The following is a 270577-nucleotide window of genomic DNA, read 5'->3' as shown; positions in this document are numbered from 1 at the left end:
TTTTTGTCACTATGAATTTGACTGTTCTATGTGCCTCATATAAGTGAAATCGTACAGTATTTTTCCTTTTGTGACTGGCTTATTTCACTTAATATAATGTCCTCAAGGCTCATCCATTTGTAATGTGTTAGAATTTCATTATTTTTTAAGGCTGAATAGCAAATATTCCATTGCATGTATACATCACATTTTGTTTATCCATTCATCCATCAGTGGACACTGAGATTGCTTCCACCTTTTGGGCATTGTGAATAATGCAGCTATGAACATGGGTGTACAAACATCTTTTTGAGTCCCTGCTTTCAATTATTTTGAGTACAGACCTAGAAGTGGAATTGCCGAAGGATCTCTTGGGCTAGTCTTCTGTGAACACACTTTAGAGATGTTGTTCTTTATAGCTCTGAAGGAGCACTGTGAAACAAGAAAATTCCTGAATTTCCGGGGATATTCCTGCCTTAATCGATGCAGTAAAAAAACATCCTGGGTTGAGATAGAATTCGCATTTCTGTCTGGTGAGGATCTCTGTGGGCCTTAGTTTCCGCAACTGTTAATTTAGTATGACCTAATACGGTCCCCCTTCCGTGTGCCATGGCATCGGGATGGAGAGTGAAGGGTGAGGATAGTGAGGGGGGCAGCCTGGGAAGGATATACTAACATGCAATTACGGAACAGTTTAATGTATTTGTCCTTCGATCTCATCATTTTAATTTTTTAAACTAGTTTCCTTTTTTGAGGGAAAACGATATTTTGTTCTTTCCTCACCTTCATGCTTCAGGATCCAAACACTGCTTGGGTAGTTCTCTCTGTCTCAGGTCAGAGTTGTCCTTTAAGTCACGGTTGTGGACTTTGCCTGCTCTTTCGGTCTCTCGCTCCTCAATCAGCTGAACAGCTCCTGGCGAAGAGAGGGCTGTGTTTATGTCCTCTTTTATTTTCCCGTTGGAAGAGTGGCTTTCCTTTTGTTCCACCGTTAGAAACACGAAAGAAAGAGAAGTCATGTAAGTTTGTCTCTAGGCCACAAAGGACGAGCCTCAGGAGCTACCCTTTCCCGTGAGAGAAAAGTAATTTTCCACTTTCCTCTTCAAAAACAGAGGCTTTCCTCTCCCATTAGGAATCTCTGGCTGCTCCTAGAATTTTAAATATAATAACCAGGTTTATACATTAAGCAAGCTTTGCCTGGTTCCCTTAGCAACAGCTCTAATTTTTATAGCTTGCTGTAGCTCGTTCTAAAGGAACTCGCAGATTTCATGATAATAACATCTCAGTGATCCAGAAGGGAAAAAATCTTAACCTTTCAGAATGATGAAAATCTAAAATTAAGCCACGAAGTAAAACAAAACCCTTTGCGCCTCTGAAATAACCTTCACAGAGTCCCACACTACAGACAAGAGCGTTTTTGTGAGAGAAGTCTTTAGACCCCAAAATTCTACTTATTCTTTTTAACACATTCTTCTCAGCAGTGGGTAAAAAACAGGGAGGGAGCTGCTACAGACAGACATGTTAGCAGCAATGTTAAACCATCTGGTAGCCTGAGGACAAAGGGGACAGAAAACTTTTAAAAAGCATAGTTCTGTGCTGTGACATTTTTGATGGAATCCAATCAAAATGGCTAAACTAAACAAAGTGTTGGATTTTTTCAAGATAAGCCTCAGTTATCTGGAAAACTCATTTGTTTAGGAATAATTCACTGTCAGCAGGGCTGCATAATTGAAGCATCACTGTGTTTTGAATAAATAGCCCTAGCAAGGCATTCAAAGATTTAAAATCTATGATAAGAAGAATTGCTAGTGGTGTGTACAGGGTAGAGGACTGGGTGAGGTCTTGGCTAAGACTGAACTTCTAAATTTTATGAAAAATTTGATGGTTCTAAGTAGGAAAAATATTTTAAATCCATAAGCAGTCTTCTCGATTGGGTAGAGGCTGGGATGTGAGCCTGAGGACAACTTGCTACTATAAAGGGGAAAATGCTTTAATGGGCCTTTGACTCGTAAAGGTAAACATGTTGCCTTGTTACACAATGGGGAGGTTCACTTCTCCGCATGATGATGTAAATGAGTGGCTTCCCCGTGGGTGGAGCTGCACCATGTTCTTGTCTAAAATTACGGTTTCTTCTGGGGAGATGCGTGATGTGGTCTTGTCCAAGACTGGGAACAGTTATCGGAAGGTTCCGGAAAGGTGCCTGGAACTGCATCTTCACTGCAGGCTGACAGAGCTCCGCTAAGGGCAGCCTGACAGGCATGATCTGAGGCAACGTGGACTCTCCCACTGACATCCTCTGCCAGGTAATTCTGGAACAACGGTGCAACCTAGACTTTAGGAAGTGTGCTGAGAATAGTGTTTTGATGAGCTTAGGATCAAGGGGCACAACCACGTTCTTCTAGGTCTCAGTGGGGTTTCCCTGAAAGAATGCATATTCCCAAGATCATCTTGGGGCACAAAATAGGAACTTGGAAGGAGACTTAGGTGCCCCGAGGGGAAAATTGCTTCTTGTTCTCAGAGTCCTGAGGATCTAAAATCTTGGACTTGAGAAGGGAGGGGTTCTCCAGGATAGCTCCATTGTGAGAGGTTAAGTGGAATTCTGCAGTGGGGGACACATCGAGGGCCACAGAAAGACTCTAGAAAGAGAAAGACTGCTGGATAAAATGCTGACACCCAGTCAAATTTGAATTGCAGATAAACAACAGACATTTTAGCACAAGTATATCCCAAATATTGTTTGGTTCCTAATATTGCACAGAACATATTTACACTAAAAAGTTAAGTTGTTTTTTGTCTGAAATTCAAATTTAGCTGGGTGTCATGTATTTTTATTTCCTCAGTCTGGCAACCCTAAGAAGGGAACTTCTAAGAAGACCCTCCATACTATTCTTTCTGTTACCTCCAAGTTTTCAGTATTAAATATTAAATAAGCTTGGCTCAGCCTTGCTGGAGTGCTTGAGGAAGGGGTCTGTGCCATGCTTGGGGTGAAGTCGTCCTGATGGGAGGGGTAGCCATTGCCAGAAGTGTCAGGGTCAAGACTGAGGAGGAACTTTGGGGAGAAGAGGATGTTGGAGTGGCCCAGAATCACAAGGCTAATTGGAATGGAAGTGCAGGTCAGGGCAGATTTGTGGCTCTTGTGAGTATTTCTTCTGGAGTCCTAGAGACCTTGAAAAAGGGAGACTGGTAAAAGTGTGCAGTCAGGGAAGCTGGGGCCCTGAGCTATTATGATCTGGACATTAAATGGCAGCATAACCTTTTAATAAGCTGATGAGTCTCAGATACTTGAGTGACAAGTCCAACTTGAGGCATCAGGTTTAGGGACTGTGATATTGGGATTCAAAGTAAGAAATATATATTTGGTCTTCAATCTCATTTCTGGCACAGAGCTCCTAAAAGCCTTGAAATATCCTAAGTGAGGAGAGTCATCAAAGTGTCTTTTATTATGTTAACGAGATGACTAACGGAATATACCTTCAGGTGGGCTGGTTACCAGGAGAATCGATCCTGTGATTAGAGGGTTGGAACTTTCAATCCCACCCTCTGACCTCTGGAGAAGGGAGAGGGGCTAGAGGTCAGCAGCCTGTAGCCAACGATTTAATCAGTCATGACTAAGTAATGAAGGTCCATAAAAACCCAAAAAGAGGAGTTTGGAGATTGTCCAGGTTGGCAAATAGGTGGAGATTCGGGGAGAGTGGCAAGCTCAGAGAGAACATGGAAGCTCAGTGCTCTTTCCTCATACCTTACCCTATGCATCTCTTCCATTGGGCTATTCTCGAGTTACACTTTTTATAATAAACCAGTAATCTAGTAAGTACAATGTTTCTCTGAGTTCTGTGAGCCACTGTAGCAAATTAATCAAACCCCAAAACGGCGTCATTGGAACCTCCAATTTGTAATTGGTGGCTCAGAAGCACAGAGGTGATAACCTGGGCTTGCAACTGGTGTCTGAAGTTGGGGGGAGGGGACTGGTCGTGTAGGACTGAGCCCTTAACCTGTGTGATCTGACATGATCTGACACTCCAGGTAGATGGTATCAGAATTAAGTTGAATTGTAGGACACCCAGCTGGTGTCAGAGAATTGCTGGGTGGTGTGGCGAACCTCCCTCCACACACATATACCCATCTTGAATTTGGGTACAGAACACTTATAGAGACATTTCCACAGAAGGGCATCCTTTAACCTCCAAGTTATGATACAGATTATTAGCATGCCACTTTTCCTGTTGTCTTTATTTCAGCTGAGAACATAGTATGTTAGGTCCCCATATGCTCAAAGAAAGGCTCCAGACTATCTATACGAACTCACTGAAGTGATCCAAAAACCCTATCTGAGGAACTCTCAGCACCAGCCACTGAAGGCTGTGCCAGGGGAGCTGAGGTATCCACAAGGAGATTGGAAAGGTAAGATTTCCCCAAAGTCATCAACATGGGGTGCAAAGGACAGGAGGATGTCTCTTTCCCTCCCTCAGGCCAAGTGAACAAACCTTCAAGTGCTTGTGTCCCTTGGAGTGTCCTCACACTGAAGCCTGCCACACCTGGAAAATGAAGGCGGAGCAGGTCTGGCAGCTGCCTGGGACCAGGCTGCACTTGCATTGTGTGACAGGATATGGATGGTGGACTTTCCCACGGGCCCTGTGCACCCATAGAAGGTGGCCAGGCTTAAATTCTCTTGAAGAGGGACTCCGTGATGAACCTAAAAAGAATTATGTTGAGTGAAAGAAGCCCCACAAGCAAGAATACTTACCGTTTGATGCCATTTACATGAAATTTCAGAGAATTTATCTGTAGTGTAAAGTTATCTATAGTACCAAAAAGCAGAGCAGTGTTGCCTAGGGGTGGGGGAGGGACAGGAGAGAGGAATCACTAAGGGCCATGAGGAAACTCTTGGGAGTGATGGAATGTTCATTATCTTGATTCTGGTTCATTGGGCCCCTTCAAAAGTCAATGTTTGTCAAGCAGTCCACTTTAAATGTGTATAGGTTATTGCATGCCAACTATAGCTTGGTAAAGCTTTTTAACCAAAACAGAATTTCATGTAAGAGGGCCTAGTACTGGGAGCCAGGTTATCCCAGCAGAAAGAGATTGGATGCAGAAGCTAGTGGGGAAAAGGGCTCTGTCCTAAGTGGTTAGCCAAGTAGTACATTAGCTGAGCCAGGAAGTGGTGCTGTGGGACGACCCAGTGGGAGATTCCGGGGAAATCATAAACAAGGCCTTTGTCACAAAAAGCCTGCATTTGACCACCTGCCACACCCAGAGAACACGAAAGCCAAGTAAGACTTTTCCTTCCTCTTATCCCCCTTACTACCCTCCACCCTAATTCTGCAAGAGCCTGAGGCAGTAAGGGGAGTAGGGGAGATATGGAAGAGGCAAATCAGGAGGAAGCCACCCATGACCCGCTTCGCCATTGCAAATTTCCAAACCAGGAGCAGGAGAGAAGTTTTCAAATGGTTGAGAGATTGAAGTTTTTGAGACAAGACTTGATTTCAGTTTTTAAATCTCAAATTATGAAATTGTTTGTTAATTCCTGAAACACTGTGGTATGGAGGGGGTGGAAATTAAGCCGTTAATTGCTTTGTATATCAATGAGGCGGGCTCACTTGACAACCGGTTCTGTTTTATTGTACAGAGTCTATATATTTTGTCTGTTTGACCTACTGAGGACCAAATGATCTGTTGAGTATTTTTAATTACTTTCATGGGAAATGAAGAAAAAGCATACGCAGGGATCTTGCCAGCTAAAGGAGTTTTGAAAGAAAACAACAAAGATATTTTTGGAGGCGATACAATGAAGTGGTTAAAAGTACAGACTCTGAAGCCAGACCGTCTGGATTTGAATCCTGGTTGTATGACCTCAGATGAGAGTACCCACAATCTCTGGGTACCTCGATTCCCTCATTTGTGAAATGGGGATGATGATAGTAGCTCAGGCTAAGTTGTACTGCAATAACAAATAGCTCCAAAATCTCAATGGCTTACAACAAAGGTTTATTTCTTGCTCATATCACATGTCCATTACCGGCTGGCTTTGGCTCTTCCCCCTGAGACCAGATGTAAGGAGCAGCCCTTGTCTGGAACATCATGGGTGTTAGGGCGGCAGGAAAAGAGTGGTTGATTATAGATCCACGCAATGGTTCTTAAGGCTTGTTCTTAAAAATGACATGGTCACTTCTGTTTGAGGAGATATAATTCTCCCATAAGGAGGGGCAGAGAATATTTGGGACAATAATACACTCTACTGCACTACCTGCCTATGTAAAGTACTTAAAATAATTCTTGATAAGGCCTTGTAAGTGCTACATAAGGACTTATTAATATTTCCTTTTCCTCTTAAATTTGTTGGTAGTTTTCTTAAGGAGGCCAGCTGCTCTCAGACCCTGATTTAGGAACAGTCCCGATATCAACTGCCCAAATCAGCGAGAACCACCAAAACACCAAAGAGGAACCCTAAGAGGTTCCTGGAACATGGACCCCAAAGCCTGATTTGTGGTCTAATTGACACATTCTCATGGAAAGGAATAAAGAAAGCTGTGTTTTACTGGGCCTTTCTCTGAAATTCTCTCCCTGAAAGATAAGCGTCCAGGTACTGGGTGATCATTTCTCAGCTATTTCGGGATGACTGGGATGCTGTAATGTTATTCTTGTCTCAAAACAGACTGCAATAGCTCCTCTTCTGTCAAGTGCTGAGACCACGGAGGGAGGGAGGCTGGGCTCCGGGCCAGCCATGCTGTTTCCTTTTAGTGCTGGGATCAGCATTGTCTGGGCCCAGACACTGGTCGACAATTTTCCGTAAAGCGCCATGGGGACCCAGACTGCTGCATCGAGCAGACACAGAAGGTCTTCCTGGTATGTATTTGATTTGGGGTTTTCAACTGGGCAATCACAGTCTGGAGCTGGAGGCTGTCACGGAATCATGGGTGTGGGGAGATGTGATTTTTCACTGTCCTTGAGCCTTGAGGCCAGTGCAACCACTGGACAGGGGTCATTCTTGGGCCTCTTTTTGGCCCTCAGAGCACTTCAAAGTCCTCCCATCCAGAGGATGCTAAAGATCAAAACTATTACAAGTCGGGAACTGAAGCATACAAACTACAGAAGGAAAGAGAAATTGTGATCGCATTTCAGTTTTTTTTATTAGGACAGCTTTAACCTCATCTTCTTCCTTCTGATGGCTTTACAAACCATGCCAGCATGAACCATATAGCTACTCTCTCTCTTACCGCTTTTTTCCTTATCAGATCAAAATGACAAATATTTATAGATTATTTTCTGACTAGTAAAACAGGTATTAACCAAGGGCTTTAGATCATACAGACAAAGTTTGAATCCTAGTCCTGTTGTTCACAAATATAAGTAAGTTCACAAGTATCTGTACTGCAGGGTCAAACGTGATTAGGCTGCAGCAAAGCTTGTGAGGTAGGCAGATGATGAGGTCTTCCTGCAGGAAGTGGCATTTGAGCTGGACTTTGAAGGATGACATTCCCCCAAAAGATTTATTTTAAGTCTTAATCCCCAATCCCTGTGAATATGACCTTATTTGGAAAAGGGGTCTTTGCAGATGTGATCAAGTTAAGATGCGAGGTCACACAGAATTAGGGTGGGCCCCATTCAGTGGCTAGTATCCTTATAAAAGAAAAATTTGAACACAGACACAGATACGGAGGAAACACCATGCGACAACAGAGGCAGAGATTAGAGTGATGTGTCCACAAGCCAAGGAATGCCAATGATTACTGGCAGCCACCAGAAGCTAGGAAGAAGCAAGGAAGCATCCTCCTTTAGAGTCTTCAGAGGAAGTGTAGCCCTGCCGACACCCTGATTTCAGACATATAGCCTGCAGAACCTTGAGAGAATAAATCTGTCAGTTTAAGCCACCCAGTTTGTGGTAATTTATTATGACAGTCCTAGGAAACCAGTATAAATGGGTAAGACTTTGAGATGGAAAAAAGAACTATGTATAGAAAGAGCTGTGAGTGAATGTAACAACTTTTGAAAGCATACAGTGTCCTTGGGGAATATAGCATTTTGATGTGGCTGGAGCAAAGGAGGTGGAGAAGAAGGAGCCAAGTGTAGTGGAAGATGATGGAAATATAGGCTGAGGCCTAGAGTGCCAGGCTAAGGAGTTTGGCCTTTGGCTTGTATGAGATGGTAAGTCATTAGCATTTCTGATTAGAGTCCAAAACGTGCTTGAGATAAATTATTTTCATTAATCAGGAGTAAGAAATTGCCTTTCTAGTATGGCTTGGGTTTCTTCTCATCCTTCTCACTGGTTTTGGCCCCCGTAATGTTTGACGGTGCTGGGCTTAGTGCCATAGGATGAGGACTCAAAGGTAGAGACAGAGTTTAATTTGTCTTTGCATCCTCAGCACATAGGGTAGGTAACATGTTGTATTAAGACTTTAGCTATAAGTAACATAAACAATTTTGCTTAAGCGACCAGGGAATTCATTGGCTCACAAGGGGTAGAGGGGAAATGAGAGGGTGTATTAGTTTCCTAGGGCTGCTGTGATATCGTGATTTAAAATAAGAAATATATATTTGGTTTTTGTCCCAGTTCCTGGCACAGAGCTCCTAAAACCCTTGGAATTTCCTGAGCGATGAGAGCCATAAAAGGTGTCTTGTTACATTAATGAGGTGACTTTTGGAAAGCCCCTAGGTCACTTAGAGATGGGGACTGGTTGCCAGGGGAACCGATTAGTGATTAGAGCGTTGCAACTTTCAGTCCTAACCCTCACTCCCCACTTCCAAGGAGGGAAGAGGGGCTAGAGATTGAGTTCGATCACCCATGGCTGATGATTTAATCAATTGTGACTACTTAACGGAGCCTCCCTAAAAGCCCAAAGGCCCTGGTTCCTAGAACTTCCCAGTTAGTGAACTTGTGGAGGTGCAGGGAGAGTGGCGTGCCTGGAAAGAGCGTGGAAGTTCTGTGCCCTTTCCCTAGCTGTTCTGAGTGATGTCCTTTTACAATAAGTCAGGAATCTAGTCAGTAAAATGTTTCTCTGAGTTCTACTGTAGCAAATTAATTGAATCTGAGGAGGGGGTCATTAGAACCTCCAATCTATAGCTGGTCGATCAGAAGCACAGGTGGCAACCTGGGCTTGCTATTGACATCTAAAGTGGGGGGAGGGGCGATCTTGTAAGACTGAGCCCTTAACCCATGGGGTCTGATGCTATATCCAGGTTGATAGTGTCAGAATTGAATTGAATTGTAGGACACCTTGCTGGTGTTAAAGAATCGCTTGGTTTGGGGAAAAGCCCACAGATCATGGCGTCAGAAGTGTGAGTTTTGTTAGTGTGAGAGTAAAGGAGAAACATAGGAGTAGTGTAAGTTTCTTTCTCAGTTGCCCGAATAGATTACCACAAAGTGGGTAGCATAAAATAATAGAAACTTATTCTCTATCAGTTCTGGAGGCTGGAAGTCTAAAGTCAAGGTGTCAGCAACATTAGTTCTTTCTGGAGGCTCTCTTTCTCTCTCTGGAGGCTCTAGGGGAGATTCTGTTCCGTGCCTTTCTCAGCTTCTGGTGTGGCTGGCAATCCTTGGCATTCCTTGGCTTGTAGACACATCACTCCAATGCCCACCTCCATTATCACATGGCATTCTCCTTATGTGTCTGTGTCTATGTCCCTTCTCTTCCTATAAGGACTGGTGTCTTTTTATAAGGACACCCATCTTAACTTTACTACATCCGCAAATACCTTATGTCCAAATACAGTCACATTCATAGGTACCAGGGGTTAGGACTTCAACACATCTTTTTGGAGGACACAACTCAACCCACAACAGAGGGATAGATGGCTTCAGGTATGGCTGGCTTCAGGGTCTCAAGTCTCGTTACTATCATCAGGGCTCTGTCTCATTACTATTCACAGAGGCTCTCTGTCTGATGGCTGCTAGCAGCCCAAGGATGTAAGTGTATGGTGATGCTACGTGGGGGTTGGGCAGGGAAGTGGAGGTAAACACCTTTTGTGTTTCATGCTCATGAATGCCAAGAGGAATAGTGAGCCAGAAAAGATGAGAGCAAGACGTGATTGGTGAGGAAGGGCAAATCAGAAACAAAGTAAAGATAGTCTGGATAAGGAGCAGGGATGGGGTTGGGGGATGGGGTGGCAGTGCCAGTAGAGTGGAGCTCTCCTGGGCCCTGGACACCTTGTTACCTGTTTGGGACAGTTCTCTTTAAAGGATCCAGTACAGAGCAGATATCCAACACTAAGCTTGAGAAAAAGCAGTCCTTTTATGTAGAGCTTGGTATCTCCTTCCAGGACAGATAAGGTGGAATATGTTGTTTGCCTATCCAACTTACAGTCCCCATTCTTTTGATAATAGCACCATTATTTTCTTTTAGGATAATCCCCACCACCACCACCTCCAGCTCCAACTCCTGGGGGCTTCTAAAAACCTAGGACTGGGCCATCAGGACACTTCATCCTCTTGGCCACAGCGATCAGCTCAGGGAAATGTCTCCTGTGTGTCTAGAGAGTCCTAATTCCTACACTTCTTCTAGAACTACTGGGAAAGAGAAGTGCTCTTTTCAGCAGGGGTTGCTAAACTGGTAGGGTATAAGTGTGAGGCTGCCAGGGACCATCTGTGCCACCGCCTGGGAGAGCTGCTTCTGAAAGAAACCAAGGCAGAAGAAAACAGAGCTGAAAAATGGTGAGAGAGAACCTGAGGCTTGGTGACATGGTTCGAGCAAATGTACCTAGCCAAATCAGATTGAGGAAAATGAACCATAGTTTATAAAAACGCATGGATATAGTATTATTGCTGTTGACTTATGATAACAAAGAAGTGAGACTAGGCCCCATTCATCCATTTATTCACCAGTTTGTCTGACCAATCTTTGATAATGAGTTTAAAATAAGTAAATAAGACGTGAACATAGGCCTCAAGGACTCTCTGGTCTCTGAGGAATGTTAAAATCGTGTTTCCAAATTATATTAGAAAGGTAGAAAGGGGTAAATTTTATGACAGGCCCAGACAGAATGCTTTGGAAATTCAGAAGAGAGATTATTTCCACTAGGGAGACTGACATTCTTGGATATCTTAGGAAGGCAAGTAGGAGGCGGACATACATAGAGGAGATGAAGGGCATTCCAGGAGGAGGAACTGCATGATCAAAATCCTGGGGTATCAAGAGGATAGCCCAAAAGTTGAATTTGGCTGGAATATAAGAAATATGAGGGAAGAATAGGAGAACTTGGAAAGTTAAGTTCAGAGACAGATCTTGGAAGGCCAATGGGGGTAGGCTAAACAGAGTAGGTCGTATTCTATTCACAATGACTTTTTGTAAAGCAGGAGCCCCACACAGTTTCTTCATGGAACAAACTAAGCAATGTAGAGCATGGACGGTATGGCAGGAGACTGAATGTGGGGATCAGTTTTCCAGGTAAGAAGTTAGAAGCTCCTGAGTACAGTAACGTTCTTGTTATTTACTGCTACATTAACAAATGACCCCCAAAACTTAATGGCTTAAAAGGACAACAATTTTATTATCTCTTACAGTTGTGTAGCTCAAGAATTGGGGCTCAGTTCGAGTTGTGTAGATCAGCCCAGGGCTTAGCTGAATGATTCTTCTGTTCCACACAACACCCAACAGAAGTCGCTCAGTGCTATTCAGCCGGTAGGCTGAATCGGTCAGGAGAGTCCAAGATGGCTTCACTCTTATGTCTGGCTCCTTGGCAAAAGTGTCTGGAAGGAGGGGCTCGGTTGGGCACTTCTCCCTCTCCATGCCTGTTCAGCAGCCCAGGACTGAGAGTTCAAGAGACAGGAAGTAGAAATTGCTAGCCTCTTAAATCCTCAGCCTAGAGACTGGTATAACATCACTTCTACCATATTCTATTGGTTCAAGTAGTCACAGAGCCCACCTAGATTCCAGGTTTGGGGACATACACCCCACGTCTCAGTGGGAGCATTGTCAAAAAAAATTGTGGCCATTTTTAATACACCACAGGTAATAACACTGGGAATGAGAGGGTGATAGATTGAAGAGAAAATATAAAGAGAGATGTCACAGGACTTGATAACTGCTTAGATTCATTCATTAATGAAATATTTATTGAGCATCTACTATGAGTCAGGCAATGTTACAGACACTGAAGACACGGCAGTAAACAAAACAGATCAAAATCTCTGCCCCTGTGGAGCACGTATGCTAGTGGATTGGAGAGTAAAAGGAGGCACCAAGGTTTCCAGTGTGTGTATCTGGCATGGCATGCTGGTGCCATTATCAGATGTAGGGAGCCCAGGAGGCCAATGTGAATTCAGGTTTGATAGCATAACCGAGAAATTAAGTGCTCAATTCTCCCAGCACTTCAGCTGTAATCATAACCACAGTAACAGCCCTCTGACTCCAAGCTGTTGAGGAAATCCAGGATTTCTCTTCCAACCACAGGCAATGCCTGCAAGATTACAAAGAGAAAGACAGGCATTTTAACAGCCTTGTAGATTTCCTGCCTTCTTTACGCAGGAAAAGCATGTGGAATCATGCAAATCCACAGTTCACTGCCAAGTATACTCTAGTAACAAGGAGGACTCTAGTCTTATACACACTCTGACACACTCAACTTACTTCCCACATGAGTTTTTATTTGCGAACCTCTCCACTGACCCCTATTTTAAAGAACAGAATTTCTGGCTTTAGGAACCTATTTTGGAGCCTTTGGAGACTCAGATTGGTTTTATTTCAAAATAGACTCAAATGCCCATAAAAAAAGAAAAAGCAAATTGAAGAGTTATATGTATTAACATTTGTGGAAAAAAAATTTTGTAGTGCACAGCAGAAGGTGTGGAAGGATATTATATCAAGCAGGATAGGTGAGGTTATATCCCAGTGGTAAATGGCTGCATAAATCTCAGTGTATGCCACAATAAAGGTTTATTTGTCATATACATTAGTATATCCTGGGCTGGTTGTGGCTTTGTTGTCTTCACTCCATGATCCAACTTTCTGGAGCATTGTGACAGTGAGAAAAGAGAGCCATGTGCTGGCTCTCAATGAGTCTCCTCAAAAATGACTCTAGCCACTTCTGCTTGTAGTTTTTTGGTCAAGCTAGTCACACAGCTAAGCCTGAGAGTATATTCTGTCCTCAGAGCAGCATAGTGACAATGTCTGAGCAGTAATGCATACATTACCACGGAATCTACTGAAGCATCTCTAGTGACTACATCTGAAGTGGGGCAAGGGGGAGGTAGTGGGTGAAGGAGATTTCACCTCTCAACTTTCTGCACTCCTATATTATTTTAATGTTTTTCACAAAAAAATGCGCTCTTTTAAAACTAAAAATACCTTTTAAATATTATTTATTTTTAACTTTTTATTATGGAAAATTCAAATATAAGCGAAAGAGAGAATAGTTTAATGCCCCACCCTCCCCACAACCTATCTGTCACTCAGCTTCCAACAGTTTTTAACTCACAGACAATCCTGTTTCAACCATAACTCTACCCACTCCTGCCAGATTATTTTAGATAAGTCCCAAAATCATATTATTTTGTCTTAACTATATCAGTATGTATCTCTAGATAGGGGTTCTTTTAAAAAATAACCACGATGTCATTGTCAAAACCAAAAAAAAAAAAAATTCCTTAATATTATCAACTATCCAGTGTCCTAATGTCACAATTGTTACATATGTATATATACATATCTGTATCTATATTTATATATAAATGTATATTTTAACAGTTTGTTTGAATCAAGTTCCAAATAAGGTCCTTACGTATGTTTGCTGATAAGTGTTTTGTCTCTTGATCTTGATCTACAGGTCTCTCTTCCATCTCTCTTTCTACTTCTTTTTTTAATTTCCTTGCAATTTATGCTTGAGGAGATTGGCTTGTTCATCCTATAGAATTTCCCACAGTCTGAATTTTTTAAATTGCTTTCTTGTGATGATGTTTAACATGTTCTCCGTCCTTTGTATTTCTGGTAAATTGGTAGTGAGATCTACAAGCTCTATTAGATATAGGTTTGATTTTTTTGGGGGGGAGGGGTCACGGATAAAGGTTGGATTATACACTTCCACCAGGAGACACATGTCAAGTTGGTTTTCTTTTTGTGACGTTAGCATCCATTGATAATTATTATCTAGATTCAGTATTTTCAGGGGTTATAAAATCATGACACCCAAATACTCTCATTCTTTTGTCATTTATTAACTGCAATACTTCTATAAAGAGAAAACTTTTCCCTTATCAATTATTTGGCTATTGTGAGTTGCAATTCATATAGGAAGTCAAGGTAAATGTTTGTTTTATTTTTTACATCTATTTACCTGTTTTTAAAATCATGAGATTGTTCTCTTGTTAATTTGCATAGTTAATCAATAAATTCCCTTTTTTGTTCTAATCATTATGAACTCATGTTTTTAAATATATTTAACATGTTTCAATTCATTGTTATTATTATTAATATGATACTTACATTGTGCCTCCCATCTTAGGTCAGAAGGAGCCTCTTCAAGTTAGTTCCTGAGTCCTTCTATCACAACTTAGTAGTTTTTGATATTTTGTTTCCTTGCTTTCTGTCTTAACAAGATGTTCCAAGCTCATTTTGTATATTTCTTGCCTCAGACCTAGACTCAGCCATTTCTCCAAGGAGCCCTGGTTTCATTAGTGGGAAATAGTATTTGTAGACCACAATTTTTTTCTTTTTCTTTTTTCTTTTCTTTTTTTTTTAATCACTTTTTTATTTTTTTTATTTTTTTATTGCCTGATATTCCTAGCTGGTCTCCCATCCAAGTATTAACCAGGCCCAACCCTGCTTAGCTTCCGAGATCAGATGAGATCGGGTGTGCTCAAGGTGGCATGCCTGTAGACACAATTTTATTCTTTCTTTTTCTTTTTGGACAGTCTTTGTTGTGTGCAGAGGTGTGTGTGTGTGTGTGTGTGTGTGTGTGTGTGTGTGTGTGTGTTTTGTCCTTAGGGTATATCCCACTAGGAATGTACACTCAAGTTTCTATGCTTTAAAGTTGCTTAGAATAGTTTTCCCCTGTGTGGTTATACCTCAAATTGGATAAAGTGTTAGGTTTATTTTTTATTTTTTTCATTTACTTCAGATTTTTAGTGATGATCTTTTTTAAAAAAACTTTAATTTTGTATAGTTTATAAAATATTTATATGCTTCCAAATTTATATCTGCAAAACAAAGTATATTCTGAGGAGAAGTTCAACTTCTATCCTTGCCTCTCCACCCTATTCCTTCTCTCTCCCTATAGATACTTTAAAAATATATATATGGCTTACCTTTGTGAAAAAGAATACATCTTTTCTTACATTCTGTACATACATTTCTTCACCTCATTTTTTTCATTGGAGATGACTCCAAAGCAGAACTTCCCTTAGAACCTGGCAAAAGGGCTTCTTACCCCGGGTCCTTGCTCTGGATCTCATGCTTTAGAGGGCTTCACATATCACAAGCACAACAATACACTTATTAAAGAACCCACGAGTGCCTTGAACACTAGGTCGCCAGCGCAAAACACTAGCACAGTGGGATGTGGGGCCTTGAACACTGTCTCTCATAACTAACACCATTCCGGCCCCAGGGAAATAGTTCTCCTTGTCTCTTGCCCTATGGCCTTGAAATAAGGGTGACTGTGTCTAATGTCATGAATGTGTGTGGGCTGTGCTGCTGCCAGCATTGGAGATGGACACAGCTTTGAGGTATGGAGAAGGTTTGAGCAAGGAAAGCGCTCATGTTAGAGCAAAGACCAATAAACTACCATGTCAAATCCTTCCTCCCAGCATAAATGCAATAGATTCCTGCATAATGAGATATAGTTCCCCAGGAATACAGACAGTGCCTGTTTCTTTACTACTCTGCCAAAAGTGTGTTGTAAAACTTTTGGGTTTAGGCCAATCTGATAGGTTAGAAATAGTATCTGTGTAGTTTTAATTTTTATTGTTCTCATCACAAGTGCATTTGAGCATTTTCCCATATGATTAAGGACCATTTTCATTTCTTTTTCTGTGAATTATCTATTTCTATCTCCAGCCTATTTTTCTATGGTGCTACTAGTTATTTTCTTCTCTGTTTTTAGAAGCTCCTCTCATAATGGGGATGTGAACCTTTTGTCTGTGAACATCTGCAATTCTTCTCTGTACTAGACTCTGGATTAGATTTGGGGAGTTCAACAAAATGCAAGGCATCCTCTATGTTACAAAGGAGTTTTAAAAATTAAATAACAAGAGATATAAGTAATTTTATGAAAAAATAAGAAAATATGTCAAAGGACTACAGAATTAATCACCAAATATTATGACCCCAGAAGTTCAGAGAAATAGAGTGATCAGGCTCTGTTTCTCAAAGGGCCTTATCTAAAGTGTAGTTGGATCTAAACTGGGTCTTCAGGAACAAATTGGAAGCATATGAGAGAAAGTTGGAAGATGGTAATCCAACTTCTAGTGGGGAGAGTCTTGAAAGCCAGGTCAGGGTGTGGTCTTCGTGTGTAGGCTTTAAGAGAAGGAGAATGACATGTGCTATGATATCAAATGAGAGAACATGGGACATTGCCCCAGAGGCCAGAGAACATTACAACATCAACTCCAAAACTTCCCCTCAACAACAAGATGGAGTGAGCCACACACCCTCCTCCACATACCCCAACACCGAAGGAGGGAGGGAGGGATGGCGACAGAGAGCGAGAGCGAGAGCGAGAGGGAGGGAGGGAGAGAGAAAGAGAGAGGGAGAGAAGCAGCAGGAGCTGGTGGGGGAAGAGGGGGCGAGTTCTCTGAGAAACAGCGCTATCTAGAAGGCGAATTTAAATAATCAGTTGAGACAAAGGTTTTCATTGGATTAGCCACCTAGTTCATCCCACCCCCATCACATGTGAGCAGAGTGGGCAGGGGACTGAGGAAGAAGGCCTGATCAGTTATAGACATTATAAAACATTTACATTTTCTCCACACAACTCAGTTGTAGTTGAGCTAAAATTTCCAACCCAGCTATATAATAATACCCATCTCATAGGGCTGTTGGAAGGATGACATGAGAAAATGCATATAAGGTGCTTAGCACATAAGTACTAAAACAGTGTTAGCTATCATTACTAGGGGATCATAAAATAGTTGCTGAGGGAGTGAATGAATAGCTGAATCAAAGGATGAATAACTGACTAATTGGCAACTGTCCGTGGCAGTAACAATAAATGCTATGAGGGTCAGACAAGCCAGTGCCCTATGCTCTCCTGCTGAAAACCATGAGCATCTCCTGCCTGAACCCACACTTGCCCCAGCAAAATCCAGTGCTGGTCTGGCACACAGATCCCTTGGCTGTGTTTCTTCGACAATTATAGCTGAGGAATTCAGCTTATTTTGGGCGAAATCCCTGGAAGTCCAAGTTCAGATCTCAGTCTGGGCAATGCAGCCACATTTTCCAATGAGTAACTCTCTCCAATATAGCTCCTGGCAAACGACCCTATCAGTCACTGAGAGAATGTGCCGTCATGCTAGGTAAATAGTAAGTAAGCCCACTGTGTGGGGCTTGACTCATCTGTCAGAGAAGGAATATTTTGAAACCTTGACCTCATTTGCAAATATGTGTTTGCACATACCTCTTGTCAGATGCAAATTTTCCGTTCCCAGTATAGCTCTTCCAAAGTTTCCCCCAAATGAAAGACATGGCTATGAGGAAAGATAGAGAAACTTTTAATAGGTCTTGACTCCAGGTATGTTCCAGGGAAGCTCATCTGTCTCTATGCCATCTTCCTGTTGACTAAGGAACCAGGGCTATGGAAACGGAGGAGCCAAGTACCAGAATGATCACAGTCGTCATTTACTCAGGAGTTACTTGTGTGCCAGGCACTTTATGTACAGTGGCTCCTGAACCCAGGTGGTGACCCTGACACATAGGAAGGAAATGGAGACCAGATAGGTTAAGTGACTGGTCCTAGGTCAAGTCGCTACCTAACTGGGATTTGAACTCAGGCTGCTGCCTATCTAAAAAACATCTCTTTATCCATTGCACTAGATATTATCTGGATATTACCTGCTTATAACATGAGCCAAGAGACTCTGACCATCTAATTGGGGATCAGGCATTGTGGGGAAGAGAAGGTAACTAGAGGTTTCTGTGATTTGTGAATAGACACTTTGGGGAAGAATGGGCATCCTTCTATTTAAATCTCCCTCTGGCTTCTAGATCTGCTTCCCCATCATCTTGACATCCTTTGCTTTCCTCTCTGCACTTCTGTCCGAGCTGAGCACAAGCTCCATTTCAATGAGTTTTTCCCCATCCCCTCTCCAACTCCTCACCTAAACACAACAGCATTTTCTGAATTATAGCAACTCTTCCTGAGATGCTCCATCTTATTTTTCTCCACAAACAGTAGGAGCTCTGCATGAAGTAGGTGCACCACAAAATTGCTGTGGCTGACAATGATGACACACAGAGAACCCTGCATGGAGAGTGGACAGGTGACTTAGGTCTGAGTCCAAGCTCTGCACTGATTTGCCGTGTGCTCCTGGGCAAGTCTCTGATTCAGAACCTCATCTGTGAATTGATGACTAGGTGGCTTCTATAGTCTCTTCTCTCTGTAGGGGTCTATAAGGCAGATGCAGAGTTTGGACTCCTTTGAGAAAGCTGGGCTCCTGGACAGGGCCTCTCCCTCTTGCCAACTTTCATATACCTGGTATAAAAAGTAGTGTTATCAGTGGACTCATGACCATCAATGTTTTCAATAAAAGGAAACGGGGAAATCTCCTTTTGTGAGCACATCTAAGAGCAGAGCAAGAATCACCATTTCCTTATGTGCCCAAAGCACAGCACAACTAACTAGTAAACTTGAGGTTAAAATTTGGGGAACGAGAACCTTTAAAACTTTACTTGAGCTCCCCAGTGGTATTTTTCACACTGGAGAGCTTTAGTGAGGCTCCCTGACACAGTGAAGCCAGCTGTCCCTTCAATGGCCCTCCAGCTACCTTTGGCCAGACTCCTTTCAAGAAAAAAATGTTAGCTATCTTGACTGGAATGTTCATGCCCACATACAAATGGGATCTCGGAGAGAATCGCCCTCTTTTTCTCAGGTGACATGTTATGATGCATCTTATGGTGACACTCTATTGCTATGGTCCAAGCCAGAAGAGTCATTCGGGTGGTGGGAAGTTTACGGCAGATAGGTGGGCAGCACCATGGCAATCCCATGGGGAAGGGTTCCTAGGCAAATGACGAAGAGGCCGCATGCTCTGCCAAGATAACAAATCTATCCTCATGTAAAATACTGTTGAGAATGCCCAGCTGGCATCCCAGAGTGTCTATAGGATGTTATTTATCCTGGCAGTTCTAATGTTTGCTGTATTATTGGGTCAAGAAGAGTGAGAGCTGGAGGATATCAAGGACTTAGCTCGGTCTAATAAAAAAAATCCAATTGTTGTTCCAGTCTCTGCCACAGATACCTCACAAGTACCTTAAGTTTCAGCAGCCTCATAAACCTGAAAAACACCTCTTGGTTCTATTCCTTGGCCAGGCCACAGTTTAGGTGCCCAGTAGAAAAGAAGTAACGAAACAAATTGGAAAAGCTAACATGAGCCAGAAAAGCTTTTAGAAAGCGTGTAGTTGATTAATTACATGATTTTTAAACAGGGATCTGTAGCCATCATCCAATCAGTCGAACTTGACTCTGTGCAACAAATGTTTTTCAAGAAACTACAAAGCATGCAACATCATGCAATAATGCAATAATTGCCATGGGAGTTACAAACTTAAGCAACGAGTGGTTTTCTCTTTAAGATCCTCCTAAGTCTAGAAGGAAACATGTCTCATTTATAAATCACCTGAGCACCAGAAAGGTGCTGGGATCTGGGCAGGAAAGTAACCTGAGTCCATGAGCCACAAAATCAACTATGACATGTGTGTACACACATGTGCCTGTAGGGAAGGGAGAGAACATCTATAGCTTACATGAGATTTCCAAAGTGGTCACTGATTTTTCTTGCCCTAATTGTGTTCGAATTTAAATCCACTGTTTTAGAAATCAAGAGAAGAAAATCACATTTAGTTGGGCTGGAGGTGAGATGGGGTGTAAAAGGTGAGGCCTTTTGGAGAAAGGTACACGAAACAAGTCTCCAGGAGTGGGTAGGATTTCAATAGGTGGAGACTTGGGGAAGGCCCTGGCAGAGAAAGCACTGTGACCCAATATGAGTGATGGGAGAGCCGGGATTAATCCAGTCTGCTGGGTCATCAGGACAAGGACGAGATGAGACTGCAAAGCCAATAGTGGTAGATTAGGGATCACAAGCTGAGCCAATATTTGCTATTGATTAAATATTTGTTAGGGGTCTGCTCTGTGCTCTACCTCAGAGAATGATGATCTTTTATATTTTAATTTAGAGGGGAAAATATACACAGGCAGGAAACAAAGTGATTTTAAATACAACAAGAATTTGCAGAAATTTTAACTACAATGTTCGGAGAAGCTTCAGAGACCAAGTAAACTTGGAGCTCAGCTTTGATGGATGGGAAGTACTTGGCCAGGTAAATTTGTGGAGAAATGGCCTTCCAACAAGAAATAGCACAAACTAAAGGGAGAAGATGGCCAGAAAGAAACAAAGCAGGTGGAGAAGACTGAGGAGGGATGACTAATGGGAGAAACAACTGTGTTGAAGCATCAGGAAACATGAATTTGAGGATGTAGATTGAGACCAGGTCATACAGGTTTGTAAAAATCGGGCTGAGGAATTTCTTATTTTTCACTTGGATCTCATTTTCTTTTTCCTAGGATCCAGCCCTCCCAATAGGGATCATATCAACAAAAATAACTTTTAAATTATCTGTTATGGAGAATCTGCAAAATTTCTGTTGTGGAAATATATGCAAAAGTAGAGAGAATAGTAATGCAATGGAATGAATGTTTCTGTCTCCTCAAATTTGTGTTGAAACCTAACCTCTAATGTGACAGTATTATGAGCCGAGCCTCTGGAAGGTGATCAGGTCAGGAGGGAAGAGCCCTCATGAATGGGATTAGTGCTCCTATGAAAGAGACTTCACAGAGCTCCTGTCTCTCTCCCTCCACCAGACGACAGTTTGCCTTTGCAAACACTGTCTTATTCAGTTCTTATAATCCCATTCAGTCAGTGCTATCATCATCACCCTTTTACAGATGAAAAAACTGAGGCCTTGAGAGGTGGTATCTCTTGACCAAGATCACATAGTTGTAAGTGGTAGAGCCAATTTAGTTGATTGCCGAGTCCAGGTGTTAATCCACTGTGCCATACCACCTACTGTAGAGGGTTCTGGGTGTAGCCAAGATGCATTGTGAATATTGAAATTCTTCCTCAGTCTTTCACATTTCTCTTGCTTAGATATTCAAAACAAATGTTCCTGGGTGTGTAGAGGCATCTGATTGTCTACCAGAGTGGACCTTTCTGTGAAGGGCTATTTGTGTGGTCTATGTGTGTATATAACTTCCAGTTAGCACTGTTTTTCTATCTTATATTTTTCTTTACTTTTATGAGAACTTTGATAGCCTTAGATGACTTCTTCTGCAGTTTATGTATTTTTCATGTATCATTTAAAACTCTAAGCCAGTAACAACACTCTTATTAATATCCATCGATAGAAAATAATGGAAGAGCACTATAAACGTCCTGTGAAAGACCATGTAAACACTAATGATGGATATAATAGTAGTAATAAAGAGTAATATATACTAACTGCTAATTTGTGCTATTGTTATCCCTGTTTTACACACAATTAAATTAAGACTCAGAGAGGTTAAGGACTTGCCCAATATCATGCAGGATGTTTTAATACAAGAAAAGACTTTGATAAAAAAATGTCTTTCTAGAATACTGATTTGGATTTTCAAAGCAATGAGATGCTCACACACTTTTTTGTCTGAAGAATGATATGTCTTCAGCAAATCCAGAGCAATTTTTTGATTTTCTCTCTACCTGATAAGACTGATGCAAAGAAAAGCAAATCAGCCCCAGCTCCTTAAAGACCAGGTGGCAATGGTGCTGCATCATATGACAACAGTCAGGCTTGATTTAAATCTCAGGCCCTTTGCTCCAACACATGGCTCTCTACATCTCCACCAGGGACCAGCAGACACTTTGAGACCAACAAGCCTGTTTTCATTTCTAACCATTGACCAGACTTCAGACTTCTCCAGCTGTTTGCCTCCAGTGACCCGCTCCTCTTTCCATCAACCACCAGGATGGTGACAATCTGAATTCTCTAATAAACTCTACTATTTTGTATTATTTACCAACATCAATACCAGTGATCATTACCCCTTTGATAACATTTTTCTTTCTTTTCGTTATCTTTTTCTCTCTTCTGTTACCTTTTCCCTTCACTTCTCTTTTTAGTTGTTCCATAAATATTTACTGATGGAAATTACACTGGAAGCTTGAGAATCCTCAGATGTATATAGTTTGGTGTCAGCTTTCAAGAACCTCAAGGGTTACATTCCACCTTCTTTTCTGCAGCATGTGTTCCATACTGTAGCCAAACACTATTACTCTCCACTGTTTCCTGGAATCACTTTTCCTTGCCTGTGCCCAAGCTTTGGTTCCTCTATCATCACCTATGTTGTGATTCTGCTCACTTTTCAGTCTTAGCTAAACTGATACCTGGAAATCTGGAAGGGATATCATCATCCACCCACCTACCCGTCTACCCATTCGATCCATCAATCCATTCAATTCATCCATCTTTCTATCAGACAAACTAATGAGCAGTCACTGTGTATAAGCCCTGAGTTAGTTCCTGGTGATACAAGCTGAACACGTCAGCTTTGCCTACAAGGACTTTACAGTCTAGTATTATACTGTCCTATATGGTAGCCACCAGCTACATGTAGCTGCTGTACACTTAAAATGTGGTTAGTCTGAAATGAGATGTGCTGTAGGTCTAAAACACACACTGGATTTTGAACACTTTAAAAAAAAAGAATGTGAAACATCTTATTAATGATTTTAAATTAATTATTCTTTGAAATATAATATTCTTTACTGGGTTAATGTTATTAAAATTAATTTCAATTATTTCTCTTTACTTTTAAATATAGCTCCTAGAAAGTTTAAACCTACATATGTGGCTTACATTGGTGGCTTATATTCTACTTCTGTTGGACAGTATTGCTCTTGAGGAGGTAAAGAGAGTGAAAATATAAAATAAAGTCACTAAGCCAAGCTGCAAAATTACTAAAATCAAGTAGGCTGAGGCACGAGGGAAACGATTCTACTCTTGTTTTAACCAGCCTGGGAACTTGAGCTTTTGAACTTTCCAGTTATGCCTGGCTAATATTTATGTGATATATATATATATATATATCATATATATGATATATATATGATATATAAGATAATATATATATGATATATATATGATATATAAGATAATATATATGATATATAAGATAATACATATATAAGATATATATATATATATATATATATATATATATATATATATATATATCCTATAGATAATTCTCTGATTACCCCCTGAAGGACTAAAGAAAGAATGTTCACATATCCAGACTGTCTGACATCCATTATTCAGAACACTGAACATCTGGAAGATTATCATCTCAGACCAACCCAGCAGCTAAGAATGCAGAACTGATTCTTCTCAAGAAAGAACTTTTTCTTATAAGAACCCTCAGCTTTTCTTTCTTCTTCAGAACACTCTGGGTATTGCCTGGTTATGTTTCTGGTTTGCAAACTCTAAGACCTTTGAATAAATCTTTATCATTTATTTCTAGGCAAAACCTTCCTGGCTCATTTATGCTCAATTGACATAGGGTACATGGATGGAGATGAAAATATGTAAGGAATTTTCATAGGTGTTTTTAATAAAAGTATGTACAGGATAGAGTAATAAATTATTTTTAATTCAGAAGGCTGTGAGAAGAAAGAGGAAGAGAATCAATTTATAATGTGTCAAGCATTGTGCTGGGCATTATAAACATCCTTATGCCCTATGCTGGGCACTTTACTATCTTCATGCATTGGCTTGGCACCTTAAATACTCACTTAACCTTTGCAACTGCAATCACCACAATCTGACCATGTCTTTCCAGCCTACAATCCTCTTCTTAGATCAAGTTACCATCATCTCTCAGTTGAACTATTTGCTATAGCAGCCTCTTAACTAGTCTCTCCCTACCCCATTTCAATCAATCCTCTGTGTTACAACCAAAGTGATTCTTCTGAAACACAACCTGGTCATGTTACTCTTTGAATTAAAACTCTTCCACAGTTCTCCGTTGTCCTCTGGATAAAATCTAAATTCTGCCTTATGGTTTACATATACAATCTGGCCTGCCTACTTGTTCACTCTCAGATTTTACCACTCCTCCAGGTTTGTTCTCTTTTCTCTAGCTACTCTGAACTTCTTTCTGAGCTTGGAAAGCCTTGCATTCTCCCTTCTACGTGCTGTTTCTTCTGAAAGATTTTTCCTCCTAGTCAATGTCTGATTAATGTCTTATTCTTCAGATTACATTTTCAAAATAACTTTCTCTAAAAAGATTTTCTGGGACTTCCCCCATCCCCACCCCTGCCACCATTCTGGGTTAAGTGTCCCTTTATGTGTCCCTGGATCTTGCTGTACTTCTCATAATGTGATACTTATCATACAATACTGCATTCTCTCAACCTTTCGAATCAGAGGTCTTTGAAAATCTGCTAAAAGCTATAGATCTCCCCAGAAAAAAAAGAGCACACGATAAATTTCAGGAGTTTTATAAAACCCATAAAAGCCTTCAAGTTTCCATGGATTCCAGATTAAAAACCCCTGCTCTATTATAATTACCTGCCTATTTTCTTATATTTCCTGCTAGCCTGTATGCTCCTTGAGGGTAGGGACCACGCCTGTGTTGAAATAGGCATTTCCTCAGCACCTGGCACAATCCCCAGACATAAAAGATGCTCAATAAGCATTTGCCGCAGGTATGACTTACTCTAAGACATTAGGAGTAAAGGACTATCACACCTTCATTTCCTAAATCAAATTAAATCTGACTTAGCTTCATCCTACATGGTTAGCAAGAAGTCTTAAATTAGTAATTTTCAGGAACCTCTTCTCGTGTTTTTTTTTCCCCAGAATGTCAGAGCTTAAGGGGCCCTGACATTCTGGAAGATTTCTTCCTCACCTCATTGGAGTCTCTGTTTTCACCATTACTCTTTCCCCAGTAAATCATCACGTTACATGTTTGTTGAATGAGTCCTTTACGTACATATTTGTATCCCCCTCTTTAGAGATTAGGTTAAGATATTTGTCAAAGGTTAAAGCCTCGGTAAGTGGCAGAGATAGATTCAAAGCCAGGTCTATCTGTTTTTAAATATTGTGTTTTCCTCATTAAAATGGCAATTGATTCTGGGATGGAGCTGTATGGGGTGCGACTGGAGTCAGAAGAGCCTCTCTGGCTGGATGATAGAGGTGGAGGGGGACACAATGGTGGGACCAAGGGAGATGAAGGAATCAAACAGGTTTCAAGACTGGTTTCATTAACAGACAAAGGAATTTGAGAAGAGAGAGAGTTTGGGTGGTGGGATGAAGTAGAAGTGGAAAGAAATTAAGTTTGGGACTTATTGCTTTTGCAATTTCCCTCCCATCTAGGTAGAGACATCTAGCAAGCAATTGAAAATGTAGGGCCTAAGTACTAAAGAGATGCCGGGGCTGGTAATACATTTAGGGACATTCCCTTTATTGTTGATTTCTCAACGTCTTTGTGATGTTTAATTGTGGGCTTCCAGTCCTCCTCTTCTGATGGTCCACTGGAGTTTGTTTTAAAATTATGAGAAACCACGAACTTGGTGGCTAATGGAGCTATTTGTATGTGGATGCTCTAAACATGGAACACTCCATTCAGAAATGACTTCAGTGGCGGGCAAAGCTCAGACTCAGGCTCTAGAGACAGTCTTTGGTCTTCTCTAAGAAATGTTTTAAAATTCAGAAGAGGAATACCATTCACATATTTTATACAGTTCACTTGTACTCCATGTGCAGACTGCATTAAGGACAGATCTCTTTACGGAGCCAAGTCACAAGACACCTGGACAAGGGGCAGCTTACCCAGCAGGCAGGTGGGGGGTGGGGAATCAGATGCACTAGGACAAAGGACAATACAGGACCTGATTCGGACTTCCTCAGGAAGGACTCTGCGCTCGGCTGCTTTGGAACCTTCTTTGAATTCCACCAAACCTTCCTTATCATTTCCTGCCTTGTTTTGTTTTTTGCTTTACTTTTTACCAGACTGGAATTTTCCTAGGCTTAGCCACTTACATCATATCACATGTATTAAAATACATCCATTTCCAACGTGAAATAACTACATTTTGAAGGAAATTTTTTTGAATTTTGAGAATTTTTGGTTTTTGTAAGGATAAGTCATTTTATTCTTGACTTAAACTTTATTTATATATGATTACCTGAATCATGTTGTAGTTGACTAGGTTCTGCAGATATTTTGTTACATATTTATTAACTTTGATTTTTTCCAGTTTATTTTGGAGCAATTTTTTTTCGGCCCTAAGGGGATATGACAGCCCAGCAGAACCTCCTCTTAGCCCCTCCTCACATAGGGAGAGCCATTTGATGAACGAATGAATGAATGAACGAATGAATGAGAATTAAGTCTTTTTCCCAAGTCTTCTCTCCAAGGCGGGTTCTTTTCTCATTCTCCTGGGATCTCAGCTCTGCCAGGAGGCTGGGTAGAGAGGCCTTTCGCAAACGCTAAAACTGCGGAGGCGGAGGAAGCTATCCAGCGCTCTGGGCTCAGCGGCCCTGGGCAGGGTGAGCCCGGGGTCCCGCGGCGGCTACAGTGGCCAGAGAGCTAACTGCAGTCCGGGCCCCCCGCCAAGCCCGTGCGCATGGGCAGAGCTGCACCCCAGCTTTGCCGCCCCTCCCCCACTGCAGGTGAGCCGCACAGCCGCGGTCCCCACCCCCAGCAGCCCCGGGGGTGACGTAAGGCCTCTGGACCGCGCTCCCGCCCCGCCCCTGCCGGCAGCGCCGGGGGCCAGCGGCTTCGCGGCGGCAGCCGGTCCCGCTGCGGGACACGCCGGCTGCAGCAAGCAGAGCGGGCAGCAAGGCGCTCCAGTGGGCTCCTGCAGCGGCCTGACGTCAGGGAGAAGAGTGTTCAGGCAGAACTCCGGGCTCCTGCCGCGGCACACCTGCCCCACTGGCCGCACCACCGCAGCTTCAGCAGGGTCCGCACCCGCTGCCCCGCGGGATCGCGGGACGCCCAGCCAGCCTCAGCTGTCCATCTCCGCCCTAGCCAGCCAATTGCCCATGACTGTCCCGGCCGCACCTCCTAGAATCTATGACGGGCGTGCGGAGCAGCCTATGAGATTGGGGCCCCGGCGACTAGGCCTGGGAGCGGGAGCCAATGAGCATCACTTCAGGTGGGTGGAGGGAGCGGACCTCGGGAAGGTAGCTTCGTTCGGGTTGCTAACGTCTTCCCTTGGAGATGGGCGCGCAAACGGACCAGTGGGTCTGGGGGCGGCGGTGACGGGCGTCGAGCTGGCCCAATGAGGGTGGGGGTGGGTGGAGCAGCGCCGAGCAGCAGTGCTAAAGGAGCCCGGCGGAGGCAGCGGTGGGTTTAGGACTGAGGCACCGGATCTGTGGTCGCGGCTGGGGACGTGCGCCGGCGCCACCATCTTCGGCTGAAGGTGAGAGGTGCGTCTGTGCGGGTCCGAGTGCGGCGGCCCGGAGCGGACGGACGGCTTTGGGATGGGGGGTGGATGGGGTGGGGGGGGAAGGATCCTTGGCGGCGGTGGACCCGGCGGCTCTGGAGGGCAGGAACCGAGCCGAAGCAGGAGCGCGAGGAAGCCAGAGGGGGCTCGGGGTCGAAGGTTTGTGCTGCAGCGATCGTAGATTCGTGCGGGGAAGGATCTGGGGATTGAGGTATTGGGATCTGGGGATTGAGGAAAAGACCCCTGGAGGGACGGGAGATGAGGTCTTTGAGAGTGAGACCCCTGCAGGGATCAGGGCCTGGGTATGCGGAGGACGACCCCCGGGGGGCCAAGGATGGAGATCTTGGGGTTGGGATATGGGAAGCTTGTACTCGGTGTGTGGGATCCGTGGGGCGCGGAGTTGGGGGGGTCTGGGGCTCTGCTGGGGGTCCCGGGGTGTCCCGCGAGTCTGTCTGTCCCCCAGGAGGGGAGGGAGTCCTGGGCGAGCTGGAAAGCGCCATCCCGGTTGGGGGTGGGCGCTGGACAGGAAGGGCGCCTGGTGGGTTCCTGGGTGAGTTAGGCCGGGTCTGGCACCCCGGCTGCCGTAAGGGGTTCGCCGAGGTCTAGGAAGACGAGCGGCGCGCCCGGACCGGTGGGCTGGAGGGATCGGAGGACAGGGCTCAGCACCGCTGGGAAAGCGCGCGGCGAGTGAGGGTCTGAGGAGCCGGCGGCCAGCGTGGGTCAGGTCGGGCTCCGCTGGTGTCCGGAGAAGAGAGCGAGAGAGGGTGCGTCTTTTAACGCGCTCTGTGGACCGCGGGGGCCGGGGATGAACGCCCGGCGAGGCCCGGGCGGTGTAGAGGGGCGAGGCGGGAAATGTGGCGGGGGCGCGCTGCAGCAGGGCGGCCGGGGGGAGGGTCAGCCCTCGCCTCGGGATCCCTTTATTGTGTGAGTGATCTGAGAATGCCTCGCCGCAGTCTTCCTGGCCTTCTGCATCTAGGGTCACACCCGATGCCATAAAACTGGACTGGAATGGGGTCGGAGGAAAGTTGCAGCCGCAGAGTCCTGGCGTGTGCGGGGGCTTTGTGGGCCTGCAGTGGGCGGATGCGGCCCAGGAACCAGGGAGGCCCCCAGGTTGGCCTGCCTGGGAACTAGGGCCTTAGGAAAGAGGTTGGCAACTCAGTGGGTCTGAGCTCAGCTGGTGAGGTTTGGGTAACGTGGCCTCTGCCCATGCCCGTTATCTCTGTTTCTTAGGGCCTCTGCAGCTCCCTTCAAGATCACTGCGGTTGATGGAAGGGGGTGGGGTGGGGTGGGGTAGGGGAAAGCAGGCGGGGTAGATCCAGACTGCAAATGAAACAAAGACTGCTGTTTTCGCTGAATAATATAATACTAAATATAATACTTTGGCTTTGCTGAGATTTTGTTTTTTAACATCGAAACTGAGGATTCTTTGAGCCTGACTTAATTATCCTTGATAGTATCTCACTCTGGAAAACTTTAATCTATTTATTGTTTTATTTCCTTCATCAGTCTGCCTTTTAGTCCCATGCTTTTGATGTTTAAGTATGCCCTGTCTGTTCGGATTCTGGAAAAGTGGCCATTTTATGCATCTCCTTACTTCTGCATCTTAAATTCAGTTCTTCCCTGTCCTTATCTAGAGAAAGCATATGGTGTAATGGTGCGGTATAGCATGAGTTTTTGCAGCAAAGGGATGTGACCCGAGAGCCTGGCTTTTTATTTGGGCTCCTTAGGGAAATCGTTACAATGAAGACAGACTGGATGGAAGGTGAGATGGAGGAAATTTTGAAGGGCATGTTGTATGATGAAAGACTATGTGCGACTGCAGTTTATGTACTTTCTCATCATGTATGAAGAATTAAAATTCCTGATGTTGGATCTACTTTTCAGAAATATGTAACAATGTTTTGATAAATTAACAGACTTGCACATCTCTAATGTAAGTAAGTGACCTCAATGGTAGCATTACACAAAATTAGGACAATTCTGTTTTGGTTTATCTGTCTTAGGTGGATGCTCTATCATGGACAATTTATGCATCATTTTTGTTTGGCTTTTTATATGTAAAATATTCATAAAATTGAAACGTTTTCCTGTGTCCCTACCCTATAGTAGGTGCTGGGAGGCAGCCGAGAAATTCGCTGGGTGACATTTCATTGAAAGTCAAAAATGGCCTGGTGGGAGGGAGCCCAGAGGTGTGGGCATACAAAGCCAGTGAAGAGGATGGGGCTTTTGACTGTAGGAAGCCAATTTATACACAGATAAATGATTTAACTGTAATTATGCAGTTATTTCAAATAATACTAAGAATCTTTGGGTTATCTTTATGTCTCCTGCAACCCATTTATTCCTTTTTTTCTTAAGCGTAGGTATTTTTTCCTGTAAAATATTAAGCATTTCCAAGATTGTGGGAGTGTATTCATTGGCTGAGTATACTTTTGAAGACATACTGGTAGGGTTTTTATTTAGTAGAGAGGCAGTATATAGTGTAAAACATGCCCTTCAAAATTTCCTCTCTCTTACCTTCCATTGCTGTAAAAGGTTCAAACTCATGAGCTGAACTCTGAGTTTAATCCTAGCTCTCCTATTTGTTAGCTTTGTTACCTTGGGCTGCTTATTGGCTTTCTGTGTACCTTAGATTTTTCATCTGTAATATGAAGATATTACTAATATCCATTTCATAGGGCTATTGTGAGGATTAAGAGTTGATAGATGTAAACTGCTTAGAGTAGTGTCTGGCCATAATGAGTTATATATAACAACAGTATCTGCTATTTTAAAAATTGTGGTATTATCTTTTCTGCAAGGCAAAGCATTTGGGAGTGGTTCACTGTTAAATAACAGTATTATCAAGATTGGGTCCCAAATGTACAATGGAATGAAAAAAATAGAACATATTTGGTAATCACAAGTGAAGAGTTAAAATGGACAAAAAAAAATCTTCATTGGCCTCATGAACACTATCAATTAAACAACAATTTGAGTACTTACTACCTGCTAAGCCCTGTGGGACAATGCAAGGGAGGGCAAGAAGAATGCCAGAAGAGCAGCACAAAATGTTAGAAGAGTGAGGATTAAATTGCCAGATTGACCTGAAAAGAACTTCTGAAAGGGTGGCATTTGGGTCAGTATTTGAAGGAATGATAAGTTTTTGGTTGTAGAGAAATTGAAGCTATGAGGGTAGTGACTACTCATGTAATATTTAATCAATAGATATAGATCTCCTTAGACTAGGGACTAGGCTAAGTGCTTAGCATATAGCAAGGAACAGGAAACTGTCCTTACAGTGTTCAGTTAGTTGTAGAAAACTCTGGAAAAGTAATTTGTAATCCCACTACCCAGTGAAGACCCAATGAATACTTGAATATTTGTTCCTTTTTTTAAAAAGTATATATATTATTTCCCCACAAAATCAGGAGCATTTTATAATTATACTTTGAGATCAGTTGTTTTTTTTCTTAAATTAGACGCATTTCCCCACTTAGAGAAAGTACTGATAAATTTACCAATGTACTTACTGATTTGATAGAATAATTTTCAAATACTTAATTTACTTAATAAAAAGACCTGCTCTAGAAATGACCTAAGATATTTTAATTTATAGTCACCTGCTAAATTTAAGCATGCCCAATGTAAAATTAAAGAAATCTGTATGTGCCTCCTGGCAGCAAGACAGTTTTCCAAGTGTTGTATGGGATATATAGTTTATACCCAACAGAAATAATAAGAGTAACTTGTTATAATAATTTGTTATAGTTGGACATTTTCTCTTTTAATAGACTCTGTCCTTCCTAAAGGCAGAGTATCTGATTGTCTCCAATTCATCTAGGATAAGTCCCACTTCAAAGTCATGCCTTCTTATCAGTGTATAGTGTATAAATTGGAACATAAAACTTGTTAAAAATCTTATTAGAGCAGTCTCTGGAGGTGGAGGTAATGGGCTTTTGAAACCATTCAGAATGTACATGTGTCCACGAATATTTTCTGTAAGAAGGCAAATGCAAATTTATTTATAAAACATATTAGCAGTTTTATTTGTAGAAGTCTTAATGTTATGTTCTGGTTTTTTTTCTCTTTTGTTTTGTGATTTTTTTTGTTTTACTCAAGACCATAATCTTTAAACTACTAGCATATTCTTTAAATCAGGTTATGAATTAGTCTAGAACATTAGTTATCAACTTTTTTCCTACATCAGATACCTCTTAGTAACAGTGGCTCACCATGGCAGCCAGAGACTTATGGAGTGATGGTTCTCAAAGCGTGGTCCCAGCACCAGCACCAGCAGCATCAGCATCAGCATCATCTGGGAACTTGTTAGAAATGCAAATTTTCAGGCTCCACCCCAGATTTAACTAAATCAGAAACTCTGGGGATGGGGCCAGGCAATCTGTATATTAATAAGTCCTCTAGGAGCCGCTGATGCACATGCCAAAATTTGAGAACCAGGCTCTAGAGCATGGGTGTTTGTAATATGTTACATTGTAACAAATAATTTCGAAGAATCTTAGCTGTTTGATTCTAGTAAATTCCTATTGGGGGTGAAAGGGCTAGTATCTGCACCTACTATAAGTGATTAATCTTTTAGGACACAGATTGATCCCTTTAAGAATCTGAAGAAAGTTGTGGGTGTTCTTAGAAGAGCACACACATGCACACACACACATATACACGTACAGTAAGTATACAATATTTTTGAGCCACTTCAGTGATTTCATGGAGCTTGAATTTATGGACTCAAGGTTAAGAACCTTTTAACAACTTTGGACTAATTTATAGTTAACTTTGCAGCCTTCTCTCTTGGCTACAAAGAATTCTCATCAGTTTGTGGGGAAGGAGAAGTTGGGAGGATTTGATAGAGCAAGGGTAAGTATTCACTTGGCTTCTCGCATTGGTTTGGATGAATGTAAGCCTTGGAAACCGGGCTTATGAAATTTGCAATAACTGGGAGTTCGGAGTATTAACAAGTGTTTAATGATGGTTTTGGATCCCAGAAAGATATTGTCAGTCACATCAGAAAGGTGAGTAATGAATGTAAAATCTTGTCATTTGATCCAAAAAGCCAATTGCATAAGTATAGGAGGAGAGGTAGCTTATAACAGCTTGCATGGAGCCTTGGCTGACAGAACAGTTAATGATGCTAATGAGATACAACACCTAATTGGTTTATTAGGTAAAAGTCACAGAAACAGTTTTCTCTAGGTTGTTAACAGTTCCTTTTTCTTCTGCACTGGTCAGACCCTATGGAATATTATGTTTGCTTCTGGGCCCCACACTCTAAAGGGGCTTAAGCACATGGAGTCTGTTTAGAAGCAAGAGCTCAGGGAAGTGGAATGAGTCTTGATGAATGATGGAATGCTGAAGAGGAGACAGAGGGAGTAGGAGCAGCTGCAGGAGTGGGGTGGAGACCTGAATAGTTACCATCACATACTTGAAAGGCTGTTGTGTGAAGCCAAGTTACTCTTGTCCTCATTTGATCACACTAAGACCACACGGGCCATAGAGAAGCTGTGGGACTGACTTGGCATATTTGTAAGGAAGAACTTTGAGTCTATTGTCTGAGGGTAGAATGGGAGGTCGTTTTAGACCTGAAGCTTTACTCTTCTGGCAGTCAACGTGTTTTGTATCTATATCCTGGTGGTCACTCTAATTCTGGTACCACTCCCTAGGCCTTTTATTATGAATCTTTGTTTTCTTTTTCTTCATTCTCTTTTCCCTTCTTAATTCTCTGTTTAATTTGTGGTAAGGGTGAAAGAGGAGATGAAGAGGAAGAAAGTCAAACTGGAACTTTGCTTTTTCCTTCTGTTTGTTTTTTAGCCCTCAGTAACTGAGGGCATGCCTTGAGTAGTCTTCAGACAACCAGAGTCATAATTTGTGGCCACCCCTGAAATTTACCTTGGACACTCGGTTAATATGCCCATAAAGAGGAATACCCCAGCTCCTTAACTCAAAGTTTATGCTTTCTGTTTACCAAAGGTTTTGTTTTAAGTTTCTTAGAAGAGCAAAATTTGTGAATCATTGAATATTTTAAAATATCTAACTTTGTCCTCCTCCTTTTATAGAGGCAGTTGCTCTTGGATTCTTCTGTCTAAAATGGCACAGAGAAGTGGACTTGAAGATCCAGAGAGGTATCTCTTTGTGGACAGGGCTGTCATCTACAACCCTGCCACTCAGGCTGATTGGACGGCTAAAAAGCTGGTGTGGATTCCATCAGAACGCCATGGTTTTGAGGCAGCTAGTATCAAAGAAGAACGGGGAGATGAAGTTATGGTGGAGTTGGCAGAGAACGGAAAGAAAGCAATGGTCAACAAAGATGATATTCAGAAGATGAACCCACCTAAGTTTTCTAAGGTGGAGGATATGGCAGAATTGACATGTTTAAATGAAGCTTCTGTTTTACATAATCTGAAGGATCGTTACTATTCAGGACTTATCTATGTAAGTATTCCCTCTAAATAATCATGTGTAGTGGTGACTGGGAATTAATGTAAATGATACATACTGTCATAATCAAATGAGACTGTGGAATTACCCGTACTCTGTTTACCATTACTGTTTCTATTAAAGATAGTCTCTTACGTAACCCCATGTCTTGCTTTGCTTTAAGTATTAGCATATAATTTGAAGTAATCCAGCCTGAAATTAAACATGCTAAAATAGTATTTGAAGACTTGTATTGGTGCTCTGGAACATAAGGCAGGGGACAGCTTGTGGCAGAAAGTTCAGAGAGTTTAATATAGGACTGGGAGTTGCGTTAATAGTAGAAAAACGGACAGCAAATTGTAGGAAATCCAGTGTATATCCAGGAGTGTAAAGTGAAGGAGCTGCAGCCTTAGAAGTTTCAGCGAAGAGCAAGAATAAGGTCACTGGGTGCAGAGAAGTGGGAAAGATGAGAACTGAGGTTTTAAGAGGAAGCACTTCAAGGTAAGATTGAGGCTGAGGTTGTGCTGTGGTTAGCAGTTGACACACATGTATGTTGCAGTAACTTGACAATGTCACTGACCATATAGAAGTTATTGAAAACAATTAAGGATAAGGTAGAGAGGAAAAATGCAAGCCAGATACTGGAAAAAATCTAGAATAACAAAACAGGTTTGAAGGGATGGTAGATACAGGTGGCAATTATTTAAAGAAGGCAATTTAAATAAAATTCAGATTTAGAATGAAGAGAAGTAGAAAAGATGACATTGTAATGGTCTGAATTTGGAAAAATTTTAGCAAGGGGTGTAATACTGAAGCTCATGCATAATTCAAAACTTCAGCAAATCAGAACTAGTTTTCCAATAGGAATTAGTTTATTTAGTGAATATTTACTGAGCACCTGCTGGGGCGAGTGTGGTGGACAGGACAGGTCCCTGCCATCGTGATACATCCTATAAGGAAATGAAACAGAACTAGGGGATAGAGTAGATAGGAGTCCGACTTTCCAGCGTGAGTCAGTGAAGAGCTCTTTGAGAAGGCAGCATTTGAGCTGGAATCTGACAGAAGGGAGCAAGCCATGGGAAAATCTGAGAAATGAATAGTTCATTCATGACCTTTTACCAGAGTAGTTTTAATTAAGCCTGATCATCTCTCGTTTTTTTCTCTACGAGGTAGGATGTAAATTAAGAGAGTAAGAGGCACCAAGGTTGGGAAGGTAGCTTGAGAAGAGTGGAAAATGGTTGGAAAAGAGGAGACACCAAAGATAAGAAAATGATTGGAGTGTAGCATTGAGACTCCTCTGAGACTGAATAACAGTGTGTACAGTGCCCACATGTTTGTCTGGCCATGTGGTTTTGCCAGATTTGCAGCCTTGCCCCAGGTGTGTGAAGGCAGGAGAACCTGTTCACTGTTGTGTCTCCACTGCTAATGCAGTTCTTTTCTCTTCTCTTCCTTGTCAAACAAGTTGAAGGGGTCTGGAGCAAAGGTAATGGGAGTGAAGGAGTGAAAAAAAATGGGAAAATAAGAAACTGTGGGCAGGTCAATTTTGGATGATGCCCGGTGCAGTGACTTGTGAAAGGCTGGAAATGTGCTGACAGCCAAAAAGTTGTGGAGAACTGGAATGTGGAAAGGATCCAGGCTCTTTTTCTGCCAGTTGTCACCTTGATTCCCCACACTGAACCCTGTAGGTTTCTGTAACCAGGAGAAGGGAATAGAAAGGAAAAGGAGATTGTGGGTAAAATAGAAGAGGTAAAAGAAAAGAGTTTGTAGTCATTCTTCATGATACTTCTACAACTTTACAAGTATCTTTTATTGAGTTTATTTGAGTTTTTCCAACTTAATTCGGGTACAACCTGAGTGAATTTCTGAGTTTGAAAGCATGCTCCCGTTGGTCTTTACAGAGGAGAAGCTGAGTTTTTATCCAAGTATTCAGGTCACAGCAGAGGTGAAGATTTGGGAGGATCATGTCTGCAATTAGTGGGGTGGAGAAAGAATATATACCTAAGATTCAAGATGGAGCACTTGACTCTCAAGAAATCCTATTAAGAGAATGGATCTATGGCTAGGTACGATTGGCTAGCATTGTGATAAATGTGTATTGGGCTTTGGAATTAACCAGTCAGTTGAAATCGATCAATTGAGGTGCCATGAGATCCACACTCTAACAACTTGGGTAAGACATTTTTGGACACATTTCTATAGATAAGATACAATGTATGTTCATTTAAATAAATCGGGTTATTCACAAGTTTAGTTATTCCCTTATATTTTCTTTTATTTAATCTCTCCAACATCTAACTTCCAATCATCTCATCCAGTATTCACTTTTTTCATAATAAAACCATTTAAGAGCTGTGAATGTCTCTTCTAGTACTGTTCTAGCTCACCTCACACATTTTGATGCATTTGTATTCAGCTCCAAATGTTTTCTAATTTCTATTATGATATCTTTAACCAGTGAACCATTTAAAAGTATACTTTCAAAACTTCTAAATGTTGGTTTTTAAATTATTTTTTTATTTGAAAAAAAAATTTTTTTTTTTTTTGCTCAGCATTTTTTTAATTCAGTATCGCATTTTTAATAAAGATTCATCCATATTGCTTTGTGTTGGTACAATTCAGTAATTCTCAGAGCGTGGTCTGTGGACCCCTAGGATTTTTCTCAAGACCGTTTGGGGGATCCACAAGGTCAGAACTGTTTTTATGATTAGGCTAAGATATTTGCCCCTTTCACTGTTGACACTGGTACTTATGTCAACAGTGAAAAGGCAGTGGTGGGGAGAACTGCTGACAGGTTGTCATGAATAAAGGCAGTGTGACCCTATACTGTACTAGTGGTCATTTTAATCCAGTTTCACTCAAGGTTGTCTTTGATAAAGCAGGAGAAATTGTTGATTTTATTAACTCTCACTTCTTGAGTACATGTCTTTTTAATATTCTATCGATGAAATGGTAAGTATGGATTAAGCACTTCTGCCTTTTGAACTATGGTGGTTTCTCTGAGGAAAAGCATGTAGTTATTTGAGTTGCAAACTAAATTTACTACTTTTTAAGTAGAATACAATTTTTATTTTATAGAATGACTGATAAACTGTCATTACTCCCACTGCAGTATTTGGTAGACATTTTCTTGAAAATAAAGTGAACCTGTCACTTCAAAGAAGACAACCAATTGTATTTGTTGCCAATGATAAAATTTTAGTTTTCACATAAAAATTAGAATTTAGAGAAACTTGTATCAACCACTGTGAACTTGATGGCTTATCAATACTTAAAAACCTTTCTGATGAGATAGATGTATGTGATTTTATTATGTCATATAGTGAAATGTCATCCTTTGGAAGACTTACATAATTTAGTGAACTAATATTTTTCAAATGTGTGTAGATGTTACAAAAATATGCACGGATAAAAGTTTTTATTCAACATGCAAGATATGACAGTGCATTTCGGCGAACAGAGTATGGAAAGTTATTTGATAGGGTTTCAGAAGCTACATTGCATCTGATCTTTAAGAAATTGTCACTTGTGGAGTTTTGATGTAGTATAAAAGAAGAATACCCCCAATTACTTGAAAAGACTGTTAAACTACTTTTCCCTTTCCAATAACTGTATATCTGTGCAAGGCTTATTTTCTTCATGTGCTTCAACTAAAACAAAATATCACAACAGATTGAATATAGAAACAGATATGAAAAATGTGCTGTTTTCTATTAAGCCAGATAGTAAAAGATTTGCAATAATAAAAGACAGTGCCACTCTTCTCACTTTTTTTTAGAAAACAGTTATTTTTATAAGAAATGTTACTTATATTAATATGTATTGTTATTTAAAATGAATAAATATACATTTTAAAAACTTAGTTTTTATATCTATATATATTTTATATAGAGATATATAAAACAAAAAGGTCTTTGGAATCTTTTTCTAAGTGTGTAAAAGGGCTCTGAAATAAAAAAGTTCAAATATTTTGTTCATTTTGGTTTGAATGTAATATTCCATTATAAGATTTTTGACCCAATTTTTTTTTATCCAAATATTTGTAGACATTTGTTTTTTTCCAGTTTGGAAATTGGAAGATTATGAACATGGCTTCAGTGAACAGCACTGGACATATACCTATTGCACATAATCATGCCTTTCTGTGAGATATATAACTAGGAGTGGAATTCCTGGGTGAGAGAATATGGATATCTTTAGCTCATATCTTCGACTTTTTTAGATAATGCCTGATTTAGTCAGAGTCCAGCAGGAAACAGAAGGCCTTCGTACTAGATATTTTGAGAGTTTAATAAGGGAACGATTTATGAACATATGGGTAGAGTCTAGAAAACAAATGCAAGTCCAGTATCTAGCATTAGTGATCGCTGAGAGACCTTGATACAACTTGATCTTTAAAGGAACAGTAACCTCAAGTGGGAGAGGGTAGCTGTGTAGAAAGGGCTTCCTGATAGGAAGTGAAGCCTCTAAAGAGGGCTGTCCACAACTCATGACAACTGGCAGGGAGGATACCAGGGAATGACTATCCTGACTTAATTTTCCCACCCTCAGTCTCATGCTAATGTCTCCCATTGGCCAAACTCAGTTGGAAGCCAGAGGAGAAGGGAATCTGATGATATATTTCTAAGGATCATCCTCCAGTTCTATTTGAAATTGAATTTTGTCTACAGTGTAAGGTAGGGACAAGATTAATTTTTTTTCCAAATGGCGCTGCAACTGACCCAGTACTATTTACTGAAACAGCCCTATGTCTGTACTGCTCTGAAGTGCCTACCACCTTTGTTATAAACCAGGTGTTCATTAATATGTTGATTTCCTAGTCTTTTTCATGGGTCTATATGCCTGTCTTTGGACCATTAGACATTGCCTTAATTATGACAGCTTTACACACACACACACACACCCCAAAAACCTATTGGAAATTTGAGATTTTATTGATTCTATAGATCAATTTGGGAGAGAAATGAGACCTTTGTAATATTTGATCTTGTAGTTCATGGATATACTCATTCATTCAGTTCTTAATATTTCTCAGTGTTTTATGGTTTCCTTTGTAGAGGTCATGTACTTCTTTTGTTGGATTTTTTTGGGGTATTTGATTTTTGGATGCTATTTAAACGGTGTTCTAAATACTGCTTTCTAATTTTTACCATTATGTACAAATGCAGGTTGCTGTGTTTTATACAGTTAATTTTTGTGTTGACTTTATATTCACTGACCTTACTAAGTTTATTTATTGATTGTAATAGTATTCTTTAGGATTTTCTGTGAACAAAATATCTACAAATAATGACAGTTTCCTTTCCAATTCTTATATATTTCTTTTGTCAATGAAAGAAAGTCCAAACCTATAAAAATTTTTTGTGAGTTTGAGCCAAAAAGAAAAAAAAAAACAACGGGACTGCCCTAGAAGTAAAATCTCAAAGATTTGAGAAAATGCTCTGGAGAATGGCAATTTTGTAGTTCTTTTTATACATTTAGGATCAAAGGAGGTGGTTACATTAAATCCATTGCTGGTAGATTAAGGAGACAGGAGGAAGCAAAATGATGGGATGAGGGGCGGGGTCTTAAGAACTGGATAAAAAGCAAAATGGAGAGAAACATACCTCTTTCACATTGGCGGGTACAGCATAGTTAACATTTAACATTTACAGTAAATAGGGATGGTATTAGTAACAAGAAAATGAGAAGTTTTAGGGTTGTCCTGTGAAGGTAGTTATGCCTCTGAGAGACCTAGGAAAGATAGTTACTGACATTTCAAAGATATGTTATCTTGGACAGGTCTCCCTTATAAGACAAAGATGAACCTTCTATTAAGGCATCTGTAGGCCTAGAACAGTGAGTGCCCACCATGACCTGCCCAGTTAGAAGTTTTAATCAAACTGCCGTGTGTGGTTACTTAGGCACTGTGTTTGTCAGCCCTGCCAAGCAGCCCTCTGAGGTTGTCAGGTTTGCTACATAGCCCCTCTTTTCCATTCACCTTTGACTTGCTCGTTGCACTGTCCAGGACCTTCAGTAAATGTTTGTTGAATAGAAGTAGTGATGGGAGGCATCTTTGTATCATTCCTGATCTCAGAGAGAAAGCTGTCAACATTTCAGCATATACTAGATTCCTAGATTCTGTTTACCAATGTTTTGTTTAGGATTTTTACATCTATATTCATGAGTGAGACTGAAAAATTTCCTTGCAATGTCCTTCTCATATTTTACTATCAAGATTATGCTGATTTTATAAAATGAATTGAGGAATATTTTCATCTTTGTGTGTTCTCAGGAAGATTCTGGATAGGATTGATGTTATTATTTTTTTTAAATAACAATATTTTATTTGTGGGGAAATTTTACTTTAATAGATACAGAACTCAGATTTTAAACTTGTATCAGTTGTGATAACTTCTAGGAATTTGTCTTAGTCTAAATTTTTAAATTTATTGGCATATAGTTGTTCATAATACCCTCTTATTTTCTGTAGGATTTGTAGTGATGTTCTCATTCATTATACTGATAATTTGTTCTATCCTTTTTTTAAAATGAGTCTCATCAGAAGTTTTATCAATATTATTTTCAAAGAATAAACTTTTGACTTTGTTGGTCTTCTCTTCCTTCCTTCCCTCCTTCCCTTCTTTTCTTCCTTCCTATCTAATGACCTAATTCCTTATCTCTCTACCTTTCACACATTTGTTTTATTTCTTTCCACAGTCATCTGCTGCATAATGATGTTTCGGTCAGTGATGGACTGTATATATGACAGTCATGTCATAAGGTTGTAACAGAGCTGAAAAATTCCTTCCACCTAGTGAGGTGATAATGTCATAGCACGACACATCACACAAATACTTACTGTTGTGTTAAGATTGCTTACAGTATTCAGTACAGTAACATGCTGTACAGGCTTGCAGCTGAAGAGCTATTGGGGAACAGAATTTGTCACCCTAAAATATGTCTCTTTGGCATAAGGATTATTTTAGGCTGGTTAACTTTGAGAAACAGCAGACAGGGAGTAGCCCTGAAAACCAAGCATAAGTTGCCCTTTGTAAAAGATGCTTAACAACATTTTTAAGGGAATTCTCCATTTGTAAGGGGACTTCCTTCTGTACTTGGAAGAGGGGGGAATGACCTTGTCTCTAGAAATGCTTATCAATTCAGAAGACCTATATTTGCATAACAGCCTTACCTGTGTTTACTGTTCTTTCCTGGTAACCTTCTATAACTCCCTTTCCCTACCTCCAACATCTTATTTTCAGCTGAAAATGGTATTTAAGGTGGTAGCTTAAGGCATTTTTGTGAGTTACTCAGTTATCCTGGGTCTCTTGCATGTATGCAGAAGGTATACATATTATTAAACTTTTATTCGTTTTTCTCCTTTTAATCTTTTATCACAGGATGTCTCAGTCAGGAACCCAGTAGGAGGGAAAATTAGTTTTCCTCCCCTACAGAGCAGTAGGCTATCCCATCTAGGTTTATGTAAGTTCACTCACTCTATGATGTTTGCACAAGGACACATCGCCTAACAACACATTTCTGTGGGTTTTATTTGTTCATTCTCTAATTTTTGTTTTTTTATTTTTTTAATACCTACAGCACCTGGTCTTCCTAGGTGGTCTCCCATCCAAGTGCTAACCAGGCCCGAACCTGCTTAGCTTCCAAGATCAGACGGGATCGGGGGTTCGTACAGGGTAGCATGGCTATAGACTCATTCTCTAATTTTTAAGATGCATAGATCATTGGATTTTTTTCAGGTAGTCATTTTCTAATATGTACTTTAAAGGTTATAAATTTCATTGTAAATAATAAGCTTTAATTCGCAGTAATTATATGTTTTAATATGTAGTATTTTTATTATCATTCAGTTCAAAATAATGAGATGTCCTTGTTGACTCCATGGGTTATTTAGAAGTAAATTGTTTAATTTCCACAAATAAGAGGATTTTCAGGTTTATTTTGTTATTTCTAACATAATCTCCCATTATCAGAGAACACACCCCGAATGATTTCAGCTCTTTGAAGTTTGTTACACTTGCTGTATGGTCCATCATATGATCAGCTTAGATGAACAGTCACTGTGCACTTGAAAAACATGTATCCTGCAGTTATTGGATGCAGTGTTTCATATGTGCAGTGTCATTCACTCTTATCTGCTCATTCTATCAGTTACTGTTAAATTCCTTATTTCTCTTTTTAGTTCTGTTATTTTGTTCTATATACATATTGAAGTTATTTGATTATGTATGTACAAATGTAGAATTTTATATCTTTCTGGTGAATCACCATGACATGATCTTCATTTTTAGTAATGCTTCTTGCAAAGTTTACTTCGTCTGACATTAGTATTAGTTTGGACCTCAGAGCGTTTGAGCTCCATTTACTCCTCCCCCCAAACTTATGTGCCACTGTTGTTTAATTCTCTATATTTTGAAACCCACAAGATATTTATTTATACTTAATCATTCAGTTCAGTTTTATCCATTTAGTTTTATCCATTTACTTTCTATTGCTTTTTTTTCTACATCTCATAGCTTCCATCTTTCTTTTTTGAAAGGCTCTTATTTGCCTGACAGTGTCTGTATTTAATTTTCATTTAATTTTTTCCCCTAGATTTAGAATTCAAAGCTGGCAGTTACTTTTTATCAGCCTTATGAAGATACCATTGCATTGTGTTCTGCCTTCCATCTTTTTTTCTGTTAAGAATTCAGCTCGTGTTGTTTCTTTGAAGGTAATCTTTTCTTCCCCCCATTGGCTATTTATAAAATTATTTCTTTGCTGTTGGCTTTCAGCAGTTTTACTCTTTACTCAAATGTGCTTTAGTAAGGTAAGCTTTTCTTTTATACATTCTGCTTGGAGCTTGGAGTATTTTTGAATCTGTGGCTTGATGCCTTTTGTCAGTTCTGGAAAGTTAGTAGCCATTCTCCCTTCAGATTCTGCTTCTGCTCTATTCTCTCTTCTTGGACTCACATACCTTCTTTGTCAGGCCTTTTGATCACGTCCCATATACTTCTCACATTCTTCTATATTTTTATCTTGTTTTCTCCCATGCTTCAGTCTGGATATTTGCTTCTGATTAAAATGTCAAATAACTAATTCTTTCTTCATCTGTGTCTAATTCGCTGTTAAATACATCCATTGAATTCTTGATTTTAGTTATTCTGTTTTTCAGTTTTAGAATTTTCATTTGAGTTTTCTTATAATAGTTTCCAATTCTCTGCCAGAATTCTTAATTATGTCTTTTAATTACTTGAACCCATTATTTATTATCCAAGATAATCCCAGGCAATAAAAATAGACTTAGAGGGGATCCAGATATATTATCTTGTATTTTAGTCATAATTGTTGCCTTACATGCCAGTTATTATATATAAGAAATCGTGAAGGTAATTTGACGTTCTGGATGACATTAGGCTCAGTCTAGAATGCTGCTCTGGGCAGGTAGTTAGAGGGCTAGCACGTGTTGATCAGCCAGGGATTGACATCCTTCTCAACGAGGCTGCAGCCTGGTCTATTTCCGGTGTACTTTTGACTCTTAGAGTGTAGCCATCGGGGTCCCAACTGAAAGCGCATGGTATTTACCCTCATCCTGGGTTGCCAGAACTCTTTAATTTTGTTCTCCTAGCTTTGCATGCTGCTGAAAGCTCTGCTCAGCTTTTTACTTCTCAGCAAACTTTGGGGGTTTGTGACTATTATCTGCGTAAAAAAGAATAATAATTCTGTATCCACAAATATTCACTCACTTTTCAGATTTTCCTTATGTCTCGTAAATGTTTATAGTTGGTCTGTTTAATTGAAGATCTAAACAAGATCAATGTATTGTAATTTGTGGTTATGTCTCTTTTAATCTATATGTTTCCCCTCTTAATTTAAAGAAATAAGGTCAGTTGTGTTGTAGAGTTTCCCATATTTTGAATTTTGTTGATTGCATTCCTATGGTGCTTCCTATAAAGTGGTAATTAGTTTCAGAGGCACATAATGCCAAGTTGTCTTTCACTTTATGATGTTGAGATTGATCAGTGAATTATATATATAGTAGTGAATCAGTTTGGATTTTGGTAGCCCTATTCATACATTGGGAATGTTGCCATCTGCCATTCACCTCAGGGCTTGAGCAGCCCTTGGTGAGCACTGTCCAGATTCTTTACTTCATTAGGGTTTGCAAAACCCTAATGCCATCTAATGCCATCACTCCTTTTGTGTTTATTTGCTTGATGAATTCTTTTTAACTCAATATATATTACCCTTTCTTCCACATGCACACAAATTTTCCTTCGAGTTTATTTTTGATTATTGTTCTTTTTACAGAATTTCAGCCTTTCTCCTCCAAAAGAGCAATAATGATTAATATTTTGGTTATCCTTTCTCTGCTCTCCATTCATCTGTCCTTTTAAGTGTTGTTTTTTTTTTATTGGTTTTACCTATGTGCCTGTTTTTATTATTTTACATTTGTTCTGTTTTTCTTTAAGAAGGAAGCTCTCTCTGAATGTGTCCATTCTGTCATTTGACTTCCTGATACCCATTCGGCTTTTTTTTTCTCTACTGTGGGTTTTAATTTTTTATCGTTTCAGATGATTCCTTACAGTTTTTCCTTGCCTTGCCTCACTTCTTTTTCCTTCATGCATTTCTGTTTTTATATGTAGAATCCATATTACATTACATTCTGTTGCAGCTATAAACTTATGTCCTAAAGTTTTCTTTTAGCTTATTTTGTAGATAATTTCCAGGTGTAACTTCTTTCTCTGAATCCTGGATGATGATTTTCTCCTTATTACCTAAGGTTTTTTGTTTTGTTTTAATACACATGTGAATTTTATCTAAGTGCAGTGTTTGCAAATGGTGTGAGTGAATTATTCTTTCTTCCTTTCTTTTCTTTTGGGCGATTTCTTCCGAGAGCTACAGTTGGGGTGTAGGTTTACGTGATTATCCAGTTCAATCTCCTGTTCCTTATATCTGTTCCATTACATTGATAGCTGTATCTGCCTCCATTTCCTGGTTCTCTAATCCTTTGAACCTATGAAATAATGTATACACATATTGCTGCTTATTCTTGCTTTCTTAAATGGAGGCCTGACACTTAAAGGATGAGTTAAATTTCCCAATACTAGACAGGAGATGGGCATTCCAGGTGGAGTGATCAGCATATATAGAAGCCTGGAGGCATAAAGCAGCATAGCCTGTTTGAAAAATTGTCAAGTTTTTTGTACAAATATTTTTGTATATTTTTCTACAGTACATAATAAAGTTAGTTGGTGTCTTAAAGGCTATGCAAATTAATCCCACAAGCCTTTGTGATTCTTCAGAATTTTCTCATGACTTTAGCAATTCAATATTTCCAACTCCTCACTAGGCATTCTACTGGGCTCACCCATTATAATGAATCCCTTTTAACATATTACAATCTCAATATGTTGAAAGAGGATTCATTATTTTTTGCCCCACAAATCAAATTATTTTTCCTGTCTAAAAGTAACTTTCAGTCTCTAAAACTTGAAAACCTTGGAGTCATCTTTAACTTGTGTCTTACTTGGTTTTTCTCTATTCACAGTAACTGACTACTGTTGAGTCTCCATCCAGCTTTCTCCGTGACTCATCCCTTCTCTGTTTTTATATTGCCTTTTCTCTCATCTAGGCTGTTATTGTACCAGGACTGTTTAAGCAGTCTCTACTTCCTGCTTCTCACCTCTTTCCTCTTCACTCTGTTTTCCATATGGCTGCCAGATTTATGCTTTTTCACAAATGCTTATTTCTTTCCATCGCTCGTCTCTCCTGAACCTCTAGTGCCTAATCACCTGTAGAGGACAACATCTGAATTTTGACCGTCTAGGCTCTTGTCACTCACTTTCCACAGTACAAACAATGTTGGCTAGACTGCTTCTCACTCTGCCTTGGATGTATTCTGCCACCAAATTTTATGCTTTTACTATTTCAATAGAGATTCCTTTTCCCTCCTTTTGATCTAATAATCTTTAAAAAAAAAGATCAAAGACTACATAGGTCTGAATTTTGAACCTAGTCTTATAGTTTCTGACAAGATGGCCTTGACTTTCAGAGCCTGGGGCTTGTGTGTTCTGTTCCGGTAGAGCTTCTCTACTATTTATAATTCTTGTTCATCTTTCTCTTTTAGTACCACTCTCTTTTTAGTGCCATATATTGTATCTTGTTTGTTTACTGTATATTGTCTTCATACTTGGAGTGTATGTTTCTTGAAGGTGCTTTAATATCTTGTGCATTTAAATACTTCAGTGGAGTTTAATTTGAACTTTAAGATCTCAAAGAAATTATTTTAACATATTGCCCTCCTACCATGTGCCTTGGGGAAGACAAAGTGATACAGTATCAGTTCAGTTATCAGTTATGCAGGAGCCAACCAACTCTTAAGTTAATTTTCCAGATAGTTAGAACTTAGCTCTTTAAGTACTTAAATTTAGTAGTATTTCCACTTAACCATTTATTACTGCTTCTCTTTGGCAAGCACAGGATACCAATGATTATTTAACCTTGTTTTTTGATAATTTACTCATATTTGTGAGACTTACTCATTTTTGTCATCCTAGTCCTCAAAAGTACCAAACACATGGTAGACCTACATGTTGGAATTATTTCTGATTAAAGTGTCATTGTCATGATTTGTTACCATGCCATACATTCTATGGGAGTTAAACTGAATTTGCGTATTTTAACTTTCTTGAAGCTTTTTTTTGCCAGTCTATTTTCTTCTTATAAAAGTAAAGTACAGAATCTGTAGTTTCACGATAGACTATGATCTAATTTTTGAATTAAAAAGTGAGGTTATATATATTCATTGAGATATACAGTTATGATTTTTTTACTGTATATAAATGAAATGCGATAAAAAATTATTCAGATTGCCTCTCAGCTTTCTCATCCTTAATACGATCTTTGTTTTTATTGTGTCATCGCCTTTCTGTCATATGGGTGGCAGAGAGAAGCTGGACTAGTTTGAGAGACTTGATTAGGAGAAAGAGGCAAGTCGATGGGGTGAGAAGTCGGAGTTAGCCAGGATTCTCTTGAGCTGTACTGAGAGAAAGCCAGCACTGTGAAGACCTAAGTGGTCAGCAAAGGAGGGGCAAGTAATTACTCTGGCCTCAGGCAAACAGGGACAGATGTCCGTCTGGTTGGTTCAGATGTAAGGCTGCCCAAAAGGGCTCTTTGCCTTTTGTCCCTTACTATACCTCTAATCTATGTAGGAAGGGCACTCCACGTTAGAGCCTTCAGTTGTGAGGTAAGGAAAAATAGAGGAGAACAGCTACAGAGATAGTTCTGATCACTTAACAATCTTTTTTGGCAGACTTTCATTCTCTTGTTTTAGCATTTGCAACTGCAGTATTTAAAATAGAGCAGTCTCTAGAGTGCCTTCTGGTGGCAACTGCCAAGGGTTTCAGCCCTTATGAACACAGCTGTTGGTTAGAATCCTGCTTAGTGATCCCTGGGGAAGCACACCATCACTTCTCAGCCTGGGTTAGTGTCCTCTTGACATTAGATGAGGTCTACCCAAATCACCTTAAATAAAAGGTCTGCTTCATAATAGGACTAGGTGTCCTTTCTAAATACTTTCAGTCCCTCAAAGAACTGGAGCATCTGTTCTTGTTTTTCCATAATTCCCAGGGTCAATTTTGTAGATTATTCTACAATGAATGATTTCCATGTGAATTAAACAAACCCAAAAGTCGAAAGTGTTTATAGTATCACTTCTGAGTACTGATTACCTTACTGATCAGCAAAGATTTGTATCTTCTAGATAAGAGACTCTTAAAAATCATCGAGGATCTCCAAAAAATGTTTGTTTAGTGGGTTATGTTTATTAACATTTACTGTATTAGAAATTAAAAAAATTTTAAATATTTGTCAACTATTTCAAATATAAAAATAAACCATTTAAATATAAAAATAACGAATTGTTATTTAGCTAAATAAATTCACTTCAAAATAAATGTATAACAAGTTAACGTAAGTTATTTTTTATGAAGGAAACTATATTTCCCAAACAGAAAAATTAGAAGGGTGAAAAGTTTTACATTTTTGTACATCTCTTTAATAATTTTCTTTTCAGATAATTGTGGCTATTCTTCTTTGATACTATACCCAAACTTAACAAATAGTATTTTCTTAAAGATTAGTTGCAATGTGGAATCTGAAACTATATTAGTGAACTGTTCATACCTTATACCCTTGGGAAGGAATGAGTATGAAAAGACAACATACTGTTTGAACCTTGTAAGAGCCCTCTGAAGTCACAAAGCACATATTATTATTTCCATTTTACAGATGAAGGGATTGAATCCAGGAGAGTACCACTTAATAAACTCTCTGTGAGAGAACTACTTGTGGTTTGGAATTGCTTATCATGGGCTAGATTTAATGTGGGGAATTGGTTTAATTATCTAAAGGATAAAGGTCCCCTGTCCAAATTACTGTGTGGTTTCTGTCTGTGTGATATATACATTCTTTAAACACTGTATTTTATTTTTATTCTAGACTTATTCAGGACTCTTCTGTGTAGTCATAAATCCTTACAAGAATCTTCCAATTTACTCGGAGAATATTATTGAAATGTACAGAGGGAAGAAACGTCATGAGATGCCTCCGCACATCTATGCTATATCTGAATCTGCTTACAGATGCATGCTTCAAGGTAACTGGAAATGTCAGAATACTAAATACTCAATTTCTTAAAAGTAATTAGGTTTTTTAAAAGATTAAACTTTTAAAAGTATTTTTTAAAAAGATTAAAAAGCAGTAAATATTATAGAAAAACTATGAATTCTTAAGATTAGAATGGGCAAAGTGGCCATTTTTTATAGGAAGCGGGTGTTTGTTGCTTCCTCAATACTTCATGTTCATTTTTATGTTAAAAAGCATCTAGTTTTTATATACATTTGATCTCCACCACAAGTCAGTATAACCAAAGCTCTCTTGCATTAGGTTTTAAAACCAACAGGAATAGCCAACAGGAATAATAATAGAAAAGGTGGATGCTTCATTAGGGAAAGAAAGACTATAAAATATTTCTGATTTAAATGCATGTAAAGGAGACAATAAAAGTTAAAAGGCAGATGTCAAGTTGGTTGAATTTTGATTGTTTTCTTTTGGATTTAGAATGAATAATAAATTTGAAGTCATTCATTTCAACCATGGCTTTCAACACAGTGGTCTATGGAGGGACATTGTTTTTGAAAACCAGAATATTACAGTTTTGAATGCATTTAACATTACCCAAAAAGACTACTTTACATATAGGCCTTCCTACTGCTATGTGAAGTCTTCTGTAATAACTCTACTTCTGTGTCCTTTTATTTTTTTTTAAATAAGTTGTACTAGGTATCATAAAATCTATGCGGCTCTTATAAAATAGTCTCATGATCACCAGGAAAACAGGATATGCTGCATCCACCTATCATCAAATTGCATGTTATGAAAAAGCCATCTTGGTGACTGGGTATGAGATAGTGTGAAGGAATTAAAGTACAATACCCATTTTCTACTTCACGTTTTATTTGGATACTTTTACATACCAGGTCCTCTGAGGCAAGTAGAAAGTACTTTAAGACTAGAACAGTGTCATAGATTGATAATGACAGGTTCAATACCCAAAATCAGCTTAGATTTTAAAAAAGATTAATAACCTTTCTTAGGTTTGAAGCCAAAGAATATTAAGAAATGGGTATGGCTGTGATAAATTGCTACTAGATAATGGAGAAAGAAGAATTATCACCTTCGTTTTTGGTCCAGTATCTCTGTTAAGAATAATCTTTATATGCAGAAAAGCATTTGTATGAATGAATAAACTTTGCCTTATATGGGAGAAGAAATTGGAGTATGTACACTCCTTCTGTAACTGAATCCATATTTCCTCCTCTAAACAAATATGTTCTATAATTGAGATTGCTGACCCTCTGGTCTTTGAAGTGTTATATAGAAGGGAAGTTTTCCAGAAGTCTGGGACAGGCTCACATATATAATTCTAATTTTTAAAAGAGAAGAAACTCCAAACTGCCAAGCTTAATACACCTGCAAGGGAAGGTTCTAGAATCTACTAACAGTCTAAAAACAGCATGAAAACACTGTCCACATTACTTTAGCTTAGGAAGAAGGGAAATACAGTAAACAGAGAATTAGGACTTCTACATGGCCTTCCGTAGTTTGCCACGATAGCCTCATGGCTGTATGCTGAAAAGTTGTGCTTGAGGTGCTGATTAATGATTGGCCAGGCTTTACAGAGTGTGCACTAATGGGCTTGTGCCTTTTCCAATTTCTTTATCAGTATACTGAAAAATGTGGAATGCATGCCCATAAAATTTGTAGATCACATGAAACTGAGAGGGAAAATAAATCATTTAATGAAAAGAAACAGAATTTAAAAAAACATCTTGACAGGTTGAGTGGGGAATTAGATCTAACAAAATCATTAGCAGAGATAAATGTTAATATCTCGTTAGTAGGTTTGCACACCAACTATATGGATACAGAATGAGGAAGATGTGGCTTATCAGCGTATCATACCATCATTAATGCTAGAATGAACATTGATTGAATATTACTATGTACCAGGCACTGAGCTAATTGTGTTATGTGTATTATTTAGTTTACAATAACATTTCTATAAAGTAAATAGGATTGCTATTCCTATTTTACAGAGGCACAAGAAGTTAAAGATTTGACCAAGAAAATGTAGATAGAAATAGGTATGAGCTAGGATTCAAAACCAAGGCAATGTGACACATTCTTATCCACAAAATTTCTATGTGAAAGTTAAAGAGAATTACAGTAGTTGATAGTTTTGATTACATAATAATTAAAAAGTTTGATACAGAAAATAGAATTAAAAAAACCCACTCTAAACACTGTGTCATATTCCATTCTGTACGTTGGGGCTACCTGCCAATGTACTACATATGCAACACATTTGGGTTCAGACGTCTGCTAGGGTAGTCAACAGCACATGCAGTTGCTGATGAAGCTCATACTACCTTCCAATGGTGGTCAACCTAGGTTTTCAATTACAAATGTGAGCAAATGTGAGTAACTGGGCCTGTGAAGAGCATCTGTAGCTAGAGAGGGGACCATGCAGAGGATTCAGAGCATATGGTCCCACTGAACAGTGTTTGTTTGTTGGTTCGTTTAATGTAAAAACAGAAGAGAGCTTAATTTTTTTCTTAAGTTTGGATTCTATGGGATAGTGTATTGAGAAAATGCAGTGCACCTGGCACAGTAGTTGATCAAGAACTATTTGAATGAATGAATGAATGAACGTAAAGTTCTTAGACATAAACTTGATTACAGAAATTACAAACTCAGTTTTTATTAGATTTATACCTAAATATAACATATACTTTAATGTAACTAAGCGTTACATGTTTTCAGTGTTAAGTGGAACGTAAAATTTTTAAATTTCCAATTGTCTCCTGTTAATGTGTAGAAATATTCTTTTTTAAATATACTGTATATTGACATTATATTTTGTGACCTTGCAAAACTCACTTATTCTGGAAGGTTTTTTTTGTAAATTGGGATATTCCGTACAGACAATCATGTCCTCTGTAAATAGAGACAATGTTATTTCCTCCTTTCTGATACTATGCTTTTAATTTTTTCTCTTGCCTTGTGATGTTGAATAGGTGTAGTTAAGAACAGACATCCTTGCTTTGTTCCTGATCTTAGGGGGATGGCATGCAGTTTTTCCCCATTAAGGATGATGTCAAGGAAAGGGTTTTTTTTGTAGATGCCCTTTATCAGGTTCCCTGTATTTCTAGTTTGCTGAGGTTTTGTTTATTTGTTTAATCCTGAATGGATGCTGAGTTTTATCAAATGCTTTTTCTGTTTTTATTCAGGTGATTATATGGTTTTCCTCTTTAGTCTGTTGATATGGTGAATTAGATTGTTTGCCTTTTGGATGGTGAGCTGACCTTTTGTTCTCAGGATAAGCCACTTGCTCATCATGTGCATTGTCCTTTTTATATATTGTTGGATTTAATTTGCCAACATTTTAAGAATTTTTGTGCCCTTGCTTATGAGATATTTGCATGTCCTTCTTTTATTATAATGTCTTTTTCTGATTTTAGTATCAGGGTAAGGCTTGTCTCTGAATGAGTTGGGAAATGTTTTTTCTTCTTTAGTTTTCTGAAGAGTTTATATGGAATTTGTATCGTTTTTTTCCTTAAATGTTTTGGTGGAGTTCACCAGTGAAGCTATATTTTCTTTGTGGGAAGGTTTTTAATTACAAATTAAATTTCTTCTTTTTAATTGAGGTATAATTGACATATAATATCACAGTAGTTTCACAAATTCAATAGAAAAAGGGCCGTTCAGGTTATTATTTCTTCTTGACTAAGCTTTAACAGTTTGTCTTTCAAGAAATCGTTCCTTTCATCTTAGTTATCACGTTTTTTGATATTATATGGTTCCTAAAATTTCCTTATTATCCTTTTAGTATCTATGGGATCTGTAGTGGTGTTTTCCTTCAGATTCTAGAGATTGATAGTTTGTGTCTTTTTCCTGATTGTTTTGGCTGGAAGTTTATCAATTTCCTTGATTTTTTTTTTTCAAAGAATCAGCATTTTGTTTCGTTTCATTTTTTTTCTTCTTTCTGTTTCGTATCTCATTGATTTCTGTTTTTTTTTTTTTTTCATTTCTTCCTTGGACTTACTTTGGGTTTGATTTGCTCTTTTTTAGTTTTTTTAAGGTAGGAGCTGACGTCATTGATTTAAAACCGTTTTCACTGTTGGAAAATATGATTTAATTTGACATGGATTTATTGAGTACCTTCAGAAATGGTATGTGGTTTTGGGGGCGGTGCTTTGGAAACCATGAACTATCAAATGCGTCTCTAGTCTTTAGAAGGCTAGTTGCATTTTGAAAGTAAAATTGTTTCCCTTAAATATCAATATAAGGCCGTGTCTGGTTACATTAGTAGGTTTTTAGAGATAAAGATCATTGCTAACTGTTGTCGTGCTAAAGTTGGTCCTTGAAGCGTATAGAGGATTCAGTGAAGCAGGAGAGAGGAGTAGAACAGTCACAGTTGGAGAGAATCTTGGTGGTTATGAAGCCCTTCCCCTTATTGTACTGATAGTGAAACTGAGGCCCAAAGTTAGTACAAGACCTGACAGACCAATAAAGAGAATAGATAAGTCTCATTATAAGAGAGTTATTTTGTTTTGTTTTTCGTTGGATGCGGGAGTGAGAAGCATGGGGGAATGAAGTATGGAGCAGATTTGAAGGGTAGATTGTGGATGTATAGGTCTCAAATTTCAGACAATGATAATAGCATGTACAGAAGCAGGAAGAAAGCCATTTTGAATTAATTAGGTTAATTTGTTTTTGTTTGGGATTTTAAAAAATATATAAACCAGTTCAGAAAAGCCATAAAAAAAAACTTGGCGTAGTGGAATTCTGTAGAAATTGCTCGGACCAGAAGAATTTAGGAGTCTGAGGGTTCATATTTAGAGTAAATAAGCAGACTTGTTAAAACCTAGTTTTATAGGTAAAGAACTTGAAACCAGCAAGGGATCATGCCTGATTTATAGATACATAGTCAGTGTGCAGCAGAGCTGGAACTAGAACAAAAGATTCCATTTCTCGCTCTCTTGCCAGTGTCCAGTGTGATAACCTAGCACTGACTTTCTCTCAGCAGACCTTAGGCTAAACCGTTAATTCTGAGAGTAAAGAAATATGACAATCTCTGATCTCAGACAGCATATTCTACTGGGCAGGCAATTTGCAGTATTGTCTGTCTAACTTCAAAATATGGTTAAAAGAAGGCAACAGTGAGGAGCCCGAGAGGGAGTGGGAAGGTTCCCAAGAAGAGATATAGATGAGCTGAGCAGGAAAGGATGCAGAAATATCCAAGTAGATGTGGATTTGGGAGGAGCATGTCAAAGAAAGGACATGGCATGACCTCCGGGAAAATTAACAAAGGAAGCAGATATCAATTATGTAGTCCGGTCGCTGCCTGCAGCAGCCAGAAGAAAGACCGAAGCAGAGGTTAGGAGCTACAGGCATACATCACTTCATTGCCCCTTGCTTTGTTGTGCTTCACAGATGTTGAGTTTTTTTACAAATTGAAGGCAAGACCCTCCACCAGCAAAAAGATTACCACTTGCTTAGTTGCGATACTCACTTTATTGCGGTTATCTGGAACCCAACCTGCAATAGCTCTGAGGTATGCCTATATTAGGAAGTAAATTAAATTAGGCTTGAGGTTGCAGGCAGTAAATGTTCTCTTTGTAGAACTTGTTTTATGCATAGAATAGGATGTATATTTTACCAATATTATATGAAAAGACTATGACATAGTGAATAAGCTGTTTCTCTTTCACGAATGTAAAAATTCCTGAACTACTGAGATCCTCATCGGGCACCTGATGGCATCCACCAAAGGGAAAGCAAGTACAATGTAGGGAGTGACAAAAAAGCTACCTGGGCCAGGCCCCATGACCACAGTCTCTTTCAAAGCAATGGCAACCTTGGTTAGTAGTACTGAGAACACAGGCACTAGAGGCAGACCTATCTGAGTCTCATCCCAGCATCATTGCCCTCAGTAGCCATGTGACTTGGGAGGATCTCATCTGGGAAACCTTGGGAAACAGTTCTCATCTGTAAAGTAGAGATGATGATGCTCATTAAGTGCTTGGAAATCATACATCCTATGCTGGTGGTTTTGGGCTAGATGTAGGTTTGAATTTCATCTTTTCATTTGAAAAATTAAATTGAATAAATGATTAATCATTTTAAAGTCATGTTAGATTTTTTTCATTGTACATTCTTTCCTTATTTTTTGGTATGTATAACATTTTGACTTGAGACACTGACTAAGCTTTATATTGGTGTTTAGCCTTCAACCTTCTTTTCTACTCAGTGTTTGATACTAGGTTTTTTTTGTTTTTTTGTTTTTCTCCTTTAAGATCAAATTAATAATGATTCCTCTCTGGTAGTGGATAGTCTTGGAGTCATTGAAAGGCATTGGTTTTCCAAACCTGGCCTTGCAACAGTGTCACCTAGGGCAGTAGTCCCCAACCGTTTTGGCACCAGGGACTGGTGCTTCTATGAGAGTCTAATGCCTGATGATCTGAGGTGGAGCTGAGGCAGTGATGCTAGTGCTGGAGAGCAGCTGCAAATACAGATGAAGCTTCACTCCCTCTCCCACTGCTCACCTCCTGCTGCACGGCCTTGTTCCTAACAGGCCATGGATTAGTACCTGTCCCCGGCCTGGGGGTTGGGGACCCCTGACCTAGGGAACTTTGAAAGGGGATTTTTAAATCCCTACCCAATGATTTAGCAAAGGTGGAGCTCCAGGAAGTACATTGTTATAAAATTTCCCAGCTGAATTTGATAAGCAGCAGGGCTTGAGGATCAGAGTTGATGAGGCATGTAAGGTCTTGAAAGCCTGGGTTGTTATTTACCCTCCAGAGAATCTGGCATAAGAATAAGAGAACTTGACTGGATTTAGGACTGTGTGATAGGGTTGGGGAAGAGTTAACGTAGTAGAGTTATTAAGAGGAGTAGAGTTATTAATATTTTATAGGCTATTATTGGAACTTTATTATGTCAGATATTTTTAAAACCAGGCAAATGGTCACTTTCTTTTTTTTTGTTTGTTTTGTTTTGTTTTATAGATCGTGAGGACCAGTCAATACTTTGCACGTAAGTAAATGTTGAACGTTCAGACTTGTTTTTGATTCTGTTGGGAAATAAAGCAATTAATTTTTTACATGGAGGGAGGGGGTAAAGTAGAGCAGTAATTTTTAAGAGTTTAATGTAAACCTTGTAGTTATCATTTTAAGACTAAGATTATATAAGTTGCTTAAATTTGGTATTACTGTTTGGTTGTCATACTGGGCTTTTCACACATTTCATGATGTTAATCTCTGAAGCTTACATGTTTAGTTTGTATGTCCAACTGTTGACCTGCTGAACATTTCAGTAATTTATCCATGTTAGCTAGTAGACATTATTGATTATGTGCCTTGTGAACTGTGTGCTAAGTACTAGAGAGTCAAGATTGAATAAAACAATATCCACGGGAGGAGATGATTAGATTTGCATTTTAGAAAAACCTCTTTGGTGGTAGTGTAAAAATGGATTGGTGGAAGAGTTCAAACAGGAAGACCAGTAAGGAGGCTGTTCAGTTATCTAGGCAGGAGTTGGAAGTGATTTCAAGTAGAAAACTAACTGGCCACGAACACAGAGAGAAGTGGATGAATTTAACAGACGGACTCCCCAGGACTTGGTGATTTATATGCCTAAGAAGAAGAAACTAAGAGAGAAGGATTTCAGGATGTCTCCAGACATGGGCAGGTGGGACCAAGAACAGATTTAGAGTGGAAGATTATGAGTTTGGTTGAGGACACATTGACTTTGAAGTGCCTATGGCTGGCTCATCACAGTGGAGCTGTCCGCTAAGCTACTGGGTATGTGGATGTGGGACTCAGGAGAGAGAGCTCTGCCAGAAATGCAGATCTGATGAGTCATCAGTCCCAATGCTAATGGAAGCCATGCCAGTGAGTGAGATTGCTTTAGAAGAATGTGTTGAGAGAGAAGGCAGACTATGCGATCCTGAGGAAAAGCGACATTTAAGAGTCAAGTAGAGGACGAGGAGATGCAAAGACCGCAAAGACGGCTAAAATGATCTACCTTAGAGGCATGAGGGTGTGATGACACAGCAGCCAAGAGAAGAAAGACAGTTCAGGAACAAGGGGGAGTGGTCAGCAATATGAGATGCTGTTGGATTGAGTGAGTTATACAGAAACGTGTGCATAGGATTTGGCAGTAGAGCATGACAGATGATGGCAGTGGACTGGGTGGACTGGGAAGGGAGGTGGAAGCCAGACTGCAGTTGAAAATGAAGGGGAAGTGAAAAAGTTTTTTAAAAACACCAAAAAGCCACTTTCAAATAGTTGAGAAAGTGAAAACAGTAGTACAGGCATACCTCAGAGATCTTATAGGCTCCGTTCCAGACGACTTCATTAAAGTGAGTATCGCAATAAACTAAGTCGTAATATTTTTCCTGGTGGAGGGTCTTGCCTTCAGTTTGTAAAAAACTTGACACCTGTGAAACACAGAAAGTGAAGTACAATAAAACAAAGTATGCCTGTAGTTAAATAGGAGAGATAGAGAGAGAATTTTCATTGTTGTTACTGGTGGTGTCTTAAATGTGGGAGAGATTAAAGAGATTAAAGAGAGGGAGATGGGGGCAGGAAGAGAGAACTGAGGGAGCAAACAGGGAGATGAGATCCAGAGTACAGGGGTGGATGTCTGGGCAGGGCGGGGTCGTGGGAGATGCGACTCCTCTCCAGGTCAGGGAGACAGATAGGTCTTGATGTAGGTAAGTAGGAATGGGAAGGCTGGGATTAAGAAACTTCTTATCTAATGGTTTCTCTCATCGATAAAGTAGAACATTTGGTGTCTAATAAGCAAGGGGAGGAACAGCAGGATGGGTCTGAGGGGGAGGAGAGGTAGAAATAGCTGACACTAGTCTGCTTTGTTGTATAAAATTTCTTCTAGAATTGTTTAGCCTCTGGATTATAAAAACTAGTTTTTCCAAAATAACAAACCACCCTGAAACGAAATGGCTTAAAACGGTTTTCCTAGTAGTCGGGCTGGGCTCAGCTGGATGGTTCTGCCAACCTGGGCCAGACTAAGCTGTCTCACCTGGGGCTCACTTACTGCATCTGTGGTCACCTACTAGGGCAACTAGGGGCTGGCTGACTGTCGGCTGGGGTGCCTTCGCTTCTTCTCCGCATGTCCCCTCATTCTCCAGCTGGTCAGCCCTAGTTTTAACATGGCGGCAGAGTTTCAAGAGCAGCAAGAGAGCAAACTCCAATGTGTGACTGTTGTTCAAACAAGTTTCTTATTATGTCCCACGGCAGTTCCATTCCCAAGCAAGACACACAGCCAAGGTCAGTATGGGAAGTACTGCCAAAGTGGGTAGCTACAGTAAGGTGTGAAACAATTGGGGCCATTGCTTAGACAGTCCACCATGATGGTATGGAATGGAACCAGATCCAATCTACCAAGGGTGGAACAATTGCAGTTTTTGCAAGTGGGTGCAAATGGGGGCCAGTGAAGCATGAGAATTGAGGATATTGACAAGCGCAACTATCACGATGAATCATGGGATATGGGCAAAGAGGAAGGAATTGATAGGGAGGAAGTAGACAGGTCAAAAACTAGAGGTCTTGATGAAATGGAACAGATAATCTTGGGGATACTGGAGTGTCGGAGCAGAAAGAGTAGGCAGTGTGGCCACAGAAGATGAGATGCTAACACCTAAGATGTGGCCACAGGAGGGGGTAGCTGAAGAAGAGAAGTAGGAGGAGGTCATCAGAGTTGAAGATGTCACAAAGCCAAGGGACCTGGAGTTCAGGATATGTCATTCACACGAGGAGTAGTGGGGCTTGACCATATGCACAGGAGTGAATGAGAGCTATGGCCAGGGTGAACTTTTTATAAGGCTAAATTATTTCACTTAGATATCTGAGATATTATTGTGAGATAGTATTCTTCCTACTTTTTTATAATAAAAAGTACTATTTTTTGAAACAGTGGAGGGTTTTTTTTTTGTTTTTAATGATCATGCTAGTCAAAATTAATCCGACCATGAGAACCACTGCTACTGCTGTATGTAACATCAGAGAGGAGAGGCTGAGGGAATGAGGGGTAGGAGCTTTTATAATAAGAAGGTCTGGAAGCAGCATTATGGAGAGTGAGAAGAATGCCCCTGACTTGTTTCTTTCTGACTCGCGAGTGTGTGTGTGTGTGTGTGTGTGTTGGAGAAAGGATGGTGTTCACCTGAGAAAGCTGCCTGGGGAAGATCCAGGTTCCAGTAAGGCTAGCAAGAAGAGGGAGCGTTCAGTGAAAAGGCTGAAAGTGAAGGTGACTTTGCTCAGCATGGCATGGGGGTCCCAGAGTGTATAGAGAAAACAGTGGGGCAGGAGTAGAAAATAACAGCTTTGTTATCTGGAGAAAGAAAACACAGTATGAGAGCAGCGTGTAAGAATGAAAAGTGACCAGAGGAACTGACATTTGAGGCAGTGGACAAGGATGGCGGGAGTGTAGGTCTGAAGGATTCCCTAAAGAGTTCAACTCTCTGAGTCCCTGGTGGTTAGAAGAGGGGACTTGGGCCTTAGGGGAGCAATAGCTGTGGCTGGTACTTATTGGCTTCTTTCTAGTGGATTCTTAGCTCAGGTGGGCAGGCATGCAAACAGATTAGCTTCTAGACCCTCATCCTTGTCACAATCCTGGGGGCTTCTTAAAGAATCAGTGTTTGATGAACCTTTCAGACATAGAGGACAGCAGATGAGAAATAGTATCAGACAGTTTACAAGTAATTTGATATTATTGGAGCATAAGGTGTGAATAGAGAATAAATGCCTGTTTAAACTCAACATGCCTAAAAATTAACCTTTACTCCTGTATAAACAAGACGCATCTCCCAATTTCCTGATTTCTGTCATTACCACTGTGTTTCAGGACTAAGGCTTAAAATCTTGCAGTCTATTTTGACTCCTTTCTCTTTTTCATACCACTGTTTCTAGTTAGTCACCTCATTCGACATTTCTTCTTTCTTTTTGTCCTAGTCTGGCCCATTTCAGTAGATCCTGACTGACTTCCTTGCCTTTAGCCTCTTCCTCCCTCCAGGAAGGAAGTATGCCTGCTTATTCAACAAGTTCCAACCCACGTTGATTATTTTTCTCATCAGGTCCTTTTTCATATTTACTGCAATTCATTCCTTATTTGGGTCATGTGTATCTGTTTTATGACTAGACAGTAAGTAGGAACTGTGACTTATCTTGATTGCTTTTTAAAAATTATCCCCCTTTCCCCGCCCCCGCCCCCGAACCTGGTGCCCTGAACCTGGCACCCTGAACACAGTATGTACTTAGAAATGGACTAACATTTAAAAAAAAAAAAAGACTCTCCTAAGTAGAAACCAAGAAAACAGGTTTAAGTATAGCTTAGGTAGGAAGTTTTAGAAACTAACGATACCGTATGTATTTTCAAAGGGTAAACCTTTCTGATACCATTTTTAAAAGGCGTTTTAAAAGGCATTTTGAAACTTCAAAACTACACAAAAATAGAATAGTATGTGACCCTCCCCCCATATGCCTGTCTCCCAGCTTAAATGATTTAAAAAATTTCACCCCATATTCTTTATTTTTTCCTTTTTAAACCCTTGCTAATGTAGTTCCTCAAGTTTTTATTTTTAAGACAATTCAAAACTGAATTTTACTGAAAAATTGAAAGAATGGTACTTGAAATGCCCATATACTCTTCATTTAAATTCATCAGTTCTCTCTCTCTATACACAAGCACTTTTTTTTTTTTAACAATTTGCAAGTCAGCTGCAGACATCCAACTTTACCCCTAAATACTTCAGCAGGTGTCTCTCTTAAGGAAAGAGTGTTCCCCACATTACCACAGACCATTATCACACTTAAAATTAATATTGATTCAATAATATCATTAACATTGATTCAGTAAAATCACTGTTACAGAAATTTGAATATAGAATCCATATTTGATTTTCTATAATAGTCCTCAACGTGTTTTTATAACTCTTAAAAATCCATGATTCTATGAAGGATAATTCCTTGCATTCATTATATCTGTTAATTTTGATTCTGTATTCTAGAATAGTCTTCTCATTGTTTTGCTTTTTTGTTTTTTTATTATGTTGGCTTGGATTCTTTAAAAAAAAAAAATCACTTATTTAGAACCTGATCTGTAAATGTCTTCTAAAAATTATCTGTTGCAGTGCAGTTCTGACGCTGACTTCCCAGGGCAAAACTCTTCCACGTGATGCCCGCACTACAGACACCAGCCACAAGCTCGGGTTCACAGGCCATGGGCATTTCTGACAAAATAACACAAATGTTGGGGTTGCCATTACCCCCTCAGATTCAGTAGTTCTCTAGAATGACAAATCAGAGCCAGCCAAAAAAAGACACATAGGGTGGGGACCGGGAGGATCCCAAAGAGACACTTCCATGTCTTCTGCACACTTTCCCTCCTAGCACGTAGTTGTATATATCACCAACCAGGAAGCTCACCTGAATTTCAAAGTGCAGAGTTTTTACTGGGTTTCATTATGTAGGCATGATTGATCGAATCACTGGCCACATGGTTGAATTCAGTCTCTAGCCCTCCTCCCTTTCCAGGAGGTTAGGCTGATAGCACTTGGATCAACAGCCCAAACCTCTAATCACACTTTTGGTCTTTCAGTATGGCCCGTTCCCATCCTGGGACTATCTGGGTGCCCACTATGGGTCACCTCGTTAGTATAAACTGTCAAGGCCTGTGTGAATAACAAAGATGGTTTAAGGACTTAGAGACACCATCCCATGAACCAGGGACAAAGACCAGCCAAATTCTTTATTGTACAGCATGAGTTAACAAAGTCACAACTAGAATCTAGTCACTAAAACTCTCCAGGAAATGAGCATAAGTGAGCTACATGTTTTCTGCTCGTGAGCTAGGGAGGAATAGAACTTGTGTGTCGCTCTTCTGCGGTGTCGTAATCAGGGTAACCCTGCATGCAGTAAGCAGGGAACCAGGTGCAAGACACACACTCTATTCACTTGGTTGGTTTGAGAGATCGTATGACCGTTTTCATGATTTTTTGGAATGTTTGGAAGCAGAAAACACTTGGGGAGTTTGACAGAACGAAAGGTTAATGAGTTCTAATTTACTTTTGTCACCAAAAAATGACCATCGCCAACACTAGTATGTATAATTTGATGGTTATTGTGATTTTAGACTGATGTTTGTCATCAGTTAATAAGCTAGTATTTATTAGGTAATAATAGGCTAGGTAATTCTCATAGAGATCGGTTATCTCTTAGACACAGAGCAGCAGTCATCAAGTACCATGTTTGGTTTGTTTTGTTTTGTTTCGTTTTTCTTTCTCTCCCTCTTTTCATTCCTTTTTCTTTCTTTCAACTTTTCCAAACATCTTATTATGAATATTTTCATAAAGCAAAACTGAAAGAACTTGGCAGTCAAGACCCATATATCCATTACCTAGATTCTGCCACTAATATTTTACTGTGCTTGCTTTATTATATATTGATCTGTTCATCCCTCTGTCCATCCATCAATCCATTCTATTGTTTGTGTTGAGAGGTAAACTTTTTCTTTTCCAGCTTGGGCCCAGTGGTTGGGGGTCTGCAAATTAACTGACAGTAGACAGATTAGCAGGAGAAAAGACAAGGTTTATTTACACATGCATGTGGTAGTGCTTGGTAAGAATAACTTGCTGAATAAACAGAAATAAAAGACTTATACTATATACTAAACTTGACAAAAAGAGGGGAGTTGGGAGGATTAGGGCTTCTAGGGGAAAATATGGAGGATTCTCTTGGGCTTCATGATGCTAATGGAAGCTGAATTTGCACTTCATGGAGCTAAGGGTTAGTCTTTCGCCATTAGGAAACTCCCTGTGATGGGGGTCACTGGCAGCTCTATTTTCTGGAGGCTCTGCTTAAGGTTAGATAACGTTTCTTTCTGTGGCTTCTGATTGTTCAGATGTTTTCAGTCAAAATTTTCATTCTGCTTTAATAGGCTATTAATCCCTTAATTTGATGCATTTCAAGTTGAATTGCAGACATCAGTATACTTCCCCTTAAATAACTTCAGCGTACATAAAGCATATATTAACTAAAGTTCAGAATTTACATCTTTGTCTTTTGAGACAAAATTTACATATAATGATATGCACAGATCTTAACTGTACATGGGTTAAGTTTTTCATGTAACCTAAACCTCTGTCAAGATAGAGAACATTACTATTACCATCACCCCAGAAAGTTCCCTCTCGTATCCTTCCAGCAAAATCCCTACCTCTCACTTCTTTTAGCATCGTCCTATTTTAATTTCTAGATACCACTGGTTATGATATTTAATAACAGTTTTTGGGTTATAGAAGCTGAATTGCAACTTAAGAAATATGAAAATGAAACAATGTATCCTACGTTTAAGAAAACATGATACATCCTGTGGCGCCTTCGGAGACCCACCAAATAAAGGACTCCAAGAGTGTATAACTAGGGTCTTCTTAAATTTAGTACAGAGCTGACCTAATTAAGTTTTTTGTATGAGAATAACTGTTTAGTCAATTTCATCTAGTAGTTATTTTATACTACTATACTACTAATTACGTAGTACCATAAAAAGGAAATACAATTGGAAACAACATTTTTTAAAAAAATCCAGTGGTTCGATAGCTTCTGTTTAAGCTTTACTTTTTCAGTCATTTACTCTAATTTACCACCCCCCGCCAAAAAAAAAATGAACATATAATTTACCCTCTGGTCTCATCTGCCTAAAACTCTCCAACTAGTCTTCATTTCTGCAGACTCGGACCAGGCAGTGTGAGCTCCTGCTTAAGGATCCAAGCCCCCTGCTTCATCATTATTCTAGTATCCTGCCAAATTCTTTGATGAAGACACTCAGGATTTCCTTTATCATCACAGAACAAAGTCTTTCACACTTGCACTCCATGTAATTGGAAGTGAAATCCTGTTAAGAGTGTAATCCTCATGTTGACTTTCCTTCTCATTAGAATTAAATTCACAAAACAGTCACCCTTGGTGAGGAATTTACTCTGTTCTCTAAGCCTCCCTTTTAAAGAATACTGTTTACATTTTATGAATAACTCCTGGTTAACTCAAGTGTTTCTCCTTTTAAGTATATTTGAATATAATGTAACAATTGTAAAACAATATTTCACATAAGCCTTCTATCAGGCAGTGACAATAGATTTTTTTCGTTAAGAAATTTTATGTCATGTACAAATATTACATTAAGTGGTGATGACCAAGTCAACTTGGATTCAGAACAGTTGATTCTTACTATGAGTAACATACCTTAAAAGTTTTAAGATAATCAAATCAATAGAATTGATTAAATAGTAAAGCAACCTAGAAATAGATCCCATAAATGTAGTCAACTGATCTTTGACAAAGGATTAAAGGCAATACAATGGAGCAAAGTTAGTCTCTCTAACAAATGGTGTTGGGACAACTGGACATCCACATGCCAAAAAAGTTAATCTAGACCACAAAAATGAACTCAAAATGGATCATAGACCTAAATGTAAAATACAAAAACTGTGAAACTCCTAGAAGATAACATAGGAGAAACCCTAGATGACCTTGCATATGATGTGCCTTTTTTGATACAATACTAAACACACAATCCATGAAAGAAATAATGGAAAAGCTGGACTTAATTAAAATTAAAAACTTCTGCTCTGCAAAAGAGAATGTCAAGAGAATGAGAAGATAAGCCACAGGCTCAGAGAAAATATTTGCTAGAGATAACATCTGTCTGATAAAGGAATGTTATCCAAAATATACAGAGAAGTCTTAAAACTCAACAATAAGAAAACAACCCAATTGAAAAATGGCCAAAGATCTTTACAGACACCTCACCAAAGAAGGCATACGGATGGCAAAATAACCTATGAAAAGATGTTCTACATCATATATCATTACCACTACATACCTAGTGGAGTCACTAAAATCTAGAACATTGATAACTCCAAATGCTGACGAAGGTGTAGAGCAAAAAGCGCTCCCATTTACTGTGGGTGGAAATGCAAAATGGTACAGCCACTGTGGAAGACAGTTTGGTGGTTTCTTACAAAACTAAACATACTCTCGTGATATAATCCAGCAATTGAACTCTTTGGTATTTACCCAAAGGAGTTGAAAACTTAAGTCCAAACAAAAACCTGCACACAAAAGTTTATAGCGGTTTTGTTCACGATTGCCAAAACTTGGAAGCAACCAAGGTGTCCTTCAGTAGGATAAACTGTGGTACATCCAGTCGATGGACTGTTATTCAACGCTTCAAAAAAAAAAAAAATGAGCTGTCACGTCATAAAAAGGCAGAGAAAACTTAATGTATATTCCTAAGTGAAAGAAGCCAGTCTGAGAAGGCTACGTACTGTATGATTCCAACTATATGACATTCTAGAAAAGGCAAAACTATAGAGACAATAAGTTGATCATTGGTTGCCAGGGGTAGCAAGGAACGGGGAAATGAATAGGCAGAGCACAGAGTATTTTTAGGGAAGTGAAAACACTCTTATACTAGAATAGTAGATACAAGTCATTATACATTATACATTTGTCTAAACCCATAGAATGTACAATACCCAGAGTGAATTCTAATACAAACTATGAACTTTAGATTCATTCTGGGTAAAAAAAAAAAATGCACCATTCTGGCGAGTGATGTTCATAGTGGAGGAAGCTATGCAGGGGCTATATGGGAAATCTCTGTATCTTCCAATTGTGTTGCAAACCTAAGACAGCTATAAAAAAAAAGTTAAGTCTTAAAAAATAGCTAAGGCAACAGTGTGGTGTAATTGAAATATCATTGTGCTGTCAGTCAGAAATCTGCTATTTCATATCCCAGCCTATCATGAACTAGCTCTGTGACCCTAGGTCAATCAGTTAGCTTTTTTTAGACCTCAGATTGCTTTTGTAATGACTCTTTGTTTTAGATGTCCTCAAGTCTTAAAACTGGGAATTTTTAGATTGTTGTATCTGTGTCTCAATGATAGCTGTGTTATGGGGAAAAAGAAGTATGCAAATTGACTTGTAATTAGAAGTTTAAAATGTTCTAGGCAAAGGTAACAGGAAAAGGAACTAACATCTTTGCAAACATCATCTCCATTATTGTTTGCAAAACCTTTGTTATCCATGTCCACATGTCACATTAAACAGGTCTTAGCTAGTGTGATAGAAGACTTGAACCCAAGCCTAACTTAATTATAAATCCTCTGCTTTTCCTAGTAAGCTGCTAACAGAACAGAGTTTTGAAACTGTAGGAAATCAACTAACGCTATAAATACATATAAAATACATATGTATATATATATTACATATATATATATACATGTAAAATGCATATGTATTGTTTTTCAAATTGAGGTTATCTAAAGCAGGAACTTCAGGCAAAGGGTGTTTTTGAAGCTAGACTGAATTTGTTGTTACAAATTGTCAGCAATAATAAAAACAAAACTAATTAAGATCTGAGAAAAAGATTTTTCCGTGGTCCAGAAGAGATTCAGGGAAAGATCCCAGAATTGATTACATATTAATGATCTGCTTCACTGCTTCTTACTATTCTTGTTTTTTATGTTTTTGTTTTGGATTGCACACTTCTTTGAGAAGCCAGTGAAAGCCCTAGACCTCTCTAGAAAATGCAGATACTTTCAGATTAGAAACTCCTGATCCTTTATGTCCAAATGTGTTGCAGCAGACACAGGGCAACCCACCCATCGGACATCTTGTTTTGTTCTCCTGTCGTCCTTGCACTTGTACTATGGAGACCAGCAATGAAACAAGCAGCCACTTAAACAGTATAGAACTACGCTATCAGCAAATCTTGCGGTGTCGGTGGAAATGAGGTCAGATTTCCATCATCCTCCTCACTCTTTGAGGTCTTGTCCTATTGTTCTCCTCTCAGGATTCCCCTAATTTTCTTCAAGAGAGTCTGCTGAGCTTTCTGGGTTCCCTTGCCCTATTTTGTTCAAGCTGTTTTATTTTCTCTACTTCCATCTGAGACAGATGGGCCATAGCCCTTTTTAAAAAACCTTTTCCCAAGAATTTTATTCCTTTGATCCTGCCATCCCTTTCATATTTAAATTGAAGGTTTTTTAGACTTCTGTTAGTATCTTTATCATCATCATTATTAATCATTGTCATAGCTGTTCCTACTACTATTACTGCCATTTATAGAGAGCCTTTTAGGCAGGTGCAGTGCTAAAGGTAATGCTCTTTACATGCGTTATCTCAGTCCTATGAAGTAACTTTATCTCATTTTAAAGGAGTATAAACTGAGGCTCAGAGACCTAAGTAACTTGTCCAAAGCCCCACAGCCAAGAAGTGGCAGCCCATACTCTTATCCACTATACTAACGCTATTGATTCATAAAGTAATTTAGAGTTTAGTAATTCAAATGACCTCATGTATGGTGGATGAACAGTTGAGTCACCAATAATGATAATATTTACTGAATACTGATCATGTGCTGTAGATGACTATTTTTTCTTTACAACAAGCTTATGCATTAGAGGCTATTATTATATCTCTATTTTAAGATGGAGACTATAAGGCTCATCATCTCCCCTCTGGGGAACTCAACAGTAAGGAATTGGAATACATCTAACTTTGAAATAATATTTTCCATGGCAAAGTTACCTTAGACCTGAAACATGTAAAATGTAGCAGAGTTCATAACCAGCTGTTGAAGTACAGCCCAGTAAGTGTAATGGGCATGTCCAATTGAGAGATGTTAGCCAAGAAACCACAGAGGCAAACTAAGCTGACAAGTAACAATCATAACTGTTTTCAGGATAAGTCATCATCAGTCGAAATGAGAGGCTCATTTCTTAGCATAATAAAAGTGATCTGTTTGAAAATGATCTGTTTCAGTCAACATCGTGATTAGCCTTGAAACACTAAGTATTTTGAATAAACTTAAGAGCAAAGCAGAGAAAACCACTATCATAACTATTAAGAAATTATACTTGAGTAAAATCCAAATTCTCTCCCATGACTCCTAGGTACATCACATCCACCCTGCTCCTACTTTACCAGTGTCTACTTTTGCTCTCTGTCTTACTGGTTACTTATATCAAATCCTATACACTGGCCACTGGTTTCTGGAATATACCAAGCTTTTTCCTGCTTTAGAGTTTTTATGTTTGTCTTTGCATTGGCCTGAACACTCTGCCTCCAAATTCTTCACTTTCTAGTTCCTGCTTATCTTTCAGGAGGCTCTTCCCTGACGGTCACACCCACAGGGGATGGTTCTCTGCCCTCCTCTGCCTCTTCCCTCTCAGCCTCCTCCTTGTTTCCTTTGTAACATTTCTCATATCCTGTAATCATTTTATTTTTCTTGTTTATTTTCTGTCTCTTCTAAACTTGAGCTCCATAAGGACATGGATTTTTTTCATAGCTATATCTCTAGCACTTAGAAGAATGCCCAATACATAGAAGTTGATTTTTAAAATATTTGTTGCATAAATGAAAATTATTACCTTATCTATGTACCAGTAGTAGCCAGATAGAAAATAGAATGATGATGAAAGGACATTAATGACAGGAACAAAAAATATTAAAAAGAGCCTAAGAATAAATTTAATAAAACATGTGGAGGACCTATACTCATGTATTCAGTATTTATTGAGCATTTACTATGCTAGGCACTGGTTTCAAAGATGAATAAGACAAATTGTCTTTGCTTGTTTTGAACTTAGAAAAATACAAAGTTATATAAGAGACAAAGATGAAGACATCATTTCTCCTAAAAATAGCATATATATTAATATTAATTAACTCAAAATTCCACCTCTTGTTTAGGAGATAGGGAGGCATAGCAGAACAAAATTATTTGAAGTTTATTCGAAAAAATAAACCTCAGAGACTACTTGATTTTTTTTAAAGAAGAAAAAATGATGGGTATTCTGATCAGTCGTATTTCAAAACTATTTCAGTATGGCACTGGCTTTTGAAATAAGCCATATGTGTAAGAAGTGAGTATAAGATAAATTAACATTTCATATCACTGGAGAATGAATGTCTTTATGAACCACTGATACTGGGATGTAGGCTGAATCATTTGGGGGAGAAATTAGATTAAAAATCTTTACCTCCAATCATAAATTGGTTTTCTTTGGTTGTTCAGATCGGTTAAAGATTTAATTATATAGAGAGAATTCATCAGAGTTCTGGAAGAAAATACAGATAGATTTAATATTATAGATAATATAAAAGTGAGGATATAGATGGATATAATCTTGGCGCAGAAAAGGTCTTTTAATTTAAAGTGTGAATAACAGGCAGAAACTATTAAAGTTTGGTAGATCTGAGTACCTAAGATTTAAAACTTCTCCATGGCAAAACAAAGAAGGAGATGATTTTTAATATAACAATAGATGATGGTTAATAAGCTTAACATATAAAATATTCTCATAAAATAATAGGCAGGTCATATCTAGAATTATCAAATCTTGGAGCTAGAAAGGATCCAATCCAGTGACTGCTTTTACAGATGGTGACGCCAAGGCCCAGAGAAGATAATTGGCTTATTTAAAGCCATACACTAGTTGGTTGAAGGCTATACTTTCAGAGATCATTTCTATAGTTTGTTAAAACTAGTTGGTCAGTAAGATCCATTTGCCAACCCCTCTGCAGCCGAGATTGTGCATATCTGGGTCCAGAGAGTTAGGAATATAATGCAGCCAGTAAACCTACTAAAAAACTTAAATTGTGCACAGTTCAAATAGTATAATTCTAAGTACAATTCCAAGCAAAGGTCAGAGTTTGTTAGAAAATTTAGATTTTTTTCATGCCTTTCGTAAAACAGGCCTAGAGGATTATTATTAGTTGGCAACGCGTATAACATTTTTGAGTTTCTGGGTTTTTTAAAATAAAAATCTAATTATACATTAAAATTTTAATTTCAATCCAAATTGAGATTTTGATTGTTAAGATACGTTTGCTTTGATCATGTCTTAGGGAACCATAAATATTTGAGCAGAGAGACCATAATTCAGGTATCACTACATGCTAGCAGCTTACGTGAATTTCAAGCCTACTACTAAGTAGAAATCAGCAAAATGTGCTAGCCTTGTTTGAAAATATAAATCATATAAAGTGAGGGCATTTGTCCCACCCAGTTCATAACAATATTCATAGTACTCATTCATTTTCTCTACAAATGGCGTACTGGCTGCATCAACACTGCACAAGGTTATGTGGATTAAAAAGAAACAAATACAAATAAACAAACACATACACATAAGTAAACAAATGCACAGAGCCATGGTCGTCCTTGCCTGAGGGAGCCCAGTGTGTGAGGCCAGCAATCACTGTGGAGATATTTAACAAGATGTATACAAGGTACTGTGTCCGGGTACGGCGGAGAGAACCATTGTTAGCCTGGTTTAAGGGATGAACTAAAAAAGCTCTAACTGGCTTAAAAGATGAATATCAGTAACCCAGAGTTCACTCAGTTTCTTCAGATTAAATCTTCTTCATTAATTGTTTTAGGAATTCCGTTTCCAGGGCTAGATATGTTTCTGGTGCTGAAGAATTTCTTTACTAATGTTCTAATAAATTTCACTTCTCTGGCAGAACCCCAAACTCCACGAAGAGAAAAGTGTTGTGAACATTTTCCTGTGTCTTTCTGGCATCTATCCAAAAATTTTTGGGTTAATTTTATGCCATTTAAATAATAATAATCCTCTTTTTTATTTTATACTAATTCTCATTCAGACTCAGTTTAATTTTACCAACTATAATTTTAGAATGTGTGTGCTATGCTTTCTTTAAGGCGGCCTATGTTAATATTTCTTCCAGGGGTGAATCAGGTGCTGGGAAGACAGAAAATACTAAGAAAGTCATTCAGTACCTTGCTCACGTTGCTTCTTCACATAAAGGACGAAAGGACCATAATATTCCTGTAAGTTTTTGTTCTGCTGTTGTTTTAAATCTTAGATTTATTTTTTTTATAATTTCAGAAACAATAAGGAAGCAAATCTACTCAGTGTGCTGCTATAATTGACAGCTCCCTGGTCTCCAACCACTCCCCACCCAGCAAGTCTTTTTCCGCTTAAAAGGGAGCAAGTTGATCAGGAAATTGCTATCTGCTGCTTATTCCAACAGGGCAAACTGGAATTATGGTTGTGGCTTGAAGTCTAATTTTTTGCAAAGATTTCGTGAGAGTTGTTAAAAATTGATGAACAGTGCCTGTGGAGACTTCTTATTTTCCACGGAAAGAAGATCCTCAAATATTTTTAGCAGTTCTTTCTGAACTTTGCAGAAGCAGCCTGTTGCTACTACCCACAGCATCTTGAGGGGAGGGTAGAAATTTGGGAAGAATTGGTGATAGAAAAGGGGTAAGAATATAAATTTCAGTTATCCTTGATTTGTAAATATACAGAAGTGGTAGTTAATGCGGCCTAAGAGAATGCTAACCACACTGGCTTTCACAGTTCTAAACTACACATTGACTGAGTGCTTTGGATGTGGCTTACTGCTAGAAAAAGACCCAAACTTGCTAACATTTGCATTTATCTGTTTGTAACAAACAGCAGGAATCACCTAAACCAGTGAAACACCAGGCAAGTGCTCTTCTTTATGCTTCTTAGTTTTGAGTGTTTGCACTAATTTCTGTCTTTAGATTGAGTCTCTATTAGAAACAAATACTATTAGTTCTGAGTGAAATCTATTATGAAAAAATTTTTAATTTTGAAAATTTGTTGCTTAGAGGCTTATTCTTTTCATGAGAAGCAGCATGCCGTTTTTGCTTTAAATTTGTTTTCTAGATGAATTTTAATAATTATTTACCCTTTTATCATGACATTGAATCGCATGTTTATGAAGCCTATAAACTCAAGGGTTCGTATGTCAGATGCTAGGTGGAATTTTTTTTAATACTTCTTAAACACATGGAAGCCTAGCTTTATGCTATACATTAAATTTTGAATTTAGGCCTACAACTTTAAAGATGCTACCTTTTGGGTTAACAAATATCTAATCTATTAAAATTGTATGGCCTATGTGTGTTTTAACCTAAAGGCCTTATTGTATTTAATATATAAAATTAGAATTTTTTTTGGCCACAGCAAATAGCAGAAGACTTATTCTTCCTGATTATCAGCTGCCCACCTTTTAGCTCCACAGAAAACAGCAGTGAGCATTTGCTACTACCTGGGAAGAGAGGGAGGGCAGAGCTGAGCCAGATACCTCAGATAAAATGGGGCATCTGTACTTGGACTTGATCCTTTCCCTAGCGTTGGAACAGTTTTGGTTTTTCTGTCTTCCACAAACACAATTATACAAAGCTAATAAAAAGCAAGAAAGGATGTTGAGTTATGGAATTGATCTATTAATATAAAGAAACTATCTTAAGTGTCTAATCTAGAATAGAATAGAAATAAATAGTCCAGATACTAAGATTTTCAGATACCTTTCTTAAAATTCTAAGAAATTCTCAGACCCCAAAGCTGCACTATACCTGTGAAGGCCTATGGTGTTCTCTTGTTCTATTAGCTGCAGACCAGACCATTCATACGAATTGGGAGGGTTAATGAAATAGTCATTATCCTATAGGTTATTTAAAAGGCTTTGCTGCCAGTTAGAGAAGGAATCTCTAGACTGGAAACTAGCTTTTCCTTGAGCTTTGCCAGTACATGTTAAATGACCTTTTAATATGTACTTAGGTCACTAGTTAAATAAATAAAGTACAAATTTAGGTTTCCCAGTCCTCTGTGGAATACCTAAATCATTATCATTAACATTTTGTTTCGATGTCATTTTAAACTACCAAGCGGATCTCTGTTGTACGTGAGTAGCATGTTTACCCATAGATTTTATTTTGGATCAAATCAATTCCTGGGTAGCAAGTTCTCAAAGAAGGCAACAACTTCTCTGGGCCGCGCTTCACTGTCATTGTTGATTTGCATGTCTTACTGCATGTATCTCCTATGCACAGAATTGTCAGTGCTGCTTTTCCCAAGTTTATTTTAATAATAATCTAGTCAAAGAGTAGCTATGCTTATGTTTTTAGAAACATGAAAAGAATACTGGTTCTTAATTAATTTTCCTTCTCTAGCACACTTAAGGAATATGAGATGCTCATAAGTGATGGGGAATGATTACACTCTGGAGAGGGTCTTCTCAGGAAATTACTTCTCTGTTCACAGTCCCTTCTTCCTCCTGGAGTTCCGCTATTCTTGACTTCCTTACTTAATTTTGAGGATGACTGCTTAAAGTAATAATTATAATGTTGTAAGTCTATACTTTGCAAGGTCGCTATTTCTTTTGGCTCGATAGCACTGGTTTGTAAATTTTTAGCATTTTATCACTAAACAGTAGTATGAATTGTAAAAACAAAAAGGAAGGCATTTCTAGGCTCCTGATTTTGAGTCTTTTAATTATTTGTCTCTTTGCTCATTCTTCTCGTAAAAATCAGCTTTATTGAGGCTTAATTCATGTACCATAAAATTTACTCATTTAAAGTATGCAGTTCAGTTTTTTTTTAAGAATATGTAATTATCACTACAATTAATTTTAGAACATTTTCATCACTCCAAAAAGAAACCCTGTACCTCGTTAGGAGTTACCTTCCATTTTCTCCCAGCCTCTGAAGATCACTAATTTACTTTCTGTCTCAATGAAATTGCCTATTCTGGATATTTTGCAAGAATAGAATCAGAATATGTGGTTCTCTGCAACTGTTCTTCCACTTAACATAATGTTTTCAAAGTTCATCCCTGTCGTAGCATGTGTAAATATTCTATCCCTTTTTGTGGCTGAATAATAATCCGTTATATTAAATATGTCACGTTTTGTTTATCTGTTCATCAGTTGATGAACATTTGGATTGTTTCCATTGGGCTGTTATGAATAATGCTGCAGTGAACATTTGCATACAAGTTTTTGTGCAGATATATGTTTTCAGTTCTCCCAAGTATACTCCTAGGAGTACAATTGTTGGGTCTTGGTAACTTTCTTTTTAACCTTTTAAGGAACTGCCAAACAGTTTTTCAAAGCCATTTTACATTCCCACCAGCAATTCATGAGGGTGCCAGTGTCTCTATATTCTCTCCAATGTTTGTCACTGTCTTTTTATTATAGCCATCCTAGCAGTGTGAAGTAATCGCTCTTTTTTATATTTGCCTTTGAAACTTAATCTTCCTTATGGAAATATGAACAAATATAAGAGAAATAAATTTTCAGAATTAAGGTCACAATATTTAAATAAATGTTTACCTATAAACTTTTGATGTACTTTTTATAATAAAATTAAGTCTTACTTGACTTTATTCCCCAGCCAACTGAAAGTATGGTTTCTGTGCCCTCTTCCCTCATCACAGGTTGCTGTTCAGACCTTCAAAGTCAGTACTGTGTTCAGGCTTTGGTGTGGCAGTTTCAGAGAATATTTGAAAAAAAACTAATTTCTAAAACTTGGATCATCCCCTAAGAAAGATTCCTTTAAGCCAACCCACCTGCCCCAATGACTATTGAGTCATCCAAATCTAGATAACAGCTTCAGGATGATTTAGTATCTGCTGGTCTAAACTGCCTTGAACTAAGACGAAAAGATGATACATAGCAAGTAACAAGTACAGAAATTAGAGCCTGCCAGTTGATATTAGAGTCTGTTTCTTAACACCTCGACTCGTTGCTGCCACCTACTTTCCTCCCTCCTCTTGTGGTCAGTGGGACACCTGCAGCTTTTCCCTGTCAGGCCTGTAAGATAGAGAATGATATCAGCCTAAGTCCCCTTGTTGGCTGAACTGGAGTTTTGAAAGAGGTATATATTTTTTACCAATTTCAAACTCATCCTATATCTATCATATAGCAAATATATATCATACACTATATAATAAAGAGTTTTCATTATGATCGTTAAGCCTTTAAAGCATCATATAAGTATAAATGCTTAGAACTTTAAAAGTGATTTCAATAGCTGATACTGATTTTTTCCTACATTCCCAAATGACATTTCTCGTTATCATATAGAATAGAAATAAGGAACATTGCCCATCCAATTCTAGCAGAAAGGTTGACACCTAGTCACTGCCCCCTAATGGTTTATAAATGGCTTCATAATTTGGTTTAGAGATCTTAGCACTGTTTATCTAAACATGAAATTTCTTAACACAGAAATGATCAAATTTAGTAATGATTTCTTAATTTAAGACCATTTTTGTATGTTTTATGATATTAACTTTGTATCAAGCTTTTTGTGATTGATTTATGAGTTTTTGAGAACTTTGCTTGGTCTTGTTGATGTCACAAATCCATTAGACAGTAATCCCACAACACTGTTAATGTAGTGGCCCCAACAGCAGAGACATGGAAGTGCCCTAGTCTACAGTAAATGGTCATTATGAAGACCCTTAACCCAAATCTTATTGTCACCTTTTAGCTCACCACCATCCCTTCCTTAAATACTAATAGAATGTTTTAGGACCTCTGATTATGCATTCATTCAGTAACATTAATGGTATACCATTTTGACCCGTTACTTACTGACTGAGCTAGGTGCAGGGGATATAGCTAATTACTATAAGCCAAAAGAAGAAAGAATAAACTCAGTAGATTTTCTCTCTCTCTCTCTCTCTCTCTCACACACACACACACACATACACACACACACTAAAGGAAAAGAATAGACTTGACCCAGAGAATCCTTGTAGCCATGTCTAAGGAATGTTAAAATAGGACATCAGTACTTGTTTTACTTCCGAGTTAGAAAAACAGTTTAACAGTGGGTTATTACTTAAAGTATTTTCATTATGGTTTGGCAGGATAGTATATGTAATTTTAAGGAATCTGTATTCTAATTCATGGACTTAACAAATGTTTAGTGTTGTAAAGATGATGGTCCACTTATCAAAAGTCATTGTTTCTGACGCTTTCTACATTCTGGTTATACATTCTGAGTGACATAGAAAGGATTCTAGAGCCCAAATAATTGTTGCAGAGCCAGTATACCAAGGACTTTGCAAGATGTTAGCCATAGGCATACTGATGAAGTGACCCCTGACCTCAAGGGGAAAAGTACTCTGTTATATAACAGAATAACTAACATTCTTCATTATGACTCTCAGTCATTAAAATTGGTTCAGAAAACCATGTTTAAGAAATTTTGGTAGCATATAATATTTAGAAAGATTTATATCAGAAATAATCTGGTGTTTTGAAGTCAGTAATCTAGCAAGTTTCACAGTACAGGGAGCATATTATCTAATGCCAAGAAAGTGAATCGGTACTTTGTAATGTGAAATTCCCGTAGCTTGGGGTTCTCAAAAGGACATGTTCCTGGCTGGTCTCAGTGGAACACAATCATAGACTGTAATTAAGACCTGTGAAAGTCTGGACAACCCAGATATAAGTTCTACAGAGCAGACATTTAAGGGGCATGTCTCCTCACTATGTCATGTGCCTCAGGAACACTTCCTCACCCTTCCAGCTGAGTAAAGGAGTCCAAACTAGGGTTGGATGCCAAGATTTTATATATATATAGCATATATTTGTTCCTGTTTTGAATTTGATTATAGTATAATGAATCACATAGCAATTGGCCATTAATTAACAAATCTTATGTGTGGCTCCTTATATTCCTTTTTTGCTTAGAGAATCATATTTACTAGTGGTTTTTATTCCTTTCTTTCTTTAGGTCTAAAATACTGTGGGTGTTTTAAAGTATAGGGGTAAGATTTATGTTTGGAAAAAGCAGATTTGTTTACATCGTGCAATATAATTCTAAAATTACGGTCAAGGAATACAGCATTATTTTCTAGTGCTTTTCATGGCCAGAAATGACATCATGCTTTCCCATATAGCTTTCTATTGTGTTTCCTGATTAAAGCACATATTAATATACTTAGAACTTTTTGTAAAATCTGTTTTATAGCCTAATTTGCACATATAAGACACTGGGGAAAGCATACCTTATATCAAGTACTCATACTTAGCCTTTTAAATTAGAGCAAGAAGTCAGTAGCATCTCCATCTTTGTCATGAAGATGAGGACATTGCTTTATCTACATCATTAAGATAGTATGTGAAACCTTTGGGAAAATGGCAATCTTTATACCACTAATTAAAACATATAAGTATTAATATGTTCTTAAATTATCACGCTAAATTTCATTTTATGCAAACCAGTTTCTTTGTTTTATTTTCAGAATTCTCTGTCTAATTTATGTGCCTTGTCCTTAAATTTATCTTCTCTGATCAATGTGACATTTTCTTCTTGCAATCACTTTATGGATGCTAATTTTTTTCCTTCAGGAGAGCCTCATAGGACCAAGAATAAGAAGCCAACAAAGGTTGCTGGATGGCAAACTAAATGAAAGAACTGAGGAAAAGAGGCAGTTTTTTTGTACTGTTTTGTTTTTTTCCCTGAGAACTGAAGTAAAGACATTGGATTAATATACATCTGCTTTTATTTGTGTGTGTGTATGTGTGTGTGTGTGTGTGTGTGTAATGTCTTTTAGGGGGAACTTGAACGGCAGCTTTTGCAAGCAAATCCAATTCTGGAATCATTTGGAAATGCGAAGACTGTGAAAAATGATAACTCATCTCGTTTTGTAAGTTGAAAAGTATCAGAAACTTAATTCCTCAGATTTTTAGTTAAATGTCTACTATGATTAATTAAATGCAGTACTTTCTAGATTTTCAGAAGAGGCTAATCGATGTAGTATAGAACAGTACTGTCCAATAGAAATATAACACAAGTCACCTGTAACCTAAAATTTCCTAGTAGCCACATTTTAAAAAGCAATAAAATGGAAAATGTGAAAATAATTATAATCATATACTTATTCTACGTGAACACATAATTATATTATTGTATGGATAGATAATTATACAACCTCTCTGAACTTATTTGTTCATCTTTGGTGGGGGATGATATCTAAAATTAGATGCATGTTTAGTGCTTAACACAGCACTGGGTATAATAAATGCTCAACAAATAAAGTTGGTATTCAATGTAGTTCATTGTCCTTTTCATACCTTGCTGTTTTTATGGGATATGGACCTCAGAATAATTTGTCACAGAATAATTTGCTGTTTAAAAATTCTTCAGTTGTTCAGCTCTCTTAATTCATTTCTCCCTCAGTTTGACCAACATTAACAGTTTGCCTGAGGTTATCCTAAGTGACGGGCCAAATCAGTATTAGTATGAAGACACCACCCTCCCCATTCAAACCTGCTCAGAATCAACAGCTTAAATGGCAAATCATCTCTGAGCCCATATTCAATACAATGGTCATTCTTTCAGTAAGTCTTTTGCCCTGGATTATAGTCATCAAGATTCAATAACCCTTTCCATGGTCAGTTTGGAGACGGTCTTCGATTTGAGTTATTTCTGCTTAAATTGTTCAAGTGAATTCTGTTTTTTTTTCCTCCATCTTCTGACATTAGAAATATTGGTAAAAGTCAAGAAGGCCAGAATAAGAGAGGCTTCAATTCAATGGATAATTTGGGGGAATCTAGTATCATTGTGACATACTTTTTTATTCAAGGAATGTAAAATCATGGTCTGCGTGCTAATTTTCTGATGACGTGATTTCTGTGATCAGTGGAAGTGACTAGATTGAGAATCACAGAGGACACGGTAAACACAAAGATAGCCAGGTAACCAACCCTCTTATGAGTTTGCTAGGGCTGCCATAGCAGAGTACCACAGACTGCGGGGCACTTAAACCACAGAAATTAATTTTCACACAATTGGAGGCTAGACGTCTGAGATTAAGGTATTGACAAGGCCGGTTTCTTCTGAGACCTCTTTCCTTGGCTTGTAGGTGACCATCTTCTCCCTGTGTCTTCACATGGTCATCCTTCTGTGTGTGTCTGTGACCTCTTCTTCTCTTATAAAGACACCAGTCATTTTGAATTAGGACCCTCCCTGGTGACTTCTTTTTAACTTAATAACCTCTGTAAAGACTTGATCTCCAAATATAGTCATGTTCTGAGGGACTAGGGTTTAGGATTTTACACATGAATTTTGGGGGCCGGACTCAATTCAGAACATGGCATCCTCAGAGATAAGAAGTATAAGAAGTATAAGAAGCCTTCCAAGTTATATAAGAGATTTATGTGGTTGGAATATCGTTTATTCTTAATAAGTAAAATTTGAAGATTCACTTACTCCACATTTATTTAGTAATTAATTTAGCATTTTATGTACAAAGTGGGGTAACAAATATGCCTATGACAGTAGGAAGCATGGCTGTGATTTTTGGATTTACAGAAGATCTGGGGAAGCTGAGCTTCGTTTATAGAGTTTCTGTCATTCCATGGATCATCAGTATTGAGCCTGAGCCGCAACTGAATCTTAACTTCTTCCTACTGAAAGCCCTATGTTTAGTGGCTGTGTCATGGGATAGGAGACACTGAGCTACCAGCTTAGGTATGTGAATCTCTGTGAAGATTTTCAACAACTTCTTAGTGGAAAATGTTTCATTTTACCACATAAATCAAGTTACCAGTCTGTTCTGATTTTCTCCCCCTAAACCATACTTTAAATTGAAGAGAAACAGTTTTGGGCCCATTTTTCTCATTTTTACATAGAAAAGATAAATTGCTGCTAACCAGTCATTTGTGTCCTTTGATAAAGAACGTAACGATTCTATTACTAAGTGATAAAGGTTAATATACTTGCAAGGATTTTTGTGTTTGAGTCAGACAGAATTACAATTCTGAATTAGCTATCTATTGCTATGTAACAAATTACCCTAAAACTTAGTGACTTAAAACATTTATTATTTCAGAGTTTCTGTGTAGTGGGTGGTTTTGGCTCAGGCTCTCTCCTAAGGTTGTCATGAGATGTCGTTGGCTAGAGCTGCAGTCCTGTGGAGGCTTTATGAAGCTCACTCAGGTAGCTTTTGGCAAGAGGCCTCAGTTCCTCGGGTTGAAGGCATCTTCATAGAGGTGCTTGCTCCTGATATGGTACCTGGCATCCCACAGAGCAGATAATCCGAGAAAGAGCAATACAGAAGCCACACAGTATTTTTTATGACCCCAACTTGGAATATACCATCCCTTTAATATATTCTGCTGGTCAAACAGATCAACCCTGATAAAGTATGAGAGGGGACTCCATAATGACGTGAAGAACAGAAGGTGGAGATCACTGAATTCATCTTGGAAATTGGCTACCACAAATTATTAGACAGATTTCCATATTGACATATATAGGTTATAAGCTGTAATTGCATTGTTCTAGATCAGTGGTTCTCAATAGGAGGCCCCGTGGAGAATATTAGGTAGTGTCTGGAGACGTTTTGTTTGTTCAGCTAGGGCAGTCACGTAGTGGTGTGCATCTGACATCTGGTGGGTAGAGGCCAGGGATGCTGCTAAACATCCTACAGGACAGGCCCCACAGCAACGAATTATCTAGCCCAAAATATCAGTTATGTTGAGGTTGAGAAAGCCCGCTCTAGCTTGTTCCTTTAAATTGTAGTCTAAATTAATTACTTTTTGAAATTTATTTGCAAAGTACTTACTATACATGAGTCTCCTAATGCTTATTATTTACACATGCTATTCCAAAGATTGATATAAATAATTCTGGTAGGAATTTGTACACTCTACTGGTAGGAAGAATGTCTTAGATTGTTTTCTAGTAAGATTGATTCTGGCAAGAATCACCTATCTGATCTAAATTCTGAACAAACCATGTTTCAGCTGAGTTGTTCTCTGGATCCTTAGTTCCTGGCACTGTGCCTCTTACATGTAGTAACATAAGTGTATTTATGGGATGTTCCACCTTCCAAAGTGCTTGTACTGTATAATCTTTAAGTATGCTCAGTCTAATATGTTAAAAGCTCATCATTTTAGAAAAAATATTTTTGATTAAGACAGTGTTCTTAGACATAGCTATGCATTCAACCAAGAAACAAATGTATGTTTAAATTGTTGACTTTGGGCTTTGATTTTTAGAAAGTCAACTTTATATTGATATGTATAATCTTTTTTTAAAGAAATAGTTTAGTAGCTAGCTATTATCATAAGGCATTAACGACACAATACTGTAAAAAGTGGTTGATTTTAGTCGTTACATAAAAAATAGTTAAGTAATTTGTTCCATTGACTAATGTTCAGTTAAAACATCCCTTAGCAGTTGTCTGTGGATGTTGCCAATACTTTAATCTCAGGGGTTTAGCCAGTAGTCAGTGTAGATTCATTTTTAAATTAAATTTTATATAATTTAGGTTTTTTGTTATGCAATTCATTTATTAAGCACATATTCTTTGCCAGGCACTGTGCTGCTTAGTTGTTCTATTTGGATGTCTAATAGATTTCTTAAATTTAACATATTCCAGATAGAACTTTATCTTTTCCATCCAAAATTTGTTTCTTAGGTCTAATGTCAACATATGGTACCATCAAAATCATCCAGTTACTTAAGCATAAAATAAAATAAAAACAACAAAAACCTAGAAAAACAAAATATCTAGGAATCATCCTTGATTCAGCCTTTTTCTCATGGAATAAATCCTATTTGTTACATTTCCAGAATGTATTTCAAATTTGTCCACATTTCTCCTTCTCCCTCTTAAACACTCACTTAGTCTAAAACTCTATCTGATGAATTTCCTCTATTACTATCACAGTGTCCTATCGATTTCCCTTATAGCTCTTGTCACAATCTGTAGTAAATTTCTCTGCTTGTTCATGGTCTCTTCTGTTAGAATGTAAGATCTCCGACAGTAGAGACCTTGTCTGAGTTGTTCTCTGGATCCTTAGTTCCTGGCACTGTGCCTCTTACATGTAGTAACATAAGTGTATTTATGGGATGTATTTAGTTAAAAGATGGTTGCCCGCTAAGTGCTAGACCTCTTCTAAACCCTGGGAATATATCAGTGGACAAAACCAAACTTCCTAGCATCATAGAGCTCACCTTCGTTTAGGTTTTATCTCTAATATATTTTCAACAACATGACATAATGTACAGTTGAGCTCAGGGAATGTAGTACATGTACTAGACCCTGTGCGAATATGTGTGACCCAGTTTTAGAATCATGGGCAGAAGATATGTGGGAGGCGGTGGCTTCGTGGACAGGCCAGGCCTTGGCTTGGGATTGGTGTTGTACCCCATACTGGGAGAGTAATGCGATATTAAAAAACGAGTTGGGTGTACAGTGGAATTTCATGTAGTCAGTATTTACAGGCCACGTGCTTGCAATGGAAATATTTGAAACTGTAAACTCCACAAGCTTTAGAATCCATTTGTTTCCATTTCTTTGATCTGATATAGACAAGTAATTTCCTGAAGAATATCTTTTCTTTCAAAGATGCTAACATATGGTTTGTATTAAAGGAGATTCTTTAGGAGAGCATTACCCTTATGAAAATAATCGTTCACAGTTACTCCAGTTCTGTTTATAGAGAAGTAAAATGCATTCCAGATGGAGGAGATTTTATGTAAAATGAATCTCTTGTAATGAAACTTTAAAAACAGGGACTTCAATTTCAAAATGATTGTATCAGCAGATACATCTTCCCTCAGAAAGTTTTAGTAGGACTCATTTTCTGTATTTGCACAAAATTTTTTTTTTTTGCAACCTTATTTAAGCAAACAGTTTGGCAATTCCCAAGTTTATGTGCTTCTTGCTAGATAATTAGCCTCTAGTTGTTACAACTAGATAAAGGCTCTAGGTATCCTCACTATTGCTTAGCTACCAGATTGCAATGAAAGCAAGCCAGAATTCTATACCCTCACATATATTTATTAGCAAGCAGACTCTAACAACAGTTTTGTAAGTAAATCGAATGCAGTTCCTGCTCTGTCAGTCTTTAGTATTCTCACCTAACCTTTCCCTAAAGATTTACTGAGACGGAGACAGTCTGTACCAGGCAACCAGCATCTTCTGAATCAGTGGCTGTACACAGTCATTTTAGAATCGAGCCCTAGGAAGCCTTCCCAACACTACGGCCAGCCTTTCTAAAATCTTAACACCTTGTTCACACCAGAGTCAGGGGATGTCTGTCTATTTCCAACCAGTCTATGTCTCTAAGTGCCACTCACTTTACTCCAGGAATTTCTAGTATCCATTATACTAAGTAGCAAGGCTACCTAGTTAACATGAAAGCTCATTTTACTAATTAACAGAGCTTCTGGTGCAGTTTGGAGATTAAGATAGCTGAAGCATTTAAAATAGCCATCTGGCCTTTGAGTTAATCTTAGCTAATTACTCCTAGAGTGGGTTTTCCCATTTAGGGTAACTAGTTGCCTCTAAAGTAGAGATTTTTACTGGAGTAAACACACATACATAGCACACTATGTTGGCGTGTTTTAAAGTAAATTACAGATTTTATGACAACTTTAAATACCAAATGAGGAAGGGGAAAAATATTTTCAGAGCATGAAACAAACCTGCGTTGCCCCTGTAGTAAGTGTCTAACAATCTAGGTTTAATTATTACAGATAATCTACAAGCACCAAGAAAAAGTTCAAAAAAATCGGTGCCGATTAAGAAGGAATAAAATTGTTTAAATAAGCTGATTTTCTTACTATTTTCATGACAGTATTAAAATGTCCACGTTGTGCTCTTGCACCTTCTAAATGAAATTCTTAATTTCTATTTTACCTAAGAGAGAGGATTCAAATTGTCTTTGCTGTCCAGAACTCTTGCAGGAAGTATGTTGTCTCAGTTGTTCTTGGATTGGTACTCAATGTACGTATGACGTCAAAATACGTACTCTATAATTCATACATAATGTACTTGTCATATTTTTCTCTTTTTCTTTGTTTTTATTGGTGAAATTCCGGTTGAATGTTCTGAGTACTGTAATCTGACCTGTGTGGAAATCAAATTTAGAGTTGGCATTTTCACTACAAGTTTCTTCACATAATGTTTATAAGATTAGAGGACCTACTTGAAAGTAAAACTCTTTACTTGTTTTATACTTTAGATTTTTATTTTAATAAAAATCTTAATTCTCAAAGAGTATTTATTATATATGTGAGGAAAAGGCTTTTTAACATATAGATTTTATTCCTTCTCCTTCTGTACCCCCCTGACTGAAGTAATTTCATATCCCATGGCCTGCTTCTTACCTAATTTGTCAGGATATCCAACATTAAGGGGAATATATAAATCCTAGACTGTTTGGGGATATTCTGCAAAGTATTTCTTTTTGGTTCTGAAATTTTACTTTGTCATGTTGTTGTCAAAATGCTCTCAATATAGCTAAATGTAAATGTTGCTTAGCACAGAGTTGATAATTTTCAACTTTGTGTTTTTGTTTTGTTAAAGCGTTTTCAAAATAGAATCAATTCTAGAACTCTGGCTTATAATTATAACCAAGATTTATTAGTGACTGTTGTTTTCAGAGATACTAGTTTCTTTTGGGTATGTATAGAAGAAGCAGGAGTTGGGGTGGGGGAAGGCTTGGAGGGACACCCTGATCCACACTATATCCTCCCCACATTGCAGGCTTCTACTGCCCCATCTCTTTCCTCATGTCATTACTCTTTGCCTGACCATTTTCGTTTGGCCAAAAGATATTTCTCTGATACTAGCTGTAATGGCTAGAACAACTATGGACACCAGTTGTAAAAGGGCTAGGGAATTGATTTGGCTAGGGAACTGATGGGGAAATTAGATGTACATTGATGACTTTGTTTATTCAAGTAAATGAACATATGTCTAAATTATTTTGAGACATTTTGTTTTAGGTTACCTGTTCAGAGAGCCAAAACTTTCATTTCTTCTATTTCTCTTTTGAATCTGACTTCCTTTCCTATTTACCATGAAGTAAGGGAAAAACATAAATTCACTATATATGAAATGTTCAGTTTTGTATTTTAAAGTTATTAAAGTTCAAATGTATCAATATAATAACTTTATTTTATTTCCCAATTAAAGAATTTATTTTGTTTAATGAATTTTGAACTTCTAATTTGGGGTGGTAAAGGAAAGGAATAGAAAGTAGTATAAGAAGTTGAAAGCTTAAACAGCATGTCAATATATACCTAATCAAGAAATTCAACAGACGTTGAAGTCTGAAAGTTTGCATTTCTATGTAATGAATTTTTTTAAGTGAAATATTTTTTCAATAAGAATTAGGTGATACCATATGATTTTGATTAACCTTTTTGCAATGTTTAAATGAGAAGTTTGAGAAAGTATTTCGTTGAACAGTTATGTTCATTGGCAATGTATGCTTCGCAGCTTTGAAGTAATAACATTGTCTTTTGACTACTGTCTTAAAATAGCAATTTTTTATTAACTCAATGAGGTATTATATAGCTAATACAGCTGTTTAAAACTTATAAAGAATTTTAACCCTCAATATAATGTTGGGACCAGATTTTAGTTTTTGAGTTGTTGGGTTTTTTTATTTTGTTTTGTTTTGTTTTGTTTTGTTTTGAGCAATTCCAACTATTCGTAAGTACTAATAATTTTTGAACTTTATTCTTTCTTAGGGTCTTCCAAAGAACAGAGACAAAATTTACTTATTTTTAAAGTAGAATTAAACTCATTCTCTCTTATAATTACCAATGAGTCCATTGGACCATTTTATAAATCTGAAGATGTATTATGGAGTATTAGTGATCATTTTTTTTATATCTTGAAACATTTTGCTCTTTCATCATCCTAGGAATTGGTTCATCATTGCCTATCAATTATTCCCAAAGATGTTTAAAAAAAGACTAAAATAATAAGAATAATGGAATTGCCTAGAAGGATGCTACAATAGTGACGATTGCATCACTCTTTAGTTTGCTTATTGTATTGCCCAAAGTATTGCACCATCCTTCAAGAAGGTATGTAAGAAGACTAGAGACACCATCTTTGTAGTCTGCTTTTAGCTTTCAGTGAACATAGTTGAAAAGTCAGAAGTTTTCATTTTCTACCTATAATGGCAAAGAGAAGAAAAATAATAGAGGAAAATATTAGATGAGTCTGAAGATGAATGCAAGAGACAGAGTTAGCACTACAGACTCTAATGATGACAGTGAAATTGATTTTGTAAGTGAAGTCTCACATGATGACAGCCTAGAATTTTCTCAAACTCAAGAAGAATCTGTTTCTAAGGACAGGAAGGAAACGTGGCATTGGCATCCAGTTAGTTATTCAGTAGGAAGGACTTTCTTACTCAGTATTTTGCAACAAGTATCTGGACCATCTTTTGCTAAATGGACTTGTAACAGTATTCCTTCATCTTGTGTGTTGTTTGCCTACCACAGTTTATCTGGTATGGTTTGTAAGAGGACAAATGCCGAAGGCAGATGTGTGTATGAAAGTTACTGGAAGGAAATAGATGATGTAGAAATGAAGAAATTCATTGGATTGACCATTCTAATTGGTGTTTGTAAATCTAATAATGAAAATGTTTTACAATTATAGAGCAAAAGTCCTTCCTCTGTTTAACAAAATTATGAGCTGTCAAAGGTTTTAAATGTTCTTCAAGCATTGCATTCTGACAATGCAAGTACAATAGTAAGAACCTGTTGGCAGATGAGAATAAAGGTGCCACATTGAATAGCCATTAGTCTAGAATGTTGTATCTCTTGAAAATAATGGAGTTTTCCCTAACAACTTAGAGGTTGAAATCAGATTGCAGTGTATCAAGGACTACTACTCTTTGTAGTAGTTTTAAGAGAACTTAGAAATAAACAAGCACAGAACCTCCCTTTAAATTGCCATTTAGCTAAAAGCAAACTAATATACTTGATAAACTGTAAGACTACTAGGTTCTAAAGGCAGTCTTTCTGTGAAGCCCTCTTCCGTGTTCCCATACCACGTTTTAGTCCTTTGGAAGTGTCTGTACCACGTTGTTATTCAAGTGTTGAGAGAGCACAGCCTCACAGTTCTACCTGCGTTTGGGGGGCATTGGGTCCATACTCTCAATGCCATAAATGTGTTATTTGTGTAAAGTGGTTATTTGTATAAAAGTCATACATAGATGACATTATAAGAGCCTATCTCAAGGAGGGAAAATTATTCTCCCATGTAAGAAAAAAATGCAAACAAAACTTTCCCTCCCTCTCATAAAACAAAACTAGCCAAACAAGCAAATCGTCATTTTGGTTTTGTGACTGTAGAAGAAAAATGCCAAATTCTCACTACTAGTCATTAAGCAGCCTCTTAAAGATGGATTTGCATTGTCTGGATGGAATTTAAATGGTTATCTCATTAAGTTTGGGTGGTATAAGATCAACTTTTAGACTAGAGGGCGTGACAGGTATTGGTGACTGACACTATCCTAATTTCCCAGGGATGTTCCATCTTCATATATTCTATTCCATTGTCTACATACACTCAGCTATAGATGTTAGACTCATGTCTAGAGATTTCTTTGGTTTAGCCATTGTTTTGATAATTTGTTATGTAGAGTGAGTGACTTTGTATACATGCCTGTGTGAGAGGTGGTAAGAGGCTATTTGTCACAAAATGCCTTTGCTTCCTACAGTAATCGTATTTACCACCTCCCTTTTGAACACTTCAGAGTTTAGTGGCATCTGAAGCAGACTCTTAATGGAATGTCTGTTATGATGGCATGATACCTTAGGTGTGTCAAACCAGCCGTGCATTTTCTGTGCAGAGCAAGGCTTTTCGATAATGTAAAATAGAATATTTACATTTTGGTGGGGCAGAGTTAGAAGGACATTTTGGAAATGGTGAAGGGATTTTTTTATATTAGGTTTATTGATTTATATTTTGTATACAATAAAATTCACTCTTTTTAAGTGTACAGTTCGATGAGTTTAGACAAATGTATATAGTAGTATAACTAGCACTGGGGTCGGTCCAGAGAGAGAATATTTCCATTACTCCAGAAAGTTTTCTTTTACCTTTGTTTAGTAAATTCCCTCCTTCTATTCCTAACCCTGATAACCACTGATCAGTTTTGTTTTCTTTAGAATGTCAACATAATGGAATCATATAGTATGTAGTGTTTTATGTCTAGCTTCTTTCATATAGCATAATGCTTTTTAGATCCATCCAGGTCGTTGGGTATATCGTTGGTTTGTTCCTTTTTATTGCTGAGTATTTCATTGTGTGAATATACCATGACTTCTTTATCCATTCACCACTTGATGGACATTTGGGTTGTTTCCATTGAGGGCCATTAATAATAAAATGGCTATGAATGTTCATGTGCAAGTTTTTGTGTGGACACATGCTTTCATTTCTCTTGGGTAACTACTTAAGAGTGAAATTGCTGGGGCATATGGTAACTTATGTTTAATTTTATAAGAAACTAACAAGTTGTTTTCCAAAGTGGCTGTACCATTTTGCATTCTTACTAGGGTTGTATGAGAGTTCTAGTTATTATATATCCTTGCTGGTCTTTCTTAAAAAATTTAGCCATTCTTGGGGTATTCAGTAGTATCTCATTGTGTCCATTTTGATTTGCATTTCCCTAATAACTAATAATAATGAGCATCTTTTTATATACTTATTGACCATTTACATATCTTTGATGAAATATCTGTTTAAATCTTTTATCCAGTTTTTTGGGGTTGTCTTGTTATCAAGTTGTAAGAGTTCTTTATATATTCTGGGACCAAGTCCTTTATCTGATAATGTTTTGCAAATATTCCCTGCCAGTCTGAGGTTTTTCTTTTTACTTTCTTTACAGTGTCTTTTGAAGAATGGCAGTTTTAAATCTTGACAAAATCCAGCTCATCACTTTTTATTTTTCTGGTTCATGCTTTTTGCATTCTATCTAAGAAATCTTTGTTTAATTTAAGGTCATAAAGATTTTTCTCTATTTCTTTTAGAAGTTTTATAGTTTTAACCCATACACTTAGGTCTGTGATCTACTTTGAGTTAATTTTGGTGTGTGGTATGAGTTAAGGGTCTAGGTTCTTTTTGGTTCATTTTACATATTTTCAAGCACCATTTGTTGGAAAAAAAAATAGGTCCTTTCCCTATTAAATTACCTTGGCACCTTCAGTAAAGATGACTTGACTGTACATGCATTGTCTATTTCTGGACTCTATTCTGTTCCATTGATCTGTAATCTCTATCCTTATACCAATACCACACTGTCTTAATAAATTTGTAGCTTTCTTGAAATTGAGTAGTGTAGTCCTTGAGCTCTGATTCTCTTTCTAAAAATTGTTGTGATTATTCTAGGTCATTTTCAGTTCTCTATAAATTTTAGGATTTTATTGTCCATTTCCACAAAGAAAGCCCTCCAGTCCCTTAACTATTCATGTGATGAATAATAGTGTGATCAGTCCTTCACTGTCATGGAAGAAACCATTCTTGATCATTGTTATGTTTCTTTGTTTTGCAAAGGGTTTAATTTGGCCTTTTATACCTATATTCATGAGTAAGATATTCACTTATTTTTTTAACGATATCTTTACCTGTTTGGGTATTCAGTATCATAATAATTTTATAAAATTAATTTTGAAATAATCACCGTTTTCTGTTTCCCTAAAACAGTTATATAGTAAGGCAACTAAATATTCCATAGGAATTTATAAAACTATTTCATTATTTTTTATGATTATAGTCTGTTCAAATTTGCCCTTATTTTTTTTCTTGAACGAATTTCTATTTTCCTAGGAAATCATCTATATTATTCAGTTTTTCAAATCTACCATTATAGGGCTGGTTGTATTGTCACTTTAATGCTATTAAAATCTCCCATATCTCAGATTATTTAGAATAGTTTTTTAAAAGTTCTAAACGATTAGGGTTTCATTTTTGTTATGTTCAGTTCGTGAAGGTAGCCTATCTTATTGCTACTGTTTTGGAGTTTATTAAGGCTTTTTTTCTTTCTTTTTATTTGAGGCAGTATTTAAGATCCATTTTTATAACAAATTCACGGATACTTGGCAGGGAACATTGACTTATTATTTTGTGATAGTGTTCAGATCCTCTATGTCTTTATTTTCAATTTTCTCTTTATTTTCAGGGCAAGTTTATTCGGATTAACTTTGATGTAACTGGCTATATTGTTGGGGCCAACATCGAAACATGTATCCTTTTTCATAATAGCGTATTCCAAAATAAAGAAGCATTTAATCTTCCTACAGCTTCAAGACAATCCTTTGTGATATCACTCTCATAATCAAGATGATAAAACTTAAGCCCAGAGAGATTGTTGACTTGGTCAAATACTTTCAACTACTGAATATTAACTCCAAAGTGGTGTTTTGTTGTTGTTGTTTGTTTATAATACCAGGTCATAACCTGTTCACATGGCTGAGAAGTGGAGAGTCCCACTGAGGTGAGGATTACTTGTACATCAGCCCAGGAAATGTTTGTCTAGTATGAGGACCTTTAGGTGAATACTGTTATATTGAACTACTCTTCGGTTATTGTCGTGGTAGCCTATTTTTTACCATCTACTTTGGATACTCGTAGGGTGAGCATGTACCCATCGAAAATACAGAGTTAAAGTAATTTTAGTTAATATTAAGCAGAACAAAACTAGAGGAAAAAATGTCAAATACATGGAATAGTCTTAAGAAATATCACATGCATAAAATGGCCTTAGGAAATGATAGGTCTATATAGAATTAATTTGAGTAGAGAGGTAATAAAATAAAGATGATTCTGAATCGATAGTGTGCCAATTAGGAAGGCAACTCAGATGACAATTCTCTGATACTTGTTACAATAATATCCAGTGATAGAAATATGTTGTTTCTATCCCACAAGTAAAGGATAGATCAAAATTTCCTGTTAAACTGTATTTTGTGTCTCTAAATACACTCAGAGCCAGAAAACACGAACACTTGAAGAGACTAGATCTAGAGTTTCTCAATATTGGTCTGCTAGTCATATGAATGTATTTTTCATTAAATGTGAAGGATGCATTTGGGATAGTGTGATTTAAAATTTAAGCTATATGACTCATACAAAAATTATTCAGTTGATGGCCCCAGGGAAGGTTTATTTCGAAAGTGTCAATCGTCTTCCAAAGCAGTGAGACCTAGGCCAGTGTGACTGTCGACTCAGAGACACACCAGAAGTAGCAAGACACAGTGGACAGAGAACCCAAACAGCTCTCGGATCTGTGCTCCAAGTACACAGGCAGGTGCGCAGTGCTTTGAACACAGGAGCTGACTGGGAACTGAGCTGCTTGCCCCATGGGAAGCCCAGGCAGAGTAGGTAGCAGTGGTCTCCAGAGAAGTGAAGGGAAGGTCAGTGGTTCATCTAGTCATAGCTATCTCAAGGCATTATTTAGAAAATTTACATGAGATGATAGATGTCAAGTGGCTAGCACCACTTACTTATATGAGGCCTTCAATAAAGGGGGTCTCCCATGGGTAGCACAGTGGTTAAGCACATACATATTGGAGACCAATCAAGTTTTGATTCCTAGCTCTCCCATTTATCAGCTTTGTTATTTGAAGTAATTTCTTTGTGTCTTGGTGCCCTTATTTGTAAAATTGTGGTAATCTGATATTCAAAGGCTTTTCCTGCCTTAAACAATTCAATTTCATTTTTCATAGATTCTTACAGTTCCTTATGTAGTGCTATGTTCTTTGGATATAATCCAAATCGGAAGTAGGGTAGGCTGGAGTGGGGTGAGGGCAGCACTCTGATCCCTCCCAGCCCAGTGAATCTGGCAAATTAGTGAGAAACATAAGTTGAGCATATTTTCTTTTTTCACTTACAAAGTTTAACAGTTTAGAATGGTTAATTGCAGGATAGTTGATATTTTTCAGAAAGATAAAACGCTTATGAATTAAATTTGTATAGACATGGAAAGAGGGCCACCTTTTCAATTTAATCCTTAACCATCTTTGCTCAGACCTTCTGGAAAAATCTCGTGCTGTTCGTCAAGCAAAAGATGAGCGTACTTTTCATATCTTTTACCAGTTGTTATCTGGAGCAGGAGAACACCTAAAGTGTAAGTTACAAAGTTTTTTACTATTTCATATTTATTTGGGTATCTTTTTTAATATTAAAGTTTTTTGAAAGAGAGAAAGACATTTCATACATACACACCAAAATTCTAGCTGGTTAAATTATGAAAACAAAATTGAACTTCCATGTCTTGGGATATAAGTGGCAGGTATATGGGTAGTGTTATATTATCTGGTCTTTTTGTTTCTTTTCTTTTAAAAAACTTTTAAAATTAGAAGACAAATGCATTTTTATAAAGTTCTGTTTCAACATTTATAAATATAAAAGTGAAAAGAAATAAATTTACTTAATAAAATTAAGTTGAATAAATATTTTTATTCCTAGATTTACAGCTGAATATGTATGTTATGCTTCTTCTAGTACTAGAAAGAGCCTATAATGGATTTTCCTTTCTTTTTCTTTCTTTTTTTTTTTTTTTAATCATGAATACAAGAACTGGAAGCTTGGGATTAGTCAGGGTAAAATGTATAGTTCTGTTCTGGGTCAGAAATTTGCTGAGTCAAAAGTATATGAGTGAGAGAAGATGCACCACTTTCTGATTTCTTCTGAGTCTCAAATTCAATGCTCCTTCTGTATGATATCTATATATATTACCTAGATGTCGTAGTAGATACAGGCACAGTAATACTTTTTTCATCAGAGGTGTAGGTTTTTGCTAACCAGAGACATCTGTGAAAGCACTGAACCCAGAAATTAATTAGAAAAAGACCTACAAGGGGAAAAAAAGCAATAAATAAATAGAGCCAAGAAGAGGCAAAAAATTCAAGATTATGCAGTACATGATGCTAAAGAGAAGAAAACCCTCAGGCTTTAACAACTGGTGATAATTCTGCAATAATAATGACAAAAAAAATAATATCAAAGTGTTAAAAGAAAGATACAGAAAAAGAAAGCAATCACTACCCAGGAGAAGTTAAATGTGATGTAGATAAGAATTGAGGGATAGAAGTAATCAGCAGAAATTCTCTGTAGAAGAGCATTACAATGAAAGCTGGAAGCATTATGATCACATCTCTTAAAGAGATACATATCTATTTTGATCCCTCCTGAGAAACATTCTTCTGCTCCCAAAGATCACATTTATTGGTAGAGTAAGTTAAGTTTCTCTAATTCATGGCCCCTAAAGTACAAGTGGGCGATGGGAGTATCCATTATAATATTCTGTCATAATATATATTGCATATCACTCTCAAAAGCAAATTCATTGCTAAACACACTGGCTTGGGGAAAGAGTTTCAGGTCGTTGACTGGACTAATGAGAACCGCTCTTCATTTTATGAAATCCTGAGATGTATCTTAACTAAAAAGTTTTGTGCAGCTAATTTTTAGCACAAAATAAATTAGAATATGTCTCTGCTGGACTTGCCTGGTCCATCCTCTACACCTTCTACTTCAGAGTCTTTATCTTATGTTCATGTAGTCTTCATATTGACTCCACAGTGTTTGCTATAAACTACTTGCTAACATAGGGACCCAGAATTATCTGTTTAAAAGCTTTTCCTCGAAAGATGGCTAAAGTATTTCAATCTGAGAACAATAAGGTTTAGTTCTCTGGAAAAGTTACATCATTTCCCCACTATCCAACTTCAAATATATTATAAGCCACTGTCCCCAAAACTTCAGTTGAGATACTTGCAGTTTACGTCCTCGTTTTCCTTCCTTGATACAGATGATAGAAAACTATGTGTTTGTGTATTTAACGTGAACATATAAAGAAAGAGAAAGTATGGGGGTGAAAAGTGTATGGTGGTGATGGGTTGGATGGTGAGCCACTGTTCTCTCGGGGTTACAGTCCAGTCTGAATGTGGGTGTGCTTTAGCCTGTTGCTGCATGTTTATTAAGTTGTATTCCATTCTGTTTTCTTTTAGCCGATTTGCTCCTTGAAGGATTTAATAACTACAGATTTCTCTCCAATGGCTATATTCCCATTCCGGGACAGCAAGACAAAGATAACTTTCAGGAGACAATGGAAGCGATGCATATAATGGGCTTCTCTCATGAAGAGATTCTGTGTATGTGGGATTTCACTAAGATTCCGATAACCACTTAAATAAGACATAAATTGAGAGTAAATAACCTAAACTAGAAAATGATTGAGAAACTAATGAGAACTGCTCTTCATTTTATGAAATCCTGAGATGTATCTTAACTAAAAAGTTTTGTGCAGCTAATTTTTAGCACAAAATAAATTAGAATATGTCTCTGCTGTGTTTTGATGCAATCTTTTTATTAATTTTTTTTCTTTTCATGTCAATATAAAGCAATGCTTAAAGTAGTATCTTCAGTGCTTCAGTTTGGAAATATTTCTTTCAAAAAGGAGCGAAACACTGATCAAGCTTCTATGCCGGAAAATACAGGTAAACTGATGATGCTGATCTTCTTTCTATTTAGATGGTTTGTAGTATTCTCTAAGAACGAGATTCAGTGCAAACGTAAAAAGCACTTGTGAACATTTCCGTGCGACTTTCAAGAGTAGAGTGGCAGCCCTACGTGCCTACATAAGGGCCAATCTGATTTCATAAATGAGGGAAGAGGATACATGTAGGACCAAAAGTGGCACTAGAGACTCTGCTGTAGCACTGGGGGTAGGGGATATTAGGAACTGTGGGGGACAGGAGGAGACATAAGCTGCGGAGACCGCACAGCTAATAGAAAAGGAGCCACAGCTGCTGACTTCTGACCAATTTTTACCTTGCCAGTAATATCGGCCCTGACTTTGTCTTTCGTGGCTGTGACACTTTTGAAGTATACTGGCCAGTTATTGTGGAAAATGTCTCTCGGTTTGGGTTTGTCTGATGTTTCTTCCCAATTATATTCAGGTTATGCATTTTTGGTAAGACTATCATAGAATTGATGTTGTGTCCTTCCTGGTGCCTCGTATCAGGATGCTTATATGTCAACTCGTCTCATAATCGTTGACGTTAACTTTGATCACTTGGTTAAGGTAGTGTCTACCAGGTTTCTCCACTATCATAGTACTGTTATCTCTTTGTAATAAGTATTTGGAGGAGGACGGGAGTAAGACTAAGGAAATAAATCCTGTTTCTCATCAGACTCTTTGACCTACTAGTTTTACCATCCATTGATGATTCTTACCTGAAACAAGTATTGCTTGTGGTGTATGTCAAGTGGTGATTTTCTATTTATATCATTCTTTTATATCTATTCCCTGGAATTCTGCCGTAAGGAAGAGTTTTCACTTTTACATTAATTCAATTATATCAGTATAAACACACATGGACTCTTATTTAAATAATTCGATGAGTTTATAATCCATTCTATCATTATTTATTCTTGTCCTTGATTTGGCCATTAGGAGTTAGAGCCCCTTCAGATTAGATCCTAGGTTATTTTGACATGACTCTATCTTTTTTTTTTTGAAAGCAATTTCTGAGTTTATGGTACCATAAAACATTCCAGACTCACTTTGTATTTTCCTAGTCCCAGTCCTAGAACTGCCCATTCTACAGTTTCTTTATACTGAAGAATGGCATTTAGCTTCCAGTATCTGGGTGCTGGTTGTGTTTGGTGGTACTAGGGTCTCGTTTTTAACTCCTCTCAGAGCAAGGAAAGAGCAAGGAAACACACACACACACACTCACACTCCTATTGTTATTTTTATGTATGTGTATTAAAAACCATGGATTTATACTGGTACCTCCAATTTTGATCTAATACTGCGAAGTTTATTCTAGCCATCACCTTTTCTTTATTTGAAACTCCTTTCTCTGACAGTAAGAAATCTGGTTCTTATTATCTATATTATATTTGCTTGTTTGTTCAGTCCTAGAATACACAAAAAATAAGTTCAGAATTATTTACCCATACCCCTCAGAAAACAAACCTGCTAATTATGTGTACAATATTTGTGTACAGTTCTTTAGCATTAGCGTGTATAGTAAAAATACTGTTTTACTCCTCCCTCCTGCCTTTGTGTGGCTGTTTTCGTTTGTAACGTAGGGAGCTTCATTTATTTGTTTATATTGCATTTTGGGTACCCCTCCCCACCATCACCATCCTTTTTTGCTTTTTGAGTGTATGAAACATATAAATGATTCTAAAAGGCAGAACTGTAGAAAAATATGTACTTCAATTTTGTTCACACCCACCCCCATCTCTTCCATTCTGTTCCCTTCCTGCATTCTTTCTGCCCTGTTTCTACCCACCCCCTGTCAAAAAATCAATGTCATCAGTTCGGATTTAGTCTTCTTTGAACAGCACTTTTCAGCCCTGCAGTGTTTAGCCACCCAAGGTGCCAGCTCTCCATAAGATGAATAAGTTCCAATATGTCTGTTTAAACATTTAACCACATTTCTTTATAGTAATATCATAAAACCAAAGTTGTACCTGCCATGGCTTAGATGACCAGTAAATTTTCTATTTCCTAGACTTTAGTTAATGATTGTGTTTTATTTTACTTCTGGAACGTTTTCACTAAGCCTGGCCCTTTGAAGTAGATAGTCTCAGGAAAGGGAGTAAGAGGTGGACAGAAGAACATGTGTCATGCAGAAAGATGTATGCTTCAACAATTTAATGGCAAAAAAGGGAGCAACCTTAAAATATCCAATAGAACGAAGTAAGCCAAGATCTAACCACACTATGAAGTAAATTTTTAGCTGCTAAAATGATATTTATCATGATACAGAGCAAAAGAATATGGGCAATTTGCTTTTGTGCTTCTTTGTATTTTTTTAACTTCCCATCTAATACATACACACATGCATTCATAGATTAACTAAAAGGAGCCAGGACCTAGCAATTGAGGCAGAGCAGTTGGTAAAAGCCAGTGAGAAGAGACCCAATACAAAGGACGTTCTCGTGAGGCACAGCCTGCCTTGCCCAGACAGGGCTCCTGATGGCTCGCCAACTGTTAGCTTGGGTCAGGGTGGTGGGATGCAGGCCTTTGAAATAAGAACTTAGGTAGGTTATACTTCTAATATAATTCAAAATATGCTTACCCTTAGAGAAGTTTATTGTTATTTTAACAATTCAAAATTAATTCTAATAATTTATACACTTGCTGGACCCCGGAGGTATTAGACAGAGATCTTCTATTGAAGCAAGTGCCCTAACACTGATGAAAATCAACTATAACAAAAGTAGAAGCTATTTATTGAGTGCTTCATGTTAGCCATATAATCAAATAATTACTTCTAAAAAGCTTGTAGATTTCTTGGCTACTAAAATATTACTGGTATCATTACATGAGCAAGACCAGTTATCTTTGTTACATGACCGTTTAAACTATTGAAAACACTATTTTTCTTGTTCTGTGTGTTCTAAGACTCAGTAACTTGCATTAAACTACCCAGAATAAGTAATTGCTGGCTAACCAACTCTTACAGCCTAAGGATGGGTGTTGTTAATTTGAAAGGATAAAGATATTTTTCAACAGACCTAAAACTTGTCTAATTTTAAGACTTTTCTTTAGTTTATTCCTTAATACGATTTAATGATTATTAATTTTTTAAGTGTTTATTGAATATATTGTGGCTAGATCATAAGTAGGAGTCTAGTATTTAGGAGACTTTTTATACTCTAGTTGCACAGAAGCTCTGCCATCTTCTTGGGATGAATGTGATGGAGTTTACTCGGGCTATCCTTACCCCGCGGATCAAGGTTGGCCGAGACTACGTGCAGAAAGCCCAGACCAAAGAACAAGTACGCTTATCATTAATTATTATGCATTTGTTTGAATGATAAACCATGGTCATAAGACCTTTGATGGGCATGTTACAAACGGAGTCAGTCAAAGCTCTATGATATAGATGTTTCTTGGTACTAATTGAGGACTTTTTTTTTTTTTTGGTATATTTTTTTTTAGAAAAATTTTAAAAATGACTTTTTTGGAAAAGGAAATTTGAAATATCACCTTGAGTTTTCCCCAGGTAGATAGATTGTACTTTGGGAGCCTGCCCAGCAGTGGGGTACGCTGCTCCCTTATCCCTATGTGGGTGGCACAGCAACAAGTATATGGGAGTCAGATTCACCCATTTTGTGGTGGACTCTGCTAAGGCTCTGGGCAGATCTGCTGTGCAGAACCCCAGGGGCATTTGGAGGGGGTTGTTTTTACTGGGCATCTTCGCCCTTCTTCTAAATCAGTTATCTCCAATTTACATTTAATTGTACTAACACCCTTTGTTGATGTATAAAGTTGAGACCTGACTAAGCAGTAAATGCTATTTCCTTTTTTTTTTTGAGTGCCGTGGAACATTAAATTCCACGTAACAGCTATTTGTTAAGATCATTCCCAGAATAAAAGTTTTGTGTTGTGTAATTATAGGCAGATTTTGCAGTAGAAGCATTGGCAAAAGCTACCTATGAGCGGCTCTTTCGTTGGCTCGTACACCGTATCAATAAAGCTCTGGATAGGACCAAACGTCAGGGAGCATCTTTCATTGGAATCCTAGATATTGCTGGATTTGAAATTTTTGAGGTACGTCTCCCTTCTGCTCTTCCTTCTGCTTATTCTTTTAATAAATATTAATTAAAGCTCACTATGCATATTCATTATGCTATGCCAGGCACCAGGGATACAGTGGTGGATAATAAGCAAGTACGGTCCCTGACCTAGTAGAGAGTCAAATAATAAATGATCAATAACTACTAAATTCTCAGATTTGTGAGTAATGAAGTGAAGGGGGTGCTGTGATAGAAAGAATTGGAGAGGCCACCTTTGGACAGCTGAGTCATGGAAGGTGTGTCTGCAGTGGTAGCATTAAGCGTACGTGAAGGACGAGAAGTTCTTAGCCTCAGTAAGTTTTGCAGGCAGCGACCCTGTGAGGGAGACAATTTGTTAAATGTTAGAAATTGCTAGAAAGCCCATGTGACTAGACATAGCTGACCAAAGGGAGAGAGTAACTGGAGACTGGAGTGTGATATGAGGCATAAGCAGACATAGGAAGACCATTGAAGCCATTTGGCCATTGTAGTGGACCAAGGGGCCAGATGATGGTGGCTGGCTTGGGGGTCAGGAGTAGGAGTGTGAGATGGAGAAATGAAGAAAGATCATGATCCTCTGTTCTGAAGATAAAACCATAGGATTTGATGATGGATTTCAATATATTTTATTATTGATCTGACTAGATTTTTTCAAAACACTTAATCACCATCAATCCATCAAATATTTGTAGTTATATACCTATAAAAAAAGTCGATAAAATTTTGATCCCCTAAATATTTATATCTTTATCTCTCCTTTGATAAGCTGACTATATAGTAAGGTACAAATACTAAATTAAATAATTCTTGGGATCAGTGTGCTACTTTGGCCACTGTTGGATATTGAATTATCTTATTTTAAAAAGAACCCCTTTAAGATTATAAGTCTGTCAATTAAAATCTAAACTATTACTGATATAAGCAGTTTCTTCTGAGCTGTCACTGCCACAATAAAAAATTGATTTAAAAAATACCGATTTGTAAATAACTTGAGAAATCATGAAAGGTGGCCAGGTAAATGGGTAGAGTTCAGAGAAAAGGAAACAGAAATGTCTATAACTTAAAGTTACATTTTAAAAAATCTCTTGCCTTCCTATGTATAAACAATCAAAAATATAATGAAAGAAAAGATCCCTGTATCCAGGTGCAACAAAAGCAGATGAAATAACTAGAATGAATTTAAGAAGAAATTGGCAAGATTTAGTTGAAGACAATTTTACAGTGCTACTGTGAAAAATAAAAGACTTGAACAATTGAAAAATATACCTGTTCTTGGATAGGAAAATTTAGTGCTATAAAGGTGTAAATCTTCCCAAAATTATCTACAAACTGAACATACTTGTTTAAAATCTATTAATAGGAATTTTAAGTGGGCGGGGGGGAGAACTAGGCCGCTTTCTTCTAAAACTAATTTAAAAAATAAATTAATAAAAAATGAAGAATACACAGTAAAACTCTGAAAAAAATGAAGAGGGTATTAAAGGATATAAAATAAAGCTATAAAACTTCAAGAAATGTGAATTTGACATATGAATACACAGACAAAAAATGTACATTAGTTCTAAAAATACAAGCTTGTTTATTGGTCATTTTTTTGTCATGAAAAAAATACAAGTTCTAAAAATACAAGCTTGTTTATTGGTCATTTTTTGTCATGAAAAAAATAGATGATCACCATTAGGAGGTTGGTTCAATTAACGATGAGATACCCATATTATAGTAGAGTGTTATGCACCCATTATAGAGAATGAGGTGGCTTTATTCACTGATATGGGAAGATTCCAAATACATCGTTAAGATAAAAAAAGATAAAACAAGGTAGCACACTTTTATGAATACATAGAATATTTCTCGAAGGGTCACAAGAAATAAATGATATAGTAGAGAGAACAAGTAGGGAATCAGAATGAGAGTTACTTAGTGCAGTTCTTTGTACATTTTTAATTTTATACCATCATTACAATTTAAAAATTGATTATTTAAAAATATAGTTGGTAGCTTAAATACGAAAGAAAAATAGAAATTTATTTTTTTTAAATGCCGCTACACATGTAGCCCAGGATTTCCTAATCCTAAAGCAGAGCAAAATCTATTTACATAAACATGAATAAGCACAATCGAGCAGTCTGCAAATGTTTCTTTGTTTCACTAGAAATAGGTGTTAAGCAAGCAAACACTGCTCCTGCCTTCCTAGCATGACCTCATTCTAAAATAGTATAACACCTTCATGGGGGTGGAGGGTCGAAAATGGCTTTTCAGACTATAAATCTATTCCTCGGAGATTGATTACACCTGTCCTAATTAAAGATCACTTTTTATAATGAAAGAGGCTATTTATGGACACATGCTACTGTGTGAACAGTGTGGAGGCAGGAAAAAAAGGTTGAGTACTTCTAAGAGTAGGTGATTGCTTTAAGAATATTATACCTATTAATTCTTCTATCCATCTGTTCATCCCATCAACAGCATGATAGCAAAATGGGCATAGTTCACAGAGAAGGAAACAAATGTCTGTAGCTTATGAAGAGACGCTCAAGTTCATTTCATGAGAGCAATGCAATATCACTTCTGATACTGGCAAGTCAAACATTTGATAAGAAAAGGGAATGCATATAAAAGCAGCCGAGCCTCACACTTATTGAGTGCATTTTGTTTGTTAGGCCTGGCTGGGATCTCTACAACAACCCTATGAAGTACAGATTATTTTTTTCTTAACTCACTCTGGAGCCAGTAGCCTAAGGAAAGAGTAGAATGGGACAGTACCATATCTAATCTATAGACCCATCAAAGCTTACAGAGTCATGCTTGCTTCACTTTGCCCCTGGCCTTCCCAAGTCTGTTTTTCTTCTTTTCCTCACTTTCTTTCTCATTTATTTCTTAATTTCTGTTCATTAACTATTCACTAATAAATTGTTTTTATTTGTAGATCATTCAGTTAGCATGCGAAGTTTATTATTTTCTCATTTTACCAGCTCGATAACGTGATGTGGAGATATTGAGACTCCCTTGGTTTAGTCACTGTCATTAGATAGAATCAGTAATGTAGCTGATACCTAATTAATCATTTTTAATTTTTTAATAACTAGATGATTAATTATTTCTGGTTTTCCTCCCCCTCCCCATGTTTGGGAAATCGTTCTTCCAACATTTGTAGCTGAACTCCTTTGAACAACTTTGTATCAACTACACCAATGAGAAGCTGCAGCAGCTGTTCAACCACACGATGTTCATCCTAGAGCAAGAGGAGTACCAGCGTGAAGGCATCGAGTGGAACTTCATCGATTTTGGATTAGACCTGCAGCCTTGCATTGACCTGATAGAGAGACCTGTAAGAATATTTACTCGTTATTTGGCTTTCAGTTCATACCAAGCAGTGCCTTGAGCTTTTTCTTGGCATACTCTGAGAAAAATTATGCTTTCTAATCTAAATTTTCTAGGAAGGTGATACTTTGATAAAATACCTATTTAAAAAGTAAGTAGCATGTCAATAAGACCTTACTTTGGTTCTCTTTTCTTAGTCTTATTTGTGTCCATGCATGTGTGACTATATTGGCTAATGTACCCTGGTTTCTCACAGACTACAGATGCCACAGTGGTGACAGTCACATTTCACCTTCATCCCTCAGCACCTGTCAGAGTATAGGGCTCCACCTGGCTCACTTCCTAAGCAATATAGGGACACTTCATTTAGCCAAAACTAAGACATGTCATATAAATCCATTTTTCAAATAACTATAGCTTATCCTTGTAAGTACAAAGATGTTTTTATTTTGGTAGTTTTTTTTTTTTTAATTAAAAATATTTTTTTAAGGTTGAGGGGGTATTTTTTGACCAGATATATTTTTTATAGCAATCTTAGCAAGCATCAGAGGTTTGGTTTAGTGTTATGTAGAAATACATGAAACTATGCACACCTCATCCACTTAGAAACTGCTCCATATGATCTCAAACAAATACTGATGATTTGGCCATATGTTCCCTGGCGGTTAGCTTTTGCTCAACTAGATAGTAGCTTTTCTTATTTCATTAGCAAACTACCAAAATATAGAAAAACTAAAGCATAATTAAGCACTTATATCAGCTACTTACCTCAAGTTGTAATGCTAGTTCAGTAGGTATGTTTTCACAGCAGCTCCAAGGGGTCTCCTGTGAGGCGCACTAGGGTTCGAAGCAGTTCTTTTTTGTGCTACTAGGTCTTTATTTGCCACTATGCTCACCATGTTGGAAGGGGTTGCGAGGCTAATGCCTGCAGCCTGTATGTTATAGTACGTGTAGTCAGAATCAGGGAGAGGAAGAGCCTAGAGGATATTCACCCCATGTAATTGTAGCACATTAAAAATTTGGGTTTAAGGGAAGTAATGTAGTTTTCATTTGGCTCATACTTAAGAGATCATTTTACCTTTCAAGGCACTTGCTTAGAGCAAAACTCTCAAGTCACCTGTAGTTAGGAGGAATCTGCTTCTCCATACCTTGCAGCATTATTTAGAAATAACATTCAAGGGATACTAGTAATAACTTCCAGTAGACTCTCATGTATCCACAAACACATGAATATATTTCCTTGCTGCTTTGTTGCCCAAAAAAGTTGTTTGGGAATACATATAAATAAGGGAATGGAATATTTCATATTAGTATTATTGATGACCATATGGTTTGTTGTTTGAGACGCTCGTTTATATGTATGTGGCACTATGTTTTAATCAAGTTTTGACTATATATCTGCACTTATAATTTAAGATGGAAGTGAATCCATAAGAGTTGCTACATAAACCTCTTTGTAGAAATAATTGTACCCAAACTCATCCAAATGGAAAATTATCAACCCTATTTTTAAAAAACATTTTAGAGGGTTTTAAAATCGGATGGTTTTGTGACCTTTAAATGAATCTTAGGAATATACATTCTTCTTAATGTTATTCAATTCCATTTCTTTTGCTTTATCCTTTAGGACAAAATACTCCATATACCATTTTCTCTTCACTCTCATATGACGCGAGTGATAGAGGAGAGTAAAAATTTCAACCTTAATGATTAGCTCACAGCAACAATAGGTGAGGCAGAAAGGATTTGATGGTCACCTCTTTAGTTGTTTTGTTGGATATTGTTGGATTAGGATAAGATCAAGGCAGCAAGAATTGATTAAATCTTCAAATACATCCTGGAAATACAAAGACTGGGGATGCCGTGGGGATGGAGAGAGTAGATAGTGTGGCTCTGGTCCTTAGGGACCTGATCTTGAAGCCAGAGAACAGAACAAAACGTGGTGGTTAGTTCATGGTGGTTACATGGTTCTGAGTCTAAGTGATGCTCTGAATTTGGAAAAGATAAAGGCCACAGTTAGCTGACAGTGTCACAGGAGGTTTCATAATATGGATGTCATAAAGAGAATAGGAGAGCATTTCAGAGCCACATTCCAGAAATTAGCAGGTGAACGATACATTGATAGTGGCATTTTAGGGAACTTATTCATTCATGGTGCTCAGAAAGTATTGGAATGGAGAAGATGTGCCAGTTATGCTTTCATACTTAAGGGAAATGAGCAGAATGAATTCCTTCCTTTTTTCCCTCACTCCTTCCCTGCTCCCTCCCTCCAATCTACTTTCCTTCCTTCCTTTACTCCTTTCTTCCTATACTTCTTGTATTTCTAGGCTCTTTCCCAAAACCTTTAGAATATAACCCTTTACTCCTTGCCTAACTTAAAGGAGAGAGAACTCAGAAAAGGGAGGGAGAGAATCCAAGATTTAATGCTGACTCACTCTTTACCTCAAATCCTTCTTCTTTGCAATTACCTTATTCTACTTATCTATAGAAACATAAAATCTAATTTTCAAAAAACAAATTTTTAAAAACCCTGTAAGAGTTTATAATAGTAGGAAATTTATTGCATGTAGATGATATGGGATGATTCCATTGATGGTTTCTTCAAAATGGAGAGTGAGAATGACATTTTTCAGAAGGAAAATGCCTAAAAAGCTACTCTGTGGTGGCACCTTCCTGTCATGTGCCAGTCTTAACCTCTTCTTTCACAAACCCAGCCTCTTCCCAGCTTGGGAAGGGGTAGCAGTAGGTGAGCCTCTGAGCCCGGAAAGCTGCTTACAAAACCCCTGCTATTGCCTCTGGCCTTAGAAAGGAACATCATCTTCCAAACTTATAGTTCTTTTAGAAATCTCCCATGAAAGGGGAAGTGTTAACAGAAAACTTGACATTGAAAGATGAAGTGGGAAAATAAAAAGGAGATACAATAATAGATATTCATAATTACGCTGTCACTGAGTCATTTAGAAAAGATTAAATTATATTCGGGATCTTATTTCAGAATTTAAAAATATTTCCATTAAAGAGGATTAAAAATGTAAAAATTATGATAGAAAGATGGACATTTTGCTTATCTTCATATGAAACTTCGTTTCTCAAAGTCGTCAGGTAAATAGGGCATGTTGTGTTATCTGCCGCTCTGAACCATTGTTTCTCTAGGATTTCCTAATCGTAGCTGCCTTTGATTATAGTCTTCTTTCAGCTGCTCTGAAATCCTGCAAGTGCTCTGAGGTAGAGGAACCACAAACTATATAGCCACGGAGTAAAGCTCTCAATTCTGGGCCTCAGAGCAGAAGTTGTCTCTACGCTTCTACCTGACGGCATTCTGTTCCACCACTACCTTCCTCTGACCATTATTACTACATTATTTCATTTATATTTAACTATAACCTCTAGTTACTTTTTAAGCAGTATTTGTGTAGCACCTTCTCTCCCAGTAAATATAAAGGCCTCGTGAGTTGAAGAAAACTGACCCTCGAGATTTATTTAAAAAGCCTTAGAATCGGTATACTCTTGTATCACAAACTTGCCATGTTTGCAGTATGATAATCCAGAAGTATTATAAAATAGATCATAACCTTTTAAATACTTTATTTAGCTTTCATGTGTTCTCCACTTTCCTCCAAAAAGGAAGTCATTCCACTAATGTTAGAGCTCCCAGAATATGGTAAGCTCCAAGCACTTTTTAATTGAGACATAATTCATATATCCTAAAATTCACTCTTTTAAAGTATACAATTCAGTGGATTTTAGTATATTCATGAAGTTGTGCAGCCATTACCACTGTCTAATTTTACAGCATTTTCATCATCCCAGAAAGACACGTTGTACCCATTAGCAGGCCCGTTAGCAGGCGTGCCCTGCTCCCCTTCCGCAGCCCCAGGTGACACTAATCTACTTTAAGTCTCTAGGCCTTTTTTCAGTGAACTAGTTGAGTGAAATTAAAATAGGCTCTTAAATGTTCGTTGAAGCAAATATATAAAGTAATTGATTATTTCATCACCTTCCATATATTCTGCTTAATCGTTTAGAATGTTTTACCAAATATTAAGCAGTGTATCACTTTAAACGGAAACTTGAATTGATTAGAATATAAAATGTCTGAAGCACTTCACCTATTAGAGCTTTTTTAATAATCTGTCCAGTCATTGAATATAAATATTCAGTTTCATCTGTCTGCCTCCTAGTTCCTCTGCGATGTGTCTTAATTGCTGCTTTTGGGGGGTCATCTACTGGGATTTAGTTTGCCTACCATTTTCATATTTCTGTGTGTATGGATAAGTTCCTCATTCTCTGTCTCACCAGCACTTATTTAGCAGTTTGAGATCTCACTTGACTTATATATATGGTTTGGACATCACTTTCTATCCTAGCAGTTTGATTTCCATAGATCTTCATAAAACTAATTGTCTTGGAGGTTAAATTGCCAATAGCAAAAAACATCCTGGTAATTAAAGCGACATGCAAAACTTGGCTTTTCTTATTGCCTCTCATTATCAGGCTAACCCTCCTGGCGTACTGGCCCTTTTGGATGAAGAGTGCTGGTTTCCTAAAGCCACGGATAAAACCTTTGTTGAAAAACTAGTTCAAGAGCAAGGTTCCCACTCCAAGTTTCAGAAACCTCGGCAACTGAAAGACAAAGCCGACTTTTGCATTATACATTATGCAGGGAAGGTAAGAGTTGAGTAACTTGATTAAAAGCACTGTGAAATTTCGCTGCATCTGATAAAGTTTGTAACAGACGTGCTGACAAACATTTGTAAATCCTTAAATATAGCGCACATTACAGATGCATTGCCTTCAAGATAACCCACTTTTTGAATTATTCTGTGAACGTTTTTGGCTAAGGCTTAAGATGTTTCTTGTTTTTGTGTTTGTTTTTCTCTTTTTTATCTCACCACGCATGGCTCCGGTACGGGCCAGGTGGACTATAAGGCAGATGAGTGGCTAATGAAGAACATGGACCCTCTGAATGACAATGTGGCCACACTCCTGCACCAGTCATCAGACAGATTTGTGGCAGAGCTTTGGAAGGATGGTAAGAATGTGCTTACATTTGTAATTGAGCTTGGCCAGAATTGTTTACAATTAAAGCTTATATATGTGTATATATATATATATTTTTTTACTTTAAAACTCTCCCTAGAGCAGGGCTGCCGTTATATCGGAATTTACCCACTTAAAGAATACTGGGTAACAAGACATCTGCCTTCTTGGTCAGATGCTATGAGGAGTGTGGAAACATTCTAGGCCCAGAGCCATAAAAAACTATACATATGCCTCAGGCCTCCCTGGTCTCAATTAGGTTATAATCCCAGGGGACTGAGACACAAAACCCGAGAAACCCTGTGCATTTTCTCTGTGTTGCATACGGGCCAGCTGAGCTGCGTCCTCAGCCACTTATAGCCTTCCACACACTTGCAAAATGTCTGGTAAAGAAACTCAGATACTCTGCATGTAGATCAGTTGTTTTTATTCCCATCAGTCAGTCCTCATAGTTCTTTTGTTTACATGAACCTCGGTGAAGACTTTTGTGATTTTGTCATAGACTAGAGGTTTTACTAGTACCAGAAAAACAAAACATCTGAGGGTGTTTATGAATAGTGGGAACCAATATCTTCTAGAGCTTAGCTGTCACTACTATATTTTATCTTGATTATATCCCATCTCTTCACATGGCCTCAGGTCATGCAAGAATTTAGCCCTGGATCTGCCCCTTATGAGGCCTTGAACCTGGGTTACTTCTGCTTTTTCTTTAGCATCTCAAGACCTTGTAATCTAGCTGTCTTCTCAGAGGTGGAGAGAAAGAAACATAGAAAGCAAAAAAGAAGGGGTTTGGGCAATTGGGGCAAAAGAAATAGAAAAGAGTGAGCACAGAGAGTGAGTATGGGGAAAGATGACCGTATCAAAACATAATCTAGTCAAGAATGATCAAGTAAATGTGAGCGAACCTGTTGGGGTGGGATGCACGGCACACGTGCATGCATGTGTCCTGGGAAGAGACTGTGTACCTGAGACCGTTTGCAAGGAGGGATTTGGGGGACAAGTTAGGTTTCAAACATGTCAAACAGAAGTTTTTAATTTTTATGCCTATGGGTGAGAGTCTTTCGCCAGATGCAGTGTTCATTGTTACTTACAGTGACCCAGTCAGTTGAGGGGTGCTGCATGAGGACTGAGAGGAGGGACAGGACCCTAACGTGGAATTTGCAGTGCCTCAGTAGATGAGGGACTCCTGACCCTGTTGCTAGGAAGTGTTAGAATGGGATATGAGAAGCCGAAACAGGAGCGGAAAAAACAACTGAGCTCCGGTTGTCACAAGGTCCACAGCGCTAGGAAGATCAGCACTGGTGAGTTGGAAGTGTGCAAGGAAATTGTCACAAAATGAAGAGAAAGGAGCAATGCTACAAATCGTAAATACTCGCATTCTATTAGGAATCATTTCCATTGTAACGGTATTTGGCATAATGTGGGTTAGAGTTATCCCGTGCTCCCTCTTCCACCTGGCACTCTCTTAAGATCTTAGCACACAGGAGAGCGAGTGAGATATGTAGACAGATTGTTGAGTGCCAGAGATACCTGTGGTGAATGCCATGCGAATGGTACGGAATGAGCTATTAGCAATGCACAACAGAGGAAGAGGACTACCTTTTTTTCTGGGGTGCTAAGGTAAAATGTCATGAAAGAGGAGGCAGTTTTCTTTGTCCTCGAAAGATAATAATTTGTTGAATAAATAAAAGCTGACATTTACTGAGTATTTAATGAATGCTGGGCAGGTTTTCAGCACTAATTTATGAGCATTCGCGTCGTGATCACGCCTTAAACAGTGAAGGGTGAGCATGTTTGCATGAGCTAGCTCATCTTGGGATGTGGAGCATTTTTTGGAGTGAAGTTGGTGTGGGGGAAGAAGGGGTTGAGCAGGCGGAATGGGTGATCACAGTGTGGAAGTGGAAAATCACAGCTCATGGTAAGTGTTCCATTCGGGCCATAGAGTAGGGATAGGGCAAAAGGCTGGGGTGATAGGCTGACACCAGACCATGGAGAACCCTGATTGCCAGTCTCAGTGGATTTGACCTTATTGGTTGGTGGGATAGATTGGGGTGAAAGAACCTGGAAGTAGGGGATCCAGTATGAGATGACTGAGGATGAAAGCAGTGGGCATGGAAGGAAGGCCTAGGAAAAAAGGAACAGAGGAAACTAGCATTTTTACTATTGAAGCCTCAAAAACTGATTTTTCTCTTCATTTTGAATGAAAAGAGAGGCAGGTATTTGGGGGAGTTAATGACTATATGATAAAAAAAAAAAAACCTAGGTCTTGAGCTTACATATTGGTTCTGATGTTGTGAACCACTTTTGACTCTTGTATTTCAATTTCTTAATCAAAGATGATATTATTGGAAACACCTATTGAGCATATAACACTACATGAGTAACGATGTGCTTACCATGGTTATAATCTGTGAGATCTGTTTGGGAATGAAGAAGGACATGGCCCTGCCCTCCAAGAGCTCATAGTCTAGTTGAAAACTCAGGATATGCACAGATGCAATCACAGGACTGAGCGAGCCTCCATCTTGGTTCCCAGCTTCCTTGGCTTCCTCCTTCCATCCTTCTTTAGCTCCTTATCTTGCCATCCCCAGATATGAGAGAGCCTTTGGTAGTAGTGGGTCAGAAGCTTCAGGAATGTAAGTTTGGCAGGCAACGGTGAAGGTGAGGACTGCAATGATCTGTGTCACAGATGGTATCTTTAGGGCAGGACCATGTCTGGAGAGTCCTTACCTGCCTTTTTGTGCTTTCCATAGCTATGGAAAAGTTGTTTTCTCCCAGAGTTTCTGTAAACAAAGGAATGCTTGCAGCCTTGCAAAGCTGCTTCAGTCGTGGCCTGAGCCCTGTCCATCTGTATTAGTCAAAGACTGTGTTGTCTGCACAGTCCTGTTGTCACTTCGCCTTTCTACAGATAGGTGCTTGGGAGCACGTACAGCCACTTTTGTCAAAGTAGGCTGAGTTTGATTGGCCATGCTAATGTCTGCTCTGGAATATTCCCTCATGTCTTCTCTCCTGATAACTCGCAGGAAGACCTGTCATTCATCATCTTAGGTGGACAGCTATTCAGAGTAATCTGGGCGACAGAATCTCAGAAGTCACTCGCTGTTGGAGGAGGGGCAGGCAGAGCGGCAGTACCATGTTGTCCAATTTTGAGGACTGTGTGTTTCATACGTGAAGTCAGTGGCAGGCACAGGAGTTTGAGGAGGGCGCTAAGGTGGAGAATTCACCACTGCTTGCTGTGGATGTAGAGATACATCCTTGGGATAAGGGGAACTTTTTCTCTAGAAGAAAATAGCCCTGGAAAAACATGTCATTATTTTTCCCTTTTTATAGCCACATAAAATGCAAAAGTGGGAATGACAAGTGGACTGTGAATGTATAAATATAAGATATATGAATATAGTTTGCCTGTGACCCTGCAATACCCTGAGTAGAAAACATTTTGTGTGAAAATAGACTTTGTGCTAGGGTTTTACAGAATTTTCCCAAGGCCAAACCAGAAGAAATAATTTGGTGGCAGCCCTGCCCTAGAGATTCGTAGTGCCCCGCTTTTTGCTAAAAGGTGTTTTGGGATCTCTACCAGCTGCACAGGACTTTTTTGCCACTTCTTGGGGCTAAAACACAGAAAAACCTAATTGCATTTTATATCAATGTGCCTCTTAGGATATTTTCATGAGTAATGATATGGTCAAATATCTTATGATTTGAAGTTATTTTAATGGTTTGCTACAACAGAACTTGAATTTTGTTTTCCTTAATGGTAGTTACCTATATGTCAGTAATATGTATTTGAAATAAATTGTATTTCTAAAATCTGTATTGGAAGTAAAATTACACAGCAATATAAATTTTTGACACAGTAAAAGCTACTAATATATACATTTACCAGAGTGCTCTTACTGTAGCATTGTCCTAATTTGCTAATTACAAGATAATTTTATGAACAACTCAAATAGAACCTTATTTTTAAATTTTCATCCTGCACTTACATGGGAGTAATCATTTAACACCAATGTGATATGTTTACACCTGGAGTTGGTAATGTGCTCTTTTAATTCAGATTAAGCTTATTTTATAATGAACTTTGTCCAAATGTACAAATTCTGTAAACAGTAATGTTTGCATGGGATCTGCCCTGGACTAGCTACTTTTGTAGTCCGATTTCAAAATTATTTGTAATGTCGAATGTCTTTCACACTAACTGAAGTGTTTGTGTATTTGCTCTTCTGTCCTGTTTTTGCTGTTTCTCTGCTTTAGAGATTCAGAATATTCAGAGAGCTTCTTTCTATGACAGTGTTTCTGGTCTTCATGAGCCACCAGGTGAATGTACAAAGCCTGTAGGTCTTCCAAAACAGAAGGGTTTTAAGCCTGCAGGAAAAATTTGGGGTGGGGGCTGGCAGGGTGGCCGGGGAGGGCAGGGTAGACTGGGGGTGGGGCTGGTTTCTGGGTTTCTGTTTTTGTTTTGCTCATAGACCTGCATGAACCTTTCATTTCATGCTCAGTTTTATTATCCTTTAAGGCAACTGTTTGAGTGCATAAACAATTCAATCGCTACTGCCTACACATTGCTTCTTATTTTATGTACAGCACTTACCGCACTGCATATTAAAAGGTATGTCACTACCTTTTTCAGGTGCCATTTTGATACACAGTCCTCTAAAGGAATTATTAGGAATTGATCAACTAAATACTGTCTCCTTTGTCTTTGAATTACCTTTAAATTTTCAACTCTAAGAAATTCCAAAGAGGAGTTTTTTCTTTATTTAAGTCATTAACATTTTGTGAACAAATAAGTACATATTTATCTCACATGTGTGTTGGTCTCATCATTATACCTTTTGTTTGGAATTTATGTGCATATCTAGCTACTTGGCTTTTTCTTTTGAACTGGAGATAATGAAACTATCTACAAGGCTTGATATGTGCAAGGTGAGACTAAGAGAGAGTGGAGTGTTGTTAGAATTTGTATGTTGAAGGTGAAATTGAGCTCCAGCTGTATGGGCCCTGTCGTCTGAACCCTAACCCTGTTTTAAAATACAGCCTAACCATGGCTAGAGGCCCCCAAAAGCCCAATATAAAATGAATATCACCCAGCTTTCCAGTTATTTAATGGAATTATCAAGTAATAAAATTCAAAGATACAGTCAAATTTATATAATAAAATTTCCTTTCTAATTTTTGGAACATGATAATGCTGAGATCTAAATCTATCTCAAAAGGTTTTTAAAAAATATATTAAAGGAATGTGCTCATTTTCATTTAAGTCAAGATTCCTGCCATCAATTCTAGGTCACATACTATAAAAGAAGTAAATTGCAGCATTGGGGAAGAGGGTATCAGGGGATGATAGATTATGCCAAAGATTATTCCATAAACTGGAATGTATATTTTACAGAACTCCAAAGGACAAAATCTTCAAACTCAGTCATCTTTGGCCTTGGGGAACACTGACAAAGTTGAGAAAGTGGGGAGAGGAAGAGAGAGCTAGGAGGTAGTTTTAAGCTTATGGTCTGCCTGAGATTTGCGCTTTGTTAAAATATTAGTACTTGACCTTTTGGACTTTCAAAGTAGTGCCCTCTTTAAATCAATTCCCTCTAACTCTTTGGGATTGCTAATTTCTTAAGAGAATTCCAGACTCTGAGCTCTTTGAGAGCCAAGACAGTGTGTCGTTTTGCTCAATGTAATTTCCTCAGCACCTGGCACAAAGTAAGCACACCATAAATCAGTCATTGAGTGAGGGAACTGATGGGTAGGTGGGTATTCCACACCGTTTTCAGATGCAGCAGCTTTGCCTAATATGCCCTCTGTGGCCCTCCCCTTTCCGACAGCATAGGTGCTTTTTCCTTCCTGTGGAACTGTGATCTTCAGAGTGTACGGACCAGGTGTTTTCTGTACCAACAGGATCAGGGACAGAGGAGCCACTCTTAGATGGCATCGTTTTGGCAGGGAGTAAGCTGATTCACCTCACCACATTCTCACCTTGGCACTGAGAACATGCCTTGTTCTGGCTCTCAGTGAAGTGTCCTTTGGTTGAGTAACTCAGCTGAGGCAAGTGTCAGGAGCAGCAAGCTCTCCTTCTTAGAGGGCCTTCCATCCACCTTGGCTAAAGATGGACTTTGAAGTTATGTCTAGTATTTCTACAGCAAAATGTTTTTCTCCACAATGTGTGTTTATGGATTAAAACTCCAGGGAAGGGGTAACAGGTTTTAAATGAAAATTTGGAGCTTTAGTATTTTCAGTGATTTCTCAGAAGACAGTGGATGGAGTTCCTAGGGATCCAAATTTTATTGTTTTTCATAAGCTAACATATAGTGAGCATCTCCCTAAATGAGATAACACAAAGCTACTATGGACCCTGTGCTTCTGAGTATATTCATGATGTTATGAAAATAGCTTTATGAAGAACATGCAGGCTTTGGAGGACAAAATGAGAGACTTGGGTAAAGAGAGGTTTCCAAAGGTATCAAAGGACAAGTGTAGAAGAGAAAGGAACAATTCCTAGAGGCAGAATAAGGAGGCATACACGTTTCTGTTATAAACCAAACGACTGTTTTCTTCCCAATATATGGTATTTTGAAAGTCTAGACTTCTGAGATAACCAGTAATGGAGGGTGCAAGCACAATGAACCAGCAAAGAGGGATTATAAATTCAAAATTGTAGGCAGGGTTTTTAGACTCAAAAGGTCTGTGTAGGCGCTGTCTGTAGCCTTAGTCCTGATCCAAACTGTGTTGGAGGGACAGTTATACATAATCCACCCTAATGCTAGTTTGTATCTACAGTCTCCTGCACAGAGTGGTACCATTTAGGTCTCTGAGCCTTCACAAGTGCCGAATGGCAGCTGACAGATCTGGAAGAGTACCCTCAGAGAAAATGAGAAGTACATGAAGCAGATTTTAATTATTGATAGGGAAATCCTCCACTCTTTTTCAATCTTTCATAGAAGCGGCACTTGAAATATAGTAACAGCAGTTAAGTTGAGACTGAGAATCACCAAAGAGAGGTTGGTCACCGCTATACGAGGGCTTCCCCATTTGTCACAAGCTCTTTTGGGTCTCCCTTTATCTTCTAATGTCCACTGAATTTTTACCTACCTTGTCATAATTTAGGAGAAAAGCTTTTACCTTAGCCATGCTTCAAACAGAAATTATGATGTTGCGACTTCTAAAATTTGAACCAGTTTTGTGTGTGTGTGTGTCTCAGTAAGTCATTAAAGGAAGTTCCATTTAGAGTCAAGACTGATAAAATGATAATCATTTAATCTCCTTCTAGATTATTTCAATTGGTCATAAATCTCTCTTTTTAGTGCTATTTTAGGATCTGTGGTTTAGGCCTGACATGATTAATGTGCTTATTAGTTCAATTGTCATCATTTTCATTAGATGAAGGTTTTTTGTCATTACAGTATATTCTACTCCTATATATTTTATCCTGAGTCTTAATAGGAGATGAGAGCTCCGGGGGATGCAGCTTTTGGGTACTGCAGTTTGAGTTCCTGAGGTCAAGTGGTCACTGATATTTAGTTTTCAGGGTTCTTGCGAGTATCAAACAAGGCATTGTGAGCCTGCACCTGGCACATGGGAAGTGCCCAGATACATGTCTGGCGTCGCAGCCCTGTGGTCGCTGCTGTGGTTGCAATTATGATAAACAGAGAAAATCAATTACTGTTTATTTTCTTCAGTATTGTTTAATGCAAGTCCACGTGTGTTCCTAGTACCCCAACACCAAACTGATTGGCAGTCATGCAGCACTGCCCAGCGCCACCCTGAATTAAGTACATGCGACCTGCCAAGGGGAGAGAGCAAGAGCAGAAATGTGACAGAAACTCTGTAGGATGAATGGGACTCATGTTTGCCCAAACAGCTTTGGCTTTTGCAGGGGATAGGAAGTACAGATGAAGGAGGTAAAGGAGACAGATTCAAATTCAGCTTACACTAGTGCTTGGGAGGAAGATTGCTTTTAAATCACATGCCTCCTGTCAACCTCTAGACATCCTGGAATTTTTCTAAAAATTTTCAAATACTCTAGAACAATTAACAGATTGATTCTACTACCCAGTTATGTAACCACCGTAAATTTGTTATTACTGTGTAATAGAGATATTGTGGAGATATACTATTTGATGTTAAGATTGTTTCTGGAAAATCATAGGAGTTAAATATTTGTTTCTGAACCTGTTTTTAACTGTAAGTAACATTTTGAGGTACATTAGAGTAGAATTGTCTTAATGTGTTTAAATGAGTATTAAGAACATACTACGTAGATACCTAGCATAGTGCCGAGTACCAGAGGCCTTTTGTAGGAGTATTTGATGTAGTTCTTGTTCATCATCATCTGGCTATTAAAATTAACATTAAAATAAGCTTCTCCCCCCTTTTTTTTTGTTTCTGTATTAACTGCAGTGAGTTTCTGAAAAGCTAGTGTAAATAAATTAAACTTAGTAGCACTAGTATTTTGGCCCATGTACAGATGTGAAGAACATAAAAATCTCATATACCTCTTATCTCCTGAGATTGTCACCTAGAAGGACCAGTTAAGCATTCTGGAACTAGATGATATCATTCCTTATTTAAAAACAAGCAAATCTGTAGATGACAGTTTTATGAGATAGATGGTTACAAATTGCTTTTTTTTCCCCTTAAACTACAAGTATGCCCTTGCAGATTACAGGTCTGTGGAACTCATCTAATTTCTCACTGTCTAAATAAGTTTTTATAGATTGATAAATCGTGTAAAATACTTTGAATTCCTTTTAGGCTACTGGGCAACCAAATAATGTATTACAGTGCCCTCCAGCAACCCTAACCAGGCTCCCCTGGCACCTCAGATGGAAGAGTTTGTAGCAGGAGGATAAATAAAGCCATTCTTTGCCATGAAACTCTGGGTTATAAGACACTTGGTGGTTTTAGGAGTGGTATGAAGTCTTAGAAGGAGCAGTGCTGCTCATTTCAAGGAGTTGCTAGAATCTCAGCTTTGCATTTTCTGCCTTTCTCTGATTCCTACTCTTAACTATTTTCAACAAGAAAATATTGTTGTAAAATAGAGGTTTTTATAGCTCTTGATTTTTGTGTGAAATCCTATATTATTAGTGTGGTCCAAATTATTTAATGAAGTTCCCAAAGTGTCTCTCTCTTTTACCCAGAAGATAATTTTTGCTCATTGGGAGAAGCTAACCCTGAGCTTAAATTTTTTAATTAAAATAAAAAATGAACTGAAAGTCCAAGCGTGCTGAATATTTAGCTTTGGATCACCATGTTAAAAATATATATTTGAAAATCAGGTTCATTACGATGATGTTTTTTGTTTGTTATTGTAAAAAGCAGTTCCTGCTCGAGGCTGCGTTGTCAGACCACCGTCGCGTTGTGTGGAAGAGCTGCCCTTGGAGGCCAGAGGCCTACAAACCAGTCCCACGGAGGAGACATGGCGCGCCTCCCCTCTCGTTCTTGGGGGTCATTTTGTGTTCATTCAGCAGATATTTATTAAATAGCTACCATGTGCCAGGCACCATGCTGAGGCCAACATTAGGTGGTAGGAGAAAGCAGGAGAAATCATCTGAGCTGCTGGTTAGAGGCGTGGAGAGACACCAGGGAACTTCTCTCTGGGCCCTGCGTGTGTTAGGTGCTGGACAGAGGTCCCCAGGGAAGCTCGGTCCATGAAGGAGATACATGGAGTAGAGTGAAGCTGTCGCAGGGATCTGGCTGCGATTAAAGCCTGGAAGAGGGAGTGGCCTATTTCCTCTGGAGGCCAGGTGGAAACTGGAGCCTAAGAAGAGGTAGTTAGAGAAAGAATGGAGATTTTAAAGCCATTAAGCATTTACCTTGATAGCTAGAAGGAGGGGGTCAGTATTCCTGGCAGAGAGAAAAGGATGAAGACTTGAGGGCCTTGTATCTTTGAGAAAATGCAGCTGGTTTGCACAGTTGGAGCTTTGGCGTGTGTGGGAAATGGCAAGGGAGCTACCTTTGTTGAGCACTTGAAAGTTTTCCAGGCACCTCATGACTCTGGAGTTAGGTCACATTGGCTCCATTTCACAGAGGAAGACTGAGACTTGGAGAAGTTAGGTAACTTGATTCCAGGTCACAGCTCGTGAGTGGCGGCTGTGTCTGACTCTCTGGGTTGAGTTCTTCGTCACTGTGCTGGATTCCTGGGCTCAGATATTTGGACCAGATCCTACAAGCTATACGAGAAATGGAAGGATTTTAAATATAGGAATAAATAACTTGTATAGTTTTGTCTTTTAGAAGACCTGTTAACCATTACACTGGAACCAAAGGCATAAATAGAGAGAAAGGTGTGAAAGCAGGGGTAGAGGACAAAATGGGGGAGTGAGGCTGGAGGAAGAAACCAGTTAAGAGATTATTACAGAATTCAGATGAGAAGTTAGGTAGAGCCCAAAAGAGGGCAGTGGAGCAGGGGATGGATCGAAGACATTCGGAAGTTTGTCTTGACCGGTCACATCTTGACGGATATGAGAGAGGAATCAAGTCTGACTTCTGCTTTCTGGCTTGAGAGGCGGTAGTCACATCTACACAGGAAATACAGGAGGAGGAACAGGATGGAGTGCGGAGGTAGGGAATGTACTCCAGTTCAGGATGCTGACCTTCTGTCCCTCCTACTTCTGGCCACTTCTCATCCTCCTTATGTAGCTCTTCCTCCTCTCCCCAGCAACCTGGGGTTTGGTCCTAGGCCCGCACCTCTTTATTTGCCTATTAAGTCGTTCATCCCGTCCCATAACTGTAAACACTGTAAGTCGACAACTCCCAAATTTACCTTTCTAATTCAGATCTCTCTTAGCAGCAAACTGGAACGTTCGGTAGTCCACTTGACATTTCATCTCCACCTCAATGCCTCACAGGCACCCCAAACTTACATAGAATTTAGGACCTATCTTCCCGCTCACAAAACCCACTTCCCCATCTTCCTAATGATACCACGAACCACTCAATTGCTCAAACCAAAATCCTAGGAGTTACTCTTGACATGTCTCTCTGCCTTATTTTCTATATCAAGTTAATCATCAAAGCAAATCAGTTCTCCCATCAAAATAGGTTTTAAATTTTTTTTTCTTTGCCCATGTCCATAATCCCACTAGTTCAAGCTACTGTCATCTCTCTCAGAGCCTGGACTGCTGCAGTGGTCACCCATCTGGTCTTCCCAAACCCACCCCCAATCTATTCTATCTATATATAGCAGCCAGTATAAGTGTCCCTGTTCATAGTTTTTCATTGGCACTTAGCTTCTTTCACTTCTTCCTGCCCCTGGGTCATTCACACATGCCGTTCCCACTGTTTGGAACTATCTTCCATCTACTGATTCATTCTTTCCCTTTGGGCATTTAAATGTAGTTTCTCCAGAGAGATCTCTAACCACCTGTCTCTCTCATAGCATCATGTTCTTTTCTTTTAATGCATTTCTCACTCCTTGTAATTGTAAATATATTTAATGTTTACTTCTTTTATTCACTAGCATATATGTATCAAGCCTGTTATATGCCAGACATGCTAGGTGCAAGGGATACAATATTAAGTAAAAGCAGACATGATAGACACTTAACGAGAATTTACGAACAGCAGAGGTACTTTTTTGACTTCTCTGTGGAGAAGAGAATATAGGTGTTTGGTGACTGGTGCTGGATAGTCAAGTACAGCTAGTTAAGGTCACAAATGATGTCACCCAGGATAAGACTAAGGCTTGAGAAAAGCAGAAAGTCAAATAATGTATACCTGTACTTCTATCGTGCATTATTCTAGAAAGGATTTCAGTGAGTTGAGTTTAGACCTCTAGTGAGTGCTACGACGTATAGGAAAAGCAGAAGAGAAATCATCAAGGAGATTAGAGTAGCTAGAGAGGTAGATAGATGAAGGTCCAGGAGACAATGGAGTTCATAAACGAAGCCAGAAGTGGAGAGAGTTTTTAGAATGCTGTGATGGCCAGCAGGTATATGTGCCAGGGTCAAGTAAAATAATCATTGGACAGTATCTGCTGTTAGCAATTGACCTGTCGTTGCCTGGGTAGTATCAGGCAGGGACAGGAGGGCGGGCTAGAAGCCAGTTAGCTGCACAGTGGGAAATTAGTGGCAAGTGTGTGAACTACTTGAGAAAGAAGCTGGGCTCTGAAGAGACAGAAAGGGAGGTGGATGGACATAAGGTTTAAGGGCAGTTCATTGTTTCATGGTGCATGCAGGGTTGGGGTTTGGTACTATTTTCTGCTGGAGCAAGTGAAGAAAGACAGGTTGAAGTGAAGGCACAGGAAAGAAAGGTGGTCTCTGAGGTAGATAGTAGACAGACTCCAGAGCACAAGCCAGAGGGAGTATCTGACCTAAACCCTTGAGTCTGGTGGCTTTATGATAGGAGAAATAGTATTGTAATGTGTATGTATGGGCTGGGTAATTAATCCAATTTTATCCCCCCTTCTCCCAACTTCCATTTAAGACCCTCATAACTCGGACAGTTACCTTACCTCCTGGATTGTGGTTTCCTCTTCTGTAAAAACCTCCCTGGAAATCAAGATTTGAATGAGATCTTGCTCATTAAGCACTTCACACCATGCCAAGTCCCCATACGCCTTCTGTCCTGGGGAACAAATGAAAGAAATGGAGGTGGCTGTTAGGATTGAAAGGGGCATTAATAGAGGTAGTTCCATCAATGTTTTGATTGCTTTTAAAATATTTCAGTAATGTGCTTTGTTCATGTAAAGGTTTTTTTCAAATGAGCATATTATGCACCAGATGTTTTGCTAGTGGCTGGAGCCCTATGCTGGACCTATGCTGGACTTCTGTTTATAATCCCATCATTAGAAGTGTTATGTGGCTATGTAGATCATGCAAACGTCAGCTGCTTTAATAAGAGCGGAGTACCCGAGAAGTTCCACCATCGTTAAACTTAGCTTAGGAGGCTCCTTCCTGTTTTCTGTTCTCACCCTTGAATAAGTGTTATTCATACTTTGAGGAGAGAGCTAAAGTTTATTCATTCCTAAAAACCTAAACTGATGTAATCTAATCTTCCTGCAATTCGAATGACTTTTTTTTTTACTTTTTAAGAGATGACTCTGGTCCCTAATCCCTCAGCATATTCATCAAGTGGATTTGCTTTGTACTGTTGTATATTTTTACAAGCCATTTCCTACGTTGAGACTTGTCAGGTTATCAGTTTGTGTATCAATAATGCCAGCCAACGATCTCTCATTTACTGAATAATTGTATATGTAACAGGCAAAATGTTATCAAAGACAGTGAGTTCCTGAAAGTAGCGCAGCGGAGGCCTCTACCGGTATGTGGTATGAAGTTGTCAAAGCACTACAATATCCTGCCATAGAAGTGTGTGGCTGTTAGCTCCACGGCTTGTGCAGTGTCTAAATATGCTGACTGCCTTACCTATATGGCATCTCTTATCATTTGTTCCACAAAGCTTGTGCTTCTGCACTATCACTGTGTCTTTTCTTTGCCTGCTAAAGAGTTAGATTTGGCTTATTTTCCTTTTCCTTTTTATTTTCACCAGTGGATCGTATCGTGGGTCTGGATCAAGTTACCGGTATGACTGAGACAGCTTTTGGCTCTGCATATAAAACCAAAAAGGGCATGTTTCGTACCGTTGGACAACTCTACAAAGAATCTCTCACCAAGCTGATGGCTACTCTCCGCAACACCAACCCTAATTTTGTTCGCTGCATCATTCCGAATCACGAGAAACGGGTATGTTAAGAAAGCATATGGTGCTACTTAAAATTGATCTGCGCCAAGTTATAAAGATTAAAGTATAAATCTCTGCCTGATTAGGCTGGAAAACTGGATCCTCATCTAGTGCTGGATCAGCTGCGCTGTAATGGTGTCCTGGAAGGGATCAGAATCTGTCGCCAGGGGTTCCCCAACCGGATAGTTTTCCAGGAATTCAGACAGAGGTATTGCTCACTTTGACCTTTTTCCTATATGTGTCAAAGCTTAAAAACAGTGAGATAATGAGGACATTTTTTCCTGTTCCCTGGATAGTTTTAGTTTTCGTATTGGACAGGAAAAATCATTGTACCTGTTGAGTGCCCACTTTATATAGAGTAATGTGCTGGTAACTGCTGGTGTGCTTCAAACGCTGTTCTGTCCCTGTTCTGTCCGCTGTTAGGTCCCTGAAGGCAGCTGTGCAATAAACAGGTAAAGCTGAGAACTTACAGTTACTTCATTCAGACAGTTCTGTCTAGGGTTTAAACATAATTATTTTCAAGCTGATTTTTAAAATATAGCCATGCATCACATAATGATGTTTCAGTCAACGACAGATTGCATTACAACAGTGGTCCCACAAATTATAATGGAGCCGAAAAATTCCTATCACTTAATGACCTCGTAATCATTAAGGTCATGGCACAACTCATTACTCACATGTTTATGGTGATGCTGGTGTAGATAAACCTACTGCATTGCCAGTTGTGTAAAAGTATAGCACATACAATTGTGTATAGAATATAAAACTTATAATAACAAATGACTGTGTTACTGGGTTATATAGTTACTATACTATGCTTTATATCATTAGCATGTACTCTTTCTACTTATGAAAAAAGGTTTGCTATAAAACAGTATCCCAGCAGTAGCCTCATACATCTTATGTTTACTGCCTCTCTTTATTGCGTTATTCCCGCTGTGCTTGATTTAATCTTATGTTATTTTGTACAGTGACGTGCTATACAGGCTTAGCGCTAGGCTGTACCGTATTGCCCAGGTAGTAGGCTAGCCCACCTAGGTTTGCTTAAGTGCATTCTATGATGGTCACACGACGAAATCTCTTGATGACACTTTTCTCAGAATATGTCCCCGTCATTAAGCAGTGCATGACTGAATATGAGTACTGTATGTTCCTTTTAGGAAAATTTGAAAATACAAGAGAAGTAAAAAGTAGACAAAAATCATTCAGGAGTGACTCTTGAAAACATCTTGGGATATCTCTTTCCATCTTTCAATGAATATATATTTATGTGTTTATGTAAATGTATGTATTTTTTCCATTGTGTGTATGCGTGTGCTCATGTGCATTTATAGTCCTTTTACTAATACAGAGTAGGGGATAGGATAGAAAAGGATTAAGAAAGAAGGATTAAGAAAAAACAAAAGGAAGACAATCAGTAGAAATTAATGTAGTAAAAATGGATGAAAATCTATGATGGGAAAGTTATTTTCTTAATGTGTTGTGTATTTTTCTTTAATATTTAGTTTGCTTTTTTCTTTTTCTCCTGGAAATTTGATTGTCAAGTATAACAGCATTCGTTATTCCACAAAATAAATAAGGATGCTGGTCAAAGAATGGCCCTTTCTCCCACAGGTGGAATCCAGTTGAGAAACTATTTCAGTCCTTACTGGTTTGGGGGCAGTCTTTATCATGGCCCCATTGTATGATAAACAATCTGATAGATTCTTACTTTTTATGGATAGGAGACAAAGGACCATAATTGGCATCCAGAGTACAAAGTTGGGGGGAAAAAAAAAACAGAGTACAAAGGTGATTGATGTAGCCAGGGTATCCTTTATATAGCCACCACCTTTAGTTTGCTAAAGTTCATTTTTGTTGAGGTATAACCTACATAGAGCAAAGTGCACAAAACTTAAGTGTACAGTTCAGTGGCTATATGTACACCAGTGCTATTTCGAATGTCACCCTGATACTTTCTAATGTTCTAAAGGGAAGCCTCTGAGCATTGCCCTCGCAGCCTTTTCTGTTATCTAGTAAATGCTTACAATGCATCCTGCAAAGAGCCAGAGTCTCCTTGTATCTTGAGGATGTGAATATTTTAGGGGAAATGAAGAAAAACAAAAAGTTTTTTAAAATACCATGCTTTTATTCTTCTCTGCCACAATTCTTAAATCTAGTCTTTGACCTGGGAAAAATTAGCATTTTCATTTTCTTTCTTATTTTAAGAAATAGAAAAACTACATTTTCAGAAAATCTGATTATTATCTGGTTACTTCTTTACTCTTAATTTGACATGATTATCTATCATATTATTGCCTCTGAGAGAAAGCAGAACTCACAGTTAGTAGGTAAACATTTCCACAAATATTACAAAAAATTTTTGGCTGCTTTTCTTACAGATATGAGATCCTAACTCCAAATGCTATCCCTAAAGGTTTTATGGATGGTAAACAGGCTTGTGAACGAATGGTAAGCTTTTCTTGATTTTTCTGATTTGTCAACCATTGATATAATCTTTCCTGTAGCAAAAAATAAATGAACTCTTTTTCTTTTAGATCCGGGCTTTAGAATTGGACCCAAATTTATACAGAATTGGACAGAGCAAGATATTTTTCAGAGCTGGAGTTTTGGCGCACTTAGAGGAAGAAAGGGATTTAAAAATTACCGATATCATTATCTTCTTCCAGGCTGTTTGCAGAGGTTACCTAGCCAGAAAGTAAGTGGACAGTCATGAAAGGGGAAGAAATGTTTCTTCTATAACAGATCGAAAGAAAATGGAGAAAGCAGCTAATAAAGGAGGAATAAAGAGCACACCAGCAAAGGGAACATGAAGAACCTTCTGTCACTGTCTTCATTGTCTCAGGAAAGGAGGGGATTTATTCAGATCCAGGAGTGCACACATGTATGCTTAATGTGGGTAGATGGCAGAACACTGTCTGAGGCAGCAGCTATGAGAAAGTGCAGGGTATCCATGACGAACGCTCGAGGCTGGCTGAGCAGGCCTGTGAGTTGTCGTGAACTCGAATGGGCAGTCCCACTTCCGCTTACATTTTACTCGAAGACACGATCGATGTACCCACTCCCTGTCCTAGCCAAATAAGAATGTTTGCCTTTAGGAAGTAGTCTATTAGGGCACATATTTCTTTACGTAATAAGTTTTTCTTACTGTTCTCCAGGGCCTTTGCCAAGAAGCAGCAGCAACTAAGTGCCTTAAAGGTCTTGCAGCGGAACTGTGCCGCTTATCTGAAACTACGGCACTGGCAGTGGTGGCGTGTCTTCACGAAGGTGGGCTTTGTGTACTTCTTTCTAAAGAGCGACGTTTGACCAGTGAGAACCCATAGGAGGGAGATGTGATGACCAACTGCCTAATTTTGTCATAGGTGAAGCCGCTCCTGCAAGTTACTCGCCAAGAGGAAGAACTTCAGGCCAAAGATGAAGAGCTGCTGAAGGTGAAGGAAAAGCAGACAAAAGTGGAAGGAGAGCTTGAGGAGATGGAGAGGAAGCACCAACAGGTATGTGCACTGACTTCGTAAAGTCACACACTGCCCTCAATTGAGAGCTCCCACTGCAAGGAACGCACACACATTTAATTATGAATAGCTGTAGCTACCATACCATCTTATTTTATAATGTGTGTTTTTCACTAATTTCCAAAGCATAGACATTTGAGAATAGAGGCAACAGGTACATTATGCCACGCATTTGGGTTTATATAAACCAAAATCAACCTTACCTCTTGCATTTTGGCCTTTGTCTTTCTTTGGACGTGTTTGCTATCAGGCGTGTGTTTAACACCTGTTTTCGATGAGACTCCCAGTATTATCGCCTTCCTGTGACTGCTTATGAGGGAAATAGAAAAAAGTAAAATGTTGAGATCGTACAAGGCCACCACCTGCCTCTTCTCCAGCGACAGTGGTCTTGAATCAACATCCCTTTCCAAGGCAGTTGTGCTTCATGGACAGAGTAGAAGCTCAAGAAATGTTTATAGATAACAGTGATGGAATTATAGGGTTCGAGGTCAAAAAGATTAATAAAGGCCAAGAATATCACTCGTTCCCAAACAGTTTTAGTAGTCACCATGAAATTCATTGCACTGGAATATTTTCTCTCCTGTTTCTCTGTCCCTTTGTAAATTACCTTAATAGAAGAACAGTTCTTCAACTAGCACAAAGTTAATATGTATTACTCAGGATAACTTGAGACAACAGAAACAACCAAAAATGTTTTCATCTAGCTTTTTTTTTGCTGCAGCTGAAGACATTTGAAAGTTTTGCCAGTGATGTTTGTATTTTTAACTCTCAGTTTCTTTGGTGAGATGCATTGACCATTGAAATCATGATGACTGTATCTTGCGTGTACACTGGGGGCAAATCATAGTACCGGACACTTTGTTGTGATTGCAGCTTTTAGAAGAGAAGAATATCCTTGCAGAACAGCTACAAGCAGAGACTGAGCTCTTTGCTGAAGCAGAAGAGATGAGAGCAAGACTTGCTGCTAAAAAGCAGGAATTAGAAGAGATTCTACATGACTTGGAGTCTAGGGTTGAAGAAGAAGAAGAAAGAAACCAAATCCTCCAAAATGAAAAGAAAAAAATGCAAGCACATATTCAGGTATCTATGATCATTTTTATCTAGAATCATATTTTGGGTTTTCCAGGTTCATCTATTGAATAAATAGGAGCTATGGGTTTGGATTCTTATGTGCATTGAAGAGCAAAAGGAGTCTAGGTTATAAGTACCTACTCTTAAAAGATAACCATCATTCGGGTTCATTTTTCCCCACAACCTCTCCAACACTTGTTATTACTTGTCTTGTTAGAGATAGCCATCATTCAAAGCACACGTGTAATAGATTTTCCTCAAACATAATTTGTTATTTTGAATAGGAATCTTTTTTTTTATGTACCAATGTGGCATCTTACATTGGGACTCAAAGTAGAAATCTCCCCGGGTCTGTAGCCTTCTGTAGGGGATCTTATTTGTTCTTTGCGTTGTCATTAATAATTCTAATCCTCACTTCATTCATTAGATAGGCATCTACTAGGCGGTTTGGTTCATAAGAAATGCTCAACACTGACGCAGAGGTAGGTGGTCAGGAATCAGAATAAAACACTCAGCTCATCCTGGTAGTGACTTTCTTATTGAGATACAAGCTATGCTCACATGAAGCACAACTATCTCTGGTTGAATAATCAGACAAATGATACAGACAGTAGTTACTCTGCCCATATCCTAGGACACACCCACCTCTATTTCTCCTTCCCTCCCTCCCCCATCCTATCTCATATGCTCTTGAGTGTCAGGGCATCTATATCTGCCACCATTGCTTCATAGATCCACTATCAAACTTTCTTCCTTGTCTCTCCCTTAATTTTTTCTTACCCCATAACTTATCTTTGCAAAACACAGCAATTGAGATGTTTGTCAAAACCACAAAAGATACCATATTATTTCCTTGGAAAATACTGCATCCAGTATATCATCTGAGCATTTTCCATTCTTCAGTACAAACAGCTTTCAAATATCTCATAATAAGTTAATATAAATATCTCATAATAAGTTAATCTCATAATATCACAAAAGCTGTAAAAAATACATAACCTTTAATCCAGCAATTCTAATTCTAGGACTTTATTCTAAGGATAAATCAATGGAAGCCATCTAATTATCTGACGTGAGGGGATTATTTAAACCATGGCAATGCTATAAAGATATAAAGATGTTTATTTTCATGGGTATTTATAATATATTGATAGATAGTTGCAAAAGAATGTATACAGTAAGATCTAATTTAAAATATAAAAAATTTATATGTATGACTTTACATGAGAATATACCAGAAGATCTAGAATAATATTCACCAACAATCGTGAGATTTCCCTGGTAGTACTATCAATAGTTTTGATTTTCTTTTCTCTTGTTTAAGAACATGCTTATTTCAGTAACATATTTTACTCGTGTAGGAGGAAGACACCCAAATTCATCTTTAATCTCCTCAACCTATTCTTTTTACATAAACTCTAAATTTTAACAACTTCAAATGAAATGCTTACAAGCATTTCTCTACTGTATGTAAAAAACAAATGTCCTTATAGGATCAGGGTGTTGTTTTGTTTTGCTTTGCTTTTTCAAAGCTTTTTTGCTTCACGTTCTTTCTCAAACTCTTTTACATTTTAATTTTTTGCACCGTTTTTATTATCTCCCTTTGTGACATTCAAACACATTCTAAAAATTTTTATGGTAATATTAAATTATTAAGTATTGTTTTTTTTCTCTTGTGAAATATCAGCGATTTTTTATTACTTCATGGACCTTGGGCAAATCCAACCTTGTTGGTCTTTTTTTTTTCGCCTGTGAGGCTTTGAGGGATTTCTGATTTGTATGCCCTTTTCAACATAAAACTACTAGAGCTGTTTTTGGTTTGGTTTTGTTTTTAAGATTAATGTCCTAACTATAATGTTAATAAATGATTGTTGATTATTGTAGAAAACCTAGAGAATACAGAATAGCACTTCTAGTTTTCTCCCACCATTACCTCTATCATTTTTGCTCACATATATTTCTAAACAGATATATAAGGATTCATTTGGTAATTGATATTATACTGAACATACTATTTTTTTTAAACATACTATTTTATTTGCTGCTTTTATCACCTTAGGAATGTGCAGCAGAGGGATGCAGTTAACAAAATCCATACTGTAGGTAACTATAGGACAAATGACTTGGTTTGTTTGTTTGTTTTTTAAACAATAAATGAAGAGCAAGAGAGACAGAAGAGATTAAAGATTAAGAGGCTTATCAGTTGATCACAATGTGTGAACCTTATTCGGATTCCAATTATAACAAACAAATGTATGTTTAAGTGGTCTTTATCTTTTAGAGATATAGCCTAAAGGTTTTATAGATGTAATGTGATGTTTGGGATTTCCTTCAAAATAACCCTAGGGGAGAAGGAAGATATGGTAGAGGGAGAGGTAGAGAGGCTGGCCATGAGTTGGCACTTGTTAAGGTTGGGCTGATGCATCTGTGTGGGGCTCATTATGCTACTCTGTGTACTTAATATGTGGGTTGGAAGTTTTCACAATAAAAGTGTTAATCTTTTACAGGTCCAAGACTCTACCTGTATAGACTTCTAAAGACACAGTAAACTATTTAACCAAAGTTACCCTTGAAGGCTTCTTAAATTGACCCTGTTCAATAATGTGTATGTCATTATATACAATAATGTTAGAGTATAAAATAAAGGGAAGTATGTTATAGAAAAAATTTAGGTAAACACTAGAATCCCATTTGGTTTGGTGATAGTCTCATGTTGTGAAAGGCATGCTTGACTGAGACAGCCCATTTCTCACTGACCTATACTATTTCAATTATTTTTATGTTCTCTCTCTCCTCTTTTGGTCAAACATATATAGCAGAATGCAAATAAATTATGTGTTTGATATAGTTAATTATTAATATTTCCCTGCATTACTAATTATTCCAAAATATGAATTTTAATTACTACTATATGTTATCCCATTTTACAAATATGCCAGCTTTTAGTTACCAAGTCTTTTATGTAGCATGTTCGCAGTTCCTCAATATTATAAATATTTCACTTTTTTTATATAAATCATATCTATTTCCTGAAATTGCTGGTTTAAAAGAAATGTTCGTTTTCAAAGTTTGCTGCATTTTCCCATGTTGACTGCCAGAAGGATTGACCCAGTTTGTACTTTAACCTGTAGTGGATACGAATGAATGTCTGTTTCACCTAACTGGAAGTCATATTTTTAAAAATATTTTTGCCATTTAAAAAATCACAAATTGGTATTTCATTTTAATGTCCATTCCTTAATTAATGTGCAGTAGAATTTTGTGGAGAAAGTTGGGAAACTGACTGTGTTCTTTTTCACAAGGACTTGGAGGAGCAGCTGGATGAGGAAGAAGGGGCTCGGCAGAAACTGCAGCTGGAGAAGGTGACAGCAGAGGCTAAAATCAAGAAGATGGAAGAGGAGATTCTGCTTCTCGAGGACCAAAACTCCAAATTTATCAAAGTAAGATAATATTTCTATTAAAAAGTTGATTTTAGAGCATGGTAAATATTTACGTTGTTGCACTCACTAAAAGTGGCTCCACACAGAAAATTCTCAAGATTTCAGGTTCATTAACTTTCTAAGTCTCTACCTGTATAGACTTCTAAAGACACAGAAACCATTTAATTTTTTATATCCACCAGATATTCTTATCATCTTTTAGACTTCTCACTTGCACGTTTTGAACACACTGATCACTCTTTGATGACTCGTTCCCATCTGTGCAAGTGTTCATTCTATGCAGCACAGGTTGGGGGACTCTGCAAGCCGGGCAGGTGGGCCAAACTTTCGGGGTCGACCCCAAGATGAGTGAGAGCCTTCCTGCCTTTTTGCAGTATGTGACCTGTTGGGACAGGCGGTGCCAGTGTTACTTATTTTTTAAGTTGTACCAAACCCTAGTTGTTATTTTTGAATGCCTTTTATAAAGCAATTTTTTCTATTCAGGAAAAGAAACTCATGGAAGATCGCATTGCTGAATGTTCCTCTCAGCTGGCTGAAGAGGAAGAAAAGGCAAAAAACTTGGCTAAAATCAGGAATAAGCAAGAAGTGATGATCTCAGATTTAGAAGGTTAGTGTTTGGGGCTAGAAAAATTCAGGACTAGGCATGTGAGTTGTTTAGACTTTACTTTAATCGGAACATGCAATAATAGGAAAATGTACGTGGTGGTTACTAAGAGAGCTTTCAGTTTGTGTGCAATTATTAAAATAGGTCTAGTCACCACATATTTATGATAGAATAGAGATAAATTCTTTAAACTTTTACTTTTTATGTTAGGTCCTATGGTAAAATATGCTGCCCTTTGGTGGACATATTTAGGGCCTAAATTAAGTTTTGGGTCGTACAGGCCATTGGACTCTGTGTCACTTCACAGAGGTACTGCTTACTAACATAAAAAATGGCAAGGGCAGGAGAAACTGCTGACAGTAACAGTGTCTCACTCTGATGGCACAAGTAATGTTAGGAAATTGTAGGAATTTCTGCAGAATGAATCATCATCGTTTCTTCAAAAGAAAGAGAAAAGAGGGTGGGTGTTGGAAAGAGCTTAGAAAACCTTCCCTTTCAGTGGCAGCTGCAGGCCGGTGTAACAATGCGGGAGGGAAGAGCATGGCTCTTAAGGCACTAGTGTTGTTAAGGTCTGCGGGCTGTGACCACTCTTCCTTAATGCATTGCTTGTATAATGAGTTGGATTTAAAAAAAAAATAATTAGGGTTTTGTTGTTAGATAAATAAGGGATGCCAGTATGAAATTATTCATAAACCGTTTTTACCAGTATATGAGGTTATTCTGCTAAGGAAGTACACATAAAGCAGATGCACCTGTTCTTTTCTCACCTGTTTGATCAGCCTGTGATACCTGGTCTCATCTTCTCAGCATATTGGTTCCCAATGGAGAAACAAAGGCATGTAGGTTTGTGAGGAAAGCATTTGAATGGAACGGATCACTAGAGTTAATTACGGAATCACTGCAGAATTTTAGAGGGGAAGGCAGAAAAGATGCATAACCCTCTCTGCCCACACTCCGCCCTCTCTCCCTTAGTGCTTGGGAACTGTAGTCTTGGTTCAGCCCGGGGATTCCCAGTAAATGAGGAGTGGAGTGACAGGCTGCCCTGGCCTCTGTCGAGCTCTCCAAACCTGGGCCATGGTGATGGCTGTGATATGAGAAGGTTCCACATCACTTCGGCTCTAATAGTTTGGGTTCATTTCTCATGAAAGGACCTCCTTACATTCCACCCAATTTCTTAAAATTCCTTCCTCCCACTAATTTATCTCACCTTCAGTTTGAACTTAATGGGTTTCAAATGACTGAGCTATTGGCACAGTGTTATCAAGGCAGTGACATGCTTTTGAACAAAATGGCTTATTTACAACTTTAATCAGTTGATATTTGGAGTTTGTTCGTATAGTGTGTCATTCAGTGTGTTGAAGAGCTTCTTGTGTCTTGCCTTAAAGAACGCTTAAAGAAAGAAGAGAAGACTCGTCAGGAACTGGAAAAGGCCAAAAGGAAACTGGATGGTGAAACAACTGACCTGCAGGATCAGATTGCTGAGCTGCAGGCACAGATCGACGAGCTCAAGATCCAGCTAGCCAAGAAGGAGGAGGAGTTGCAGGGCGCCCTGGCCAGGTCTGCCGTCCCTGCAGAGGCCTTTGTATTGCACATGCTACTGCAGGGTTTATTTTCAACAGAATGTCTCACGTCCAGGAGCAGACAAAAACCCTGGGAGAGTGACACATAGTTTCTTTGTTGTGGGGTATGACATAAGAACCTGAAAAACCCAGGAGTACCTAATTTGTGTCAGAGCAGCAAGAAAATCTCATAAACCATTCTCAGTATTTACACTTAAAAACCAGTAGTCATACATCATGAAATCCTTGGAAATTTATACTAGAACAAGTGATTTTACCATATCCAATATTTTGGTTTCTCTATATTACAGATCAATTTTAGTGTGCTTTAGAAGTTTAGAGGAAATCTCTTGTCAGAAATGATATCCCTCTCACACACTTACAGCATAATTTGCTATTCAGTTCGAAACCATTCAGTTTTAGAATGGAAATCATATATAGTAAATATGATCTAAACATTATATCTAATATTTTCATTTCTTTATAAAGAATAATTCTTTGGCTACATGGTCATAGGACTTAGAATTTAATTTGTAATTAATTACAATAAAATCTTATAACAGAAATTTTTCTTTGTTATCTATCACTGTTAGTCTTACTTTGGCCAGATTTTCTGCTTTTTCACTTACAGAGATGAGAGCTAGAATCTAGAATTAAATTCTTCACCACTCACTGTCATGTTTGTCAGCTTCCCCCTCCCAACTACTCCCAGTCAGAAAATCTGCCAGCATTAAATCACACACGTTAGCAAAAAGATGCAAAAATGAAGTGGAAAGTGGAAAGTGTGAAGATGGTATCTCTTTCTTCTACTGTGTGTTCTAAAAACTTATTTGAATTTGCTGATTCACTGTATGTTGGTAGCAGTTTGATAGACTAGACTGCTACCTTGAACAGTGTTCTAACTGTAACATTTTACTTGAGAGGGAATTTTTTATATTCTAATCATTAAAGTGAGATTGTCCAACCTTTTACTGGAGATATTTATATTTAGCCCTTTGGAAAGGGGACTGAGCTCGATTCTGATTCTAGCTCTGCCATACTAGCTCTTGAGCCTTCAGGTCATTGCCTGCATACCTCTATGCCTGCCCATCAGGCCCTGTGCAGCTGCTTCAGCCTCGTGCCATGGGCAGAGGGCTGTGTCACCGGGTCTCCTTATGGAGAGGTGCTTGGGTGTTGGTTCAGCCGGGAAACAGTCCATCCGTGCACCAGCTCTGAGTGCTTCTTGTGCCTGGATGCTTTTACAGGGGCGACGATGAAACACTCCATAAGAACAACGCACTTAAAGTTGTGCGAGAGTTGCAAGCCCAAATTGCTGAACTTCAGGAAGACTTTGAATCTGAGAAGGCTTCACGGAACAAAGCAGAAAAGCAAAAAAGGGACTTGAGTGAGGAGCTGGAAGCTCTGAAAACAGAGTTGGAGGACACTCTGGACACCACCGCAGCTCAACAGGAACTACGGTGAGTGAGGGGAAGGCAGCACGTCACCTGGTGTCTGCTGAGCTCTCCAGCAAGGTCTGGCAGAAATGCTTTGGATGTGCTCACCCACTTCGGGAGATGGTGTGTTTTCTTTATGTTGTCATTTTGAGTATCCTCTCTGCCTCCTGGAAATAATGTCATGTAGAAGAATGACAAAATAGCAGTGGTTAGAAACAAACCAGCCTACAAGGGTAGATGGAAGGACCAACAGACTGAGGTGCACAGAGTGAAATGTGTCAGAAAAGCCACAGTCAGTGATATCTAAAGGAAGGACAGAGCAGACACAGAGAGAGAGAGAGAGCTGAGAGGAGATTTATAAATAGACCAAGTAAGAGAAATAGAGAAGACTGGAGGAATAAGATGGGAGAGTCACAGAAAGAGGAGGAGACGATATGGGTGGTCAGACATCTGCTGGCAGCACCAACTGGTATGAACGGTGGGTAAGCAAACCTGAGAAGAGAGGTACACAGTCACAACGATGAAAAGAAAGGTGAGTACAGGTCCCCAGACAAGGGTGTGTATCAAGCAGAGACATATGCTATAACAGATGAGCCAACAGCCAGATATAGGCAAGAAGAAAGTGACAAGCACAGGCAAGCACAATTGGAGAAGTTTCAGGTGACCTTAGCACGTCAGCCCACAGAAAATCACAGGAGAACTGTAACAATGAACTGGTGAGCTGAACGGGCAGAGGGGCTGACCGGTGACGCCTGCTGGCGCATCGATAGAATTCTCATATAAGCTGCTGAGTTGTGACCTCCCAAGTTGCTGTCTTGCCCTCTTCCTGACCATCTGCTCCTTCGAGATTCAAGCTGCCAGGTACGTGAGGCCATCCCAGGAATCCCTGGGTTGCTTTGGCTGGTAGAGTTGGCTGGCTGTGTGCTCAAGTGCGCACGCACGTGCACAAACACACACGTCTGCCAGCTGTTCCAGGCTGTGAGTGATGGGAAGAGTAGCCTGTCACTGTGAGAAGATGGCTAAGGTTAAAACAAAAACAGAAGGAATCATTTCTGAAGTCAGGTGTGGTAAGAGGTAGGAAGCGACCTGGACAACTAGGATGGAAATGTGTTGTGAAAGCCAGTGGTGCTCTTCTCTGGAGGAAAGAGTGTGGTCATTTGGGTGCCTGGACCCGGAGAGAATGATGTCACTGAGTCTGCGGAAAAGGCTGTCCTGCGCAGTGAAACCGAGGCCAGATTGTGGACGCCAGGAGAATGTTCTGTGGTGAAGAAACGGAAGTGGTGAGCCTAATAACACGTCAAAGATTTGACCATAGATATGTTAAGACTACAGCGGCAATACAGAGGTTGCATCCCCAGAAGGCCACTGTCTCACTTGGAGTCCATCTGAGTGAGCCAGGCAGGGTTAGAGGCTTCCTACCCCACTTCAGCAGAATAACTGGTTTGAGCAGTTTTAAGTCTTGTCCTTCTCTTTAAAATATCTGCTTTCGAAAAATCTGGAAATTACTGAACTAGATTTTGTTGAAAGAATCTCAGCTGGTCTTTTGATTACAATAGAAGAAAGGGTTCTAATCATTTCTTCTATTCAACTCTTTAAAAAAATTTAAAGACAGTACAGTTGATATGTACGTTTATTAAAACCATGGATATGCTCAGATATAGCACTCATAGATTCTACTGTGTGAAGAATTTTGCTTGCCTACAGCTCAGATGTGCTAGCATTCATATGTACTGCACTCTTCTAAGGACTCAGGCCACCCCTACTTCTCCACTGGTTCTTCCCCAAGTTGTATATCACGTGATTACCATAAAAGTAACAGTCCTCAGCAAATCAAATACCCTTCAGCAGACTCAGTCGTCAGTTGGCATTTTAGTTCTCTTTAGGACTTATGATGAAGATCGCAGAAGACAGGGCCAGACCGATGCATGTCTTTCACCTGTAGTGAACTTGTGGCTGAGCTAGGCTGGCCCACAAAGAATCTTTAGTGATTCCTTTTGTCTGGCTACATGCAACTGCAGAGCTAGCAGCCACTTGGGCCCCTTTTCTCTTGGCACAGCTGACCTCAGCCCTCTAGATCTCTCCACTCCACTAGTAAAGATAGGAAAACGTGTCCACACAGGAGTCAGCAAATAAGTCACTGTTCTAACTGGCTACTGGTTTAAAGTATAGAGTTTAATGGTTTTAAAGTATAGAGCAAGTTTGTCAGGGTTGTGCATCGGGATTATTGTAAAGTTACAGCTATTTAAACTCTTGATGTTAATACAGCTCTTAGCAGAACTGGTATTTACCTTACTGGTTTCAGTCTTTATTAAGATATATGCTTAAAGATGATGCTCTAATCGACATATTTAAACAGTGACTTGTTGTGGGGGTGAAGTCTCTTCTACTTAATGAAATAACTTTGGTTTTTCAGGTTACCTTAAATATGTTACAGCAAATTATAAAAGTATTAGAAAGCCATGTAAAAATATTAGTGCGACCTTCATACTCTAAATGCAGGTTAAATAAAACCTCAGTTTATCTCTGGACATTGAAAACCTATGGTCTTACACCTGCTATGTTCTCATATCAAACTCGGCAGCCCCTTTCTGAACCAAGCATGTGACCCTTCAGCCTGCCTTCTAATTCTCTTGTCCCTCCTCCCGACCTTAAGCCATTTCCTGATAGAATTTTGGGAGGATATTAACTAACTAATTGCAGCTATTTCCCATGAATGATAAGAAAGGCTCCTGCTTTTGTCAAGGTGCAGTGTCCTATTTGATTTGGCCTTTAATTTCCCTTAGCTTTTGAAAGCCTCTTTGAGATTTATCCTTTTCCAGTTTTATTGAAATGCTGGTGCTGTAGCAGGCAGTTTGGCATCTGTGTTAACCAATTCCTGGCCTACAATGCAACGAGACTGCCTAGAACAGTTTGAAGACACTTAGGGATGTTACATTGTGTCTCAGTTGTAAGTGAGATGTGAAATGGGAGTTTTGCTGGTTCCAGAAGGATTTCTAGAACCACAATAATGATACCACAACAATGGACGCACCAGCCTATTGGAAAATAGCACATCCATTGTCAAAGGAGTTGATGTAATTTTTTTTAAGCAGCACATAAAAGTATTTTTAATTTAATTAGCTAATTCTGAGCTTCTTTCTCTAAAAATGTTTCTCTAGTACAAAACGTGAACAAGAAGTGGCAGAGCTGAAGAAAGCTCTTGAGGAAGAAACTAAGAACCATGAAGCTCAAATCCAGGACATGAGACAGAGACATGCAACAGCCCTGGAGGAGCTCTCAGAGCAACTGGAACAGGCTAAAAGGGTAAGGGAAACCCTGCCACGCCTTGGAGAAAATCAACCATCAGACTTCCATCCAGTCGCTATCGATTAATTCCCAAGCTTTGTACAACACCATGGCAAGCTGATGGAGAACCAAGAGCTCATAGGTGGCTTCTTTCTAAAAGTGCACTGCTTACCTACAAGAGCCATTTGCCCTTGATTTTTTTTCATTAAAGAACTGCATGGATCGAACGGTCATAAATCACATACTGCTCCCAGTGTCTCCTTTCACTAATACCATCTTTCTCCTGATGACTTAGCTCAAAAGCTTTGAACAGTTTAAAGTCATTCTCTCACTCTTCTGCTGCCAGCAAGTCACCAAGCCCTGCCAATATTTTAAGTATTCTTTATACTCATCTGTCCCTTCTTTTCCCTCCCTGCCTACGGTCTCAAGCCACCCTACACACTGGTGCCACTCATTTCACTGTTCTCTCTTCTCTGTCTCATATATAGGCTTTCCATCTTGATAAAACTTAATTTCATTTACCCTCTAACTCAAACCACCTTCCTGAGTGGACTAGTCTTCCTCAATATTTCCCAGTTATCCCTTCCTTCATGCTATTTGCTTTTTCTCCATATTTCTCTCCCCGCCTGTCCACATGCCACCTTTTAATTTATAGCACAGAATTAACATTTGTTGATCATTTACACTAGTATGTGTCAGTTACTGTGCTAGGCACTCTATGTGCATTGCCTTCATTAACCTTCATTACAATCCTGTGGCTTAGTCTCTCTTATTCTCATCCAAGAGATGAGGAAACTGAGGCCAAACAGTGTTAATAAATTAAGCCAGTGTCACACAGCTAGTAAGTGGAAAGGGACATTAAAGCCAGGCAGTCTGGCCCCAGAAGCCCATGTAACCCCCAACTACGCTGCTTTGAAAGCCCACCCTAGGTCCTGTGTCATCCCTGAGGTGGTCCCTGCAGAGATCAGCCTGTTGTGATCACCTTGCACCAACATACAGTGCCTACTCATATTATATAGTGACTACCTTATTGTTATTCAAACGTGTCCCTGTGTTATCCCAGCAACAAGATTTTTGGCTTCTTACTTAAAAAAAAATTTTTTTTTTTTTAACTAACAGAAGTTCTTACATAGAGAGGATGATATGAATGAATGATAACTCTTTGGACAGGATGTGCTCAGTTTGTCACCTCCGACCTGCACCAACAAGGATAAATTACACAGTATATCCGCTACCCTAAGCAGTATATCCAAGTGTGCTCCTTCCCTAGAAATCTTCACACTCGGTACAACAGTTGTTTTCATCCTACCCAACAAATGCTGACTGCAGACTCGTTATGCAGCAGAAGCAAAAAGCAGTACCTCTTATGGAGTATTATAAAAATACTAATAAATTATTTTTTCCCTTCCTTCTCCTAGTTCAAAGCAAATCTAGAGAAGAACAAGCAGGGCCTAGAGACAGACAACAAGGAACTGGCGTGTGAGGTGAAGGTGCTGCAGCAGGTCAAGGCCGAGTCTGAGCACAAGAGGAAGAAACTTGATGCCCAGGTCCAGGAGCTCCATGCCAAAGTCTCAGAAGGAGACAGACTCAGGGTGGAAATGGCCGAGAAAGCAAATAAATTACAGGTGAGGCTAGAAAACCTTTACTCTTGACGTATCTCGCAGTAGCGTATCCATAGTTTACCCATTTTATCCCAGAACTGTGTTATGTCAGAGACTCAGGACCACCCCATGGTTCAGTCCTTCACGAGGAGGACCTGCAGGACTCAGCGTATAGTCCTAGTCACAGTGCAGGCACAGTGAGCCATCTTATTATTTGGGGAATAGTAGGAGCCCTTCCAAAATCTAAGTTCCCAGATGCCAGCCAAGGGCCAGCCTGCAAGCAAGCCTTCTGAGAAGAGCACTCTCGGGCCTCTTTTGTTTACTTTTCTGCACAGGTATGTATTGAAATAGTGTGTGTGTGCGTGCACATGTGCTCATAATCCAGAAAGATTTTCCTAAAAGAGATGTTATAAACAGCATTATTAACTATATGTATAGTGGGAAGGCAAGGTGAGTAGCATTCATCGGGCACCAGTGCTGCCTGCACCAGGCATATATTAGGCTCCTTGTGTATGTTCTCCCGTTTAACCCTCACATCACCCCCTGGGTGAGTGTGGTAGATGAATGAGGACTGTGAGGCTCAAAGAAGCTAAGTAGCTTGCTTCTCTCTGGTGACTTCCCTGGCAGTTTATAGAGCTGGATTTGAAGGCACGAGGTCTCAGTTGAGTTCTGTGCCCTTCTCCTCCACACTGTTGCCAAGACTGATGAGGTGTGGGCTTCCTGAAGGATATTGCTAAAATGAGTAAAAATAAAAAATGACATGTATAGATTTGTATTCTGTATGCCCTCCCTTTGCTAATATGACTAGAGGACAAACTAGAATGAAGGGGGCCCTACTATCCTTTTTGAGTATTCTCTCTACGTCTGACACCCACTGTCCTCACAAACTATAAAAGGTCGTATACCATGGAGATTTGGGAGGAGCGAGGGAAGATTTTAGAGCTATCATTAATTGAGGGGAAAATATGTATTTTCCCCACAGTATTCATAAAATCTAACCATAAGAAATAGCTAAATATTCATGATAAATGTATAATGCCAGGTTTTTTAATTTTTTAAACATTTTTCTTATAATTGGCATACAGTATTATCTTAATTTTCAGGTGTACAACATAGCAATTCTACATTTATATACCTTACCTGTCACTGTGCAGTTATCACAATCTTATTGTCTTCCCTGAGCTAACACCAGATATTTTTTTAATGCTTAAAAAGAATGTTGAGCTGTGAATACTAGAATTTGAATTTGAAATCTCTATTTTAAAGTTTTCAAGTTCTATAAGAATATGAATTATACTTGCAGACTGCCCTGCGCCCTCACCCCACCCCGCCGCCACACACCACAGCATTTGATTACTACATCTTAGTGTGAAAAAGGATCAAAATAACACACCTGCTGACTTTAGAGCCTGTTCACATAGTATAGCAGCCACTCTTTCGGAGGATTTAGTATAATTTTTGTCTCTTCATGATAAAAAAACAAGGTAGTAAACTAGTTAGGAGAATCCCTCTCCATGTGTGGGCTCTGCAGTTTTAAACTACCTGTCCTTTCAGTGGGTAGAGACTATTATGTTGTCTATGGTAGCTGGTACAGTGTCTGCTTCTTGGGCACTGTTGGGAGGTGACATACTCTTGGTGGCGAAAGTCTTCCTTAATAGAGTTTGACAGCTTCAAGATCACCCGCTCTTCCACCAAATACTATCTTTTTATGCTTATTTAAGAGAGGTGATTCTGGACCCTTTTTATCTGCTTACCATTGAATTTAATCTTTTACTCCTCCTTGCAGAATGAATTGGATAATGTTTCAACTCTTCTGGAAGAAGCAGAGAAGAAGGGTATTAAATTTGCTAAGGACGCAGCTAGTCTTGAGTCTCAACTACAGGATACACAGGTATTTTAGAGGGAGTAAGGGGCCTTTAATCATAAATCTACCATTTCTATAATCAATAAGTTGTGAAACATACCAGCCCCAGAATTGCCTTCTTAGCACTTCTTTCTGATTTTATGCCCTACTTTTATTTGGAGCCATCTTGCACTAAAACCAGCCTTGATACTCAGGAAATCTCTAAAGCCGTGTCTCGATGCAGAGCCCTTTGTTTCTATGTGTTGCATGCATGCGGGGGCCTAGGAGACAGCTCCCGCTGGCACCAGCGGGCATTGCCTGGGGTTTCACCAAGTGGCAGTCCTAGTGCACACACGTCTTTTGCTGGATGTTTTAAATAAGATTAAATAAGATTGTTTTGTTGTGGTTGAAATTTCATTATGCTGACCTAAGAGAAGCAGTCCATTTTGTAAAAGAGTGTGTAGAAGCTTATCTGGCCTACCTTTTTAAGACTTGCATCGAATCATTTGTTAGGTTATCATGTTTTTAAGTCAGATAGAAGTTAGGTTAATGACTCTGATAATATAATGTAGCAATTTTCTTAGAGTTTTACATCTTATTTTTATTAAATTTGCAAACTTTGTATGGGTGTGTGTTTGTCAGTTTCTGGGCTAGGTGCTGGGGATATAGGGTAAAAATCTCAGATAAACAGAAAGTAGGATAAGTAGGCAGTGGGAGATAAGTTCATTGTAATTGGGGTTTATGCTGTGACAAGGGCACATCCTGGTTAGTGAGATTAAAAAGAGACAAGGGCCAGATCACAGAAAGCTCTATATGTGCCTTTGAAAAATTTAAGTCTGAATGTGATGGGAAAGACATGTTTTCATTTACAGTTTAGAAAAATTACTCTGGCAGAAAGGATGAAGGACAAACAATTGATGGGTTGCCCAACATTGGAGGTAATCCTCGTGGGAAATGCCAGGTCCTTGAACTAAGGCCGGGGTATGGACATGAAGAGGAAGGGATTCTAGGAGTGAGGAGATGCAGGAAAGCGAGGTGTCTCGGACTACTCACAGGCCCCAGGCCTGAGCCTCCTGAATGAGTCTGAAGCCATGTTTGTGTTCAGAATATTTATAACATTATCATGTTTGTTTTAAAATCATTTCTGTTTATTAATATCGCTGGGTATTCCTCATACACTGAAGCTCTCTGTTCTTTATGACTTTTTTTTTAATAGACATGTTTTGTTTTGATGATTAATGTAACTTAAGTACTGACCTTTTATAAAAATAAATAGGAACTTCTTCAGGAGGAGACACGCCAAAAGCTGAACCTGAGCAGTCGGATTCGACAGCTGGAAGAGGAGAAGAGCAGTCTTCAGGAGCAGCAGGAGGAGGAGGAGGAGGCCAGGAAGAACCTGGAAAAACAAGTGCTGGCCCTGCAGTCCCAGGTGTGTGTGTCCTCTTAGGAAGCCGTGGTGACCTAGATGTGTATGTGTATTTAGCAGCTAATGTCCCCGCTATACTGGATTGCTTAACCTCCATTTGGGACAGTTAATTAGGTTGTACTACTAAATAAAGCCCATTTAGTGTTTTGCTTCTTTTTTTCTTTCTTTCTTTTTTTTTTTTTTTTTTTTTTTTTTTTTTTTTTGACACAGCCAAATGCTGATACTAGGCTGGTTATAGTGCTGTAAGCATTTAAACTAAAGATGTAGGACTGCGCCAACCATGTAAGGTTTTAATCCAATCATCATTCTATAGGTTATTAGGTAAGAAATTAAGTTACAGTGTAAGATTAATTTGCTCAAAATCACATAGCATTGATTTATATTATTTCTTCTCACAGAATATTGAGAACAAGTTTTTTCTTTCTGCCTCAAATGCGAAAACCAGTAGAGCTCTTTATTATTGATCTTTTTTTTTCTTTACATAAAACCTAGTTGACTGATACCAAGAAGAAAATAGATGATGACTTGGGAACAATTGAAAGTTTGGAAGAAGCCAAAAAGAAACTTCTTAAAGACGTGGAGGCCTTGAGCCAGCGCCTGGAGGAAAAGGCTCTGGCCTATGACAAGCTGGAGAAGACCAAGAACCGCCTGCAGCAGGAGCTCGATGACCTGACAGTAGACCTGGACCACCAGCGCCAGATCGTCTCCAGCTTGGAGAAGAAGCAGAAGAAGTTTGATCAGGTTGTTCCCAGAGTCCAGGACCAGTTTCACACTGTGTTTCCTCCTGGCAACGCTCTCACTTTTAGTTTATTTTAGAATAATATTTTCATATTTAAAGCAATACACCTTTATATCAACTTATAAAAAAGAAAAGCAAAAGGAAAGAAATAAGAGAACACCCATAATCTTATAGTAGTATTCTTAGCAATAAGTGAGACGTGTCACGAGTGGGAAGAGTTTATGTTGCTTTTTAAATTGTTGTTAATATTTCCTGTTGCCCTTGCATATATAGCTCTTAGCAGAAGAGAAGAACATATCTGCTCGCTATGCTGAAGAGCGAGACCGTGCTGAAGCAGAGGCCAGAGAGAAAGAAACCAAAGCCCTGTCCCTGGCCCGGGCCCTCGAGGAGGCCCTGGAGGCCAAGGAGGAGTTTGAGAGGCAGAACAAACAGCTGCGGGCAGACATGGAAGACCTGATGAGCTCCAAGGATGACGTGGGGAAGAATGTGAGTATCCTTTACCCCCTGGAGACCAGTCCCTTCAAAAGGAGAGCGGGCAGCTCCTTCCTTAGGAATATTTCTGTAGTCTGTTCTCGGTTTGTTCTTGTAGCTGCACTTACAGGTGGGGAAGCTTTGTTTATTCTTATCGCTTTTATAGGCCCTCCTTGCCCTAACCTGCATTCTGGCTGGGGATCTTTAAACAAAAGATTTCATTGTTCCTGAGTCACAGGTAGTCATCAAATACAAATATGGGGAGGTCCCCTCAAATAGAGGGTAGTGGGATTTGTCTCTAGAGTGGGGACCTAGAGAGGAGTGAGATGGGAACTGCAGCTCTCTCTGACCTAGGACTTCCCAATGAGACCTCACTGTTTTCTCTGAAGACTTCAAATGCTTGGGGGACTTACAGTTTGGAAATTTCTGTAATACCATTTATCATTCCACTGCATACATCTTCCACGAGAGCTATGGTTGTCCTACATCCTTCCCTTAGTATATGATGTGTTGAGGATAATGAAGTGAGCCCAGGCCTAGGAGTCAAAAACAGGGTTAAGGCTTGGCTTTTCCACCAGCTTCCATTCTGACCAGGAGAAGCCACTTAACCTCTTTAAGTCTAAGTTTCCTCATCTGTCAAATGGACATTATACTTGCCCAGTTTCATGAAGCTATTACAGATGTGCTTGGTAAAGCATAGTCCTCTATAAAGGTAAAGTCTCATTTTCATGGGATGTGGGCTCTCTGGCCACATCATAAGGGAGGGGAAGACTGTCATGCCTTCTTCCTCCTGGGTGTCTCCTGCAACCTCATGCCCAGGGGACCAGCACCATGGACAAGAAGAAAGAAGAAACTACCTAGAGTCGAAATAGCTATGATTACATAGTAAACTGTAGAGAGAGAACCCCACAGTTGACTCTGTTTTCTTGTTCCATACTAGTTTTCTCTAAAATAACTGAGTCACAGATTTATTCCACAAACATTTCTTTTGTGCCTATGAAGTACCAGGCACTGCTGAGAGACACATGCCTTCCTCATGTCATAAGTCTTCTCCTGCCTGTCCCTGTGAGAACTGACATGGCCATGAACCCTAACAGGAATACATAATAGCACCTACATGTTGCCTGTCTGAAGGGCTGTCTTGAGGAATCAAAGGGGCATGTAGTAAGAAGCATTCAGCACAGCACTTGGCAGAGAACTGGGTGAAATGTTTGTGATGGGGATCTTTGTCCAGAGAAAGGTCAGGCCTCTTTTTAACGGTACCATGCTTCGCAGGCCTAACACACCTTAATATTTAAAAGTTTCTACACATGCATTTTCAGTACAAATGATCTTTTCCACAGCAAGAAGGATGTACTATAATAACCTGTTACAGGGGTGGCTCCATAGTGTAGTGGTTAGCATGTCTGCTTTACATGCAGAAGGTCCTGGGTTTGCGCCCCAGGTGGAGCCATGAACCAGGCCCCGGGTGTACCAAAGCCCGGGGTACGCGCCCCCTACCTGGGGGGAGACACCCCGCCTTCAGAGATCCAGTTCTTAAAAAACAAAAGGGAGACGTATGCAGTAGGTCAGGGGTTGAAGTGGCGGCGGGGAGGGGCAGAATTAAAGAGGGGAAAAATAACCTGTTACACACAGAGACAGCAAGCAAATGGCCAGTCAATAGACAATTTCTTCAAGACACCGCACTCTTTTCATTGTTCTTTGGCTTTTTAAAGATCTCTTAGTGTCAAGTTCTTAGAGAATAATTTATTGATTACAGAGCACATGTGAATAAAGAAGTCAGTACTGTCATTTAAATGGCCTACCCTGAAGTAAGGAATAGCAGCGGCCATAGAGGAAAAGGGAAGGATGTGAATAGTGTGTCAGGCAGCCGGCCCAGGGATGCCCGGAGTGGCCAGCATGCTGTATGGGGGCCTGTGAAACATGAAGACTCCTTTCCTTGCTTGTGTCTCTGCCAATGGTCAGCTCTCTCTTGATACTTCCTGTGTTTAGGTCCATGAACTTGAAAAATCCAAACGGGCCCTAGAACAGCAGGTGGAAGAAATGAGAACCCAGCTGGAAGAGCTAGAAGATGAACTTCAGGCAACAGAAGATGCCAAACTTCGCCTGGAGGTCAACATGCAGGCCATGAAGGCCCAGTTTGAGAGAGATTTGCAAACCCGAGATGAGCAGAACGAAGAAAAGAAGCGGCTGTTGATTAAGCAAGTAGGTTGAAGAAAGTGTGGCCTCTGGAACAAGAACTTGTTCATTCTCAAAGCCTTGTTTTTGGTCAATATCCTATTCATTCGCATTAGAACACATTAGCTGTTGTAAAATTAGTTTATCTGGTTACTTGATTTTATTTTTTTACAATTTAATGTAATTGGTTTTGATTTCCTATTTGTTAAACAATATCATTGCTGCTTACAAGCCAGGATACTTATCATCGATTGAAAAGCCTTCAGTGGAATCTCAAGGGAATATGTCATTAGATTCAAGTTCTGTGAGTCTTAAAAAAAGTATGGGTGAAGGAAAGAATCAAAATGCACCAGAGGTGATTCAACCTATTTCTGAAGTTCAGATCACATGTCTTTGTTAAACCACTCTTTAAAAGGAAAAAACCTGATATTTACATTTTTTTATTTTAAAAAGTTTCTGGGCACTTATAATTTATATTCTTTTCTGGACATATGTTGAATTTCTAAAAGCTTACTTTAAAAATTATTTGTGGATATTTTGATACTTCCTCGGAGTTCGTGGTATAAAGTCTTAGATGTGAGATATGTTTAATTTTGTCTTATTTTCATTCTACTAATATTTATTACATTTGGTCACTTATTGCTAGATAACAAATTACCTCAAATTCGGTGGCTTAAAACACTTATTAACGCAGCTTCTGTAGGTCAGGAATTCTGAATTGACTCAGCAAGATGCATCTGAAGGGCTGGCTGGGGCTGGAGGGTCCTCGTTCAGCTGGCTCACCCACACGGTGTTGGCCTAAGACCAGCGGCTCGCCACAGGCTGCTTGAGTGTCCTTGGAGGGAACTTGCCCAAGAAGTTGTCCCATGTCTTTCGATTTTGTTATATCGCCTAGCATATGAGCTCGAGATCAGGGACTCTGACTTCTTAGGTACCTTTGTAATAGTGGAAATGGTATGTACCAGGTGTTGTTTTTTTAAAGTTCTATCTGAACAAAATTCAACTACTGTGGTTTTTTGTTAATAACTGCTCAGTAACAGACAGCACCTGTGCAGGGTAACCAGAGCCCCTATATGATGACAGGCTGCCTGTTCTCCGTGAGAAGATACTGGGGTCTGACGAGGCATAACCCAATATTGTCTGTCAGGTGCGGGAGCTCGAGGCAGAGCTGGAGGATGAGCGAAAACAGAGGGCACTTGCTGTTGCTTCAAAGAAGAAAATGGAAATAGACCTGAAGGACCTTGAAGCTCAAATCGAGGCTGCAAACAAAGCTAGGGATGAAGTCATCAAGCAGCTTCGCAAACTTCAGGTATGTGCAGTCAACCATCAGTCTTAAAGATGGTGTCATCTGGACCTACTGAGATCAAACACATGACCTGTGAAGCTGAGAAAAGCTCTGCAGCACCTAGCCTGCCATCTTGCCAGGGAGCACAATGGAGCTGTCACCTTTGGCTGTAGGGTGGGGCAACAGGCCATAAAGAGGGCACGTGTGTACCTCCAGTGTCTATAGGGTGTGCTTGGCCCCACTTAGTGAGTCTTGAAACAGAGCCAGGGTGGATTCAACAGGTAGAGCATCCACCAATAGGAAAATGCTCTTTGGGCTCTGAACAGCTTCTGGTGATGCTTAATTAATTTAACATAGCCACTGAGCCACCAAAAAGGAAGGTATATCGACATCCTCCTTTAGTGCCGTGAGCTTTAGTAATCTTTTCAGTCTTATCTAATCATCACTTTTGCTTCTCAAATGGAGTGCTGGTTTTCACTATCACAATGACAAAAAGTGATTTTTCTAATAACATAGTATTGGCAGGATATAATGAGTCTTCATATAAATAGGCACAGCTTCTCTGGGGGGAGTGTTGTCAGTTACGACAAAAGCTTTAGAAAATACCCATACCTTTGACCTCGGTAATTCCCCATCTCGAGAATTTATTCTAACAAAATACAAGGATGAGAAGATATATATATACAAAATATCATAGCTTAAATGTTATTTCTGATAGCAAAAAATGGAAACAACCTAAATATAAGTGGACTGCCAGCCATTTAAACGATGGGGCTATGTATGCAATGACAACAGAGCTTAGAAGATACAGTGTAGGGCATTTTGGTTTATAATTCCACACACATATGTGTATAGATTTTTGCATATAGATGTAGATATATATATACTTAGAAAAAAGTTTAGAAAGAAAAGTCATTTCTGGATAATGGATTTATGAGTAACTTATTTATTTCCCCGTACTTTTTTAAAAAACTAAATACAAAGGTTTTTGTTTTTACCAGCTAATTAAAAAGATTATTAAGCTCATTACGAAAAATATAAATAGCATTATTATGATTTTATTTATTTAATAGCTTTATTGAGATATAATTCACATATCATAGAATTTACCTATTTAAAGTATTTCCAGTATTTTTTAGTAAATTCACAGGGGTGTGCAGTCATCACCACTGTCTAATTTTGGACATTTTGGTTCCCTCTGAAAGCAAGCCTATAACCATTAACTGTCATTCCACACTATCTCTGCCACATCCAGAACTAATCAACCACGAATCTATTTTCTGTCTCATAGATTGGCCTACGCTGGGCATTTGATATAAATAGAATCATACAATGTGTGCCTTTTTATGACTGGCTTCTTTCACTTAACGTAATGTTTTCAAGGTTCATCCATGTTATAGCATGAATAAGTATTTCATTCCTTTTTATTACCAAATAATATTTATTCCATTGTATGAACATTTGTACCACATTTTATTAATCCATTCATCATTTGGGTTGGTGGATATTTAGGTGACTTCAACTTTTGGTTACTAGGAACAAGGCTGCTATGAACATTCATATATACGTGTGCACATGCGCTTTCAGTTTCCTTGGGTATCTACCTAGGAGTGGAATTGCTAGGTTATATGGTAACTGTTTAATTTTGAGGAATTGTCAGATCTTTCCATAGTGACTATATTATTTTACAGTCCTACCAGCTGTATATAAGGACTCCAGTTTCTCTACATCTTCACTAACACTGCTATTGTCCATCTTTTAATTATAGCCATCCCAGGAGGTATGAAGTGGTACCTCCTTGTGATTTTGATTTGCATTTTCCTAATGACTAATAATGTTGAACATCTTTTCATATGCTTATTGGCCATTATTTTATTTGAAAAAAAGTCTTTAAGTTTTCTGTTCATCTTTTTGATTTGTCTTTAATAACTGAGTTGTAACATTTCTGTATACATTCAGGATGTTTCTTATAAAAGTATATGATTTCCACATATTTTCTTCCATTCTCTGGTCTGTCTATTCACTCACTCAGTGGTATCGTTTATAGCATAAAAGTTTCTAATTTTGATGGAATCCAGTTTACTTCTTTTGTTTCTTGTGCTTTTTAAATTATATATGAAACCACAGCCTAATCCAAGGTCATGAAGATTTATTGCTATGTTTTCTCCTAAGAGTTTTACACTTCAGCTCTTTTAAAATCCATTTGAGTTAATTTTCATATGGTTTGATATGTAAACCCAACTTGTCTTTTCGATATGGATATCTAGTTGTTCTAGAACCATTTGTTAAAAAGACTGTTCTTTCCCCCATTGAATTAATTCTATTCCATTGATCTACATCTGTCCTTACACAAATACAAGTCTTAGTTACCATAGCTTTGTAAATTTTGAAATTGAGAAGTGTGACTTCTCTAACTTTGTCCTTTTTCCAGATTGTCTAACTATCCACATTCTTTGCAATTACATTAGGATCGACTTGTCAATTTCTAAAAGAGGCCAGCTTGGATTTTGATATTGTGTTGACTCCATAGGTCAATCTGGAAAGTATTGCCATCTTAACAATATTAAGTTTTCCAGTCCACGAACATGGCCATCTTTCCATTTATTTAGCTATTCTTTAATTTTTTTTTCAGTGGTGGTTCATTTTACAGTTTTTGTTGTACAAGTCTTATATTTCTTTAGCTAAATTTATGCCTAAGCATTTTATTCTTTTTGATTCTATTTTAAGTATAAATGCTTTCTTAACTTTTGGAATGTTTATAATTAGTGTGTAGAAATACAATTAACTTTTGTATATTGATCTTGTATCCTGCAACCTTGCTGAACTTATTAGTTCTAATGGTTTTTTAATGGATCCCTTAAGATTTTCTATATATAAGATCATGTCACCTGTAAATCAAGTTAGTTTTATTTCTTCCTTTCTAATCTGGATGTCTTTTTTTCCTTGGTCTCATTGCTTTAGAATCTCCATTATGGTGTTAAACAGAAGTGGCAAGGTCAGACATCCCTGTCTTGCTGCTGATTTTAAGGGGAAAAGCATTCAGTCTTTGAACATTATTATGATAATAACTGTCAATTCTTTATTGATGCCCTTTCTTAGAGTTGAGGAAGTTTCCTTCTATACAGCTTATTGAGTGTTTTTGTAATAAAAGAGTATTAGATTTTGTCAAATGTTTCTTCTGAATTATGAGATAATCATATGGTTATATGAATTCATTTTTTGTTGTCAAATGAACCTTGGGTTTCTCAGATAAATCCCATTTGGATAGTGGAATATTGTGGTTTATAAATATACATGGTGTATAATTTTTTATATGTTGATGGATTCAGTTTGCTACTATTTGTTGAGAATTTTTGTGTTGGTCTAAATGTTTTCTTATAACATCTTTGTCACTTCCATATACTTTTATATTTACAATGACCGTATATTACTTTTACAATCTGAAAAAAATCATATGTTTAAAAATTATGAATGAAAACTACCCCCAAAACCTTCTTCCTATTTAACCTTAGGCTCAGATGAAGGATTACCAGCGTGAATTAGAAGAAGCCCGTGCATCCCGGGATGAGATTTTTGCTCAATCCAAAGAGAGTGAAAAGAAATTAAAGAGCCTAGAAGCCGAAATCCTTCAATTGCAGGAGGTTTGTTTACATATTCATCCATTCATTCAACAAATATTTGCCCTGCCAATTTCTCCAAGATCAGATAAATATATCTTAATATTTTTGTAGCCTAGTGTAATTTCACTATTCATTTTTTAAGTTACTGGACTATCTTACTGCTTTAGTTCGGCAGAGTAGTCGCACCTTTTGATACTGCTCATATATATTCCCCTACCTGGCTGAAAGCAGAGGAGCTGGTTAGTAACTTTTCGAGCCACTTTCCTGGCTTGTTCCATGTGTAAGAAAAGGGAGTGATGTTTATTTAGTGTTAGTAAGCATCAGGATCATTTAACTCTGAACTCTGACCTAAGTGATACAAGACTGCCTTGTTTTACGCAGACGTACTATTTGTGATACTTAAAAGGAGAAAAGTATGTTTCACTGAATTCCTAAGTGAATCATCTTGTAATCCAACAATTCTTTCATTTATCTCTCTTGTAAGTTCTCATGAAGAGTGATTGATTCTATCAATGCTTGGCACACTTGAATGCATACGTTTCTTTTTCTATTTTCAAAAGCTTTATTGAGGTATAATATACAAAGAAGTGCCCATATTTAATGTATACATAAATTTCTATATAAATAAAGGATGATCGCATTTATTCAACCTGGAAAGAGAAAAGCAACTTAAGTTGAAATGTTATCAGTTAACATGAAAAAACTCCCAGTACAAACACCTAGAAATGCTGGATAAAAATGTTACCAAAGTCAACTATATATGCGGAGTTGAGCTTTCAAGAAAGAAAGGAAAACTCTCTAGGTGTCAGGAATTAAGAAGGAACTGAAAACCAGACATCTGAACCCTGAGCACATCCTGAGATTACCCTGAGAGCCAGCTTTTGGGTTGATCCTTGTTTTTCTTTTTATTAATTTTGTTCTTACCTTTATTTCCTTTGAATGTTTTTCTGACTTCTTGAGTTGGACACATAAAATGTTCCTAGAACATAAGTTCCCCTCAGAGTACTATTTTCACTGTATCCTATTTGTTGTCATTTAAATTCTAAGTTTTTCTAATTTCTATGATGGTTTCTTTATCCCATGAATAATTTAAAAGTGTGGTTTAAATTTCCAAATGTGTGACATTTATTCTTTTCTTGGTTGATTTCTAGTTTCATTGCATTATAGTTAGAGAATATTGAGAGTCAAGCAGCTCTAAGGTCTAGAACATAGGGTCAGTCTTTATAAATATCTGTGTGCTTAAAAAGAACGTGTATTCATCAATGAAGCAGAATATCAAGATCTATGTAGTTCATCGTGTAATCAGTGATATCCCTTGAGTGATGGGACTCTGGGAGCCTGCCTTCTGGAGAGCTCCTGGGGCATTGCCCAAGTATCAAAGCACCCTGAAACCCAGCACTCTGTTTTTTTCAGAAAGCTGAAAGTGTTTATTATAGACCTTCCGACAGGGGGACGGCATTAGGGAGAAGAGTCTGATCTGGAACGCTAGCTCTTCCCTTCCCTCTATTTCTCTATTTTTTCTTACCTCAGACACCTTTGTTCCATCTGGCCTATAGGCCCTAGGGTCCTCTCCTTTCTCCCATGGGTCCCTCAGCCTGCGCGCAGCACACCCATCCAGGGGCTGGGCCCAGGAGAATAGAACACCAGAGGCCAGCGGGCAGAGCGGACACACAGTGTTTGTCAATCAGAGACCATCAGGTCCAAAGTATTCTGCCTGCTGCCATCACATCCTAGATTCGTGCCCTGTCCCATGTATTAGGATTCTGTATGTTAGAACCTAGGCCTTTTGGAGGGCCTACATCCTGTGCACTAAAATAAGAGGCGAGTGCACATGCAGAGCACACAGATGAACTTTTATGCAGCCCTGCTCCTCAAGCATCTTAAGTTGTGCTCTTGCCAAATATCGCATCTTTTGGAAGAGGCAGCTGGTGATAAGAGGCCCTGGGCAGGGAGGGATTCAGAACCATGAGTTTCTGCTGTTGACCAAGCTTGAGACTTGGGGCAGTTTACTTCATCCACGTGGCCTCAGTTTCCTTATCCATAAAATAAGATGGTGTAGCTCTTAAATTCTGAGAATATGATCTTAGTCTTTACCCAGTTGGGGTGAGAAATGCACCCTGACTCCTGCCTGTGGAAAATCCTCTTTCCAAGGAAATTTGTGGAAAAGCAGCCATTAGGCAGTTCTTCCTCCAGAGGACTGGCAGGCACAGGGCTGTCTCCTTGCCCTGACCAGGGCTCCCATCTCCTTCAAGAAAGAGGCCCTGCTTACCGCAGAGGCCCAGCTCTCTGAGCCCGTGAAGTCACACTCCACCCACCTCCTTGGGAGCTGTGATCCTAACTAACTGTACAGCACAACTACCTTTTTTTCTGGTGCCTTGATATTCACTGGTCTACCTAGCTAGTCGATTTGATCTCCAAACTGTACTACTTGTATATGTGGAAGATACTTCAAGACCATGAATTGGTATAGTTTGGGGTTTGCATGAAGTTTGTGCTCAGTTTGTGATTAAGAAACACCAGCTTTCTAAGAAGGGCAGGAATATAGCTGCCTCTTAAATTGGAAGGGACAGCCAAGCCCTTACACAGACTAGGACTTCCTCTGTGGACATTTTTGTACGTTTTGATACAGCATATCACCTGGCTGACCTATACCCAGACAGATTCTCTTCAGCAAACCTACCACCTTAATTTCTCAAATCTAATTGTAATTTGAGGCATACATAGAGTGCTTGGAGCAAGGTGGCTATAGCCTATAGGCATTGTCAGATTTCACAATTGAGGAAACTATCAACAGCCAGAGTTTAAATCATGGTCTAAACTTATTTAGGAACTTGCCTCATCTGAGCGAGCCCGCCGACATGCCGAGCAGGAGAGAGATGAGCTGGCTGATGAGATCGCCAACAGCGCCTCTGGCAAGTAAGTCTCCTGACAGCAGGTGGAAAGGGGCATCTGTGGCGGCCCCACCAGTCCTCTTAGGCAACAGTGGCTCATTCCCCTGGGCTTGCCTGCTACACTGAGAAGGCCGTGGGTGTTGTCAGGCATAAAGAAGTCAGTAGTTGATTTGCTCATGTGTTCAAAGTCTGGAAAGATGAGCAGAAGGTGCTGAGGCTCCAGAATGTCTCAGCCGCTGGCTGGCTGCACGACCCAGACAGGTCACACCTCCTCATGCCAGTCATGCCGACAGTAAGTATAAAGGAATACATTCAGAACTAACCTGGTTTCCATAGATTGCACAGCTATGCAATGAAAGTCCACTCTCATTCATCAGACTTACCTTTCCTTGAATGCATTTTTCATTAAAAGTCATCTTTTATTCCAATTAAGAAGTTGCTTTCTCCATTTAATTACTGTACTGAGGGTACATCATGATCATTTTCTAGCATGCCATGATGAGGAGTTAGCATTTTTATTTCAATGCACTGGAAAACAGGTAGATTTTAAGCCAGGGAATGCCAAGCTCTTTTTGTACTTTTGAAAGCTGATGCTGTCTGTGGAGAACAGATGGAGAGGCAGGAGGGAGGTCAGCTGGAAGGCTCCCACAGTGGTCCAGATAAGAGATGACAGGGCCTGGACTAGGGTAGCAGGCATGGGGATAGAGAAGTAGGTGGCGTGTTTGACGTGTGATGACTAGGACTTGATAGATTGGGCAGTGGGTTCAGGGGAGAGAAAAATCAAGACCAGTGCTCAGTGTCTTGCAGCACGGTGGGTAGAGGAGTCCTCTTCCCTGAGTTTCCCCACATTGTGTAGAGCTGCTATTGAGCTGTCATCTTCTTGCTCTGCCAGGTCTGCCCTACTGGATGAGAAGCGGCGTCTGGAGGCACGAATCGCACAGCTGGAGGAGGAGCTTGAAGAGGAACAGAGCAATATGGAGCTGCTCAATGACCGCTTTCGCAAGACCACGCTACAGGTGGCCCAGACAGCAGCCCGTCACCTGGGAAGGCCTGTGCTACCCCTCTGGCACGAATGACTAACCCCATCTCTCCTGTCTAGGTGGATACGCTGAATGCAGAGCTGGCGGCGGAGCGCAGCGCTGCCCAGAAGAGTGACAATGCACGCCAGCAGCTGGAGCGGCAAAACAAGGAGCTGAAGGCCAAGCTGCAGGAACTAGAGGGTGCTGTCAAGTCCAAGTTCAAGGCCACCATCTCTGCCCTAGAAGCCAAGATTGGGCAGCTGGAGGAGCAGCTTGAGCAGGAAGCCAAGTAAGAGGTTTTTACTGTGGTAAACCAAAACTTAGAGCTTCTCTACTGCAGACCAGGTCCAGACTCAGCCTGTGAGCCAGAGACAAAATAGACACTTGCCTTGTGGGAGTTACCATGGCAGGGGAAGAGATGACCAGTACGTATGTAACTGGAGTGGGAGATAGGAGGTGTGAGCCCTCAGGAAAGGCTGGGCTCACCTGTCAGCTCTTCTAGGACTCAGCTGATAATATGGTGTCCCATGATTTTCTAGGTGCCAGTTTACATTTTTACCCAAAGTTGATTTCCCAAGTTGGTGGCATCACAGGAAATGTTACAATTTGTTGGCAGAGAAGAAATGCACTGTATCAAAAATAAAAGCTTTTCTTCGCTCATGGGAAGTGACTGCTTGACAGTTTTTATTCTGAAATTTATGAGGAGTTGCCCAATACAGCTTTTGGCAGGCATTTACAAAGGTATAAAGACCTTCAAATTCACCTTCTTGTTGTGGAGCTTGGGGCGCAGAAATGCAGGGCTTGTGCTCCAAAGCCCAACATCTTCCCTCCCCAACCCAGCATCTGTACTTCCCACTCCACTCCTTCAACTCCACTGTGCTCAAATAAAACAATGAAGGGTTTGTTTGTTGTTAGCTGTAATTAACGAGACTTGTCCTTTCAGCTAACTCCATCACTACCCATTTTTGCATAACATTTGTCAAGGAACAAAAGAACTTTTTCTGTTTTCAGTGGAGTTCAACAAATTAGTTATCTCTCCTTCATTAGGGAAAATGTAGGCCTGTCTAGAAACATGGTGATTTGTTTGATCTCTAACTTAGAGAGAAAGTAGGAGGTATGTTTGTTTGTTCGGTCGTTTCTTTTCAATGTTAGCTGCTGTCGCCCCTAGCATCATAGTAAGTGTCAGGTGACTGAACCAGTCACTTAATAAATTGGGTCTTTGTTTTGTTTTCTAGGCTAAAAAGTTTAGATGACTAGAGTAACCAGCTAAGGTTTTTGTCTTCAAAAAGTCTGCACTCAATATCAGGTAGTTTGTATGTTTGATCTTTAGAAGATCACTAAATCAAGTAATTAATATCTGTATGTGAAGGAATAATATACTTTTTCTACCTATCAGTATTAGAATACATTAAAGGCCATCCATGTCGTGACTAGAAGGCAAAAGTTTTCTGAACCATATTAATTATGATATTATTCTGGTCAGAAGTCCTGGAAAGTACTCCAACATATGTCATCTTCTAGGAAAAAAGGACTTTAAAAAATATTTTCCTCATTCAAACTGTCATTTTAAGAATCACAAATATCGATCATTTTCATAGGGAACGAGCAGCAGCCAACAAACTGGTCCGACGTACTGAGAAGAAGCTGAAAGAAATCTTCATGCAGGTTGAAGATGAACGTCGACATGCAGATCAGTATAAAGAACAGGTAAGGGAAGAAGGCAGGGCAGGATGAAATGTCTTCTACCTTAGAAATCCTTTAGCAAAGCAACTGATGCAAAATGTTACCATTTGACTAAATTAAGAAAATGCTATTTGAAACTCTTTAATTCTGATGTTTTATATGTGCTGTTCCTTGTTCTTCCAGGCACTATTGAGTGCTGGGGATACAGAGGTGATTAAGACATGGCCCCCCACCCCTCAGGGCTCTCTCAGCGCACCAGAGAAACAGAGGAGGGGTGGGTGAGAGCACATCAGGAGGGCTTTGAAGTGTGAGGCCTAAATCGAATCTTAATTCATATTTCCTCCACCAAGAATGTACGCTTCTTGAGTGCAGAGATTTTTGCCTCACTAAGTTTCACTTAGTGTCATCTCTTGAATGCCTAGAATAGAATAGGCATAGTTTGCAGTCACTGTATATTGGCTGGATGGAGGAGAACATGTAGGATGTCAAATAGAAAGCAAAGAGAAATGCACTACATGCGGGACCTCAGTGGTCTTCCTTGTCTACATCCAGGCATCCTTTTTTTAAGTATCAAGGGAATGTTCTAAGAATAGGACTGTGGCATAGATGACAGTCTGGGTAGCTGTGCTCTCCCTCCAGCTCATTCCCCTCACCATGATGAGACTTGCCACTTTAGACACTGGGAGGAAATGTGGACAAGAGCTGAGGATTCTGCTACCTTCGGCCCATACCCTTCCCTGTTCTTCCCCTGCTCCAGTCAGGCATGTTGGCCTTCCCTTCCCACCCCCACCCTCAGGGCCTAACAGCACTGAGGGCAGTTCTGGGTGTATGTGAGTGAACTGGACCCACAGGACACAGGCCAGTCTCTAATGGCTCAGGAGTGACTAATCACGTCAGGTCTTCCAGAGTGACTTTGTACTGGAATCACAATATAAAATCTGAAACGCCCATATTAAAGGAGATGTAAAAATGAACGTACCATCTCCTGGGGTTGGACAGACTGTCCACAATTGCTGACTCTTCTATATTTTGTAAGAATAGCATTTCCCTTTTCACAGTCTCATAGGTCATCTCATCTGGAGATAATCAACTGTTGTTTTCTGCAAAAAATTTCCTTTACAGAGTTTGCTCTGTAGACACTGGCTTTGCTGATAATGGCAGGCCAATCAAAAGGCCTTAGACCAGCCCCCAGTCTTGTGTCTTTAAGTAATGCCCATGTGTATATGTGAGCACACGTGAGTGCTCACATGGCTGACAGGGTGGAGAGCTGTGCTCACACACTCAGGATGCAGCGATACTAAATTTGGTTTCACCAGTTTGGTTTGACTTGGTTCATGTAACTTCCCCAAGATGGAGAAGGCCAACGCCAGGATGAAGCAGCTTAAACGGCAGCTAGAGGAAGCAGAAGAAGAAGCTACGCGTGCCAATGCATCTCGGCGTAAGCTCCAGCGGGAACTGGATGATGCCACTGAGGCCAATGAGGGCCTGAGCCGTGAGGTCAGCACTCTGAAGAACCGGCTGAGGTGAGCAACCTTGGGGACTTCTGTGAGCAGCACTGGGTCTCACAGAGTCTTCACTTAAAGCCTGCAATTACAGCCAAAATTGTAGGCTTAGGGTTTGGCTTTTCTAAAGTGGTTTACTTGTTCATGCTCTTAAATCCCTTCCCGTTTATCTGTTCAGGAATTTTTACCTTTAATAGCCCCTGAGGAGAACAGAAGAGGAACAGGCCCACTCTCTTTTTCCCATTTACTAGTGGACCATACAAACACACAAGGCTTAAGAGCCACGTCAAGTGTCCATCCATGTTCAGACGTCCATAGTGAGGAATGGTCCCAGCCTCCATTAGAAGGCAGGGTAGGAGCTCCTCGCAGGACCTGGCGCCATCAGCCCTCCTCCCATCCTCACTCCACACTAGACCTGATATGCAGCAGAGAGAGGACAAAACATGAGAGAGCTAAAGCTAAACTTCTTTCTCCCCGCAGAAGACCAGGTTAGCACAGGTATTGACAAACTGTAGCCCATGGCCAAATTCTGATGTGCCCTGCTTTTGTATATATAGCCAGCGAGGTAAGAATGGTTTTTACATTTATAAAGGGTTATTAAGAAAAAATAAGAATGTGCAACAGAGACTTTATGCAGCCCACGATGCCTAAATAAAATATTTACTAGCTGTCCTTTATGGAAATGCTGACCCTTGGTTAGCAGGTAGAGCTTTGACTTAATCCATCTTCCTTACTGTCTCTGTCACAGCCTTAAATGGGATCAAGCCATCCCCAGTTCTGAGGACTTCCTGCTCCATGTACACTGTGCGTTAGCCAGGATGATATTCCACAGGCAGGATGTAGGAGAGGTGGAGAAGCCCAGAGCCTTTCCTGATTATGCCCATCCACTCTAGGTCGTGTGTCCCGAAGAATTTTGAAGTTATTATGTAATTGAACAACTTGACAGCCATATGTTTTTGTGTATTTACCCACGTGTCTACTTTTTGTTCTCGCCAGGCGTGGTGGCCCAATCAGCTTCTCTTCAAGCCGATCTGGTCGGCGCCAGCTGCACATCGAAGGGGCTTCCCTAGAGCTGTCAGATGATGACACCGAGAGTAAGACCAGTGATGTTAATGAGACGCAGCCGACCCAGTCAGAGTAGTGTCACAGGAAGCCAGTGGAGGCAATACAGTGGGACACGCAGGAACTCACCCAGCGCTAGCCTGCCTTGGGCCTCCTAGAGATTTAGGAAATTGGCAAGCTACGGGATTCCTTACTAAAAGATCAACTGTGTCTTAAGGCTTTCCAGCCTACACATACTGTATCCTGCTTCAGATTTAGGTACAATTGCTCCCCTTTTTATATATATACATACACAAAACATGCACATATTAAACAGATTGTCTCATCGTTGCATCTATTTTCCATATATTCATCAAGAGACCATTTTATAATACATGTTAAGAAGAGAACCCTTTTTCAGACAAACTCCAGACCCTTGTTGCCAGTCGCTGGGTTATTGGGGCAGCCCCGTGGTTGTTGCTCAGTCGCTCTGCATGCTCTCTGTCATACAGACAGGTAACTTAGCTCTGTGTTCATGTGGCCCCTGACTCCTCAGCCACATCGTCTCTTAGAACATTGTGGAACCTAAACTGCACTTGTATCTCTCATTTCCTTAAAATAATGATCAACACTATTTCAGTGAGCAAACTGTGAAAGGGGCTTTGGAAAGATTAGGAGGGGTGGGTTGGATTGGGGGAAGCAGCATCCATTTGGGGTTACCATGCCCATCTTCCTCGAGTTGGTGGTGTCCCCGCATTTCTTCACATGAACTGTTGTTGGCCAGGGCTGGTCTGTGCATAGAAAGGATAGTGGCTACGATGCAGCTGAGGCCCTGGGTGGCAGCAATCACGTTGATTTCCCGATGGTCTCCTGAACCCTCTGGCTTTGTCGGTGTACTAGTCCTCACTTCAGAGCAAGCAGCTGCATGCTCCTAAGCAGAAGTTACTGGAAGGCCCTCATGCTGTCAGCCAGGCTTTCATGCTGACCTTACAAATTCAGCCGCTGCTTTAAGCCCAAAATGGGAATATTGGTTTTGTGTCCGAGACTCGTTCCAAGTTTGTCAGTGAGGTTTACAGAACCTCAAGAACAGATGCCATCTGCCTGAATGTTGACATGCCAGTGGATGTGAATCCTTTTTCATTTTTCCTTTTCCCTTCCCTTTGGACAGTGTTACAGTGAACACTTAGCATTCTGTTTTTGGTTGATAGTTAAGCAAACTGACATTACAGAAAGTGCCTTAGACACTACAGTACTAAGACAATGTTAAATATATTATTTGCCTCCGTAACAATTTAATGTATTAAGTTTGACTGTGCTTCATATCATGTACCTCTCTAGTCAAAGTGGTATTATAAACATTCAGTGACAATGAATCAGTGTTAATTATAAATCCCTGATCCTCTGCAATGTGCTTGAAAACACAAACCTTTTGGGTTAAAAGCTTTAACATCTGTTAGGAAGAATTTGTCATGTGGGTTTGGAATCTTTGGTTTTACTCCTTTATGAATTGTACTGGCTGTTGACCACCAGACACCTGACTGCAAATATCTTTTCTTGTATTCCCATATTTCTAGACAATGATTTTTGTAAGACAATAAATTTATTCATTATAGATATTTACGCCTGCTCTATTTACTTGGAGGAAAAAGCACCCGTTGAGAATAAACAGACCTCAATAAACAAGAATAATCTTGTGAACGTGGAATCTTGTTTTCTCACCTTCTGTTCTTGATTTCCCATCTGTGATCTGATTGGAGGTTGGGAGATATACAAACTTAAAATGCTGACAGCCAGGCCCACTTTTCTGAGGGCTTTGCACCCCTAGAAAGTGTCAGATGACAAGTTAATTCTCTGGGCAGTTTTGGCTACAAGTCATATCTCACCAGTGGCCTTTCTGTGTATGGATGCATTGGGAAGAAAAGGGCCACTAGGGCTAGAGAACCCTTAATGGAAATGGGAGCAATTTAGGGCTGTGGGAGGAAGCCTTTAGAAGCTATTTACTGGATTAGAGTATTTTAAGAGATCCAAGAAGGTTCAGACTGCATTTTCAGGCAGGATACACACTGAAAATGATTTAGGGAAGATTCAGTGGTAAGACCCAAGGACAGCCACTCTACTGTAGGCCAGTTAGGATCGGCTGGAGAGAAGTAACTATGGGAGCACAAAATCATGGAGAGAATGCTGGGTTTTTATTCCGCAACAGTCTTAGGTTAGGCTGGTTCTAGTGGTATAAGGCATATACCCAGGCTTCTTGGCAGTGCTGGGGATGTTAAAAAAAAAAAAAAAAGCAAAAAGCATTCTTTTCCTCCTGTGTCACTACCATGGGAAAAAAAGAGGTGAGTTACAGCTACTGTATCTCATTTGTGTTCTCACCCTGACTATTCAGTGTCATAGTCCAGATATTTATGGAATTCAGAGGCTGATTTTTCTCAAAAAGTAAGAATGCTTCCCACCAGGCTAGTTTAACTGGCATTAATGTCACTGTTTCCCAACTACTCAGCCTGTTAGAAGAAACACAGAATCTACATGGACTAATCCCAGTTCCTGACTGTAGAGATGCTAACTAGAAGGAACTTTTCTTTACTAAACAAAAACCACCATTTCGTAGGGAGGAAAGGTGGTTCTTAAAAGCCTTTGTTGGGCATTTAAAGCACAAGGAAGACAGTTTATGGGAGCTGGGCTTTGAGTGTGTCAAAGACTCAAAGAAGTTGGCCAGCTTCTACCCAGCAAGAGTGGGTCATAGTAAAGAGGAATTCAGGCAAGACTTAGGAAAGCCTTATCCTTTGTTGAGATGAAGTCAAATAAGACTCTGTGGAGGTTTTAACTTGGAGCTGTCATGCTAACTAAATGCTCTGTCTGCCCTTGCCACATCATAGGCACTTTTTTTAATGCATACACTCCAAGGAATTATTTTAAATGGCTTAGGTAAGGATAACACACCTGTTATTCCTAGTCCAACTGGCTTGAGGGCATACTTCTCAAACCCTGACATCAGAAAGATTCTAGAGCCCTACATTTCCTTTCCAACACTAATCTTCCCCATCTCTGGAAACCTCAGCTAAGATAAAGTGTGAGCCAGAAGACCAAATTATTCGCACAGCCAGCCCACCCTTTCTCTGAGAATGACTGACCCATTGCCCCTTCCTCCTGAAGCCAATGTAGCTGGGACACAGATATTATGTCTGTATCAAGATTAGGAAAGAGAAAAGTTCAAATCTGTCAAGCTCTAGGAGGAACCACCACTTCTTGTCCCACTCTCACCTCCTAAAAAAAAAGAAAATCCAGAACAGGCAGGCCATAGATTGAAATCTTTACAAAGTGGAGAGGTTTCTTCCCCTACCTCCACGCAGGTCTGAGAGTAAAACCTGTGGCTGAGACCCAGTGAGAGTCCCCATCCACAAAGGCTTCCTAGTCACTCTGGGGGGAGGAACATCTGCTTTTGCTCAAATGATATGTCTTGTGACAGCTGTCAGGACCAGACAGGGCAGTCCACTTCCTTGTGTAGCCTCATGTCATTTGAGAATCTAGCAAGTCATGCTGAAGTGTCTCATATGATACCTGTCAGAAATCTAATATGAAACTATCAATAAGGGTATACTGACATGATGTAAGTTTTCAAAGACAATGTTAGAGGGCCTATGTTCCATATGCAAAAAGTGTGACCCTGTCCTTCAACCCTTATTGAGACTAGAAATTCATGTTTGATTCATTAGAGCACTGAGCAAAGTAGCCCGATAACAGACTCTAATCCCTACTGACTGGATGTTATGAAATCTCATTCAAGATATAAAGTGACATAATCCAACTATTAAACTCAGGGTCTGACAAACATCCAAGCAGAGCACTGCCTCCTTCGAAGTAACAATATGGCATAGGTTCTAAGACACTCTTGTTCTCACATGTGTAAACTCATGTGTCTCACAATCACCGCCAGTAGGTGGCAGTTGTAATGTGGTTGTCATGGCCTGTCGCCTCCTGATAAGGTCAATAAAGCCCAGCATCAGATCTTATAAAATGGGTATCAGCGGCTTAGAAGAAAATCCTGGAACAACAGAATATGCTTTTCAGAAACACATCACCAACGCTCACCGTGGCACAGAGGAAGACACTGCTCGGGAAAACAGTAGAGGACAACTCTGGGTCAAAACATGATTCAGGACGTCAGAATCACAACGTGAAGTTTTAGGACTATCCCATTTCCCTTTCTGTATATGAATTAGTGTGATACCATGAAAATTTGTCTAAAGAAAAGAGCTCTCAATAAATATAATAATAAGTCTAAATGATAAGCATTTTCATAGCTTTTTCTAATCAGCACATTTTTCTTAATGGTTCACAAAATAAAGGTGTGCCTTACAATTGCTGGTATTTGAGACTCTGAAATACAGTACCCTCCTCACTAGGCTGGTGCTGGGGTGGAGCCTGGAGGAATCTGAATTTTAAAATTTCCCCAAGTGTGACTGAGCCAGTCACCCGATAGTCAAGGGGCCTCTGCTTTGTGCTACTTGCTCAAATCTCTAAACTCCTCAACACAGGATTTCAGGCCAAATTGGGCAATGAAAAAATATCAGTCTCATTACTTCAGTAAGTTTTTTAAAAATGAATTTGGGCAACTTTACAGAAAAAAAGTAGAATTCCAAAGTATTTGCATCTTTTTAATTTCACTTCTGACTTTTTCAGAAAGCTGCAATTAGCATATTCATCTATTTTGTGTCCTTTTCCCACTGGTCATTTCCACTCCTGTGTATTGGCACATCTGCACACTTAGGTTCAATGGCTCTATGGTATCCTTCAGCTAATAAGTAATCCTGACCATTCCCCCACCAACACACACTTGATATCGCTACCGAGATTGATTTTATTCCTACTACCACAGAATAGTATCCCAAAAGTAGAGAAGCGTTTTTGTAGCTTATGACATTGTTAGATTGATTCAAGACAGAATAATTTAGTGACACCAATAATATAAAAGTGTACCTATTCCCCTAAATTCTAGATGACAGTGAGATCTGCTGGTTCTTTTTCATAATTAAAACAATATCATTTTGAAACCTAAAAAGTTTCTTAGCTCCATCATGTACTGACAGGGAACAATAGTGCTCTTATCTAATCTGGACTTCACTCATCTGACTGTTTATACAAGCATGTGTCAGAAAACCTACTGCCCAGGCCTGCCACCCCAGCACCCCAGGCCTCCACCTGTAAATCATGATCAAGGCACAATCTCCATATTTTAATGGGGCAACAGTCAAACTTGATACCTGATTACAAACAACCCACAAGTAAACAAGTTAAATTTCTGTTCAGTTTGCATCATGTTTCCCTTGGTGAAGGCTTCAGAGCTGACAGGAAACATTAACATAACACCTATGGGTACAGACATAGCAGGATACAGCATGATTCAAATTGTAAACCGTGTGGCACAAACCCACTTGGGCCACCAAAACCAGCACAAAAGCTTTGTTCTGTTTTCACATTTGTCTCTTCACATGTGCTATCTTATAAAGGAAGTCTGTTATATTAATATTTACTCAAGACTTTTTCCTTAACATTTAAAAAAGGGCTACTGTATTCCCATAGATAGTATTTTTATTAGTTATAGGACCAGTTTTCAGATAAGATGCTTTAAGTCATTGGAAGATGATTTACAGAGATGTCTCCTCTCCTGCTCCCATTTTTAGGAAAGAATCAACGCATCTAAATTTTAATGCTCAAGCTAGTGTTCTCAATTTTTTTCAACCTTTGAGACAAACGGAAAAACAATCCTTGAAGTAAAAGCTAGAATTTGGAAGATGTTATCTTTCAGGCAGTGAAAACAAATGACTGCTCATACCCACCCCTCCTTTTCTGGCCTTGTTCCCACCAGCAGCCAAACTGGCTGTTCTCAGTTTAAGCCAGGCAGAATAGATCTGGCAATAGGATACTCCCTAAAGCTGTGGCTCCACTCCAAGACAGCTACCCTTCCCCAGAGGTGCCAGCTTCCACCTTAGTTCTCAGAAGATGCGAATGGCATCTCTGGGACAACTTCTGAGAGGAGCATAGTCAATAAGCACAGGATTGGAAGAGGAGGGGTGGATGAACCATATTCCTCCTTATAAACTGATTCAAAAATCAGCTCATCTCCTGAGGCACACAACAGTAAAGGCTAGCAAGGCCTCAAGTTTGGAAAAGTGGAGAGTATAGCAAAAAAAAAAGACACTGAGCTCATTTCCAACCAATCCTGGCTTTTCTATGAACAAGCTGTGTGAGTTCAGACTAGTCACTTAAACTCTAGGCTCACCTTCCCCTCTGTAAACTGAGGTAAAACCAGCTCATCCTATTTCTCAGGTTATCTGTATCTAGTCCTCACATGCTTCACTTTGGCTTCTAGCTCTTAACCAAGTTGGTGGGGTATAATTTCAGACCACTCTGAGCTGGTTCCTACTCTCATGCAAGAAGACATTTCAGGAGCAAGGAATGGGACAGGGTGGTGAGATGAAAATATGTGGAAGACTAACCCCCTCCATGCAGGGGAGACTACCACATGGACCCAGCTCAAGGGAAAGATCATTCCCAAAGCTTTCATAAGAGCCAGGCAAACCTGAGCACCAGAAGCTCTAGCTAGGAAGAGAACCCACTCAGAGACAGGCGGCTGGTAGGCAATCTTTAGCTAGATGGGCAAATAGTATATACTAGTTTTCATGCCAGGTAGCAAATGCTCTATCTGAGCAAGTACAAAGAAGCATCTTGAACCAAATAATCCAAACAGGAAGCTGAATATGAGGCCAGAGGAGCCAACCACCTTCCTCACGGGGTTGTATGCCAAGGGCTGCTGCAGCTATAAAAAAATTAGAATATATGGGGGTCTCCACCTGAAGGGACTAGAAACATGCCCTGTAGCATAATTCTGCCCTTTCATAAACCTGGCCTGTGCTCTCTGGACATGAAGCAGTGGTGATGTCCAGTAAATGACTCATGGGCCTCTTCAGCCCAGGGACCCTTTGCCTGCCATCATCTGACTGAACAACAACTGACAGGACCATATGGATGAGATGATCTCAGGTGTGTTCAGCTGGAAAGGAACTGAGAAATCACTGGGGAGCCAGGGACAAGGAGTCAGGACTCCAGAACTTTTTCTTGTGTGTTAGATTTGGAGTTCTTGCATAAACAAAGAGGTCTGCCAAATGTTTAAGCCTCTGAACTAATCCAGTCCTTCCAATGATGGTTAGAAAATAAGCTGGAAATTGCTGCCCATCATTAAGAGACTTTCTTTTCACTGGTTGGCCAGCATTACTGGGCACAGCACACACACCACTGCAAGTGTCTCTCAGTGAGGCAGCTTACGGCAAAAAATCTCCAAGTAGAACTAATGGAAGCTATTCCTGCCCACTTAAATATTAAAAGTTTTAAGAAATTTTTGAAAATGTATCCTACTCAAAGTTTTTTATTCACTTAGGAATTCAATTCACTTACTTTTACTTATAGTTTTAAAACTATACTGTTTATGCTCTTTATTATAAGCAATGTTCAGAATCTGATACATTCATACAGACTATTTACAAGTTCAAGTCCAGTCACCCTGTTTCTTGCTACCAAACATCTGGCACCTTCTCTCACTTGCCAATGTCAACCTGAGAGATGAGAAGCCCAGCTCCAATTAAACTCTAATCCCAGAACACCAACACATGTCATGAAAGGCAGCACAGCCAGAGGACCAACTCCTGGATCCACCATAGTTGCCCCATGACCTAACTGGCAGCCTCCCTCAAAGTCCCAGTCCTTCCTTCCCAGATTTGCACGAGGGGCCTGGGCCATTCTCAGGCTGCTCCTGGAAATCAAAGCTAAGAGAAACCAGCACTGAGAATCAGCATGCAACCGTCTGCTCAGTGCATTAGACACTTTCTGAGGCTGCCTGAATTGTCTTTGCCCCATTCCACAACTGCTGTCCACCCACATGTCCCATGTCAGAGCAAAAGTGACATCTGAACCTGGCTTTGTAACTCTAGCTCTTCTCTCACAGGATGGCAGGAACCCAATAAAGCAACCTTGATACTTTTTTTATGTGAAATTTATTGTTTCCACATTAAAAGATTTTTTGAGGGGAAGTATTTTTTTTAACCACATGATGATCCTATACAGCTGCCCAGAGTAGGACACCATCATAAGTCATTAACATGCCATATGAGTTCTGAATAAATAAAAGCTACAAAGCCCAAGTTATATACAAATATCTTAGGCAATAATGTTTACAAACCTATGTACAATAAAACAATGTAAACAGTAAATGCAGCATGAGAGTAATCAAAGGATGCACAGGGACAACCACTTATGGTCAGTCTGCCCACCCCCCGCCCCCAGGTGCTGGCACCAGCCGACCCCTGGAATCAGGCCACTCAACCCTTCCTAACGCAACTGGACAGGCCCTCAGAAGACAAAACAAAAAAGCTCTGAAGATGTCATTTAACTAAAGGACCAGAAAGCTAGCAAGGAAGTTGCCAGCCCTGTGTGTACCAGACCCCAGAGGCTCCTGCCATTTGGGGCTCAGACAGGCTGCTCTAGGAGGCAAGTCAATGGAATGATAACTGCTAAAGTAAAATCAGAAGGTGCAGAAAATGTTCCCTAATTCAGTGACCTTCCTGACTCTTTGCCAGCAACAGGCCCAAACTGTGTGGGGTGGAGTTGGGGGACACATGATCATGAGCACTGAAGACGCTTGGGTGGGAGCTCAGAAGGGCACATGTCAACCTGATTTGGGGGAGAACTTCTAGAAGATTTGCAATGTCCTAAATACAACTAAATCCTATCAGTACAGCAGGGTAGGAGCTATGAGGCAGGTGTGATGAATGGGTACTTCTGCATCCAGTGACCAAGTAATACACGTATGTATCACCTTGTGACCCACAAAAGTGCAATCATGTGAAACCAACGGCACTACGGCGAGAAGAGAAAATAGCCAGTATTGATATCGCGCAGAGTCCTGGGGCTGGGCAGGGCCCAGCAGCCACCACTGCATGCAGCCTGCCCTCTGCCTGCCACGGGGAGGCAGATAGAGGGGCACAGGCTGGGCCCAGGCACCGAAGGGTGAGGCGTGGGTGTCCTGGATTGTTGGAGGAGGGCAGGAGCCCCCACCTGGAGGCTGGGCACTCACACGCTGAGAGGCAGCATACCCGGTGCCGATGATGGGCGTGAGGAGCCCAGACCAGGAGGAGGAGGAGCTGGGTCAAAGCCGTTTACTGCCCTGTGGGGGTGACCAGGGCAGAGAAGGGAAGGGAAGAAAAAGAGAGACTGTCATTTATAATCACTTGACACACAGCAAGAAATTCATTTGGTCTCTAAAACTACTCCTCTCCCACAGTAGAATCCTGACAGCCCAAAGGAAAGTGGCTACCTAGAAGTCATCAATTGGTTAAAGACTTGAGGATTCAGTGGTCCTGGGATAATGAGACTATATGCTTCCTTTTCAGTAACTTCATCACACTGGCCACTGTGGCCACAGCCCTGATTTTTTTCCCCATACACTAAGTCTAAATATCCGCCAGTAGGGAGCTAATTAAATAAATGGTACAACTAAACAATGAAATAGTATATGACCATTAAAAACACATTCCACAGAGTTCTTTAATAGCATGGGAAAATATTCAGAATGTAACTAATGCTAGGTAGAAAAGGTTACCAAACTATTTATGTTCAAAAAAAAGTAGTATATATTCTACATTCTAGACTATAGCCCTTATATAGACATTACTATCTATGTAGCCAAATCTAGAAAGCGTGGGATCACACACACACACACACACACACACACACACACACACACACCACATTATATAAAACCATATAAATTGTAAAAGGAAATTTTAACAATAGTTACTTTTCTTCCCTCTGGGTTATGGGTAAATTTTATTTACTACTTTGTATTTTTTTATTGTTTCCCAAATCTCCTACAATATACATGAAAACTTAATGGGGGTGGAAGGAGTAACATTTAACTGTTAAGCAAGCAAAGCATTATGGGTAGTCTTCTCTGCAGACTCATGAACAACCAGCCCAGTCCAGCACAACAGCCTTCAACTAGGACCCAGCACTCAAGGCCAGTGATGAGGAACACCCCACCTCAGGCCCACCCACCTGGCAGCACAGACACGGGAAGCAGTGAGGGAGTGAGTGCAAGACCAAGAACCTCTCCCAAGAAGCCACTTTCAGCTTTTCCATCCTGAAAAACTTCCTAGGAAAACTGTCCCACTAGCAATTTAGGAGATTCAGCCAACTGCAAAGGGCCACTACATCACACCTGCCCTCCGTTGTCCACCCAACCCAGTCATCAGAAGGGTGCAGGGAGTTGACTATAGACTCATGGAGGGAGGTTCTCTTACAAAAAAATGCAGACACACATTCTCCACAAAGATAACTATCTGGTACACTGATGAGGTGAGTGTAATCTCAGAAAAACAGGCATGCAGAGAGACTTGACAAATGACCCTCGACTACTTTGAAGAAACAGTTAATGCCTGAACAAACTAACTTCAGAGTATAGATGTCAAGTTTGAAATCGAGTACCCACACAAAGGCCAAGAGCAACAGGAGGGGCTCTGACACATGTAATTTCTCCCTGCTGTACCTTTTCTACTTCAGTGATACACACCCAAGATGTTCCCTTTCCTTTCAGGGACTAGGGGAGTTCTGATATATGAGCCTCATCACATTTGAAAACTTTAAATCATCCCTCCCTATTCTGCTAAGACTATGTGTCTGTGCCTCCTCTGGGGGCAGGGGCCACATCCTGTTTGCCATTATAGCCTTCACATAATAATCTGTCATTTGTCTGAATAGTCCTAGAGCCTCAAAGCCTGCTTCTCCTAAAGCCTTGGAGAGAACTAGACAGCCCTCACAAACCTCAGCTTTAAACACATGAACATCTCATTCCTAGCTTCAGAGCCTGGCAGCAGGGTAGAGCAGCTGTACTAAAGACAGCCCCCAAAACTTGGCAGAACGGAAGCACTGTTAGATGCCAAGAAGACCTGGCACCTGTTCCACAGGGGTGTGCAAAAGCAGCAACCATAAGGTTGGCTCTGCGTGCAGGTTTAGGACTGAGATGCAGCATTTTTGAGCTAGACAGATCTTTAAAGAACATCAAGTTCATCCCTGTTGTTATACTGCTAAGAAAACCAAAGCAGGAGAAGGTCCAGCCATTCACCTGAGCTTAATTCATGAGCCCGTCAATGGGGAAGGGGGCCCAAAATCTCCCTCCAGATCCCCAGGCCATTATCCTTTCCCAGTCTCCTCCTGGCCAGAAGACATCTGACAGCCCTCAGTGAGCAACCACTTTGGTGCTCCCAACACAGGTCAGCTCGAATGGAAAAAATAAGCAATGCAATCCAGAATACGAAGGGAAAACAAACTAGATATAATTTCTCTATGTGGATGGAAATGAGAATTCTGATTTGCAGGCTGGGTAGAACAGAGAGAGAATAATAGCACCTCTTTTCTGAGTCAGGAAGTGGGAAGTAGAAGACGAGAGGGAGGAAAAAGTTGACACTAGAGCTAGGACTGTCAGTCTGCTGAGGTCCCTTCAGGGAATTGCAAAGTTGTGCAATGGGGGAAAGGTTTTCAAGAGAAGAAACACATACTCACCACATTTGCTTTCAGGGAACAGCAAAAGAGCCGAAGGGAAAGGTCCCAGTGGACAACATAAGACTGAACAGAGAGAGAACAGGCAGGGATGGAGATATAGATCTGGGAATCATCTATGTAATAAAGGTTCTAGAAATTATGAAATTTGATGGCCTCACCACAAAATCTAGTTGAAGAGTCTGAAAAATAGAGAATCCAGCTGAGAAAAGGAACTAAGGTCAGTTGGAAAATGGTAAGAGGAGACATGAAAAGGAGGAAAGAACCAAGACATGTTTAGAAGCTAGTCAAGAGGACAATAAATCAAACACAACAGAAATAAAGTATGGACACTAAATCCATCGAAGAAGCAAGGCACAGTATACCTGAGAGGGCAGCAGAAAAAAGGATGAGAGTGGGCTACAGCTAATTCAGGAGAGCAGGCAGACACATTCCAGACCCCAGTCTCCCTAGTTAGATGGGTAAATGGAAGCTCAGCGAATCTCCAGCCAGCTACAGTCCTCTCCCCAGGCTCTGCAAACTGAAATGTACATTCCTGAATAGTAAGGCAGATCCTATACATGTCCCCAACTACCATTCCAATGTACTATGAAAAAAAAAAAAGTGAGCAAAGACGGGTGAGTCCCCACACAGCAAGGCTCCGTAATCATTAGTGACTGTTTTGAGAAAAGAAGACACACTGAGTAACAGGAAGAACTCCAGGACCACAAAGACAGCCAAATGTGGTCCCAGGGTCTAAGAGTGACCCCGACCCCCACTCCCAAAACTCCTAGCATCATCACTATAGCACAGGACCCTACATCAGGAGTGCCATCGGGCCTGCTATTCACAACGGCCCCAGGACCACTATGACTAATTTGTTTTTGTTTTGAACAGATGAAACAATCAAGTCAAACAGGAACTTGAAAGCTCACTCACGGGCTATAAGTTGGTTAAAGCAGAGCCAGCCCCATGCAGTTAGTAAAACCAATTTGTTAATGTGTCTTCTACCACACACCATGATTAAGAAAGAATGGAAAAGAGCACAGCAAACAAATTCAGTTACCCATGAACAACGTGGGAAATATGACTTTTTCTTGCCTAATAAAAAAAAGGAAAAAACATTAAACATCAATACAAATACTATGTTCACACCACACCCTAAAACTGGTCTATGCCCACCTACCTACCCAAAAGAAATCACATTGGCTTACAAAATTAGGGTAAGTGATACATAAGAAACTAAAAAAAAAAGGTAAGGAGAAAAAACATTTTGGAGAGAACTCAAGTGACTATACTACACATGAATTTGTATCCTTTTAGATGAGTGATATGAAGGGCTACTAGTGGTTGGAGGAAACAGAGCAACACTTGGGAGGGAGGCCCAGCAAGCCATATTTTAGGAACTAGAAAAGGTGATCACAGACTAGATAAAATCCTGATTCCAAGAAGCTCTCAAATAACCAGAACTTAAAGAATATTTTCTAATCCCATAAAGCAATATATAATAATAAGGTACACTGTTTTACGTAGAAAGGCCTCACTGCATCTGAAGATTTTGAGGGAGGTGGGAGGGCAGGGTGCATACACGTACATTCACATACATGCACACGTACACAAACTGACTTTGTTTCCCCTAAACAATGCTCCTATACATCACTAGGAGCACTAGTAAAACTACAGTGACTGTGCTACAGACACTCTTTAGGAGTAAGAAGCAGGGGAGGCACATTCTAGAGCCAAAGACTTTTTGAAATGAAGAGTTTTTTTTCATGCTGAAACTACAAGCTATACTTCTATAAAAACTGGCATTTCTTCTTTTAACAAAGCTGGGTATCTCCCCTCTTCCTTTTGCAGCTGGTACATACTATCGTGGTTTTTATCTAGCCAACAGGTCTGCAGGAAGAAAGGCCAGACATGAAAAGCCAGGCAGGCCAGAAGGAAACCAGAATCAAAGCAAAGCAGCAAGGAAGAAAGAACACAGCAAAACTCACAAGAGTTAACCTCAGGAATATGGCAACTAGACAAACGCAACTTAACAGGTTAATATTTGAGTGTATAGATATAACCCATTTATCATATAAACTAAACACTTGAGGAAAGACCAGCCCACAAGAGCATATTTAATTCTTAATAGAAACAATACAGTTAAAAAAAATTGTATTATGTAAGCTAAAACTAAATATCATCTGTAACTATTCCTATTGGGAAGCACATTTCCAGGTTCAGTTCAGGAAATAAAGCCTATACCTGCATCTAGGATGCTCCCCAGGGGCCAGGGGTTCTCTGTGACAGTGCCCAAGGCCCACTTACTGGTTCCAGGTTACTCTGAATCCTCTGCGGCTACCTAAGACTGGGTTCATCAGTGGGCAATGACTGCCCCAGTGCTCTGCATCAGGGGTCAAGTGGAAGCCAGTCTCTAAAGATAGGAGCAGTGAGCCTGAACTGACAATGTTATCCCTTCTTCATCGTGACTGTTCTAAGGACTTTCTACATGCAAAACTATCTGTCTGACCGATCCACTTCTGGTTCATATCTATTCTCACATACATGAAGCTTTTTAGGGTGGACTGTGTACCAAATCAGATCCTCCATAAATGTGCCATTACTGAAGAAAGCAGACCATAAAAGCTCCTTTAAGAAACTGAAAACTTCTAGAGTTGTATCTGTATTACTTTTCCAGAACAACAAGAATAAAGAGTCTCTACAACTCAAAGCGAGACAGTGGCAAAGAATCATGGTGCCTCAGCTGCTGTTCCAATAATAGCTACTTAGGTAAGTAACATAGTCAGCATCCCTAGACCACAGGTCTTAACTAGTTATTTAAATTACGGCACACCCAAAAAAAAAGTATAACCATGCAATTTTTTTTTTAATTGCAATAGAACAATATGTACTAACATGGAAAGATATTCTTAATATAAGATGATAGGCATGTTGAAGAACATACTTAAAGCATAATCCCATAAATTTTAAGAGTATAGAAGATGCATAAAAATATGATTATACATGCCTAACTGCAAGAATGCAAAAATAGTGAAAACAAAAAACATATACTTTTAACTTTACTTCTGTACCAACTGAAATTTTTTGCATTAAGAATGTATCACTACTTCACTCTTAAGACTTTTTCTCAATTCCTCAAAACTATCTTCACATACAAAAGATGTGTCTCCTAAACTGTATTTGATCTTGTGGTTTTATATTTTTCTAAAATCTTCAGACGGAAGGTTTGTTGCAGAGTTTGCATATATACATGATTATGATGTCCTCTTCTACCCTTAACAAGTATTTACTAGAAAACTCTACTAGCCTATAAGCACTTTGAGAACAAAGATCGTATCATAAGCATCTTTAATCTCCAGAGCCTAACACTGTTGCTTCCCAAGACAGAAGCTTCAGAGTCAGGATTCGCAGGGCAACAGACTCCATGGGGACTAGAAGGCAACAACAAATTTCATGTCCTCTGAGATGTGAATGATAACAGGCTTCAAGTAGATTTATCAAACTGAGTTTACATTTTCAAAGCTTGAATAAGCTCACTTAATAATGTGCAACTTTACTACTCAAAACATTATTTAAAATTTCCGAGACTTACCCTTTGTCGAAGAAAGATGTATGCCCTGATCTAGAGAATTTTGTGCCGTTGCTATTCATCACCCCACAGTTAACATTCCCTGAAATATAGGATTTTCGCGATGCTTGGTCCTTTGCAAAATTCCTGCAAGCTGCTAATTTGGATTCTAAAGCCTACAAAAGAAAGAAGGAATGATTCGGTTGTCAAAACAGTAGCTGCACATAAAAATTTGCATTTCAAACCATTTCTATTTCAAGGCTCAAAACTAACTTTTTCAGTTGATATAGTGGCTACTTAAGCCATCCATAATCAATCACCTTTCTAATAGAAAGAAGAAATGTTTATACTGGCTCCCTTTCTAAAATGAGCTCAGAATATTTTACTTATTCCTCTCAGTATTACTGAGGGATACAAATATAATCCTCACTCACAGCTAAGAAAAATGTGGCACAAACAAAGAGAGAGCCCAGATCTCTTGACCCCCATGCATTATTTGTTTCTGAGTTGTGGACTGTTCTGTTATTTGGCTAGTTAGGGGTGAGAGTGTGTGTGTGGGAGGGGGAGGGGGGAATAAGGGGTTGTGCAAGCACTATAAAGAAAGCAAAAATATCACTTGAGAATTTTTGTAAAGCAGACGTTCTTTCCATAGGGCTTCAGTTTAGTTATTTCTACAACATCAGAATGAATGACAGCATTTATAACACCTCACATGAAGTTAAAAGCTATTCTATTTGAGAACACAGTGTAAATGTCTGATACCCTTTGTCTATAATTAAATACTTCACCTGAAAATGACACCGTCCCTTTAGGATTTATCTCTAAATTGGATGCCCTTCTTAGCACCTGTCACCACATCTGGCCAGTGCCAGGCTCTACAAACAGATGGCATGAGGAGAACAGGAGTTCCTCATTATTTCCATCACACACAGACAGCACCAACTCCCCCTTTCCCATAAACACTTTGAGCAACTCAAACCCCTCTCCCTGACAAAAAAATAAAAAACAAAAAATACTCCATTCTTATTATCCATTACATTGAGAGATTAGCAATGCACAGATAAATTAAACCCATGGATAACATATTCAGTTTGCAAATCCTCCCCCCATAATTTCAGTAAGAGCTATTAACAGAAACAAAAAATAAACTTTTTCTCTTTCCTAAAACAAAAATACAATGACCTAGTAAAATAAGGACAGAACAAAGAGAGGTAATATCCTTGTAGGATAAGCTTTAAATAAGCATTATTTCAGCAACATGTTAAATATACCCAACCACAGTAAAAACTAAGAGCCATTAATTTCCTATATTCAAGATACTCATTCATTCAAATATGCGCTGAGCATCTATCATACAGCAGGCACAAGCTGTGTATGAGACATTAGTGAGACACCCAGTGCAAGTACTGAGTCTGGCACCCGGGGGAAAAGAGTGATCTAGAAATCAAGATTTAGAAGATATCTACACCAGATAGTAGACAAAAATCATGGTTGTGATTAATAAGATCAGAAAATTAAAGACAGAGCTCTGAATAAAACCAACAATGAAAGGGTGGACAGAGTAAGATGCAACAAGATGACAAAGGGATTGGTTCAGAAGTTGGAAAGCAGACATGACACAGCATCAAAGAAACAGAAGAAAGGCAGCATTCCAAAAACAAAAAGTCAATGTTGAATGTTTCAAATAAAATTAAAACAGAACAACATCTATTGGATTTGACAGAACTGAGATTATCATCAATGAGCAATTTTAGTGGCATGAGCAGGGAACAGAGCCCAGACTAGGATATCTGGGGAGTGTTTGTAGTCAAAAATGCTAACAATAAATGGAGACATACTTTCAAAAAGCTGGCTGTGAAGAAAAGAAGTAAGATAATGACTAAAGAGAGATGTAGGGTTAAAAGGAAAAAACAGCTGCTTTTATTTTTGCCTAATATAAAAAAGTGTATATAATATGTGACGCATAAATATTAACATAATAGAGAGCAAAAGGCTGGAGACACAGGAGACATGAAGATGATAAGGTTGAAAGGAATGGGACCCAAAGCACAGAGGAACAAAATTTGCCATGGGCAGAAATATGACACTTTTACCACTGAAATAAAAAGGAAGAATGGCTACAAACAGAGGTAATAATAGGAGAGTAATAAAAGAAGGCAAGAGAAAAAAAACGAAACTTTAAATCGGATGGCCTTGATTTATCATGCAAGAATGGGGAGGAGGCTTCCAAGTAGCTCAAGTCAGTAGACAAACAAAGCAAAGAAGAAAATGAAATATTCATAAAAGCATGCTGGAGCTGGCAGATAACAGCAGACCAAAAGTTTTGATGACATCCTGGAAGGCAGACTGTCAGCTAAATAGGTAAATCATGCAAGGACACCAAGTTTAACTTTCATGCACCATTTCTGGACAAATTACTTAACATACTAAAGCAAAACAATCAAGAACAAACAAAGATAACAACTTGGGGTCCAGGAATAGGCAGAATTAATCCAAGAGTATAATGAAGAGAAATTCAACGGTGACAGTGGTGCAGCAGCCCTAGAAGCATATCAAAGCTTTCCACGAAGAGTATGAATAAGAAGCTGGAAGATATGAGATATTGCAAAGAAATAGTATATTTCTTCTATGCACAAGAAAAAAAAAGGTAATTAGAAATGCTAGGAAAAAAGAAAAAAGCATATAATTCAGCTCTGACACAAATACAAAAAAATATCTGATATGATTTTGAGTAAATGATAAAGATCAAAATGCTTGAGCCATCGGTTAACAGCACAAATAAAATGACCCAGGAGGCCAGCTCCTCCTCTATGTTTTAATATATACATAAGCATAATATAATGCTATTGACTGATTATCACTTTTTAGAACCAACCAACGGAGAGTTCCAGAAGGGACAGAGAGACGCCCACATAATAAGAAATTGAGATAGAATCTAATAAAGTCAGAAACAGAGGTTTTGTATTTTAAATTACAAAAATGACTAACAAGAATAAAAAATAAAAATAAAAAATTGGGAAGATGTAAGTTAAATTCCTCATCTTATTGCTTAAAGTTGATAAGTCAAGATACAGAAAAATAAACATATCATTTCAAATTATAGGTAAATACCATAACTCCTACAACAATGAGATAAAAAATGGTTATCCTAGGAGTGAAAAAAATTACTCTATGTACTGTATGAATGACTTGTGCAATTAATTACTCTTTATAGTAACTTTAAAATACAGATTTAATCTAACAGTTAAAAATAATTTTATGAGCCAGAAAAGATAAACAAAGGACCTTGTATCTTGGCCTCCTATTTCTACTACATATAAAGTACAATACAATTTCTGCTTTTTTCAGAAAGTATCTCACACACACAAAAAAATAAGTGAAGGGGGTAGTAGATAGTGAGGAAGTTTTGGGGGTAGATTATTGAAAAGAGAGGCCACAGTCACTGAGAGAAATAAGAAAGGGAACTGACTAATGCTAGAAATGAAGAAAAAGAGAAGTCCAATTTCTTGACTGATCCAGACTGCAGGTCTCCTCCACCGCCAAAAAGATCATGACCAACAGTAACAGAGTAAGCAATCTCTGGGATCACAGATACGAGTAGAAACAAAGTGAAAGCAAGAGAGCACTAAAAATACCCCTTAATAAAGTTTAAGTACTACTCTCTTGATAAGGTCAAAGAGTAAGTATTATAGAGAGTAAAAAACTGAGTAAGTAGAAAAACAAGTTTAATATTTCGAAAGCCAAACTGTTCTGGAATACAAGGTTACAGCCAAGGAGATGGCACTGAAGTTGAGATGGCCAAGGAGCAGTAAGACAGGCATGACTAAGAGTAGAAAGTCATGCCATGAGCCAGTACTAAAGTTCTACAAAGCAAAAGCTCAGGGATCACTAGGACAATGGTAGACAACAGCCAAGAACAGGATTAGAGGGCAGTGTAAAACATAAAGCAGAAAGTATTTTAGGAAAAAATGGAGGAGTCATGGTGTTTTAGATACAGGCACAGGGAACATGAAGAATGCCCAATGGGAACTTAGGAGCTCCGCATGCAGGACCTTCTGCAGAGACAGTGGCAAGCCCAAGCCCTGGAGGTGTTTGTCTGGACCAGTCTCAGCTGGTCACTGGATGCTTTTATTTCTCAGCTTTATTATAGCCTTTACCACAAAAAGGTATCATCTTTTCGTCCTTCACTTCAAATTAAGAATTAATTCAATACCTTGGAAGCTGAAACACCTAATGATAAATAATTGAATGCTTACCCCTACTTTCCGTAAGAGATCTCCCACGATATTTAGTGCTGATATCCTAGCTGAAGGAGTTAGTGGACTGGTACCAAAACCATTTGGTATAGCTAGAGAAAAATAAAACGCAAGTGATTACACATGCAATTCCCTTTACATTTGGGTTTCACTGTTATTACAAAGCAGTATTCCAAACTACAGATAAAGTGGAGATACCATAAATATGTTTAACCATTCTCCAATTGATGGATATTCAGGTCACATTGTTTATTATTACAAATAATGCTAAAAGGACATATATCTTTAAAACATCTAGATGAGTTTTTCTGAAGAAGAGATTTCTAAAAATAGAACTGCTAGGTCAGAGGATATGCTCATTTTTTTCACCTTAATAGATACTGCCAAAATGCTCTCTAAAAAGGTTGTCGATATCAGCAAATTGTATGGTGGTGTCCTCAATAATATTAGACATTATCTTCTCTATTTTTTTGCCAATTTGATAGTCATTTTATTCTAATCTCCTTAATAATTAATCATTTGAATATCTTCTTCTGAAAATCATCTCTTTATCCTCTGCACTTTTTTCTACTGGGTTGCCTTTCCTTTAATCAATTTGCAAGGGCACTCTTGTAGGTATGCACCCTTTCTCTTATATATGTTGTATATCTCAGTGTGACAGTTATCTTTTAAGCTTTGTGTTTGGGGAAGGAAGGCTTTGGCGTCCTCACTTCAATATTGTAAAATGTCCCCCATGTTTTCTTCTAATGATTTCCTAAAATTTTTTTACACTCAAATCATTTAACTCATCAAATATCTAAATTTTTTCCTCCAAAATGGATATCTAATTGTCCAAATACCATTTAGGGAAAAAGATTTTACCTCATCTGAAATGGCACTAAAACCATATACTGAATTTCCTGTAGATTTCAAGTTCCATTAAATTATTAGTGCATTCTGCCAGAAAGATTCTGCTTTATAGTGTTAAAATATCTTTTTTGGTATCTTGAAGGGCAAAACCTCTTCTTGTTATTAACCTATTTAACTTTTCTTGGTTATTCTTGTACATTTACTCTTTCAGACTAAATTTAAAATCAACTGGGCAACTTAAAAAAATCTTGTTAGGATTTTCATTAGAAATTTAAATTATTGATTGATTTGGGAAGAATGGATATTGAAACAAAATTAAGTCTTCCCATTCAGACTCATGGTATTTAGCATATTTATTCACATCTTCCATGCCCCTCAGCAAAGGTTTTCAATCATGCACATTTCTTCAATTTATTTTTGAGATAATATAGCGTAATGAGATAATATAGATAATATAGTATAATAAGAGCTCTTGAGCAAAACTGCTGGATACAAATCCATCTCTGCCATTTACTGTGTGGCCTTGAGATACATGTAAAAGGGAGCTAATAATAACATTTACCTCATAAAGTTGTTGTGAAGTTTAAATTAGTTAATATACTTTACAAATGCCAAAAGTACTCAATAAATGTTATTATTTTTTATGTTTTCCAGACAGTACTAATCAGCACATAAAATGCTTTCATTGTTGCTGCTGCTGTTTATTGTTCTTGTCCTCAAAAATGTAATCGCATTGAAAGTAGGGACTTTGTCTTATTCAGCACTGTATTCCCAGCATGTAAATTAATGTGTGGCATATAACAGGTGCTCAATGTGATATAAATAAACTGCTGTACTTTCCTTGGCAGGGATTTCTGGATCTCATTTTTCCTATTCTCCTCAAATTTTGTACTTTAGGTATTATTAAATCCATGCTTTTACAGTAAGTTGCATTAAATGCTTTTTGGAAACAGGCTTTGTATCAACACAATGTAATTAAAGACAGACCATTTCATAGAGATCAGCTCTTCATCCTCACCACTGATTTCTCTAACCTCCTGCTTCTCACTGTATCTGTGCTAACCGCCCTGTCATGAAAACTGCAGTGATCCGGTATACAGCAACTTTTAGGTTAATGAACGTTAACGCTGTCGACAGTCTAAAAATGTGTCTACTTGGACAAATATTATTGCCTGAGGGTTGACATATCTTAATTCTGTGCCAGAGTAAGCTTTACGTATGTTCTACCGACATCCCGCCCTCCCAAGTTCTTGCATGAAAACTCTAACAAGCTATAAAAGAAATGTACAGCTCCCTCTGGGTATTACCTTGACTGAAGCTCCTGACTATTCTGATTAGTGCTCAAAATAAAGAATTTTCAGAACCTAGCTGCATAATTCTAACTAGTAACAGAAAAGCAAAACTTGGGTTTATTTTCAAATGTAATTCTGAGGTCCTCAAATACAGAAGCACCACTCTGAAAAATGAGAGCTTCTGATGACTGCTATAATCTATATACTACCTGCTATATTCCCCCAGCAGCATACTCAACACATACTAGTACAATTAGGGACATCTTATGACTACATAACATTTTCACAAACCTTATCTAATTTCACTTTGTTAACAAGGCAAGAACAGGATTTTTCCTATTCAAAGGGCTACTGAGCACTTGAAGTGTGGCTAATGTAAACAAAACCTGATTTTTAAATTTTAATGCATATTAAATTAGAAAAAAAAATAAATTTAAGTAGTCACATGGCTAATGGCTAGCACAGATATTGGCTGCATTGGGTAGCACAGATATAGAGAACTTACTGCATTAATTGACCAGACGGAAAACTTTCCCATATCACTATGAAAGATAAAATTCTATATTTTAAAAAGGGGTGTGAAGAATGCTTCCATTTGGGGAGGAAAAGCATAGGAGAATGAGAGTAGCTAAAATGTGATCTACAAGCTGAAAAAACTAAATAAATCTGAACTTAGAGCTTCAGGGTCCTATTCTAAGGTTCCATCTATTGGCTACTATATGGTTTTTCAGTTTATCGAGATTTTAAAAACACACTGGTTGACGGCAAGAGAAATATTCTCTATGTACTACTCATTAGTTACTCTGTCACTTTTGAAAATAGCAGCTACAGAGGCAGTGTAATAGAATGGATATGTGTATCCAAGCCAATCTCATTCAAGTCTGAATAGTAACTCAAGTCTCTATACATTCCATATAATAAAGGCTTCTAGTCTCTCATGGCATGTAAAATGGCAAAAACAAGAAATAACACTATATTTAAACACAATCTCAAAACCTATGTGTAACAAGGAGGTAGGCACAAACACAAATAAGGATACATGATAGAAAAAAAAATCCAGTGCTAAGAGTAGTTGACTTTAACTGGTAAGACTGCAGAGAGTTTTTATTTTCTTTTTTCTTTTGTTTTTAAATATTTCTACATAAACATATATTACCACTATAATAAAAAAAAACTTTTCACTTTTTAAAATCTCAATATATTAAGCTGCTTTTGTCTTAAATGTAGCCATTATCTCATTGGTTCCTTTATCTGGGTGCACTAGGAAAATAATTCCTTCTTCACACAATTTCTTCTTCACACAGTGCTATATATTTAACCAACTTTTACACTGAAATTATTGCTTAAAACTTAGCAAACCCTGCTTCATCAGCTAACCCTCTTAAGTTAATAATCTGCCATAGGTTCAAAAAGAAAAGACGTTACAAACCTTTTGGTGAAGGAAAACTGTTCTCTGTTCCTTTACCAACAGGAGTAGCTGGCAAAGAAAGTGATGCTTGGACAGCAGAATCCATCTTTTCACAGTCTAGAGTTGGAGAACTGGGAGCCGACTTTCTGGTTACTTCCTGTTGTCTTTCCCGAACTGCTAGTTCTTGCCTTAAATCTGTAAAATGTTGCAAAGGTAGTAATACTCACTAGAGGAAGCAAATACATCAAGCAAAGTCACATCTGAAACGCCATAAAGATATTCCTCCCAAATTAGTATTTTGCAAAAATTAATTTCCTGTTTAACAATTTTTATTTCTAGGGAAATAAAAATGACAATCCTACTGTCAAAATCTAAAAATGCTATAACCAAAAAAAAATGCTATAACCTAAAGAGAACAATTTTCTATGCCCATATGCAAATAGAAATAAGGCACAGTCCAAAGTAGAATTCACAGTAAACATATATGACACAAAAATAAATATTCCTTACCAATTTATTTGCTTTCATTTTGCAATGATATAGTTTCATTTCTCAAAATAAACAGATTGGCAATGGGGATTATTGCAAAAATCAATGAAGTGCATTTTTATCATTTTAAACGGGTTGATATCTTTTATTAATTGTCACAATAAAATACTTTGTTTTAGAAAGAAAGTAGTAAGAATAGTTGCAAATTTGTTTCTTGCTTTCAAAATTGAATTTGCAACCCAAAATTAATGTTTTCCTTTCCAATTATTCAACTGACTTACAGAACACTTGCTTATGTTAAAAGAAGATACAAAGTTTTCCCACTTCTGGATCATATCCAAAAGGATTCAAAGCAGGATCTCAAAGGGATATTTGCACATCCACATTCACTGCAGCATTATTCATGATAGCCAAGAAGTAGAAGCAACCCAGTGTCCACACGGATAAATGGATCAAGAAAATGTGGTATATACATACAATGGAATATTATCCAGCCTTAAAATGGAAATTCTGTCACATGTTACAACACAGATGAACCCGGAAGACATTAACCTAAGTGAAATAAGCCAGTCACAAAAAGACAAATATTATATGACTTCATTTATATGAGGAATCTAAGGTAGTCACACTCAGAGCAATAAATAGTAGAACTGTGGTTGTCAGGGCTGGGAGAAGGAGGAAATAGGGAGTTGTTCAATGGGTATACTTTCAATTTTGCAAGATAAAAAAATTCTAGAGATCTGCTACACAATAATGTGAATATAATTAATACTACTGAACTATACACTTAAAAATGGTTAAGATGGTAAACTTTATGTTATGTTTTAGACCACATTTGTAAATAAATAAATAAGGTACAGTGTTAAGATTTTATACATTACATAAATTATGAAAAGTTCTTCAGCTGAAGTTCTTCAAAAAAAAGAAAAGGCATGAAAAAATAAATTTTAAACACAGGACATGAAGTTTCACTAGTAATCAAAGAACTACAAATTTAAAAACAATGAGATACCAATTTTCAACTTCCAAATGAATTTTTAAGTAATTTTTAAATCTATTTTTATTATTCACAATGCTAGTTAACAGTGTGAGAAGGACACCCTCAATCACTGCCACAGAGAGTATAAAGGTTATGATTTACCTATAAAGTAATTTAGCAGTGTCTTTTATGACCATTAAAGACATTTATATCGTATGTCACTTCTAAGAACCTATTCTAAAGAAATTATCAAAGATATTTATAAATATTAAGTACAAGGATCCTATTCAAGATTTATAGCAAAAAAATTAACCACAAATAATAAAGCACTCACCAAATAAAACAATTATAGTAGAATATTACACAACAGTTTTCAAAACCTGTTTTAAAAAATCTTTTATTGGCATGGATTATATCACTATATTAAGAAGTGAAAAAAGAAAGAATAGAAAATATATACATATATAGTGTGGTCCCAATTATATAAAGGAAAAAAGTATATAGATATGTTTATATACACTCATAGGAAAGACTGAAAAGAAACACACCAAACCGTCAGTGGGTTCTCTCAAAATAAACAGATTGGCAATGATTTTTATTTTCTTCTTTGCAATACTTTGCATTCTACCATGCATAAATAAAAAAAGAGGGAGGGAAAGAGAATTTTAAAGGAAAGTATATATTCACTATATGTATAACATGTGCACATACGTAATATTATTATGTACATAACACAAAATTATTTAGGTAGAAACAAAAAGGAAAAACCCCAACTAACCAAGCAGTATAAGCACAGCGGTAATGGTTAAGGCTTTAGAAAGCAGACCAGGGTTTGAATCCCAACTGACATGTTATAAGAGACTCTGAACAAAATGCAAACTCTCTGCATCTCAGTTCTCTGACCTATAAAATGGGGGTAATAATACGTACCTACTAGAGCTGATAAGGTAGGTATTAAGTAAGTTGACAGATTAAAAGTACTTAGTACAGTATCTGACAAAAGTATATAAATGTATAGCTTTAAAAAGTTAATCCTGAAGCTAGCTTAGAACTCTGGCTTAGGAACAATAAGGTTTAAGTTATAAATTTTACCTCTTGCTTCATCCTTTAACCTTTGTACAGAGACCAACAAAGATTCCTTTTCATCAAGTTCACTTTCTAAAAATGCATTTCTTTCAATGGCCTGATTTAGCCTTTGTTCAAAGTCTTCCAGTGAAACTATTGTTGCCCTAGAAAAAAAATTAGAATCCATGAATTAAATAAATAACAAGCAAATATCTAATACAAAAAGAAACTGTCAGTTTATCTCATGCCATTTACTGACCTAAAAAAACTGGCCCAGTTGAAAGAGAATGATCTCACCCCCTCTGACATTTGGTGGCATTTAATGTCTCTACTATCATTTGGGGCCATTAAATATACTCCTTTCTCTTAAATTCCCATCTAAAGTCCTTAAAGTTCCTTAAAGAAAGGCCACTTACTATACAATTTATATCTCCCCACTGGATTTTAAACACAATACAATCAAGTTGACACACTTTCAGGATGAAAACTTTTCAAGTTTTAGAGTATGTAAAAATTAACTAAGAATGTGTTTAAAACACGAAGTCCCAGGTCCCACTCCATTTGCTTTCTTCCTACCAACCCTTTTCTTCTTCCTGCAAACATTAACAGGTACCTACTATGTGCCCCCATATCCGCTATGTGCTATCTACTACAAAAAATTCCCTAACCTCAAGACAGAAATATGCCATGCCCAATTTTATCAAGTCCTGTCAACTGTCAAAATACCTCTGAATTGCATTTCCTCTCCTCCAACCTTCTGCGCCTGGAGTAATTCTTCATCTATCATATGGATTACTCCTAAATTGTATACACATCTCCTCCTCTCTATTCCAATTCCCCAGTATTGTCTTCTTAAATCACAATCTGGTATTACCCCTTTGTTTAAAAAATTCTCAGAGCCCCCTCCCACTGTCTATAGAATGACTTTCAAACATTGTACACAAGGTTCTTCACAAACTGGCCCCAACCAACTTCTAGTCTCATCTTGTGCAGCCATACTATCTCTATACACTATTATCAAAGTGAAATATTAACACCTCATGCAATTTCCTGCCTCTCTGCCTTTGCATCTCTCTTTTCACCTGGTTAACCTATTTATCCTTGCAGACTCACCTTCCCCAACTCCCCCAGGGTACTTTAGCTGCTCCCTTCTCTATGCCCTGAGGCAGCTGGTACACTCTTTACTGGAGTATTTATCATATGGAGTATCCATACCTGTAACACCCAAGGGCAGTAGTAACTAGTTTATCTTTGTATCCTCAACTCTAGCATCATGTCAGGCATTTAAGAGTCACTCAAATATTAAGGAAAGAAATATCAGACAGTAAAGTAACAGGAATTAAGTTGAGAATGATTAAAAACAACTAATTACAGATATATGAAAGCTTGGCAACAGTAATAGCAAGCCACTACAAGTTGTTCAGCAAAACTGTAATTAAAGCAATATTTTGAGAAAATTCATTGGTCAGTATTAAAACAGAAGAGAATAAACAGACAACAGCATGAAGGTTACCAGAGGGGAAGTAGGGATGGAGCAGAAAGAAGACTTTGGGTGGTAAGCACACAATAGAATATACAAATGACGTATTAAAGAATGGTACACTTGAAACTTATATAATCTCATTAACCAATGTCACCCAATTAATTTAATTTAAAAAAGAAAAAGAAAACAGAAGAGAATAAAAAGTAGTAAAAATTTAAAGACAGATCAGCTAGGAAATAACTACGGAATTCAGGTGTAAGATGTGAGGACGTACAAAAAGTGTGGTGGTACTGAGAACACAGAGAGAAAGATAGGAAGGAATGAGACATGTTTTAATGAAAAACCAACAGGACCAACAATGGTACAAGAAAGAAGAATGGAAAAAGAAGAATGGAAAGAAAAGCTTGGAAGGGCATCATTGTGGATATAAATGTATTTGGTTTGTTTCAATGTAATGAGCTACAGGCGACACAAAATACCAAAAGTGTTCTAGGACTAAGATCTAGGTGATAAGTTGAACCTAAAGACATAAATTTATATTCATCACTGATTACCAACTTTGGTTATTCTAACAAAATGCACATCATTCATTTACCTTTTTGCTCGCTCTAGGTCGTCATTGGCCTGCTCCAGCTCTCTCACATACTTATGCAACTGCTCCTTAATGGCCCGAGTCTGACTTAAATCATCTTCTAATACTGAGACCTGCTTGTAGCTCTGTGCATACTGATGTTCTAGTTTCTCCTGAAGATGTGGGCATAGGAAGAAAAATATGTGTCATTAATGTACAGTTTTCTTTAATAAAAGATGCATCCTAAGTTAATGGGGAGGAAAAATCCAAGGAATTTACCCGCAATGAGTTGATGGTACCCCTTCTTTTTACAATATTTAAAAACAATGACACATCCATTCCAAGTGCCTTAACTCATATAAAATTTAGTCAACCATTCTCCCCTCAGAAAGAAATCTAATAATAATTTCTCTGAGAAGAAGTGAAATAATGAAACCATTGCCTCAAAAACCCCAAACATGGTGGGGGAACCTCTTGGTCCTCAGGCTGAATAAAGCCAGGGTAAGCACAAAGTAGACTGAGTTCAAATTCCCTACTCCTGACTTGACCACTCCTTCTCCAAACCCACCTTCTCCCCAGACACAGGAACTCCCCAAGCCTTAGCCAAATGGTAAAGGAATTTTACTCCTAAAAATTCCTTTTTAGAAGGGAATTTTTAAATCCAAACTAACTCCAAATTAAAAGGACTATGAACAATAATGAAATAAATGTATTTCATACATTATAATTTTAAAGTGCCACAGAATGAAGCAATCTGTCAAAACAAATAATCAGGCAGCTTTTGAAAACTATAGGAACTACAATATAATTGTATAAGCTAGGAATATTATAGCTAAAAAAACGGGCTACAGAGATTCTAAGTGAACTCCTAAACTCTAAACCACCTTTCCCATGGTTATGTCAATGAAAACAGTTTAGGTCCAAAACTCACTTTAAGCCTCTTTTTTATTTTTTTGTTGCCAGCTGCTCTTAAGCTCCCCTTGAAAAAAATATATTTCTCATTTAATGCCACCTAGTACATTAGACACCAGCTTCTACTGCCACAATTACCTTTAGTGCTTCCACTTCATATTTCAGTCTTTGGTTATCAGCTTGCAAGTCTCTATTTCTTTGTTCAGCCTGTACTAACTGTGCCTCCAACTCTGCTTCTAATTCTCTGCTTCCTTCCTGGAATTCAACTAGCTCATCCCGAGCTTCCTGGAAGCTAATCAGAAACAAAGTGGGAAAGGTGAGTTGTAGTTGGAACCATAAAGAACATCTTGAAGATGATTATATATCAATTCAATAATTTTGCCTGAATGCTATGCTATTAATAACATATACTAAACAATAAAAACAATCTGTTTTGCATCTCTTACTCAATATTCAGGGCTCAACCAAAATGAATTATAGGCCCCAAAAGGACTTACATTTTATATACTCACCCCTAGATCTTCCTTATTTAAAATATTAGTAAAGAAGCACATGTTACTATACCACAAATTAGTTCATTATTTAGAAAAGTGTTTTCCAATATAACTGGTTTCCTTTATAATTCTATTATTTAATTTTATGCATCTAAAAAACATTATTCTGGGGGAGGGAGGAGGTAGATAGGGGTAAAGGGGGTCAAATATTTGCTAACAGAAGGAAATTTAACTTTGTATGCTGAACACAATGCAATATATATATGATGTATTACTGAATTGTATACTTGAAACCTATTTGATTTTATTAACCAGTCACCCCAATAATTTTAATAATAAATAAAATAAATAAAAACATTATTCTGAGAAGGGGTCTATAGGCTTCCCCAGCCTATTAAGGTGTCTATGGCAAAAAAAAAAGATTAAGAACCTCTGCCACAGACACACACCTTTTATATCCACTGGCATAATAACTGGCTTCAACAATAACAAAGAAATAGCAATAAAATGTCTGATAAGGCTTAGTAAGCTCTGTTAACCAAAGTAGGAAAATGTATATGTATTTTAGAAAGATTCTAAAAAAGAAATTTAAGACAAGTTTTGGTACTCAAAAGGGTATTATCTAAGAGTTCTCCCAACTAATTAAAATAGTTGAGATTTTCTAAAATGCTCCATACCCCCGAAGCTTTTCTCCTTCCAAGTTTTCCTGGCTCTAGACACTGATGATGCTTGCCTGCTCTGCTATTTGGAGCCCTAGATATCATCAGAATCTCCAAAAGACGGAAATGACGAAGCAGAATCAGTGCATATGCAGCAGGCCAAAGATGGCCAAGTAGAATAATAAGCATAAAAGGAAGTAAACTACCAGAAGAAATCACAAATGACACTAAGCTTTCTTATCATTTTAATAATTTGAGTAATATAAGGATTTATGGCATTTTTGTACTATTTAAATACAAGCAATGTTATGACTATTTCTAGAATCCCAATCCTAAATTTGAAACTCTAATTTTAGCTTTATGTCTAAAAAAATGTACATATTAGAGATGGTGTATTCCAAATGCCCTCCCTGATTTTTAGGACACTTTTCAACATTACCTTTGTTTATACTTTAAGGAAAGTTCCTTCCAATAAGCAGTTTCCTCCTTTAAACTTGAAAAATCTGGTATATCTTCACCATCCATGATCAAAAAAGCCTATGAAATATTAGACAAGTTTATAAATTAATAGAGAACATGGGAACCTATGTATAACACCAAATCTGCCGCATTTTGGAGAGAATTAAACATGAACAATTCTAAGAGTGGTTAACTCTTGTTGTAACTCAGGCTCATAAATCACTTCACTGCCCCACTACTGGGGACCAGCAATATTGTGGATGAGGTCACGATAGGAGAAAAGATCAACATAGTCCTTTGGTATAAAGCACTCTTGGTCACAGCACTGGGTTCTGGTGAATTGGCCCCACAGAATCATCCTGCACACAGCTCCAGCAGTTTGTTTACAGCTGACTGATCTTCTAGGAATTAGGTGACAGAAACGAGCTTATTGTCAGAGCTGATGCTACATGCCCTTCTCTGTTTGTTGTACACTTGCTTCAAAATACCTGCTTGAAACATTTTACACCAGATGATCCTACTAGGAGGTCAGGTACCACATTCCCAATAATTCTAAAAACTTCCTGTTAGTTATCTGTTAAGTCCAAAGTTTCCTCCATTAAATCCACTAATCCTTCAACTTCAATATTCTTTCACCTTGGTTCTTCTCCCAAGGTGTTCAGAGAAAGGGAAAAAATATCTAATTAACTTTGCATTTGAACTGACTACCTAAAGCTCCCAATTGACTGGCCAGATGAAATACCAAAGACATTGAGCTCACTCTAGAATCATGCCTAATCTTACGAAACAAAGTTCTGTTAAACTCCTACAAAGTTCTGTTAGACTCCTACAAAGTTCTGTTAACTCCTACAAGCCCCTCCCCAAGCATTCCACTTTATAATCCAGCAATACTATTCAAAATTGTCCTAACACACCATTCTGTTTCAGGTCTAGACGTTTTCTCTACCTGGAATGGTTCACTCTTCCTTGTGCATTTGGATAGCTCCCATTCATCCTTTAAAACCTAGCTGTCATCTTTTCCAGAAAGCCTTTCCTGCCCTCATCAAATAACACTAAAACTTCTGTACTCTTTGCAACCTCTATACCCTACGCATGCTTTCATGAATATACTTACCCCATAGTAATGCATATGGCTTACACCTCTATGTCCCCTATTAGGCTCTGTACTATTCTTACTTATTTCTATCCCAGCACGATGCTTACATGATAGCAGATACTCAACAAAATTTACTAAATTAAACCAAAATTGATTCAACCGAATCCATACCAGGCAGCAAGAATCCAAGACCAGCTATAAAAGTAAATTTAAAAACTTGGGAGTTGTAGAAGCTTGGAGTTCCTCTAGCACAATACACTTATGAAGGTTTAGGAAAATGTCAGACAAGAATAAATACAGAATTCCAATTTCAGGGTGAGTATACCAAAGAGACACAAGAGTGGTTTCTAGTTGAATAAAATTAACATGTAACTGTATACACTTAGTTTAATTCCTTTGTGGCCTACTGCAATTTCTTCTGTTTTAGTCAAGTCTCTCCTGACCATACCATCTATTATTACTTTTGCAACCTGTTAATCTCCCAATTATTACCATTCAGCCTAAGACTTCTTCGAAAAAGAGATGGATCCTTGACATACTTTGCATGCCTTCATGGCACCAAGTATAACATCATGCTCAAAGAAAGTACAGAATGCTTACAAGTGTTTACTGAGCACCTACTATGTATCAGACACTGTTAAGTACTAGATAAATATTCAGTGCACCAAATGCACCTCCTCTAATCTGATTACTCTTACACTGGCACATTTTTGTCTGTATTATTCTATTCTGGGAGAGAATGCATAGCGTGACAATACATTAAAACATAAACCTCCACAAAGTTGCAGTGTTGTAGAAACTGGGTCCTAGGGTTCCAATTCTGCCATTATATTCTCAAGCAATATGCTTAATCTCTTAAAGTCTCATTTTTCATCTAGACCTATGGACTAGACATGTTTCTTTAAGTTTGGACTAGACTTGTTTCTGATTAGTAAATAATACTGATTTATTTTATAATCCTATTCCTTCACCAAGGTTCTCAACTTCAACTCCATTTTCCCAGATGCAGGAAGAATCTTATTTTTAACTGTAATTTAATTTGTAGTAAGGTGTGAATGAGGATGAGGGTAATCCAGCAGTGAGCTATTTGCATTTCAAAAGAATATCCAAGCACTTAAAAGCATCACTATATGGTATCGATAACTCCTGAGAGTTATTGCCTAAGTATCTTTGAGGGGAGGGACATATTTCATATTCACAGCCCAGATGAAGATATAATTACAGGACATCAGAGAAGTATCTGGGGGTCAGGCAAGAATCACAGGGTCCTCCGAATGCTCTATATAAGGTCTTTCCCCAAAATGCCCCCAAAATTACTAATTACATTTGAAACCTATGAATCCAGCCCAAAAGAAGCTATAGGCACTAGTCCTCAAATTTGGATAGATGCATTTGCCATTTAAACACTGGCAATCATATATCAATGTACAGCTCAAATATTCAGTTTCTGATACACAGTCCAGTAAATTATGGTTTTGCAAAATGTTACGAAGATTGGAATGACACCAGATGCAAAGTCTTGCTGCTATTTCACCTAAACAAGAAACACAAAGAAAAATAAAAGGATAAGTCTCTCCTGCTAGTTCCTTAAGGGCAGGACCTTATTTATAAATCCCTTCTGAATCACCAGAAACATAGAACACAGTACAAATTCAACAAATATTTTAACTGACTTATAATCTTTCATTATTCCCTCTTTATTTTCAAAGTTCTGCTTTCCTTTATTAATATCTAAATTCCTATTTCAGGAATGAAGTAAGCAAAAGATTTGTGAGTAGTTTATTTCTACCTTGCAATGCACCTGGTTTTGTAAATCAGGATTACAAAACCTATCATTCTCGGCTAGACAAAATTATCAGTCTGATGCATGCCAAGCCATATTTAATCACTTATAAAGCTTAGTATGGCTCCACATCAAAGAAAAGAGAGCTGATGGGACTTATTGGGGAGAGCCTTGGCGATATTACTGCACACTTACCATCTAAAATAATCACTGTCCAGCCCCTCAGTCTTAAATATGAATAGACAACCAAGTACCATTAGACAAATAAGAAAACTCAGTAGCATAAGAAAATCCTAAGACCTACTAAACTGAGAGGAAACAGATAATTCAGGAAATGAGAGAACTTTTTTTTCTCATACAAGAACTCATGAGGGTTACCTCCTACATGTTTCCTGTGACAATTACTAAAGAAGAGAGAAAAACAAGACCTGTACAACACAGGGTGCAGGAAATAGTAGCTGCAATGTGGGATTGCAAAGAAGAGAGGTCCCATGATGAAGCCTAGTTCATCGGGCAGAGTAAGCCAGATGGATGGCTCCAGGAAAAATGAGGAATCGCATATAATAGATAGCATGACTTGGAAACTGGATAAATCTGAGGCTGTAGTGAAAGCACATCACTCCTGTGCTTTCACTAAAAATCAGTGGAAACTCCAGAGAAATCAAAATGTAATATAAGGAAGTCCCAACTCTTATATAAAACATTTTTAAAATTAAAGATTCCAAGTCAAATTTTTTTAATTTACTGATTTTTAAATTATTGTATGCAACTGAGATAAGTTCCCTAATTTTATAGCCATCGGTGAATGTCCTATTTTTGGTCTTAATTCACCATGAATGTCACATGTTGCTCCCTTGTAAGGTTCTAGAATTTGGTGAACAAGTTTGTATTTTTTTTATGCCCTTTCTAATTTTGTAGACTTTGATGATAATACCACTCAGTCTTGGTCTTCTCAAAATGAGTATTTATCTTCTTAGCTCATATTCATTTGGCAGCCATCTCAGTTCCTTAAACATTTTTGTCATGCTTTGGGCCTGCTCTAGTTTACACATATACCTTTTCAGAGCTGAGTGGTGCTACTTCAGTATTTCGACATTTTATTCATGGGTAGGGAATTTTTCCTTTTAAGTGTTCAGTACCCATTCTGTTACTATGCAGCACTTGATGATATTGGTGATTGTGTGGTCCATGGGCCAATGTCCTTATGGAAGGCCATAATGACTATTAGATGCCTGTCTTGGCATCTAACATTTATTCGAATATATTTGAATGTGGAGCCAATCCTTCTACAAATAGGGTCAGGGTTGTTTTTATCTATAAATGTTGTCATTCACATGTCCAATTGAAACTTTTCTGTGTGAGGCTCTTTTTTGTTGTTATTGACCCATTCGTATAGTATCAGAGGACCTACTAGTAGTTATTAACTTTGAGAAGCACTTAGCTAAGTAGGGTTCCCTGAGGAATCTCACTATTTACACCTCTGAGTGTACTATAAAAGTATCCATATGTCCCTGATTTTTGATCCTTGAATAGGGCCATACTCTTAATACAACCACCAACTTTTCCATCAGTGTCCCCTGGTGACTCGGGTTTTAAATAGCTCTTCATGTGAAACTTCTTGAGAATCTAGTTCTATTTTTTGTATCCTCTTTCTTATCCAACTACTTAGTTCAGTGTCAAATAATTCTAGCAAAATGATTTTAAAGTGGTCTTTTTTTTTTTTTTTTTCCAAACGCACCTCTATTTTCTTGCCGAATCTTATGTGAACTGAATGTTGACTACAATTTTTCTAACAGGCTACTTTTACAACCTGTTTACTGGCTTCTCAAACAGTATTATAATCTATGCCAGAAAACTTTTACCAGAATGACTATCATCTTTGCCAGAATAAGCCAATTAAAAACATTTAACCAGCAAACAAGTGGTAGGAGAAGCACAACATAGTAGGCAAGAGCCTCGACTCTGGAGCCAAACTGCCTGGGTTTGTATTAGACTCCTCTACTCACTAGTTGACCTTGGGCATCTTACTTAACCACTCAATGCCCCATTTCCTTACCTATAAAATGAGGATAATAATAAAAAGGGTGTTGTTACGAAGATTCAGTGAGTTAATATTTGTAAATTACTTAATACACTGCCTGACACATAGTAAATGCAACATAAATTTCATTAAATTATAAAAAACTGGTAGTCAGCAGTAGACCTTTGAAGTATGCCACAAGATAAATGTGCTCCAGAATTTATATCATAAAAATGATCCCTTCAAATTAATTAATTACTTCCGGAAGCTACATGCATTTACCAGTGATATCATTATTACTGATAACATTGAGAAAACCTTTTTTGGAATAGCCTTGAAGAGCCATATTAAAAACTAAACAAAAAAATTCTTTGTGGTCCCATCTCATTGTTACTGCTTTCTAATTGATATTATCCGGGTTTATCATTCCAATTTTATTCATCAGACGTACCCTTTCCAAAAACTGAATTTTTACAAATGCTAAAAATTGCTACCACTGCAGATACTCAAAAACCCTTTTCAGGGGTCTTTTCAGACTGCAAAGACAGTCTGTTCAGTTTGCTTCAAATTACAGTGGGAGGATGTGTTTACTGTGTTATCTGAAACTATGTAACCAGAGATATAAGGCTATAGAAAGTTAGCCAACATAGAAAACTATACTGCTGAAAAAAAAAAGATGCTTTAATGATATATCTACAATCTTCTGAAGCTGAAATAAAGGCAGATAATTATGTATTCCAATATCCAAATCTTCCTTCTATACTATGGCTCATATGGATGGAACGTGAATCGCAAAAGTATGACAACTTTTACATGGGGCATTATCATACTGTATGATCTTCAGATATCTAGCAACTGCCAAATCAACTAATTTGGGTATAAAACAACCTGTCCGAAAATCCAAAATGCTTTATTTACAAAGAAACTACTCTTTGTAAGAAAATCCATTTTATATATTGTCTTGTTAATAGTTGTAGAACAGCACTAGAGTCTGGAAGTTCTTCTGGACCTCACTGTAGGTAATTACATGCCCTTCTTTGTATCAAAATTCTTGGTAGACATTTACAGAATTTTTAACTTTTCAAAGTCAATCACAATTATGATCTGCCTTTTGATCCTATCAAATTCTTTTTACTACCTTATGAAATGTCCAGAAACTTTTGATATCAAAAGTAATATTAAGTTTTAACTTTAAGTAATTAAATTTATCCCAGTGTGGTTTAAAATGAGAATAAAAATTTTGTAGATGTCATGAAAGCAAGATCTAAGTTTTTACTGGTTTCTACGTAGTTTAAGTATTCTTTACTCAACTTCAATTTATTTAAGAGTCAAAACGAAACTAAAAGAGAACAGCTTCATAAGATTTAGCAACTTTTTCCAGGTCAACCTTTAACCATGGCTAGCCAAAAGTTTTCTCTATTCCTTATGACTTCCAATTTTAAATAATTAATTTTAATAAAATTTCAGAAGGGGTATCAGTTCTTTTACTTCTCTTCAATACATGACTTAATGCTACATTTTACACTACCAACTTCATGATTTCCTAAGTAGATTAAGAACAACACAATTTATCAAACAAGATAATTAGGCAGCAACTTCTGAGCGAGTTTCAGAGTAGGATTTTTCATATAACTGAGTAGCAGTTCTTATATTAGATAAATCTGCTCTAAAATATTTGAATAAGTCTTCTACTAGCTTCTGGGATATTTTTGGCAAGTCAAATTTTCTGCTTTGTTTTCCAGCTGAGAAGGGCATAAAAGTCCCACAAAAAGAAACCCTAACTCCGAGCCTACAGACGTAAATTCTGAACCAAGCGAACCCAACTCACCAGTTGGTAGAATCCACAGTATAAATCACTTGATACTTCCCACCCCACCCGGGCTCAATTTCTGCATCTGTCAAAAGGCAACAACAGAATCAGGTACATCTACTGGGTGATGAGATTCAAAAGAGAGAGCAACAGTGTTCTGAAATGTGTGAAAGCGCTACAGAAATGGAATGTAATTATCGGTAGTGAAAGAACTCACTTTCTTTTGCAAAACTTAAAGGGTTACTTCCTCGCTTACCATCAAAAAAGAGGCTACACAAGCAACCCAAACACGTTTGGTGACATTTCTCTTAACTCCAAAGGGGTGATTAGCAGTTTGGTGCGGAGAGTCACGGGAATGCCATCGGAACCCAACGTGGGCTGCTTCCGCTCTCGCCCCCAGCGGGAAAGAAGCAAAAAGCTCAAATTCAACCTGGCTGCAAACAACCCACCAAGCTAAAGAGATTTAAGGGGGAAGGGACGGCGGGCGGGGTAGGTTGGGCGCGCCGCTGCCACCTCAAACTGAGACACTCCGTGCGCCACCAGCGCCCCGGCCCACGGTGCCACGTACCGGCCTTGGTCCACACCACCCCTTACCCCACGCCCGGACTTGGGCACATCCTCCGGAGGTCGCCGGGCTCGCTCTCTTGCAGAGGCCCCTGGTGGACCACACCTCGGACCAGGGAACAGTTAGAGCGGTTGGAACAGTTGCTCCCGGACTGGCCGCCCCAGAACCCAGCCGCAGCCCAGCCCAGAGGGGCCTCAGGCAGCCCCGGGGCCCGGCCGGCTCCCCAGGGACAGGCCTCGGCGCCGCTGGCCCGGCCCAGCACCCTTGGGAGAGGCCACGAACCGCAGGCTCACCTCCAATGTGTCAAAAGCGCATGTTCGCCGCCACCCGACCGACGTCTCCGCTCTGCTGGCCTGGCCAGGCCCGCCCAGCCGCTCAGCTCCGCTCGGCGGCCCTGAGCTCCACTCCGCGTACCTCAGTGCCCAGCTCCTCCCCAACACGTCAGGGTCCGCCTGGATGTCCGAGGCCATTCTGTGACGCGCAGGGGCGGGGCCCGAGCATGCGCGCGAGAGTGCGGGCGGCCCCGGCGGGGGCGTGGGGAGAATGGCGTCACAGGGGGCGGCGGCGGCCTCTGCGCAGGCGCTCCCGGTGCGCGAGGTGAGAGCGTTCGGCCTTCCCGCTTCCTCCAAAAGCGCTGCCCTTCGGGAAGGTGGCGCCCCAGTGGATGAGAACCCTGCCTCCTCGTTTTTCAGCTGTCAAGATCCTTCAAGTGTATGTTTCAGTGTTCCTGTTATAAAATAAATTTCGGCTCGAATTTCACCTCCGAGTCTGCCCCCTACCACCCAATAGAATACCAGGGGTATTCTAGTACCTCTCATCACTCTCTCACGTGTTGTGTTTAGGGTACTTCTTATAGCTGAAATTTTATATTTCTTCCGTGTGCCTCAATAGAATAAGTTCCTTGAGAGCTAGAACGTCTTATTCTTTTCTTATCCCAATATGGCTTGGTCAAGACACAAAATGGGCACTCAAATATTTGTTGAATGAATGCATTCGTCGAAGGAACCAAGGTAATACAAATATATCAACATATATTTTATATATCTAAGTATATATTACTTAAATGTGTCTATGTGTTCATCCTGGGGCCCCCAAGGAATTGAATCCATTTTATATACTGTACATAGTCCTCCTAGGGGACTTGAAGAGAGAAGGGGCAGCGGGGTGCAGGGAGTCTATCTCACAAAGGGGAGAAATGGGGATGGACAACTGCAATGTAATTCTGATGTCAGTGCCCTTGGGATTGGATTTGTAGGTTTTTTAGACACTAATGAAGACAGACCTCAAGGTGAGAGCAAAGTGAAGCTGGAAGGTCCAGTTATATTTTTGAGGGCATGGTCATAAACAGGAACAATGCAAGGTGGATTGGAAGAGGTATCCAAATCAATGAAAATCAGAGAAGTGATTAATGGGGTTTGTGGGAAGGATGACACCTTGAGCTAGACTCTGAAGGATATAGGGTTGCAAAGATCATGATAATAACAGTAGTTCATTTTTGTTGTACCATTTCTATGTAGTAACAATTGTGCTAAATGCTTGGTTTGCATAATTCAGTCCTCACAGTGACCTTGTAAGATTGGTACTGTTGTTATTCCCATTTCATAAATGAGGAAACTGAGACTTAGCAAGATGAAGTTGCCCAAGGTCACTCAATGAGAAAAAAGAAGACTCAAGTTTCAAACCCACCTAGTCTGGACTGTCTTACTCCAGAAACCACATTGTTAGCTACTACTATAGTGCCTCTCAAGAAAGGGGACTATTAATAATAACTACCACTTATTGGGCTAGATTATTGGGCTAAATGCTTTATATACATTTACCTCCCTCAATCTCACAAGTGACTTCTAAGGCTGAAATTATTACTTTCATTTTATATGTTGGAAAACTGAGGCCCAGAGGAGCTGGAGTTTAAACCCAAGCAGCTCTTAGTCCAAGCCCAGTGACCTGGGATGTCATGGAAGCTCTTTTAGGCTCTGGGGCTCTGCTTCCCGGCTGAAGTTGTGCTCTGGCTGATGAGATCACAGGCAGAGAAGTAATTACGCAAGGAGGTGCCAAGACTAGAACAGTCCCACCCCAAGAGGAAAAAATAAAGGCTGCAACTCTTGTCCCTGCCTCCTGGCTGAAGTCCTGAGAAACACAGTGAGTCACCTAATGGTAGGCCCTGAAGAAAATGTTGGTGTCATCTTCCAGGCTACCACCCCTCCCACCCAGCCTGGACCCAGAACTGGTGTTTGTCAGGACTGGTATGTTGACCCCATCTTAATGAATGGACTTTGCTTGGCAGGACCCTCAGAGGTATCAAAGCTCTGTGCTAATCTCTTTCCTCTTTATTGATTGAGCTTTCTCAGCAACCTTTGCCCTACTCCCTGCTTCCAGTATGCCCATCTAGGGAAAATAAAGTGGAAATGAAGACTGAGGCAGGCTCTAAGGGGAAAAGAAGTTACAAAATCAGCTTTGTGAAGGTAGAAAAGGTGAGTGACAGTTGCCCTACCCTCTGCCTCCGTAAACCATTAAGGAAAGGATTTGCTGAAGCATGGGTCCCAGCACAAGGTCTTTCTTAGACAGAGTCAAAGGGGTCAATGTTACAGTCCCTGAGAGCATGCACAAGTATCCCAACATCTTCCCTGCCACAAACTCTGAGACTTGGGAAACAGGCCAAGTTCTACCGCTGGGGGACATGGAGGTGGACCTGCTGCCTTAGGAAAGGTCTAGACACTACCTAATGAGGATGCCGGACTCCAGCAACGTCACACACTCACAAAAGGTGACGAGGTGCACATGGGCCTGCCATGAAAACTCTGAAGAGATGGGGAATATGTATTGCTCTATTGAATCAGATGAGCGGACACCTCAAAATCAAAGGTTTAATTCAGCCTCATCTCTCCATATTTTTTTGACCAGTATTTTCTGCTAAGCTTTAGGGGCATAGACCAGGCTGAGCAAGGAACTCCTAATGGCTGGCTGATTACTAATGGCCTGCTGGACATGTCCACCAGATGCCCCACCACCACCTCCGGCTCTTTATGTCTAAACTCCAAATAGATCCTCAGTTTGCCCCAGTTGAAATTTCCAAAATGATTTTCACGTTTCTGCCAAGATTGTCATCCTCCCCTAGTCACTAAGGCACAAAAGCTTCATCAAATCACCGTTAATCATTCCCTTCTACAGCTTTCATTTCATTCATGCGGTCAAACCCGAAAGACTTTCCCTTCATAAACTCTCAAATAAATCCATCTCCCAGTATTTTCCCCCTGAATCTCCCCAGTCCAAAGTCTCCTATTTATCTGCCCCTCCCTTCCCAAACTTCTCTTCCTCTAATTTCTTGTTGCAAACCAGCAATCCACACAGCTATCAGAATAACCTTTCTAAAATCTCACAGTGTACGGAGCATCACTGGCTCTAAAACCTGTTTTGGTATTCCGTTGCCATTGTGATAAAGTGCAATCTACAGAGTCTGGCATTCAAGGCCTTCCAAAAGCAACTCCAACCCATCTCTACGGTCTATTTCCCACAGTTCACCTACCTGGGTCTGGCACTGCATGCCCCAAGTGGACAGTGCCCTTCCTCTCTGAGCCTTTCATTGACTCCCACTGCCCTACGCACTATAGCTGCTCCCTAAAAGCTTGGCCAGCCTTCCTTCTTCAGCCTTTTGAAGTCTCATTCATATGCTACCTTCTCCAGGAAGACTTCCCTAATACCTAAAGCCCCAAAGTGAGTGCTGCTTCCTCCGAGCTCGAGTAGAGCTCTGCATAGTTCACAGGAGACTTGCTAAACACAGTCTTTTGGTCATGGAAGTGTCTGAGCTCCCCACAGGAATCAAAGCTCACTGAGCACAGGAACAATGCTGATTGTCTTAATATCCCCCAGCAACACACACTTAGCAAACACTTGTGTAATATGCTTCAATGAAAGTGAAAGAATGAGTCATGGTCTTGGTGGCTATCACCCCAAACGCAAGACTGCACTTTCTGGAAAATGCCCCAAATTCTGAGAAAAATTACCATATAGAGAAAAGATTTTCACTGTTGTGAAAGGCTGAACTTAGGTAATGCCAGGTGGTGAAAGGATTCAGGTCATGAACAATTATGATTTTTCTCTAGCCCAAATCTTAAACCCAGTCTGTAACACCTACAATCCCCAAAACAACATCTTTTACTTTTGTAATTTAAAAAAAATGGTTATGATAATAGTTTGTTTTGGTTTTTTTTAATTTAAAAAGTTATACACCTGGACCTTGAGGTGAGAAGTGGTTTTATAAAGTCCGTCATTCATCGGCTATGAGTTTAGTTCTTGCTTTGTTCTAGGCCTTAGGGATTCAACCAGATAACTATAAAAGGCACAACCCACTCTCAACCCCATCCCCATGGAGCTTATATTCTAATGGGGAAGACAGACAATAAGCAAATAGACATGTTTATTTCTGTCAGATCATGACAAGTGCTGTAAAGAAACACACCAGAGTAAGAGGATAAGGTGCGGCAGGGGCTACTCCCTGTGTGAAAATGGGGTTTAATAATCATAGGATCCTTTTCCTCTGTAAAAAAATTGTCAAAGCCGTTAAAATACAGTTGTGCCTCATTTTGTGCTTTGTTTTGTTGCACTTCACAGATGTTGCATTTTTTACAAATTGAAGGCAAGGCCCTCTACCACCAAAAAGATCATGACACAGTTTATTGCAATGGCCTGGAAATGAATCTGACATATCTCTGAGGTAAAGGGCTTCTATATAAAATACAACAGAGATGTGAAATTAAGAATGTAAAAATATATGCAGATGCCTTAAATAGAGAAGTTTATCTTACTATCATAGTGCCTGGCATACAGTAGGCATTCAGTAGATTTTGGTTGAATGAATGACTTGCTAGGTGGTCTACAGAATGCCATAGCCTTCAACCAGATGATAAATATCCCCACTCGGGATGAGGAATGGTAACCAGTTCATGTTTGATTTAAAAATGCCCACTTCTGGTTGGTCCCTGACTCTTGGCCCAGCCAGCCACAAACTGCCCAGCCTAGTGTATCCTTGTGCTCCCTTGAAGGGAAAAGAAAGTCCCATTTGTTGTCTTCATTGCATCCTCAGTAACTTCTTGAACAAATAATGCTCATCAGCTACCCAAAGCAACTCAGACTCCCAACCTAGCTCTTCTGTCAGAATTTGTCCCCTAATTTTCAAACTCCAGTTGGCTGTAAGTCAACAGAAAGGCAAGAATTAGGTAAAATGTATTTGCTATGAGGTATTTTAGGTTTGAAACCTCCTTGCTGTTTCGTCCCTTTTCCCTTGTATCTCTCTGAGAATGCAGCCTGCTTCTGGCCCTAGGACCTCTTATCAATAGGGTGCTTCACCCTCTGCAGGTTTTCAGGTGTAGCTTGCTGAAAAGTGACTCTTGCGGGTGAGAAAAATGAGGACAATTTAGGTTGAGGCTGTAGCAGACTTTCCTGTCAGGGTCCTGCCTTGTTTACTGGTACCTGGAAGGAGAGGACCCTTATCCTCATCTGGGGTGCAGGGGTATAAACTGAGATTTCAAGAGTTTCTGATTAGCCATTTTTTCCCCCTTACTGATGGAACTTGATATCCAGCTCCTCTTGGAGCTACCCCAGTTTCTTCCCCAACAGCTTACCTGAAGTGTGGGCTTCCTCCTGTTCTGGAACTGTTTATAGCTTCTTGGTGGTCTTCCTGCCTTCAAAGTCTGCCCTCCCCCAAGCTTCAGCCTTCACTGTCAGCTCTGGCCCCAACCCCAGCCCCTTCACAGTCACTACCCACACCCCAGAGTGACAACTACCGCCACAGAAAAGGATGGCATGACACTGTCAATTGCTAATTTGGTTCACACCTGGCAACCCCAAGGGCTGTTGACATCACATCTACATAAACAGTGTGACAATCCCTGGACAAAGGCAATATCTGCTCATATGACTTTATACAGACAAGGTGGCACTGGTTTTACCTTCTCTCAAATCACTCTAATGAAATGGCAGGGCTTAAAAGAAATGGAATGTTTCTTACCAACCTGAGCCAATTGATTGTATCAGGCAATTTCAGCCAAATTCACATTACCAGGTAAGCCAGTGAGTCAAAGTTACTGGGACTGAAAAATCATGTATTCAATTACTCAGCAAATATTATTGAGTGTCTTGCACTGTTCTAGGACCCAGGGATAGAGCAGTTAACAAAAAAGTTTACAGAAAAGATGGAAAATAGAGGGGAAACAGAACATAAAGAAACTCTACTATGTTAGTCAATGATAAGTACTGAGGAGAAAAAAATTAGCCAGGACTTCTCACTATTTTATATTTAGGGTTACATTTAGGGCAGTGCCTAGCATGTAGCAGGCACTTAACATTTGTTGGACAAATAAAAAACTTGTAATAAATGTTTTTTAAGTTTGAGATATTTTCATGCTCTCCTCTGCTGCTGCTTTCTTTCTTTCATCAAAGCATTTTAGCGTTTAGAACTCTAATATAGAACTCCCCCATTAAAAAAAAAAAAGAGCAACAAAAAGCAATTAACAGATTTAAAAATACAAGTAGCAAACAAACACACCATATTCCACCTTGCTTCGAATCAAAAACATTCCAGGTAGAACAGCAAAGAAGAAATTCCATATTTCATCTGACAAATGTATGAGATTTTAAAACATTAGACTACAAAGGGCAGGCACAAGCACAGAGAAAGCAGTACTCTCCTGTAACAGTGCCAAGGGAATGTCATTAGGTGTGAGTTTTCCTGGTAGGCAGTTTACTTGCATGAACCAAAAACTTGAAAATGTGCAACCCCAGTGATTCAGCCTCTCCTAGGAATTTATCTGAAGAGAAATAAAAATGTATCCAAACTTAATGAAGCAAGATAATTTCCTCAAAATTCTTCGCAAATTATTTTCCTTGGCTTTAAGAACTTTTTAAAATCCAGCCTTTCATCCAAGTCACTCCAGCAGATGCAAGAGTGACATGGACACTTTGGTTATCAGTGAGTTTTAATAGGAGCGTTCCCAATTCTGTGGCATAGATCATAAGAATTAATTCCTTCTGCAATCACTCCCTAATTGGCCAATCTGATGTTATTCCTTCCTGTAAATATATATATGCTGGTTCTACAGACGTAAAATTTCCACCCTACGATGTTTTCAACGTCACATTTTCTAAACACCTGTTAACTGACAACATAATAACTGGAACTCTGAGTGGTAGAACTACCTGTAATGTAAGGCTTGCTTCTCTGGGGGTCACTTGTCTGGTGACTGTTGGCTAAGGGGAACAATTCCCTGATCATTTATAACTACAACCTAATATGGTAAATTACAGACCATGGGATCTCAGAGGAAATTTCACACTCGTTTTCATCAATTTGTGTGTACTACAACACAGATCTCGAGGTCCACTTTGAAAATCACAACAAGGGCATCTTGTGGCCTATAGATGGCAGATATTTTCTGCTCAAAATTAGGAGATTGGGCTTTGTTCAAGAGTGTCCATTCTCCAGAGGCCAATTCATAAATGCAGAAATGAAACATCCAGTTTTCTTGATAATCACAGTAGAAACATCCCTTCTATGAAAAGAATCATCCCTTTGGAGGGGAGCAGGCCAGTCAGAAGAGAAGACAGTAACTTAAGTGCTGAAGTCAGGATATGGGGGAAGCAGGGGAGCCCTTTCTCCAAGCATATTGATGTCTCAACAGTTTTCTAAAGTGTTGACAGGATAGTTACTAAAACCCTGATAAAGGATATTAGAGGAAGCAGTGTGAAAGCAAGAGGCCCAGACATGTAGAGAAGGTGATCAAAGGTGGAAGATCCACCTTCCACCCCCAGCATGGCTAGGTCCTACCCCTCCTCAGGGCTCCCCACCCTGGTGTGAGAAACCAGTCGCACCTCTGCCTACTGTTGTTCCCTCCCACTGCCTTAGGAATTCAGCTCTTTATTCTCAGCCAAATCAGCCCCATCACAGATGATTTTACTTATTATTTCCCTTCTCTGGGCCTCAGTTTTTTCATCTATAAAATGCATAGGTAAACCAGATGATACTGTTGAACAGTTCCCAACAGTCAGGACCCACCCCATCATCTAGATGCCAAGCACCCTTCTGGGAGCACTGAAGAGCCCTGCCTCTCCTTGGCTATTTTGCCCAATGTGATGGCAGGGTCAGCCCTCTCCTAAATAGGTGGAGGGGTAGATGACCAAGGACCATCTCATTCATGTCAACATTCCTTTGCTATTTCCTGGGGAATTGCTGAACTTGCAGAATGAACGAACTTCAAGTATACGTAATGTCTGGTGTATTTGTTTCCCGCTGTTGCCATAACAAATCGCCACAAGCTTAGTGGCTTAAAACAACACAAATTTATTTATTCTCTTACAGTTCTGGTGGTCAGATGTCCAGAGTGAGACAGAGCTAAAATCAAACCCTGTTGGCAGGGTTGGTTCTTTCTGGAAGTTCCTAGGGGAAAATCAGTTTCTCGCCACTTTCAGCTTCTAGAGTCCACAGTGTTCCTTTCCTTGTAGCTGCATCACTCCAATAGCTGCTTCTGTTATCACACTGCCTTCTCTGACTTTGACCCTCCTGCCTCCCTCTTATAAAGACCCCTTTGATCACATTGGGCCTGCCCAGATATCCAGCCCAGCAGGCTAGAAGGAATAGGTTTATTCTCTGGAAAAACTAAACCAGAGAAGATCCAGAGCTAGGGACACTGGGCACACCAGAAGGCAAGACTAAGTCACTACATTTTAAAGGGAAGCAGGATAGAGTGAGGAGGAATTCTTCAAAGACTACAGATTAAATGATGAGATCCCAGCTTCCTTCCTCTGATGGCCTCCCAGAATGCTGGCAGCCTGGCTTGTAGCCTCCAGGCAGGAGATCAGAGTTTTTCTCAACAGAATAATCTCCCCATCTCAAAATCTTTAACTTCATCACATTTGCAAAGTCCTTTTTTGTCATATAAGGTAACATGCACAGGTCCTGGGGATAAGGAGTGGACCTCTTTGGGGGGCTATTATGCTGCCTACCATATGTGATGTTCCAATTTACTTCTTTCACAATATTTGCCATTTCTGAATATCATCTTTGAATTTTTCTTTGAATTGACTCACTTTTTAAAAAAATGAATTTAAATCATACATTAGCCCTATCCTAAACAATCATATCTATGAAATCATGAAATCGATTGCTGGTCATTTTTCCCTACTATTCCACAAAATAAATACATAACTATTAAAATGTAAAATGTTCATCTCTGTACCATATAACATCACTTTCCATTCCACCAATAGTATACCATCCTTTGAGGAACAGAAATAGAATCCAGCCTCTTGATTTTACAGAAATGGGTAATTTGTCCAAAAATGCACAGCAGCAAAGAGCAAAACTCCAACTACATTCACTTGAAAGTATGTCAGCTTTTTCTTAATAACATCCCTACATTGGTGATTCATACAATCTAGGGCTCAGTCAGTTCCCTTTCAGTTACACTCATGGATATTTTACATTTGAAAAGTGGAGGTTCCTATTGCTTCCCTTGTCAACTAACATTCATGCATCCTACTTATCTGTATTAAACAGTTGCCTGTTTATCCGACACACATCTGGACAGCATCCAAGCCCTTAAAAAGTATGAACTGAAAAGGGAGGTCTGTAGCTAGTGGTGACTTTGTACCTATGCCCCTTGGCTTCTGTCCCAGCTGCAGACTGAACTGTGAAAAACACTTTTGAGAAGACAGAGTTCCTACACAGTGTGTGGGATAATTGTCCTTCTCTTACATAACAATAGGCATGAAATAAAAATTGCTTTCATTTATTGGATGCTTAGTATGGGACAGGCCCTATGACAAGTGCTTTACACACATCTAGTCACAACAATATTAGGAAGTAGCTCAGAGAGGTTAAGCAACTTGTCCAGGATCACATAGCCAGTGTGACAAAGTCTTTATTCATAGAACCTCAGAAGATGCCATTGAACTTATAAATCCACCTGAGATGAGGAATGACAACAAGGAAATCAGAGAGATTGAGCAAGCTGCCCAAGGACACAGTGGCAGACTGAGGGACAGAATTCAGGTCTTCGACTCTTAGACCAGTTTGTCCTTTCAGATTTCTTCTCTTTTAAGCTATTATTTTCTTGGATGATTTCTTCGGATGCCTGCCTGATCTGCTTCTTTATTCTCATCATTCTAAACATGACTCTTTGCTGATACTTTTGCCCCTCATCATGTTTCTCTAATGAAAAATTGTGGAGGAATATAATGAGAATCTCAGAGTGACCCTTCTCCTTCTCTGTTACCATATAACATCACTTTCCATTCCACCAATAGTATACGGACCATCCTTTGAGGAACACAGAAAAAAAGACAGAAAGTGCTAGAAAATCTCCATGAGTCTGTATTCATTAATTTGGGATTAGTAATAATTTAACCAGAAAAGCATTAAAGTTTATCTTTATCCTTCCCCCACCCCAAAAAAAAGAGATTGCTAAGCAATACACAGTAGAAATAAGGTTAGATGGCTTCATGATCAAAAGAAACTTGTAAATTATAATTTTACTCAATAAGAACCTAAATATCCATCAATAGAGTATTGACTAAATAAATGATCATATATCCGCAAAATGGAATACCACATAGCCACTAATGATGATGTCATAGAACAATGTATAATAATAGAACAAATTATGATTTAGTAAATCGAAAGCATGAATACAAAATAAAATGACTCTGCTTTATTTTTATATGGACATACCCACAGAATAAAAGACTGGAAGGATATATTTAAAACTGGTGGCTATCTCTGGGTGATCTATATTTTCTTTTTTTGTCTTGATCTGTTTTTTCCAAATATTCTACAGAAAATTTCTACAGATTACTTTTATAATTAAGAAAGGAAAAAAATCATCAAAAATTTTAGACATAGTCATTAAGAATTGCTATTTTCTGAAGCCTGTACTTTGAGACTACATATACAAGAAAATAAGGGATTGACCTTAAACTTCTTTACAGAGCTGGCTATACATTGAAAATTTAACAATTATCCTACCCCAGCAGAAAAATGAGCAAAGGATATAAATAAAAGGCACACGAATGGCCAATAAACACATAAAAAGAACATATTATTAACTTCTAAAAATGTAAATTAAAGTGACAAAGATCACTTTTTGTTTATCAAATTAGCAAAGTTTAAAACAAATGATAATGCCCAGTGTTGGTAAAAGTGTGAGGAAGCCAATACTCTTGGACAATGCTGTTTGAAATGAAAATGCTATAACCATCTCAGTTACCATGATGGATTGAATACATGTATCATTAATTCCTCCTGAAACAGCACAAAAAAAGACAGGGTAAGTATTTTAAAAGAGCGAACACCACAAGGACAGAGAACAGAAGAGGAGGCAACAGTGGACAAGAGATGTCAACAGAATCTTGGAAGGTGGAAATTGAGTGGCAGCTAATGGGTGGATTAGAGAAGACTGCAAACTTAATGCCAACCAGAAGTAAGCAGTGCTGTGCCTCTGAACCCCAGAAAGGCTCAGGAATTGGAGGTGCTAGCTACATCAGAAGACAGGGTTGGGTGGGGCTAAAAACAGGAAGTATGATGTATTTACAAAGCACTTAGACATGGCCTTCATAGCCAGGGCAATTGACAAACCAAGGCATTTATCTCTCTCCCACACAAGCAAGAAGAAGAGGTTTATCTTCAGGAGAAACTAAACCAGAGAAGCTTCAGATCTGGGGACACTGGCATATAGAGGGCAAGGCTAAATTACTACACTCTAAAGATCAGGGAAGCAGGATAGAGGGAAGGAGGATTCTTCAAAGACTACACGTTGAATGATGAGACCCTAGCTTCCTTCCCCAATGGCCTCCCAGAATTCTGGCAGCCTGGACTGTAGCATCCAGGCAGGAGACCAGAGTGTTTTACACAAAAGAACTCAATAGGCTCCAGAGAGGTCTCCCAACCACATGGTCTGGTATGCCCCCTTGATTACCCCACAGAGGAGAGAGCGCGCGCACATGCAAAAGAGAGGACCTCCAACCAGCACCTAGTTCCTTGATCATAAAAATGAACATTCGACAAGGAATCAAATATTTAAGAAAGCCTCCAATGTGAAAGATACGATAAAAGAAATTCAGGAATAATAAATACAATGCAGGGAGCAGAAGCAAGCTAGAAAAAGAAAAATTTTAATGTCTTTAGAGAAATAAAGATATTATATCCATGAAACAAGAACATGGGGCTACAAAAGGAGGAAGAACAAGAATATTTTTTTAATGAGGGTTAAAATAAAACTATTCAGCTGAAGCGTCTGACCATAAAATTGAGAAAATCTCCCCAAAAGTAGAACAAAAAACAGATTTCCCAAATAAGCAATTAAAAGGAAGAAAATGAGTGGATAAACCCAAAGTCCAACATCAAAATATGAGGAGTTCCAGAAAGAGGGAACAGAAAACAAGAAGAATAAATTATTTTTAAGATAATTATAATTCAAGAAATTTTTTCAGAATTGAATATTAGTACTTTCATAGAAAGGGTCTCCTGAGTATACAGCACCATAAATGAAAAAATACCCACCAATGAAATTTCAGAACCCCAAGGATAAAGAGAGAATCTTAAAAATGTCCATAGACTTAAAACCAAGTCCCCAAGATCAAGAATCAGAATAACATAAGACTTCTCAACGATAAACTAGAAGCTTGAAGACAATGAAGTATTGCCTTTAAAACTGCAAGAGAAGTTCTACAGCCATGCTACCCTGAACAAGCCTGATCCTGTCTGATCTTGGAAGCTAAGCAGGGTCTGACTTGGTTAGTACTTGAATGGGAGACTACCTAGGAAGACCAGGTGCTATAGGCATAAAAACTAAATAAAAAAATAAGGGATTGTAAACTTGCAATCTGTGAGGTCAACCAAGGGTTGCCTCACATAAATAAATAAATAAATAAATAAATAAATAAATAAATAAATAAATAAATAATAAATGAATGAAACTTCAAGGGAAAATTATTTCCAATCCAGTATTCTAAATCTAGCCAGACCCTAGCCAGACCTTTAAACAAGTATAAGGATAAAATACAGGCTGTTTTCAAACAGTAGAAACCTCAAAAATTTTTCTTATGTATTAGGAAATGTATGCCACCTAAATAAGGAAGTAAATAAAGAAGAAAATGTGAGATCCCCATAAAAGGACATATACTATATGATTCTTCTCAAAATCATAGAGACAGAAAGTAAAAGGGTGCTGTCAGGGGCTGGGCAGTTAGTGTCTAATGGGTACAGAAATCCAGTTTGGGAATGAATGTATTTAATGCCAATGAGCTGAGCACTTAAAAAAGGTTAAAATGATAAACTTTTTGTTATGTGTATTTTATCACAATTTTTAAAATGCAAAATGGCAACAAAAAAAATGAAATTGGGGTCAAAGAAGAAAGGAACCACATAGGAGAGTGAAAAAGGAATTCCTAAGACGATGTTAGGGATGAGCCAGGACAACACTGAGCAGCGGGACGAGAGAACAACCAGCCCAAACTGGAGCAGGAGGATGAGGCTACAGGGAGATGTGTCTGAGGAATAAAAGATAGAAATTGAGAAATTATCTGATATGTCTATCACATTACCACCAATTTAATATCGCTATGGGAGAAGATTCATTGATATGTATATAAAAATTAAGGAAATGAAAAACTGAGACAACTGTCAACTCTAAGGGGGAGAAATAGGCAAAGGAAAGGCAATAATAATAATAATAATAATAATAATAATGCCATGTAGCTCAGAAAACAATGCTTACATATATAACATAAACATGAATATTGATTCAACCAAAATTTGTGTTATAATCATATAAAGATGGGGAGCAATAATGTGGATAGTGTGATGTAACAGTGCTATATTACCTTTCATAATAAGAAATCAATAGATAGTGACAAAAATAGAAAAAATAGTCATATAGGCATTTTATTTGGAAATAGAAACTAAGATAATTGAAAATGTTTGTCTCTGACAGAGAGAACTTGGAAGTGGGAGGTGGGACAGGGAATTGCTATTTTTCACTGCAAGCTTTGTGTTGTTTTAATAAAAGTGGATATGAAATGTAAAATGATAAAGTGGTATGACACTTATTAGAACAAATTGGAAAATTGAATCAAAACTATAAATATGTGTATAACTTTTTACCCAGAAATTAACTTCTAAGGATTTATCCTATGGAAATAATGATTATATGCAAAGATGTATGTTCAATGATGTTTACTGTGGCATTGATTATTATTATACCAATAAATTGGAAACAACCTAAACACCCATCAGCAGGAGACTGGTTTAATAAATTATGGTACATCCCTGTACCGAAATGCTATGCAGCTGTTAAGAAAGACAAGGTGGATATTTATAAATTAATGTGAGATGATACTCAAGAGATTTATTAAAAGAAAAAGCTTACAGAATAGTGAGCAGAGTTTAACATAAAAATATTTGTTTTAAAAGTCTACAAGGACTTGAATAGACATTTTGCCAAAGAAGATACACAAATGGCTAATAAGCACGTGAAAAGATGCTCCACATCACCAATCATTCGGGAAATGGAAATCAAAATGCAACGAGATACCACTGCATACCCATTAGGATGGCTACTGTCAAAAAAAAAAAAAATGAAAAGAAAAGAAAAAGGAAATTACAAGTGTTGATGAAGATGTGGAGAAATTGGAATATTTGTGCAGTGCTGGTAAGAATGTTAATGGTGCAGCCACTATGGAAAACAGTATGAAGTTTCCTCAAAAAATTAAAAATAGAATTACCATATGATTCAGCAAATCTACTTGTGAGTATACATCCAAAAGAATTCAAAAACTCAAACAGATATATTTGCACACCAATGTTCATAGCAGCATTATTCACAATAGCTAAAGGGTAGAACAACCCAAATGTCCATCAACAGATGAATGGATAAACAAAATACGATATATACATACAATGGAATATTATTCAGCCTTAAAAAGGAAGGAAATTCTGACACATGCTACAACACAGGTGAACCTTGAAGACATTTTGCTAAGCAAAATAAGGCAGTCACAAAAAGACAAATACTATATGATTCCACTTATACAAGGTATCTAAAGTGGTCAGATTCATAGAGACAGAAAGTAGAATGGTGGTCATCTGGGCCTGGGTGAAGAGGAGAGTGAGGAGTTATTGTTTAATGAGTATAGAGTTTCCCTTTAGGAAGATGAAAAAGTTCTAGAGGCGGATGGTAGTGATGAACTGTACACTCACCAATGGTAAATTTTATGTTATGTATATTATACCACAATAAAAAAATTGTTAATCGTTTTAGTCTAAAAGTCTATACACCAATGTGTCGACAGTAATCTTCGGGGATGGAATTATAAAACTTTTCACTTTCTCTGCATTGTTTGGATTTTTTCAACTATCGTATTATCATTAAAAAGAGTCTGGTTCCATTTAGAAAATGAAATAAAAGTAAGCTCAAACCCTGAAGAATACCATCTCTCAGTTAACAAAACACTTTCACAGTCATTGACCTACTTAAGCATCACAAAAATCCCACAAAATAGGGATATTTTGCCATTTTGTAGATGAGGAAACAGGTTCAGAGGAAAGGGAAGTGACTTGTCCATAAGTAAAATAAGGAGCCAGGACTTAATCATAAACCTCTAACTTGTTCAGCTCAGTGCAATTTCAAGCCTCACACCAACCATGTCTCAGTCAGACCCAGATAAACCTGTCTGAATTCAAAGAGGATGAAGCCCTCTCTGCAACCTGGGCAGCCCAAGAAGTGGAAAACCACATCAAGCTGACGAGATCTTAGAGAGATGTGGACAATGGGATTTTAGGAAGCCACCAAAGCAAATACCTGGTGTCACCCCAACAGGGACATAACTAACTGCACAAACTAACCTTAGCCTTTGACACTCCCCTACTGCATAGACAGACAGGGTCCTCCAGACCATCAGGAGGCCCCCACTCTGGTATGTCTCAGGCTGGCCCTCACCTAGCCCAGACTTTCTCTGAGCAGAAACCCCCACTACCCCAGTGTACCTGGTCCCGTGTCCCAGGCCTCACTGATCAGATGAACAGCAGCACACAGGGGTCAGCTCTGAACCAGCTGAAACGAAGCAGAAGTCAACAGGAAGCATGAGAATCACCTTCTGACAAAAGAGGCACAAGGACAGGAAGTGGGTTTGGGCCAGGAAGGCTGAAGCCTGCCTTCTAGAAGTGAGGCAACCCTGCCAGCCTCATTGCTCAGCTGGAGTTGAGTAAGACTTCAGTGCTGGGGATGGAGAAAAAGAAATTCAAGTCCTACCTCTTTAGCCAGGCTTTCAAGAGTCCCCATTTCCACCGCAGGCATGTATATTCTGTCCCTGAATTTAAAGAGGAAGGGCAAAGGCAGGAGCTGTCACTTATTAAAGAGAAGAGATGCACAGACCCTGGCATAAGCACATACGCGGTACTTAAGAGAATAAGCAAAGTCAGATAGCCTCCACCTACTACTTTTAGCTGAAAGGCCTTGAATGAGCTGCTTTGTATCTCTGAGTCTCATTTTCCCCACCTATGAGATGCAGGTGAGACCAGTACTGACTTCACGGCATTGTTTAGGCTTAAATGAGATAACGTGTATAACAGGCTTTATACAGTCCCATTTGTCAATCTTTAACAGTCGATGGTATTCCTCCTCCTTTCTGCTTCTCCAAATCTGACCCACTCCTTCAGTCTTTATCAGATCAGACTACCTCGTCTAAAGAGTCACCCTGTCACCTCCACAGTGGCTACAGGACTAATGTGTCATTTAGGCTAACCATATAGGAAAAGAACTATTGTTAAGAACCGCTGCTGAGACTCTTCATTGATGATTCCTTTCCCAGGGTAGGATAGGGGTGCTATGAATTTGTCTCTGTATCCCTAGGAGCTTAGTAATGAAAGTTAGTCTTTAAATGTTCTTGGACCTTCGAGATGCTATGGAAACACCAACATATTTAAAGCATCTACTCAGGTACCTGGGTTGAGGACTCCATAGCAATGAGGCTGAAGTTGTGCAGGCTGTGGCAAAGCCTTGCATGAGGGCAGGGCCAGGGTGATCCTTGGCTCCTCTTAGCTCCTCCTAAATCCCCTAAAACCCCTAAAGATGTGAAATGGGGGAGTGTGCTGAAAACTAAAGCTAGATCTGCCTGAAGTCCTGCTCCCATGTACCCTAACCATTTCCAGAAAGAAGCCTGCTTAGCCTGCAGCATACTTAAATCTCCCTTAAAAGCAACCCATAGTTTTGCCACTGATCAGGAGACATGCCCTCCTCCGGCTCTCTGTCCTCACATCCCTGACTCTCTTCTTTTCCAACAATGGTACCTTCTTAAAGATTGTCCCTTACCTCTTGTTCTCTTTACTTTACCACCTCACCAGGACTGCCCACCAAGCTCCATACTTCTTAGCGTACCCCAAGACTCGTTGAGATTGACTATTACTATTACAGGCACTGTGCTAAGTGCTTTATATAAAATATCCTGTTTTAACCTTCAAATAACTCTTCAAATAAGTAGAAGCTCTTACTATTCCATTTTACAGCTGAGGAAACTGAGACCCAAAGAGGTCATGCAACTTGCCCAAGGTCACGCGGTAAGTGGATGCATACTCTTATCTTGTGCAGACATTACAATGGGATTTAACTCTAGAAAGCTGTAAACTCTCTGAGGGGAGAACCGAGGAGTCCTCACTCCCACCTCCCATGTTGCACAGAGATGAGGTCCTTGCAGGCAGCGTGTTGTAAATGTTAGAATGACTGAGTGTGAGTCATCGTCAGGGAGCTTGTTAAATGCAGAACATCAGGCCCCACCTCAGTCTTGTTGAATCATAATTTATGTTTTCCCAAGAGAATCAGGTGATTGGTTTGCTCATCAAAATTTGAGCCACACTAGTCTAAACTGAATTGAATGGATGGTGCTATACAGGCACCCATGGGCAAAGCAAACATAGAAAAATTAAAAAATTAAAAAAAAAAACACAGTCTCTGATACTTCACCTCTGGAGGAAGCACAGAGCCAAAAAGTTAAGGCTGGGAGTCTCCAGGGGCCTTGGTCAGTTTCTATTTTCTGGGTGCTCAAGCAAGACCTTGGCCCTGAAGTCTGGATTGCAATTGGACATCATTAGATCGCCACCTACTGGTCTTGATTGGGGTATGCGTCACACATTTCTGCTCTCAGGCATCCATCCTCATTCCTCCAGAGCGGCAGCTCACCTGTTTGTGGCTGGCCAAACCTACTCTTGAGGATTCCTGTAGTTCTTCCCAGCATGGTTTATTTCTGCTTCTTCCTTGGCCAACCCTTTGCCCATTTGGGAAAAAAAAGTGCAACTCACTGCCAGAGTTCATTTAACACCACGGATAGAAATGCTTCATTTTCTAGGATTTGACATTTTCAGCGATCAAAATACTAAAAACAGAATGCTACAAATAAAATGATGTCATTTGTTTCCAAAGACTATAGAATACTAGAGCAATGCAAAAATAACCATAAAAGGGAGATATTTCATGGCAAACTTGGGGGTAAGGTTACGACTGTAATCCGCGAGTTATCTCGGGGTAAACGCTGCAGCCGCAAGCCACGGGCAAGTATTCTCACTTGGAGCAAACAGGAAATAGGTAAAACATTCACCATTCACTACTCCTGTCATAGTTTCGAACAAATCTTTACTCTAAATGACAATGATGTAGCACCCCATGTTTGTTTAGCCCCTGGACCTTCTCGAGTCAGTTCAATTCATTAGGCATTTGTTGAGCTCCAACTGGGTACAAAGCATGTGACTCAACAGACCTCTTCTCACTAATGTCAAAGCAAGTGGTCAAACCAGGCCCTTAGTGTTCTAACCAAGGCATAAAGATTTAAAACTGATCCCTGCGAGAAAGTATTTGAAACATTCACATGGACACATTTCCATTTACCTATATTTATATCCATCTAAAAGCAATAAGAAAAGGAAACCATTCAAATAGAAAACTCAGCAAAAGATATAAGTTCATAGCAAAAGAAATACAAATAGTCAGAGACACTTTTAAGAAATGTCCCTACTTTAAACCATTTTTAAGTTAGATTTTTAAAAATTATTCTATTTCTCTCATTAGTTTCTTAATTATATATTACTTTATTATTCTTTTAATGGTTATCAAAAAATTACCACATTGATCCTTGAATTATTAGTCTACTACAATTTGTACATTTACCACTCCCTGGATAATGCAAGAATCTTACAATTTAACTCCACTTATCCCTTTCCTACTTTTTGGCTATTAATGTCAAATATTTTAATTTTTTGTATATTTTTAAACTCTTAAGATATTTTTGTTCTATACAGTCAATATTCATGTATTTTCCTACACAATTACTTCTTATTCATTTATTACTGTATTTCTTTGCTTCCATTGGAATTATTTTCATAGTACAGCTCTCTTGACAATAAATTCTGTTTTCATTTGTAAATCTCTTTGTTTTACCTTCATTTTTTAAGAATATTTGTTTCTGTATAAAATTTTAGATTGGTAGCTATATTTTTTCAGTCCTTTAAAGACTATAACACACACTCTTGACTTCCACTGTTTCCTGGATTCCACCTTTATCTTGAAAGTGAGCAGTCAGTATCATTGCTCCTCTGAAGGTACTGTATTTTTTTTTCTCAGACAAATTTTTAAAATTCTCTTTGTCTCTCGTTTTTGGAAGTTTTACTACAATGTGCCTAGGTGGATATTTTTGTATTTATTTGGTTTAAAACAGAGTTTCTTGAATCAGTGGTTTAATGTATTTAAATAATATTGTAAAATCTGTTATCAGTAACTATTCAACTACTGTTCTGAAGTAGTCATTCACTCTCTTAAGTGACGCCAATTAAATGTATTTAGACCTTTAGACCACATTCCATATTTTCTCATGCTCTTTTCTGTATTTTCCACCCTTTTTCCCATTCTATGCTTCAGACTGAATATTTTCTACTGACCTATCTTTCAGTTAACTAATCCTTTCTTTCGTTTTATCTAACCTGAGGTTAAACCCATTTATAGTTTCTTTTTTTTAATTTCGGTAATTGTATTTTTCAATTTTAGAATTTCCATTTGGTTCTTTTAAATATTGTTTCTATTTCTCCATCTATTTTCTTGAATGTGATATTATAGTTCATGTACAATAATACCAATATCTTTTTCTCCTGTAAATCCGATACTATCATCTATTTTTTTTCTTTTGGTTTTATTTATTTGGTCTTGTCTCCTAGCATAGCTTCTAATTTTTGTTAATTGCTGGAGGCTGGGTAAATTTAAAAATTGTAGAGGCTCTGGATAATGTTATTTCTCCAGAAGAGATATATATTTCTGGAGGTCTGCCCCCTCCCCCCCACCGCCCCCCGCCTCCCGCCTCCCGCCTCAAGTAGTTAGAGTAGGGTCAAATCATTTGATCCAATCAGAAATTGAGATGTTCCAGGCTTTGTATGGGTTGGTCTATTTCTGGATTGCCCTAACTCATAAGTCATAATCCTTCAGGAGTCTGAACTGAAACTTTAGAATGTTTGCCAGATCTTTCTTCCATGTCTAAACTCTAATTTTTGAGCCTTGTGGTAATACCAAAACTTTAGGCCACCATTTTCTGTTCATCTTTAATGACTCCCAATCAAATCAGAAAATTCCTTAAGGAATTTTCTGAAGAAAAAGCCGTGGAGAAGATTCTCCTCATCTCAAAGTGTTTTCTTTCTTGTACAGGATCATGGTTACTTAAGTTCTGCCCATTTTTGGCTACTTTCTGAAGGCTTAAAACAGCTGTGTGTGTGATCTAATTTTTACATTTTTCTCTAAAGGAATCCTAGTCTGATACAAGCCACTATGTCAGAAGCAAAGATCAACAGAGAGGAGAGGGGTTGGGAGGCTGGGAGAATGGGGTGAAAGGTTAAAGAAGTACAAATTAGTAGTTGATAGTTAGTCATGGGGATGGGGAGCACAACAGAGGGAATGCAGTTAGCATTAATATGATGGCTAGGTGGAGGGCCAGGGGAGAGAGGGAGCAATTGGGGGGATCGTTTTATGAACTATATAGATGTCTAACCAATGTATTGCATGCTTGAAATTAATTTAAATAAATAATTTTTTTTTTAAAAGAAACAAAGGTCTAATGTACATTTTTTAAAAAAGATAACAGACTGTTCTGTGGAAAACAGGCCATGGGTTGTAGGGTGAAGGAAGGACAGTGGAAACAGGAAGGGAAGTTAAAAGGCTATCGTAGCATTCTCAACAATATGCGGATGGTGTCTCGAGCTGGATATTGATGGTGATGACAGAGAGAAGTGGAAGGTTTTAAGTTTGTTTTTGTTTTGTGAAGATAAAGTTATAATAATACCCAGGTAAGGTGAGTGAGGGTAACAAGTGGTAATTTCATATGCTGCTGGAGTCGAAACTGGTATAACCTTTATGAAAGGAAATTCGACAGTATTTATCACAAGTCTTTAAAATTATATTATACTTAGACTCATTAATTCTATCTCTAATAATTATTTTAAGGGGAAACACCAAGATTTTGCAACAAAAACACTTAATGCAGAATTTTTATAATAGGGGAAATCGGAAACAACTTAAATATCAATCAATAGATTAATTAAATGACTACATCCATTAATAATGAGGGTGTAAAAGAATGTTTATTGGGGAATAACAAGATAACAACTGAAAAACATCGGGTCCTAAAGGTATTTATCCAAGGTGATCCCACTTATCTTAAAAAAATTATAATTATGCAATATATAATGTAATTACTTTTAACATAAACGTATATAGTATATACATTATTATATAAAGAGAGGCTGGAAGATTCAACACCAAAATATTTATGATAGTTGCGGAGGCAGTGTAGAGCTTATGTTTTTGTTTTTCATCTATGCTTTTATGAATTTTCCACATTTTTTCAATAAGTGCTATTTTTTTATATCGGAAATAATATAAATTTTGTTTTCACTCCATCTCTGAATTTGGCCTTATCTGTTTCAAGCACTGAGGACTATCGGCTGTCAGGGAGGCTTTCGGTTCTGGGATGAAAAGTGAAGACTCAATAAATCCTTCATGGAAGGCTTATTTCAAGCACTCTTTCTCCTGCAGCTGCTACCACCCCCAGGAAGGAAAAGGCTTCCCTTCCACACGCCATCCTAAGAACAAACCTCCATGCTCTCTTCTAGCTTCCCTTCCCTAACCTGTCCTAGAGCTGCTCTGCACCTGGGGTTGGCGGTTTTAAAGGCGTGCCTGTTTTATGACAGTGAGAGGGAATCAGGGCCGGGAGCACACAAACCTGGTGAGGTGCAGGAACACAGCCCCACGCTGGCTGGCTTGGGCTTGGGCTTGGGGCGGGATTCAGAGCCTTCCTGTTTGCCCGGTGCCTCACCCCTGCTACTCTCTGCCTCCTCCCAGAGCCCCACCCTTGGGTCACCACCCGTCCTTGCCAGTTTCATCCTCAAGTCCAAACCATTTGTCTCCTTTTCAAAGGATTTTTTTGCTTGATATCACTCTGTGGCTGGCTTCCCGTCCAAAAGGCTCCCAAGCATTTAAAGCTCAGCCTTGGTGAAAATTCTGAAGTAGCTTCTTCCTGGCTCTGAGACCCCCAAGCCTCTGACAGCTTCCCAGGCCTTCGTCATTCATATGCCTTAAGTTGGTACACAGGTGAAACTTTTTTTAACTTAACAGTATTAATTTTGCTGTTAAAAATATAATTGGAACATCAGACCTGCGATCTCACAGAAATGGATGCTTAGAATGAGGCAAGACTAAGTATTTAAGTTTAAAATGTGGCTCAATTTTTTTAAAGAAAAATCAAGTAAACAATTGTACATACAGTACTTTGCTACAGCAAAAATTACAGTGACAAACTACTAGATTATGTTCTCTCAAGAGATTCCTCCTTCATAAGTCCCAGAATCCTTCACGAGTCCCTTTCTCTTCCCCAGCCCATCTTCCCTTCCGTTCCCAGATTCGCCTTCAGGAGAACCTGCACAAAACCATGTTTTTTCAAAGAAAGCATTGGCATGTAGTGACTCAACTAAGGCTGTAACCCAGTGGGGGCTCATTCTCCCATCTCCAGCCAGACCAGAGGTTCTCAGTCCATTACGACTTTGAAGAGGGAACTTTGGCGTGGATTCCGAAGGAATTCAGAATAGAGAGTAGAATGGCCGTGTTCCCCAAACTTCCCTTGCACACACTACCCCTGCCCCTAAGCCCCACATACTTGAGCTAGGCTTGAGAAGGTAGCTTTATTCATTTAACAAACATTGATTTATTGAGCTCTAATGATACCAGGCTCCTGTGCAGGAGTCTAAAGAGATGAGTTAGGATCCCCTCCTTCAACATCTTAAAAAATGGAGATGTTGGGAAGGAGGTGATGAGGTAGAAAGGCATTCCAGCCAGGAAAAAAAAAAAGGCATGAAAAAAATTACAGAGCTCCAAAACTTGAGGCTTTCAAGGGATCTGAACTGAAAGCCACTATTGTGGCCACACTGTGTGGCATGAGATAGCCAAGGGTGAAGCGGGTATCTGGAGCAAGTCTTGGAAAAGACTGGCTGAGGACTGTGGGCTTCGTACTGAGGGTAGTGGGGAGCCCCAGAAGTCTTCAGAGGAGGGGAGGACGAGGTGAGACCTGTGAAGATACTCTGTGGCTGCTGGCTTCTGTGGTGCATCTTGGGCTAAGGGGGCTGAGGGTTGATGGGGGGTGTTGAGAATGAAAGCAGCATGTAGTGTACTACCTTTGGTTAAAAAAAGGCAGGGATAAGAATCTATATCTGTATTCCCTCATGTAGATACAAAGATAAATAAGATGCACAAGAATAACCACTAATGACCATAGTTACCTTTTTTAAAAAAGTGGTAAAAATTTACCATTTTAATTATTTTTAAGTGTATAGTTCAGTAGCAGTAAGTACATTTACATTGTTGCATAGCCATCACTACTATCCATCTTCAAAACTTTTTTCTTCTTCCCAAACTGAAAGTCTATACCCATTAAACGATAACTCCTACTTCCCCCTGAACCACCATTCTGCTTTCTGTCTCTATGAATTTGATTATTCTAAGTTCCTCATTTAAGCGGAATCATACAGTATTTGGGTTTTTTTTTTTCTTTTTTTTCAGGGACAGGGAAGTTCAAACAGTACTTGTCCTTTTGTGACTGGCTTGTTTTATGTAGCATAATGTCCTCAAGATCCATCCATGTTGTAGCATAAGTCAGAATTTCCTTCTTTTTTAAGGCTGAATAATATTCCATTACATGTATATATAACATTTTGTTTATCCATTTATCTGTCAATGGACAAAATTGCTTTCACCTTTTGGCTATTGAGAATAATGCTGCTATGAACATGGGTGTACAAATAGCTGTTGAAGTCTCTGCTTTCAATTCTATTAGGTATGTACCCACAAGTGGAATTTCTGGGTCATATGGTAATTCTATTTTAATTTTTTGAGAAACTGTCATAATGTTTTTCATAGTGGCCACATCATTTTACATTCCCGCCAGCAATGCACAAGACCTCAAATTTCTGCACATTCTCACCAACACATTTTCTGTGTGTGTTTTTTTTTGTTGGTTTTTTTTTTATAGTAGCCATCCTGATGGGTGTGAGTTAAAGGTTGCCTTTTAGGATACATAGGAAATGGGCAGATAGGGAACAGGGAGGGGAGGGAATCTTCACTGCAGATCTTTTATCACTTCTCCATTTTTTTTAATCTAAATGTATTATTCGAAAAATTAAATTTTATTTCAGCATTTATTATTACAATTTCTGAACATACAGAAAAGTTTAAAGTATTTTACAATGAGAACCCATATATCCAATACTTATATTCCACCATTAGCACACACTGTTTTTGCATTATCACATCAATTCATTAATCTATCCATGGAATTAAAAAAATAAATATAGCATGTAGTTTCTTAGGCCCCTCCCAAGACCTGCTAAGTCCTGGAAAAGGGCCTGGAAATTTGTAACTTTAGTCAGTTCTCCAGGTGGAGAAATTCTATCCTGGTCTAGCTAGTCATCCCACGCAGCAACCAGACTTGCAGTCAGTCAGTGTTCAGCCAGCATCAGCCGGGGTTTTCCCTTTGTCTGGAAGCTCTCTACTCTCAGAGAGGTCTATCCAAAGGTTTTATCTTATGGGTTCAAAATGGTCTCCAGACCCATCCCCATCCTGGCTGGCTTTTTCCCCAGAACATCCTTCAGTACCTCAGCAACATCACCCCTAATGTAACCCCTGAACTGGACACAACTCTTGGATGTGGCCTGACCAGAGCAGAGGTTATTATCCCATCCCTCCCTGAGCTGAAAACTACTCTTCCACCATTTAGACTGCATTTGTCCTCTCTGTTGAGAAGAGCAGGACACTATAAAATGGATGGTGGGATTTGGAACAGATACCAGATTGGTCAGGCCCCTTAAAGTAGGAGGTATTCAAGTCCTCTTACCCCTCTTTAGCCTTCTCGTTTTGCTATGATGATGAGGATGATGACAGATGATGTTGATGGATACCGTAATACATAAGAGGCAAGGTTCCAGGCATATTATTTGCATCCATTTATTTAATCGTCACAATCCTATAGTCTTTTCTTATGGAGCCAAAATGGCCTCCATTATTATCCACATTTTTTAGATGAAGCAACTAAGGCACAAAGGGATTAATTACCCAAAGGTACTTGGCACTTTCTCTTATATAAACACATACAGAGCACTTTTTAATGCTCATGTGCTGATTTCAATTTCCCCGAGATCCCTACTATCAAATCCTACAGTATAGATCCTTCTGGCTAATATGCATATGTTCTCAACCTTTCCTGATTACTAATTCCCCTCTGCCTGTCAAAACTTAGCCCTATGTCCCATGCTCTCAAGACTTTGCTAGATGGCTGGAGCCAACCTAATAAAGTCGAGCTAAGTTTCTCTGGCTGATATATTTACTCTCAAGTTGTGTGTGTGTGTGTGTGTGTGTGTGTGTGTGTGTGTGAACATACACAAACATATATATACATATATATGTGTATATGTAATCTTTAAAGTGGAATTCTATTTTTGGAACACAGAACCATGACAGACTATAAGAATAAATGTATATTCAAGGTAATCTTCAAAGTTAAACCTCATAGCAGGGCCAGTGGAAAAGAGTTGGGGGCCTCATGAATTTCATACTACTCCACAATCATGTCACATTAGTCTGAGTCTAAAGACGGTCTGGCCTGGCTCAGTCCCCTACCAAGGAGACACACAGAACATTGATGCTGAGTATTTGAGACTCCTTTTTAGGAACTACCAGGAAGCCCTAGGCAGAGTCATAGATACGCTGCCAAAGGGGTGTGTGTGGTGTTGATGGAAGGAGAGAAACTCAGGGAGCCCTCTGGGACTACAGTTGTAAAGTAAAATATAGGATGCCCAGTGAAATTTGGATTTTAGATGAACAATGAATAATTTTTTAGCATAATTAGGCCACAAATATTGCATCGAGCATATTTATATTTAAAAAATTACGTTTACCTGAAATGCAAATTTACCTGGGCAGTCTGTATTTCTATTTAAATCTGAGACTGTCTGAGATTTCTCACATTAAGCTCCTGCAGAAAGAACATGAGAGATTGTCACTACAGTTGGTACCCAGCCATCTCCAGTCCCTGGCCGAGGAGTACTGGGTCACTGCCTCTTTCTGACACCCTCTGTCTGTCCTGACTGTTCTCCCCAACCAGTCTGAAGGTGGCCATGGCTGGTCCTGTGGAGACGGGCCATCCCAGATCACCCTGTGGGGTCACTCATGCTTGGCTATGCCTTAGATCCAAGAACCTCTTTTCTTTTTCAAAAGAAAACCAAATTCTTGAGGACTTAGCCTCTGGTCCTGAGAGGACTGAGAGGGAGTCCCCCTAAATGGTTTCCAGTCCTCCTGGCTTTGTTCCTGCCTTATTCTTGATTTTTTTTTTTTCTCACCATGAAAGAAACACATTCAGGGTGAAAATTCAATATCACAGGGATGTTTAAGTTAGAAAGCCCCTCCAGAGATAACCGCCATCAAGTCTGATGTGTCTTCTTCCAGATATTTCTCTATAAAAATTATCATATGTTATTATGATTTCTATAAATAGAATCATATTATACAGACTGTTCTGAAACTTACTTCTATTTCACATGATATCAGGGACTTTTTTCCATTAGGGTGTGCATTTCTAATTCATTGGTTTTACTCTGCCTCATTCTTTAGCCCAGTGGTAGTTGGTCTTTTGGAGCTCTGAGCCCCTTTTGGCTGTTCCGTGAATGACAAATACACATAGGCAGATCACCCAAATCTTTCTATTCAACTTTGGGTGTCATAGCCTTTCTGAGACTATTCTGACCCCTTTAGCCTGTGCATAGCAGGAGAACAGAGAGATGGGGAGGACCACTGAAATGTGTCGAGGAGGGTGGAAGACTGTAAACATAGGACTATCTCGTTGGGAGACCCATCTCTGGGGAGTCTCGGTCAAAGGAATACTGGGTCACTGCCTCTTTGTGAGACCCTCTGTCTGACCTGAGCATCCATCCCTGGGCTCCTCTTCAGGTTGGGGACACTTCTCCTAGCATCCTCATCAAGATCACATGACTCCAGCAGCTGCCAAACCCCTGGGCAGCTAAGAGCCTCCTGGCCTCAAACGGGTTGGGTGACATTCACTTCCTGGCGCTGTCCTCCCGACCTGCTCAGTCATTAGGAAATGCCTCAGTGGCAGCTGTCACAGTGACAGGAGTAGGAGGACGTGCCTGCCTGCCCAACACCTCTGGGTGGCTCAGATCTGCCCCCACGGAGGCTCCAGGTGGAGAGGTGAATGCTGTTCTTCCTGGCCCCAGCCAAAGTGAGTCTGGGGGCCTGGCTGGGGGCAGGGAAGGAGTGGGATGCAAGCAAAGGTTAGTGAGCAAGGTTCTGGACTGAAACTGGAATGATGCAGAGGTGTGGGAGTGTGTGTGTATGTAGTGTCTAGGGGTGGGAAAGTGGTCATAGCTTAAGCTATAAGGCCTCTGCCTCACAGGCTCACCATCCCAAGCTGGGGAGACTAGGGGTTGCCTGGGCTGGTGACACCCTGATCAGTCTTCACAATGGGCTGCTGCTGTGGGTGAAGCTGGGCACTTCAGATTTTCATGAGGTCAGCTCTCTTGGGCCAGTCCTTGTCCTCCCCTGCCTCACAGGCGGCTAGAGTAGCAGTTCTGTTTAGAGTCATGCTAAAGAGTGAAGTTTGGGTGTTCATTTTCCCATGGATGCTCCTTCATCTATTTTTTTTAACCACTTTACTGATGTATAATTGACGTACAAAAAGCTGTACATATATAACATATACAATTGGATTCTGGCACTCTTGTGAGGTATTTTCATCCATGGATATTTGTTAAATCGGTGTTTCTGTAGAGGTCTGAGGGCTGAGACCTCCTATTTCACCATCTTTCTCTTGATTCATTATCTACTTCTCGGACCAAGGTCTAGAATGCCCTCCACAGAGGCATATTTGCACCCTCACTAGAGGCGGCCGTACATAGAAGCATGGGCTGCTTATCCTGGGTCTGCCCTGTACCAGCAGTGTGACTTTGAACAAGTTACTTAATCTCTGAGCCTCAGTTCCCTCATCTGTAAAATGGAGATAATACCTACCTCCTAGAGTTGTCAGGATTAAATGAGGAAGGAATGCAAAATGCCAAGCACATAATTAATGTTCAATAAATAGTCGCTGTTATAATTATTTATTATTAACTCAGCATTGGTCCCACCTCACCTAGGAAGACTTTCCAACCCTCACCTCCCCGCAGTTTCCTAAAGCACCAATGGGAATGCCTTTGGGCATAAAATGTATCGCACTGTTATTTAACTAGTTTGTGCCCAAACCAGAGCATAGCATGATCCTTATATTTCTTCTGCTGACCTCTCCCCTGCCCAGGCACTCAGTCCCATAAGAGGAACTCAGGATAAAGAATGAAACGGAATTAAGAGAAAGGGAAGGACACAAGGAAGGAGAGGTCAGGGAAAGACTGAGAGAGTTGAGAAGAAGGTGGGGAAGGAGGGTGGCATTGTCCAAGCATGAGTGACATGCCTCTCCTGAAGCACAGGCAGGAGAAGGGATTGCCCAGAAAAGCCATCAGTGAGGACTGGCATATCTTTTGCATCGTGTGGATCCCTTACTTTGCCACAAACTCACATGAAAAGTAGAGGCTCTCCTCCCTGCTCCCCTATTCGTCTCAAGGAAGATAGTGCTTACTGAGTCAGCTAATATCTACTCACTCAATCTATCAATTGATTCTAATAGCCTTTTGGGCACCAGGGACCAGTGCTCCTATAAGAATCTAATGCCCTATGATCTGAGGTGGAGCTGAAGTAGTGATGCTAGCACTGGGGAGTGGCTGCAAATTCAGATGAAGCTTTGCTTGCTTGCCTGCCACTCACCTCCCGCTGTGCGGCCGAGGTCCTAACAGGCCACAAACCAGTACCGGTCCACAGCCCAGGGGTTGGGGGGTCTTGTATCATCTGTGGAATTTCTCTCTCTCTCTCTCTCTCTGTCTTTCTTTTTCTCTTTCCCCTCCCTTTGCCATCTCCCTCTCCATCACTGTCGCAGGTGGCCTCAGACAAGTCACTTCCTCCTCTCTGGACATGGGGCTGCTCACCTATGAAACTAAATGTAACTAAATCACCTCAAAAGTCCTTTCTTCCCGTATCATTCTCTTATCTATCTGCTTTAATTCTCTTGCCTATCTTGATACCTACCTCTCTGTTACCTAAATAATTTAAGCTATTGATTATTCCTTCTTAAAAATCTTTTTCAAGAAAATTTATAAATGTCCACTAAGCTCTAAAATTTCATGAAGGACTTGCTTGATCACCACTTTTCTCCAATGCCTAGCTCAATACCTAGCATGCAGCAGGATGGATGGATGGAATGAACTGCCACTATATGCCTATGGGAAATTATGAAACACAGGAGGACATGTTAGCAGTTGGTTAGCTTAAGAAAATCACGGTCATTCCGAGAATAACTCCAGTTCAGTTTAGACATTTGCAAGCATTATGAAACAAAAATGGCTGAGAAACACTGGCATCACCATCTTAGTTTTTACCTACTGCCCATCACTTACCTAATCTATTGTCACCTCGTTCAGTTATTCTAATTTGAGGGGAGCTGCCCTCTGTCAGGGGTGTGTGATTTTTCAGTCATTTACATAATAAGGACCATCTGGTAAGGAGAAAGAAGTAAAGGCAGACGCTAAGAGGGGAGAGAATTTGGCCTGTCTTGACTATGACACCTATTATTTATCAAGCACTTATTTTGTGCCAGGCTCTTCACGCACATTAGCTCACTTAGTACTCTGAACAACTCTGAGAGGAAGGTAATACTATTATTATCGACCCCATTTTACAGATGAGAAACTGAGGCTCTGATAGGTTAAACAACTTGCCTGAGGTTATACAGACAATAATAGGCATATCAGGAATTTGAACCCCACTCTAGAGTCTGAGCACTTGAAACTCCACTCCCAGCCTGGGAGCTACATTGACCTCAGAAACCAAAGTTTGAAAACCCCTTTACAGGTTTTGGTGCTGCCTGCAGTGTCCCAGGCCCCCAAATTTCATCAGGCTTTTGTGGAGAAATTACCTTTACATATTTTTGCTCCTTCTTAGTTATGAAACATTTTCAACTTGATAAATAGATTTTACCAAGAGAGGGGAGATATTCCAAAAGATTTGTGATTTGACAAACTGTAGTTGTTCTCCTGTTAACTAATCTTGTTTCTATTATGTAATTGTCCATTCTACCTGTCAGTATGTCCAGGGGTCTTTTGTCATTGATGGAAGGATATATATCAATAACAGGTGATCATGGTTCCTTCTAAGGAGGCTGTTCTAGATTAGTTTAGACTACACAGTTGTGATACTGGAGACTTTTAAATGAGGACACTTAGGCCTCGCCACATACCCAAATGGCTGGTTCCCTTCAAGGTCATCATCTTGGGAAGCTGTGTACTTAATCAACAATTCTGCTGAGAACATTTTTGGAGCCTCTCCTTTGCTCTCAGATAATGTTTAAAATCCACATTGTAACTTTATGGTGACTCTGTATCTTTAATTTAAAACAGTATCATGCCACTTGAGCACTCATTTACTTTCCCACCAGGCTTGGCTCCTGGTGACTTCTGGTCATTTTCACAATACCAGACATATCCTTGAAGGATGAAGATCTGCCTTCACCGAGATTAATCAGAAGGTTCTCTGGCAGCCTCAGGAAGCCCACTGGGAAGATTCTGAAGAATGACTGAGCTGTGGCAGGTGGAGGAATGAGCCCACAGCTCCCTGACGTGACTACACGGAGGGCCAGCAGGCATTTGGAAGTGTAAGTTCTACATTTTATTTTCAAACAGTCATTGCTTTACAGCCACACATAGCACAGAGGAATTCACTCCAGTGGCTGGATACAAAGCAATGGATCGGCCGACCCCTGAGTGGGGAGACTGAGAAGCAGCAGAGGCTTTTCTGGAAAATGGCCACTTTAGGCACAGGCCCACACTGGGGCCTGGACTGAGGCTCGGGGAGCATCTGCTCAGCTACCTGCTTCCCTGGGAACTGGGTCCTCCTGCTTTCATTTCCAGCAAGGAACCAGGAAGAGGTGAGGTGGTGATCTCATCATGTGTGCATGTCATGGTTGAGGTGAAGTATCAGGGAGGCTATATCTTTATCACACTCCATGCACCTCCTGCCAGAATCCAATGTGTCTGGGCTGGGATCTCTCTTATCTGTTTCCCAATTCCCCTTTCCAGAAGTGTCTCTTCATCTCCTCTTAAGGGTCTCATGACTTAGTTTAATTCTAATTCAGGTAGGCCACTGAGGAGGAGCAGCAGAAGAGGGAAGGGTAAGAGGGAAAAATAGAGAACAGGAGACAAGAAGAAAGGGAAGAAGGAGGCAAAGGTGGAGGGAGTTAGGGAGGGGAGCAAAGGAGGAAAAAGGCACTGATGCTCACAGCCCTTCCTTCCCACAGCTAAGGCCCCGCCTTCCCAGAGCGGCCATGTCAGAAGGGGAGAGTAAGGACAGCTCCGGCAGCGAGTGCCCCGTGTGCTATGAGAAGTTCCGTGATCTGGAGGGCGCCAGCCGGACGCTGAGCTGTGGCCATGTGTTCTGCCATGACTGCCTAGTCAAGTACCTACTCTCTACCCGCGTGGACGGGCAGGTCCAGAGGACCATTGTCTGCCCCATCTGCCGTTACGTCACCTTCCTCAGCAAAAAGAGCTCCCGCTGGCCCTCCATGCTGGACAAGAGCTCCCAGACCCTGACTGTGCCAATGGGCCTGCCCTCTGGGCCACCATCAGACACCCTGGGCCACACAAACCCCCTGGCCATCTCCCAACCTGTCTGGAGACCATCCCCAAGTCAGAGTAGCCAGCTCCCCTTGGACCTGCTGCCCAGCCTGCCCCGGGAGCCACAGATCTTCATCATCAGCCGCCATGGGATGCCTCTGGGGGAACAGGACAGTGTCCTGCCGCAGCGCAGCCTGGCAGAGCTCTCTGAGGCATCCCCGGCACCCAGCTCCACCCGGTCATTCTGCTGCCGCTCCCGGGCCCTCCTGCTCATCACCCTCATCGCTGTGGTGGCTGTGGTAGCTGCCATCTTGCCCTGGGTGCTGCTGGTGAGGAAGAAGGCATGAGTGGTGGCATCTGTAGAGGCTGCCTAGCGAGGCCTGGCCAGAGAGCTGCCCTGGAAGCTGTGCCACTCCACCCTGCCAGACTGGCCATGGCCTGGAAGCGGCCAGAGGGCCCCCATAGCAGAGCTGATCCAACCAAGCCCTGAAGGGCAAGTGGGCAGAGGGGAGGCCTGGGACAGAGAGATGGCATTAGGATGGTGCTGACTGAAAGTATGGTGGCATCTCGTCACCTCTAGCTCCTTGCTCCCGGCAGAGGCTCAGGCATGACAAGGAGGCTGGGGGCTAATGATCTCAAAGGCTAGAGCTGAGCTGAGGAACTGAGCTCTGGACTGAACTGGAAACTCCAGGTTCTAGGCCAGGGTGGAAAATGTGATGGAAGCCCCTCCTCAGAAACAACAGCTGTGCCATCCTCCCACCCCTGTGTATCTTCAGCAGATATTTTCCCCTTTCTCTAGGCTAGAACTGAGCAAGATGGGAAGATGGATGGTTACTCCTTCCTGTGGGGTCACCAAACCTGAGGTGTAGCCTTTATCTGCCAGGTGACCTACTTGAAGCCAGATGGGGCTCTCTTGTGGAGACAAGGAATTCTGCTAGATGGGGTCCCAATGGCAGGACTCTTCTGGGTCAGAATTCCCACCCAGGGTTCTCTAGTTTTCTCTCAGGAACAAACAGGAGGGGTGGCACAGTGGCTGAAGGCACATGTGCTTCCCGATATCTCAGAACCCATCCATGACCCTCGCAGCTGGGCCAGCGTGTACCTTCCCACCCCCAAATCGCCAGCCAGAAGGTTTTCCCTAAGGAAGTAGCTGATCTAAGAGGCTACTTAACAGAAAAAGGTCTTCATGGGGAGCTGAGGCCACATCGGGAAACGGGTTTGTTGACAGAGGCCGAGGCCAGCAGACTGGCCCACAAACAGAATCAGAGGTCTTCCCCAAGCTTCCCAGGCCCAAGGAATAGTCCAAATTTTGAGTCTTGAGTTCTCAAGGATGGACTGGGAGGCAGGGAGAGCAGGGGAAGCCTGATGGCCGAGATTTGAGTCAGCTGAAAACTATGTGGGCAAATTAACCCCTGGGGGCTCCAGCCTCTCTCCCAGCCCAAGTCCTCCTTATGACCCAACCACTCATTAGAGGCCACACCAGCTGGGCCAGTTTAGGAGGTGGATTCCCAGTCTAGGCTGGGTGAGGAAGGGTGGGGAAGAAAACAGCTGTGCTCGTCAGAACGCTACTGTCTCAACAAATCCTGAAATCCAGGTGCTGTTGGCCACTGGCCAGGGCCTCTTTACCTGGGGACCCCCACCCAGGACTGTCCTGGGGGTCCTTGATGAGGACCACTAGGGAGAAAGTCATTTGAGAACTGCCACTTTCTGTTTATTAAAGGTCCATAAGTCTGTGGGCCATAATCTTAAATTAATTTTAGGATTGAAAACAACAAAATAAAATGTTCAACTATTCTCTCAAAGAGGTAGTTGTTTGCAGCCCAGGTTTACTAACAGCTGAGCGTCTCTCAGCAGTTTGCTACCTGTGGGGAAATGCATAGTGCTCTGCCTCTTATCTAGTTCCCAAATGCCTGAAGTAGTGGTCATTTGGGGACTGCTGGGGAATGGGATCCATGCTACAGGGGACACAGGGAGGGTTGATTTAAAGCACGTATAGGCTTCTTTATGCTCTTCTCAAGACTAGGGAAGAGGATAGGTGCTGTTGGGGAGGGGGATACAGATGGATTCATGGGGAAAATATTTATTATAGGAATGAAAATGTTACATTTACAAAGGCTCTAATGAGCCTTTCAATAGTGTCATGGATTTCTGGGGACCTGATTTTATTCTTTTCAGATTCTGTTGTGTTTGCCAGAAGTTAATTTCAAAATACCTGTAGTGTTTTCATATTGTTCAGAGGTGAATTGTAGATAGCGATTCTTTTATTATCAAAGAATGTCAAAAGCTATTTTTTAAATAAAAGTATGTATTTTCTCAAAGATTCCAGAGACATTACAAATGCATGTGGGAAGCTCTGAGCTTGGACTTTTAAGATAATTCACTTTAGATGAAAAAGACAGTTTGAAAATACAAATGCAAATGGCTCTTAAATATTTATTCAGCCACTTCTTTGAAGGAAATGAAAATGAAAATTCTGCTGACATGCCATTTTTCACCTATTAGCTTGTTAAACCATGAAAGTTTCAAAACCCACTCCGCTGCCAGAGCTAAAGGGAAGTAGATGAAGAGGTGGGAATGTATATTGGTAAACCTCTAGGAAAGGAAATTTGACAGTATCTATCAAAATTTCCACTTTCCCCAGCAATTCCTGTTCTAGAAATGTACCTTACACATATACTTGCCTATGACATATGTACAGTGTTACGTAAGTGCAGCATTGTTCATAATAACAAAGGCTTGGGGAAACTCTACATGCCAATGAATGGGGAACTGGTTGTATAACATAAGATGCAGGGACTACCGTGCAGCTGTAAAAAGAACAAGGCAGGAGTCTATGCACCAACACGGAAAGACTCCAAGATACAATGGCCTATGGGGAAAAGCAAGGTGTGGAACACTGGTATCACATACTACAATTTGTGTAGAAAGTGGGGGAATAAGAATTTACATTTTTATTTCCTTAAAGAAATTGGGGGAAATACACACACACACACACAAATAACAGTGATTAACTGTGGAAGGGGGTGAGAAAATAATGAAATGAGAGGGAGAATTTTCCCTTTCCCTTTGACACTTTTTGATTTTTAAACCAAGTAAACATAGTACGTATTCAAAAATTAAATTGAAAAATTACATAGAAGCTAAAGATATCTTCAGTGTACATACCTACTGCCCCATGAGGAGCTGGCCCAAGAACATTCACAAGCTGACAGACTGCTTATCCTGTGGTTCGAGAGTGTCGGCTACTGGCTCAGTGGGGCTGGTTTGTCTGGTTAGAGGTGTGACATTTTATGCTTAACAGGAACCCCAGGAAGGAAAGCAAAAAGTTTAACATTCTCAGTGTTTCTACGTTCCTATGGATTTCTTTGGGCCCCATCATTTTACATGCTTGTTTTGATTCTTCTCTACCTTTCCTTCCCTTTCTCAAATAAAATCTTTTGCTTTAAGTAACCACCCTCAGGTCAGGGCACTACAGGAAAATACCATTCCATAAAGACAGGTAGGCAGGTAAACAAACAGACAGACAGACAGATGGAGGCCTGTGGTTAAATATAAATTCTCACTCTTCTCTTCCTCCCCTTGTCCAGAGGCATCCCCACTTACACACAGAGACACGAGCCACTTCTCATCAGATAAGGAGAAAATTCTGAGATGACCTAAATTATACTACAGCAGGCCAGAGGGTGGAAGGAAGATACAAGTAGGAGTTAATCAGTTAACAACTGCAGTGCAAAACCAACAAAAGACTGCTTACATTCCGGAGTGTATGCTGGGACTTTGAATTAACTCCCAGGTGGTTATTTCCAGTGGGCATCACCCCAGGAGCCTCCACTTCTTGCTTACACATAAACTTTTCAGGCTGTTACCCCCATTTCACCTTATCCTTATTTGTAGCCAATGTGAATTCTTTTAAAACAACTTACATCTCTCCCCCCATTACTTGATGTATAAAAAAGGCCACTGACTCCAGGACGGTGGACATGTTGGCTTGTCCATCTGGCATCGTTGCTGGTGGTTTAGATTTCATGACCCAGGACCTGGTCTTTCTCTTGCTAGCAATAGCCCAATAAACCCTTTCTTTTAAAAAAGACATTCAGCTTTGGAAGTTAAAATTTTTGTTTAACATCCCACAATAGCCTTTACCTCTAATATATACTTGCACAGTGTATGTAGGCCGACTGAACAAAGGATCCATACGCTGCTGGTGGGCTCTGGGTCAATAGGATTCAAAAGAGCCAGTTTTTCTAATCATGTAAAAGGAATGTAAGGAGAGAGAGAGAGAAAGGGCAGCCAGGCTAGGTGGCCAGAGGATCAGGCAGGGTAGAGCCAAGATATCCAACACACACTTGCAAAGATAAACTGACTCTATAACTAAGCTACCAGTAATTTTGCATCTGTGTGTACAATTTGTACCCCAGTAATCTTCATACTGTACAAAGTGGTTATGATACCCAAATGGTGGGCTGAGGTTTAATTTTGATGACTCAGTGTTCGATGAAGGAGGAGAGATAAGGAGGCCTCAGAGGGAAGGTTGACAGCAGAAAAATAATGGGGTGGCTGGGCTGAAGAAACAGAGGCAGCCTTTGTGTGGGAAGAGAGGAAGATAACAGGAAGACCTGAAAAAGAGGGGGGTTAAGGAAACAAGTAAGGGCAGTAAGAAGAGAAGGGGGTGAGAATGTGAAGACCAGAAAGGAAGGCAAGGTAGAAAGACAGGAGCCTTTGGTTCTCAGTATCCAAATCAAACTCCACTGGCCTCAGAGCCCTGTGGGCTTCTCTCTGAACGCCTAGCACTCCAGCCATAAGGACCTGGCTCCTGGAGACAATGTGTCACACTGCTTCACACCCATGACTGCCCTCAGGCTATTCCCACCTGCCTCATGGAGTTAATTTTACATTCTTCAAAACTCAGTCAAGGGTGACCTCACCCCATAAGTCTTCCCTGACCCCAGAGCTCTCTCTGTTCCTGAAGCACAAAAGCACCAAGGACACCAGGCTCAGCTCAGCAAGTGCTTTTCCTAGGGTCCTGTGGTTGTTGATTTCATTGTTTATCTCTCCCCTTAGGCAAAGAGCTTCCTACAGGCAGAAACTTTGACTAATTTCATTGTGTAGCTCCAGTGTCTATTTCAGGGCTGGCCCATGAAAGACAATAAACATTTGTTGGGAGCCCAGGCAACGATGATAGAGGCTTTGTTCATCCCCTCTTGCGACCAAATCAAAGTTGTGATGGAAACACAGAGCAAACAACAAGCAGAGTCGCCTGGGGTCTAGATAAACAGAAGCCCTACAATTAGGGAGAGAATTAAGAAATCACCCTACAACGATAGGAAGTGGGAGGCGGTGAAGATGTGAGACTGCCTGGTCCCAAGCAGCGTTATGGGACAGAGGCTACAACAGCTACAGATGGCAGCTGTGGACATCCTCTTCAAGGGGCTGTGTCTGCGAGTAAACTTTGGCAGTGATGGACCTATTCGCTCTGAGCACCAGTGCCCAGTGGGCTGCTCCAGGGGCACCAAGGACTTACAAGGAGACACTGAGTTGTTGGAGCAAGGGCCAAATGCAAGGATTTCTCCTGGGCAGAAGTGCTAGTGGTATCCATTGATCTTCTGTTGAGCCCTCCTCACTCCCAGTGTGTGGATGCAGCACCGCCATACCTGAGATGTCAACGAACTGGATAACAGAGGTCACTCCACCCAGAGGAGTTCCTGAAACTCTGCCTCCCCCAACTTGTGGCCCCACCCAAGCCACATCCAAGTATATCCTCGGTGAGTCAAGTGCTCTTTGCTGAGCAGCACCAAGACTCACACTGGTGACAGCTGGCCTCAGTTTCTGGCGTGGCCTCTTGAGGCAACTATAAGCACAGCATCCGTGGATTGCTTGCTAAATCTTAACAGGTGGCCCAAGAGGGGCACAGGGTGGGGCTAAACTTGGCCTGCAGCTGAACCCCTCTCAGGACTGTGCCACTGGACACCTATTACACAAACCATGCTAATAAGACCAGGAGACTTAGGAACTTTGCTCGATACATAGAAACAGACACAGAAAGGCAGCCAAAATGGGAAGACAAAGAAGCAGAAACCATATGAGAGAACAGAACAGAGATCCAGGAATAATGGAGTCAAACAATCTAACAGATGCAGAGTTCAAAACACTGGTTATAAGGGTGCTCAATGAACTTAAGGGAAGTGTAGATGAACTCAGTGAGAACTTTAACAAAGAGATAAAAAACATAAAAATGGAAGTGGAAATTATAAAAGGGAATCAGTCAGAAATGAAGACATATTATCTGAGATGAAGTGTACATTAGATGGAATCAACAGAGTGGATGAAGAAGAGGATCAAATCACCGATATAGAGGATAGGGAAGTCAAGGACACCCAATCAGAATGGCAAGAAAAATAAAAGCCAGGACTATAATAATAATTTAAGGAGCCTATGGAACACAATTAAATGTTAAAATATCTGTGTCATAGTAGCACCTGAAGGAGAAGAGGGAGAACAAGAAGAGGAAAAGTTATTTGAAGAAATAATGATGGAAAACTTCCCTCACCTGGGGAAGGAAATAGACATACGACCCCAGGAAGCTCAGAGAGTCCCAGAAAAGATGAACCCAAAGAGGCCCACACCATGACACATTTAAATTAAAATGCCAAAGGTTAAATACAAAGAGAGAATCTTAAAAGCAGCAAGAGAAAAGCAGTTAGTTACCTACAAGAGAGTAAGACTGGCAGCTGATTTTTCAAAAGAAACTACGCAGGACAGAAGGGCTTGGCACAAAATATTTGAAGTGATGAAAACCCAGGATCTATAACCAAAAATGCCTTATTCATCAAAGCTATCATTTAGAGTCAAAGGACAGATAAAGAGGTTCTCTGACAAAAATAAGCTAAAGGAATTTATCAACACTAAGCCAATATTACAGGAAATGTTGGAGGGACTTCTTTAAGGAAAAAATATGTATCAAAAACAGGAATAAAGAATGGTAATAACTACATTCTTATCAATAATTACCTCAAATAGAAAAGAATTAAGTGATCCAACCAAAATATAGGGTAGCTGAATAGATAAGAAAACAAGACCCCTACATATGCTGCCTACAAGATTCATTTCAGATTAAAAGACACACAGAGACTAAAAGGAAGGGGATGGAAAAAGATATTGCTTTGATGGATCTAGAATGTATTGCGCCAAATGAAGTCAGATAGAGAAAGATAAATACCACGATTTCAAGTACATGTGAAATCTAAAGAACAAAATAAACAACAAAAATGGATACAAACTCATGGATACAAAGACTATTTTGAGGGCTACTAGTGGTGGAAAAGGACAAAGGGAATAAGAAGTACAAATGGATAGCTACAAAATAGTCGTGAAGTGTAGCATAAGGAAAAGAGTCAACAATGTTGTAATACATACGTAAGCGGGAAGAGGAGTACTAGATTTGGTGGGGTGATCGCTTTGTGATTTATATAGATCTCTAATCACTGTACAACTGAAACTGTACAACTGAAATTAATATATTATTGTATGCCAACTATAATTTTAAAAAAGCTCATCGAATTGTACAATGTAAATATAAGCAACTACTAGTCTATTATATTTCAATATAATATAAGTAAAAAACATTTGTTGAAACATTTGCAGAAGAATTCTCGCTGAATTTTTAAATTACAAATAAAATCTGGGGCTATTTCCTTCACTGCATATTTAAGAATACAACTATTTTTATTTATGCTTTTTACTTTACTTTCTTAAAATTAATTTACTTTTTATGGTGACATTGGTTAATCCAATAAGTTTCAGCTGTACACTTTAATAGTAAGGCATATATATATTTACACTGTGTTCACCTCTCATAGATTTCTGTCACCACATATTTGACCCCCTCCCCCCACGACTATTTTTAAATCATAAAAACACATGTTCTTTATTGACTCTACTCTGGGCCCTCAAGAATATGGTTCATCACTTTTTGACTTGACCCAGTGGGTTCCCACAAATTGAGACAATATACGGAGTTACCAGAAGGGGTTAGGAAGCCAGCCTGCATGGGTTTATCTATAACCTATGGGTTCTGTATAACCTTGCACAAGTTTCTCTCACTTCTTGGGGACAATATCAGCATCACAAGGTTATTTAGTGGATTAAAGCAGCTAAAAATGTAAAGTGAGTAGAAAGGTATCCTTAGCACTTAGCGAGCTCCCTACGTCTTATGTAATATGAAATGTGTCTTCCCTCAGTATGACACCTCTATTATTCATTCAACAGAAACCGAGCCCCGACCAGGTGCGCAGTGGGGCATGCTTTGGAAGTTTACCCAGCTCTGCAATTCATTTGCAAGGGTGCGCACCCCCTTACCCGGCTTCCATCAGATACTGAAATGAATGACAGTAGGTAGTAAAATTCAGAAAGGGGCACAGCTCTCCGCATAGAAAGATTCCTTCTAAGTGTGATCTCGAACCAATATCCTAAAGATCACCTGGGAGCTCGTTAGAAACGCTGGAGAAAAGCTGGTTCAGACCTACTCCCTCGGGGTGGCAAGCGGAACTGTGCCCCGAGTCCTCCAAAAGCCTCCCGAATCTCGGCCGGAGAACGAAGCTCGGGCGGGCTCTGCAGCACATTCAGCACACGTCGTGATGTCGGGGTGGCAGCCAGCGCCCGGATGGAGCTTGTTAAAGGACCTGCACACGACACGCCCATGCATTCGCCCGCGGAGGGGATGGTGGTGTCTGGGTAACCGAGGTGACCGGCCGGCTAGAGTCCTAGCGTCACCTGGCGGTCAATACAGGACCTGCCCTTTCTGGAATAAGGGGTGCTGGGCGCTCGGGAGTGAAAGGACAGGGGTCCCCTGAGGCTGCTCGCTTTCTCAGCAGCCACCGGGACAGTCATACCCTGAGCAATCCCCACCACTAGGGTAACGGCCCATCCCAGAAGAAGCAGCTGCAGAACCCAGAACTCAGAAGAAAGGCTACAAGACCTGGTTTTTCAGTCCCTCGCAGTTTCCCTCCTAGCCGCGAGGTGACACTAGTCATCAATTTCTTTCCCGATTTCCTCTTCCAGTCCCAACTCAGCGCCCCTCTCGCTTTAAGAGACATAGGTCTCGCGAGAGCTCTCGTAAACTTACACAACCGGAAGTAGCGTGTGGGTCTCTTCCTTTCTGTGGCCATCGCTGAAACTCCAGCGGGTGAGGATTTACTAGGAACGCATCCGTAATCCGTAGCCATCCGTTCACGGGCGCGGTGGCTCTTGATCCCGGGAGCCTCGATACTCTTCTAGTGGCCGAGTAGCAGCCAAAGAGAGGGACTAAGATGGTCTCAACCTGTTTTCCCCTTAGCACAAGGGCCGGGCTGGGGAAGGGAGAATAGGTTTTGGGACGCAAACGGGAGCTAGGAGGGAGGTGTCCTGTCGAGGTGAAGTCAGGTCTGGGCTGTGTAGTTTCCTAAAGAATGGTCTCGAAATAAGTTCTTGGCAAAGCCATGAAATTTCCAGGCCGTGTTCACCCATTGTAAGGCTTTTTGGACCCGTGATCTGTGCAGAATTTTTTAGGTTTCTTAAGGGTGGCCTGATGCATTCATTTTGGAGAGGGCTATATATGTTCATATTCAAGTCCGTAGATTAGCGTTGGTTGATCTCTATATGTTTGAAGAACTGAGTTGTCTGTCTGCTTTACCCTAATTCAGCAGAGGTAAAAGTCCTGTTGCGTGACTTCAGTTTGGAGAGTAAACAAAGTCGAATAACTAAAACAACTGTATTAGTAATGAAAAATATTCTTCTGTAAAATATTGAAGGCATCTCAGTAAAGCAGAATTTTTAAGTTTTAAGCTTCAGTTAATAGGCCGCTGAGTTCAAGCAATTTCTGATGAGAGTTAAAGAACATTACAGTTTCTGTGAGCATTCTAAATTTTGAAGATGAGATTGTTGCTGTTACTGGTTTGGAAACTGAATGAGGTTTTGGTGATTTAAGGGTTTACACCTATTTTAACTTTTTAGCCAGTATGAAGTTCAACCCCTTTGTGACTTCTGACCGGAGCAAGAACCGTAAAAGGCATTTCAATGCACCTTCCCACATTCGCAGGAAGATTATGTCTTCTCCTCTTTCCAAAGAGCTGAGACAGAAGTACAATGTTCGATCCATGCCTATCAGAAAAGATGATGAGGTTCAGGTATGTACTGTGTTCAGGTCATCTTGGTAAATATCCTGCACACTTGGCATAGAAAAGGGAATGCATTCTGAGAGATACATCTGAGATGTTTGCTCCCAGGATTGCAAAAGGAGTTGAGCCAGGGACTAAAAAGTATGCTGCTTTTCAGTTCTTACTTCACTTTTACTAGTTTTCCCAAGCATCAGATGCAGCCGTGATTAAACAAGAACAAGAAAGGACAGAATGTTACTTTGGGTTGATCATTTTCTTCATATGTTTAGTCATTGATGGGGCATTTGAAGACCAGTAAACAATCTGAATCAAAATCCAGATACAGGAGTTCTAACAGAACCATGGTTTCATGTGATTGAGTTTACTAGAAAATAATTTGTCAAATCTATTAAGTGAAAATTTCTCTAAATGTTACTTAGCTGTAACTTTCAGCAAGGATTCTAGCAGTCTCTAAAGTGGCTTGCATATCACCAATATTATTTCATGAGGTTAGCACCCATTTAGGTAAATGAAACCAGTTCCCAAATAGTGGTGTGAATTGCAAACAACCATTGGCTGTTGCTTGCTGGTGCTAAGATTGCCATTAGATTTAGAAGGCAGTCTTCTCTGCTCTCAAGATATATTAATGCACGAAAGCCTGCAACTGGAAAGAAACATCAGTCCAGGAGTACTTTGGGTTCCCTCCTGACAAGCTGGAGATCACTGGGACTCCTGGGTGGAAAACTATGTTATGTAACCTTTGGGACAGAAGTGGTTTATTTCATTAAGTATCTGCTACTGCCTATTCTGACACTAGGTTGGACACTTAAATGGGTTGTGAATGAAATACTCGTGGCCTGTTGCTCCCTTTGAGATGGAATGATTTCCTTATTTTTGACTGGCTACAGAAAGCCATGGTGAACTTGTGACAAGCCCACACTGTTGGACCGTCAGTTGTACAGGTGCACTGCCCGTGACTGTAGATTTATATAAGGGTGTGGTTTGCTTACAAGTTTATAATTAAAGCCAGAGATAGAATTATTGGCTCATTTCCACTAAAAACTAAGTGTTTTAAAATTGAAAGGTCTTATAGATCTGACTGAATGATGTACACAAGATTCAGTTATCCTGACTTAACAAAATTAGTGGGGGTTTTTTTGTCTGCATATTTCTGTTATTTTTGAATTTGCATTTAGGTTGTGCGAGGACACTACAAAGGGCAGCAAATTGGCAAAGTAGTCCAGGTTTACAGGAAGAAATACGTCATCTACATTGAACGAGTGCAGCGGGAGAAGGCTAATGGCACAACTGTTCATGTCGGCATTCACCCCAGCAAGGTAGGTGTTTTTGAGAATGCTTGAGAGGGGAGAAGAAAATTAAAGCAATTGTTGGCAAATATGATTTCTTGTTTACCAGGCAGTCCCATAGAAATATAAAGTATTTTTTCCTCAAAAGCTATTAGTGAGCTGATCAGTCAACAATCTAATAATGAACAGATCTTAAAATCCAGGAAATAGGATAATCTTAGGTGAAATGGAGTTTATACCCTGTTTGCTTTTGTGTATTAAACAGTTGAGTTAGCAGTAAGGCAGCTTTACAACTCTGCAAAGTAGGTATTAAGCCATTTACAAATGATATCTCAGCCAAGATAGAACATCTGATCTTGATACCCATAGCAAATATCTGTCCTCTGCCTGGACTTTAATGTGAATTCTCTGATATCACTGTCTCTAGTTATGTTTACTGTAAACATAATAAGTGCATGTGTAAGTGTTCATATACTGAGGTTTATGATTTCAAGTTGCCACCATAAATCTAATTTTCAAACTACAGAAAAGTCAAAAGGCTAGTACAGTAAAACACCTGCGTATCTTTCACCTATAATTCACTACTGACATTTTGCCACATTTTCTTTCCCCCTTTTCCCCATCCCTGCATTACAGGCATCATGACACTCCACCTCAGTTTGTGGTTCAGTAGTCATCTTCATCTCTTATTCCAGCTTTAGCACTTCCAAATATCTAGAAGCAGATGACTCCAACCCAGACCTCAATGTCCATTTGTCTATTTTTCATTTCCACTTGGATGTCTAACTTATCTCAAACCTGACATGTTCAAACTCCTGTTTTTATCGTTGAAACTTCTCACAGTTTGCCACGTGTTAATATGTTCTACATCAGTCACTAAGACTTGTTGACGACGTTAAATCCAGAATCCTGTCTGCTTGTTAACCATCAGAGTGCCTTGCAAAACCTTAGCTCGGTGGTCTCCAACCTTTTTGACACCAGGGACCGGTTCTTCTATGAGAATCTAATGCCCAATGATTGAGGTGAAGCTGAGGCTGTGATGTTAGTGCTGGGGAGCAGCTGCAAATACAGATGAAGCTTCATTCACTCACCCACCACTCTCCACCTGCTGTGTGGCCTGGTTCCTAACAGGCCACAGACCGGTATCGGTCCACAGTCCTGGGGTTGGAGACCCCGCCTTAGCTAATATACCCTCACCAGCCACTTCATGTCATCTTATACCATTCTCCATGTTCCAGTCTACTGGCCTTGCTGCTCCTACAACTATTCAGAGTGTATCCATTGGTTAGCCAGATCACCTAGCTACTTGATAGAATTATAAGTTCTGTTCCCAGGTCTACTGAAGCACAATTTGGGAATGGGACCCAGGGATCTGTTTTAAGCCCTCAAGTGGATTCTTAGACACACTCAAGTTTGAGAAACACACCTGTCTCCTGCCTCTGGACCTTCGTACTTGCTGTTTTCTTCAGGATATTTTTCCAGTGTCTTGTTCAAATGTAGCCCTATTGGTAGTGCTTCGGCTCATTACCCTGTATGATTTAGCCCCTTTTCTCCATCATTCCATCCCCCACCACCACACACACACATACATACTAGTATAAGTTCCAGGTATTCAGTAGGATCCAGGAAAGTACCTTTTAGACTCCTCACTAAAACCAGAATCTCTCAGAAATTGAGTGGCTACACTGGCCACAATCTGAGGGCCTTCCAGAGCCTGCACAGGAAGTAAAAGCCTTTATTCTAGAAAAGAATTTAGAAGAAAGGCTGGAAATAATTTATAATCAAAAGATGGATAATCACAGTCTTTAATATGAGATATGGTCCTTATTCTATACCATGAAATTCTAAAGCACAGCCCAAGAGCCACATTTGGCTAAGAGACTTATTTTGGTTGGTCCATCCAGTGTTTTTTAAAAACAATCTGAATAATTTACCTATATTTACAGATTGGGAGATTTCATGTAAAAATCTAGATTTTTGACTTTCCTGGAAAATGGGAAGATCTAGCCATACTGGGAACTTTGCTACCTAGCTGGAGTTGAGATACAGCAGCTCCCTTTAGATAGAGGCTGCACTCTTGTTTCCCTCAGTCCTAAGCCACCTGCTAACTTACATTACTTGCCCGCTCCTGTAGTTACGGGAGCTGAGGAATCATTTCTGGCACTTCTGAGTTAAACATTTAATGATCAGGTTTCTACTGCCCTAAGTTTGGTAAATTGAATTGAATGTTGGTTGGGCCTTCCCGTGTGTTCTGTACTGTTACTTAGAAGTGTTGTGTTTTGTTTTGTTGTTTTCTAATTTTTCTGCAGGTGGTTATCACTAGACTAAAGCTGGACAAAGACCGCAAAAAGATCCTTGAACGTAAAGCCAAATCTCGCCAAGTAGGAAAGGAAAAGGGCAAATATAAGGAAGAAACAATTGAGAAGATGCAGGAATAAAGTAATCATACACAGTTTTCATTAAAAACTTGTAAATGAAGAGCTTTTGTGTTATGCGTGGTGATTTGGGATAATACCTAGTTTTCAGTGGGTCAGTTTTCAGGGAAGTTCAGATGACATTTGCTTTTTGGAGTCAGGCCTACTTTGTGGCTTTCTAACAGTTCTCTGAAATCAGGCCTAATAAGATAGTGATTTTTTTTTTTTTTAACAGCAGGCAGCATTTTGGGGTACATATGGTTCGTTGATAAGGCCTAGATGAAAAGCTAGTTGGGAACATTGCCTCTCTTAAAGCTAGTCTTAACTGCCTTCTTCCTAATGGATATTATTACATGAACAGCATGTTAAAACTTTTTGCATAAGAGTTTTATATTGCCATTGGATAAAGTATGAGAGGAGCTACTGGGGCTTTCCAGTAGCATCTAGACCACTGCTTCGAGCTGTTATGATACACTGAGAAGCCTCAGTCTGGAATACCTGGGGACATCCTTTACTGTCATTTATGCAGGTGCTGGTTCCATTAGACCAAAACTTAAAATATCATCTAAAATGGAAGTTCGCAAAGGTTTGAGTAAAATGATGTACAGTGTTGACGACGTGTGCCCCTGCCCTTCCTCACTTTAAGAATTTAAATAGAATGATGAAGGCAGTTTTCTTTCCAGGCCAGAGGCATTTCTTATGAACAATGTAGAGAAATAGGTGACCAACTTTGCTGCAGGGGACCTGAGTGAATGGCTTGGTTCAAGGTCACACCTTTTGAGGCCACTAGGATTGTGGGCTGATAATATTTCTTCAGAAACAGTTCCATGTCAGTGATTAAATGACACTGGTAAATGAAACAAACGAGGGGCATGGGGGGGCGGGCCGTTAGTTTGCTGCAGGACTTCTCGGTACTCTAAATTTCAGTTTGCACCGAGGATCTTAAGCTCACACTTAAAGAGCATTGTGCAAACATTCTATTTCTTCAATTCTGAAATGTGTATTTTCATGTTTTTAAATTTGGATGTGTTCATTTAATCTAGGTTCTGTTTTCCTCTCAAAGTTGTCATTAAGTCAATGGTTTAACAGTAATGTCTTAGAATCAGGAATGTTGCATGGTTAACCATGCTGAACAAGGGAATTTGAAATATTTCTATTGGAGAAACTTCAGGACCTTGGAAGCAGACTCAGCTTAAGTAAGACTCTTACTTAGGGCTTTTAAACATTTCCATCTCTCTCTGCTTCTCAGGATTCAGCTCTGCCCCTCAGCTCTTCATGTAATGGCTGGGATCCCAAGGATCTTGTTTTCCTAAGATTGTTGGAATGCCTGTGATCATACGAACTCTTCCCCTGGCCTCATCACCATCACATATCCTGGAGTTGTTCTAACAAAGGAATCTTGGTTTAGATAATCTGAGTATCAAGTTCTCTCCCTGAAGAATTCTCCAATTTTGGTGGAGTATGGACTCCATTTAGGGTATCTCTTTTGGGGGGACATGATAATCTGATGTGTCTCTATGTACATAGGTATAATTTTTCCATTTCTGGAAACATATCCTGCTACCTCTATTCAGAATCATCAAGCCTGTATCAGAAAGTGTTTCCCAGCTTTGGAGTGTTTGAGTTCCCTTGGACTCTGCTTTGTTGTAGAAATATGTAGGCTTCAGCTCAGGCAGTGTCAAAACAAGCTAGGCCCAGAGACCTTCCAGGAAGGCAAAACTCCTTTTCCTCACCCACCAAGTTGGAGTCCTCTTATTGAATATGAGACTTTTACTTCTGTTATCTTTCCTGTTATATAATGTTCACATGACTCACATTCAGAGTCATTTATGTTGGCACGCTTTTGTTCCTGGCACCTTCCACTGTCTGTTCCCCAGTCCTGCTGCAGCTGTTTCTTAGCCCAGGCTCCCCAGACAGAATGGTCCCTGTGGCAGCAACATTTGAGGACATGACTAAAGGTTGGAAGTATTTGGAAGCTTCTCAGAAGGACTGCTGGACAGATAGGAGAACATGGTCCCTCATGGTAAAGACTCAGAATCTTCATTTGCTAATCCTATGTGCAATTGACAGGGTAAAACCATAATATAAAAATATCCTACCGCTTTCTCTTTGATTCTCCTAAATTGAGGACAGACCTCTTCAGCCACAAGAAATTGTTTATGTTAATTGTCTTAAGGCTAAAAGCTCTCCCTGGTGCTAATTTCAAGTTCAGAGTTTGCTATTACAGTAGCCCCACACCTTATTCATGGGGGTTACATTCCAAGGCTCCCAGTGAATGCTTGAAACCACAGATGGTACCGAACCTTACATATACTATGTTTTTTCCTGAACATATATCTTTATGATAAAGTTTAATTTATAAATTAGACACAGTAATAGATTAACGATAATTAATAATAAAATAGAACAATTATAACAATATTCTGTAATGTTATGTGAATATCTATGGGGCCATTATTAAGTAAAATAAGTGCTACTAGAACACAAGCACTGAATACTGGGACAGTCCATTTGATTACCTAGAGGGCTACTAAGTGACTAATGGTTGGATAGTGTCTTCAGTGTGGTTACACTGAACAAAGGAATGATTCACATTCTAGGCAGGACTGAATAGGATAGCAAGAGATTTAATCACACTGCTCAGAATGGTGCATAATTTAAAACTCATGAATTGTTTATTTCTGGAATTTTCCAAATTAACCAAAATCATAGCAAAACCACGGATTAGGGGGGACTACTGTATCATGTGGCAACTTCTAGCAACATTCTCCCATTTATATTATTTTAGAAGATAGGGAAGGTAAGATATTAGCTTACTGCCTTAGGAATCTCCATTTATCCCCGCTCCTATTCAGTTTATAAAGACTAGTAGTTAGGTTTCATTATATGAGCTAATGGTTTCACTATTTATTTTGTTTGTCTAAAATCTAAAATTACTGCATGTTGACTTGAAATTCTATTGACATGCTCTGGTTTTGAATCATCCTAATTGGCTTTCTAGTTGCTTTATTTTGTTACCACTTTATTCTATTACTACATTTAATCTTTCTTCCATATAGTAGTCTTTAAAATCAGATAAAAGAATTAATGAGGAATTTTGGAGAGAAGGTCTTCCAGATGGAATATCAGAAAATTTAACTTTGTCCTGTTTCTTTCTTCCTTTCTTAGGATCCTTCTTGCAGTTCTCCATGATGCCACAGAGAGCTAGAAGTGACCCCACCATTGTTTCAAATACAAGTGAAATGGAAATGGAGATAAGTAACATGAGAGAAAAGTTTCTTCTAAGCGTAACAAAGTTAGTAGAAAGCAAAAGTTATAACAGCAATGTATTTTCCAAAGAAAAGTACTTTCAAACAATAAAGGAAGTCAAAGAAGCTAAGGAGAAGGGGAAGAAGTCATCACATGATTATCGCCATGCAGCAAAATACGACATGATCTCTGTACAAGGCACAGAGAAACTAATAGAGGCTACTTACGGAGAACGAGATCAAACACGGTATTATGTACATAAGGAAGAGTTTGATATTCTTCATGATACACATCTCAATATTGGACATGGTGGGCGGACACATATGCTCAAGGAGCTGCAAGGAAAATATGAGAATATGACCAAAGAAGTCATTGTCTTATATCTGACTCTGTGTAAACAGTGCCATCAGAGGAACCCTATATCCATCCAAGAGAGGCCTTGTGCCCAAGCCCATGCCTTTCAAGGACATTGACTCCAGATGCCAAGTTGAAACACTTGGCATGCAGTCAAATGCCAATGGCAAGTTCAAGTTTATTTTATATTACCAGGACCACTTAACCAAATTTATTATCTCGTGACCATTAAAAGCCAAACAAGCCCATGAGGTCATCAGTGTACTATTGGATATTTTCACAATTCTTGGTACACCCAACGTGTTAGAATCTGACAGTGGTGTAGAGTTCAGAAACCAGGTTGTTAATGAACTCAATGAAGTATGGCCAGACCTAAAGATTGTCTCTGGTAAGTACCACCCTGGCCAAGGCCAAGGCTCCCTGGAGCGAGCACACCATGATATCAAGAACATGCTAAGTGCCTGGCTGCAAAGTAACCACTCATGTCACTGGGCCGAAGGCCTGTGCTTCATGCAGATGAAGAGGAATCAGGCCTTCAACATTTCCTTGCAGCAAAGTCCTTATGAGGCAAAGTTTGGTTCTAAAGCCAAACTTGGGCTGTATTCCTCACACTTACCCCGGGAAACCGTGGCCATTTTACAAACAGAGGAAGAGCTAGAAATTGCTGAAGAACAGCTGGAAAACAGCTTTTGGATAAGACTGGAAGAAAGGGCTGAGATTGGAACAGAGAGATCTGACATGGATGAAGACATTGACCCCATCTATCCCACTCCTTCTGAAGTTGCAGAGCCCAGCACCTCACAAGGGTCCCCAGGTCTCTTCTGCCGGTGAACAGACACCGGCTAGGTGGACACTCATGGTGTCTCTGGGCATCATACAGCTGTCTATGAACTGTTGCCTAAGGCCTCAGGGGAAAGAATGAAGGCTGTACTCTCAGGTCAAGTTATCCAAAGTAGTCCTTGCTCAAAGGGGAAAAGTGAATCATGTCTGCGATATAGGACCGTGGTAACATAAACTTGGCAGCTTAAAACAACATAAGTTTATTTGCTCACAGTTTTGCTCACAGAAGCCTAAAATCAAGGTTGTCGGCAGGGTTAGTTCCTTCTGGAGGCTCTGAGGGAGAACCCATTCCATGCCTTTCTCCCTTCTCTCATGGCTGCCAGCAATTCTTGGCATTCCTCAGCCTGTAGTAGCATAAGTCCAGTCTCTGCCTTGTCTTCATGTGGATCTTCACCTGGCCTTCGGCCCTCCATCTCTGTATTCTCCTTGTCTGTCTTATACGGATACCAAATCTAAGTCATTGGATTTAGGGCCCACCCTAATCAAGGATGATCTCATCTTGAGATCCTTACATAATTACATCTGCAAAGACCCTTTTCCCAAGTAAGGTCACATTCATAGGTTTTGAGGTTTCAGACTTGAACATATCTTTTTGGAAGGATATAGTTCTACCCACTACGGTCAGTGGGAGAATATGTTTGCCTGCAGAACATAATCTGATGGGGTCTTAAACGTAGAGCTGGTGGGCTGCCCTGCATATGCCCTACATATTCCTTCCCCTGCTTATTCGTGCTCCTCAGACACATACCCCAAAAGATGGGGGCATCAGGGACAAAGATGTAAGTTGACAAATATTGAGAAGAGGTTTATTCACCATTTTCTGGAGACTTGCCACCTCATCAGCCAAGCTCTGTTTCCTCCTTCAAGAGAAAATATATGCTATTCCCGCCCTCAAGAATTGTGTGAACTGCCTGAAACATTTTAAAAGTAGGTCAGAATTAAGGCGCGGTTAGGATTTGGGTCTTAGTCTACCCATTGTCTATGCCTCAAACAGAAAAGCATGTTGTATTCCTGGAACGGATCAGTGCATTCCAGGAAGTGATCGATAGCCAGGAAAACAACCAAGGACTCTGGAGCAAAATGGGAAAGTTGGCCTGAGGTCACTACTACAACCAGAGAAGAATAGAGCAAAGGCCAGCCTGGGTAATGATTCAGAGTAAGGATAACTAACCCAGCCGAAGGGAAGGATAATGTCTAGGATCCCGGTGCTGCTATATTCCCAAGGCCTAGAAGAATGACTTTCCCATTGGAGGTGTTCAGTAGGACTTGTTGAGTGAATAAATGATTCTGCAGAGATGGAAACGAGGAAAAGGGAACTGCAGTCTTTTATTCTCCCATAGATCCTTCCTGCATACCTCAGAGCCATCTAAAAACCATTCTAATTGCCCTTTAGTGTTGCCTTTCTCTTCTGTTTCCTCTTCCCGTGCCTAATTCACTGGCTTGTTGTGAGAGACAGTGAGGCAATGTGCGTGAAGGGGTTCTCTCTATAAACACTGACGTTCTACCATGTGAGTTGTCTTTGCTGCTAGTAAATCCTATTCTCCATGTTGGAGTCTTCTTGTTAAATGCCATTACTTTACTGATTAAACAATATCGAGTTGAGTATCCAGGGAGGCAGCATTATTATTAGAAAGGAGATGACATCACTTTCCAGCTTGTTTTGGAGGACCAGAATCTTGCTCTAACCTTGCTCTATCACTTTTCATTCCTCCTGTGTCACTCAGCTGGCAGAGTCTGGGAAGCCCAAGTTGACTAATGCAACCATCCCTTTCCCCAAACTGACCTACTACCTCTTGGTTACTGGGCAAGCCAGGAACAACATCAACTCAAGTGGGTAAGAACTGATGAGACACAACACTACTGTCTCCCAGGGTATGGCTAAAAATAACCTTGGTTTCCAAAGCTGCTGCATCACTCTTCCTCTCTTAATGTTGGCATTGGAAGAAAGTTGGAGGCGAACACCTAGACCCAGTCTGGCCTTACTCTATATTACATTTCAGCATCTAGAACAGGTTGCCAAGTGATACCCCACTGGGTGCTTTCAGCTTGCAAATATGTTTTGTCCACATAATGGTTTTTAACATTAAAACTAATTACCAGCACTTTCAAAACTTCAGATTTCATATGAAAATCTGGATGTCTAGCACCTCTTGAAAACTTGGAAGACCTGGCCACATTAGGCCCACATGTCTGCATGGCAGCAAATGACTGGAGCTAAGCAGTAACCCCCAAAAGGCAGCCCATGCATATCAGTGGGAGGGATTGTATTATTCAGTTAATGGCACTGGATCAATTAGCTATCCATCTGGGAAAAAAATGAAGTTTGATTCCTAAACAAAAACTAAAAATATTGGGGAAAAAATAGATTTTTGTGATCATTTTTGAAATGGAGAAAGTCTTCAAAAGCCATAAAAGAAAAGGTAAATATACCTGGTTACATAAAGATTCTAATATCTGTGGAAAATAATGCCTCTTAAAAAAGCTCAAGATAAATGACAGCTTGGGTGAAAATATTTGCAACATCTAAAACAAATATGAGGTATCTAATTTTTTAAAAAGCACTTACAAATTAATAATGAAAAGAGCAACCAATAAAAAAAAAGCAAAAGCTAATCATAGAAGAAAAATAAACTGGTAGTTATGCTTAGTGTTATGCTCATGTGCAGCTGTGGTGTGATGGAAGAGCACTGGACTTGTAATCAGATCAGGGCTATCAATTTAAATAGATTTACGTTATTTGAGAGTTTATTTTTTCTATCGTGCATGTGGGAGGAAAGTACCCAGTGATCCTGTCTGGATTTAACAAATCTTACCGATAAGGAGATATCATAATTACTACATTAGTTTCAGGACAGCTGTATTAGTTTCCTAGAGCTGCCATAACAAACTGGGTGGCTTAAACAAAAGAAATTTGTTTCACAGTTCCAGAGTCCAGAAATCTGAGATCAAGGTGTCAGTAGGGTTGGTTCCTTCTGAGGGCTGTGAAGGGGAATATATTCCATTCCTCTCCCCCAGCTTCTAGTAGCATCAAGTGCTCCTTGTCTTATAGATGACATTCTCCCTGCGTCTTCATATTGTCTTCCCCCTGCATGTCTGTCCTGTGTCCAAATGTCCCGTCTTTAAGAACCCCATCATATTGGATTAGGGCCCACCCTAATAACCTCATTTTAACTTGATCATCTACAAAGACCCTTTTTTTTCCCAAATAAGGTCACATTCACAGTACTGGGAGTTAAGTCTTTATCTTTAGGAGCAACACAATTCAACTCATAGCAGCAGCCAATCAGAATGACAGTTTTTTAAGAGGTGATTTTTATGAGGCATGGCAACAATTTCTAAAGTCTTAGAAAACTTACAAAATCCCTTGGTTTGCATAACACTTGCAAGGGCAGGTTTATTTTAACAGAAAACAAGAAATCGGTACCAGTAAAAAGCATGTAAATCTTCATTTTGCACAGGAGAAGCAAATTAATATTCTTGAGAAGAATCTTAATACCTCGTCCAACTTAGTTTTATGATACAGAGTGGTGGATCTGCCTCCACATCTGCAGGAGACTATTGCCATATCTTACTGAGATTCCTTGTTAATTACGAAGACTTGTATTTTTTAAGGCTAATCTCTGGATTCTGTTGTGAGACCCATGGAACTCAGTTGTACTAGGAAAAATAAATAGAGAGGGCTAAAGAAAGTTTTACTTAATGGTGAAGTAAGAATTCTGTAGCACTTTTCTTTGATGGGTCTCAAGCTCTCCCTCTGCATATAAACCAGATATTCAACCTTGCACGAATCCCCTGAACTCAAAGCTCATCTATAAAATGAGGATGATAGTTCCAACTTCATAAAGCTGTGATGAGGTTGATTAGGGTATTTATGGGCATGGGGGGAGGGGCACTGTTTTCCCTCCAGTCTAGGGAGATTTCATAGAGTTCAGTCTCTACCAAGAACAACCAGCCAAACTAGGGCAAGTCCTTTCCTACAGAAAACAAGAGAGCTGGAGGCAGCGCAGCAGCCAAACTGGACGAGTCCTATCTGGGTTCATGCTGGCCTGAGTCCTCCATCCTGGCTTCTGCCACTGACACAGTTCAATACAATGCCCTTGTGCCACAGTGCCTGTGCTCTTCACATGCGTAGCCACATTCCAAGTCACAAGCCAGCCCTGGAGCCCTGAGTCAGGACATGCTCAGCCCTTCAAGGTCAAGTGCACCCTTGCAGTTCCTCATCTACTCTCAGGGTTCAGGAACACAGTGGAAAGAGCTACTCTGGTCTTCAAACACATTTGTGCTTTTTGTTTTCAAACTGTGATAAGAACACAACATGAGATCTACGCTCTTAACAATTTTTAAGTGTACAATACAGTATTGTTAACTACTGGCAAATTGTTGTACAGCAGAGCTCTAGAATTTAATCATCTTACGTAAACTGAAACTTTATGCCTGTTGAATAGTAACTCCTCCCAGCACCTGACAACCACCATTCTACTCTCTGCTTCTGTGTTTGACTATTTTATGTATACCTCATATCAATGGAATCATACAGTATTTGTCCTTCTGTGACTGGCTTATTTCACTTACCTTAATGTCCTCAAGGTTCATCCATATGGCAGGATTTCCTCCTTTTTTAAGACTGAATAATCCATTATATATACATACCACATTTTCTTTATCATTCATCCTTCAATGGCCATTTAGGGTTTTTTTTACATCTTGGCTGTTTTGAATAATGCTGCAGTGACCATGGGTATACAAATATCTTTCTAGATCCTGATTTCAATTTTTTTGGATAAATATGGAAAAGTAGGATTACTGGATTATATGATGTTTCTATTTTTAATTTTTTGAGGAACCTCCCAACTATTTTCAGTAGCAGCTGCATCATTTTACATTCCTACCAACAGTGTACCAGAGTTCCAATTTCTCCAAATCCTTGCCAACACTTATCTTTCTTTGTTTTTGATAATAGCATTCCTAACAGGTGTAAGATGATATCTCATTGTGGTTTAATTTGCATTTCTCTGATGACTGGTGCTGTTGAGCATCTTTTCATGTACCTGCTGACCATTTGTATGTCTTCTTTATAGAAATGTCCATTCAAGTCCTTTGCCCATTTTTTAATTGAGCTATTTGGTTTTTGTTTTGGGTTTTTTCTTTTTGTTTGTTTATTTGTTTAGCTATTGAGTTGAAGTTCTTTATATATTTTGGATATTAATTCCTTATCAGATACATGGTTTACATATATTTTCTCCCATTTCATAGTTTGTATTTTCACTCTGTTAATCGTTTCCTTTGCTGTGAAGAAAGAGATGGGTTTTTTAGTTTGATGTGTTCCCACTTGTTTATTTTTGCTTTTTATCTATGTTTTTGGTGTCATACCCAAGAAATCATGGCCAAGGTCAATGTCATGGAGCTTTTCTCCTACGTTTTCTTCTAGGAGTTATATCATTCCAGGTTTACATTTAAGCATTTAACCTATTCATCTCTGCTATTAACAGAGAAAAAAATAATAACTTTATTTTCTAGCAGGGCATTCCACCCATGTATGCTAGATGATACATTCTGTGTATTACTCTCTGAAAGGTCACCAGTGCACCCCCATTTGCTAAACTCGATGGCCTTTTCTCAGTTCTAATCCATCTTAACTTCTTTGTGAGGTTAAATGCACTTCAGCCCCTACCCCACCTACTTTTTGATTTGCATGAAACTGAACTTTAGTGTTTTTCTTTTACCTATGGCTGCCACTCATTCATTCTTCTGTCTCTGCTACTCTCTCCTTTCTCTTTTGAGATACTGCTTCCCAAGAATCTTATTTTTTCCTTTCTCATCCTTGACCATTTCTTCTCATCTGTTTCAACTGAAAGACTTTTTTGTGCAAGACTCCCTTTACCCTCTCCCAAGCTCCAAACTTCTAACTACTTATGGGCTTCTCAGTGTCAATAATCACCTAAACATACTGTTAAAAGGTAAACTGAGGCATATTAACATTTTTTTTTTGAAATTTATCTGAGCAAACATTGCTTCAGATTGGGCAGTGCCAAACTGAAAGTGGTTAGAAGTGCTCCACTGACAGGAGCTAGGGGCAAGGTTTTATACAGAAGCTGTGGAAGCAAAGCAAAGAAATTATTTGTTTGGTAATAGCTTAAGCAGTTGCCTTTTTTGGGAAAGCCTAGTTAGTTATTTGTGATTAGTTGTTTGTTAAGTTTTACTTTCTCAGATTTGAGTGCATTGACTCTGGCTTAGGTTTTGGTTCACTTATGTAGACTACCAAGGCATTAGAGCCACCTCAGTCTAATGGCCTCCTTGTTTAAATACTTTAACAATACCCTTACTTCTGTGTTCTCTAATTCTATGAATGGCACCATGTCATCGTCAATGCTTCATTCTCCCTCACTGCCCATAGCCATTCGTTGGCTAAATTATGTCATCCCTACTAGCGGCATATTATATTTTCCAAATATGGATGCACCCTCTATCTATATAACACATGTTTTTCTAAAACTCCATCAAGAGATGGGTTTTTTGTCACCTCTTCTTGAACCTAGGTAGACCTTTTGTTCCTGCCTTAACCAATAGAGTACAAAAGAAGTAATGATATTTGTCTCTATGGTATTTGAATCTAAGTCACAAAAATACCACTTCACTATCTTGGAATGTTCACTTTTGAAACCCAGCTGCCATGATCTGAGGAAGCCCACGCAGCCTGTGGAGAGGCCTACATGAAAAGGAACCAAGGCCCCCAGCCTTCAGCCCTCACTAAGCTCTTAACCAACAGCCAGACCAACCTGCCAACCATGTGAGTAAGCCATCTTGGAAAGAGGATCTGCCAGGCCCCAGTTGATCTTCCCCAGATGATGCTGCATGGAACAGAGATAAGCCCTGGCCAAATTTCAGATTCATGTGAAAAATAAATAATTATTGTTTTAAGCTATTCAGTTTGGGGGTGGTTTGTTATGCAGCAAGAGGTAACTGATACACTAACTAGGAAATGTCTCTTAAATCTATTATATATTTCCATTTCCCCAGGTCAGGCCCTTGTTACCTTGCTTATTGGGAGACAACCTGCCTGTGAATCTTCTAGAAGTAAAACTCTGCTCAAAATAATAGTTAACACTATCAAATGATGGTTTATCTACCTTGCTAAGTGTTTTAAATTTATTATGATGTTTAATGACAAATCTGCAAAGTGGTTTGGAGCTGAAAAAATGAATTTAAATAGGTGAAGTAACTTAAGGACTTAACTTCCCTCTTTTATAAAGGAGAAAATGATGCTCAGAAAGGTTACTAACTAGCCTAAGAGTCAAATCTAAATCTTTCTAAGTTCAAGATCAGTGCTAGTAACCATTTTTCCTGTTCAAGAATTTCCAGTGGCTCCTATTGCTCACAGATTAATGACTTAAACCTTACTCCAAACCTGATATCCAGTTGGGACACGATTTGGTCCCAACTACCTTTGCAGCTTTGATATTGTGGCCTCAGGTCTAGGTATGTGAATTTTTCAGTTGCACTTGTTCTGTGTGGGTGATGGAAAGAAATTCAGGCTGTTGGCTGATTTAGACCCTGCCATAATCACTTACTCTTTACAGAACTTGGTTTCCTCACTGAAAAGTGAGGAGCAATTGAACCAGCTCGTATTAAAATTCTCTTCCAACAATAGCGACGTGTAGGATTTTGCGCTTCCTGCCTCTCCTAGAACCCCAATGCTTGATCTCTCCCTTAGGGTTCATGTCCCCACTTCTAGAGAGGTGCAAGATGGGAGACTCAAGTATCAACACTTGAGTGAATGTTCTCCATTTACCACTTCATCACAATTAGCTTTATGTTGTGGAATAGAATCTGCTTTTCTGTAGCTCTCAGAGAACAAGGAACATTGTCCGCTATTTTTGAGATTCTATTCCCAGTGGTTTTTTAAGGCTAAGCATTGGAATGTCATTAGTTAACACTGAGAGGGGGCAGAGGAGGCACATGAGAAGCTCAGACTTACACTCCTGCTTCCAAAATATTTTGCATGCTTTCTGGGCATTAGTGTAATAGACTGTTAAATCATGTTTTGCCAAGGCCGGGTTCAGTCACTGCATATAGGCCAATTACCTCTGCACATTTATTTTAACCTTTTCAGATTTGGTGGATTCGGGTTATAAAATTTTAAGGGAGAATGTTTTGGAGGAGTTTCTGTTTAAATATGTGGTTTTCACATCTTTCCATTTGTTTTGTGGAAGTTTTACAGAAATTTATTTGAAACCTGAGATACTTTTAAATATAAAAAAGCACGAGCCTTCCCAGATTCTTGCTCAGAAAGTTAACTGATAGCAGAATAGTTTTGCCCCTGGAATCTTCTGAATTTTTTCCAGAATTCTATTCCTTTGAATTTATTGAAATTTGATTTCTTTTTTAGTTTCTGGTTCCTCTTTATTTTTGTTATCTTGGTGCTAATCTTTGTTTACCCAGGTTCTGAAATTTTTACCCTAGAATTAATAACCCCAGATGGTCTGCTCTACAGTATTTTCCAAGCAAACAAAGTAGACAGGAAATATGAGCTTCCTGAGCAAATTAGCTTTCCGTTTTAATGTAAGACTTTGACTTTCAGAAGGTTGTTTATCTTATATCTACTCTTCTTATTTATAATTGATTAAAGATTTATTTTTAAGGTTTGGATTTAATTAGATTTTACCTTTTTCCACACAAAATTCGGTCCTGATATTTTGCCTTGTGCTTCCCCAAGTCTCCTTTGTAGACTCTGTTGTTCTATTTAATTTGAGCTGCTAAATCCTTTCTGTTAATTAGCTCCTTGCTCAGAATAACTTCTCTATACCTGGAACTTTGGCCTAAGTTTTCTTTTTACTTTTAGGCACTTCCCTTTACATTATACTGTGAGCGATTAGCAGATGGGCTCTTGTGAGCCTTTCCTCTTTGGGTTTTGCACAGACAGGGCACTCCTAATTTTGGCAAGTAATTAGTGACCAAATGTTTGCTTCTCTCCTTCCACTACTACATCTCAGCACTGAGTGTACTGTTCTTTGAAGGACATCACCTCTCTTTCTTCCTATCTTTCTCCTGCAATGAAGAGAATCCTGGGAAATGGCTCTCTTAGATGTAGGAACCACTAAGATTCTGCCCCAACACATAACTCAGATCACCAATGAAATAACCTAACTGCCTTCCTGTCCTGAAACACTGCCTCTCTGCCCAAAATGGAGTGGAGCCAGTCCAGACACCTGGAAGCCGCCACTCTTCCTCTCCAGATGCAAATACTGTTTGTATCAGGAAGAGAGGTTCCTTCCTGAAAAATCTATTGTCAGTCTTTGGTTTTCTTCTTCCATCTCTCCTTACCCGCCCACTTCTCTAGCCTATCACTGTCATTTATTCATTCAACGTTTATAAATACCAACTATGTGCCGGACATGGTGCTTGTCTTTGGAACTACCAACAAGTGAACGGTCATGATAAAGAGTGCTAAATGCTGAAATAGGACACAAAGCAAAGACTTAAGGGTCTGTAAAGGGAGACTCAGTGAGAACTCCACACAAAGGTCACTGAAGTTGAGTTTTGAAGGGTGGTTTGGATTTCACTGGTGAACGTTCTCTATTCTGCCTACTTTGTATTAGGGGAGTCCTTGCAAGGGAAATAGACTTGGCAAGATCCTCAGTAGAAAAAAAAACTGGAAGACACTATCTTAATCCAATGATCATATTAACATCCCCAGTATTGGTACAACTACTGATGCCTCCTGATATAATGCATGGAGAACACAACATTTCTGTGATACTTCTACCAAAACAATGCATTATCTAAATTTAATTATGAAGAAACAAGAGAGAAACCCAGATTGAGGGGAATCCTACAAAATACCTGTCCTATAATCTTCAAAAAGTTAGTATTATGGAAGGCAAGAAAGACTGAGGTACTGTTTCAGTTAAAGTAGGCTAACGAGATATAGCAACTGAATGCAACACATGATCTAAGATTTTCTTTTGTATAATGGACATCACTGAGATGATTGGCAAAATCTGAATATTGTCTGAAAATTATAGTATTGTATCAGTGTCACTTTCCTGATCTTGAGAATTGTACTGTGATTATATAAGAGAATGTCCTTGTTTTTAGGAAATACACATTAAGTATTTGGGGGTACAGAGGTATCATGTCTGCTACTTATTCTCAAACGATAGGGGGGAAAAAGTATATGTAGAGAAGAGGGGTAGGAAGGGAAATATAAAGCAAATGTAGTAATTTGGGTGAAGAGTATAAAGGAGTTTTTTGTACTGTACTTGCAACTTTCCTATATATCTGAAATTATGTAAAAAAAAAAAAAAAGAATTGGCAAGAGTCTCACAAAAGAGGACAGAGAGCTTTGCCTTCTTGTAATCGTTCCCTTAGGCCTCAGGACCTGTGCACATAGGAATACAGGGCAGTAACTTGCAGTTTGCTCTTGAGCCTACAGAGGCAGGATTCCATGCAAGCAAGAATCATGCTGTCTTTGAGCCTTGGCAATTCTCCATATTGCAGATCCCAAAAGGAGCTGAAAGTCCACAAGTCCTGTGCCGTTTCCCTCTCTGTACACAGATATATTCCAGGGACTCAGTAGAATATAGTTTTGGTAGAAAATATTGCATTGTTTTGGTAGAAGTATCTCAGAAATGTTGTGTTCTCCAGGGAATTGTCTGACAATTCCCTGCTCACCTAAAGAGACGCGGAGCCCCAATTTCTAACAAATACCAAGGACAGTTTCTATCCCACTGACTGGCTTCACCTCAAACAATGGTCCCCTACTGAGAACAACTCTTCTTTCTCATTAGTTGAATCCTCAGTGACACTCCTTGCTGCAAAACAGATTCTTAGCCTGTTTCTGTCAAATGCTCTGTGAAGGCAGAAAATTATAAGCTTCGTGTTTTCTCCATTGTACAAAAATTAAACTCCATAACCTCTTTCTTGACACTTGTTTTCTGTTTATTTGTTTGTTTTTGTTTTTGTTTTTTAATCAATAAACTTTATTTTTGAGAGTAGCTTTAGGCTTACAGAAAAATTGAACATAAAGTACAGAGTTCACATATATCTCTATACTCCTGCTACACACACACACATAGCCAACCCCACCCTCCTCATCTAGCACTGGTGTGATAACATTTGTTATAATCGATGAACCAACATGGACACATCGTTATCACCCAAAGACCATAGTTTTCATTAGGGTTAACTGTTGGTGTTGTACATGTTATGGGTTTGATAAATGTAAAATGACAGGTATCCACCATTATAATATACAGAATAGTTTCACTGCCCTATCCCTAGTGCTCTACCTATTCATCCCTCCCTCTCTATTCCCAAATGCCTGGCAACCACTGATCTTTTTACGGTCTTCATTTTACCTTTTCCAGAATGTTATGTGGTGGGAATGATATAGGATGTAGCCTTTTCAGACTGGCTTCTTTCATTTAGCAATATGCATTTAAGTTTCCTCCATGTCTTTTTACGGCCTGTGATAGCTTATTTTTCTTTAACTGAATAATATTCCATCATATGGATGTACCAGAGTTTATCCATTCACCAGCTGAAGAACATTTAGGTTGTGTTCATTTTTGAGCAATTATGGATAAAGCTGGTATTATTATGTGCAGATTTTTGTGTGCGTGTAAGTTTTCAATTCATTTGGGTAAATATCTAGGAGTATAATTGCTGGATTGTATAGTTTAGTTTTGTAAGAAACTGCCAAACCGTCTTCCAAAGTGACTGTACCATTTTGCATTTCCACCAACAGAGTTTCCGTTGCTCCACATCATTGTCGGCATTTGCTGTTGTTTTAGATTTTAGCCATTTTAATGAGTGTGTCAGGGTTTCTCTTTGTTTAATTTGCAGTTCCTTAATGACATGTGGTGTTGAGCATCTTTTCATAGGAGTTGTCTTTGTAAGGCAGAACAGCTTCAGATTCATTATCTTTCTCTTTTCCCTTTAGTCAAAAGAGTTATGTCAATCAGGACACTCTCAGTTATGCTAAGGTAATAAAGAACCTTTTAATCTTAGTAGCTTGTAACAACTAGGCTGAATTCTCACTCACACTACATGTCTTAGTCTGCTTGGGCTGCCATAACAAAATTCCATAGACTGATTGGCTTAAACAACAGAAATTATTTTCTTACGACTCTGGAGGCTAGAAATGCAAGGTCAAAGTGCCAATCAATTAGGTTTCTGGTGAGAGCTGGTTTGGAGACAGCCACCCTCCTGCTTTGTCCTCACAGGGCCTTTCCTTGGAGCATTGCACAGAGAGAAAGAACAAACTCTCAGGTCTCTCTTTTTATAAGGACACTAATTCAGTCAGATCAGGGCCCTACTCTTGTGACCTCATTTAACCTTAATTACTTCCAAAAGGCCTCATCTCTTAATACAGCCACACAACAGTTAGGGATTCAACATATGAATTTTGGGGGGACACACTTCAGTCCATAGCATTACATGGGCTCCATGTGTCCTCATTCTAGCACCCAGGGTGACAGGCCAGCCACTACTTTGAATATTGCCAGTTACTGTGGCAGAAGGAATGAGATCTCTAGAGGGTTTCACAATTAAATATTCTGGTCCAGAAGTAGAAGTATGTCTCAAAATTTATTGGCTAGAACTAGTCACATGACCCCACCCAATCACAAGAGAGTCAGAAGGTACAATGTTAGCATATTCCCAGAAGGCGAAGAGCTGGAAATATTTGGTGGACAGCATTAATGACTACCATAGAAAAATAAATGGCTACTAATGAATCTAGCAGGATCTTTGGCTTAAAATTACACATATGAGATTTATACACCAATATTCATAGCAGCACTATTCCCAATATCCAAAAGATGGAAACAACCCAAGTGTCCATCAGCAGATGAATGAATAAACAAAATGTGGTATATACATAGAATATTTTCAGTGTTAGGAAAAAATAAATTCTAACACACATGACAACATGGATGAAAGTTGATGACATTATGCAGGGTGGAAATAAGCCAGACACAAAAGGACAGATATTGTACGATTCCACATTAGAATTTTCTAACAAGGATATTAAAGCAGCCATCATAAAAATACTTCAATGAGCAATTACAAACATGCTTAAAACAAATGAAAAAAAAATAGAAACTCTTGGCAAAAAACTAGAAGATAAATGTAACCACTAAATGGAAATTTTAGAACTGAAAAACACAATAATTGAAATAAAAAAACTCGAAGGATGAGCTTAATAGCAACTCTAGGTGGTTTCACTGATGTATCAGTCAAGGTTCAACCAGAGAAGCAGAACCACTAGGAGACACATATTATAGGGGATTTCTTTTAGAGATTTGACCTTATGTAAGCAGAGAGCCAGTTAAACAGTCTATGTGACGCTGTTGGTTTTTTTGGCTGATTTTGGAACCTTACGTCCTCAGAGTAGGCAGTCAGAAAGAGAAGATGTCAAATAAGAAAGTAAAAAAAAAACTGGAACCTGCATGACTGAGCCAGAACTTCTGAGGGTGGACTGATACCTATGTTGGTCTCTCACTGCTTCCAAGTCTCCAACTTTGATGATGGGAGTACCCTTCGGGAAAAGCTTCTGCTTTCATCATGAAGTTGAACATAAACTTCACCCAGGAATTAGAGGAGTTGATGGGGAATATGGCAGAACTGGAAGAACCATGGGCATGCGGGCTGCCCCAAGCCAACCAGATAAGCCAGCAAAAAAATGACAATGTTCTTGAACTGAAATAGTGCCTTGCTCCTTGCCATTTGCAGTCATGCTGCCCTGTTGTAAAATATGCCTTGTACCCAAAATGTAATGGTAATATGTCCATAAATTCATTAACGCTCCCCCTTCAAGTGGGGTTTAATTACCTTCCCCTTGAATATGGGCTGGACTTAGTGGCTCACTTCTAACAAACAGAATATGATGGAAGTGACGGTGTATGATTTTTGAGACTACATCTAAAGGACATTACAGCTACTACCTTGTTCTTTCTCATAGATTGCTTGCCTTTGATTGCTATGTCATGAAAATGACCAAATGCTGGTTACTATGTCACAAAAATTCTTGAAAAGTCCTTTGTCAACATGGCTATAAATTTAGGCCTCCGGCAAACAGTCACATGGGAAAATATCTAGGAGGAAGATTCTCCAGCCCTAGTCAAGACTTCAGATCAGCACAGCCTCAGCCAACACTTTGAAAGCAGTCTCATGAGAGATATTGAGCCAGAACAAACAAGCTAAGATGCTCTCAGATTCCTAACCTTGTTCTTTGCCTATAAGCCATTTTTGTCTAATGGAGTGACTCTCAATAAGATTCACAGGAAACTACAAAGTGTTTAACAGAATTATGTTGGCAGAGACACAATCGGCTTGGTCTGAAAATGATAGAGATGGTACAAATGGAAAAGAAGGCTTTAGATCCCAAAATTCTACTAGCATAAAGTAGGCTGAGAAAACAACACAGCTGCAAACACAGGCTGCCTTTCGTGGAAAAGCAAGGATGGTTCAGAAGGTAGAGCCAAAAGCATAGCAGGCGGAATGGTGGAGGATGTACAAATTGTCAATAAGCACATGAGATGCCATCTTGGAGAAATGCATTAGGAAAATGTCAATCAAAACCACAGTGAGATACCACTTCATGTATATTAAGACAGCAAGAGTCAAAAAAAATTAACAATAACAAGTATTAGCAAGAATGTAGAGAAACTGGAACCCTCACACATTACTAATAGGAGTGTAAAATGGTGCAGTTGCTTTGAAAAACAGTCTGGAAGTTTGTAAAGAAGTTAAATATAGAGTTAACTTCTATATTACCACGGGAGCCAGTAATTCCATTCCTACTTTGAACCTTAGAGAACTGAAAACTTTTGTATGAAAACTTATTCGCAATAACATTATTCATAATAGCCAAAAGATGGAAACAACCAAAATGTCTATCTACTTACAAATAAGTAAACAATATATGGCACATCCATATGATGAAATATTATTTAGCCATAAAAAAGAATGGAGTACTGAAACATTTTACAACATGAATGAACCTTGAAAACATTATGTTAAGCAAAGGAAGCCAGACACAAAAGGCCACATATTGTATAATCTCATTTATATGAAATGTCTGAAATAAGCAAATCGAGTGAAACAGAAAGTAGGTTAGTAGTTTCTAGGGGCTGGAGGGAACGGGGAGTGATTAGAAGAGTGGAAATGCTCTAGAGTTGGATAGTGGTGATGGTTGCACAACACAGTGAACACATTAAAATCATTGAATTGTGTACTTCAAAATGGTAAATGTTATGGAATGTTAATTATGTTTAAAAGGAAAAGGAACCAGGAAGACTCATTCCTGGACAAAAAAAGACTGTCCTAATAAGGAAATTTCAACATTTTCCCAGCTGGATTTCAGAATTGCTATGGACCAGCGATTCCTGCATGCCTCTCATTTCTCCTCTTCTAAAACAATAATGTCTATAATGGTTATCTTTTAACTGTACTACCATTGTATTGATATGTGGGGGATGTTAATTTATCTTTTTAGGTCACAGGTAGTCAAATTGAGAGGATCTGTACTTAAGGAATTATATACAAAGAATCTCATCTACACCCAAACCTAATTTAGATAGTATACTAGTTTGCTCAGGCCGCCATATAAAATACCACAGACTGGATGGTTTAAACAACATAAATTTATTTTTTCACAGTTTTGGGGGCTAGAAGTACAAAATCAAGGTGTAGAGAGGTTTGGTTTCTTCTGAGGCCTTGCTACTTGGTTTGCAGATGGCCACCTTCTCATTGTGTCTTCACATTGTCTTTCCTCTGTGCACGCACAGCCCTGGTGTCTCTTTGTATTCCTAATCTCCTCTTCTTATAAGGATATCAGTCAGATTGGATTAGAGTCCACCCTAATAGCCTCATTTTAACTTAATCACTGTTTTAAAGACTCTATCTCCAAATACCCCAAATATTCTGGGGTACTAAGGGTTAGGATTTCAATATATGAATTTGGGTGGTGGGGACACAATTAAGCCCGTAAAAGATGGCTAATGTATTGTATATTTTTGAAACTACATTTTCCTGATGTTTTAACATCCCCCCAAACAAGCTGTGAACACCCTACCAGCTGACCAGATACACCTGTGTAATAAAGCTAGTTCCTGTCACATGTTCCCTTTCTTGCCCTCTCCTGACTGTGACCTCGTGACATTCAAATGCACCAATGAAATCACCTCATGTCTTTTGCTTGTGTACTCCACGCTGACCCAATAAAGTCAATTTTTCATGGGTCCTCACTCTCTTGGCTCCCTAATGCTTGGTTGAACCCACTCCCTTGGTACTCCTCCCAAGTGGCCTCCTCCATGGCATGCCATGGCTCCCTCTTCTAGGACCTGTGACTATAATAAACTCTCAATTTTCATATTCCTCTCTGTGTGTAATTTCCACATCCTGGTTGGAATAATTCTTAAAGACCCCATGAGGGGTCTTTACAACACAACAAGATTCTGAACCTTCAGCTTACTGATGCTGTAGTGGGATGAGACTTTTGGGGGGCCTTGGGAGAGATAAGTGTATTTTTCATGTGAGAAAAATGTAAATAATTTGTGACCAGAAGCAGACAGTGGTAATTTTAAAACAGATCCACAAATTTATGATATTCTTCCCCTCAGCAGATGAAGTTTAAGGTCCCCCCACCCCTTGAGTAGGGAGTGAACTTACTGACTTGCTTCCAACAAATAAAATATCATGGACAGTGTATTTCTTTCAAGACGAGATCATGAAAGGCACTGGAGCTCCCTCCTTATCACTTTCTCTTAGATCGCTCACTCTAGGAGAAGTTAGCTATGAACACTCAAGCAGGCTATGAAGAGGCCCTTGTGGCAAGGAACCGAGGCTTCCTACCAACAGCCATATGAGTGAATCATATTGGAAGTAGATCCCCCAGATTCAGTCAAGCCTTCAGATGACTGCAACCCCAGCTGACATCTTGACTATAACCTTATGAGAGACCCTTAACAAGAACCATTTATCTAGGCAGCTCCCAGATTCTTGACCCCAGAAACAATGTGAGATAATAAATATTTATTATTTTAAGATACTAAGTTTGGGGTAATTTTTATCCAGCAATAGGTAATATACTAGGTTTTTATCAAAAGAGGAAAATTATGTATAGACTGAAAGAATGGCCCCCTTTATTCATTTATGTTCCCTGCCTACCCTCTGTAGGCATTTGAGTTTATGACTTCTACAAAATCACAAAGTCACTTTCTCCAATTAAGACAGAAGTCTCTAAGACAGAGGTTATGACATCCCTTTGTTTTGTATCTCTTCCTCCAAGATGATTAATTCAACAAGTCTTCCAGTCTACGGCCATGCCATCCTCAACGTGCCCAATTTCGTCTGATCTCGGAAGCTAAGCAGGGTCGTGCCTGGTTAGTACTTGGATAGGAGACCATCTAGGAACAGGTGCTGTAGGCATTTAAAAAATAATAAATAAATAAACAAACAAGTCTTCCAATAAAACCTTACAAGCTACCTCAGGAGAGGAATATAACGGGGATAATGAGTAGGGATTTGTGGAATGTCATTCTGCCTAATTTTCTTTCTTCCTTTCTTTCCTTTTTTTTGTTCTGCCTAATTTTCAAGCCCATGTATTGGGTTCATTGCTCAAAATATTTGCTTGGAATGAGGTTGGAAATTCCACATCTCCTAGTCAGCTATGGTAAGAATAATAGTCTTAAAAAACTCCAATAGAAATCAGTCATATATATATAGTAGCTTGATACAATGAAATTGCCAACATTTAACTGCTAAAACAGCAGTATCATATGGTTCAACCTAATAATACATATATTTTTACCATATCCAATCCACTCACAATTTGTCCCTCCACTTCTCTAGCTGGCTGGTATCATGGCTCCATCTGGAGAGATATTACATGACAAATATCAGTCATTAAGTGCTCTCCTGGGAGGCTACCTTTTCTGTGCAAGATGTTGGAATCCCAAAAGTCATTGCTAGCACTGTCCAAGCTAGCTGCTGCATGTCTTTGTGAAACTGAGTTTATATCCAAATGTGCAACTTTTCTTTTGACTTTAGGGCCCAACCTCAATGTTTCCTTCCTTATCATGTTTTATTCCTGCCGTTACAGGGTAGAAAATATGCGAGGCTTGGGTGGAGAGCTATAGCAGCCAGAGAGTGGGCTTGGTGGGTGGTGGTGGAGGTAGTGAAGTTGATGCAGTTAGTGGTGGTGGAAGTGGAGGAGATGGAGGTAGAGTTGGAGTTTGCACTGGCGGTATTCAAGCACAGGGCTCTATGAATTATCAGTCATCTGAGCTAGACACAGAGCGTGGGCCTGCTGCCCAGGGCACATCATAGAACCATACCCCCTATAGTTTTCTCATTGTTTAATCTGCCTCTTACCTTGGGGTCATTTTGCTCTTGAATTCTTCACTGTGAATAATAATGCCAACAAATTCATAAGGGATATCTCTCTCCTGATCACTTCCCCCTACCTACTAACTAACAAATGTTGAGCTGGGGTAACAAAGTTTAAAGAGGTTTAGCTCTCAAAGAGGGATTTACCTGTGTACAAGTATGCTGTAGGAGAGGTTGGACAGGTTTGGTAATGAAGACAACTAGGACAGGTTAAACAGGAGGGTGCCAAAACACTCCTAGGCAGAAAGAACTGAGAGACAAACTTGTTCTTTCTCCCTTCCTCTCTTTAAGATTGTCTTGTCTCAACAATTGCCAGACATGATAAACAAGAGGCACACAATTTATTCCACATCGCCCAAGTTGTAGGTAAAACAGAGACAAGAGGAGGAGGGGAAAGCTTGTCTAAAATCCTTCCTTTCTAATTATTTGCAGGGAAGAGGGCCAGTATCCTCAAGGTTTGTGGGAAGAATGAGGAAAGCAATTCAGATGAATGGACAAAACTTGATGCCAGGAGTTCAAAAAAAGGTTACTGAGATGCTTTTTCTTACTCAAGATCCAGGACTTCTTCTTCGTTGACAGAGGTGTTTGAGACGATCTGATCATTTGGAGAGTCTGACCTGGAACTGCTGATGCAGGGCACGGTGCTGGAGGGATGGCTCACAATCAGACTCCAGAAATGTTTATGGTTGAAGTAGCAGAGGAACTCTGGAAAAGAATAAGGGGATAGGAGAGGAAAGTCAGAGAGTGGGAAGAAAGTGGCAAGCAGGGTGAAATCAAAGGGAAAATAAGTCCCTAAGAACCTATCCCTGTGGACTGCCAGCCCCCTCTCTCTACATTTTCTCTGCCCTAACCCATCCATGTCCCCTCTTTCCCAGGGCCCTCCAGGCCACTTACTACAGGTGACATATAGGACAAACACCACCCAAACAATGAAATAGCTCCAGCCAATAGGGATTGATAAATTTTTCTTCAACTTGAAGATCCAGATGTTAATAGGAAACAACAAAAGGGTGAAAAAAATGAAGATAGCTAGGAGACAGGAAGCAGTGAGGTCATTCTCACACAAGAATCCTGTAGGGACTCTTCTCGTCTGCTGAGCTACAGCCACAAACTACAGCTCCCATCACCGCGCACAGAGTACACAGCCCCAAAGGTTCATGGGAATCAACTGCTCACCTCCACCTCTCCAGTGACCAGGAAATGATGAAAATCAATTCTTGGTCAACAACTACCAGTCTGTTCTACTACCACCCACAAAACCTCTACCCTATTCCCAAAACCTCTACCCCATTGCCCAGAGAGATGTGGGTTAGGGGAAACTAAGCACCTTTTCCAGAGCTAATGAGCACCTTCCTAGAAGCTCATGACAATTCCAATCCAGCCATAGAAGAGCAATCTCTGACAACCAGGCAAGTATGGCAGATGGGAAAGATGGGAAAGATGAAGCCCAGTCCCAGGGTGAGGCAGAAGGTTATCTTGGCCATCCAAAAAACTGGATCATTTGTCCACAGCTTAAAACTTTCTGGGGAAAAGGAGAAAACAGGATGAACCAAGGATTCATAAAAGATAAAATATAATCAAATGAGCGAATACAAGAAAATGTTCAGGCCCATTAATAATCAAAGAAATGTACGTTTGAGATAACAATAAAATATTGCTTTCACTTATTATACAGGCAGAGATTTTTGATATGGAGTTCATTTGATAAGCCTGACCGTATGAAACAAATACCTCAAAAATAGGCAGAGGACTTGAACTGCAATTCTCGGAGAAATCGGAATGTTCAATAAACACATGAAGCTCAACACATAGAATTGCAAACTAAATGTGATTTTTTTAATCTATTAAAGATCAAAACAAAAGTGATGATAACTAGTGTAGGAAAGGATTTAGAAAAAAAAGAGGCATTCTCACACACTGCTAATGGGCAGCATATCTGGCAAGTGATATGGCACAAAATATAAAAAAAAAAAAATCTAAATTGTTAAGGCCCTTTGACCCAGCAATGCTTCTTTTCAGAATTTGTGTTGAAGAAATAATCCAAGGTCTGCACCAAAATCTATATACAAGAGTCTTATTTGCAGATATTTCTATGTCCAACAAGAGATTTATTATATAAATTACAGTGTACCCATAAACTGGATTATTATGTGTTCATTAAAAATGATGATACGCTAGATGATTGTCTCCAAATAAAGTATCTCTAGAAAAAAAGGAGGGACTGAGAAGGGAGCCTAAAAGCCAGAGGTGGAAGGCTCATTTCACTATGTAATATTCTGTATTTTTTTAATTTTCACTCTGTTCATATATTACCTGATCGAATAAATTTTAAACATAGGTGATGTTATAGAATAATTATTAATGATATGAGTAAATGCTCACAACCAAAGAGTTTGCAGCACAGAGCATGTAGAATAATTATAATTTTTAAAAATTAATATTTATATTTATTAAAATAAAAGTAAATAAATATATTTGTATTTATTTTATGTGTGTATACACAATAGATTGGAAATAAATCTATTGTAATGTCAATTGTGAATATATCTGTATGGGGAAATTTTAGGTGATTTTTGTTTTCTTTTTTAAACTTTCTGCATTTCCCACAATAACTGTGCAATTTGTTTAAATCAAAAAAATTATATATTTACATTTAAATACATATATTTAAAGTTAACAGTCATTTCTGGCAAAGGTACAAAGAAACAAGACTTCTCATACATTATTAGTGGAAGTACAGATTGTTATCATACTTTTTGAAAGCAACATGGAAAATGTTATAAAGAGCCTCAAAATATTTACACTCTTTGATCCAGTAAACCCACTTTGGGAAATAAACCAAAGAATTAATTTTAAGCACACACAAAAAACTTTATGATTAACAAATTTTGTTGCTCTTTTTTCCTCAAATATGAAATTGGAAATACATTTGCCAAGAATAGGAAAATAAAATAGTCATGTAATAGGTGAAAAATCTATTAAGTTGAATACTATAGTCACTTATAATATAGAAAAGTTTATTATATCTCAAAGATAAATTTTAAAATAATATAAATTAAATAATAAAAATAATATAAAAGATATATAATTATTCATAAAAAATTAGTACAACTCTGTAACAGTCATTCAAAATTTTTTCAAAGCCTGGAAAAAATTGAGTATTCAACACACTGCTACTAGTTGCTGTCTTTGAGTAAGCATCATAGAGAAACTTAGGTGCTAATGTGAGTTGTGGAACTAGACACATGTTTATAATTCTAAACATGCTGTTATGAGGTTTATCCATATGAATTTCTCTTTTGTAAATGAAAAGCCATTTCATGTAGTTCAATCTAATAGCTTTATGACCTGAGCAAGGTACTTAATCTGAGTCTCAATTTTCTCATTTGTAAAATAAGGATAATTACCTCTATTAGGATTGATTGAGGATTAAATTGAGCAAATAGAATATATATGCAATAAATGATAGCTTTTGTTTCCCCAAATGTAAGAAAGGTGTATTATTTTCCCAACAGAAGAAAATAATAGCTGTATAACCTTTTAAATTTTTTTTAAGGTTAGTAAGAATGAAGAAATGGAAATGGGAGGTCAAAAGCTTTGTTTTTCCACGAGATCTGAAATGGAGGGCTCAAACCTCAAAAGTGAGAGGACAGCACAATGGGAGATTAACAAGAATGGGAAATGAAGTGGCTGCAAGAAGCCAAGAAGAAAAGGACAAGGAAATCAGACATGGATACCCAGAGCTGGCCCAGAAAAGCAAAGTGAAGTCAAAGGGAAGAAAAGTGGCTGGGGCCAGGGCCTGAGGGACTCCTCTCAAAGCTGTGTGTTTGCAAGCCCAGAGGAAGTAATGCCCCTCTCTGGGGCTCTTCTCCCAGGATAATGGTGAATTATGTGATTAATGAGTGATGAGTGATTCACATGCATTGCAAGTCCACGCCCCTCACAACATTTTTATAGTACAAACTTAGCTATGAGCCTTATCAAAAGCAGTGACACTTTCCATTCGATCTGGGATTTGGCCAGGCTAAAATGATCTTTGGCGGACTCAGTGCCACTGGAGCCATCTCGTAGGCCAAAATAGTGGGGATGACAAGAAGGAGGGGGCAAGAATATCAGGGTGCAAATGGAGAGGCCAAGGTAAGCTGGAGGCCTGGAGTGGGATGTAGGGATGAAGGGTCTCACTTTTTCTATTCTCTGAGTTAACAGCTCTTGGATTTGCAGATTTCCAGGAGCCTTATGGATATCATATAGGCCAATATGTAGATTCTGTTGCTAACATATGTGGGCCAGCGCTGGAAGACGCTGTTCTTAAAGAGGTACAGCCATTTCTTAGAGAAGACCATGACCACCAGCAGAAGGAAGGCAACCAGGCTGAGCTCTGAGGCCAGCACCTGCACCTTCCAGTAGGAGCTGTGCGTGATTCTCCATTGCAGGGACAACAGAAAGTCCCAGTAGTACACCCTGGGGAACAACCTTTTTCTGTTGGGGGTAGAGATGGAGTTCCACAACCTCGCCTCAGGCTCACTGCCAACCCCTCATCCTTCCCAACCCTCCCCTTTCTTTCCAGGCTTCTAATGCTCATCACTTTCTCCTGATCCAGAGAACTCACTCCTAATATTTCCTGTTTCCATCTTAACCAACTGTTCCTTCCCTTGCTAGGCTCAGTTGTCCCTCATCTTCTAAATATTTTCATCAGGCAGAGCAGTTGCCATCACAGGGCTGGGTACTTGGGAAAGAACAACTCATTCAGCAGGACAGGGCCCCTAACTGCCATGGAATATTCCTGAGAGGCAGCAAATGGAAGAAGGGGCCCACAACTCCCTTCTCAAAACCCTGCTCCTCAGGCCCTAATTCAGAATTGTGGCTCTGTTGCTTCCCTTCACCTGAGAGCAATGGTCTCGGAGGGTCTCCTCTTCTCTTTCTATTTCCTCTGCCCTAACCCTGAGCCTAAATGCTCACTAGAGGAGGGAGAAGCAGCTTGTTTCCAGAAAAACATTGGGAAATATCTTCCACATGCGTAATCAACCTTCTCACTACTTCCCCCAACCCCTTTGCCTCTCTCCCACTACTACTCACTTCTGGTTAACAGCTGTCATTCCCTTCCCTCTTCTGTCTTTCTTTTATCCTTCCTTTTTTCTCAGCACCAAAAGTGGGGAGGACATAGAATAAAGACAGGGTATATAGGAGTCACACAGTCTGAGGAGATTTTTCTAACCTCTCTTTTTAAGTTATGTTAAAAGAAATCTATGTCACCTGTGGCAGCCCAATTATAGTGGCTTGCAGACCTGTTAGACACTGGAATTCTCATGAAGAGAAAGCCTTTCAAACTTGGGGTATGAGTTTGAATCCCACCAGAGTTGGTTTACTTTGTGGAGACTGTGATACAAGTGATTGAAAACCCCAGGCTTTAGGGTCCAACAAGCAGAGGTGTGAATAATGGGCCTTCCTCTTAATAGCCTTGTGAACCTGGATAAGCCATATAGTCTCTTTATGCCTTGGTTTACAGGGACACTAATACTTGTCTCAGACTTGGTTTAAGTGTTGAATGAGATAATGAACAAAAAGCATTCATTGGTTCATGGTAAATTCCCAGAAAGTGGTACTTATTATTATTAAATTACAATTTAATTGTTTTGCACTCTTTCACTAGCAAACAGAGAAGGAGCAAAAGCACAGAGGTTTGTGGCAGATATCTTTGCATATTAATGGCTGCGAGTGATGGAACAGAACCTAAATTAATTTAAGCAAAAGGGGAGTTAATCATGAATCCTGAGGTCATGCGCACAGCTGGACCTCAAGAATGATTGGAATCAAGAATTCGGACACTGGAGATTCAAAATCATGATGCTGTCATGGTTGGCATAGTGGAGTGAAGGCCTACTTCCAAGTTACAGACTTTTTGCTCTGTCTTCACATGGAGCTAGGGAAGCTCTGTGGGCTCTCTGTTATAAGGGCACCAATCCCATTCATGAGGGCTCCACCATCACAATATCATCAGTTTTCTAACATATGGATTTGAGGGAACACAGACATTCGGACCTTAGCATTCTGACTCTGGTCTTGCTTCTCCTTGAACATCTTGCTCTTCTTCTGCAGACTACCCTCTTCTTCATCTCTGGTCCACATAGTGAGACACCCAGAATATTCACCATTGGCCATCAGAGCAGAAACCTCTCAGTCTCAAGTCAAACACTCTTTGGCCCTTCCAGAGACAAATATCATCCCTGGAACAATCCGCCATAGTCAGGGGCACCTTGGTCTGGAAGCTGACCCATGAACTAATGAGAGAAAGAGAGTTGGTGGATAAATTCTCTAGCTTCCTCGGCCATAGGCTAGGATAACTCTGATGAATGTTCTGCACCAGGAGGGAGTAGCACTGGAAGATGGGGTGCTGAGGCTCCTGGGAATGTCATTCATGCAGAGCTAGTGATCATCAGGATTTTATTTCCTTCCTTAGATCTGTTTTAGTTTTTCCTGGAGTTTCTAAGTGTTTCTAATCATAACAAGCAGTTCTAACAGCAAAACAAAACACTATAGAAGAATCTTGGAAATATAATGTTTCACGAAAAACATAACACCCAAAAGACTACACCATAAATATGAAACCATTCTTATAGAGCACAACTTAACAAAACATTTATTTACACATACATGTTTTTTTTAAAGTAGTGGAATGATAAACACAAAATATAATATAGTGTCTATTTCTCAGAGGAAGCAGGGGAATAGGACAGGGAGGATTACATTGGCACATACATATTATTGGCAATAGGTTATTGGTTCCTGATCTGAGTGAAAGGTACACAGGTATTCATGATATTAGAAGCATTTATAACTAACATATTTCATATAATCCTGTGAATATATCAAATATTGTTTTTCAAAGGTAATTAAAAATAGTTCAAGAAAGGAAATGTAATCTTAGTGATTACTAGCTCTGTAATGAAAGATATTTCTAAATCACAATACATAAGCTAAACACTGTTAACTGAGTTTCAACTTTTAGAATCAACAGATGGACAAAGCACGGAAGACTCAACTACAGCTACAAAAGTAAACATAGTTGTTATCAGTCTTGAGATTGTCCAAGTAAAAGCCTAGAAGAGGTAAACTGGAAGATGAAAAGAGGAGACGAGAGCTGAAAGGAAGGATGGGGGACCTGACAAAGGGTCTCCACATAAGATTGTGCAGTATGTGCACTGCACAAGAGTGCTGAGGGGGTGAGTGAGAACTGAACTCCAGTCTGCGTTTTGCTTGACAAATTAAGCCCCTCTAAGAGACCTTCATTGGCCTAGAGGAAGAGGCACTTTATTTTATATTTCGTAAAGGTGCTTCTCTGCCCCCCAAGTCAATTACCACTACATCTATTCAGAGGGGCTATCTTTTAACCCCAAAGTTAAAAGCACAAAAGTGCCTTATGGGCTAGCAGCAGTTCTAAGCAACTATCTTGTAAGGCTGTGTATCAGTGAGAATTCTTTGGTTGCAAGCTCAAACCTAGACTAAGTTAGGCAGACAAGAATCTATTGGGGCAATACTGAGTAAACACGGACTCAAAGAGGAGGCTGAACATCCAGGCCTAGAACTAAGCAGAAATCAAGGGAATGTGGGAAGGTGGATGTTCTGACTGATAGTCCACCAGAACCAAATGGACTTAGGGAGAAATAGTTTCTCAAAAGAAAGAAAGCCAAGCATTCAAAAAGCAATGATAACTTGCTCACACAGGTACATAGTGCAGTCAGAATGGAGTGCAAGCCTAAGAGTTTTCTGAAAAGGAAACTGCCCACTGTTCCATTGGTAAGGACAAGTGCCTGGACATCCCTCATAGGATGATAGCCTCTCAATGACTGGACAAAGCCAACCCGTGGAACATGGACTTGGGTTTACACAGGCTTATTGGTCATTCCTTGATTGTCCATGTGAACTAACTGTGCTGCCTGTATGGCATTCAGAAACAGTCCCATGTCAGGCCAGCTCACCCCAGAACACACGCCAGTGTGGATCTCCGTTGCAGTGAACTCCCAGTAACAACTGAAGTCTATTGAAATGCACCATCAAGCTTTGAATGAAGCTCTTCCTGAAGACAATGTGGAGTTCAGTATCAAAAATGTGTCTGTTAAAGATGTTCG

The 270577-nt window shown here is 39.4% G+C and overlaps 6 protein-coding genes and 3 pseudogenes across 21 annotated transcripts; 5 read left to right on the top strand and 4 right to left on the bottom strand.

Annotated features, from left to right (window-relative positions):
* Nucleotides 1-14663: 14663 nt before the first annotated feature.
* Nucleotides 14664-14782, bottom strand: LOC120589950 (uncharacterized; annotated as a pseudogene).
* Nucleotides 14783-27037: 12255 nt separating this feature from the next.
* MYH10 (myosin heavy chain 10) lies at nt 27038-157802 on the top strand. Of its 5 annotated transcripts, none has more exons than XM_039847307.1 (42): nt 27038-27313; nt 33658-34033; nt 48497-48653; nt 55630-55657; nt 70393-70495; nt 71127-71156; nt 77049-77141; nt 89446-89509; nt 91294-91392; nt 93278-93421; nt 93671-93766; nt 96952-97070; nt 97693-97845; nt 101005-101178; nt 105666-105839; nt 106089-106203; nt 119700-119893; nt 119978-120099; nt 122276-122345; nt 122432-122592; nt 123053-123161; nt 123257-123388; nt 124280-124486; nt 127780-127917; nt 128401-128524; nt 129907-130078; nt 131325-131537; nt 134672-134816; nt 136217-136423; nt 138186-138290; nt 139519-139671; nt 140161-140409; nt 140681-140893; nt 142871-143083; nt 144204-144365; nt 147854-147982; nt 150789-150877; nt 151745-151868; nt 151952-152160; nt 153470-153578; nt 154905-155077; nt 156053-156197. In XM_039847307.1, the coding sequence occupies exons 1-42, from the start codon at nt 27201-27203 to the stop codon at nt 156195-156197; spliced, it is 6105 nt and encodes a 2034-aa protein (XP_039703241.1). In that variant the 5' UTR covers nt 27038-27200. The 5 variants fall into 5 exon arrangements, with proteins under 5 accessions (XP_039703241.1, XP_039703242.1, XP_039703243.1 ...); XM_039847308.1 differs by lacking the exon at nt 27038-27313 and adding an exon at nt 27425-27580 and having other exon boundaries at nt 156053-157802; XM_039847309.1 differs by lacking the exon at nt 27038-27313 and adding an exon at nt 27438-27587.
* LOC120590027 (uncharacterized) lies at nt 41588-41708 on the bottom strand (annotated as a pseudogene).
* Nucleotides 116217-193926, bottom strand: NDEL1 (nudE neurodevelopment protein 1 like 1). Of its 10 annotated transcripts, none has more exons than XM_039847312.1 (11): nt 193741-193926; nt 186154-186251; nt 184700-184853; nt 183674-183822; nt 181623-181759; nt 179084-179257; nt 175514-175605; nt 171282-171433; nt 123610-123715; nt 118663-118699; nt 116217-116380 (listed from the first exon to the last, which is right to left on the bottom strand). In XM_039847312.1, exons 1-11 carry the CDS (start codon nt 193915-193917, stop codon nt 116232-116234), a joined length of 1425 nt encoding a protein of 474 aa, XP_039703246.1. In that variant the 5' UTR covers nt 193918-193926; the 3' UTR covers nt 116217-116231. The 10 variants fall into 10 exon arrangements, 9 of the variants coding, with proteins under 9 accessions (XP_039703246.1, XP_039703251.1, XP_039703254.1 ...); XM_039847317.1 differs by lacking the exon at nt 193741-193926 and adding an exon at nt 192901-192921; XM_039847320.1 differs by having other exon boundaries at nt 116339-116380; nt 123605-123715; nt 193741-193925.
* Nucleotides 193927-206157: 12231 nt separating this feature from the next.
* LOC120589948 (uncharacterized) lies at nt 206158-206276 on the top strand (annotated as a pseudogene).
* An 18417-nt stretch (nt 206277-224693) lies between these two features.
* RNF222 (ring finger protein 222) lies at nt 224694-226111 on the top strand. Its single transcript, XM_039847306.1, has 2 exons — nt 224694-224806; nt 225449-226111. The coding sequence occupies exon 2, from the start codon at nt 225476-225478 to the stop codon at nt 226109-226111; it is 636 nt and encodes a 211-aa protein (XP_039703240.1). The 5' UTR covers nt 224694-224806; nt 225449-225475.
* An 8674-nt stretch (nt 226112-234785) lies between these two features.
* RPL26 (ribosomal protein L26) lies at nt 234786-239681 on the top strand. 3 transcript variants are annotated; one of them, XM_039847303.1, is made up of 4 exons: nt 234786-234945; nt 235752-235924; nt 237091-237231; nt 239511-239681. In XM_039847303.1, exons 2-4 carry the CDS (start codon nt 235757-235759, stop codon nt 239637-239639), a joined length of 438 nt encoding a protein of 145 aa, XP_039703237.1. In that variant the 5' UTR covers nt 234786-234945; nt 235752-235756; the 3' UTR covers nt 239640-239681. The 3 variants fall into 3 exon arrangements, with proteins under 3 accessions (XP_039703237.1, XP_039703238.1, XP_039703239.1); XM_039847304.1 differs by having other exon boundaries at nt 234933-235072; XM_039847305.1 differs by lacking the exon at nt 234786-234945 and having other exon boundaries at nt 235733-235924.
* A 147-nt stretch (nt 239682-239828) lies between these two features.
* KRABD2 (KRAB domain containing 2) lies at nt 239829-245565 on the top strand. Its single transcript, XM_039847302.1, is given in 4 exon segments — nt 239829-241615; nt 241618-241638; nt 242784-243289; nt 243291-245565. Coding segments are annotated over 4 exon segments (1368 nt in total). The 5' UTR covers nt 239829-241533; the 3' UTR covers nt 244050-245565.
* A 15759-nt stretch (nt 245566-261324) lies between these two features.
* ODF4 (outer dense fiber of sperm tails 4) lies at nt 261325-268577 on the bottom strand. Its single transcript, XM_039847393.1, is given in 6 exon segments — nt 261325-261482; nt 263000-263156; nt 263346-263480; nt 266634-266653; nt 266655-266975; nt 268483-268577. Coding segments are annotated over 6 exon segments (741 nt in total). The 3' UTR covers nt 261325-261469.
* Between the last annotated feature and the right edge of the window lie 2000 nt (nt 268578-270577).

This window comes from Pteropus medius, unplaced genomic scaffold (assembly GCF_902729225.1).
Source record: "Pteropus medius unplaced genomic scaffold, Ma_sr-lr_union100, whole genome shotgun sequence".
NCBI classification, from domain to species: domain Eukaryota; kingdom Metazoa; phylum Chordata; class Mammalia; order Chiroptera; family Pteropodidae; genus Pteropus; species Pteropus medius.
This window is presented reverse-complemented; position numbering and strand designations above follow the sequence as displayed.

Coding starts and splice junctions, on each gene's coding strand:
- MYH10 (XM_039847307.1), top strand. CDS start 27,201: ATGACTGTCCCGGCCGCACCTCCTAGAATCTATGACGGGCGTGCGGAG. Junction 120,100..122,275: donor TTCCAGGAATTCAGACAGAG/GTATTGCTCACT, acceptor CTTTTCTTACAG/ATATGAGATCCTAACTCCAA. Junction 124,487..127,779: donor AAATGCAAGCACATATTCAG/GTATCTATGATC, acceptor CTTTTTCACAAG/GACTTGGAGGAGCAGCTGGA.
- RNF222 (XM_039847306.1), top strand. CDS start 225,476: ATGTCAGAAGGGGAGAGTAAGGACAGCTCCGGCAGCGAGTGCCCCGTG.
- NDEL1 (XM_039847312.1), bottom strand. CDS start 193,917: ATGGCCTCGGACATCCAGGCGGACCCTGACGTGTTGGGGAGGAGCTGG. Junction 179,258..181,622: donor GTTAAAGGATGAAGCAAGAG/GTAAAATTTATA, acceptor AACATTTTACAG/ATTTAAGGCAAGAACTAGCA. Junction 171,434..175,513: donor ATCTCTTACGGAAAGTAGGG/GTAAGCATTCAA, acceptor TTTCTTTTGTAG/GCTTTAGAATCCAAATTAGC.
- RPL26 (XM_039847303.1), top strand. CDS start 235,757: ATGAAGTTCAACCCCTTTGTGACTTCTGACCGGAGCAAGAACCGTAAA. Junction 235,925..237,090: donor GAAAAGATGATGAGGTTCAG/GTATGTACTGTG, acceptor ATTTGCATTTAG/GTTGTGCGAGGACACTACAA. Junction 237,232..239,510: donor TCGGCATTCACCCCAGCAAG/GTAGGTGTTTTT, acceptor ATTTTTCTGCAG/GTGGTTATCACTAGACTAAA.